Source organism: Nuphar pumila, chromosome 1 (genome assembly GCF_984573655.1).
Source record: "Nuphar pumila chromosome 1, dmNupPumi1.hap1.1, whole genome shotgun sequence".
In the NCBI taxonomy this organism is placed as follows: Eukaryota; Viridiplantae; Streptophyta; class Magnoliopsida; order Nymphaeales; family Nymphaeaceae; genus Nuphar; species Nuphar pumila.
In genome coordinates this window covers 96,245,453-96,533,810 of record NC_143249.1, presented here as the reverse complement: position 1 = coordinate 96,533,810, position 288,358 = coordinate 96,245,453, and the positions used below count along the sequence as shown (strand labels likewise).

At 37.3% G+C, this 288,358-nt stretch overlaps 1 protein-coding gene across 2 annotated transcripts; it reads right to left on the bottom strand.

The window, feature by feature from the left end:
* Positions 1 to 123,112: 123,112 nt before the first annotated feature.
* Positions 123,113 to 127,597, bottom strand: LOC149849072 (uncharacterized). Of its 2 annotated transcripts, none has more exons than XM_090013295.1 (6): positions 127,540 to 127,597; positions 127,232 to 127,424; positions 125,693 to 125,802; positions 125,178 to 125,256; positions 125,011 to 125,078; positions 123,113 to 123,213 (listed from the first exon to the last, which is right to left on the bottom strand). In XM_090013295.1, the coding sequence occupies exons 2-6, from the start codon at positions 127,419 to 127,421 to the stop codon at positions 123,121 to 123,123; spliced, it is 540 nt and encodes a 179-aa protein (XP_089869421.1). In that variant the 5' UTR covers positions 127,422 to 127,424; positions 127,540 to 127,597; the 3' UTR covers positions 123,113 to 123,120. The 2 variants fall into 2 exon arrangements, with proteins under 2 accessions (XP_089869421.1, XP_089869414.1); XM_090013288.1 differs by lacking the exon at positions 123,113 to 123,213 and adding an exon at positions 124,471 to 124,602 and having other exon boundaries at positions 127,540 to 127,576.
* Positions 127,598 to 288,358: the final 160,761 nt, after the last annotated feature.

Here is a 288,358-nt window from a genome sequence, read left to right as displayed (position 1 = left end):
TTTTCTAAGTTATATTTTCAATTTCAAAGTTTGAATTCAAAGAAATCAAGTTTTCCAAAGTTTTTTCACATTTCTCAAAATCGATTTTCACAAAAATCTCTTGAATACTTCAGAAATCGATTTTCACTTTCTCAAATACAGCATCTCAACCATGATTCATGATTTTCCAAGTGACATATTTTCCAAGTATTTCAAATCTTAAAGCAAACATCATGTTTTCAAATATGCATTTTCAGAAATTCATAGCACATGCCTGATTCTTTGTGCATTTAGGAAATAGAACATGATTTAGACAAGTTGTGCAAGGTTAAGCATACAATTGATCCTTGGTTCAATTACCCCTGGTAAAGGCACCAGGAACGGTTGAACCTCGTACCGACAGGCGAGTCCCATTCTTCGGAATTATCCCGCATTTTAAAATGGAGGCGGGTTATTTTCAAAATCTTTTTCAAAGGTCAGTTTGACTCGCAAAAGCAAAAATTTTGCGATGATAATAGGTTTGGCGACCGAGATGGGACCTGTCTTCGCCTGATCAATTTAATGCTCTACTTAGTTCAAGTTGTCAAAATCGATTTCCATGGAATGTCAGCTTTTAATTTATGCTATCATGTGAACCTAGGAGCCTAGGCTTGAACCCAGCTGACATGAATTGCATATAGACTAAGTATGGTTTGGTAGGACCATATTGAGGAGAAAATTTTCATGCTCACATAGACTTAGGTCTAATACAACCCTCCTCAATCTAGGCTTGATTGAAAACAATGTTTGTTTCTTCAAATATTTCAAAATCTCTATCTCTTTAGGTTTTAGAGCCTTCTGATTTTCTTGCATGTGATCATGTTTTCAAAAACCACCCCACCTATTTTTACCCGGTCTTCACATTGCTAGGCTTTCTTCCAGAACCATAGTTCGGGACAAAGCCTCACAACTGGGCCACCTATTTGGGTGAAAACCCCCCTGCCACGTACCAAGGGCCATAGTCCAACGTATATCGGCAGGTGCTCAAGGATGTTGGAAAACTTGAACCTAGAACCGAAGAAGTTGATTTTATGCCACGTACATCGAGCCTTGGCTTGAATATATCGGCATAGCATGGTTGGACACAGTTGATCTGAACCTTAGAGTTAGGATTAAGGTCCTACAACTATTGCAAAACTTGTGCATCTAGAGTCAGCTTTAGGGAATGCTGTATGTGCATACTTGTTTGTGCAGAATGTGTCATAGTCATTTCCTTGTTATTTTCCATATTTTCCCAATTTTCCAAAATGCTGGACGATTTTTCAGAAATCCCCAATCCATATACTGTCCATGCTTTAAACCTTGAACGATTTTCAAATACTTCATTTTCTGAAGTACTTCTTTATATTTCAATAAACCCTAGACGATTTTCCAAATTTTCCTCCATTTTCTTCAAAACTCCAGGTTAGTTTCCATCCTTTCTTTCTTTTGGATCTCGAATTTCCTGCTTTATTTTTATCCTGCCTGCACTTTCCTCAAATTTCCTGTATTTTTCCAAGTCTTATTCCAATTTTCCATGTTTTCCAGTCTGATGGCATCCAGTCAGCTTGATTCAGTCTTCTCTGAGGGTCACATCTCCTACGAGGTGCGACAAAGTCTTCCCGAGCATCGAGTCCTCAGCACCGGATCCTTCTTTCCCCGGTGGTACTATTTATGGTTCAAGAATTTCTCTCGTATGTTTTTGGACCACTTGGACAATTGTGGGTTAGAACTGGCGTCCGCAGTGGGAAAGCAGACAGTCAACGACAATTTGATCCATGCACTAGCAGAGCGGTGGAATCCGAGCACTTCTACCTTCTGGTTTTCATGGGGCGAGATGACGTTGCTGATAGATGAATTTTCAGAAATTATGGGATTACCTAAGCCAGCTGGTCAGCCTGGAGATCCATTGGAGAAACAATTTTTGATTAATGTCAAGGGTTTGGACCCTAAAGATGCTTTAGCTCGCATGACAGGGCGTAAGTCTTGGCCGTTGATCGAGGAAGATGGAAATGAATATGTGAATCTGCTCAAAATCTACAAACAGTATGGGACATTTTCAGAAGTCAGCTCGTTGTCTCGAACAGCTCAAGAGAGAATTCAGCATGCGATGGTCTTATGCACTGTGGGACTCGCTCTCTTTCCAGATGGACGGAATTATATGGATATCAGAATAGTTCAGCTTCTAAGGAGATGGGGAAGTCGACAGACCAGCCGCCTCTCCATTGCCATGGCCGCACTCACCTATCTATACCGAGGGTTGACTCGTTTCGCACTCGGAGAATCAATTCTAGTCGAAGGGTGCACCTACGCATTGCAGTCTTGGTTCCTCCGGCATGTGCCAGCCCGAGCCAGTTCCTTCAGATACAATGGTAAAAAGCTTCTGCCAGTTGCGCGATACCGATTCTTGATCGACAACCTTGAGGAGGAAGAAGTCGTATGAGACTACTTTGATCGTCAGGAATCACCTCCCAGATATACTTACGCTTATGGCAAGCGGTTCAGGCTACTTGGCCCCTTCTTCTGTGCATACTATCATCTAGAGCGGTGTGTCAGGCAGTTCTCTCAGAGGCAGAAGCGCGTAGAGATTCGTCCACTAGCAGGGGTTCTGCCAGAATTCGACCTCGCATCAGATCAGTGGTCCGGAGCATACCATTCTGCCAGACATGGCTGGGATTCCTTTGTCAATCTTACAATTTTTCCTGGCCCTCAAGTGTCGTCTGATTATCCGGAGTGGTGGAAAATTGTCTGTCCCCCTCCCCTTTGTCAAGTGTATTATTGATAAAATCATGTTTTTCCCCTCAATAAAATTCATTTATTCTACATTTCACCTTGGTTTGACGACCTCGCCTAGGTAACAAGGCATATTTCCAGTTGTTTATTTTGCAAAGAATAGCAACACAATTGTCGTAATTCCAGCGATGACTCAATCCCTAGTAATGGGATATTATTTCAATTGTCTATCAAAATTCTCAACAAATATTTTCCTCCAACCAAATTTCCTTCAAAAGCCTAACCATCAGTTCTACCTTGCAGAGAGCATCAGCAACATCTAAAAGAATACTCGTGATACTCGATGGTTCATACAAGGTCCGGAAAGAAAACCCTATCAGTTGAAGGCATTGCATACTCAGTCGCTTCAGAAGAGGAAATGGACTCACCCCGTGGTCAAGGTCAGCAAGCAGAAGATGACGTAGATCCCCAAATGTACGTCATGTTCAAAAAGATGATGAGTAAGATGTTGGCAGAGCAAGCTGAAGCCAGTACTGAGCAGATTCAGATAAAGCAGAAGGATAAGGGTCGTGCCGCTAAGAATGTGAAAATTATCAAAAAGCAGAGTCGTCACGAGGAAATGTCTGACGAATCAGAATCAGCGGATGATACTGACAAGGAATATGAAACTAAGCAGGAATTCAAAAGGTCGACCCAGGGCCAGGGGTCGGCTTATAAGTCCCGGACTCAGTCTATTGACGACCCTACTCAGTTACAGCTAAAAGACATGATGAAAATGGTCAAAGATCTGCAGGCCCGCGACAAGGGCAAGAAAGTCTTCACCAGCGAAGACTTCTATGATGGTTTGGACGGGGATGATAATCTGGATAATCTCCCCAGAAAATTTATCAAGTTTGATGGTTCTGGCGACCCTAAGGCTCATCTCGCCATGTTTTTCGCTGAGTGTTCACGATTCAAGCGTGACAATCGGGCACTCTTCCTTTGCTTCCCTTGCAGTCTAGAGGGAACGGCAGCTAAATGGTACTCAGAGCATGTCAATCCAATCGAATTAAAGGAATTTGACAAGGTGGTGAACATGTTCATTGAGCGATTCCTCTTTAATGCTGAGGCGCTCCCAACCCTCAGCCATCTCTGTGGCCTGAAGCAGAGAGAGAATGAAAAAGCTAGAGACTTCATCCACCGCTGGAGGTCGACTTGTAACAAAATGAGAGATCCCATATCAGAGGGGCACACTTTGTCCCTAATTCTGAGTAATTTCTCGCAGCCGCTGAAAGGCCTGATCTCCACCGCACCGTCCAGAACCTTTATTGAATTAACAGAGCGAGCCGAATGGCTCCAATTGAGCATGGAGAATGGTTTTTAGGAAGGCTTTACCTTCACCAAAAACAACAGCCAGAACGAGTCAAAGAAGAAGACTCACTTCACTAATTCTGTCAAATGGAATCATCGCAAGGGACAGAATGGAGACTTCTGTTATGGGGCAGGAGGTTCAAACAGGAATGATCAGAAGGGGAAGCCGATCCCGCAATTCAGTAAGCCGCTTTAGCTAGAGCAGGGACCAAAATCCCGAGAGAAAGTGAAGCATGAAGGATGGAGCTATGACAGAAAATTCACTCCATTAGATCAATCACTCAAGACTGTGCTCGAGTACATGTTGACCAAGGAGATGGTCAAGTTTCCAAGGCTGGTCGATCCTCCCGTTCCTATGGGAAAATTCAAAGATTAATTCTGCAAGTTTCACAGAACAGTGGGGCACAATACCGAGAATTATTTCGTTCTCAAGAACATAGTTCAAGATCTTATTGACAAAAATCTTCTGATAGAAGGTGCCGAAGACGAGAATATAGATATTTTGAAAGAGCCATTTCCTCATCATTCTACAGTAGTCATCACCGAACAGTCGTTTCAACCACAAGAGCATATCAGGCCATGCTCTAAAAATGATATGCAAGCTCAGCATCGGGTCCTGGTATTGCAACAGGCTCAGTCCAAGGCTCAGAAGATGGATCTCATCTCAGCCTTTGGCAAAATGAAAGTATCTGACAAGCCCGCTGGAGTATCTCCTGAGGTAGCCAGAAGAATGCCATGGCTCCCTAAACATTTCATTAAGCCCGCCCCCGAGAAAAGTGAGACATCTGCGCCAAAGCCAATTACAGCATTATCCAATGTCTCAATTTTGGACTTAACCCAGGCTTCTACCAAGCATCAGCAGGTGTTAAACGATCTATTACAGAAAATCAAGGTGAAGCCATGCACAACTCCGGAAGACATGGCCCACATAGTCAATTAAGCCATGACTAATGCTCCAGTTACTTTCTCCGATGAGGATCTCCCTAAGCCTCATGTGTTCCATAACAACGCCCTGTATGTTGTGGTTCGAACCAGAGGGATGACAATTCCTCACGTGCTGATAGACGGAGGCAGCAGCCTCAACATATGTCCAGAAATGACCGCCAAAACTTTGGGCATTAAAGAAGAAGAATATATTCCAGATCCTATCACCATTTATGGGTTCGACAATCATGGCCAAACAGCGAAAGGAAAAATCTTCCTGGAGATCTTTATTGACTACTCGGTCCATTGAATTCTCTTTCACGTGGTCAACGTGCCACCTACCTACAATCTGTTGTTAGGATGACCATGGATCCACAATACAAACGCAGTACCATCTACTCTGTATCAGTGCATCAAGTGGTCAAAAGGTGGTATGATCACGACAGTCTTGGGCGAGGATCCGGAGCAGAGGCTGGCACAGCCCATGATTCCCAGACCCTCTTTCACTACTGATATCCCTAGCATTAGAGGGATTGAAGAGGTCAGTTTTAAGGAAGATTCAGGAATAATACAGATGGCAGAGCAATCCGAGCATACAGTGGCTACGACCCGATGGGGAGGCCCACAGTTCTTCAAGATTGGAGGACGAATTGATTACAGCACACTTAAGGGGCATCCTCTATTCTCTCAATTTATGAAGGCTAAAAAGGGATTTGATTTACTAGTGAAGCACGGCTACCAGCCTTTCCAAGGTCTAAGCAAAAATGAAGATGGTCGTCTTGAACCAGTAATTCCTCAGCACTACCCTAAAAGGGCTGGATTAGGCTTTCGTGACAGAAGATCTCAGAAATGCACTGTTTTCGTCAAGGGAACACATTAAAAGAATCTATTTGTCTTTTCTTTTCTACTCTTTTATCGGGATGATATCCCATTTCATTTTCATCATGGTCATTTTGGTCAATTCTATCTTTCAATAAAGTTGCAAGTTTCCTTTATTTATCTGGGTGTCATTCGTCTCTTTACTTCTCAATATTAAATCTTCACAAAATTGACATTATTTTGCTGTTTTATTTTTCCAATTACTCTCTCAATAAAAGCAATTTATTTCATGATGAGCGATTTCCCTGAATCAATTTACCCTCCAATTTTCAGAATGTCTTCCCGATCTATCAAGAAGCTCGTCCTTAACTCAAACGCCTGTTCGAAATCAGCAGTGATTCATCAGGTCAAAATAAGAGCAAAATGCAGTCAGATTACGAAGCAGTCAGAAGAATCCGCAGAGTTTGATTCAGCTCTTCAAGAATTGCCAGAATTTGCATCAGTTCAGAAGCAAGATGAGCCATCATCCTTAGTTCAAGATCCGACTGAAGATATCAATATTGGATCAGAAGATGATCCTAGAATTCTCAAGATTGGCAGTGGTTTGAGTCCGGTAGAGAAAGAAAGGCTCACTAATTTCCTCAAGCAGCACGAAGAAGTATTCGCATGGACTTATGAGGATATGCCAGGCTTAGATCCTAAATTGATGGAACATCACCTCGTTCTAAAGCCTGATGCGAAACCAGTTAAGAAAAATGGATCCTCGAATCGAGCAACAGGTCAAGGAAGGACTTGAAGATTTGCTTAAAGCAGAATTCATTCGAGCAATAGATTACCCGGATTGGTTGGCGAATATCGTAGCAGTTCCTAAAAAGAATGGTAAAGTTCGAATCTGTATCGACTTCCGTGATCTCAATAAAGCCACTCTGAAGGATGACTATCCGCTCCCAAATATTGATCTCTTACTTGACAGCACAGCTGGGCATGCTATGTTCTCCTTTATGGACGGATACTCCGGATATAATAAAATCAAATTGGCCGCTCGTGACCAATCCAAAACATCCTTTACCACGCCATGGGGTACCTTCTGTTATACGGTTATGCCTTTTGGGCTTAAGAATGCTGGAGCCACTTATCAGCGTGCTATGACCGTTATTTTCCATGATCAGATGCACAAGACTATGGATGCATACGTTGATGATATTCTGGTCAAATCTAAAGAAGAAGAAGACCATATCGATGCCTTAAATCAGGTGTTCAAACGGCTCATTCTTTACAAGTTAAGACTCAATCCTCATAAATGTGTTTTTGGGGTCGAATCAGGCAAATTGTTAGGCTTTTTTATCAGCAAAAGGGGGATAGAAATGGATCCCGCTAAAGCCAAGGCTATCATTGATATGCCGCCTCCAACTAATCTCAAAGAATTGCGTAGTCTTCAAGGACGTATGCAATCAATTCGGTGATTTATTTCCAATTTGAATATGAGATGCGAGCCTTTCAATCATTTGCTCAGAAAAGGAGTAAAGTCTGAATGGGGACCAGAGTGTCAGCAATCGTTTGAACGCATCAAGAAATATCTTCTCAATCCTCCTGTTTTAAAGCCGCCGGAATTGGGGAAGCCCCTATTGCTATGTATTTCAGTTAATCAAGTTGCTTGCGGCGGATTCTTGGCGCAATACGAAGAAGGCAGTTTGATAGAGTATGCCATTTATTATGTGAGCATGACCTTTATTGATTATGAGAAGAAATACTCTCAGATAGAAAAGACATGTCTAGCTCTGGTTTGGATGTGTCAAAAGTTGAGGCATTATCTACTGGCATCTGAAGTCAAGATTCTATCCAAATTAAATCCTCTCAAGTATATTCTCGAGCAGCCATTTCTCAGCGGACGAATTGCCAAATGGCAAGTCCTATTGATGCAATATGACCTGGAGTATGTCTCCCAGCAATCTATCAAAGGCCAAGCAATTGCAGATCAATTGGCAGATTTTCCTCTGGCAGAGGATGTTAAAGCCGAGGATGATTTCCCCGATGAGAGGATCTGCAATATTCAACAATCCTCAGTTTGGAATTTATTCTTCGACGGTTCCAAGAATATGGCAGGCATAGGAATCGGAATTCTGCTAATTACACCAGAGAAGGAGATGATCCCCTTTTCTCTCAAACTGGATTTTCAGTGCACTCACAATATGGCCGAGTATGAAGCTTTGATACAAGGTCTGAAAATTCTACAGGACTTCAATGTCAAAAGAGTGCATGCTTATGGCGATTCTTTGTTAGTCGTCAATCAAGTTCTAGTCGAATGGCAAGTGAAGGATCAGAAATTACTTCCTTACCAAAAGATTGTCTCAGCTCTCGCCAATAAATTTGAAGAATTCCAACTTTTTCATATCAAGAGAGACTTCAATCAAGTTGCAGACAGTTTAGCCAATTTGGGATCAATCATGTCTTTCAAGAGTGGAGAATCTTGTCGCTCATTTGAAATTGGCCGACTTGATCAACCTGCTTTCGTCCCAGTAGAGAAGATAAACCAGACTGAGCAGAGGAAGAAGCCTTGGTATCATGACATCAAAAACTTCATTACAACTGGCGAACTTCCTCCAGAATTACCAAAGAAAGAGCAGCGAGCAATTCAGCGCATGTCTGTTCGATATTTTATTCTTGCTGACGTCCTTTATTGTCGTGGATTCAGTTCTGAATATTCCAGATGTTTGGACGAAGGAGAGGCCAGAGAAGTTGTGCAAGAAGCACACGAAGGCATTTGCGGTGGTCATGTTTGCTATCAGACTCTCGTCAAACAAATCATCCGAGCAGGATACTACTGGAGAACTATGCAGCAAGATTGCTAGCATTTTGTGAAGAAGTGCGTTCAATGTCAGATGCATGCGTCTTCCATTCATGCGCCAGCGACATACTTGCAATCTGTCGTCTCGCCACGGCCATTTTCCATGTGGGCTTTCGATGTTGTAGGCCCCATCACTCCTTCAGCTTCCAATGGTCACAAGTATTTTCTTGTCGCAACAGAATATTTTACTAAGTGGGTAGAAGCAGTCACTCTACGCATAGTAGAAGGTCGACATGTGGTCTCATTCATCCACAAGAATATCTTATGTCGTTTCGACATACCACATGATATTATGTCAGATAATGGCAGTCATTTCAAGAATGAGAGAATGAGAACATTCTACTCAAAGTTCAAAATTCATCATCATTTTTCCGCTCCTTATTACCCTCAAGGGAATGGTCAGGCAGAGGCCACCAACAAAATTTTAATTCAAATCCTAGAGCGAACTTTGGAAACAGGCCGTGACTGGCATGAAAAGATTCATGACGCACTATGGGCATACAGAACCACCATTCGAAGTCCAACTAATGCTACTCCGTCAGAACTTGTCTACGGAACCGAAGTAGTACTGCCTCTGCATGTTCAGAAACCTGCTCTGAAATTTGCATCACTTCTAGAATTACCTCTTGATCAGTATCAGCAACAGCGACTGGTACAGCTTGATTTGCTCGATGAAGGAAGGCTCAGAGCAGCAGAACATGCTCAATCCTATCGCCAGAGGATAGCCAGACAATATGCAAAATCCGTCATTGAAAGAAAATTTTGAGTCAATGATCTAGTACTCAGATCAACAGCTTATCTCAGGCACCGCCCGGGTGGCAAGTGGTCGCCAAATTGGGAGGGTCTTTATGTTGTCAAAGAAGCACTACCTCGCAATTCATATCGGCTCATCAATGCTGACAGAATAGAATTGCCAGATCCCATTAATGCTCGACATTTGAAAAAATTCTATACTTGAATCCTTTCCTATTCTTTGTAATTTTTCCAAATTTCTTTCAATAATAATCAAGTTTTCTTTCCCAGCTATACTGGGGCATTTTTAAAATTTCGTTTTTATCTACAAATACTCTGTATGCAGGCAGGATCAAACAAATCTCTCATTTTGCACACATGTGCACCCATTTACATTCATTTGCATTTGCATGCATTCATCTGCATCGATTTGCATTTGCATCGAATTCCCCATTCAGGATAAGGGATAAATCCTGAGACCTCAGCAAGGCATTCAGGTCATCGTCAGTTGGTAACCATTTAAAATCCAGTGCTCGTACTGGTAATCTTTCAAAACCCAGTGCTCGTGCTGGTAATCTTTCAACATCCAGTACTCGTACTGGTAATCTTTGAAAATCCAGTGCTCGTACTGGTAATCTTTCAAAACCCAGTGCTCGTACTGGTAACCATTTAAAATCCAGTGCTCGTACTGGTAATCTTTCAAAACCCAGTGCTCGTGCTAGTAATCTTTCAATATCCAGTGCTCGTACTGGTAATCTTTGAAAATCCAGTGCTCGTACTGGTAATCTTTCAAAACCCAGTGATCGTACTGGTAACCATTTAAAATCCAGTGCTCGTACTGGTAATCTTTCAAAACCCAGTGCTCGTGCTGGTAATCTTTCAACATCCAGTGCTCGTACTGGTAATCTTTGAAAATCCAGTGCTCGTACTGGTAATCTTTCAAAACCCAGTGCTCGTGCTGGTAATCTTTCAACATCCAGTGCTCGTACTGGTAATCTTTGAAAATCCAGTGCTCGTACTGGTAACCTTCCAAAATCCAGCGCTCGTACTGGTAATCTCCCAAAACCCGGTATTCGTACTGGTAATTTTTCAAAACATAATGCTTGTATTGGCACATTTTCAAAATTCGGTGTTTACACTGGTACACTTTAAAATTCAGTGTTCACTGATTTAGTTTTCCTTCGGAATTCGAGTTCCGACTCGAATTTCTTTTCCTTCCAACCGGTCTAGTTTTCCTTCAGGATTCGAGTTCTGACTCGAATCTTCTTTCCTTCTAGTTAATCTAGTTTCCTTCGGGATTCGGGTTCCGACTCGAATTTCTTCTCCTTCCAAATTGATCTACCTTTCCTTCAGGATTCGAGTTCCGACTCGGATTTCTTTTCCTTCCATAATGGACTTGGTTTTCCTTCGAAGATTCGGGTTCCGACTCGAGTTTTCTTTTCCTTCAGAGTTGGTCTAGAAAATCCAAGTTCCGACTTGAATTTTCTTTCAAATCCAATTCGCTTAGCTTTCCTTTGCAAATTTGAACTTCTACTCAAACTACCCTGCAAGTTGGTCTAGAAGATCCGAGTTCCGACCCGAATTTTCTTTCAAAATCCAATTCATCTAGTTTTCCTTGAAGAGTTGAATTCCGATTCGAATCTTCCCTCAAAAACCCAGTTTAGTATCTGGTCCATTCAAAGCTCACGAGTTGGAATCATTCCTTCTTAAGCTATGATCCTTAGGTTGAATTCCTATGGAATTGATAGTTCGTAGGTCGAACCACTGCGGAACCAATGTCGTTTTCAATAGAACCAATGTCGTTCTTAGGCTGAATCCCTATAGAACCCATGTCATTCTCAGTAAACCAATTCACAATTTCGACCTTTTTAGCCAATCAATTTCCAATTTCCAATTTTTAAATTCCCAATTTTCAGATTTCCAACTTTCAATTTCAAATACCAAATTTCAGAACCCAAATTTCAAAATTCCAATTTCCAAAATTCGACCCTTTTGAGTCATCCAATACCCAATTTCAATCATTTTCTCTTGCGAGAGACCCTTTTTATAGGGAGAGTTTGAGGGAGCTCGCTCTTTTCGCATGTTATCCAATTCGTTCACTTAGCCCCTTTTCAGGGAGAGTTTGAAGGGACTCGTGTCTTTGTGAACCGTTTGCAAAACAAAATTCCAAATTTCACACAAGGAACCCTTTTTATAGGGAGAGACTCGACGGAGACTTACCTTCCTTGTGGCCCCATAATTTCAGACTAGGCCATTTCATCATGAAGGACCCTCTTTTCAGGGAGAGTGTGATGAACTCGTTCCTTCATGACCAATTTACCAATCTCACCAATTCCGGCCCCCTTTCCATAAGAGAAGCCTAATGTTAGGAAGTTTTGACGAAAGCTTAATTTCTCTTCGAAAGTTCATTTTGCAAACACCTCCTCTTCAGGGAAGAGAGGAGTAATTTCTAATTCCAATTTCTGAATCTTTTCCTTTGGGGAAAGAAGAAGAGAATTTCTGTCATGGATGTGTTGCGTTGTGCTTCAAATGCTCGCTTTCACAAAAGGATTTCAAGAAAATTTTGCCAATTTGTCATTAAATATTTGTTGATTTCAAAAATCTTTATTGCACAAAATTATTACTTCAGAATACCTCCAGTATTACTTCCGAAAGGGCAATGCTTTCGCGAAAAAGGATTCAAAGTTCAAAATCTTTCTATTGGCCAACCAAAAGGATGAAGAATAAATCCACGATATGGCCAGCAAAGAGAATTCAATGTTGTTGCAAAGCCATGAGTGATTGATATTGATCGCAGTCAATGGCACATTTTTAAAGACCATTCTTGAAGAATAAAGCAGTCGAAATATCCTGGGTGATACAGAAAAATCCACTCAACTTTCATATTTCCTCAAACACCTAAGCTGCAATTAAATATCTGCAAAAGGGATCTCTCAATTGTCGTCAAGATGAAGGCGAATTAAGCGAGTCGACCCCCGGGGCCAAAGAAGATTTGGATCATCTCCAAGATGACGGAGTTTGTGACGGATCCTTCTAGGGAAAGTTCAGATCACCGTCGAGATGAAGGCGAGTGTGATGAGCCTACCGACAAACCCTAAAGGATATTTAATTTCCGCTATCATCAAGAGATTTCCCGCCAAAGAGCCAATAATCGTCAAGATAATCCCTGACAGAAAAGAAGGATCAGAACGTCTCTGAGATGAAGGAGTTTGTGACGTACCCTTCCCAAAAAAAGAGAAAAGTCAGGACATCTCCAAAATGAAGGATGATGTAATTCCCGAAAAATCCAAGAGAGCTCTAATTCTGACAAAAAGAGAGTGCAGAAAGATCATCATGAGAAAAGAATCCCAGGATATCAGACTGCCGAATCTATCAAGAATCTTCTTTAATTTTGTGAAATTTTTTTATCAATATTCTTTCACCAATAGCTCTCGCAATATCAAGAATACTTTCTTTTCCGTCCATATCAAGGAAATTGATGGCTTCCTTGAAAGAAAGTCAATCGCAAGCAATTTGAATTCAAATCTTGATTCTACGGAGTTAAGCCCAGTCGGAGGTAATACTTCAGGGAGAAAAGAGGGAATATTTTCACACCAATGTGCATCATTTTCAATTATTTTGAATCAACAACAATTTTCAACATTTTGACAATATTTTCTAGCTATTCTGGCATAAAGCGAAAGCTTGGGGTTCATCTTTGGCGCATCCTGACACCATCCCTTTTAGGACTTGATTACAGGAGTTTTCAAGATTCCTTCCCTTCTTTGGTATAGTCTGAGCGCACGGGCTCTCAGATTTGCACACTTCCCTGTGTCCCCACTGTCCCACCATAGACAGTCCAATTTCGGCTTGAGGTTAAGCCACCAATTTCAGCAAAAGGCAATTTCAAAAGCTATTTAGTCTCAGCAATGAGACGCCCAAAATCAAACCCTTTTCAAGCTTTAGGGACCCCAATTTCCTTTCTTTTGCAAAACCCCTATCGGATTCATTGTGCGGAAATCCGAAGGTTCCATCACGGTCTCTTCTTTCGAGGATTCCATTCATTTTCATTGCCCGATCAGGTTAAGGGTACAAACCTGAGCCTCCTTTGATGAGGTATTTCATTGCCCGATCAGGTTAAGGGTACAAACCTGAGCCTCCTTTGATGAGGTATTTCATTACCCGATCAGGTTAAGGGTACAAACCTGAGCCTCCTTTGATGAGGTATTTCATTGCCCGATCAGGATAAGGGTATAAACCTGGGCCTCCTTTGATGAGGTATTCCATTTTCCACCCAATCAGGTCAAGGGTACAAACCTGAGCCTTCTTTGATGAGGTATTCCATTTTCAACCCGGTCAGGTTAAGGGTTAAGCCTGAGCTTCGTTCCATACGAGGTATTTTCCGTCCCATTCAGGTTAAGGGTAAAACCTGAATCTCATTTCTTTTTGAAGTAAAATTTTCTCCTTATTCTCCATTTCATATCTACCATCATCATTTGAATTAATTCTTTCATACCCAGTCAGATTTATCCAACTAGGGCAATTTTATGGTTCAAATTTGGCATGTTTTCTTTGCCACTAAGCTCGGCCCTATACCGGCTTAGTAGCAAAGAGGGGCATCCGTAAACACCCCAAATTTTCACCCTCATCCAGTGTTTGTCCATTTCATATGTAATTGCATATCACTGCATACATTTTGCATATCATTTCATCGCATTGCATAGCACTGCATGTCATCCCATCTCATTTTCGGGATCCAGCACTCTTGTTTTCAAAACATTCAATCCAGATTTGAGTTTTAAAGCTTGCTTTCAAAATCAATTTCAAAACCTGGGTTTTTAGTCAACATTCTATCATTTTCCAACCCCAGGACCTCATATTTCGAAATATTTTCTCAGAAAATAATCTGGATTCATTTTAACTTCAAATTTCAATCGATTTCAATTCACAGATGAGGCCCATTGAGGTGGTGTCGCTTCTGGATTCTCTTATTCATCAAATTTCTCAAATTTTTGAAAGTTTCAGTCAGATCAGGACTCTGTCCCAGAGTCCTAATCCAATCAGGAGTCTGTTCGGGGGTCTGTTTTACTCCCATTGTCAGTCTTTTTCCATTGTTTTCAAAATTTAGGTCATTTTACAGAGTTCCGTTAATTCAAGACTCTATTTTAGAGGTCGGTCGAGTTAGGAGTCTGACCCTGACTGTGTTTTTTTTTTTTGACTTATTTCGTCAATTTTTGCTAAAATCTTTCGAAAATTCTTCCATTTGAATTCTAAAATCTAAAATCTCAGAATCCTAAGAGTTCAGGACTCTAACTCGGAGTTCCAGTTCGCTTGAGACCCTATTTTCAAAGATCTTGAATTTCAAATACTGATTTTAACCCCTTTTCAAAACCATTTTCAGTGTTTATTTCAAAATTCTTCAAAACTCGATGTGGGCCCACTCAGTTGGCACCATATCCAGAGGAGTTCTGACTCAGTTAGAACCCTATTCCATTTCAAAAATTCTAATTTTAAGATTGCTTTTGAAAATCCTTTTGAAAACTCCTTCAATTTCAAGTTTTAAAATCGCTTTTTGAAAAACTCAAGTAGGGCCCACTCGGGGTGGCACCATATTCGAGTAAGTCAGGGCTAGACTAGGGTTAGTCAGTGTCTTGGTTAGTGTTCCGAACCTTGTATGAACCATTGAGTATCACGAATGCTCTCTCTTGGATGTTACTAACGCTCTCTGCAAGGCAGAACTGATGGTTAGGATTTTGAAAGAAATTTGGTTGGACGATAATATTTATTGAGAATTTTGGCAGAAAATTAAAGGATTATCCCATTACTAGGGATCGAGTCGTCGCTGGAATTACGACAATTGCGTTGTCATTCCTTTGCAAAAGAACAAACTAAAAATATGCCTTGTTACCTAGGCGAGGTCGTCAAACCAAGATAGGACGAAAATTAAGGGAATTTTATTAAAGGAAAAAGACATGATTTTATTAATAATACACTTGACAAAGGGGAGGGGAACAAACAATTTTCCACCACTCCTGATAATCAGATGACACTCGAGGACCAAGAAAAATAGTGAGAGTAATAAAAGAATCTCAGCCATGTCTGGCAGAATGGTATGCTCCGGACCACTGATCTGATGTGAGATCGAACTCTGGCAAGATCCCTGATAATAGATGAATTTCTACGCACTTCTGTCTCTGAGAGAACTGCCTGACACACCGCTCCGGATGGTAGTATGCGTAGAAGAAGGGGCCAAGTAGCCTGAACCGCTTGCCGTATGCGTAAGTGTATCTGGGAGGTGATTCTTGACGATCAAAGTAGTCCCATATGACTTCTTCCTCCTGAAGGTTATCGATCAAGAATCTGTATCGCGCAACTAACAGAAGCTTTTCACCATTGTATCTGAATGAACTGGCTCGGGCTGGCACATGCCAGAGGAACCAAGATTGTAGTGCGTAGGTGCACCCTTCGACTAGAATTGATTCTCCGAGTGTGAAACGGGTCAACCCTCGGTACAGAAAAGCGAGTGCGGCCATGGCTATAGAGAGGCGGTTGGTCTGTCGACTTCCCCACCTTCGCAGAAGCTGAACTATCCTGATATCCATGTAATTCCGTCCATCTGGAAAGAGAGCTAATCCCACAGTGCATAAGACCATCGCATGCTGGGTTCTTTCTTGTGTTGTTCGAGATAGAGAATTGACTTCCACAAATACCCCATAATGTCTGGAGATTTCGAGCAAGTTCACGTATTCATTTCCGTTCTCCTCGATCAATGGCCAAGACTTGTGTCCTGTCATGCGGGCTAAAGCATCTCGGGGATCCAGACCCTTGACATTGATCAAAAACTGTTTCTCCAATGGATCTCCAGGCTGACCAGCTGGCTCGGGTAATCCCATAATTTCTGAAAATTCCTCTATCAGCAATGTCATCTCTCCCCATGGGAACCAGAAAGTAGAAGTGCTCGGATTCCATCGTTCTGCTAGTGCATGGATCAAATTGTCGTTGATTGTTTGCTTTCCCACTGCGGACGCCAGTTCTAACCCACAATCGTCCAAATGGTCCGGAAACATACGAGAGAAGTTCTTGAGCCAGTAATAATACCACCGGGGAATGAAGGATCTGGTGCTGAGGACTCGATGTTCGGGAAGACCTTGTCGCACCTCGTAGGAGATGTGACCCTCGGAAAAGACTGAATCAAGTTGACTGGATGCCATCGGACTGGAAAACATGGAAAAACTTGGGATAAGACTTGGGAAAATACAGGAATTTTGAAAGAAAATTGCAGGTAGGATAAAAATGAGGCAGAAATTCGAGATCCAGAAGAACGAAAGGATGAAAAATAACCTGGAGTTTGGAAGAAAAATAGAGAAATTTTCTGAAAATCGTCCAGGGTTTAAAACATGGACAGTATATGGAAATGGATTGGGGATTTCTGAAAAATCGTCCAGTATTTTAGAAAATTGGGAAAATATGGAAAATAAAAAGAAATGACTACAACACATTCAATCACATCCTGCACAAACAAGTATGCACATACAGCACTTCCTAAAAGCTGACTCTAGATGCACTAGTTTTGAAATAGTTGTAGGACCTTAATCCTAACTCTAAGGTTCAGATCAACTGTGTCCAATCCAGTTATGCCAATATACTCAAGCCAAGGCTCGATGTACGTGGCATAAAATCAATTTCTCTGGTTCTAGGTTCAAGTTTTTCAACATCCTTGAGCACCTATCGATATACCTCGAACTATGGCCCTTAGGTACGTGGCAGGGGGGCGTCAGCCCAAATAGGTGGCCCAGTTGTGAGGCTCTGTCCTGAACTATGGTTCTGGAAGAGAGCCCAGCAACGTGAAGACCGGGACAATATAGGTAGGGTGATTTTTTTGAAATATGAGCACATGCAAGCAATCAGAGGGCTCTAAGTCCTAAAGAGATAGAATTTTGAAAAATTTGAAGAAGCAAACATTGTTTTCAATCAAACCTAGATTGAGGAGGGTTGTATTAGACCTAAGTCTATGTGAGCATAAAAATTTCCTCCTCAATATGGTCCTACCAAACCATACTTAGTCTATATGCAATTCATGTCAGTTGGGTTTGAGTCTAGGCTCCTAGGTTCACATAATAACTTAAAATAAAAGCTGACATTCCATGGAACACGATTTTGACAATTTGAACTAAGTCAAGCACACAAATGATCAGGCGAAGACAGGTCCCATCACAGTCGCCAAACCTGTTATCATCGCAAAATTTTTACTTTTGCGAGTCAAACTGACCTTTGAAAAAGATTTTGAAAATAACTCGCCTCTGTTTTAAAATGCGGGATAATTTCGAAGAATGGGACTCGCCTGTCAGTACGAGGTTCAACCGTTCCTGGCGACTTTACCAGGGGTAATTGAACCAAGGATCAATTGTATGCTTAACTTTGCTCAACTTGTCTAATTCATGTTCTATTTCCTACATGCACAAAGAATCAGGCATGTGTTATGAATTTTCTAAAAATGCAGATATGATGTTTGCTTCAAAGTTGGGAAATAATTGGAAATTCTTGGAAAATATACCACTTGGAAAATCATGGATCAGGATTGGAAAGTACTTCTGAGGAAAATAAAAATCGATTTCTGAAGAAATCTTGCAATTTTATGAAAATCGATTCTGAGAAAACTTGGTTTCTCTGAATTCAAACTTGGAATTGAATATATAACTCAAAAATTGAGTTTGGAACTTGAGAAATACTTGAAGTATCCTTTGAAAACTCCATATTTTGAGAAAATCGATTTCTCCATAAGACTTAGGAGATTTTGAGAAAGTCGATTTCTCTGAATTGAAATTTGAATTGGATTTGGCAAATACATGAAATGAATGAATATGATTTTGAGGAATTGAGAAATACCTTTTGTATTTTTGAGAAATGCAGTGCATTTTGAAGTTAGCCCAAGAGTGTAGGCTGAATGTGGTTAATACGAAAATCACAAATATGGGTATCTTTCGTATTCTGACTATGGCCATAAATACGAATTCCACCGAGTTTGCCAACTCCCTAAGAGCTGGTGCACGTGCCATTCGTGTAGACCATAGTGAATTGGTGAAAATATGCATGAATAATACATTCACCAAACATTAATATTTGCATAATTAAACTATATGCAATGCAGCCCTAGTCTAAACTGGAATTTAAATTCTTATTCCAAAGTTTAATTACAAATTACATCACTAAATGAATTTAAAGTGCATAAAGATAAAATCTTCAATGTCCCTGCAAAACTAGAAAACCTTGTTAGTGAAGATATGTTGGCTTTTCTAGATTTATCCAGCAATATCTGGAAATTGCTGGATTTTACTAGATATAAGCCTTTTTGCCATGATTCCCTTAAATCAAAATGATGAAATATGAAATAAAATTGAATAAATAAGGAAGATAAGATATGAAATTTCGAAATTGGGGTTAGAATGACCGAAATACCCCTAATAACAAGTCTATGGCCTTCAAATTAGGGTTTTCAGAAAAATATTTGGTAAAATGTAAGTTTTGAAATTCAAATGAAAACATATCAAACTAAATATGATATGACATGATTAAAAATATGAAAATTAGGGTTAGGGATTTCAAAATTGAGGTCAAATGACCAAATTGTCCCTGATAGCAAGACTATGGCCTTGAAATCAAGGTTTTTTAGAAAATATTTTGGTAAAAACTTTGATTTTATGGATTAAATGAAATCAAATGAACATAAAATTAAACATGAAATACCCTAATATGATTCTAAACATGGTTAAACCCTAAAAACATGCAATTATACACGAAAATCCAAAAATATCACAAAATTTATGATTTTGGCAGTGTTTCGGGATTCTTCGGGTGCCCTGTTTTGCAATTTGCTTAATTCAAGCATCAATCAGATTCCAAAGTTCACCAAAATTGGTACCTGCACTTGTTATGTCCCTAAAATCAGATTGAAATTATAAAATTATTTTTTTTGACATTATTTTAATCCGAAAATTGCATTAGCAACCTAAAATAAGCTATTTTTAACCTAGGTCACAAACCAGTTTCAGAGTTAGACCCGAATCAGGGGTCAATCCTCCATGAAAACTTCTGAATTTTTACAGAGGTAAACTAGACATAAAAACAAAGGTTTTTCCTTTTACAGATCAGAAAAATCATCTAAGACGAGGGAGATCCCCTTCCGGCAATCCGGACTTAGATTTAATGAATTTAACTTTGGTCCAAACAGACACTTCTGATTGAAAATTCATGAATAAATAACAGTACTTATCCAAAATATCTGATATTTTAGCAGTGAACAGTGATTATAAAAATAACAATACTCACCTTTTACAGATCATGAATCGGATATGTGGTTTGGGATCTATGAACAACACAATTCTGATTAGGGTTTTGGTACACCCTAACAAATTTTAAATTTAAAATCAGATTCTATGACAGATAAAAAATACTAAACAGAGACCAAAAATTATCAAAATTTCACAGTAGATAGATCTCATCAACACGAATCCATATCACTTTACGGATCTTGAATCCGACATCGGATGAGAAAACCCACACAACTGCAAGTTACCCTTCTAATTTTAACAACGATTTTAAAGGTTGAAAATCCCTATTTGATGTCTGATTTTTCTGACAGAGTTCCCGAATCCCAAAACCTCTGATTTTTTTACAGTAATTCAATCACATATGCATGTATCACATATAAAAAAATAAAAAATTAACAGTAAGTATTTCAATCCGAAATAGCATGCTTCTTACTGTTCTAAGCTTAAAACACACAGAAACCTAGTGAAATCTAATAAAATATGCATTAACTAATGAAAACAATAAAATAAACACTAAAACAGTAAAACAAAAATTATTTCTATGCTGAAAAACGTATAATAAACATGAACAAACAAAGAAATAAATAAAACTTAGGGAATCAATGGCTGGGATTTGATTTTACCTTTAAAAACATGGATTTAACCCATTAAAAGGGTAAATCACATGTTTTATTGGTTAATAATGTAAAAGCCAATGCTAAAATCGATTCTAATGGATTAGAATCCCTGTAAAAACACCAAAACAGAGTTAGATCATCTTATTGGACCGTTCTTGATGGTTCTTGAGGTTGAATCATGGTTGAATCCACATAAGGAGGGCGCCCAAGGCTAAATTCATGTTTTAAATCATGAAAAGCATTAAATAAAAACCAAAATTAGGGAAGACGATTACCTTGGAGTTGCAGCAATGGAGGAAGGGCTGGAGAGGAGAGAGAAGCTCCAAGAATTGCCAAATGAGAGATTAGAAAAATCATCCCCCATAGAGATCCATTTATAGAAAATTTTTAGGTTTTAGAAAATCACACTTTTTAACTTTTTAAAATTTTGGACTCTCTAAGGGGGGGGGGGGGCGATTTTTGGGTGGAGTTACTATACTACCCCTAGCCTAAATTATCCTAAATAATGCCTAATTAACCCCTAGCTAATCCTAAAAAGTCCTCAAATGTGGGGCCACTTGGCATTTCCCACATTTGGGTTTTTAAAGCCCTTTTAAAAATCTTTAAAAACACTAGTTTAAAAACCAAACTTTAAAAATGAGTTTTCAAAATAGATTTTGACTCTTCTAAACTTCTAAAACTAACCAAGACACTGACTAACCCTAGTCTAGCCCTGACTTACTCGAATATGGTGCCACCCCGAGTGGGCCTTACCTGAGTTTTTCAAAAAGTGATTTTAAAACTTGAAATTGAAAGAGTTTTCAAAATATTTTCAAAAGCAAACTTGAAATTAAAAGTTTTAAAATGACATAGCTCCTCTGGATATGGTGCCAACTGAGTGGGCCCACATCGAGTTTTGAAAATTTTGAAATAAACATAAAAAAAATGACTTTGAAAAAGGGTTAAAATTAACAATTGAAAGTCAGAATTTCTGAAAATGGAGTCTCAAGCGAACTGGAACTCCGGGTTAGAGTCCTGAACTCTTAGGACTTTGAAATTTTGGATTTTAAAGCCAAATGAAAGAGTTTTTGAAAGAATTTATCAGAAAATGTTGAAATAAGTCAGAAAATATAGTCAAGGTTAGACTCCTAACTCGACCGAACTCTGAAATAGAGTCCTGAATTAACTAGACTCTAAAAATTTTGAGAAATTTGATAAATGAAGAAGTCCAGAAGCGACACCACCTAAATGGGTCTCATCTGAGAATTGAAATCAGTTAAAAATTGAGTTTAAAGCGAATCCAGATTGTTTTCTGAGAAAACATTCGGGTGTTGGAAAATGGCAGAATGTTGAATAAAAACCCAGGATTTGAAATTGATTTCGAAAGAAAAGTTTTAAAATGGAATCTGGATTAAATATTTTGAAAACAGGAGTGCTGGATCTCGAAAATGGGATGCAATGACATGCAATGCTATGCAATGCAATGAAATGGTATGTCGAATTCATGCAGTGATATGCAATGACACAGGAAATGGATGAACACTGGATGAGGGTGAAAATTTGGGGTGTTTACAGATTTTAAACCTCGAATGTTTCCTAAAAATCCGGATATAAACCCATTTTTTGAAGATTTATTTTTAAAATAGCCTTGAGTTCTCAGAAAACTCCCTTTTGTAAATATTTTGCAAAAATACAAAAAAATCAGTTTTAAATCTTTTTTTCCTCGCAAATCTTAGGATTTTATTCTAAAAATACAAAAAAATGGGAAAATAACACAAAAACCAAAAAAATGGAAAAACTACGAGAAAAACAAATGGTTTTGAAACTTTTTAAGTTGATTTTTTTAAAAACCTCACTTTTTAACCATTTTACAAAAAATTTTCTTAAAAGGGAATCCTTTTTTTGGAAAAGGGGGAAAGGTTCCAACGAACTCCTCCCACGCATTTCCCTCTCCTCTCTCCATCGTTGATCTAAAACGACCCATCTTCTTCACACCTTCCATCTTCAACAGGTTTTCCACTCGAACCTTCCACCTCTTCTTTAAAGAGAGGCCTTCACCCATGATCGAGGATCCATCCGTTTTTTACTAATATTTCATACAACAATCCATCTTCGCGCAACAATTTCTCCTCCAAGCTTCTTCTGGAGGACTATTTCTTCTTATCGAGGATTATCAACATCCATTTCTTAACATTTGATACAGCCCACCTTGAGGTAGGAAATTCCCCTTCAGCATCTATCTTTTTCGGAGCCGATCCCTACAGCACTCAGGAAACGGAGGTTGCAGCAACCATCCGGAGTCCAGTCAATCCTGAACCTTCGGTCACGCTCTACGCTTCCCCTAGTTGTGAAGAAAGCGCAGTTCAGCAAACCACGAAGAAGAGGAGTCACCCTTTTTGACCTTAAGCTCGGTTGATTCAAGCATAGAGCAAAAGAGCAATCTCTCTAAGAGGCGTCTCCCCTGCAATTGCTGGAAAGTGACCCAATCCTCTGCCAAAAATCAGGTAAAAACTCTTCCACCATTTTTTTTTTCTTAATTCCTTTTAGATACCTGTTTGCATTATTGCTTTCGTTTTCATCTGACCTTCCCCATCTCATTAACGCACTTTAGAAGGGTTGGTGTTATCTATAGCAACATCATCCCTTCCCCTTTGTGCGATATCAACAGAATGCCCCATTCTAATATATTTTTTTTATTTTTATTATTTTGTTTTGTTATTTCTTTTATTTCACTTTGTTTTTCTTTCCCTTCTGATCAGTCGTGATTATCAAGATACATCTCGATTTCTCGTTTTAGTGTAGGATCCACTGTTTTCATTCCTTGCTGCATTTGTTTTGGACCAAAGAATATTTGAGCTCTTTGGTCATAACGAAAAACTTTTTAAAATTTCATGATTTTTGAAAAGCCCTCATAGGTAATATCATTTCTCTCATGAATGATGTCAGGATTGGTCCCGCATTCTGAAAAGAACAGGAATTTAAATGTGGTTTTAATAGAAGCCAATGAAGAGATTTTTGAAATATAGATTTTCAAAAGCAAATGCCCCTATGTGGCAGATGAAGAAAGTATTGTGATATTAAAGATATAAAGGAAAATTGACATTTCATTGACGAGCAAAACTGATAACAAAGAACTGAAATATTTACAAGTATTTTGACCAAAAGGTCACAAAAGGACTGGGCTGACTGGCCCTCCATAAGGTGACTTGGCAAAAAGGGAAAAAGTAGGATAATTCTGACATCTTCAGTCTTCTGAGTAGCCGGGGAGAGACTTGATCATGACGGCTAGGTCATCTTCAACAAAGAGACTCTTGTCGACGCAATCCTGAACAATATTTTTGAAGACAAAGCAATGATCGGTGTCATGTCCCACTGCTCGATGGAACTTGCAGAACTGATTTGTGAACCTTCCCATGACCGTGGGAGGATCCGCGACTTTTGGGAGTTTGACCAGTCCTTTGGCCAGCATGAATTCAAGGGCTTCTTCGAGCGTTTGCTTCAGAGGAGTGAACTCACGATCATTACTCCAAGATCCGTCAAATGGTATTTCTCAATTCGAGGTTTAAAACTCAAACATTTTCTCTAAACCTGGGTCCAAACCCATTTTCTGAAGATTTTTTTTTTTAAAATAACCATGATTTCTCAGAAAAACCCTCCTTTTGTAAAAATTTTCCCAAAAATACAAAAAAATAGTTTTATCTCTCGTACTGCTCAGGTTTTAGAATTTTACTTTCGAAAAAAATAAACAAAAAAATCAGAAAATGCTGGGAAAAAGAACAAAAAAAAATCAAATAATAAAAGAAAATTACAAAAAAATGGTTTTAAGAACCCGTTTTGAGAAAGAACTTTTTAAAGAGGTGTCTTTTTGGAAAACTTTGGAAAATCCCTCCGTAACAAAAACCCTCATCTCTCGCATGTTCCCCTTTTCTTTTACTCTCCTCTCTCCTCTACCGCCCATCACCGAACCCTCTGATCGCCATCCCCTTTCTAAAACCCTTGATCCCCAACGATCTCGCGAAGCTTCCATGGCCAACAGCACCTCTCTCTCCTTCGTCCATCTGCACCGAACCCCCCATCAACCCTTGATCTCCAACAACTCGACCCCTTTGGATTTGGCTTCTTCTTCTTTAAGAAGGGTCGCATATGCCTCTTTAAACCACCGCGTTTCACCCCCGCACCCCTCTTCTTCCAACAGTAGATCCATCCTTCACCTCTTTACTGCATATCCCCATCAATTTCCATCCATCGTTCGCCTCCCCTCGATGACCCCACAATTCGCCTCCTACCCATTAACATCCACCATTCTAGCATCGGTTTCTTCTTCCATTCAGTATCCTCTTCTCTCCTGGTCTTCTTCCTCTTCTCCCCTCTACTTCTAATTTTCTTTTCTAGGATCCTCCCCGGATCAAGCAAAGGAAACCTCCAGTAGTAGCCACGGAACTAAAGCCGGTTGTCTTCCAGCAAGATCGCAGGTAAGTATCTCCTTCTCCTTCTGGTTCCTTGTGAAGGTAACCCTTCTTGTTTTGCTGTATTCCATTATTTCGATCGTATCCTTCTTATTTCTTTGTATTTTTTTTTTCTTCTTTTCCTTTTCTTTTCTTTTCCCTTACTTACAGCATTCCTCCATTCTGATTTCGTTCTCATTCGTTACAAGGCACGAATGGTGGAAATCGACCTGCATGTAGCAGGAACGATCCATCCATTGCAATATTGACGGAATTTTCCAAATTCCAATACCTGATTTCTATTTTTTTTTTTTTATGTTTGAGTTTCCCATTGTTCCCTTATTGCATTTTGTTAATCTCGAACATCGGTGATATTCTTGCTTGCATGTTTTGTTTTCCTTTTGTTTTGTTCTTTCCATGCTCATTTCAATTTGTATTATTTTTGCTCCTCTTTGTTAATCATCTCACCAAAAAAAAAATTTTATAAACCCCGTTTTATTCATTTCTATTCGTCTGTGTCTCTTTAGTCCAGATTTGATGTCAGTGCCTCTGCCTTTGCGTGTCTTTAAGGAAGCATACACATTATCCCCTTTGTATTCAGCTTCTTCGCTTTTGCTAGGTCACTACTGTCACGAGCACTTGCACAGTTCAGTCTCTTTTCAATTGGATTCCACTAGCATACACTTGTAACGCTTCACTATTATAGTATTCATAGATGTAGAAGGGAAGATAAGGGGACTCCAATTTTTTTTTTCTCTGTTGCAGTTAGCGTACCAGTAATTGAAATTGCTTAATTTTGTCTTGGTTTCTAGGCTCTCAAATGTATCTATTCATGAAGAATTGTTTCTATCACTAGTCTTTTGGAATTTGAACTTTCTTATGGGTGTGACACTGCATTCTCCAAGCACACGTTTGACGTTCTTAATTAATCATCTAGAGAAGTGAGAGGAATTTTTACTTTCTTTTGTAATCACACGAGACCTGGGCACCTTACCTTAGCTAATAGAACCTAAGTCTACATGTAGTAGGAAGATTACTTAACAGAGTCCATTATGCTTATAATCATACTATCACGTATCCACTTTCCTGTTTGTTCGTGCATGTACAATGGTTCAGTCTTAATGTAGGAGGGGATTGTTGGTAATCTCGTACAACTTGGGTTTAATAATTTCTTTGGGATTAATGTTTGGGATGCTTCTTGTAAACTGCTAACCATAGTCATTTGAATTTTTTTTTTTTTTGGAGAATAAAACTCTCTCTCTCTTAATGATATTGATCTGTAAGTTTGGTAGTTATAGACAAGATAAGATATCTATTCATAGACTATTCCTTTTTTTTTATTGAATACTTTCAAAAACATGGGTGTGTCAAGTAATGACGATAGTGGGTGATGCAGTTGAGGTCTATCTTGAAAGATTTCCTTTTGTTGTGGGACGGTACCTACAACAGGTTCATGCCATCTTCACCTATCTACACCTTCACAACACATGTACTATCACCTATGTCACAATTTCCATTTCACATTACCTCACCTTCCTGCCAATCTTCTGCTATGCTACGTTCACAACCAAATTCCAACTCCACCAAGCACATTGCCCCATGCCAGTTTTGACATTCAGCATAATGTGTTTAGCCCTGTCCAAGAGTTAGTTGCATATCATTTTTTTTGGTGGGCAAGTGGAGCCTGCAGAGTCAGTGCACAATGCACATCCTGAAGAAACCACCACCACCGATGAACATGGCCCCCCCCAGAGCAGCATCAAGTTTCTGAGGCTAGTAACCTTGCAAAAGGAACATTCGATAGCTGCAACTTCATTCCATATCCAGAGGTGGACGATGCTGTGCTGAAATAACATCTGCTCTGATTGTGGAACCTGTTTAACTTGTGAAAGCAAACCAATGCTTTCATTCAGCTATGACTCCTCAGGCGTCCCTAAACAAAGCATTTTAGCAAACACTGAATGGCAGAACGCTCTGCAATCCGTACCTTACTCATTAAATCAATCACATACTGCGGTGTCAGCAATACCAGATAAGGTTGTCCCCGAAGTAACTAAAGAAATTGCTGCAGCAGAAGAAGAAGATAGTTCTCACATGACGGCTGGAGATATTATTAAATCGGAATCAGCTTTAAAAATTGAGCAAGTATTTGGTAAAATCGAGCGAGAGGGTGTGGTTGTCAGGAGTCAGAAGGATATTGGTATATGCTATGCCTTTGCTGAATTTGAAGATGCACCATCCAGTCATAATGCAAGCAAGGCATCTCCAGTGCAAATTAGTAAAAGGCAAGCGTGCATTGAGGAGCAGAGACAAAATAGCAATTCAGTTTGCAGAACAAACACATTCATTTGTTAAGTCTCTAGACTTTATGGGTACTGAGATTGCATCAACACATTTTATGGATTCCAGGAATGACGGTACTCTTTGACACTTTGTTCTAAATAAGAAAGGACACTTTGTTCTAAATGACATTTTCCACCTTGTTGACGAAGAGCCTATTCCTCAGCATCCACATGCAATCTGCCACAGTATATTGTTTCTATCTTACATTATATGTTATATGTTACCTAGCGTCTCATTAAGTGCATAATAGCACTTCCCCCACCCACCTCATTATATATTTATTTATTTTTACAGTATAATCCACTTGGCTTTTCATCCATTGATCCATCCCTTTGCACCAGTTTGCATTACATTCGCCATTGCACCTGTACACCCACATACCCACTTCATCCTTCACCTGCCACATCACCACAGTGTCATTACCTCATTGCACCCCTTCAGCCATCACCTTTTGTGCCAATCCCCTTCTATTATCATTTGTTATAGCATCAGTCTGTTACAGTAATATCTCTCCTTCACATCTCTTCATTACTACCCAATATAGGCATATCTGCAAATGACACTATTCATTGCCATAAAACCCTCTACAACACCATCCCATTGCCTATTATTCGTTAGTACCCTTTACAGCCACATTCACCAGCCTCCATGTATGCACAATCTCACAGCACATTCACTACACCCATTTGCACTCCCAGCATCAGCATTACCTTCTTCGACCTACAGTTGTATTCCACTTTCGCTGTCATACTTCCAGCTACATCCTGTACACCTGCACTACCTTTCCCCTTGCCCCTTTTACTGCCCAGCCACATTATCCCCAATCATTATTTGTTGCCTTCATAGTTGCCATCCATTCATCCCCACGTCATCTCTAACCCCCAGCACTCATAGGTATACAGCATCACACCTCTTACTTTCATCCTCTGAACTCACTACCTGTATCTGTTGGAGCTTCCTACATATGTCCATTGTGTATAGCATATGCACATTCCGCCATTTCCAGCAGCCTACCCTGCTACCTGTGTATTACCACCCTTTCCATGTTTTTGCAGCATCACTACCATTCCATAGACACCTTCTCTCATTCTTACTATACATCTTCCATCTCATTCTCATCAGCAAGCCATTATTCCCCAAAATCACAGCTTCAGCTCCCATATCCCACAGCATCTTTATACCTTCATTTCACCTTCCTGCTAAACTTCCTGTAAGTGCACATCACACCTACTATTTCCACTGCTGCATGCTTACCCACTCCACAGCATTTTACACTGTTACCATGGCATCAACATATAGCCATGTTTTGTAACTACACACATTGCACTTGCCACTTCAGCCCCTATATTTCTCATTGCATATATATACATATTTTCTTACCAAATATAAAATGCTATATGCCTTTATCATTTAGTGTTGATATTGTGTTTTGCACACCTATATTTTATATGTATTTCATCATCAACATATATATATATATATATATATATATATTTATTTTCAATATGATATCTTAGATTCTTTGTATTCTGTTTTGTGCTAACCCTGTTTTTGCAGGAATGTATAGAAAAGGTTGATTTCTTTCCTAGATTGAAAATTTCAACTCCAAAATTGTAATGGTTGGGTTACAATGAGAAAATTTATATTTCTAGCCTAGATTAGAAATGTATGAACATGTACATACCTTAGAAATTGCTTGTTTGCATATCATTTTCCCCTTTATTTTCCAAAATCTCACAATGGTGAAAACACGAATGACACGTGCACCGTTTCGTAAGAGGTAATTAATCCTAAGTTGATGATTTACATCAATGGCCATAGTCAAGATGTAAACAAAACTTAGGATTTTTATCTTTTACAAAATAACACTGAATCCACACTGGACCCTTTTCAAAATTCATCATATTTTCTTTAAATATTTTTTTCTCTTTTATTAGAGTTTAGTTTAAAATTAATTCAATATATATATCAATGGCCATAGTCAGGATATATTGAGAATTAATTTCATTTTAAACTCTATAAAAGCACCAAAATATGTTTTATTCTTCACTTGAGTTTAAATTTAGATTATTATATAATACATTCAATGACCATAGTCAAGGATGTATTATATTTTCAATCTTATTTTAATTCATTTAAAGAATGGGATATGCTTTTCAAAATCCAATTTTAAATTCTTTAAATTCATTCATCACTTAGGATAGAACTGCATCATGTTTTCAAAATTCCTTTTTTTCAAAACCCCAAGTGATGTAAATATCTTCTTCAATCAATCTTCAATTCTTGTAAAATCCTATTTATCTTTTCATTTTCAATTCTATTTTATCTTCAAATCTCAAAGTCCAATTTAAACTCTGAGATTTCAAATTCATTTTATATTAAAAAAATTCCAATTCAAAACAAATTTCAAAGTTCAATTTGACTTTGAAATTTCAAATTCATCTAATATTCAAAACTCCAATCAAATTCAAAGTTCAATTTAAACTTTGAAACCTCTGATTCATCTTCTTATTTCAAAATTAGGTTTATTTTTTATCCTCAAAATCCAAGTTTTGAGATTGGTTCTGAATCTCAAGTCTTTTTCTAAGTTTTAAATTCAATCTGGGTTTTCAAAGACCCAGATCCATCTTCAAAGCCCCATTTTGGACTTTCAAAAGTCCAAAATCCAAAGTTAGAGTTCAAATCTCAATCCATTTTTTTTTTTTAGGATCCAGAATCCAATGCCACTTTGGATCTCAAACTTCAGATCCAAATCCATTTTAGGATCCAGAATCCAATTCCACTTTGGATCTCAGACTTCAGATCCAAATCCATTTTAGGATCCAGAATCCAATTCCACTTTGGATCCCAGACTTCAGATCCAAACCCATTTTAGGATCCAGAATTCAATTCCATCTTGGATTGGTTCAATACTAATGATTGTTTTTCAATTTTGAATAACATATAGGAATTGTGATCGGATTGTTTGTTGAAATCCCAATATTGTCCAGATTGTTATTAATGCAGTTGAAATGCAAATGAATGTAAATTGATGCACATGAATGCACAAGTGTGTGAAATGAGAGACTTGTTTATCCTGCCTGCATACAGAAAACAATTTTTTTTTTTTTAAATGCCTCAATGTAACTGGGAAAAGAAAGTTTGATCCTTATTGAAGAAAATAGGAAGATTACAAAGGAAGAATAAATGCTTCAAGTATAGAACTTTTTCAAGTGTCGAGCATTAATGGGATCTGGTAATTCTACCCCATCGGCATTGATGAGCCGATATGAGTTGCGGGGTAATGCTTCTTTGACAACATAGGGACCTTCCCAATTTGGTGACCATTTGCTACCAGGATGATGCTTGAGATAAGTTGTGGATCGAAGTACTAGATCATTGACTTTGAATCTTCTTTCGATGACAGACTTCGTGTACTGCCTGGCTATTCTTTGGCGATAGGATTGAGCATGCTCTGCTGCTTTTAGCCTTCTCTCATCGAGCAAGTCTAGCTGTACTAGTCGCTGCTGCTGGTATTGATCAAGGGGTAATTATAAGAGTGATGCGAATTTCAAAGCGGGCTTCTGAACATGTAGCGACAATACTACTTTTGTTCCATAGACCAGTTCTGATGGAGTAGCATTTGTTGGAGTGCGAATAGTGGTCCGGTAGGCCCATAGTGCATCGTGGATCTTCTCATGCCAGTCACGGCCTGTTTCCACGATTCGCTCCAAGATACGAATTAGGATTTTGTTGGTTGCTTCTGCCTGACCATTCCCTTGAGGATAGTAAGGAGCGGAGAAATGATGATGAATTTTGAACTTTGAGCAGAATGTCTTCATCCTTTCATTTTTGAAATGACTGCCATTGTCTGACACGATGTCATGCGAGATGCCGAAACGACAAAGGATGTTCTTGTAAATAAAAGAGACCACATGTCGGCCTTCTACTGTGCGCAGAGTGGTGGCTTCTACCCACTTGGTGAAATATTCGGTTGCGGCAAGGAAGTATTTATGGCTATTTGAAGCAAAAGGGGTGATGGGACCTACGACATTGAAGGCCCACATAGAGAATGGCCATGGAGAGACAACAGATTGCAAATATGTTGTTGGAGCCTGAATAGAAGGTGAATGTATCTGACATTGGACACACTTCTTCACGAAACGATAATAGTCTTGCTGCATAGTCTTCCAGTAGTAACCTGCTCTGACGATCTGCTTGACCAGGGTTTGGTAGCCGACGTGGCCACCACAAATGCCTTCATGTGCTTCTCGCACAACTTCTTTGGCTTCGTCTTCATCTAAACATCTGGAATACTATGAACTGAACCCACGACGATAGAGGACATTGGCCAGAATGAAGTATCGGGTAGACATACGTTGGATTGCTCGCTGCTCTTTCTTTGAGAGTTCTGGAGGAAATTCGCCAGTTTCTATAAAAGTTTTGATATTGTAATACCAAGGTTTCTTCTTCTGCTCAGCTTGGTTTACTTGTTCTGTTGGAAGGAAAGCAGGTTGGTCAAGTCTACCAATTTCGAAAGAAGGACAGGATTCTCCATTCTTGAATGCCATAATGGAGCCTAAGCTGGCTAGGCTATCAGCCACTTGATTGAAATCTCTCTTGATATGGAAGAGCTGACATTCTTCGAACTGGCTGACAAGAGCTGAAACGATTTTCTGATAAGGAAATAGCTTCTGATCTTTTACTTGCCATTCGGCTCGGACTTGATTGACAACGAGTAATGAGTCGCCATAAGCATGCACTCTCTTAACATTGAAGTCTAGTAGAATCTTTAGACCTTGAATCAGGGCTTCATACTCAGCCATATTGTGGGTGCATTGAAAGTCTAACTTAAGAGAAAATGGAATCATCTCTTTCTCTAGAGTGATTAATAAGATCCCAATGCCTATTCCAGCCATATTTTTGGAACCATCGAAAAATAAATTCCAGATTGGAGATGGTTGGATATTACAAATTTGCTCGTCTGGGAAATCATCCTCGGCCTTTACCTCTTCTGCAAGAGGAAAATCCGCCAATTGATCTGCAATTGGATTGCTGTGAGACATATTTTAAGTCATACTGCATCAGTAAGACTTGCCATTTGGCGACTCGCCCGCTGAGGAAAGGTTGCTCTAGGATGTATTTGAGAGGATTGAGTTTGGATAAGATTTTGACTTCAGATGCTATTAGGTAGTGTCTTAGCTTCTGGCACATCCACACCAGAGCTAGGCAGGTCTTCTCTATTTGAGAGTATTTCTTTTCATAATCTATGAAAGTCTTACTCACATAATAAATGGCGTGCTCTATCAGGCTGCCTTCTTTGTACTGCGCCAAGAATCCGCCGCATGCGACTTGATTGACTAAGATATATAGCATGAGTAGTTTTCTCAATTCTGGCAGCTTCAAGATAAGAGAATTGAGAAGATATTTCTTGATACGATCAAAAGATTGCTGACATTCTGGTCCCCATTCGAACTTAACTCCTTTTCTGAGCAAGTGGTTGAAAGATTCGCATCTCATTGCCAAGTTGGAAATAAATCGCTGAATTGATTGCATGCGTCCTTGAAGGCTTCGCAATTCTTTGAGATTCGTCGGGGGTGGCATATTGATGATAGCCTTTGTTTTGGCTGAGTCAACTTCAATTCCCTTTTTGTTGACCAGAAAACCGAATAGTTTGCCTGATTCGACTCCGAAAACATACTTTTGAGGGTTAACCCTCAACTTATAAAGAATGAGTGTAAAACCCACGAATTTCTGAGTGCTATATTGTTTGATTTGAGTTGGAATGTATGCTTGTGTGTGCTTGTGAGGTGTAGCGCGTGATTTGATGAAATTTGACTATGCCTTGTATTTCTGCCTTGTATTCGCGACATGAAAATCGCGTAAATATATTATGCAAGTAAGAAGTGTCTAATTCTGGATAAATTAGCTTCTGAAAATTTAAGGGTTAATTCATAATATATTTTTAGGGTTTGTCCCTGAATTTAGGACTTATACGATGCAAAAACCTCGTCAGTGCATGTGAATTCCGGGTTTTGGCCCAAGTTTGGACCCGAATCATGATACGCTTAATTCTCACAATTGGATGAAAATTTCCTTATAAGACTTCATGCATTTCGTAGTAATTGAGGTTATTTACAGCACAAAAAGATTCAGTGGGATTTATTAAATGTTTTAATGCATTGACTAAGTATTGTTTTGAAATGTATTGAATTGGCGATTTTGGACCTTGGATCCGGGTCACCTAGAGGACCCAAACTCTTTGGGCGCCCCTCTAGGGGGACGAATTTGTCTATGTTTGACCCATTGGTCAAGGTTTGACCAGCTGGGTGGTACTTTTGTAAAGAATTGCATGAGTTTAAAAAAAAAGAGGCCACGATTGGCCCTTTTCTTCTTTTGAAACTCATGATGAGCCTTGAAGCTCATCATGAAAAGCATTTTTCAATAAGGAAACCATGGGGTTGGCACCCCATGGCATTTTTGTAATTGTTTCAAAACAATTCAAATGCTAAAATCTGATTAGGTGAGCTTGGGTGGCTTTTTCGTAAAACTTTCAAACATTAAAGGTACTTTGCAATGGCATTTTTGAAAGATTTCTGAAATGTTTTAAAAGCTCAACATGCATTGGGCGTGGATACCTATGGGTGGGGCATGGAGCACTCCAGCCCTCCATCTTATGAGCTTTAATCCCAGCCGTTCCTTTTTGTAAACCCTATGTACTTAAGGAAGTAAGAGAGAGAAAGGGGTGATTTTTCTTGTAGCCTCCTCTCTTTCCCCTCTTGCTCTCCTCTCTCTCTCTCCTCTACTCCTAGAACGTGAGTGCATGTGTGAGTGATACCTAGCTGCAACACCCAAACCGTGAGCTCCTCCATTTGCTAAAGCCTCGAAGGTGAGACATCTCCTTTCCCTATGCTTAGTGTGGATTTCGGATAAGTAAATGCATCTTGTTTCATGCATTTTCGTGAGTTGCCAATACATGTTTTCCTTCGGATTTGTGGATTTTTGATGGGTAAGATTGCACGCATTATGAATGTTCGGTTAAGCACATTTTTAAGCCTTTCCCTTATGCAATGTAAGCATTATAGCTTAAGCCCTTACGGTTCTTCGTGTTTGCAAACCCATTGATACCCTTTTCAAATCTCGTTTTAGCATTTGTAAAAGTGTGATTTGCAAGATAACGTTTAAGCCTTTTCGGTCCCTCAAAAGCTCAAGTATTCTTTTGCATGATCTGCCTTGTAACCGCAAGACCTTCCTAAAGTCCGGTTCAGTTTGGCAAGGAGGCACGCCTTGGCATAAGTCTAGCTATATACCCGTTCGGGTTGACCTCCTTTGGAGGTGCTGTCTTAAGCTCAAGCAGTCCGAGCCATGGGAAAAGATCGTTTCCTTTCTTAGCATTTCCCCGTTTTGCGTTTTGATTGATGGCCCATAAACGCCAGTTCGCCTTGTTGTTCTTTGTTTGCTGAGCGTTCCAGCAAGTGTAGCTCAGGCCAACCGCAGCTAGGTCAGCCCGGGACACCTCTCTCCTCTCGTTTTGGTCCTGCCTTGAGTGACCCCTCTTGCCCAGCGTCCCAGCAAGTGGACTGGGATTACTGTTGGCCTGACATGGTCTGGACCGAACTCGGTTCAGACCTGTTATAGGCCCTGGCCGAGCCCAGCTAGGTTGGGCCTAAAGCCCTTTCGGCTTTGAGTTGTTGCTCCCGCCTTGGCTGCAGCCTTACGGCTGTAGCTGGGTGCAGGCGGCAGGCCTGCACCCCACCCTTTTCGGTGCCGGTTGTAGCCAGCTGGATCTGGACCAATCGGTCTAGATCAGCACAAGTGGGTGTGCCCTCCCTTTCGGTCTGGGCCAATTGGTCCAGACCTGGTCCGATTTGGGTGCCAAACCCAATGTGAATTCATGGGATTCGGTCACCCCTTTTTTTTTAGACCTGTTTTAAGTCCCTAATCGAACCAGGTTCGGTTAAGGGGTTTTCCGCCCTTGTGCCCAGCAAACTGGTGCTACATGGGGTTGTTGCAGCCTAGCCGCAGTACTTTGGACTGCAGCTCACGGGGCTGCATGCGTGTGTTCATAGCGCGGGGTCCAATACCCCAATAAGGTTATAGTTTTGACTCGTTGTAACGCCACGAATAGTGCGTACTGTCCAAAAGCAAACTTCATGTGTAATTTTCCATCCTTATCATCATGCTTTTAGCTTTGTTCTCAGACCTCCGAGCTGCAGCCAAAAAGGGCTGCAATTGTGTTTGGAGCTGGATCCAATATCCCAACGAGTGCACTAAGTCTTTGGACTTACGCGATGTTTGTGTGTGGACCAATATAATGTATCATGATGCGACTTAGCATAATTGGTGCACATTTTAGTATGTGGATGACACGCGTAGGGAGTATGATCGCTAACGCATGTTAGTGAATCTCGTATGGTTGTCACCTAAGGAGAGTGGGCAAAATCGTGCTTGCTATGCCTTGGGATGCACTATGAATATTGCAGTCGTCCGAGACTTATGTAATTAGCCTATGGATATTGCAGTGGTGCATGACTTATGCGACCTTGGACTCCTTGGTGAGTTGTTAGCGAGATAAGTTCGCTTATGGTTGCTAGGTGCGGGTTGTGAACCTTGGCACTGCTTGTTGTGATCATCGCAAAATTGTTCCTCTCTTGTATATTTCTCTCTCTTCCTTCTCTTTTCCTTTTCTAACCTCTATTTTCCTCCTTTTTGAAGGGAGGAGAATAAAGGAAAGAAAAGAGAAAGAGATAAGAGAAAAGAAAGAAAGAAAAAGAGAAGAGGAACTATTTCGCGCGGTCTCACTTGACCTTGATTTGAAAATATTTAGAAAATAAACTCGCCTCCGTTTTGAAAATATTTGCGGGAAATGGAGAGACGGGATTCGCTCGTCGGTACGAGGTTTGACCGTTCCTGGCGCCTTTATCAGGGGTAATCGAACCAAGGATCGAATTTATGCCTTTTGCTTTGCCTTAAATATTATCTAAGAATTTATTCTAACTCTAAATGCACAAAGAATCATGCTTGTGCAATGCAAGGACGTATGCTCTTTTGAAAGATGTTTTGAAAATTTCCAAGTATTCTGAGATGAACCTGGTAAGGGAATGAAGAAATGATTGAATCTAACTTTAGAACTTGAGATAGATCAGAGAAGTTCCAAGTCTTTGAAGTAAATCAGAGTTTGGGAGAATAAATCTAGATTTTAAAACAGAATGATTTGAAGCTTTGAAATGAGAGGAAATGAAGTTTCAAAGTCAGAAATGGATTTTGAATTTAATCATGGATTTAGGAGAAGAAGATGAAATTTTGAAGTGATATTGAATTCGAATCTTAGAATGGATCCGAGAAAATCAAATGGCATTTAAAATAGAAATGGATTTAAGAGATTCAGATTAGATCCGAGAATGGAATTGAAATCCAGAATTGGAATTGGATTCCGGATCTTAAACAGAATGGGATCCGAGATTTGGAATCCAAGATGGACTTTGGGTTCTGGATCCTGAAATGGAGTGGATCTGAAGTCTGAGATCCAATGTAGAGTTGGACTCTGGATCCTAAGATGGATTTGGATCTGAAGTCTGAGATCCAAGGTAAAATTGGATTCTAGATCCTATAAGGAAATTGGATCTGAAGTCTAAGATCCAAAGTGAAATTGGAGTCTGGATCCTAAAGAGGAATTGGATCTGAAGTCTAAGATCCAAAGTGAAATTGGAATCTGGATCCTAAAGAGGAATTGGATCTGAAGTCTGAGATCCAATATGAGTGTTGAATCCTGGATCCTAAAATGGATTTGGAGTTAAATTCAGAAGATGAATCAAGAACTTCCAAGTTTAAATTGAACTTGAAAAATGAAATTTAGAATTTGAATATACAAACGAATTTCAAAGTCAAATTAGACCTTGAATTTTTGAAGTTTTTGAATTTGGAATTTAGAAGATGAATCAAGAGTCTCAAAGTTAAAATTGAACTTTGAGTTTGATTAGAGTTTTGAATATAAAATGAATTTGGAATTTCAAAGTCAATTTGAACTTTGAAATCTGATTTGAATTTGAATATAAAAATGACTTTGAAATCTCAAAGTTAAATTAAACTTTGAGATTGAAAATGAAATTGAATTTGAAAATGAAAGGATGAATTGGATTTTATAAGAATTGAAGATAGATTGAGGAAGATATTTACATCACTTGGAGTTTTTGAAAAAGGAACTTTGAAAATATGATGCAGTTCTATCTTAAATGATGAATGAATTTGAAAAAATTTTGAAATTGGATTTTTGAAAAGCTATTTCATTCTTTAGATGAATTAAAACAAGATTGAAGATATAATACATCCTTGACTATGGTCATTGAATGTATTATATAATAATCTATATTAAATTCAAGAGAAGAATAAAATACATTTGGTGCTTTTATAGAATTTAAAATGAAATTAACTCTCAATATACCCTGACTATGGCCATTGGTATATATATCGAATTAATTCTAAGTTAAACTATAATAAAAGAAGGAAATATTTGAAAATATGATGATTTTTGAAGAGGATCCAGTGTGGATCCAATGCTATTTTATAAAAGGTAAAAATCCTAAGTCTTGTTTACATCCCGACTATGGCCATTGATGTAAATCGTCAACTTAGGGCTAGTTTACCTTTTATGAAATAGTGCACGTGCCATTCGTGTTTCACCATTGTGAGAATTTTGAAATGAAAGGTAAAATGAGAACAAGCAATTTCTAAGTATATACATACTCATGCATTCTAATCTATGATTGGAAATGTACACTTTCCATTTACAATCTAGTTATTACAACACTTGGAAAATAATATTATCTTCTATATACTTCCTGCAAAAGATGGAGTTAACCATAAAGCAAACTACATGAATGTAGATAATGATGAAAGGTACCAAGTAAGTGCCAAAATACCAGGGCTAAGTTGCATGAGGGATGAATATATGAGCATAATTATCCAAACATATGCGAAGATGTCATAGGAACGCAGGGTGTTGTGCAATGGGCAACAACTGGGTGTTGTTGAGATGCCTAAGAATGCTGGTAGAAAAGAAAAACGATGGATATGATGCTATTTGTGCAATATAATGAAAATATACACAGTGAGGAAACGTCGGATATCAATATACCCAAAACATATGACATACTCATGAATACCTCTAATGGTGGGCTGTATGCTGCAACTCAATGGAGTTACTGTTTCACAGTCTATCCAACCAAACTAGTTTTCATAGCGATGCAATCATCAAAATGAAGATCTTTCTCCCCCCCCCCCTTTTGGATGCAATCATCTCATCTTTTTCCAGGATCGATGGCATGGTCATAGACTGATGGAAGACCCCGATGATTTAGTGTCAATATTGGTGACAATTTCAGAATGTCACTCTCCAGCAGAACTCTCGTGAATTGGATCCACATCACAGAATTTCTTGATTTGGTTTTAATGTAACTACTGTTTGAAAAGAAATTTTGTATTTCTGTATTGAAGCATTCGGCTACTAGCTCCTTGTGAATTGATTATACCCAACAGAGGTCATAGAGTCAAGCCAACTAATTTCAACATAGCACTAATCTATACAGATTTGAAATTTTGCAAGGTGGTCTATGCAAATTATAAGAACACAAATCCAGTTTCGCAGGATGACTGAGTTTGACTAAAAAAAAAAAAAAAAGGATCACCATGGAGAGGAGATTATGAACATTTGCCAATGATTTCGCAGAGACTCCAAAAAAGGAAGAAATGGAAATGCAGAGAACTCACGCTAAATGTTGCGATGAATATAACGTGCCCGGCAAATCATGGTGAATTCTAAGTAAAGCCTTATGACAATTTCTAAACAGAAATTAGATCAAGAAATTAACAACAAAGAGAAGAATGGACACTGGAAAGGAAATTTTCAAACCTGTTGTAGGCTGATATTGTTTGTGAGTCACTGATGACCTGCCATGAATAGACATTCACCCGATCAGAAATCAATTTGCAGTAGTATTAGCAAGATGGATTTCAATGACATTAACAGATAAGTCTTAGTACTGTGCAGGCATGCTATGAGCTATGACCAAGAACCGAATGGACTGTTTCTGTAGGCTCTGAAGCTTGACTATCGTCGCGGCCGAATGGGGACTATCATTATTTTTGACATTTTCGTCCATCCCTTACCTGAGCAGAACTGATACTTTCCCGGTTCAGAGGCTGTTGAGATATCATTGATCTATCGGCAGCCGAACCAATTCCCACAGATCGACTCAAGACAGCAAGAGGTCCCACAAGAGCATCAGGGGAATGCGTCAGTCACTTCTAAAGCTTCTGTGGTATATCATATCCGATCTTGGGAGGCTGGTCCAGTAAAGTGATTAAAAAAAAAAAAAAATGTCGACATCCATGGGAGTCATGGGATTGGTATATTGATGTTAGAGAGAATAAAGTGGAAGTGAAACTAAAAGAAACAGATGAATAATACTGTTTGTATCAACCTGAAATATGCATACCATGATACCCAGGGCATAATATAATGAAATGAAAGAGAAAAAAAGAAAAAAAAAATGGAAAAGTGAATATGTATCAATGGCAATGTAAGAGATACTCAAAACATCGAACATGAGCATTCAATTTTATCATCATAATAGCCTGGTTAGGATCGTCTACTCAGACATCTTCATGAAATTTAAGCATCTTCATAGAGCAGAGGCATTTACTTAACCCCTTTCATGGAATTTTGACAGAATATCCATTTGAATATCTTCAATGGAGACTCCATTCCAAGCATCCCCATGGCGTGCCGACAGAAGCTCTTACTCAAACATTCTTATGAAATCGAGACATGACTTAAGCGTCTCCCAGGGTATCCAAAAAAAAAAATTTGTTCTAAACAATTTAACGGAGAAGGAAAAGATATAGATGCAAGGGAATCTACTACTCGTAGAAGAACTTTACATTGAATCTGCAGAGTTGAAAGCATAAATAACCCAAATTCAATAAGCAGAGGAAGTAAAACATGATAAAAATAAACCATACGTAATGAATGGAATGGTCGATGATACAGATGTATATGATAAAGTTACAGAAATTCACAAAGAAGGCAAGCCGTAATGGTGTTGAACATTATTGCGACCTACAATCGTTAATGCCTGCTGCCGGAGATCGAAAAAAAAAAAAAAGGACAAAATACACAACAACAATCTTAGTGAGAATAACAGCATTATCAAAAATATAAAAGCAAATGAGGGGTCACAACAGATAAAAAAAAAACGATCTGACGCCGGATCAGATAGGGTGTTACTCGCAGAGGCCATCTTTTATCTTGAGACGATCGGTGTTAAAGTGGCTATATGATGGAGGAAATGTAATGAACAATAAATTTCATGCCATATAGCAGAAAAGGCATCAAAAGAAGACATAACCCAAGCGTTAAAACCAGAGACAAAATTGTGTAATGTAGCCTCACAATGCAGTGAGCATTGAAACAGAGGCAATGTTTGTTGTTGCAGTGGGCATCCACGAGTCTGCGATAGGCAGGTCGGCGATACCAGTCTGCCTTTTAGTGAGCAGTGAAAATGAAAAGAGAAGAGAAAAAAAAAAGAGGCGATGGAGGAAAATGAAGAAGGTAACAATAAAGACAAACAGGGAAGAAGATAGGATGCTCACCCCTGATTCCCGTCACTGGGGTCGATGGAAGCTCACCGGATGGAGATTGCTAGATACCTGGTGTTGATCCTCCCAAAAAGGTAGGCAATGGGGAGATCAGAACTGAATACAGGGGGGCCCGATTGGGGCTTTTCTTCTGGGAGCGTCAGGTGGTAGAGATACTTCTTAGGCCAAACAAGAGACGCCTTAGCTCAACGAGTGATGATTGATCAAGAGGGATGTGGAGAACACCTTAATCATCCATGCGAGAATGATGGATGAGAAGAATAACTCCAGCAGAAAGGCCGATGAAAATGGATTGTAACGGATGCCCATGGGTTAATCCCCCCCCTTTTTCACTCCTCTGGCTCTGTTTATATAGGGACGGAAGAAGCATCGAGAGAGAGGGGAGGTTAGGGATCGACGGACCATCCGTGGGGAGGATGATCCGAGGGTTTGAAGAAAGGGGGTTCTTGTTGGAGATTGACGGGTGAGGACGAGGCGAGGGCGATCGATGGCCATGGGATGGAGGATGCTGAAGGATAGTTCGAGAAGGGGATTCTGTTGGGAATCAAGGGTCATCCGAGGAAGGTGATGATCGGAGGGTAGATGAAGGCGAACGCACATGGGGGTGGTCGGCCATGGAGGGAGAGAGAAGCGAGAGCGGCGGCTGAGGGAGAAAACTCGAAAGGGTCTCCCCCCCCCCCGAAACCCTAACTCGATTTGAGAGTTTTGCAAGGGTTTTACTTTTTCCAAAAGAGGTCTTCTTATAAAAAGATTTTTCAAAACGGGTTTCTCTAAAAAAACAAAAAACCATTTCTATTTGTTGTAATTTTCTTTCATTATTTTTGATTTTTTTTTTTGTTCTTTTCTCAATATTTTTATCTTTTTTTTGTGTTTTCGGAATGAAAATTTAAGATTCTACAAGAAAACAAAGACTAAACATTAATTTTTTTTGTATTTTTCTGAGAGATATTTACAAAAAGAGAAGTTTTTGAAAGTTTGGGTTTGATTTCTTCAGAAAATGGGTTTTGGACCCAAGTTTTTGAGAAAATATTCGAGTTTTAAACCCCGAATTGAGGAATATAACACGATGGATCCAAACGGATACCGGATGAACTGTCTGAGCCTTTTAAAAGGTTATTTTGGTAATTTTAAGAATTTGATTTAAAAATTGGATAATGAAGCTCAGATTTGGATTTTGATCTAGATCCGGATCTGAAATTGAGTCAGATATGTAAAATGAATTTAATTTCAGAAAAAATTGAGAAATAAAATGGAATTTAGATTAAAAACTGACTTAATTACCCAGAAAATGGGGGAAAAGGTCAAAAAGGAGATATTTACAACATTTTGAAATATTTGGGGTGTTCACAGATGCCCCTCTTTGCTACTAAGCCGGTTGAAAGCCGAGCTTAGTGGCAAAGAAAATACTCCAAATTTTGAAAAATGCCCCAGTCAGCAGATCAGAATTGGGTGTGGAAGAATTTATTTTGAAAACATAGCTTTTCAGGCTTAAAACCTTATCCTGAATGGTTCTGGGGGGACGAAATCCTCGACAATGATACGACTGAATGATAAAAAATGAGGAAATCGTGATGGGACTTTGGGCGAAGATCCCAAAATGGTGAAAGATAAGAATTTTGATCAAGTCTCATGAGTGAGACAAGATCTACCTTTGGAATGACTCAGGTTTTAGCCCTTAACCTGGATGGGATGAAGATAGATCAAGATAACTTGGACGGGGAAAAGAATATTAGCGGACCTGGATGGGACATTTTTGAGAGAAATGCCTCGCGAGATGAAACCTTTAAGAATGATCCTTTCCTGGATGGATATACGAAGAGCATGGATTCCTTTGTGGGGAAGGCCATGATGGGACGAGAGGGTTACCTTGTCGAAACGAGGTTCAGGCTTGACCCAAACCTGAAAAGGAAGATACCCCCTGGAACGAGGTTCAGGCTTAACCCTTATCCTGAAAGGGACGACCATACAGAATCCTCGAACGAGGAAGCCGTGATGGGACAACAAATGCATCGCAAAAGCGAGATTCATGTTTAACCCTTGACCTGAGTGGGGGGAAATCGCATGAAGTCCTCAAATGAAGAAACCGTGGAAGGACTAGAAAGGATATCTAGTTGAAAATGAGACTCAGGTTTAACCATAACCTGAACGGAAAGGACACCTCGCGGAGCGAGGTTCAGGCTTAGCCCTTAACCTGAAAGGGACGACCATACGGAATCCTCAGACGAAGAAACCATAATGGGACCTTCAGAATTTGGACGAACAAATCCGGAAGGGGTTTGCGAGAAGAGAAAAACAAGGGATTCCCTAAAGCTTGGAAAAGGGATGATCTTGGGCGCCTCATTGCTGAGACTAAAATCAGCTTTCTTAAGACAGACGACCTCTCGCAGAAGGTTTGGGTGATACCTCGAGGAGCGAGGTAACAGGTTTAATCCTTAGCCTGAATGGATACAGAATCCTCGAGGAGCGAGGAAAACTGTGATGGGCCTCTAGACTTTGCACAACAAGTCCAAGAGGGGTTTTTGCAAAAGGATGCAGATGGGGTTCCCTAAAGCTTGAAAAGGGGTTGTTCTTGGGCGTCTCATTGCTGAGACTGAAAATAGCTTTTGACAATAACAGATCTTTTGCAAAAAGTTCAGGTTTAACCCTTATCCTGAGCGGGAACTGTCTATGGCGGGACAGTGGGGAGCACAGGGAAGTGTGCGAATCTGAGAGTGCTCAGATTAGACGGAAGGAAAGGACTTTTCAGTCCTAAGGAGGGATGACGCCAGGATACGTCAAAACGATCATCAAGTTCACACTTCATGTTGGGATAACTAGAAAATATTGCCAATAAGGTGCCAAAATTGTAGTTGATTCAAAAAATGATTGAACTGTGCTCATGTGTGAAAATATCACATCTTTCTACCTAGAGTATTGACTCCAATTGAGCTAACTCTGTAGAATCAAGAATAAAATTCAAATTGTTGTTGTTGAGTTTCTTCGGGAAAGATATCAATTTCCTTGATATGAAAAGAGAGGAAATATTCTTAGCTTCATAAAAGCAATTAAGTGAAAAGATATTGATAAAGAATTTCACATGGATAAAGATGATTCTTGACAGTTTCGGGCAGTTTGAGATCCTGGGCATTTCCCATGATGATTTTTTTGCACTCTTTTGAACCATGAAGCTTTCTTGGATTCTTTTACATCATCCTTCATTTTGGAGATGTCCTGACTTTTCTCTCTTTTTCGAGGAAGGGTACGTCACAAACTCCTTCATCTTGGAGATGTTCCGATCCTTCTTTTTCTTTCTCAGGAATTATGCTTGATGATATAGGTTCATTGGGTTGAAATCTCTGGATGATAGCAGAAATCAAATATCTTTTAGGGTTTGTCGGTAGGTTCATCGCATTCGCCTTCATCTCGACGATGATCTGAACTTTCTTTGGAAGGATCCGTCGCAAACTCCGTCATCTTGGAGATGTTTCAAATCTTCTTTGGCCCCGGGGGTCTACTCGCTTAATTCGCCTTCATCTCGACGACAATTGAGAGATCCCTTTTGCGGATATTTGATTGCAGCTTAGCTTGGACGACTGAGGAGATATGGATTGGGTAGGTTTTTTTTACTGCCCAGGATATTTCCACTGTCTTACTGCTAGAAGAATGATCTTTAAGAATGTGCCACAGCTACGATCAATATCAGTTCACTTATGGCTTTTCAACATCATTGAATTTTCCTTTGCCGGTCATATCGAAGATTTTTTCTTTATCCTCTTGGTTGACCAACAAAAACAGCTTGAATTTAGTTCTTATTTCGCAAAAGTCTTGCTCTTTTGGAAATAATACTAAAGGTAGCTTGAGATAATTCTTTTATGTGATGAAAATTTTGAGATCAACAATGACTTTTGATAGCAAATTGGCAAAAGTATTCTATAAATCCCTGATGAAAGAAATCGCTCGACATCGAATCGACACGTCCGTGACAAAATTCTCCTCTCTTTTTCCCCAAAAAGAGAGACTCAGGCTTAGCCCTTACCTGAATGGGAAGTTGGAAATACTCCTCTCTTCCCTGAAAGAGGAGGTGTTTGCAAAACGGAACTTTCGAAGAGAAATTAAGTTTTCATCAAAACTCCCTATCTCTAGGCTTCTCTTATGGAAAGGCGGCCGGAAAACAAAGTTGAGAAAGTATCACAGAGGAACGAGTCCATCACACTCTCCCTAGAAGAGGGTCCTCTGCGAAAGGGGTTGGCCAAAGATGAGAAAAATGGGGCCACAAAAGAAATGAGCTTCCGTTGAAGCTCTCCCCGGAAAAGGGGTTCTCTTGTGTAAAGTTGGTTGTTGTTTTGCAAACTGTTCGCGAAGAAAACGAGTTCGTTCAAACTCTCCCTGGAAGAGGGTTCTTGCGAACAAAAGATGGTTGCATGCGAAAGGAACGAGCTCCCTCGAACTCTCCCTGAAGAGGGTCCTTCGCAAGAGAAAAGGATTGATTTTTGATAAAATGATAACCCGAAGGATGGAATTGAGAATTTAAGACTTGAGTTGTTGTTTGGTTAGTACAAAGACTGAACCTGGAGGGCTAACTTGATCAGTCAGCCAAACAACTAGCACGAGCGCTAGATGTGCCAGCACGAGCACTGAATTTTCAAAAAGAATGCCCCAGTACGAGCGCTGGGTTTTCGAAAAGTGCACACCATTACGAGCACTGGGTTTCGAAAATGCCCCAGTACGAGCGCCGGGCTTCGAAAGATGCATACCAGTACGAGCACTGGTTTTTCAAAAAGAATGCCCCAGTACGAGCGCTGGGTTTTCGAAAAGTGCACACCAGTACGAGCACTGGGTTTCGAAAATGCCCCAGTACGAGCGCCGGGCTTCGAAAGATGCATACCAGTACGAGCACTGGTTTTTCAAAAAGAATGCCCCAGTACGAGCGCTGGGTTTTCGAAAAGTGCACACCAGTACGAGCACTGGGTTTCGAAAATGCCCCAGTACGAGCGTCGGGCATCGAAAGATGCATACCAGTACGAGCACTGGTTTTTCAAAAAGAATGCCCCAGTACGAGCGCTGGGTTTTCGAAAAGTGCACACCAGTACGAGCACTGGGTTTCGAAAATGCCCCAGTACGAGCGCCGGGCTTCGAAAGATGCATACCAGTACGAGCACTGGTTTTTCAAAAAGAATGCCCCAGTACGAGCGTTGGGTTTTCGAAAAGTGCACACCAGTATGAGCACTGGGTTTCGAAAATGCCCCAGTACGAGCGTCGGGCTTCGAAAGATGCATACCAGTACGAGCACTGGTTTTTCAAAAAGAATGCCCCAGTACGAGTGCTGGGTTTTTGAAAAGTGCACACCAGTACGAGCACTGGGTTTCGAAAATGCCCCAGTACGAGCGCCGGGCTTCGAAAGATGCATACTAGTACGAGCATTGGTTTTTGAATGGGGAATTGAAAACGAGACCGACATTTGAAGAAACTTTAAAGAATTTAAGCGAGAATGATTGTCGGTGCTTCAGAATTATCCCTTATCCTGAAGGGGAATTTCAAGGAGAACTCCGCTCCACAAGTGAGCATTAAATTGGCAAGGAGATTCAAGTTAGAATTTTGAGAAAATGAGGATGTACGAACGCGAAAATCCAAGTCGGGACTCAGTTTTTCAAATATAAGAAATGGGTGAGAATTGAGCTTGAAAAACTCGAATTCTCAACACAACAATTTATCCAACACGAGCATTGGATTCAAAAAGGAAGTTCAAGTCGGAACTCGAGACTTCAAAAAAATAAGAATATACAAAAAGGAAAATCCGAGTCGGAACCCGGTTTCTAAATGAGTGAGAATTGAGTTTGGAAAAAAAACTCGAATTCTTAAAACAATAATTTGTCCAATACGAGCATTGGATTCAAAAGGAAGTTCAAGTCGGAACTTGAGACTTCAAAAATAAGAATATACAAAAAAGGAGAATCTGAGTCGGAACCCGGTTTAAACATAAGAAATGAGTGAGAATTGAGTTTTGGAAACTCGAATTCTCAATACAACAATTTGTCCAACACGAGCATTGGATTCAAAAGGAAGTTCAAGTCAGAACTTGAGACTTCAAAAATAAGAATATACAAAAAAGGAGAATCCGAGTCGGAACCCGGTTTAAACATAAGAAATGAGTGAGAATTGAGTTTGGAAACTCGAATTCTCAATACAACCATTTGTCCAACACGAGCATTGGATTAGAAAGAAAGTTCAAGTCGGAACTTGAAACTTCAGAAATAAGAATATACAAAAAAGGAAAATCCGAGTCGGAACCCGGTTTTCAAAAATGAGTGAGAATTGAGTCTGAAAACTCGAATTCTCAAAACAACGATTTGTCCAACACGAGCATTGGATTCAAAAGGAAGTTCAAGTCGGAACTTGAAACTTCAAACGCTATATAAAAAGAGAAAACCCGAGTCGGAACCCGGATCTTTAAAACAATAATGAAAAAAATGGAAGAACCCGAGTTTTGAAAAACTCGAATCTTCAAGGGCACGATCGATTCCAACACGAGTGTTGAATCCGATAGGAAGGCCGAGTCGGAACTCGAAGCTTCAAATGCCATATAAAAGGGAAAACCTGAGTCGGAACCCGAATCTTTAAAACAAAAATAAAAATGGAAAACCAAAACCTGAGTCGGAACTCAGACGGGAAGGAGATAATTCCTACCCAAGAGTCGGATTGAAAGGATTGACAAAAAGCATGAATAGATTCCGACGATTACAAAGATTTATTCAAGATTCTCGACCCAAGATGGTCCGAACTTTGATGACTTTAGGATTTTCCCTCATCCTGAAGAAGAATGAATAAAGATTGACATGAATTGAAGAATTTATGGGAAATAGCTCAGGTTTTTATCCCTTAACCTGAAAGGGATGTACCTCGAAGAACGAGGTTCAGGTTTATCCCTTAACCTGAAAGGGGAAAGAATAAATGATAAGAGGTGATAAAAGAATTTGATAAAAATTGATAAAGAATTTAATAAAGAATCAATAAAATTGATAAAATTTAAAAATTGATAGCAAATTTGAGAAAGACATTGATGAGGAAAGACTTCAGGATTATCCCTTATCCTGAAGGAAGAAGGAATAAAATAAAAGAATGGAGAAGAATTTAAGGAAATTTATTGAAAATTTATTTTGAAAAAGAATTCTCACGGGTAGCATTGATGCTCCTATGAGGGATTTCAGGATTATCCCTTATCCTGAATGGGAACACCTCGGCCAACGAGGGTCAGGTTTATCCCTTAACCTGAAGGGATAATAAAATAAAAGAATACCTCATGGGAAAGAGGCATCAGGTTTTATCCCTTAACCTGAAGGGGTTGTAGAATAGAAGATCGATAAAATTTAAAAATTTGATAAAAACTTGATAAAACTTGACAAAATGATAAAATGGATAACAAATCGATGAAAATTCAATTAAATCGGAAAATGAAAGGGATGCAATTAAATAAAGATAAAAAAGATTAACTGAAAAATTGACAAGTTTTTCAGAAAAAGAGTTCGTCTAATCCTGCCTGCATATGACGAAGGAAGACAAGTATAGATCAAAATAAAATGCCCCAGTATCAGGGAGAAGATGTGAGAATTTAATAGAAGATCATTGTTTTATTGAAGAAGACATTTTGAAGAGTACAAAAGGCTTAGAATGAACAATTTAAGTGAAAAATCTCTTCAAATGTAAAGCATTAATAGGATCTGGCAGTTCCATTCCATCTGCATTGATCAGACGATAGGAATTGCGAGGAAACGCTTCCTTAACCACATAAGGGCCTTCTCAATTGGGTGACCACTTGCCCTTCGGTCGATGTTTGAGATGAGCTGTCGATCTGAGCACAAGATCATTGACTGGAAATCTTCTCTCCATGACCGATTTGGCGTAGTGCCGAGCTATCCTTTGACGATAGGCATGAGCGTGTTCCGCTGCCTTGAGCCTTTTCTCATCTAATAGATCAAGTTGTACCAACCTCTGTTGCTGATACTGATCAAGCGGAAGCTCGATGAGCGATGAAAACTTGAGTGCAGGCTTCTGAACGTGGAGAGGTAACACTACCTCTGTCCCATAGACGAGCTCTGAAGGAGTAGCATTGGTTGGAGTCCGAATGGTGGTTCGGTACGCCCAAAGTGCATCGTGCATCTTCTCATGCCAATCGCGGCCTGTTTCCACAGTTCTTTCCAGAATGTGGATCAAAATCTTGTTGGTGGCCTCTGCCTGGCCGTTTCCTTGAGGGTAATAAGGAGCTGAAAAGTGGTGATGAATCCCAAACTTCGAGCAGAAGGTCTTCATCTTCTCATTTTTGAAGTGACTGCCATTATCAGACACAATGTCACGTGGGACGCCGAATCGGCAAAGAAGATTTTTATGAATAAATGAAACCACATGTCGGCCTTTTACTGTTCGCAGAGTTACAACCTCGACCCATTTGGTGAAGTATTTTGTAGCTGCGAGGAAGTATCTGTGACCATTAGATGCTGAAGGAGTGATGGGACCCACCACGTCGAAGGCCCACATCGAAAAGGGCCAAGGAGAGACCACGGATTGCAAGTATGCGGCTGGCGCATGAATGGAAGGTGCGTGCATCTGACATTTGACGCACTTTCTCACAAATCGATGGCAATCTTGCTGCATGGTTTTCCAGTAATATCCTGCGCGGATAATCTGCTTGACGAGTGTTTGGTAGCCGACGTGGACACCACAAATTCCCTCATGTGACTCTTGGACAACTTCCATGGCTTCGTCTTTATCTAAGCATCTGACATACTCAGAACTAAACCCGCGACGGTAGAGAGTATTGGCAAGGATGAAATAACGGGCTGACATGCGTTGGATCGCACGTTGCTCCCTTCTTGGCATGTCTGGTGGGAATTCACCAGTTTCGATAAAGCTTTTGATGTCTTGGTACCAAGGCTTCTCCTTCTGAGCGGCTTGGTTTACTCGCTCAACTGGAATGTAGGCAGGTTGATCAAGTCTGCCGATCTCGAAGGAACGACAGGACTCACTATCTTTAAATGACAAAATAGAACCCAAACAGGCCAGGCCATCGGCTATATGATTGTATTCCCTCTTGACATGATTGAGCTGAAATTCTTCAAAGTCGCCTATGAGAGCCAAGGCAATCTTCTGATAGGGAATTAACTTTGAGTCCCTTACTTGCCATTCTACATTAACTTGACTGACAACTAGCAATGAATCGCCAAAGGCATGTACTTTCTTGACATCAAAGCCTTGCAAGATCTTGAGGACTTATATTAGAGCTTCATACTCGGCCATATTGTGAGTACATTGAAAATCGAGCTTGAGGGAATAAGGGAGCATCTCCTTTTCAGGAGTGATCAACAAGATCCCAATCCCTATACCAGACATATTTCTGGCTCCATCAAAGAATAGAGTCCAGACTAGAGATTCTTGGATGCTACCGATGCGATCGTCGAGAAAGTCGTCTTCCGCCTTGATCTCTTCTGTCAACGGGAAATCTGCGATGGACTGACCCTTGACTGACTTCTGAGAAACATATTCCAGGTCATACTGCATTAGGAGGACTTGCCATTTCGCAATCCGTCCAGTAAGGAAAGGCTGATCAAGGATGTACTTGAGAGGGTTAAGTCTCGACTGAATCTTGATCTCTGAGGCCATTAGATAATGCCTCAGCTTCTGACACATCCACACTAAGGCTAGACATGTCTTTTCCATCTGAGAGTATCTCTTCTCATAATCGATGAAAGTCTTGCTGACGTAGTAGATGGCGTGCTCTATCCGGCTACCTTCCTCATACTGCGCAAGAAATCCGCCACAAGCATTTTGATTGACAAAAATATATAGGAGAAGCGGTTTTCCAAGTTCTGGTGGCTTCAGAACAGGTGGATTGAGAAGATACTGCTTGATGCGCTCAAATGAGAGCTGGCATTCTGGTCCCCATTCAAATTTCACTTCTTTTCTTAATAAGTGATTGAAGGGCTCGCATCTCATGGCCAAATTTGAGATGAAGCGCCGAATGGACTGAATGCGCCCCTGAAGGCTCCTTAATTCTTTAAGGTTGGTGGGAGGCGGCATATCAATGATCGCCTTTGCCTTGGCAGGATCTACCTCTATGCCTTTCTTGCTGATCATGTAGCCAAGTAACTTGCCTGACTCTACCCCGAAGACACATTTCTGCGGATTGAGCCTCAACTTGTAGAGAATAAGTCCTTCGAAGACTTGGCTGAGAGCATCAAGATGATCCTCACCTTCTTTGGACTTGACCAGGATGTCATCCACATATGCATCCATATTCTTGTGCATCTGATCATGAAAGATAACTTCCATTGCTCTCTGATAGGTTGCCCCAGCATTCTTGAGTCCAAACGGCATGACTGTATAGCAAAAGGTACCCCAAGGCATGGTAAAGAAAGTTTTGGATTGGTCACGAGCGGCCAATTTGATTTGATTGTAGCCTGAGTATCCATCCATAAAGGAAAACATGGCATGGCCTGCCGTGCTATCGATCAGAAGATCGATGTTGGGGAGTGGATAATCATCCTTTAAGGTGGCTTTGTTCAAATCTCTAAAATCAATACAGATCCGGACTTTGCCATTCTTCTTGGGTACTGCCACGATATTCGCCAACCAGTCTGGATATTCAATGGTCCGAATCAATCCCGCTTTTAACAATTCTTCAAGTCCTTCTTTAACTTGCGGTGCCACCCGAGGATCCATTTTTCTTAGTTTCTGCTTGATTGGTTTGCAATCTGGCTTCAACACAAGGCGATGCTCGACTAACTTGGAGTCTAAGCCTGGCATATCCTCATAAGTCCAAGCGAAGACTTCCTGATGCTTTTTGAGAAAATGGACGAGCCTTTTCTTCTCATCTGAATTCAGACTGGAACCAATTTTGAGGATTTTTGGATCATCTTCTAAACCAATATTGACATTCTCTGTTGGATCTTGAACCAACGGCGATGGTTCATCCTGCTTCTGAATGCTGGCAAATTCTGAATCGCTGAATCGAACTCTGCTAATTCTTCGATCTGCCCTGTCACTTCGCTGACCTCTGCCCCCGCCTTTGCCTTGCATGTTCTGGCCGGTTTATTTTGAAAAAAGTTGGTATTGATAACGAGCTTTTTGAACGTTTTAGGAGCCATGATTCCGGCAATCCTGAAAGTGAAAAGAAGGCCTTTGAGAAAAAGGGGTAAGATATTTAAAAATAGCCTTTTGTACAGAAACAGAGAGCGACAAAATAGACGAGGATATAAGCAAAGAATTTGTGTACGCCAAGATGAACAGAAAAAATAAACTTTTCATTGATTAAGTGAACTTTGATATTTACAAGCGATTGTTGAAGAAAAGAAAGAAACTGGGGCGGATCTTGCCCTTACAAGATGACAGAAAGAAAGGAAAAAGCAGAAAACACTGGCATTGTCTTCTTTACTGGGCTCCCTTGACGAAGGTGGTCTTCCTGCCGGATGACTGACCTGTGAAACCCAAGCCTGTACCGGTGACATGCTGAGCGGGGACGATCGGCTCCAGAATACCGTCTTCATCTTTGCCCAGGCCCCTGAAGGGCTGATAACCGTGCTTCATCAGAAGATCAAACCCTTTCTTAGCTTTTGAGAATTGAGGAAACAGAGGGTGATCTTTGAATGAAGTGCAATCGAGGCATCCTCCTAGCTTGAAGAAGCGAGGTCCCTGCCACTGAACTGCTGCGGTGACATTTTCTGTCGGCTGGACTTCTTTCAAATTTAGCATATCCAGACTTTCACTCAGATTAATTTCTTCGGCTTCCCGGATGCTCGGGATGTCGGCAGTGAAAGTAGGACGGGGAATCATCGGCTGCGGAAGTCGTTCTTCCGGATCCTCTCCTAGGACCGTGGTGATCATGCCTCCCTTCGACCACTTGATACACTGGTGAAGGGTTGATGGGACCGCATTGGCGTTGTGGATCCAAGTGCGCCCAAGCAACAGATTGTATGTAGGCGGCACATTGACCACATGAAACAGGACCGTATGCATCGAATAGTTGATAAAAATTTCGAGAAATATCTTTCCCTTGGCTGTCTGCCCGTGGTTGTCAAAACCATAGATCGTGATCGGATCCGGGGTATATTCCTCTTCTTTTAAGCCCAATGCCTTGGCTGTCATCTCCGGACAGATATTGAGGCTGCTGCCTCCATCGACGAGCACATGAGGGACTGTCATGCCTCTGGTTCGCACCACTATGTAGAGAGCATTATTATGAAAAGAATGAGGCTTCGGCAAATCCTCACCAGAGAAAGTGATTGGTGCATTCGTCATGGCCTGATTGACGATTTGAGCCATGTCTTGCGGAGTCGTGCTGGGCTTGACTTTGATCTTTATAAGCAAATCTTCTAGCACTTGCTGGTGCTCGGGTGAAGTATGGGTCAGGTCCAGGATAGAAATGTTGGATAAAGCAGTAATTGGCTTCTGAACTGACCCTGAATCTTCTTCTTTCTTCGAAGCTGCCTTGATAAAGCGCTTCGGAATCCTAGGGATTATCTTGGCAATTTTTGTCGTTGCCTTTGTTGGCTTCTGGTTTGGTTTCTTATTGCTGGAGAATGCAGTAATACCCACCCTCTTGGCGGAAGACTGCGCTTGACGGAGGACGAGTACCTGATGCTGATCCTGAATGTCCTGACTGGAACATGGCTGGATACTTGCCTTGCAGAGAGAATGCCTGCTCTGTAATGACTGAAGCTGAATGTTTAGGAAATGGCTTGGACAAGATTTCTGGCTGCTGCTCATCCTCGTCCTCAATCAGCATGTTCTTGTCAATACAATCCTGAATGATGTTTTTGAGGACAAAACAATGTTCGGTGTCGTGTCCGACAGTCCGATGAAACTTGCAGAACTTGTCAGTCCATTTTCCCATAGCGACGGGAGGATCTGCTACCTTGGGAAGTTTGATCATTCCTTTCGACATCATATATTCCAAGATGTCTTCGCGGGACTGCTCTAAAGCTGAAAATTCCCGATCATAACTCCAACCTTCGTGCTTCGACTTCTCTGACTGCTTTGCTTCAGGCTGAGGCGCTGACTGAACAGGCTGTGGCTTAACAAATTTCCCTTTCTGGGCTGCCGAGTTTGTCCTTTCGGCCTTGGGATGCCCTGAGTTCTTGCTGCGGCTCTTCTTGTTCTTTTTTCTGCCAGAACTACTGCTATTATCGGAAAAATCCGTGGAATAAGCAACATGAGCTTTTTTCTTTTGCTCAGGATTCCCTCGGACGAAAGGATAACCTTCGTACAAGCCATTGTCCAGGCCAGTCTCGAGCCACTCGGCTCTCTCAATCAATTTGATAAATGACTTAGCAAGCGATGTAGAAATGAGGTTCCTCAAAGGCTGAGCAAAGTTGTTCAGGATAATCTGTAAGGCATGTTCCTCTGGGATAGGAACCTTCATCTTGTTACAGGTGCTCCTCCACCTGTGGATGAATTCGCTAGCTCTCTCATTCTCGTTCTGTTTAAGATTGTACAGATGGTTGAGAGTTGGTGCAGCCTCCATGTTGAACATGAAGCGTTCAATGAAGAGATTCACGACTTTATCGAACTCTCTTAGTTCGATAGGGTTGATATGGTCTGCATACCACCTGGCCGCTGTTCCTTCTAGGCTGCAAGGAAAGCAAATGAACAACGCTCGGTTGTCTTTCCTGAAACGGCCGCATTCAGCATAGAAAGTGGCCAAATGAGCCTTAGGGTTGCTTGTTCCGTCAAATTTAAGGAACTTGCGAGGGAGATTTTCCAGATTGTCATCCCCGTCTAGACCATGGTAAAAATCTTCGTCAGAGTAGGTCTGCTTGCCTTTGCTTTTGGCCTGGATATCCTTGATGGCCCGATTCATTTCTTTCATCTGCTCTTGCATCAGGTCATTAGCCGGAACGGGTTTGTTTATCGACTCGGGCTCTGCAGCGGTTTTTACAAACTGCGGTGGAGGATTCTGATAAACAAACTGCTCTTCCTCTTCTGATTCTTCAACTGATTCCGTTTCTTCAGAAGTAGTGTCGGGCTGTACTTTCTTTCTAATAATCCTGACTGGTTTCTTCACAGCCTTCTTCTTTGGCTTGCTTTTTGGGGCAACTTCTTTCTGACTGGCCTCCGCCTGTTCTGACATCATTTTGGTCATCATTCTTTTGAACAGATTATACATGGCAGGATCTATATCATCTGCTTGATTCTGATTCTGTCCCCTGACCGATTTGGGAGAATCCATCCCTTTGGCCTCACTGTCGCTGTGTTGAGGAACTGTTTCTTTTCCTGCCCTTGTTACGACCATTTTGCCAATGCCAGTGATTTCCCCTGTGAAGGTGAAAGGAATGGTTAGAGCACGGGAGATCTTTTTTGTAAACACGACTTTTGAGATAAAGACGAGAATGAAGGGACTTTGATAGACAATTAAACAGATTATCCCATCACCAGGGATCGGGTCATCACACAGCTTGTGATAATTGCGTTACCATTCTGTGATAACGAGGAAAAATGCGCCTTATTACCTAGGCGAGGTCGTCCATCATGATAAGGGATACATACAGAAGAAACAGAAGGAAATGTCTCATCATTAGGGATGAGATGGTCACGGGAATCGTGACCATTCACAACATAAAAGAATCGTTTGGCAAAAAAGAGCTTTTTCGACAGAACAAAAGTTGCATTTTATTGATGACGAATTCAAATACAAAGAGAAGGTGGGCACACAATTCGCCACCATTCCCGATATTCAGAAGATACATTGGGTCCAGGAAATATAGACAAAGGAATGAAGGAATCCCAAGTGTATTTGGTTACATGGTACGCCCCAGACCACTGATCCGACCGTAGATCGAATTCTGGCATGATGCCGGTTGGGAAGCGAATGTTGGCCCGAACCTGCCGCTGCGAGAACTGTCTGAGACATCTCTCTGGCTGATAGTCGACACAGAAGAAGGGACCAAGTAGTCTGTAGCGCTTGCTACGAGCATAAGTGTAGCGAGAAACTGACTCTCGCCTGTTGAAGTAGTCCCAAAGGATCTCTTCCTGATGTAGACTCTCAATTGAAGCTCGATACTGAACTGCAGACTTCGGCTTCTTGCTGCTGAACCTGAAAGAACTGGCTTTTGACGGCACATGTCGCAGAAACCAAGACTGCAAGGCATACGTGCATCCTTCCACCAAAATGGTCTCTCCTAGAGCAAAACGAGCTAAACCTCTATAGAGAAAGGCTAGAGCTGCCATGGACACTGAAAGCTGACGGGTCTGCTTGCTTCCCCATCTTCGAAAGAGTTGAGCGACTCTGACATCGATGAAATTCTGACCGTCCTGAAAGAATGCTAATCCCACTGTGCATAGGATCATGGCATGCTGAATTTTTTCTTTCGCTGCTCGAGACAAAGTGCCAACCTCCTCGTAGGCTCCATACTTGTGATAGAGTCCAAACAGGTCGATGAACTGACTTCCGTTGATCTCAGTGAGAGGCCAAGATCTGCTCCCTGTAGCTCTGGCTAATGCTTCTCGAACATCTATTCCCTTGACGTTGATCAGGAACTGCTGCTCGACCGGATCATCTGGCTGACCAGCTGGCTCTGGAAATCCCATAATATCGCTGAACTCGTCCATTAGCAGAGTCATCTCCCCCCATGGAAACCAGAATGTGTAGGTACGCGGGTTCCATCGTTCTGCCATGGCCTGAATCAAACTGCCGTTGATGGTTCGCTTGCCCACTGCCGACGCCATCTCCAATCCACAATCGTCCAAGTGGTCTGGGAACATACGCGAGAAGGTGGCGAACCAAGAATAATACCACCGAGGGAAGAAGGAACGAGACTGGATGACCCGATGATCCGGGGTTCCATCCTTTATTTGATAGAAGACATGATCCCTGGGAAAGATAGCATCGAGAGATTCGGATGCCATCGAACTGATACTGAGGCAAAAGAAGGAGAGAATTTAGATAGAATGCAGGACTTACGGACAGACTTTTGACGAAAGAGAGGATAGACACAACTTCTGGAGACTCGGAAGAAGAGATTTCCAGGGTTTTTAAAGAAAATTTGACACAAAAGAGAAAAAGAATATAGGTAAAGGAAAAATATACACCTGGGGTTTTTAAGAAATAAGGGAATTTTGAATAATACACCCAGGATTTGAAAAAAGTTTGATATATAGGAGAATATAAGGAAACATCGCACAATCAGAGCTGCACAAACAAAGATGCGCACACAGCACTCCCTAAAGGCTGACTCTAAATGCAATATTTTGAAATGGCTGATAGGACCTTAATCCTAACTTTATGGTTCAAATCATCTGATTCCAATCAAGGTATGCCAATATACTCAAGCCGAAGCTCGAAGTACGTGGCATATAAAGTATTTCTCCGGTTCTAAGGTAAGGGCTTCCCAACATCCTTGAGCACCTACCGATATACCTCGGACTATGGCCCTTAGGTACGTGGTAGGGGGGCACGAACCCAAATAAGTGGTCCAGTTGTGAGGCTCTCTCCCGAACTATGGTTCAGTGAGACAGCCCAGCAACGTGAAGACCGGGACAATATTGGTAGGGATGTTTTCAAAAAAATGATCACATGCAGATAAAACAAGAAGGCTCTAATGCAAGTCCTAAAGAGATAGAATTTAAATGAAAAGAAGCACACACTTGCATACATTGTTTTGCATTCAATCCCTAGAATTGAGGAGAGTTGTATTTTAAGACCTAAGTCTAATGTGAACATGGATATAATCTCCTCAATATGGTCCTACCAAACCATACTTATATCCTATATGCAATGATGTCAGCTTAGGACAGAGTCTAGGCTCCTAAGGTTTGCATGGAAAATGTAGCTGACATATGTTAGAATAAAGACTTAGATTATATAAAAGCAAAGCAAAGGCATAATCCGACCAGACGGAGACGAAGTCCCATCACGGTTGCCAAAACTGTGATCATCGCAAAATTGTTCCTCTCTTGTATATTTCTCTCTCTTCCTTCTCTTTTCCTTTTCTAACCTCTATTTTCCTCCTTTTTGAAGGGAGAAGAATAAAGGAAAGAAAAGAGAAAGAGATAAGAGAAAAGAAAGAAAGAAAAAGAGAAGAGGAACTATTTTGCGCGGTCTCACTTGACCTTGATTTGAAAATATTTAGAAAATAAACTCGCCTCCGTTTTGAAAATATTTGCGGGAAAATGGAGAGACGGGATTTGCTCGTCAGTACGAGGCTCGACCGTTCCTGGCGCCTTTACCAGGGGTAATCGAACCAAGGATCGAATTTATGCCTTAAATATTATCTAAGAATTTATTCTAACTCTAAATGCACAAAGAATCATGCTTGTGCAATGCAAGGACGTATGCTCTTTTGAAAGATGTTTTGAAAATTTCCAAGTATTCTGAGATGAACCTGGTAAGGGAATGAAGAAATGATTGAATCTAACTTTAGAACTTGAGATAGATCAGAGAAGTTCCAAGTCTTTGAAGTAAATCAGAGTTTGGGAGAATAAATCTAGATTTTGAAACAGAATGATTTGAAGCTTTGAAATGAGAGGAAATGAAGTTTCAAAGTCAGAAATGGATTTTGAATTTAATCATGGATTTAGGAGAAGAAGATGAAATTTTGAAGTGATATTGAATTCGAATCTTAGAATGGATCCGAGAAAATCAAATGGCATTTAAAATAGAAATGGATTTAAGAGATTCAGATTAGATCCGAGAATGGAATTGAAATCCAGAATTGGAATTGGATTCCGGATCTTAAACAGAATGGGATCCGAGATTTGGAATCCAAGATGGACTTTGGGTTCTGGATCCTGAAATGGAGTGGATCTGAAGTCTGAGATCCAATGTAGAGTTGGACTCTGGATCCTAAGATGGATTTGGATCTGAAGTATGAGATCCAAGGTAAAATTGGATTCTAGATCCTATAAGGAAATTGGATCTGAAGTCTAAGATCCAAAGTGAAATTGGAGTCTGGATCCTAAAGAGGAATTGGATCTGAAGTCTAAGATCCAAAGTGAAATTGGAATCTGGATCCTAAAGAGGAATTGGATCTGAAGTCTGAGATCCAATATGAGTGTTGAATCCTGGATCCTAAAATGGATTTGGAGTTAAATTCAGAAGATGAATCAAGAACTTCCAAGTTTAAATTGAACTTGAAAAATGAAATTTAGAATTTGAATATACAAACAAATTTCAAAGTCAAATTAGACCTTGAATTTTTGAAGTTTTTGAATTTGGAATTTAGAAGATGAATCAAGAGTCTCAAAGTTAAAATTGAACTTTGAGTTTGATTAGAGTTTTGAATATAAAATGAATTTGGAATTTCAAAGTCAATTTGAACTTTGAAATCTGATTTGAATTTGAATATAAAAATGACTTTGAAATCTCAAAGTTAAATTGAACTTTGAGATTGAAAATGAAATTGAATTTGAAAATGAAAGGATGAATTGGATTTTATAAGAATTGAAGATAGATTGAGGAAGATATTTACATCACTTGGAGTTTTTGAAAAAGGAACTTTGAAAATATGATGCAGTTCTATCTTAAATGATGAATGAATTTGAAAAAATTTTGAAATTGGATTTTTGAAAAGCTATTTCATTCTTTAGATGAATTAAAACAAGATTGAAGATATAATATATCCTTGACTATGGTCATTGAATGTATTATATAATAATCTATATTAAATTCAAGAGAAGAATAAAATACATTTGGTGCTTTTATAGAATTTAAAATGAAATTAACTCTCAATATACCCTGACTATGGCCATTGGTATATATATCGAATTAATTCTAAGTTAAACTCTAATAAAAGAAGAAAATATTTGAAAATATGATGATTTTTGAAGAGGATCCAGTGTGGATCCAATGCTATTTTATAAAAGGTAAAAATCCTAAGTCTTGTTTACATCCCGACTATGGCCGTTGATGTAAATCGTCAACTTAGGGCTAGTTGACCTTTTATGAAATGATGCACGTGCCATTCGTGTTTCACCATTGTGAGAATTTTGAAATCAAAGGTAAAATGAGAACAAGCAATTTCTAAGTATATACATACTCATGCATTCTAATCTATGATTGGAAATGTACACTTTCCATTTACAATCTAGTTATTACAACACTTGGAAAATAATATTATCTTCTATATACTTCCTGCAAAAGATGGAGTTAACCATAAAGCAAACTACATGAATGTAGATAATGATGAAAGGTACCAAGTAAGTGCCAAAATACCAGGGCTAAGTTGCATGAGGGATGAATATATGAGCATAATTATCCAAACATATGCGAAGATGTCATAGGAATGCAGGGTGTTGTACAATGGGCAACAACTGGGTGTTGTTGAGATGCCTAAGAATGCTGGTAGAAAAGAAAAACGATGGATATGATGCTATTTGTGCAATATAATGAAAATATACACAGTGAGGAAACGTCGGATATCAATATACCCAAAACATATGACATACTCATGAATACCTCTAATGGTGGGCTGTATGCTGCAACTCAATGGAGTTACTGTTTCACAGTCTATCCAACCAATCTAGTTTTCATAGCGATGCAATCATCAAAATGAAGACCTTTCTCCCCCCCCCCCTTTTGGATGCAATCATCTCAGCTTTTTCCAGGACCGATGGCATGGTCATAGACTGACGGAAGACCCCGATGATTTAGTGTCAATATTGGTGACAATTTCAGAATGTCACTCTCCAGCAGAACTCTCGTGAATTGGATCCACATCACAGAATTTCTTGATTTGGTTTTAATGTAACTACTGTTTGAAAAGAAATTTTGTATTTCTGTATTGAAGCATTCGGCTACTAGCTCCTTGTGAATTGATTATACCCAACAGAGGTCATAGAGTCAAGCCAACTAATTTCAACATAGCACTAATCTATACAGATTTGAAATTTTGCAAGGTGGTCTATGCAAATTATAAGAACACAAATCCAGTTTCGCAGGATGACTGAGTTTGACTAAAAAAAAAAAAAAAGGATCACCATGGAGAGGAGATTATGAACATTTGCCAATGATTTCGCAGAGACTCCAAAAAAGGAAGAAATGGAAATGCAGAGAACTCACGCTAAATGCTGCGATGAATATAACGTGCCCGGCAAATCATGGTGAATTCTAAGTAAAGCCTTATGACAATTTCTAAACAGAAATTAGGTCAAGAAATTAACAACAAAGAGAAGAATGGACACTGGAAAGGAAATTTTCAAACCTGTTGTAGGCTGATATTGTTTGTGAGTCACTGATGACCTGCCATGAATAGACATTCACCCGATCAGAAATCAATTTGCAGTAGTATTAGCAAGATGGATTTCAATGACATTAACAGATAAGTCTTAGTACTGTGCAGGCATGCTATGAGCTATGACCAAGAACCGAATGGACTGTTTCTGTAGGCTCTGAAGCTTGACTATCGTCGCGGCCGAATGGGGACTATCATTATTTTTGACATTTTCGTCCATCCCTTACCTGAGCAGAACTGATACTTTCCCGGTTCAGAGGCTGTTGAGATATCATTGATCTATCGGCAGCCGAACCAATTCCCACAGATCGACTCAAGACAGCAAGAGGTCCCACAAGACCATCAGGGGAATGCGTCAGTCACTTCTAAAGCTTCTGTGGTATATCATATCCGATCTTGGGAGGCTGGTCCAGTAAAGTGATTAAAAAAAAAAAATGTCGACATCCAGGGGAGTCATGGGATTGGTATATTGATGTTAGAGAGAATAAAGTGGAAGTGAAACTAAAAGAAACAGATGAATAATACTGTCTGTATCAGCCTGAAATATGCATACCATGATACCCAGGGCATAATATAATGAAATGAAAGAGAAAAAAAAAAAAAAAAAATGGAAAAGTGAATATGTATCAATGGCAATGTAAGAGATACTCAAAACATCGAACATGAGCATTCAATTTTATCATCATAATAGCCTGGTTAGGATCGTCTACTCAGACATCTTCATGAAATTTAAGCATCTTCATAGAGCAGAGGCATTTACTTAACCCCTTTCATGGAATTTTGACAGAATATCCATTTGAATATCTTCAATGGAGACTCCATTCCAAGCATCCCCATGGCGTGCCGACAGAAGCTCTTACTCAAACATTCTTATGAAATCGAGACATGACTTAAGCGTCTCCCATGGTATCCAAAAAAAAAAAAACTGTTCTAAACAATTTAACGGAGAAGGAAAAGATATAGATGCAAGGGAATCTACTACTCGTAGAAGAACTTTACATTGAATCTGCAGAGTTGAAAGCATAAATAACCCAAATTCAATAAGCAGAGGAAGTAAAACATGATAAAAATAAACCATACGTAATGAATGGAATGGTCGATGATACAGATGTATATGATAAAGTTACAGAAATTCACAAAGAAGGCAAGCCGTAATGGTGTTGAACATTGTTGCGACCTACAATCGTTAATGCCTGCTGCTGGAGATCAAAAAAAAAAAAAAAGGACAAAATACACAACAACAATCTTAGTGAGAATAACAGCATTATCAAAAATATGAAAGCAAATGAGGGGTCACAACAGATAAAAAAAAATGATCTGACGCCGGATCAGATAGGGTGTTACTCGCAGAGGCCATCTTTTATCTTGAGACGATCGGTGTTAAAGTGGCTATACGATGGAGGAAATGTAATGAACAATAAATTTCATGCCATATAGCAGAAAAGGCATCAAAAGAAGACATAACCCAAGCATTAAAACCAGAGACAAAATTGTGTAATGTAGCCTCACAATGTAGTGAGCATTGAAACAGAGGCAATGTTTGTTGTTGCAGTGGGCATCCACGAGTCTGCGATAGGCAGGTCGGCGATACCAGTTTGCCTTTTAGTGAGCAGTGAAAATGAAAAGAGAAGAGAAAAAAAAAAAAGAGGCGATGGAGGAAAATGAAGAAGGTAACAATAAAGACAAACAGGGAAGAAGATAGGATGCTCACCCCTGATTCCCATCACTGGGGTCGATGGAAGCTCATCGGATGGAGATTGCTAGATACCTGGTGTTGATCCTCCCAAAAAGGTAGGCAATCGGGAGATCAGAACTGAATACAGGGGGGCCCGATTGGGGCTTTTCTTCTGGGAGCGTCAGGTGGTAGAGATACTTCTTAGGCCAAACGAGAGACGCCTTAGCTCAACGAGTGATGATTGATCAAGAGGGATGTGGAGAACACCTTAATCATCCATGCGAGAATGATGGATGAGAAGAATAACTCCAGCAGAAAGGCCGATGAAAATGGATTGTAACGGATGCCCATGGGTTAATCCCCCCCCCTTTTTCACTCCCCTGGCTTTGTTTATATAGGGACGGAAGAAGCATCAAGAGAGAGGGGAGGTTAGGGATCGACGGACCATCTGTGGGGAGGATGATCCGAGGGTTTGAAGAAAGGGGGTTCTTGTTGGAGATTGACGGGTGAGGACGAGGCGAGGGCGATCGATGGCCATGGGATGGAGGATGCTGAAGGATAGTTCGAGAAGAGGATTCTGTTGGGAATCAAGGGTCATCCGAGGAAGGTGATGATCGGAGGGTAGATGAAGGCGAACGCACATGGGGGTGGTCGGCCATGGAGGGAGAGAGAAGCGAGAGCGGCGGCTGAGGGAGAAAACTCGAAAGGGTCTCCCCCCCCCCAAAACCCTAACTCGATTTGAGAGTTTTGCAAGGGTTTTACTTTTTCCAAAAGAGGTCTTCTTATAAAAAAAAATTTCAAAACGGGTTTCTCTAAAAAAAAAAAAAAAAACCATTTCTATTTGTTGTAATTTTCTTTCATTATTTTTGATTTTTTTTTTTTGTTCTTTTCTCAATATTTTTATCTTTTTTTTGTATTTTCGGAATGAAAATTTAAGATTCTACGAGAAAACAAAGACTAAACATTAATTTTTTTTGTATTTTTCTGAGAGATATTTACAAAAAGAGAAGTTTTTGAAAGTTTGGGTTTGATTTCTTTAGAAAATGGGTTTTGGACCCAAGTTTTTGAGAAAATATTCGAGTTTTAAACCCCGAATTGAGGAATATAACACGATGGATCCAAACGGATACCGGATGAACTGTCTGAGCCTTTTAAAAGGTTATTTTGGTAATTTTAAGAATTTGATTTAAAAATTGGATAATGAAGCTCAGATTTGGATTTTGATCTAGATCCAGATCCGAAATTGAGTCAGATATGTAAAATGAATTTAATTTCAGAAAAATTTGAGAAATAAAATAGAATTTAGATTAAAAACTGACTTAATTACCCAGAAAATGGGGGAAAAGGTCAAAAAAGAGATATTTACAACATTTTGAAAAATTTGGGGTGTTCACACTTGTGAGTTTAGCCTTACATGCCAAATGCTTCTAACTGTCCCATCATAGCATACCATGTTGGAATCATCATAGGATAGTTCTTTCGCCTATGACACGATGCACAAAGCTGTACACGTGTACTTTAGGTTCTGTGATGCATAATAGTCACTCATGCTTTGACTACTTGCATTGATGTATGCTAGTTATAGTCTTTCATATTGATACACTTGTACTTTATGTTCTGTGATGCATAATAGTCACTCATGCTTTGACTATTTGCATTGATGTATGCTAGTTACAGTCTTTCATATTGATACACTTGTACTTTATGTTCTGTGATGCATAATAGTGACTCATGCTTTGACTACTTGCATTGATGTATGCTAGTTACAGTCTTTCATATTGATACACTTGTACTTTATGTTCTGTGATGCATAACTTGTCATAAATGTTGGTCATTCGCTTATTTATGTTCCTTGATGTATGCAATTGTTGATATTGCTCCATGTGTAGTTATCACAGTTCTATACTTGTTCATGCCGGAATTGCTCAAATACTGTAAGTTAGCATGCTAGGTTTACCTTGTATAGCTTGCTTTCGTATTCCACACTTTGGTATTGTGGTTTGGTTTGTCTCACCAACTCGAAAGAGTACTGACCCCATTTTATGGGGATACAGGTTTACTTAGGTGTGCGATGGAGCTCGATGTGGTGCAGCGGACTTCGAACCCACACTTCTGAACCTCGCCTGTTGGATCCGGGCAGTGTTTTGTATAAGGGATTGGATGTACAATTTTGTAAAGATGTATTTAATAAAGGTTGTTTCATTTAAATGTTGATTCATACCTGTAGTGACCACCCAGGGTTTCCTGCTTGTTGGTTTCCCTTTCGGTTTCTTCCGCACTTGCGTACTTATTTTAAAAAAAAAAATTCACCTTAGATCCAAAGGATTTTCAAGATGGGAAATATGGGTTTGGGGCGCTACAATGAGTCTCTTAAAGACTTGATCAAGCGCTTTGAGGTAATCTTCTTCCTCTTTGGATTTCACGAGGATATCATCAACATACGCATCCATGATTTTGCGCATTTGATCATGAAAGATAACAACCATTGCTCATTGATATGTTGCTCCCGCATTTTTTAGCCCAAAAGGCATAACTGTATAGCAGAAAGTGCCCCAAGGCGTAGTGAAGGAAGTTTTTGACTGGTCGCGGGCGACCAACTTAATCTGATTGTAGCCGAAATATCCGTCCATAAAGGAAAACATGGCATGTCCTGTCGTGCTGTCGACTAGAAGATCAATGCTTGGAAGTGGATAATCATCTTTCGAAGTCGCTTTATTAAGGTCTTTGAAGTCTATGCAGATCCTTACTTTGCCGCTTTTCTTTGGAACAACGACGATATTGGCTAACTAATCTGGGTAGTCAATAGTTTGAATAAATCCTGCTTTGAGCAAATCTTCGAGTCCTTTGACTTGTTGTTCTATCCTGGGATCCATCTTTCTCAGCTTCTGCTTAACTGGCTTAGCATCTGGCTTCAAAACGAGGCGATGCTCGACTAATTTTGGGTCTAGGCCCGGCATATCTGCATATGTCCATGCGAACACTTCCTCATGTTGCCTGAGGAAATTAGTGAGCCTTTCCTTTTCTTCCGGGTTTAGACTGCTACCGATCTTTAAAATCTTGGGATTGTCCTCTGAACAGATATTGACATCTTCAGTTGGATCTTGTACTAGAGCAGATGGTTCGTCTTGCTTCTGAACTAAGGTGAACTCTGGTAACTCCTGAAGAGACTGATCAAATTCTGCATAGTCATCTGATTGCTTTGTAACCTTGCTATCTTCTGTACTTGCTTTTACTCGGTGAATTGTTGTCGACTTCTGGAAGGCCTTTGGATTGAGAACGAGCTTTTTGATTGCTCGGGAAGACATTCTGAAATTTTGGATAAGAAATTTGATTTAGGGAAAATTGCCCATCATAAGACAAACAATCATTTAAAAAGAACCATGCATAAAATGGCATTAAAATTATAAAATGAGGAGATAGACGGAAAGGAGACAGATAGCATCCAGATAGGCAAAGAAATTTGAAATTTTATTGATTTCGAGTTGATTCAAAGACATTGATAGAATGAGACATTTATTTGGAAAGAATAGAATGAAATAACAAATGGTTCTCAATGTGCCCCTTTGACAAAAGCAGTCTTCTTTGGTGAGCTTCCGTCGGTAAACCCTAGCCCTCCTCTATGGGGACGATGCTTTTGGACCACTGGCTCGATGCGGCCATCTTCATTCTTGCCTAGTCCTTTAAAGGGTTGATATCCATGCTTCAGGAGTAAATCAAATCCCTTTCCTGCCTCCATGAATTGCGGGAACAACGGATGATCTTTAATGGCACTGTAGTTGATTCGGCCTCTAATTTTGAAGAATTCAGGACCTCTCCATCGGGTCATGGCTACAGTGTGCAGAGACAGTTCTGATGTTGCTTGGAGTATTTCTCGGCTTTCTCCGAGATTGACTTCTTCACTTTCCCTGATGCTGGGAATATCCGCAGTGAATGATGGTCGAGGGATCATGGGCTGCGGGAGCCTTTCTTCTGGGTCCTCTCCCAATACTGTTGTAATCATTCCACCTTTTGACCATTTTACACATTGATGAAGGGTGGAAGGCACTGCATTAGAATTATGAATCCACGTTCTTCCGAGCAGCAGATTGTAGGTGGGTGGTACATTGACCACATGAAAGAGGACGAAGTGCACCGAATAATTGATGAACACTTCCAGGAATATCTTGCCCTTAGCTGTTTGACCATGATTGTCAAACCCATATATGGTGATAGGATCTGGAATGTATTCTTCGTCCTTGATCCCTAATGCCTTTGTTGTCATTTTAGGACATATATTGAGGTTGCTGCCTCCATCAACCAGCACATGGGGTACTGTCATCCCTCTCACTCAAACGACGATGTACATAGCATTATTATGAAAGGAATGAGGCTTTGGAAGGTCCTCATCTGAGAAGGTGATTGGTGCATTTGTCATGGCTGAGTTCACAATTTTTGCCATGTCTTCGGGTGTGGTATTGGGCTTGACTCTTTCTGAGCAGATCATCCAGTACTTGCTGATGCTTGCGGGAATTCTTTGCCAAGTCAAGAATGAAAACATTGGACAGAGCGGTCAGAGGCTTCTGACTTGAATTTTCTGGCTTGGGTTTGATGATTTGATTAAGGAAATCAGGAATTCCCTTTGACTTGGGGGATGACTTTGTGGGCTCTTCAGACACTTTCATCCTGCCAAATGTTGAGATTATGTCCATCTTCTCAGAAGTTGGAGCTGCTTGTCGTAGCACTGACACCTGATGTTGCATCTGGAGGTCTTGAACAGAACAAGGCTTGATGTGTTCATGAGGTAGGAATGGTTGTTCAGATACTACTGCTGTATTATGCGACGGAAATGGTTGGTTAAGAATATCCATTTTCTCTTCTTCTTCTCCTTCTACAAATAGATTCTTGTCAATGAGGTCTTGCATGATGTTCTTAAGAACAAAGCAGTTCTCAGTGTTGTGTCCCACTGTCCTATGGAACTTGCAAAATTGGTCTTTCCAATTCCCCATGGGTACAGGGGGATCAGGCAGTCTTGGTAACTTGACCATCTCCTTTGATAGCATATACTCGAGTACATCTTCGAGTGATTGGTCTAAAGGAGTGAACTTTCTATTGTAGCTCCATCCTTCATGCTTGGTTTTCTCTTGCAGCTTCGGCCCTTGATCCTGCTGAAGAGGCTTGCTGTATTGAGGAGCAAGCTTTCCTTTCTGATCGCCTTTGTTATTTGAACTTCTTGCGCCGTAGCAGTAATCTTTCTTCTGCCCCTTGTGATGATTTCGATTGTTGTGGCCGTTGTTGGACGAATAGGTGAAATGTGTTTTCTTTTTCTGTTCACCTTGGGGGTTATGCTTGGGGAATGTGAAGCCTTCGTAGACTCCATTTTCCACACTCAGCTCGAGCCATTCAGCTCGTTCAATCAACTCGATGAAAGTCCGGGATGGTGCAGTAGAGATTAATCCTCTTAATGGTTGCGAGAAATTGTTGAGGATCAATGATAGAGCATGCCTTTCTGATATGGAATCCCTCATTTTATTCCAGGCTGACCTCCATCTGTGAATGAAATCATGTGCTTTCTCATTCTAGTTCTACCTTAAATTGCAGAGATGACTTAGTGTCGGGAGCGCCTCTGTGTTAAATAGGAAGCGTTCAATAAACAAGTTCACTACTTTATAGAACTCCTTGAGCTCGATGGGGTTGATATGCTCAGCATACCATTTAGCTGCAACTCCTTCCAAGCTGCGGGGAAAACATAGAAATAGTGCTCTGTTGTCCCTCTTGAACCTTGAGCACTCAGCAAAGAATGTGGCGAGATGAGCTTTCGAGTCGCCAAAACTGTCGAACTTGATGAATTTTCAATGAAGGTTTTCCAGGTCATCGTCCCCTTCTAGGCAATCATAAAAGTCCTCGCTGGTGATGACTTTCTTGCTTTTGTCGCGGGCTTGCAGATCTTTAACTACTTTGGCCATTTCCTTGAACTGCGCTTGCAAGGGCTCTTCTGCAACTTGACTTCTTGGTTTGTGGCTCCTCCTTTGGCCACGTTTCTGGAATGTCGGAGGCACCTCATATTCTTCATCGGTGTTTTCAGTTGAGTCTGATTCATTTGAAATCTCCTCTGACTGGACTTGCCTTTTGGAAGCCTTCTTATCTCTGTGCCCGTGAAACTTCTCTCTGAATGGATTCCTTTCTAAGTTGGTCCCGGGCTGCTCATTCATCATCTTATTCATCATTTTTTGGAACATGGCATACATTTGAGGATCTATGCCATCATCCTCTTGTTGCTGCTCTTGACTCCTCTCGGATCGTGAGGAGCCCATTTCTTCTTCTGAGGCTGACGAATATCGAGATGCCGTTGTTCTTTTGCCTGATCTTGTCCGAACCATCAAATGCTGTGGATGCTTTCTGCAAGGCAAAGACCTGATTAGATTCTGAAGGAATTGGTTTTGGGGAGAAATATTTGTCGGAAATATGGTAGACAATTTGAAAAAGATACCCCATTACTAGGGATTGAGTCATCGCGGAAATCATGACAATTGCGTTGTCATTCTTTGGAAAAGAAATAGTCAACGAAAATGTGCCTTGTTACCTAGGCGAGGTCGTCCAACTATAGTAGAAAGATGGAAAATTTTATTGAAATGAAGAAAATATGATTTTATTGATCTCGACAAAGAGGTGGAGGACACACAATTTGCCACCACTCATGATAATCGGCAGACACTCTAGGACCAGGAAAGAATTTGAGAGAAACAAAGGAATCCCAGCCGTTGCGGGCAGAATGATATGCCCCAGACCATTGTGCGGAAGTGAGATCGAATTCTGCCATAGCTCCTGATAGCAATCGGGCTTCGACGTACTGCTGCCTCTGAGATAACTGCCGAACACATCGCTCCGGTTGGTAGTAAGTGCAGAAGAACGGTCCCAGCAACTTGAACCGCTTGCCATAAGCATATGTGTATCTGGGAAGGGATAATTGTCGATCAAAGTAGTCTCAGACTATGTCATCTTCTTGAATGTTGTCAATCATGGACCGGTACTGTGCCACTGGAAGAAGTTCTTGGCCATTGTATCTAAAAGAGCTTGCTCGGGCTGGAATATGCTGGAAGAACCAAGATTGGAGTGCGTAGATGCATCCTTCAACTAAGATGGATTCTCCGAGTGAGAAACAAGTCAGACCCCGATACAGGAAAGCGAGTGCTGCCATGGCTATGGAGAGACGGTTGGTCTGTCGACTTCCCCATCTTCTCATAAGCTGGATTATTCTAATGTCCATGTAGTTTTGTCTATCTGGGAAGAGGGCTAATCCTACAGTGCATAGAATCATTGCATTCTGGATCCTTTCTCTAGCTGTCCTTGATAGCGAGCTGACTTCAACGAAGGTCCCGTATTGATGGTATAACTCGAGCATATTGACATATTCATTTCCATCCAGCTGGATCAGGGGCCAAGATCGGCAGCCTGTCATGCGAGCTAAGGAGTCTCGGGGGTCCAAACCCTTGACATTGGTCAGGAATTGATGTTCTAATGGATCTCCTGGTTGACCGGCTGGTTCTGGTAATCCCATAATTTCTGAAAATTCATCCATTAAAAGGGTCATCTCTCCCCATGGGAACCAGAATGTACACGTCCAAGGATTCCATCGCTCTGCCATTGCATGGATCAAGTTACCATTTACTGTCTTCTTTCCGACTGCCGACGCCACTTCTAGTCCGCACTCGCTCAAATGGTCCGGGAACATGCGAGAAAAGCTTTTAAGCCAAGAATAGTACCGCCGGGGAATGAAAGTTCCGGTGCTAAGGGCTCGATGTTCGGGACGACCTTGTCGCACCTCGTAGGAGATGTGACCTTCGGGAAAGATAGGATCAACTTGACTGGATGCCATCGGACTGAAAACAGAGAAAGACTCGGAATCAGACTTAGGAAAATTATGAAAATTTTGAAAATTGCAGGCAGGGTATAAAATGTGGCTGGAAATTCGAAATCCAGTAGAACGATAGAATGGGAAATCACCTGGAGTTTTGAAAGAAATAGGATATTTTGAAAAGTCATCCAGGGTTTGAGAAAATAAAGGAAAAGGTGAGAAATGTGGATATTTGAAGAAATATTTTGGGAGAAAAAAAAATGTGAGAGAAATAGAGGTAACATACAATCAATCACATCCTGCACAAACATTTATGCACATACAACACTCCCTAAAAGGCTGAATCTAGATGCATCATTTTGAAAAACAGCTGTAGGACCCTGATCCTAACTCTAGGTTCAGATCATCTTTGTCCAATCCAGTTATGTCGATATACTCGAACCGAAATCCGAGGTACGTGGCATATAATTTCAACTCCGGTTCTAAGGTAAGGTTTTCCAACATCCTTGAGCGCCTACTGATATACTTTGGACTGTAGCCCGCGGTACGAGGTAGGGGGCGTTAACCCAAATAATTGGCCCAGTTGTGAGGCTCTGTCCCGAACTAAGGTTTTGGAAGAGAGCCCAACAACGTGAAGACCGGGTAAAAGTAGGTAAGGGAGGTTTGAAAAAATGATCACATGCAAGAAATAGAAGGCTCTAAGTCCTAAAGAGATAGATTTTTGAAAATCTTTGAAGAAGCATATATTGTTTGCATTCAGATCCTAAAGTGAGGAGAGTTGTATTTAGACCTAAGTCTATGTGAGCATGAAAATATCTCCTCAATATAGTCCTACCAAACCATGCCTAATCTATATGCAGTCAATGTCAGCTAGGTCGGAATCTAGGCTCCTAGGTTCGCATGATATCAGAGAGCAAAAGAGCTGACATTTTTTTAACACAGTTTCGATAATTGAACTAAACCAAGCACATTTTTTATCAGACAAGGACAGGTCCCATCACGGTCGTCAAACCTGTTATCGTCGCAAAATTTTTCCGTCTTCCCTTCCCTTGCGGGAGAGAGAGGAAAACATGCTTCCGCGAGTCAAACTTGACCGAATTTTGGAAATTGTTTTGAAATACTCACCTCCGTTTTTTAAAATAGCGGGAAAATCCATGGGATGGGGTTCGACCTGTCGGTACAAGGTTCGACCGTTCTTGCCGCCTTTAATAGGGGTAATCGAACCAAGGACCAAAAATGTGCTTGACTTAGTTAAATCATTGAAATTGTGTTTTGTCCTAAATGCACAGAGAATTCAGGCATGTGCTATGAAATTTTGTAAAATGCAAGTTGGAAAACATGATGTATGCTTGGAAAATGCTTTTGGAGTTGGAAAATGTTTCTAAGGAAAATTGGAAATCAATTTCTTAGGAAATTCTGATAAAAGGATTTGAAATCTCAAGAAAGTTTGTAAAGATTCGGGAAAATCATGAAAGGTTGATAATCCTGGGAAAGTAGAAGTAATTCTTGAGAAAAAGTGAACATTTGAAAAGGAAAGCATTTGTCAGGAAAATTCTAACCTTAAAAATTTTCTTTGGAAAACGATTGAAATTCATTGGAAAGCTCTTTGGAGAAGGGAAATCAAAACTTAGGAAATTGAAATCCTGAGAACATTGTCCTTGAAATATCTAAAAATCGATTTTGATTCTTGAGAAAGATGAGGAACTCCTTTTGAAAATGAGTCTTAAGAAAAGAATATTTTCTAGGGAAAATCACAAGAAAACTTGACTTGGGAAATCCAACCTTAAAAATTTTCAGAGTTCTAGAGAAATCGATTTCCTTGTAATAGAATTTTCTTGAGAAAATCATGAGAAATGCAAATGATACCATGATGCAAATGACATGAGTGGATGAATGCCTTTTTATGAAAAACCCTTTTTATTTTAGGAAAACATGCAATTTTAGGATTAAACTAAGCAGAATCATCACATATTCCGACTATGGCCGTAAATATGTTTATAATTTACTTAGTTAATTCTAAAATATTTTGTAAACTTGAAGGCATGCAGTGAAATTTTAGAAGATAGCCTAAGAGTGTAGGCTCAGTGTGACTGGTAGGAAGATGCTGAATCTGGGTTTCGTCCATATTCCGACTAGGGCCGTAAATATGGACTCCACCGAGTTCATCAACTCCCTAAGAGTTGGTGCACATGTCATTCGTGTACATTCATAGTGCTTTTGAAATAAAATGCATGAATCACATAAACAGGATATTGCATGAATTCAAACTATATGATATGCATCCTAGTCTAAGCAGAAAATTAAACCTCTTATTCCAAAATTTACATTATTACATCACTAATTAAATGAAATAAAAAGAAATTGCAGACTTCAGCTCCTTCTTTTGAATGTCCCTGGCAAACTTGAAATGGGGTTAGTTCAAATATGTGGGTTTTTCCAAGATTTTCCAAAAATATTTTGAAATTATTGGACTGAGTTGGATATAAACCTCATTTTCATGCTTTCTTGATATTTGAAATGATGTAAATGCAAGAAATTCAGTAAGAAATAGTTTGAAATTCGAAATTGTGGTCAAAATGACCAAAATACCCCTAATATTGAAGTTATACCTTTTAAAATCAGGGTTTTTGAAGGTAAAATTGAGATTTTGAAATTCAAATTGAACCAAATGATGATGAAATGCAGTATGAGGCATGATGACATGCTGCTAAACACATTAGGACCGTAGAATCAGAATTTTGACATGCTGCCATTCATCAAAATTAACGAATTTCGCTTGTTTTTCGCTTGGATCAGGGTCCCGCGGGGCCCTGTTTTGATTATACGATTAAACCGGGCATCAAACGAACTCCAAATGCTGTCCAATTCGGTATGGAGCATCTCTCTGCCCTTATAAACAGCCTAAATTGTTAAAAATCATGAAATGACATGGTTTAGATGCGAAAGTTTACAGAAAATCCTAAAATGGGCGAGTTTCGCCTACAGACCCGAACCAAATGTAACACTTAATGTGATAATGCAAAAATTTCACCATAGAAACATCTTATATTTTTCAGACTGCTAAAGGACATGAAATTGAACACTTTTGGATTTTACAGCCCCGGGATTTGAACTACGGTGAGTTCGGTACCGGGAATTTGGCTCTGACGGAGGTAAAATCGACCTGATCTAATATAAAATTGCTAAAACAAATAGCAGCCGACCATGGAAATTTCTGATATTTAAATGCGAAACTAATAACAGATGCAGGAACAACTTTCATTTTCATGATTTCGGCATTTGATCAACAGAAACAGAGATAAAATTACGACATTACTAGCCTAAACCAACAGAGCAGACAAATATAACAAAACAGGAGACTGACAAGAAAAATCTGAAACTAATATTAAGACTATTCTAAAAATCATAAAATTTCAGATGAAAACAGAGAACTCCCCTAACATGAAATTCATTTTTTACAGATTCAGATTTGGAATAATACCCGAAGAGAACCCATCGACTTAAGTAGATCCAAAGTCTCAGAGGCCCAAATCAGGCTTTGACACATGTCCCGTACTCTCAGATTTTTTTCAACGTCAATAAATCTCAGAAACATCTTATAAAATCATATTAAATACCAGACATCATCCCAAGTTCAGGCCATTTTTTGGATCGAAAAGCAGACCTCATATGAGAGAGATCTCGATTTTACAACTTGGAGATAAATTTCCAAAACGTATCCCGGGTAACAAAACCCGACCTACCATTTTGAACTTTTAATGCAGTAAACAAATTCAAATCATTCCAATTTTTTGGAAGATTGTTAAAGACACCTACGGGCGCCTACTATGATTTTCTCAGTATTTTTAACGAAAAATAAATGCTTGAAATGACGTGTGGACTGACTGACAAAAACAGGGAGTTACCTAAATGAAGTTGAATGCATGAAATATTAAATAAATTCATGGAGCATACTATTTTAATGAAATAAAACGTAAATCTAACTTATTTTAATGCATGAACATGATGGAATGCAGAAATCTAATCAAGAAAGCATGAAAACATCTTTTGCTATGTGTCATTTTACGAGAATAGCTCGATCCATCCCTCAGATGAGCTCTTTCTTCAAAACGACAATACAAATCGGGTAAGGATATTACTATAATGAAATCAATAGGGATAGAAGTGAACCTTGTGTTTTCCTGCAGCTTTGTAACTCCCGAAATGAACGGCTACCAATGACTTCTTTCGTCCTTCGATCCGGGCTTCCGAGGGTTCACGAAAATCGATCCACGCCTAGATCGAATTGGAAGTGGTGCGAGCAAGGTTGGTGCTTCAATGCACTCTCTCAATTGAGCCCAAGAAGGGCGTGAATTCATAACTTCAAAATCGTGTAGTAGGGCAACTCTGAGTGAAAATGCTAAATCCAAAGGGAGCTCTCCCTTCAGTTGGTCTTGGGACCTTGTATTTGTAGCATTTTTTTGAGATTTTCGAATTTCAAACAGGCTCAATCTGAGCCCTCCATGTGGCGCCATCTCAGAGCATGCCACTTGGATTTTTGAGAAAATAGAAAAATGAGAATTTTGTGGGTGAGACACCTCAGCAGGGGATTTTTAAAAATTTTCAAACTTAGCTTGATTTTCTCTACAGGAGTCTCCCAAATGGCGCCACCTCAGAGGGGGTTGCCTGGGGTTTTTGAAATTCAAACTCTGCTTTTCTGAAGCTTCTCATATGCCGCCATCTCATGGGGCTACCTTTTATTTTGAATAAAACAAAAAATGAAAATTGAAGCCAAGTGGGGTTCTGGAATGGCGCCACCTCAAAAGGGGGTTTGAGGTTTGACTTTAGAAGAAGTAGGAGCATGCCATGTGGCGCCACCTCTGAGGAGTTTGAACATTCAAATTTCTGCTTTTTTTGGAGGGAGCAGAGGCTGACATGTGGAGCCATCTCAGGGTGGCTCCACGCTGCCATGTGGCAGGAGGACAGAAGCAGAGGAAGCCAAATGCGCCACCTCAGAGGAGGGCTGCTTCCACTTTTTCTGATGCAGGGGGATTTGGACACGTGGCGGTTCAGGATGGCTCTGCTTCTGACAAGTGTCAGCTAGCTGGAGGAGTCTTCTCAAATGGCGCCACCTCAGAGTAGATTTGAAATTCAAATGAGGTTGGTTCTGGAGGACTGGTGGGTGGACATGTGGCAGGATCTCTAGGAGATCCTGTAGTGACACGTGGCGGAAGGGAAGAGAAGGAGAAGAACAATGTGGCGCCACCTCAAAAAAAAATGAAATAAAATAATTTTATGGATGAAAATCAGCATTTGCGCCACCTAGGCCTTGTTTGAATTTTTTTGAATGGTTGCTTTTTCTGAAGAAGGCCAAGAGTGACATGTGTCCTCTACTTTTTCTGAAGGAAGCTAAGAGTGACATGTGTCACTTAATTTTCTGAGAAAAGTAAGGAGAGACATGTGTCAGTCTGCTTTTTCTGAAGAAGGCAGAGATTGACACGTGTCCTCTGTAGGAGACACCCTTCAAATGGCGCCACCTCAGAGGAGACAAGCTTTACTTTTTCTGAACAGGGCAGCACATGACACTTTGCATCTCATGGGTGGCCTTGGAATGACACATGGCACAGGGTGAAGATGGTGGACATGTGGTGCCATCTTAAAGAGGCCCCACACTGACACTTGGCAAAGAAATGAAAAGAGAGAGAAAATGACATGTGGCACCACCTCTAGGTGAACCCCACGCTGACACATGGCAAAGAAATGGGAGAAGAGAGAAAAAGACAAGTGGCGCCAATCCAGGGACAAGGCTCCTATATTTTAGGGTTTTTTTCAAAATTCAGTTTTTTCAAAAGAAAAGCCTATGTGGCACCACCTCAGGGTGGGTCCCACATTGCTTTTTTATTGAAATAAGGACAAGACAGTAAACCTCTTTTTGGAATTTTCATAAAAATCTGGACCAATTGGCAAAACAGACATTTTAAAAGGATTTGGCCCCTGTGGGGTGATTTTGCAAAAGAATGATATTGAAAATTGCTGACAAAAGGGTAAAATCTGAGATGAAGTGGCTGAAGTCCATATTGAAAACTATCCAGATCGTTTTCCTGAGGAAATATTTTGAAATTCAGAGTCCTGGGGGTAAAATGGGAAGAATTGATAATTTTGAAGACCTACGGTTTTGGAATCGATTTTGAAAAGAGTTGAAATTCGAATCTGGATTGAAGGTTTTGAAATCGAGAGTTCTGGATCTCGAAATGACATGCTGTGCAGTGCAATGATATGAAATGTTCATGCAATGCTATGCAATGACATGTTTCCTGAAATGTAATCTTGAATCAGGATTTGGAGATTCCAGTCTCCTGTTAGGAGTAGAATTTTGAACATCTGAGCTAGAATAGAAAAATTTTGAGAGTTGCAGATGAAATTTGGACTTTTGCAAGTTCTGAGCTCAAAAATTGACCATTTTGCCCTCCAGTGATCTCAAAGGATGAATGATGATGCTGAGTGGAAATGTCGGGGAGGTGAGTGAAAAATTGGGGTGTTTACAGTGGGGTAGATTTTCCAGATTTTCATCTCCGTCTAAACCGTCGTAGAAATCTTCACTGGTGAAGACTTTATTGCCCTTGTTGCGAGCTTGCAGATCTTTAACAACTCTAGCCATTTTCCTGAACTGTGCTTGCAAGGGATCTTCTGCGACCTGACTTTTCAGTTTGCGGCTTCCCCTTTGCTCCCGGCCATATTTCTGAAACGTTGAAGGTACCTCATAATCTTCATCGGTGCCTTCCGCTGATTCTGTTTCATCTGAGATTTCTTTTGGTTGAACCTGCTTCTTGGAAGTTTTTATTGATTTCTTAACCTTGTGACTGTGAAACTTCTGCCTAAACGAATTTTTCTCTGAACTGGTCCCGGACTGTTCACTCATCATTTTGTTCATTATTTTCTGGAACATGGCATACATCTGCGGATCTATGCCATCGTCCTCTTGTTGCTGACCTTGACTTCTGACAGATCTGGGTGAATCCATTTCTCCTTCTGAGGCTAAGGAGTACTGAGGTGATGTTGTTTTTCTTCCTGATCTTGTCCAAACCATCAAATGCGGCGGATGCTCTCTGCAGGGCAAAGACCTGATTAGATTCTGAAGGAATTGTTTTTTTTGTTTTTTTTTGGGAAAAAATATTTGCTGGAAATATGGTAGACAATTTGTCACCATTCATGATAGTCGGCAGATAATTTAAGACCAGGAAAGAATTTAAGAGAAACAAAGGAATCCCAGCCGTAGCGGGCAGAATGATATGCCTCAGACCATTATGCGGAAGTGAGATCGAATTCTGCCATAGCTTCTGATAGCAATCGAGCTTCAATGTACTGCTGCCTTTGGGAAAATTGCCGAACACATCGCTCTGGTTGATAGTAAGTGCAGAAGAATGGTCCCAACAATTTGAACCGCTTGCCATAAGCGTATGTATTTCTGGGAGAAGATAATTGTCGATCAAAGTAGTCCCAGACTATGTCATCTTCTTGAATGTTGTCAATCATGGACCGGTACTGTGCTACTGGAAGGAGTTCTTGACCATTTTATCTGAAAGAGTTTGCTCGGGCTGGAATGTGCTGGAAGAACCAGGATTGAAGTGTGTAAATACATCCTTCAACTAAGATGGATTCTCCAAATGAGAAACGAGTCAAGCCCCAATACAGGAAAGCGAGCGCTGCCATGGCTATGGAAAGACGGTTGGTCTGTCGACATCCCCATCTTCTCATGAGCTGGATTATTCTGATATCCATGTAGTTTTGTCCATCTGGTTAGACAGCTAATCCTACAGTGCATAGAACCATTGCATTTTGAATCCTTTCTCTAGCTGTCCTTGATAACGAGCTGACTTCGACGAAGGTCCCATATTGATGGTATAACTCAAGCAGGTTGACATATTCATTTCCATCCCACTAGATCAGGGGCCAAGATTGGCGGCCTGTCATACAAGCCAAGGAATCTCGGGGATCCAAACCCTTGACATTGATCAGAAACTGATGCTCTAACGGATCTCCTAGCTGACCGGCTGGTTCTGGTAATCCCATAATTTCTGAAAATTCAACCATTAAAATGGTCATCTCTCCCCCATGGGAACCAGAAAGTACATGTTCGTAGATTCCATCGCTTTGCCATTGCGTGGATCAGGTTGTCGTTGATGGTCTGCTTTCCCACTATTTTCTGCCAATTCTAATCCACACTCGCTCAAATGGTCCGGGAACATGCGAGAAAAGCTTTTGAGCCATGAATAATACCACCGGGGAATGAAAGTTCTGGTGTTAAGGGCTCGATGTTCAAGATGACCTTGTTGCACCTCGTATGAGATGTGACCTTCTGGAAAAATAGGATCGATTTGACTGGATGCCATCGAACTGAAAACAGAGAAAGACTCGGAATCAGACTTAGGAAAATATAGGAAATTTTGAAAAATTGCAGGCAGGATATAAAATGCAGCTGGAAATTCGAGATCCAGTAGAGCGGGAGAATGGAAAATCACCTGTAGTTTTGAAAGAAATTAGATGTTTGGGAAAATCATCCAGGGTTTTGAGAAAATAAAAAGAAAAAGATGAGAATATGGATATTTGGAAAATGGTTTAATATTTTTTGGGAAAATATGAGAGGAATAACGATAATACAAACAGTCACATCCTGCACAAACATTTATGCACATACAACACTCCCTAGAAGGCTGACTCTAAGATGCATCATTTTGAAAACAATTGTAGAACCCTAATCCTAACTCTAGGTTCAGAGATCATCTTTGTCCAATCCAGTTATGCCGATATACCCAAACCGAAATCCGAGGTACGTGGCATATAATTTCAACTCTGGTTCTAAGGTAAGGTTTTCCAACATCCTTGAGCGCCTACCGATATACTTCGGACTGTGGCCCACGGTACGTGGTAGGGGGCGTCAACCCAAATAAGTGGCCCAGTTATGAGGCTCTATCCCGAACTAGGGTTCTGGAAGAGAGTCCAGCAACGTGAAGACCGGGTAAAGATAGGTAAGGGAGGTTTGAAAAAATGATCACATGCAAGAAATAGAGGGCTCTAAAACCTAAAGAGATAGATTTTGAAAATCTTTGAAGAAGCATACATTGTTTGCATTCAGATCTTTAATTGAGGAGAGTTGTATTTAGACCTAAGTCTATGTGAGCATGAAAATATCTCCTCAATATAGTCCTACCAAACAATGCCTAAGCTATATGCAATCAATGTCAGCTAGGTCAGATTCTAGGCTCCTAGGTTCGCATGATATCAGGAAGTAAAAGAGCTGACATTTTGAGAACACAGTTTTGATGATTGAACTAAGTCAAGCACACTTTTGATCAGACAAGGACAGGTCCCATCACGGTCGCTAAACCTGTTATCGTCGCAAAATTTTTCTCTTCCCTGCGGGAGAGAGGGGAAACGATCCTACGAGTCAAACTTGACCAGAGTTTTGAAAATTGTTTTGAAATACTCGCCTCCATTTTTGAAAATAGCGGGAAAATCAATAGGATGGGGCTCGACCTGTCGGTACGAGGTTCGACCATTCCTGCCTTTAACAGGGGTAATCGAACCAAGGACCAAATGTGTGCTTGACTTAGTTGAATTATCAAAATCGTGTTCTATCCTAAATGCATAGAGAATTCAGGCATGTGCTATAAAATTTTGTAAAATGCAAGTTGGGAAAAACATGATGTATGCTTAGAAAATGCTTTGGAGTTGGAAAATATTTCTCACGAAAAAGAGGGAAATTAGTCTCTCAGGAAACTCTGATGAAAGGATTTGAAAATCATAAGAAAGTTTATAAAGATTTGGGGAAATCATGAAGGAATGAGAATCTTGGGAAAATAGAAAGAATTATTGAGAAAAGATAAATACTTGAAAGGGAAAATATTTGTCAGGAAAACTCCGACTTTGAAAATTTTCTTTGGAAAATGATTGAAATTTATTGAAAAACTCTTTGGAGAAGGGAAATCAAAACTCAGGAAATTGAAATCCTGAGAATCTTAGCCTTGAAGTATTTGAAAATCGATTTTGATTCTTGAGAATGATGAAAGACTCCTTTTGAAAATGAATCTTAAGAAAAGAACATTTTCCAGGGAAAATTTTGGAAAACTTAATTTGGGAAATCCAACTTTGAAAATTTGCAGAGTTTCTTGAGGAATCGATTTCCTTGTAATGAAATTTTCTTGAGAAAAAAGTTTGAGAAATGCAGGTGATTTCATGATGCAAACTATCCTGAATGAATGAATGCTCATTTATGAAAACCTCTTTTCAGGAAAAATATGCAGTTTTAGAATTAAACTAAGGCAGAATTACCACATATTCCGACTATGGCCGTAAATGTGCTAGTAATTTACTTAGCTAATTCTAAAATACTTGGTAAAATTGAAGATATGTAGTGAAATTTTGGAAGATAGCCTAAGAGTGTAGGCTCGGTGTGACTAGTAGAAAGATGTTGAATCTGGGTCTCGTCCATATTCCGACTAGGGCCGTAAATATGGACTCCACCGAGTTCATCAACTCCCTAAGAGTTGGTGCACGTGCCATTCGTGTACATCCATAGTGATTTTGAAATGCAATGCATGAACCACATAGTCAGGATATTACAGAAATCAAACTACATGATATGCATCCTAATCTAAGCAGTAAAAGTAAATATTATTCCAAATTTGATTATTACATCTCTGACATAAAGCAAAATAAATGAATAAAAAAAATACAGAGTTAAAAAAATCAGCATCTTCCAGATTTTCCTGCAAGTGAGATTTGAGACAAGAAATACAATATGCAGAGAGAAGATTGAAAGTCCTATGGTGATGACGAGGCACAGGTGATTTTACATGAATTACAGTAGAAATGCGCGAATTAATGAAAATATAATAAAAAAAAAAATTAGATCAAGAATGGATAGGAAAATGTCTAGAAGTCATGCTAAAACTAAAGAAGGATTATACACATATGGGCCTAAATACCTAAATATGCACTGAATGAAGTCTACATATGAAAATATCTTTATTGAAATAAACATGAAAATTACATCTACCTAAAGGCCTATGATAATATCAACATGAGAGAAAATGCATAGGAAAATATATATACATATCCTTATAATTGAGAACATGTGAAATGATCACATTTGTACATATAACATATAGATGCCATGTATAATGATATACTGAAATATAAATAACTAAAATCATGCAAATATGCTAAGGAATGTAATAACGTATAACAAAATTTAATGATTTACAATAGGATGCAGACATATACTTGGAATGGCGATCTGTTGGACAATAGGCATAGGAGCCAGTATAGTGGTAAGCTATGGAGCTTCAGATGGTGGGCATTGTGAAGTGCGTGAGGTAGTGGCTGGGGGGTAATACCAAGAGGCTGCGGATGAATGGCAAAACACAATAGTGGATGGAGTTGCAAAGATAGGTTGGAATAGAGGCCTAGATAGTGTACAGATAACCACATCAGTAGAAAGCCTATCCTCTTACGCTTATCAATTCGGCAACAACATTTGATGTTCTTGAAAAACACAGCTAATGGTGTAGAGATGAACTAATGATGAAGACAAAACGTAAGGTAAGTGGAAAAGGGTGTTGACACAACAAGGGAATAAAACGCAGGTGTTGCTGTGCAAATGCAGCCATTGACACCAGACTTTAAGGCAGCTATGTTGTTAATGACTAAAGGGACTGCCTCTGAATATCTGGTACAAGAATATATCATGCCTCTAGTGATATGCAAAACGACTAATAGATCTTAGGATGATATTACATAAAATAGAACAAGTGATAAAGAAAAAAAAAATGAAATCTTGAGAAATCATGGTGGACGAATCAACAAGCTGGTTTGGGAGATAGATGCAGGGCATATACTATATGTGCTACCTAAATACAATAGGCTCAGGTGTTACTGCTGGATTAAAGCAACAGACCCTTTATATATAAGTGATTGTGTTATGATACAATGAATCCTATCTGTGCAGTGAATGAAGTAATAGGTAATGGCATATCCCATAATGTTCAGGACAGTAACAGGAAAGATGACGGTTGAGAGAACCATCAATACCCAATTCTGCGAAATACCAGTAACATGAATGGCAGCAGCTCTACCTTTTTCAATTACCTAAAATATAGAGAAATTCAATGCTAAAGCACAGACAGCATAAAAGAAGTTTTCCAGAAGTTGAGCTGGACTTTTGAAGTTCCCATTTCAGGCTTCTCCAACAAAGACCAAGGCACCGATAGGAACAGGGAACTGCAGGGTGCTATGTAACAGAAGCTGATAATAAAATTCATTGCTAAGCTCATTTTCTATAGGAGAACCTGAATTAAGATAAGCCTAAGAATTCCTGCAAACATACCCATCATGTGGTACACTTAAATTGTCAGTGTCATATATAATGGCTATTAGAAAAATTGCTAATGGCACAAGGGCTTTAAGCATTGGCATGAAGGCCACTGAAATATACTGATGAGCAGTATCACCAAACCACAGACTTGAGGCAGAGGAGACACAGAGAGGAATCATACAAGTTGTACATATTTCAGATATCACTGTGGCGCCTCAAACCCCGACTTTGGAAAAACTTAGAATTTTCTGTGAATTTTTTTTTTGAAAGGGTTTAACTAGAAAATAGCGGAAAGCAAGGTGCTAGAAAAACAACAAAACCGCGAGTCTGGGCGGCCACCACAGGTGAGTGCAACAAGTAAAAACAGTGTAACCACTGCGTAAAAAGGGCATACAACCCAACAATGTAAATGTTTAAAAAAATAAGAGTACAAAAAGTCCAAAATAGGGAATACATTCCAACAACACCCAAAACCCAAAAACCACCAGATACAGGATCTGCAAGTTAAATGTGGGTCCTCCGAGCCTCCACTGCGTATAATCGCATCCGCACTATACCTGTTTGTCACCTACATCCCCATAAAACGGGATCAGGCTTCTTGCGAGGTGGTGAAGAAACAACCACAAGCAGATATATATCATATCGAAAAGAATAGCAGGAATAAAGCTAACAAGTGTAAGTGTCGTGTCAGGTAAGTGCAAAAGTGACAAGTACTAGTCAACTAGAAAGTAGCAAGCTGAAGTAACAGTAGAACAAGTACTAAAAGCAGTAACCAACTGTAACAAGTGTTGAACAGTAAAGTAGCCAAGTAACAACTGAAACGAGTAAAGTAATTGAAGTAAAGTCTACAAAACAAGTAAGGTAGCAACTACAGTAAGTCAGCTGTTTGGTTAGTCTTTAAGTTCTTCTGATTACTCATTCGGGTACGCGAAGGAACCTCGCATTCTGTGAGACTTGCACCCGGCGTCTGTTATTCAATTCTAGTGTGGTAACCGGGGAAGCTACAGACCGAGTCAACCTCATGCGAGCAACACACAGCTAGGAGAAAATACTCGCATAGGCAAGGATTACAATCCATACTACTGCAATAGTGAGGTCCTAAAAAGGCAACCTCGACCTCCCTGACTCTGAGTTGTTACGCCACTGAAGCCGTACATGATACTTCAAGTACAAGGTTTTGATGACGAGCAAGTGAAATCAACTGCATTTCAGCTAAGGCAATGAAGACATTGAAGATATCGATGAAGAATCTTTGAAGACTAGTGTGCAAATGTTAAATTCATTAAAAGTCTTAGATTCTTGTAAGAGCCTTACTTAGAGTGCATATTTAGGTTGCATTTTACCTAAAAAGTCTTTAGAAAAACTTTTCTAAAAAAACCCTTCTTGAAAATCTTTTTAGAAAACTCTTTTTTTAAATTTTCGTGTTTATTAGTCAACCAATAGACTCACCAGTCGACTAATCCTTTCGCGCCATATTTTCTAAAAAGTCATTTTTGTCAAATTAGTCGACCGAAGGTTTTATCAGTCGACTGGACAGAATGTCTGTTTTCTGGAAAATTTAGCAGCAGTCGACTAATGACTTTATCAGTCGATTAGACAGAACATGTGTTTTCTGGAAATTTAGTAGCAGCCGACTAATGCTTTTATCGGTCGACCAGACAGAATGTATGTTTTTCAGAAGATTTTAGCAGCAGTCGACTGAAAGGTTTTTCAGTCTACTAATGATATTATCAGTTGACTAATATTATCTCTAGTCGACTAAGTTTCAAAAGTTCAGATTTTCAAACGGCTCGATAAACAGATCAGTCGACGGACGATAACTGTCAGTCTACTAATAACTAACTATTAGTCGACTAACTACTGTTTCAGTCAACTAATTTTGTCATTTTTCCTGAAACTTTAAAAAGGCGTGTCTTTTCATTTTTCAAACGTTTTGATTGTTCAAAATGGATTGTTTTGACACCCTTTTATACCCTCAACGTATGGAAACTTTCAACTATAAATATGAGTGCATTTTACACTCAAAAGAACTACAATAGAATCAATTTGAATCAATTACTCTTTGCTTTTCACTCATATTCATTTTCTCACTCACGTGATATTTTTCACTTCAGTTTTTCACTCAAATTCCTTTGAGAGATAGTGAATTCATGAGTAGAGTATTTCAACAACCTCATAAGCCAATTGCATCTCATTTGCATTCAAAAGAAGGGCTCATAGGTTGTATTGTAAGTTGTTACTTATTTTCTGTAAAAGGAAGGACTGCTTGGTTTAAAGGAGTTGTTTGCTTTCAGTAGGTGTGTTACTGAAAGTGAGACCGGATTTGGTGTGTATGATCTTGTAGTTACACAAGGTTGATAGTGGAAATCTCAAGCGGGTTTTGCTTGGGGACTGGATGTAGGTCGGGAAAGACCGAACCAGGATAAATTTTGTGTTCTTTGTGTGTTTGCTTTTCAAATTGCAAAATCCGTCAATATTCTACAGACAATTTTTAAAAGCACTATTCACCCCCCCTCTAGTGCTCGTTGCCTCGATCCTACTGCACTTTCATTTGGTATCAAAGCAAGGTTTGCTATTATTTTGATTTGATCATCATCTAGCATGGCAACTACAACATCTCAGCACAAAGAAGGATGCTCCTTTGTTTGTCCTCCTGTCTTTGACAGAACAAACTATGGATACTGGAAAGTGAGAATGACAATATTTTTGCAATCCAAGGATCTCGATATTTGGAGAGTTGTTTCAGATAAATACCAAACTCCATCAATTGATTTCAGCCGATGGACCAATGAAGAAAAGAACACTGCTTCACTTAATGCCAAGGCAATGAATGCATTATATTGTGCCGTTGACAAGGTAGAGTTCAATCATATCTCTCAATGCTCTACATCAAATGAAATGTGGCATACTCTTCTCGTGACTCACGAAGGTACTGTTGAGAATCTATATTTTGATGACACACAATATGATACACTGTCATATTTGATTTAATATGATATGATAATATGTCTTAATGAAAAATGTTATATTATGACTGGATATGCTTTGTCATGTATCTAACGAGTATTTGATGCAAGGATATCTCACCCAAAAGGATGAAGACCTCCTGCTCAAGTACAACCTTGGTGCAATCATACTCCTTGAAGAAAAAGCTTGATGGGCCATTCATTCTTAAAGATCATCTATAGGAATCGGCTACTTCAAGATGAAGATTTTTTTCTTCTTTAGAGTCATATGTAACAGGACCTTCAGAAGCATGCATATTGCATATTACATACTTTATCATACAAGTCACTTATTCACAAAAGCTATGTTTCAAAAAAGTATACGATATTTTCAAAGAGCACCTTTTTTAAAACCAATCATTGTACCTTCTTACAAACTTTTATGAGAAAAGGTATTTTGACAAGATATAATAGCTCATAATTTCAAAAGCATTAATTGTACCTTCTATCATGTATAAGACAACTTGAAAAGAAATAAAAAGTAATGATTTCAAGAATGCAAGGAAAAAGACAAACATAAAAATCGGCTAGTTGAACTAAACAAAGAAAACTAATAATATAATATGTTTAGAAAAGACTTTAGTTACTTTATACAACTCAAGAATGTCGACTTACTTAAAGTCATTATTCTTTCTGTAAAACATTAATTACCACCTCAAAAAACTTTTTTTTGAAATGACTATCTTAACTCCACTCAAGAATGTCGACTTGTTTAAAGTCTTCATTCTCTCTGTAGACATTAAGTAGCACATCATAAAGTACTTTTTAGATATGACTATTTACAAAATAAAGGACTCAAAGCATTTATTGTACTTACACCCATTTAAGTAAAGAAGTGACGATTTTTAAATAAAATACTAAAGTACTACAAATCATTAATTTGAATAAAGACAAAACTACATGACGGTTTATAATCCAACATTCAATGTACTATAAGTCATTTATTATGAGAAATAGACTTTTTACATAAAATATATCATACCTAAAATACTACAATGACTAGTGTACCCAAAATACTACTTTTATAGAAAGAAGACTTTTTCGAATATCCATAAAGTGATTTTTGAAATGACTTGACATCTCACATCCCAAAAAGACTATCATTTCAAAAAGGCAACGACTACTTTTTGAAGGCTATATAAACACAAACAAAATAGTTTTTCAAACGAGGACATGTGAGCTTACACAGAGAAAAAATCCTATTTGATTTTTGAAAAAGAGCCTAAAAAAAGAAAAAAAAAAGAAAGAGAAAAAGTCAAGAATAGCTCTTTGACAAAGAGTATTGTCTGAGTGAAAAGAACAGAACATTCTGAGAATCCTTCATTCGTGCATTCATATCATTCTGAAGGTTCTATAGAAAGTATTGTAACTTTCTGTTATTCACTGTTTGCCTTCTTTGTTGAAAGAAGTAGACCTTTATGAAAGAGGGTGTTGTCCTTCTCTGTTGAGAGAAGAAGACCTCTGTGAAAGAGGGTGTTCCCCTTCTCTGTTGAGAGAAGAAGACCTCTGTGGAAGAGGGTGTTGTACTATTTATCCGGTAACTCGGATGTTATAGTGAAAGCTCAAGTGTTTTGCTTGGGGACTGGATGTAGGTCAATGACTCGACCGAACCAGTATAAATCCTGTGTTTTATGTGTTGTGCATTATTGCATTTATTTTAATTTATCAATCTATTTTATATTTCACTATTCACCCCCTCTCTAGTGGAATTTCATTTGGTATCAGAGCAGGTTTGCTGGTTTCGACATAACAAGTCTTCCAGCACTTATGGCATCAACCTCTTATGCTCGTGATATTGAAGGTCAACACGCATCTCGTCCTCCTTTCTTCAACGGCTCCAACTATGGATACTGGAAATGCAGAATGGCTATATTTCTCAAATCCATAGATTTTGCTGTATGGAAAATTGTTGAACATTCATACACATGTCCATCCTCAGACTATAGCTTATGGTCTGATGAAGAAAAGAAGATGGCCAATCTAAATGCAAAGGCTATGAATACCTTGTATTATGCCATTGATCAAAATGAATTCAATAGAATATCTATCTGTGAATCTGCATATGATATTTGGCATTCTCTGGAGGTCATTCATGAAGGGACCAACAAAGTGAAAGAAGCCAAAATCTCATCTCTAGTCTGAAAATATGAGTTGTTCAAAATGAACAAAGATGAACCCATCACAGAGATGTTTACAAGATTCACCAACATCACCAACGACCTGAAATCTCTGGGAGAAACCTATTCCCAGACAGATAAGGTGTAGAAAATCTTGAGATCTCTCACAACTGATTGGGAGAAAAAGACAACAACAATTGAAAAAGCTCAAGATTTATCCAAGCTCACCCTGGATGACTTAATAGGCAATCTTATGGCCTATGAAGTCCATATGAAGGAAAGAAGGGAAGAGGAACAACCTACAAAGAAAACTCTAGCCTTCCCAGCTCTTTCTGAGAATGAGGACTTAGAAAAAGAATATGAAATTGCGCTACTCACCAGAAAATTTCAGTACTTCATGAGAAAGAACCGGCTTCTAAATAAGCACAAGGAAAGAAAAGACTCTAAGGAAGATTCCATGTGCTATCAGTGTAATAAGCCAGGTCACATGAGACGTGACTGTCCTCTTCTAAAAAGAAAATCTAAAATCGAAGAACCAAAGAAAAGGTTCTTCAAGAAAAAGGCTCTGCATGCTTAATGGGATGATTCAGAACCATCCACAAGTGAAGAGTCAAGTGATGATGAAGCGGAAACCGCCAACATGTGCTTCATGGCAAAAAGCTCTGTAAGTGAATCTCTCGATTTCTCTTTCGAAGAACTTCAAAATGCTTTTCAAGAACTTTTTGAAGAATCAAGAAAAACGATTCTCAAAAATAAAAATTTGAAATCTAAAAATTTAGAGCTTTCTTAGAAAAATGAAAAACTCAGTATTGAAAATTCTGAGTTAAAAAGAAAAAATTGCATGATTACCTCTGAAATCTCTTCTACTAGTTCCAAGACTATAAATCTTCAAGTAGAAATTTCAGAATTAAAAAGTAAAACTGAAAACCTTATGAAAACGGTTTTCAAGTTTACTAAAGGGAAAGAGAACCTGGATAAACTCCTATCCTCTCAAAAATTTTCTTCTTACAAGAATGGTATTGGTTATTCTCATATGAATAAACCTTGTATAAATAAAAAGACTGTTTTCATCAAAGGTTCTGTTGAACCTAAGCAGGAGCATTACAATGTTCATACTATGTACTCCTCTAAAGTTATAGACAAACCCAAATCAAAATGGATATGGGTTCCTAAGTCTAACAAAAAGGGACCTCATTGGGTACCACAAAGAATTTTTACTTAATATTTTGCAGGCTCCAAAGAAGAAGAACAGATGGATACTAGACAGTGGATGTTCAAAACATATGACAGGACATCCAGATCTTTTTGTTGTTCTTCATCATAAAGAAGGAGGAACTGTCACCTTTGGAGATAACAAAGGTCTGATAATTGGTATTGGTAATATTGGTAATATCGATAAACCTCTTATCAAAGATGTTCTCCTTGTTAAAGGCTTAAAACATAACCTCTTAAGTATAAGTCAAATGTGTGACACAGGTTATAATGTTAGCTTTAAACATGATGCATGCCTTATAACAGACACCAATGAAAATATTATTTTAAAAGGTATAAGAAAAAATAATATATATGAATTACACCTAGAAAATATTACTGAACATTGTCTTATGGCTAATAATGACACTCAACATTTATGGCACATGAGAATGGGTCATGTCAACTCAAAATACATGTCTAAATTAGCTAAAAACAATTTAGTACGTGGGTTACCTAAAATGACATTTAAAAAGAACTATTTTTGTGATGCATGTCAACTAGGAAAATTGTCAAAATCAACTTTCAAATCAAAAAATATTATTTCAAGTAAAAGACCTTTAGAGCTTCTCCACCTGGATCTTTTTGGTCCTTCTAGAGTAGCTAGTCTTAATCATAATAAATATGCTTTTGTCATTGTAGATGATTACTCAAGATTTACTTGGGTAATATTTTTGAAAAACAAAAGTGATACGTTTTGTGAATTTGAAATTTTATGTAAAAAGTTACAAAATGAAAAATCTTGTTCTATTATAAAAATTCGTAGTGACCATGGAGGAGAATTTGATAATGATCTATTTGTAAACTTTTGTAACTTGCATGGTATTTCTCATAACTTTGCATTTCCTAGAGCTGCACCTTAAAATGGTGTAGTAGAAAAAAAGAATAGAACCCTTCAGGAATCTGCTAGAACTATGCTCCAACATAATAAACTTGCTAAATATTTTTGGGCAGAAGCTGTTAATACTGCATGCTATATATCAAACAGAGTTCTTATTAGGCCCTTATTAAATAAAACTCCTTATGAATTGTTCTATGACAGAACTCCAAGGATAGACTACTTTAAAGTCTTTGGGTGTAAATGCTTTATCCTTAACACAAAAGATAGCCTTGATAAATTTGATGCTAAATCTGTTGAAGGCATATTCTTAGGATACTCAAGTCATATTAAAGCATACAGAGTATTTAATAAGAGTTCAAATACTATTGAAGAATCTATGCATGTCAGTTTTTGTGAATCTATTGATCAATCTGTTCTTAAGCAGACTAATGATGATGATGTTGAAAGTACAGATTTATTCTTAGATAACACAGCTAAACCCAATGAAGATGATCTTCAAAGAACATTTGCCGAAATCAGAGATCATCCTCAAAAGCAGATTTTGGGAGACCTAACCAAGGGGGTTCAAACTAGAGGTCAGCTGGAACGGATTGCAAACATGGCATTCATTTCTCAACTTGAACCAAAGAAGATTGATGAAGCCATCATCGATGAGTTCTGGATGCTAGGCATGACTGAAAAACTGAATCAATTCCAAAGAAACAATGTTTGGGATCTTGTACCAAGACCAAAAGATCATCAGATCATTGGGACAAGATGGATCTTCAGAAACAAGCTAGATGAAACAGGTAATGTTGTAAGAAATAAAGCAAGACTAGTAGCTCAAGGATACAACCAGGAAGAAGGTATTGATTTTGATGAAACATTTGCTCCTGTTGCTAGACTTCAATCTATTAGAATGGTTTTAGCAGATGCAAGCTATATGGATTTCAAACTATATCAAATGGATGTTAAAAGTGCATTTCTAAATGGTTTTATAAATGAAGAAGTATACGTAAAACAACCTCCAAGCTTTGAAAATGAACAATTTTCAGATCATGTTTTCAAACTAAAACGTGCATTATATGGATTAAAACAAGCACCTCGTGCTTGGTATGACAGACTCAAAACCTTTTTATTAAAAACTGATTTTTCTGTAGGCAAAGCAGACTCTACTCTATTTGTGAAAATAGTGAATAATCATACCCTAATCGTTCAAATTTATGTGGACGATATCATCTTTGGATCTACTAACAGCACTCTCTGTGAAGATTTTTCTAATTCCATGCAGAAAGAATTTGAAATGAGTATGATGGGAGAACTCACCTACTTTCTTGGACTGCATATTAAGCAAACCAAGGACGGAGTCTTCATCAATCAATCTAAGTATGCTCATGAACTTCTGAAAAGGTTCAACATGAACTCAACTGCTTCAAAGAATACTCCTATGAGCACAACTACTGTTTTAGACAAAGATGAAGATGGTAAGACTGTGGATACAAAGTTATACCGAGGTATGATAGGATCACTACTCTATTTAACTGTTAGCCGTCCAGATATCATGTTCAGTGTCTGCCTGTGTGCTAGATTTCAGTCAAATCCAAAAGAATCACATCTTAAAGCTATAAAAAGAATAATGAGATATCTAAAAGACAGTTGATTTTGGATTATTTTATTCAAAATCATCTACATTTGATTTAATCTTATACAGTGATGCTGACTTTGCTGGAAGTAAATCTGACAGAAAAAGCACAAGTGGAACATGTCATATGCTAGGGCACTCACTAGTTTCATGGTTCAGTAAGAAACAAAACCGTGTATCATTATCAACTACTGAAGTTGAATACATAGCTTCTAGCCTAGCATGTACACAGGTCATCTGGATGAAACAAACTTTGAAAGATTTTGGTTTAAAATTCGAAAATACAACTATTTTATGTGATAACACTAGTGCTATAAATTTGTCTAAAAATCCTATTTTACACTCTTGAACTAAACACATTCAGATTAGACACCACTTTTTAAGAGAACAAGTCCTAAACAATATAATCAAACTAGAATTTATACCCACTAATAAACAATTAGCAGACATTTTCACTAAACCTTTAAAAAATGAAGAATTTATAAGAATTAGGAGAGAATTAGGGATATGTAAATTAAGTGATTTATAAAATCAAATTCATATGACTAATTAAAATTTAGAAAGATTAATCTACTCGAATTCACCTTCACAAGATATAATCTACACTTGACAAAATTTATCTTAACCAAAGAATAACAAGTAAAACCGATAAAACCACTTTATGAGAAAGCTTGTTCTTCAAACTTGAGTCATAATCGAGTGTTTGTCCTTCTTACTATTTTTTATTTTTGTCATCATTCCATTCACCACCTTTTTCAAAGTTAAGTTCTTTAATATTTCACGTACAGTTTTACTATTTAATGCTTTATGTCATCTTTTATATCATATCTCAAGTACAATCTACTTTTGTCCTATCATCTTTCACACCTTTTATGAAAAATTATTATAAGAACTCATTCTCGACAACTTGTCCTTCATTTTTTTACTCTTATATGTTATTCTCATGAGTACTATTAGTACCATCTTTTTCTCTCTCTCTCTATCTCATCCGATTTGAGCCTCCATCCGTGACCTTGACTCCTTTACATATTTTAAATTAATGCACTCCCTCCAATCGAGTTTCATTAAAATCATTAAATCTTGTCAATCATTACTTTATGTCATTCATTGATTATTGTCCTTTATATCCTACTCAAAAATCCGTATATGACACCACATTCACTTTATGTCTACTCTCACTCTTTCCACGCATATCCATAAAAATACTTCTTATTAAAGAAATCATTATATTTCTTTTGTCTTCTTCCAAATTCATTCTTCACGTATTTAGAATGGATTCACATAAAGTAAAAACATTGTATAAAAAGTTGTTTGTTTTTATTAGGCCATTATTTATCTCACTTTATAACAATCCTCACATGAAAATCTTTAAATCCATAGATCATACACCTCCGTGACCTTATCCTACCTTATTCATCCATCACACATCAATTCTAATGAGCACTCCATACTCAAAGTATGACACTTCTCACAATTCGATAAAATCTCCCATAATAATATTTCCCTATATAGAAAAATTATTTGTGAAACTATGTTCTTCTTGTCATTCATACTAATATGATACACTATCTTCCAAAAGTTGATTTGATCTATCATTCACAAGCCCCTTAAGTTATAACTCACGAATTTCTTCATTCAACTAAAATCTAAAGGTCATTCATTTCAAATGTCACTCACTACTCATCAAAATAATTTTCTTCTCACTATTTAATGAATTAGTTCATCCCTCACCATTCCACTCGAATTTCTCTATCTTCATACAAACTATCACTCTCTTCAAGTTCTTCTTTCTAAGTCTCTATTCGATCAAGAGTACTTGCAATGGCTTCCTCCTCCAACAACGTGATCACCGCCGCCGATCTAAGATATCCTGATCTTTTTCACCACTACCACTACATTTGTTCACTTCCCATTCATGAAGGTAGCTTAGTTCACTACGAAGACTTCTCATCATTTGATATTGAAAGCTCTCTCCTTGAATTTAAACACCTACTAAGATCCTCATCCCAAGCCGCCTACTATCCTGAACTTGTCTGATTATTCTACACAAATCTTTCCACTGATCATGATCAAACTACCATCACTAGCAAGGTCTGAGGATGCATGATTCTCTTCGACGCTTTTTCCTTGGTCCACATTCTAAACCTTCCTTCCACCAGCATAGATCTGGCCAACATAGTACCATTGGACCGTTCAGTAGTTCAAAAAGTACTTCTCTCAACCCGATTCGCACATCTTCCCTGGCACATGAGCAATCTCAAACTTCATGCTCAACTGCTAGCAAAAATTCTTTTCCACAATATCTGACCAAAGCTTCCTCGCAAGGGATTCGTGCCAAGAAAAATCTCTCTCCTCCTCTACGCAATTTTCTGTTCTTCTCCAATAAACTGGTCCAACATCATCTTCAACAACTTTGCTCGCTTTCAAAAATTCCAGTGTCTTCTTTTTGGGTGTTTGATAACTCCCATTTTAAAATATTTTAAGGTCCCACTTCAAAATGAAGTCATCATCTATCCCTCACAGACTCTTAATGCTACCTCCTTCAATATAAGGTCCCTGTACACTGCCAATGACGGCTCTGATGAAGCCGATCCAACATCCGAATTTGATTACTTCTCTACAACCATGGATGTCCAACAAACACAGGCTCTTCTACTACAGAATCAAGCATCGATGCAGCAGTCCTTACAAACCATCAAGCAGGATCAAGACACACTCCTCCGAACACACCAATCATCCCCACCTTCGAATTGAACATTATTTTTCTTCATTTGGTCTGTAATAACTTTATTTACTCTGATCCCCTCCTTTTTGTCCATGACAAAGGGGGAGAAAAACCTATCTCCAATATTAGAGAATTACTCTAACACTTTCTATTTTTTATGCATCTTTATGATAATATTATTACTATGCATAATGGGTTTTTGACAGGGGGAGCATATTTTGTCATCATCAAAAATGGGGAGAATGTTGAGAATCTATATTTTGATGACACACAATATGATACACTGTCATATTTGATTTAATATGATATGATAATATGTCTTCATGAAAAATGTTATATTATGACTGGATATGCTTTGTCATGTATCTAACGAGTATTTGATGCAAGGATATCTCACCCAAAAGGATGAAGACCTCCTGCTCAAGTACAACTTTGGTGCAATCATACTCCTTGAAGAAAAAGCTTGATGGGCCATTCATTCTTAAAGATCATCTAAAGGAATCGGCTACTTGTAAACACCCCGAATTTTTACCCTCATCCAGTACTTACATTTCATGTGTCATTGCATATCATTGCATGCATTCGGCATACCATTTCATTGCATTGCATAGCATTGCATGTCATCCCATCTCATTTTCGAGATCTAGCACTCTTGTTTTTAAAATATTCAATCCAGATTCGGGTTTTTAAAACTTTTCTTTCAAAAACAATTTTAAAACCTGGGTTTTAATTCAACATTCTGTCATTTTCCAACCTCCGGGACCTTATATTTTGAAATACTTTCTTAGAAAAACGATCTGGATTCATTTCAAACTCAATTTCAATTGATTTCAATTCTTAGATGAGACCCATTTAGGTGGTGTCGCTTCTGGATTCCTTTACTTGTCAAAAATCTCCAAAAATTTCAGAGTCCTGGTTGGATCAGGACTCTTTTTCCATAGTCCAGTCGGATCAGAACTCTACTTTTCACTACCTTTTTACTTGTTTTTGAAAAAAACCTTTCAAAATCTTCTGTTTTGGCCAAAATTTCAGAGTCCTAGTTGGATCGGGACTCTTCTTCAAGAGTCCAGTCGGATCAGGACACTTCTTCAGAGTTTCAATTGGATTGGGACTCTAATCTTTTACAGCTATTTTTATCCATTTTCAATCAAATCTTTCAAAATCTTCCAAAATGAGTCAGAAACTCAGAGTTTCAGTCAAAACAGGACTCTGTTCAGAGAGTCCTAGTTGGATCAGGACTCTGATCCTGATTTCAATTTTGAGAGAATCTTTTAGAAATCTTTCAATCTACCAAAACTATTACACTTTTATCAAAGAATTTCAAAATTCTGAGATTTTATCTCAGAATCCTGATCAAATCAGGACTCTACCCCAGAGTCCTGATCGAAGTAGGACTCTATCCAAAATTGATTTTTATACTTCATTTTCACTAGTTTTCAAAAGCTTTGCCCAAATTTCATCATTTGCTTATCAGAAAGCCAAAATTCTTAGAGTTCTGATCGAATCAGGACTCTTTCTCAAAGTCCTAATCAGAACAGGACTCTGAACCAAAACTTCGATTTCATCCTGTTTTTAACTATTTTTCAAAATTCTCTCATTTGTTTTCTCAGAAAATCCAAAAATCTGAGAGTCCTGGTTCAATCAGGACTCTGTCCTGAGAGTCTCAGTTGAATCGAAACTCTGTCTTATTTCAATATTTGTTATTGTTTTCACTGCTTTCACAAGTTCTTTCATCCGTTTTTCAGAAAAATACCAAAAAAAATCTAGAGTTTTAGTCCGATCAGGACTCTGTCCCGGAGTCCTAGTCCAGTTAGGAGTCTGTTTTGAAGTCTGTTTTTATTCCATTTTCATTTATTTCCATTTGTTTTCAAAAATTAGGTCATTTTGTAGAGTCCAGTTAATTCATGACTCTATTTCAGAGTTCTGATTGAGTTGGGAGTCTAACCCTGACTGTATTTTTTGACTTGTTTTACCATTTTCGATGAAATCTTTTCAAAAACTCCTTCATTTGGCTTTTAAAATCCAAAATCTTAGAGTCCTAAGAGTTCAGGACTCTAACCCGGAGTTCCAGTTCGCTTGAGACTCTATTTTCAAAAATTCTGAATTTCAATCATTGATTTTAACTCCTTTTCAAAGTCATTTTCAGTATTTATTTTAAAATTTTCAAAACCTGATGTAGGCCCACTCAGTTGGCGCCATATCCAGAGGAGTTCTGACCCAGTTAGAACTCTATGACATTTCAAAAACTTTTAATTCCAAGTCTACTTTTGAATCTCTTTTGAAAAACCTCTCATTTTCAAGTTTTAAAATCGTTTTTGAAAATTCAAGTGGGGCCCACTCGGGGTGGAGCCATATTTGAAGAAGTCAAGGTTAGACTAGGGTTAGTCATTGTCCTAGTTAGGTTAGGGGTTTAGAGGAGTCAAAATCAATTTTGAAAATCCATTTTATTTAAGTTTTAAACCATTGGTTTTTAAAGGTTTTAAATTCAAGTTTTTAAAACCAAATGTGGGTCCATACTAGGTGGTGTCACATTTGGACTTTTTAGGGTTTAATTAGGTATTAATTAGAGTTTAATTAGAGTTCATTTAGGGTTAGGAAACCACAAAAAATCGTTGCCCCCTTTATTGGATTTATTAGAAAGAGTTCTAAAAAAATAAAACTCCTTAATTAACCCTAATCAAATACTCGAGAGTTTCTTGGAATACATGCACACAAAAGATACAGTCGGGTCTCTGAAGGCTCACTCCACATTTTCTACCAATTCCACCAGAAGTAGCAATGGACAAAACAAAAGAGGAGGTAGAAAAAAGCATACTGGGGGCTCAAGAAATCCAAACCCTGAGAGAAATGACCTCGCAAGTCGGAAGGATAAAATGGACAAGCGAGATGACAAGTCTTCCTTAAATGTCCAATTCAAATTAAAATTCCAAGGAAAACCAAAGCATGATGGTTGGGGATACGATCGCAATTTTACTCCCTTAGAACAGCCACTGGAGCAAGTTCTGAAATACATGATAGCCAAAGGGAAGGTTAGACTCCCCAAGATAGCAAATCCTCCTGTGACCATGGGAAGGTTTAAAGATCAGTTCTGCAAATTTCATCGGGCAATGGGTCACGATATCGAGCATTGTTTTGTCCTTAAAAATATTATCCAAGACGGCATTGACAAGAATCTTCTCGTTGGAGATGAAAAGGAGGACCATTCATCCTGATCATGTTTCTCCCCAATCATTCAAAAAATTGATAACACTAGCGCTTTCCCAATTTCTCATCTTGCTTTTATTATTTCAAAGGGATGACGTAATCTCGTCTGTCTTTCCCTTATTTGTTACCTTTCCTTCAATACATCAATAAAGTTGTCAATTTTTCTCGCAAGCTCGGTGCCATTTTTTTTATTCTCCTCGGCAAAATGTTCTTTTATGAGGAATAACCTCTTCCGAGTCTCTTCTGAATCAATCAAAAGCCAGTTGTCGTGTCACCTTCAGAGTGCGCTCTTCGAACATCAATCATTTATCCTTTTGTTCAAATTCTTCTTTCCCAGTTACACTGGGGCATTTTTAAAATTTTCATTTTATCTTCAAAACTTTCTGTATGCAAGCAGGATCAAACAAATCTCTCATTTTGCACACATGTGCACCCATTTACATTCATTTGCATTTGCATGCATTCATTCGCATTCATCTGCATCAATTTGCATTGAACTCCCCATTCAGGATAAGGGATAAATCCTGAGGCCCCGACAGTTGTCCAAGTTGTCGTAAGGATGAAGACTGAAAATCTTCCATCAAAATCAATTAGTAATTCTTTAGAATCCAGGGTTCGTGCTGGTAATTTTTCAAAATCCAGTGTTCGTGCTGGTAAACTTTCAAAACCCAGTGCTCGTACTGGTAACCATTTAAAACCCAGTGCTCGTACTGGTAATCTTTCAAAATCCAGTGCTCGTACTGGTAATTTTCGAAAATCCAGCGCTCGTACTGGTAATCTTTCAAACCCCAGTGCTCGTACTGGTGCATTTTCAAAATCCAGTGCTCGTACTGGTAATCTTCCAAAATTCAGTGCTCGTACTGGTAATCTTCCAAAACCCAGTATTCGTACTGGTAATTTTCCAAAACATAATGCTTGCATTGGTACATTTTCAAAATCTGGTGTTTACACTGGTACACTTTAAAATTCAGTGCCCACTAATTTAGTTTTCCTTTGGGATTCGAGTTCCGACTCGAATTTCCTTTCCTTTTAATTGATCTAGTTTTTCTCAAGAATTCGAGTTCCGACTCGAATTTCTTTTCCTTCCAACCGGTTTAGTTTTCCTTTGGGATTCGAGTTCCGACTCGAATTTCCTTTCCTTCTAATTGATCTAGTTTTTCTTCAGAAATTCGAGTTCCGACTCGAATTTCTTTTTCTTCTAACCGGTTTAGTTTCCCTTTGAGGTTCGAGTTCCGACTCGAATTTCCTTTCCTTCTAATTGATCCAGTTTTCCTTCAGGAATTCGAGTTCCGACTCGAATTTCTTTTCCTTCTAACCGGTTTAGTTTCCCTTTGAGGTTCGAGTTCCGACTCGAATTTCCTTTCCTTCTAATTGATTCAGTTTTCCTTCAGGAATTCGAGTTCCGACTCGAATTTCTTTTCCTTCTAACTGGTTTAGTTTTCCTCTGAAATTCGAGTTCCGACTCGAATTTCCTTTCCTTCTGATTGATTCAGTTTTCCTTCAGGAATTCGAGTTCCGACTCGAATTTCTTTTCCTTCTGACCGGTCTAGTTTTCCTTTGGGATTCGAGTTCCGACTCGAATCTTCTTTCTTTCTAGTTAATCTAGTTTCCTTCGGGATTCGGGTTCCGACTCAAATTTCTTCTCCTTCCAAATTGATCTACCTTTCCTTCAGGATTCGAGTTCTGACTCGGATTTCTTTTCCTTCCATAATGGACTTGGTTTTCCTTCGAAGATTCGGGTTCCGACTCGAGTTTTCTTTTCCTTCAGAGTTGGTCTAGAAAATCCAAGTTCCGACTTGAATTTTCTTTCAAATCCAATTCGCTTAGCTTTCCTTTACAAGTTTGAACTTCTACTCAAACTACCCTGCAAATTGGTCTAGAAGATCCTAGTTCCAACTCGAATTTTCTTTCAAAATCCAATTCATTTAGTTTTCCTTGAAGAGTTGAATTCCGATTCGAATCTTCCCTCAAAAACCCAGTTTAGCACCTGGTCCATTCAAAGCTCACAAGTTGGAACCCTTCCTTCTTAAACTGTGATCCTTAGGTTAAATCCCTATGAAATTGATAGTTCGTAGGTCGAACCCCTGCAGAACCAATGTGATCCTTAGGTTAAATCCCTATGGAATTGGTAGTTCATAGGTCGAACCCCTGCAGAGTCAATGTGATTTGTAGGTTGAACGCAAACCAATACGGCTCATAGGTTGAACCCCTTTCGAACCAATCTCGTTCTCAAAATTTCGATCTGTAGGTTGAAGTCCTCCTGATCCGATATTCTTTGCAGTCCTTAGGTCGAACTCCTTTTGGATTGGTATTTTTTAGATATATGATTTGTAGGTTGAAGTACTCCTGATCCACGTTCTTAGGCTGAATCCCTATTGAACCCATGTCGTTCCCAGTGAACCAATGCCGTTCTCAATTGAACCAATGTCGTTCTTAGGCTGAATCCCTATTGAACCCATGTCGTTCCCAGTGAACCAATGCCGTTCTCAATTGAACCAATGTCGTTCGTAGGCTGAATACCTATCGAACCCATGTCGTTCCTAGTGAACCAATGTCGTTCTTAATTGAACCAATGTCGTTCGTAGGCTGAATACCTATCGAACCCATGTCGTTCCTAGTGAACCAATGTCGTTCTTAATTGAACCAATGTCGTTCTTAGGCTGAATCCCTATTGAACCCATGTCGTTCCCAGTGAACCAATGTCGTTCTCAATTGAACCAATGTCGTTCTTAGGCTGAATCCCTATTGAACTAATGTCGTTCTCAATTGAACCAATGTCGTTCTTAGGCTGAATCCCTATTGAACCCATGTCGTTCCCAGTGAACCAATGCCGTTCTCAATAGAACCAATGTCGTTCTTAGGCTGAATCCCTATTGAACCCATGTCGTTCTCAGTGAACCAATGCCGTTCTCAATTGAACCAATGTCGTTCTCAATCGAACCAATGTCGTTCTCAACAGAACCAATGTCGTTCTTAGGCTGAATCCCTATAGAACCCATGTCATTCTCAGTAAACCAATTCACAATTTCGACCTTTTTAGCCAATCAATTTCCAATTTCCAATTTTTAAATTCCCAATTTTCAGATTTCCAACTTTCAATTTCAAATACCAAATTTTAGAACCCAAATTTCAAAATTCCAATTTCCAAAATTCGACCCTTTTGAGTCACCCAATACCCAATTTCAATCATTTTCTCTTGCGAGAGACCCTTTTTATAGGGAGAGTTCGAGGGAGCTCGCTCTTTTCGCATGCTATCCAATTCGTTCACTTAGCCCCTTTTCAGGGAGAGTTTGAAGGAACTCGTGTCTTTATGAACCGTTTGCAAAACAAAATTCCAAATTTCACACAAGGAACCCTTTTTATAGGGAGAGACTCGACGGAGACTTGCCTTCCTTGTGGCCCCATAATTTCAGACTAGGCCATTTCATCATGAAGGACCCTCTTTTCAGGGAGAGTGTGATGAACTCGTTCCTTCATGACCAATTTACCAATCTCACCAATTCCGGCCCCCTTTCCATAAGAGAAGCCTAATGTTAGGAAGTTTTGACGAAAGCTTAATTTCTCTTCGAAAGTTCGTTTTGCAAACACCTCCTCTTCAGGGAAGAGAGGAGTAATTTCTAATTCCAATTTCTAAATCTTCTTCTTTGGGGAAAGGAGAAGAGAATTCTTGTCATAGATGTGTTGCGTTGTGCTTCGAATGCTCGCTTTCACAAAGGATTTCAAGAAAATTTTGCCAATTTGTCATTAAATATTTGTTGATTTTAAAAATCTTTATTGCACAAAATTATTACTTCAGAATACCCCCAGTATTACTTCCGAAAGGACAAAGCTTTCGCGAAAAAGGATTCAAAATTCAAAATCTTTCTATTGGCCAACCAAAAGGATGAAGAATAAATCCGCGATATGGCCAGCAAAGAAAATTCAATGTTGTTGCAAAGCCATGAGTGATTGATATGGATCGCAGTCAATGGCACATTTTTAAAGATCATTCTTGAAAAATAAAGCAATCGAAATATCCTGGGTGATACAGAAAAATCCACTCAATCTCCGTATCTTCTCAAACACCTAAGCTGCAATTAAATATCTGCAAAAGGGATCTCTCAATTGTCGTCAAGATGAAGGCGAATTAAGCGAGTCGACCCCCGGGGCCAAAGAAGATTTGGATCATCTCCAAGATGACGGAGTTTGTGACGGATCCTTCCAGGGAAAGTTCAGATCACCGTCGAGATGAAGGCGAGTGTGATGAGCCTACCGACAAACCCTAAAAGATATTTAATTCCAGCTATCATCAAGAGATTTCCTACCAAAGAGCCAATAATCATCATGATAATCCCTGAGAGAAAAGAAGGATCGGAACATCTCTGAGATGAAGGAGTTTGTGACGTACCCTTCCAAAAAAAAAAAAGAGAGAGACAAGTCAGGACATCTCCAAAATGAAGGATGATGTAATTTCCGAAAAATCCAAGAGAGCTCCAATCTGCTAAAAAAAGAGTGCAGAAAGATCATCATGAGAAAAGAATCCCAGGATATCAGACTGCCAAATCTATCAAGAATCTTCTTTAATTTTGTGAAATTCTTTTATCAATATTCTCTCACCAATAGCTCTCACAATATCAAGAATACGTTCTTTCTCGTCCATATCAAGGAAATTGATAGCTTCCTTGAAAGAAAGCCAATCGCAAGCGATTTGAATTCAAATCTTGATTCTACGGAGTTAAACCCAGTCGGAGGTAATACTTCAGGTAGATAAGAAGGAATATCTTCAAAATAATGTGCATCACTTTCAATCATTTTAAATCAACAACAATTTTCCAACATTTTGACAATATTTTCTAGCTATCCTGGCATGAAGCGAGAGCTTGAGTTTCATCTTTGGCGCATCCTGACACCATCCCTTTTAGGACTTGATAACGGGAGTTTTCAAGATTCCTTCCCTTCTTTGGTATAATTTGAGCGCATGGGCTCTCAGATTCGCACACTTCCCTGTGTCCCCACTGTCCCACCATAGACAGTCCAATTTTGGCTTGAGGTTAAGCCACCAATTCCAGCAAAAGGCAATTTCAAAAGTTACTTAGTCTCAGCAATGAGGCGCCCAAAATCAAATCTCTTTTTAAACTTTAGGGACCCCAATTCCATCCTTTTGCGAAACCCCTATCGGATTCATTGTGCGGAAATCCGAAGGTTCCATCACAGTCTTTTTTTTCGAGGGTCTGTTCATTCTCTGCCCAATCAGGATAAGGGTACAAGCCTGAGCCTCCTTTGATGAGGTATTCCATTTTCATTGCCCAATCAGGTTAAGGGTATAAACCTGGGCCTCCTTTGATGAGGTATTCCATTTTTTGCCCGATCAGGTTAAGGGTACAAACCTGAGCCTCCTTTGATGAGGTATTCCATTTTCCACCCAATCGGGTCAAGGGTACAAACCTGAGCCTTCTTTGATGAGGTATTTCATTTTCAACCCGGTCAGGTTAAGGGTTAAGCCTGAGCTTCGTTCCATACGAGGTATTTCCCGTCCCATCCACGTTAAGGGCAAAACCTGAATCTCACTTCTTTTGAAATAAAATTTTCTCCTTATTCTCCATTCCATATCCACCATCATCATTTGAATTAATTCTTTCATACCCAGTCAGATTTATCCAACTGGGGCATTTTTATGGTTCAATCGTTCTTAATTGAACCAATGTCGTTCTTAGGCTGAATCCCTATTGAACCCATGTCGTTCCCAGTGAACCAATGTCGTTCTCAATTGAACCAATGTCGTTCTTAGGCTGAATCCCTATTGAACTAATGTCGTTCTCAATTGAACCAATGTCGTTCTTAGGCTGAATCCCTATTGAACCCATGTCGTTCCCAGTGAACCAATGCCGTTCTCAATAGAACCAATGTCGTTCTTAGGCTGAATCCCTATTTAACCCATGTCGTTCCCAGTGAACCAATGCCGTTCTCAATTGAACCAATGTCGTTCTCAATCGAACCAATGTCGTTCTCAACAGAACCAATGTCGTTCTTAGGCTGAATCCCTATAGAACCCATGTCATTCTCAGTAAACAAATTCACAATTTGGACCTTTTTAGCCAATCAATTTCCAATTTCCAATTTTTAAATTCCCAATTTTCAGATTTCCAACTTTCAATTTCAAATACCAAATTTTAGAACCCAAATTTCAAAATTCCAATTTCCAAAATTCGACCCTTTTGAGTCACCCAATACTCAATTTCAATCATTTTCTCTTGCGAGAGACCCTTTTTATAAGGAGAGTTCGAGGGAGCTTGCTCTTTTCGCATGCTATCCAATTCGTTCACTTAGCCCCTTTTCAGGGAGAGTTTGAAGGGACTCGTGTCTTTGTGAACCGTTTGCAAAACAAAATTCCAAATTTCACACAAGGAACCCTTTTTATAGGGAGAGACTCGACGGAGACTTGCCTTCCTTGTGGCCCCATAATTTCAGACTAGGCCATTTCATCATGAAGGACCCTCTTTTCAGGGAGAGTGTGATGAACTCGTTCCTTCATGACCAATTTACCAATCTCACCAATTCCGGCCCCCTTTCCATAAGAGAAGCCTAATGTTAGGAAGTTTTGACGAAAGCTTAATCGGAACATCTCTGAGATGAAGGAGTTTGTGACGTACCCTTCCAAAAAAAAAAAAGAGAGAGACAAGTCAGGACATCTCCAAAATGAAGGATGATGTAATTCCCGAAAAATCCAAGAGAGCTCCAATCTACTAAAAAAAGAGTGCAGAAAGATCATCATGAGAAAAGAATCCCAGGATATCAGACTGCCAAATCTATCAAGAATCTTCTTTAATTTTGTGAAATTCTTTTATCAATATTCTCTCACCAATAGCTCTCGCAATATCAAGAATACTTTCTTTCTCGTCCATATCAAGGAAATTGATAGCTTCCTTGAAAGAAAGCCAATCGCAAGCGATTTAAATTCAAATCTTGATTCTACGGAGTTAAACCCAGTCGGAGGTAATACTTCAGGTAGATAAGAAGGAATATCTTCAAAATAATGTGCATCACTTTCAATCATTTTAAATCAACAACAATTTTCCAACATTTTGACAATATTTTCTAGCTATCCTGGCATGAAGCGAGAGCTTGAGTTTCATCTTTGGCGCATCCTGACACCATCCCTTTTAGGACTTGATAACGGGAGTTTTCAAGATTCCTTCCCTTCTTTGGTATAATTTGAGCGCATGGGCTCTCAGATTCGCACACTTCCCTGTGTCCCCACTGTCCCACCATAGACAGTCCAATTTTGGCTTGAGGTTAAGCCACCAATTCCAGCAAAAGGCAATTTCAAAAGTTACTCAGTCTCAGCAATGAGGCGCCCAAAATCAAATCCCTTTTTAAACTTTAGGGACCCCAATTCCATCCTTTTGCGAAACCCCTATCGGATTCATTGTGCAGAAATCCGAAGGTTCCATCACAGTCTTTTTTTTCGAGGGTCTGTTCATTCTCTGCCCAATCAGGATAAGGGTACAAGCCTGAGCCTCCTTTGATGAGGTATTCCATTTTCATTGCCCAATCAGGTTAAGGGTATAAACCTGGGCCTCCTTTGATGAGGTATTCCATTTTCTGCCCAATCAGGTTAAGGGTATAAACCTGGGCATCCTTTGATGAGGTATTCCATTTTTTGCCCGATCAGGTTAAGGGTACAAACCTGAGCCTCCTTTGATGAGGTATTCCATTTTTCACCCAATCAGGTCAAGGGTACAAACCTGAGCCTTCTTTGATGAGGTATTTCATTTTCAACCCGGTCAGGTTAAGGGTTAAGCCTGAGCTTCGTTCCATACGAGGTATTTCCCGTCCCATCCACGTTAAGGGCAAAACCTGAATCTCACTTCTTTTGAAATAAAATTTTCTCCTTATTCTCCATTCCATATCTACCATCATCATTTGAATTAATTCTTTCATACCCAGTCAGATTTATCCAACTGGGGCATTTTTATGGTTCAAATTTGGTATGTTTTCTTTGCCACTAAGCTCGGCTTCTAACCGGCTTAGCAGCAAAGAGGGGCATCTGTAAACACCCCGAATTTTCACTCTCATCCAGTACTTACATTTCATGTGTCATTGCATATCATTGCATGCATTCGGCATACCATTTCATTGCATTGCATAGCATTGCATGTCATCCCATCTCATTTTCGAGATCCAGCACTCTTGTTTTTAAAATATTCAATCCAGATTCGGGTTTTTAAAACTTTTCTTTCAAAAACAATTATAAAACCTGGGTTTTTATTCAACATTCTGTCATTTTCCAACCTCCGAGACCTTATATTTTGAAATACTTTCTTAGAAAAACGATCTGGATTCATTTCAAACTCAATTTCAATTGATTTCAATTCTTAGATGAGGCCCATTTAGGTGGTGTCGCTTCTGGATTCCTTTACTTGTCAAAAATCTCCAAAAATTTCAGAGTCCTAGTTGGATCAGAACTCTTTTTCCAGAGTCCAGTCGGATCAGAACTCTACTTTTCACTACCTTTTTACTTGTTTTTGAAGAAAACCTTTCAAAATCTTCTGTTTTGGCCAAAATTTCAGAGTCCTAGTTGGATCAGGACTCTTCTTCAAGAGTCCAGTCGGATCAGGACTCTTCTTCAGAGTTTCAATTGGATTGGGACTCTAATCTTTTACCGCTATTTTTATCCATTTTCAATCAAATCTTTCAAAATCTTCCAAAATGAGTCAGAAACTCAGAGTTTCAGTCAAAACAGGACTCTGTTCAGAGAGTCCTAGTTGGATCAGGACTCTGATCCTGATTTCAATTTTGAGAGAATCTTTCAGAAATCTTTCAATCTACCAAAACTATTACACTTTTATCAAAGAATTTCAAAATTCTGAGATTTTATCTCAGAGTCCTGATCAAATCAGGACTCTACCCCAGAGTCCTGATCGAAGTAGGACTCTATCCAAAATTGATTTTTATACTTCATTTTCACTAGTTTTCAAAAGCTTTGCCCAAATTTCATCATTTGCTTATCAGAAAGCCAAAATTCTTAGAGTTCTGATCGAATCAGGACTCTTGCTCAGAGTCCTAATCAGAACAGGACTCTGAACCAAAACTTCGATTTCATCCTGTTTTTAACTATTTTTCAAAATTCTCTCATTTATTTTCTCAGAAAATCCAAAAATCTGAGTCCTGGTTCAATCAGGACTCTGTCCTCAGAGTCTCAGTTGAATCGAAACTCTGTCTTATTTCAATATTTGTTATTGTTTTCACTCCTTTCACAAGTTCTTTCATCCGTTTTTCAGAAAAATACCAAAAAAAATCTAGAGTTTTAGTCCGATCAGGACTCTGTCCCGGAGTCCTAGTCCAGTTAGGAGTCTGTTTTGAAGTCTGTTTTTATTCCATTTTCATTTATTTCCATTTGTTTTCAAAAATTAGGTCATTTTGTAGAGTCCAGTTAATTCATGACTCTATTTCAGAGTTCTGATTGAGTTGGGAGTCTAACCCTGACTGTATTTTTTGACTTGTTTTACCATTTTCGATAAAATCTTTTCAAAAACTCCTTCATTTGGCTTTTAAAATCCAAAATCTTAGAGTCCTAAGAGTTCAGGACTCTAACCCGAAGTTCCAGTTCGCTTGAGACTCTATTTTCAAAAATTCTGAATTTCAATCATTGATTTTAACCCCTTTTCAAAGTCATTTTCAGTATTTATTTCAAAATTTTTAAAACCTGATGTGGGCCCACTCAGTTGGCGCCATATCCAGAGAAGTTCTGACCCAGTTAGAACTCTATGCCATTTCAAAAACTTTTAATTCCAAGTCTACTTTTGAATCTCTTTTGAAAAACCTCTCATTTTCAAGTTTTAAAATCGTTTTTGAAAATTCAAGTGGGGCCCACTCGGGGTGGAGCCATATTTGAAGAAGTCAAGGTTAGACTAGGGTTAGTCATTGTCCTAGTTAGGTTAGGGGTTTAGAGGAGTCAAAATCAATTTTGAAAATCCATTTTATTTAAGTTTTAAACCATTGGTTTTTAAAGGTTTTAAATTCAAGTTTTTAAAACCAAATGTGGGTTCATACTAGGTGGTGTCACATTTGGACTTTTTAGGGTTTAATTAGGTATTAATTAGAGTTTAATTAGAGTTCATTTAGGGTTAGGAAACCACAAAAAATCGTTGCCCCCTTTATTGGATTTATTAGAAAGAGTTCTAAAAAAATAAATATCCTTAATTAACCCTAATTAAGGAAGTTTTGAAAACCTATAAAAGGGGGACTTCAAGAGGTCAAAAGGGGCTCTTTTTCTCTAAAATTTTCGTGGCCTCTCTCTCCTCTCCAGCACCTCCACCTTCCTCCATTGCAGTTGCAGCCCCAAGGTGAGTTTATTTAATATTATTTTATTATTATTTTATTAGTTTTTATGATTTTTCAATAGATTTCACCATGGGAACTCTTGTGTTCATGGATTTAACCATGGATTTCATCCAAGAACCCCAAAATCGACCCAAGAAGATGATCTAACTGAGTTTGAGGGTGATTTCAAGGATTCTAATCCATTAGAATCGATGAGAGGTACGTTTTTCATGTTCTTAACCGACGAAACGTGAGATTTACCCGTTAAATGGGTTAAATCCATGATTTCAAAGGTGAAAGCAAATTCCAACCATGGATTCCCTGTATTTTATTTTTTTATTTGCTTATTCATGTTTATTACACGTTTTCCAGCATAGAAATCAATTTTATTTTACTGTTTTAGTGTTTATTTTATTGTTTTTCATTAGTTAATGCATATTTTCTCAAGTTTCTTAGATTTCTGTGTGTTTTTAGTTTAGAACAGAAAAGAGCATGCTGTTTCGGATTGAAATATGTGTTGTTAATTTCTGATTTTTTTATATGTGATGCATGCATATGTGGTTAAACTACTGTAAAAAAATCAGAGATTTTGGACTTCGGGAACCCTGTCAGAAAAATCAGACATCAAGTCGGGTTTTTAAATCTTTAAAATCGGTGTTAAAATCAAGAAGGTGACTTGCTGTGATGATATTTTTCTCATCTTATCTCCGATTTTAGATCTGTAAAATGCTATGGATTCATATTGATTAGATATACTTACTGTGAAATTTTCAGAATTTTGTATCACTGTTTAGTATTTTTCATCTGTCAGAGACTCTGATTTTTAATTTAAAAACCCTAATCAGACTTGTGTTGTTTATAAATCCCGAACTACAGATCCGATTCATGATCTGTAAAAAGTGAGTATTATTATTTTTCTGTCAACTATTCACTGTTAAAATATCATATATTTTTAATAAGTACTGCTATTTATCCCGGAATTTTCAATTGAAAGTATCAGTCAGGACCAAAGTTAAAATCAATATATTTAAGTCCGGATTGTCGGATGGGTATCTCCCTGGTTTTAAAGGCTTTTTCAGATCTGTAAAAAGGAAAAGTTTTGTTTTCCTGTCTATTTGTTCTCTGTAAAATTTCATAGATTTTCATGGAGGTTTGACCCCTGGTTCGGGTCTTGGACTGAGACTGGTTGGTGAACTAGGTCAAAAATAGCATATTTTTAAGGTTTGATGCTATTTTCGGATTAATTTAATGCCAAAAAAATATTTTTATAATTCTAATTTTATATTAGGGTTATAACAAGTGCAGGTACCAATTTTGAGGATTTTTAGAATCCGTTTGATGCTTGAATGGTTTGAATTGCAAAACAGGGCACCCGAAGAATTCCAAAACACTGCAAAAATCATAAAATTTTTGATATTCTTGGATTTTCGTGTATAAGCATATATTTTTAGGGTTTAATCATATTCATAATCATATTAGGATGCTTTAGGTTTAATTTTATGCTCATTTGATTTCATTTAGTGCATAAAACCTAAGTTTTTACCAAAATTTATTTCAGAAAACCCTGATTTCAAGGCCATAGTCTTGCTATCAGGGGCAATTTGGTCATTTGACCTAAATTTCGAAATCCCTAACCCTAATTTTCATATTTTTAATCATGTCATATCATATTTGGTTTGATTTATTTTTATTTGAACTTCAAAACTTGCATTCTACAAAATATCTTTCTGAAAACCCTAATTTCAAGGCCATAGTCTTGTTATTAGGGGTATTTTGGTTATTTTGACCCCAATTTCGAAAATTCAAATTTCATTTTCATATTTATTCAATTTTATTTCATATTTTATCAATTTTTATTTAAGGGAATCATGGCAAAAAGGCTTATATCTAGCAAAATTCAGTAATTTCTAGATATTACTGGATAAATCTAGAAAAGCCAACATATCATCACTAACAAAGTTTTCTAGTTTTGCAGGGATATTGAAGACTTTACTTTTATGTATTTAAATTTCAATAGTGATGTAAATTAAATTAAATTTGGAATAAGAATTTAAATTTCAGCTTAGACTAGGATTGCATTGCATATAGTTTAATTCTGCAAATATTAAATGTTTGATGAATGTATCATTCATGCACATTTTATAGATTCACTATGGTCTACATGAATGGCACATGCACTAGCTTTTATGAAGTTTATAAACTTGGTGGAATTCGTATTTATGGCCATAGTCAGAATATGAATGATACCCAGATTTATGATCTTCACATTAGCCACATTCAGCCTACACTCTTAGGCTAACTTCAAAATGCACTGCATTTCTTAAAATACAAAAAGTATTTCTCAATTCCTCAAATCCATATTCATTCATTTCATGCATTTGCCAATTCCAATTCAAATTTCAATTCAAAGAAGTTTATTTTTCTCAAATTTTTCTAAGTCTTATTCAAAAAAATCGATTTTCTCAAAATATTGATTTGCCAATGATATTTCAAGTATTTTCCAAGTTCCAAGTTCGATTTTCTAAGTTTTATTTTCAATTTCAAAGTTAGAATTCAAAGAAATCGAGTTTTCCAAAGTTATTTCATATTTCTCAAAATCGATTTTCACAAAATTCTTACATTTCTTCAGAAATTGATTTTTACTTTTCTCAGAAGTACATTTCAAATCCCAATTCACGATTTTCCATGTGATATCTATTCTAAGTGTTTCAGTTATTCAAAGCAAACATCATGTTTTCAAATATGCATTTTCAGAAAATTTATAGCACATGCCTGATTCTATGTGCATTTAGAAAATTAGAATATGATTTAGATAAGTTGAATAGAGCAGAGCAGTAGATTGATCCTTGGTTCGATTACCCCTGTTAAAGGTGGCAGGAACGGTCGAACCTCGTACCGATAGGCGAGTCCCATTCTACGGAATTTTCCCGCATTTTAAAACGGAGGCGAGTCATTTTCAAAAACTTTTTCAAAGGTCAGTTTGACTCGCAAAAGTTAAAAATTTTGCGATGATAACACTACTTCAAGATGAAGATTTTTTTCTTCTTTAGAGTCATATGTAACAGGACCTTCAGAAGCATGCATATTGCATATTACATACTTTATCATACAAGTCACTTATTCACAAAAGCTATGTTTCAAAAAAGTATACGATATTTTCAAAGAGCACCTTTTTGAAAACCAATCATTATACCTTCTTACAAACTTTTATGAGAAAAGGTATTTTGACAAGATATAATAGCTCATAATTTCAAAAGTATTAATTGTACATTCTATCATGTATAAGACAACTTGAAAAGAAATAAAAAGTAATGATTTCAAGAATGTAAGAAAAAAGACAAACATAAAAATCGGCTAGTTGAACTAAACAAAGAAAACTAATAATATAATATGTTTAGAAAAGACTTTAGTTACTTTATACAACTCAAGAATGTCGACTTACTTAAAGTCATCATTCTTTCTGTAAAACATTAATTACCACCTCAAAAAACTTTTTTTTGAAATGACTATCTTAACCCTATTCAAGAATGTTGACTTGCTTAAAGTCTTCATTCTCTCTGTAGACATTAAGTAGCACATCATAAAGTACTTTTTAGATATGACTATTTACAAAATAAAGGACTCAAAGCATTTATTGTACTTACACCCATTTAAGTAAAGAAGTGACGATTTCTAAATAAAATACAAAAGTACTACAAATCATTAATTTGAATAAAGACAAAACTACATGATGGTTTATAATCCAATGTTCAATGCACTATAAGTCATTTATTATGAGAAATAGACTTTTTACATAAAATATATCATACCTAAAATACTACAACGACTAGTGTACCCAAAATACTACTTTTATAGAAAGAAGACTTTTTCGAATATCCATAAAGTGGTTTTTGAAATGACTTGACATCTCACATCCCAAAAAGACTATCATTTCAAAAAGGCAACGACTACTTTTTGAAGGCTATATAAACACAAACAAAATAGTTTTTCAAACAAGGACATGTGAGCTTACACAAAGAAAATTCCTATTTGTTTTTGAAAAAGAGAGCCTAGAAAAAGAAAAAGAAAAGAAAGAGAAAAAGTCAAGAATAGCTCTTTGACAAAGAGTATTGTCTGAGTGAAAAGAACAAAACATTATGAGAATTCTTCATTCGTGCATTCATATCATTCTGAAGTTTCTATAGGAAGTATTGTAACTTTTTGTTATTCATTGTTTCCCTTCTTTGTTGAAAGAAGTAGACCTCTGTGAAAGAGGGTGTTGTCCTTCTCTGTTGAGAGAAGAAGACCTCTGTGGAAGAGGGTGTTCCCCTTCTCTATTGAAAGAAGAAGACCTTTGTGGAAGAGGGTGATCTCCTTCTTTGTTGAGAGAACAAGACCTCTGAGGAAGAGGGTGTTGTACTATTTATCCGGTAACTCGGATGTTATAGTGGAAAGCTCAAGTATTTTACTTGGGGACTGGATGTAGGTCAGTGACTCGACCGAACCAGTATAAATCCTGTGTTTTATGTGTTGTGCCTTATTGCATTTATTTTAATTTATCGATCTATTTCATATTTCACTATTCACCCCCCCTCTAGTTGAATTTTAGGTACGTCAAAGGTAAAGGAATCTAAAATTGCTTCTTTAGTTCATAAATTTGAATTGTTTAAAATGAAGCAAAATGAATCTATATCGGACATGGTAACAAGAATGACCGATATAACTAACACTCTGAAATCCCTTGGAAAAAAATATTCACAAGTGCATTTAGTCAGAAAGATCCTAAGGTGTTTAACTCCTGAATGGGAGAGAAAAACCATAGCTATTGAAGAGGCAAATGACCTAAACACTCTCACTCTTGAAGATTTGGTTGGTAACCTAATGAAATATGAAGTCCAACTTCAAGATAGACAAGAAGAAGAACCCAAGAAGAAATCTCTTGCTTTTAAGGCTACTTCTGACTCTGAAAATTCAGAAGAAGATGAAGATATAGCCCTCATCATAAGGCAATTCAGAAGATTCATCAAATAGGGAAAATTTCAAAGAAAGGTAAAGAAAGCGGATTCTTCCAATCCCAATGAAGTCAAGTGCTTTAACTGCAAAAAGGCAGGACATATCAAGAAAGATTGTCATCTTCTCAAAATCAAGGCCAAGGACCAATTTAAGAAGAAAAAGGCATTTCAAGCATATTGGGATGATAGTGACTCCTCTTCCGATGAAAAATCAAATGAAGAAGTCGCCAACATGTGTTTTGTAGCACAAGAAGATTCGGTAAGTCAATTTGACTATGATGATTTGTTAGAAGCATTCAATGATTTATATGCTAAATTTAAGAGGCTATGTTCTAATAACAAAGAGTTAAAAACTGAAAATTTAACTTTTGACTCTCAAAACAAAGTGTTACTTCAAGAGATAGAAGATCTCAAGAAGGAAAACTCTTGTCAAGCATTTGAGATAAAAGAAATTGGAACAATAACCAATCTCTTACAAAAAGAAATAACTAGTCTAAAAGAAAAATCAAATGATCTTCTTTCTATAGTGACCAAATTTACAAATGGTCAAGAGAATCTAGAAAGACTTCTTGGTTCTCAAAGATGCTCGGTTAATAAAACCGGATTGGGATATAGCTTCTTTGATACTCAAAATAGACCAAACTATGTTGTGAAGAATCAAAGACAATATTCTCAACCATTTGTTCAAAGAACTAAATTTTCTAATAAAAATGCATCTAATCATGGCACTTAAAAAGCTTATAAGCCTAGACATGATTATTCTAAAAAAGCTAAATCTTGTTATAGAAAGAATACTTTTTATCAAAGGAAGCCAAAATCCAAATGGATATGGGTTCCTAAGACTAACTCTCATGGACTCGAAAATAAAAAGGGGTCAAATGCTTTGTCTTCTAATTTTGTTGTAGGTACACAAAATAAAGAGCAAATGGATATTGGACAGCGATTGTTCCAAACATATGACTGGAAGGCCGGAGTTATTTTTGTAAGGTCCGCGAATATTTTTGAGGAGTTTACTATGTACTTAGTGTTGATGTGTGTGCTTTTGTATAATTACGAGGTTATATTGCATAATTAAGTAACTTTTGGTTGTGCCTTGTATTTCTGCTTTATACACGTGACCCGAAAATCGCGTAAAAATCACTGTGTAAGTAAGAAGTGCCTAATTCTGGACGAATTAATCTTTAAGAATTTAAGGGCTAATTTATAATATGTTTTTATAGTTTGTCCCCAAATTTGGGACTTATATAACGTAAAAACCTCGTCAGTGCATGTGTATTACGAGTCTTGGACCCAAAATCATAATACGCTTAATTCTCGCAGGCGAGAGGCAATATTATCAAAAGGCCTTGACCATTTCGCATTAATTGAGGTTATTTAGAGAACTAAATGATTTATTTGAATTTAATTAATATTTTAGTATATTAATTAAGCGTGATTTTGAAATATAACAAGTGGCGATTTTTTGATTTGGAGCGGATCAACTAGATGAGGACCCAAATCCATTGGGCGTCCTCTCTAGTGGACATCCTTAGTCTCGGTTGACCAGCTGGTCAAGGTTTGACCAGCTGGGTGGCACTTTTGAAAACTTTTGCATGGCATTTGAAAAGGAGGCCACTATTGGCCCTTGGTCTTTTCAAAAACCCCATCATGAAGCATAATGAGGGGTGACTTTTTAGAAAAGGAGCATGGGGCTGGCGCCCCATGGTAGTTTTGTAAAGTTTTCAAATGAATTTAAATGCTGAAAAATGATTGGGCATAGCCAAGGGGCAGCCCATGTTATTTCCTCAAGTTTTAAAGGTTTTTCTAAATCCCTTTGAATGGCATAGTTGAAAACCTTTTCAAAAGTTTTAAAACACCTACATGCATTGGGCGTGGGTTTCTAGGAGGGGGGCGTGGAGCACCCCAGCCCTCCATCCTAGCTGGGTTAATCCCAGCCGTCCAATGCCTTAACCCTACATATTTAGTGTTGTGAAGAGAGAGAAAGAGGCATTGCCTTAGACGTTTTTCTTGAGGAGCTTCTCTCTCCTCCTCCCCTTCCTTCCCTTCTCTAAACCATGAGTGAGGTGAGAGAGATTGAGTGGTTGAACTTAGTGCAGCCCTCCAACCGTGTACACCACCTCCTTCTTCTCCACTAAAGCCTCGAAGGTGAGTCTTCCCATCTCTTCCAATGTGTGAAAAATATATATTTCGTGAGCCCCTTTTCTCGCCTATCCTTGTTGATTTCGAATGAATAAATCCACTTGTTGTACTATAGATTTGCGGATTTTAACAACTATGCATTCATGCATCACGTGGTAAGTTTCGATTGAACAAATATTGTGCATTCTTGCATTTTCGTGGGATTTCCCTCTTACATATCTTAATGTGGGCTTCCGCCCAATAGCATTTAGGTTTTTGTTGCCCATTGTTGCTTTTGTTGAAGTAAGCATGCATGCATTGAAGTTGGGTCTCGATTTAGCTATGTATTGGTGTTTTTGCACGATTCGTGAGCCTCCATTACATGTTTTCATTCAGTTTTGTAGATTTTATCGGATGTGATTGCATGTGCTTTGACTGTAATTCCGATTTAACATGTATGTATGTAGTTCTTTACTCCTTTGTGTTTTGGCAAGTATGGTTCCAGCTTTTCTTCATTGCGTAGCTGGATTCGTGTTAGCTAAGCATTTTGGTTTTAGTAGCCTTGTGTGTTTTTGGCAAGGAGGCCATGGTGGGCACAAGTCCAGCAGTCCGACTCATTTGGGCTTGCCCTTTTAGGGTGCTGCTGGCTTAGGCCAGACCGGCCGAGCCATGATGGAAGGCCCGATTTCTTCTTGGTTTTGATTATTCTGTTTTAGGTAGGCCGGCCATGGAGGTCATGGCCTTTTTATTTTGTTTTTCGGTCTGGTTCTTATTTTATGTTTCTTTTCTGTTTCGTGGGGTTTTGTCCAGGTTGCTGGACGTATCCGACAGCTGGTGACCAAGATCGCCCCTAGTTGGATCAATTTCTTTACAGTGTTTTGCAATTCAAGTCATTCAAGCATCAAACGGATTCTAAAAATCCTCAAAATTTATACCTGCACTTGTTATAACCCTAATATCAAATTAGAATTATAAAAATATTTTTTTGGCATTGAATTAATCCAAAAATAGCATCAAACCCTAAAAATATGTTATTTTTGACCTAGTTCACCAACCAGTCTCAATCCAAGACCCGAACCAGGGGTCAAACCTCCATGGAAATCTATGAAATTTTACAGAGAACAAATAGACAGAAAAACAGAACTTTTCCTTTTTACAGATCTGAAAAAGCCTTTAAAACCAGGGAGATCCTCATCCGACAATCTGGACTTGAATATATTGATTTTAACTTTGGTCCTAACTGATACTTTTAATTGAAAATTTTGGGATAAATAGCAGTACTCATTAAAAATATCTGATATTTTAATAGTGAACAGTTGACAGAAAAATAACAATACTCACTTTTTACAGATCATGAATCGGATCTGTGGTTTGGGATTTATAAACAACACAAGTCTCATTAGGGTTTTGGTAAACCCTAACGAGTTTTAAATTGAAAATCAGAGTCTCTGACAGAGGAAAAATACTAAACAGTAATAAAAAATTCTGAAAATTTTACAGTAGACAGATCTAATCAATGTGAATCCATGGCATTTTATAGATCTAAAATCGGATATAGGATGAGCAAAATATCATCACAACAAGTTACCTTCCTGATTTTAACAACGATTTTAAAGTTTTAAAAACCCGACTTGATGTCTGATTTTTATGACAGGGTTCCCGAAGTCCAAAATCTCTGATTTTTTTACAGTAGATCAATCACATATGCATTCATCACATATACAAAAATCAGAAATTAACAGCACATATTTCAATCCGAAACAGCATGCTCTTTTCTGTTCTAAACTAAAAACACACAGAAATCTAATAAACTTGAGAAAACATGCATTAACTAATGAAAAACAATAAAATAAACACTAAAACAGTAAAATAAAATTGATTTCTATGCTGAAAAACGTGTAATAAACATGAATAAGCAAATAAAAAAATAAAATACAGGGAATCCATGGCTGGAATTTGCTTTCACCTTTGAAATCATGGATTTAACCCATTTAACGGGTAAATCTCACGTTTCGTCGGTTAAGAACATGAAAAACGTACCTCTCATCGATTTTAATGGATTAGAATCCTTGAAATCACCCTCAAACTGAGTTAGATCATCTTCTTGGGTCGATTTTGGGGTTCTTGGATGAAATCCATGGTTAAATCCATGAACACAAGAGTTTCCATGGTGAAATCTATTGAAAAATCATAAAAACTAATAAAATAATAATAAAATAATATTAAATAAACTCACCTTGGGGCTGCAGCTGCAATGGAGGAAGGTGGAGGTGCTGGAGAGGAGAGAGAGGCCACGAAAATTTTAGAGAAAAAGAGCTCCTTTTGACCTCTTGAAGTCCCCCTTTTATAGGTTTTCAAAACCTCCTTAATTAGGGTTAATTAAGGAGTTTTATTTTTTTAGAACTCTTTCTAATAAATCCAATAAAGGGGGCAACGATTTTTTGGAGAATTATAGCCTAGGTGGGACTCTAATTAATCCCTAATTAACACCTAATTAAACCCTAGAAAGTCCAAATGTGGCACCACCTAGTATGGACCCACATTTGGTTTTAAAAACTTGAATTTAAAACCTTTAAAAACCAATGGTTTAAAACTTAAATAAAATGGATTTTCAAATTTGATTTTGACTCCTCTAAACCCCTAACCTAACTAGGACAATGACTAACCCTAGTCTAACCTTGACTTCTTCAAATATGGCTCCACCCCGAGTGGGCCCCACTTGAATTTTCAAAAATGATTTTAAAACTTGAAAATGAGAGGTTTTTCAAAAGAGATTCAAAAGTAGATTTGGAATTAAAAGTTTTTGAAATGGCATAGAGTTCTAACTGGGTCAGAACTCCTCTAGATATGGCGCCAACTGAGTGGGCCCAAATCAGGTTTTGAAAATTTTGAAATAAATACTGAAAATGACTTTGAAAAGGGGTTAAAATCAATGATTGAAATTCAGAATTTTTTAAAATAGAGTCTCAAGCGAACTGGAACTCCGGGTTAGAGTCCTGAACTCTTAGGACTCTAAGATTTTGGATTTTAAAAGCCAAATGAAGGAGTTTTTGAAAAGATTTCATCGAAAATGGTAAAACAAGTCAAAAAATACAGTCAGGGTTAGACTCCCAACTCAATCAGAACTCTGAAATAGAGTCCTAAATTAACTGGACTCTACAAAATGACCTAATTTTTTAAAACAAATGGAAATAAATGAAAATGAAATAAAAACAGACTCCTAACTGGATTAGGACTCTGGGACAGAGTCCTGATCGGACTGAAACTCTAGATTTTTTTTGGTATTTTCTGAAAAACAGTTGAAAGAACTTGTCAAAACAGTGAAAACAATAACAAATATTGAAATAAAACAGAGTTCTGATTCAACTAAGACTCTGGGAACAGAGTCCTAATTGAACTAGGACTCTTTAATTTTTGGATTTTCTGAGAAATCAAATGAGAGAATTTTGAAAAACAAGTGAAAACAGGATGAAATTGAATTTTGGTTCAGAGTCCTGATCTGATTAAGACTCTAAGAAAGAGTTCTGATTCGATCAGAACTCTAAGAATTTTGATTTTCTGATGAGCAAATGATGAAATTTGGGCAAAGCTTTTGAAAATCAGTGAAAATGAAGTGAGAAAATCAATTTTGGATAGAGTCCTACTTCGATCAGGACTCTGGGGTAAAGTCCTGATTTGATCAGGACTCTGAGATAAAATCTCAGAATTTTGAAATTCTTTGATAAAAGTGTAATAGTTTTGGTAGATTGAAAGATTTCTGAAAGATTCTCTCAAAATTGAAATCAGGATCAGAATCTTGATCCAACTAGGACTCTCTGAACAGAGTCCTATTTTGACTAAAACTCTGAGTTTCTGACTCATTTTGAAAGATTTGATTGAAAATGGATAAAAATAGCTGTAAAAGATTAGAGTCTCAATCCAATTGAAACTCTGAAGAAGAGTCCTGATCCGACTGGACTCTTGAAGAAGAGTCCTGATCCAACCAGGACTCTGAGATTTTGGCCAAAACAAAAGATTTTAAAAGGTTTTCTCCGAAAACAGGTTTTAGGTAGTGAAAAGTAGAGTTCTGATCCGACTGGACTCTGAAAAAAGAGTCCTGATCCAACTAGGACTCTGAAATTTTTGGAGATTTTTGACAAGTAAAGGAATCCAGAAGCGACACCACCTAAATGGGTCTCATCTAAGAATTGAAATCAATTGAAATTTGCATTTAAAATGAATCCAGATTATTTTCTGAGAAAATATTTCGAAATATGAGGTCCTGGGGTTGGAAAATGATAGAATGTTGAATAAAAACCCAGGTTTTGAAATTGATTTTGAAAGAAAAAGTTTTAAAACTCAAATCTGGATTGAATGTTTTGAAAATAGGAGTGCTGGATCTCGAAAATGAGATGTAATGACATGCAATGCTATGCAATGCGATGAAATGATATGCAAAAATGTATGCAGTGATATGCAATGATATATGAAATGTAAACACTAGATGAGGGTGAAAATTTGGGGTGTTTACAGATGCCCCTCTTTGCTACTAAGCCGGTATAGGGCCGAGCTTAGTGGCAAAGAAAACATACCAAATTTGAACCATAAAATGCCCCAGTTAGATAAATCTGACTGGGTATGAAAGAATTAATTCAAATGATGATGGTAGATATGAAATAGAGAATAAGGAGAAAATTTTACTTCAAAAAGAAATGAGATTCAGGTTTTGCCCTTAACCTGGATGGGACGAGAAATACCTCATATGGAACGAAGCTCAGGTTTTGACCCTTGACCTGATTGGGAAGAAAATGGAATACCTCATCAAAGGAGGAGTCAGCTGGACTTGCTAACTCCAGTTGCCCATGTGACTGGGGGCCCGCACCTCTGCAGAAACCATTATTATAAAACTCCTTGGGGTTTCCCACGCACTTATTAGGGTGTCAGATTTATGTTGACGTATCTGCATTCGATTAAGAAGCTTGATGAAGAGTCGTCTTACGTGGCGGCGCGCATTGGTTCTGTTAAGAAAAAAAATTAAATTTCGCAGCCCATTTCACAGGGCAAAATTTTAAAAAATAAAAATAAAAAAATAGACCAAAATTACCCTGGGTGCGTTGACCGCACCCAGGGTCGGGTTGACCGCACCGGGTGCAGCACCCGCACCCGTGTCGCGTCGCGTCAACGCGGGTGTGGCACATGTCTGGCTGAATCCCTATGACATAGGATGCTCTTAATTATGTGAACCTGTGATGGATATATGAAGGTTGGAAGCTTAAATGTTTTAAGGTATATTAAAATCAATGTTTTATTTGTTATATGTTTGTCATTACAAGTCTTATTGCCTCAAAAGTCTTCTCCTTTTATAACTCTTATCTAAATGTCATCATATGTAGACAAGATTTTTATTACACCTTTGTGTGTTGGTAGCCCTTTGTTGGCCTTCTCTTGGTCTAGTAGCTGAACACACTTGTCTTGAGTGTTATTATATGTAGACAAGGCACGTTGATTCACACCATGGTGTGTGATTTTAGTCCATGTTGGCATTTGTGTCCTTGTTCTAGTCGCTGAGATTTATGCCCATGGTTGGCTTATTTCACTCATTTCAAGTGTCATTTTATGTAGACAAGAGATGTATTGTGTTTTAGCCCATGGTTGGCTTGATACTCTTGTTCTAGTAGTTGAACATACTTGATTTGAGTGTCTTTTTACGAAGACAAGAGATGATTTTGGTCCATATTGGCATGTATTCTCTTGTTCTTGTCGTTGATACACTCATTTCAAGTATTATTACATATAAACAAGAGGTGTTTTTACACACCTTTGTGTGTGTCTTTTGGCATTTAATGACATTATGATTATGTTCTTGTTGTAGTAGCTTATACACTTGATTTGTGGGTTTTGGAGGACTAATGAGGTAGTTGCTTATAGTGGATGAACTGTTGTTGAAATTTGTGAAATTTCATTTATATTTTGTCTTTTAAAGATACAAGTGAATCATATCATTAATATGCATATTTTAAAATCAAACTGATTTTTTGGCATTTAATCTATATATTAAGTGCTTATGGTTTTGGCCACCTTTGTATTTGATATGCAAAATAAGTTTTTGTAATTGCAAACATTTGAGTGAGATGTTCCTAAATGTGTAAGGTTCTCTACTCAAATAAGACTCATTATTTTGCCTCTTAAGTGGACTTAAAACCTTTTGAACTCTTGTGTTTTATACACTCCTTTTATGCTCTTGAGCATTTCCTTCTTGAAATCGCTTTCAAAAAAATTGCCAAAATCAATAACACTTGTCTTTCTATCTTGTAAGCTCAAGTAACATTACTTGACTAAAGTATGATTGGAGTATGTTCATTAATGACTCTTTTAAGTGTTGATTCATTTCATGATATTATATGCATATGCTCATTATGGCCTTTAGGCCCTCATTCAATAAATTTTGTGCAACTTATGCCTCTTCGTAGGCTTCTTGTGGTGTCCCTTAGTGGACCATTGTGTTATTCCTCATTATGAGGTTATGTTTGTCCAATGTTGGACCTTATGAATGCATTATGCATTCTTGTAATTCGTTTCTGCTCACTCTTTAACATGGTATATGATTATGAAAATTGGTTTTCTAAAATCATTTTGCATACATAAATAATTATCTTATTCTGTTAAATCCTGTGCTTCAAATAAAATAATTGTGTTTTTACTGTGCATAGAATATCTTTTTGCACCATTACTTTTGGATGAATCATATGATATGGTTTTTGGTTAATTCATCTTGTTTGGAATATTTCACTTGATTAAAGTGCAAAGATATCTTTTACTTGGCCTTTTTTTTTTTTGTTCCACAGGATCTTAAAGATAAGATGAAAAGAAGTACCTTGGATAGATCATAGAAGATGTTCTCCATTAAAGTCAATTAGAGGAAGATATTTGCAAATCTCCATGGCATCCTTACTGAAGATTCTTGAAGCCTTGAAGATTTTTCCTTGTGTATTCTTCAATCTTTTCGTTTCCCCACGCAAAGATTGAGGGGGGTGTTAAAATGTAACTTTTCATATATATATATATATATATAGAGAGAGAGAGAGAGAGAGATATCTCTATACATATACAAATATATATATTGACATATCATTGTAAAACCCGATAAGGGTATTTTTTTTCTTTTTTCCTTTTACACATTTCAATTGAAATATGGTTGTATTTTTTACATTTTATTTTTCTTCTTTTTATTTCTTTCTTTTTTCTCGTTTTATTACAAAATAGAAGGACCATTGGGGGGCCCACCCTTCTAGTCGTTGCGGCCCCAACGGTCATTAATATGACCGGCTCCCAACGACTAGAAGGGAGCCCCAATGGATCCTCTCTCTCATTTGTTCTCCCTCTATATATTTGAGGGCTCTCCCTCTTGTAGAATAAGGGTTTTTACCCCCTTCCACATAATGAAGATGTATATTTTGTAGCCTTTGTGGCTTTGCCCCTTCATGGGTTTATGTGTTGGCACATTTCGTGCTTTTGTTTACCCATTAGTGGGTGTGTGTATTCGCACTTCATGTGCACGTTTATTGGTTCATTGTTGAACCTAATGTATTCAAAGTCGTTTCCTTACAACTAGGTATAGCTTTGGTCTTGCCTCCATTCGAAAGAAGAATTTTCTTTTTGTTTCTCACCTTAATAAGGATTAATCTAGGCTCCAGATCGAAACCATCCACTAATCACCGTAACTTTACCCCAAATATGATACTTCATATTTGGAAAATGGCCAGTGGCTGTCTGGAAAATGGCCACACATTAATTTTCTTTTTTCTTTTTATTGATCTGGCCAGTGGGTGGCTGAAGAATGGCTGGCTTCCTTTTTTAACTTTTTTCTCTACTTTTTTTTTTCAACCAAAACCTGGCATTTTAACAAAGTTGGTTATTTATTACAAGCTACAAGTGCAGAATAAAATCTTCAGGGAACTGAAGAAGTGGAAGAGATCTTCCACTCGATACGTCCAGTACATGATGACATTCATTATTATATTTGACAATCCCGTTTGGTCTCATAACAATATTGCAATGGGAATATGAGAATTTTCCCATAAGCAAGTTTAATTCCATGTTATAAGAAAACCAAAGCACCAAGGAGCTGCATAGCTTTCGACACTTTAAATAGAAATCATGAAAAAATTTGGTAACAGCAGAAGCAGCATTTTATAATGACTCATAAATCTGGTTACCTGAATGAAAATGTAATATGGAAGATCCCATTAATCTAACTGCCTTCTTTGCATTTTCAACTTCTTCCTGATCAACAATGGAAAAAAAATAATTGAACGCCCTGAAAAAGATGATATAATGCATAAGAGCTTCCTTATTGTTCATCACTTAGGAAGATCCACAATGGAGAAGAGATCTGCCAATAGTAAACCACAAGCATGACAAATAAGCATAGAAATGAGTTCCAACAGATCAACTTCTAATTCAAATTCACAAGGTAATGTTGATCCCATGTCCAAGAAGCATTTTGGAGGATAGAAACTATTGAATCCAAAAATGAAAATGTCTCTCAGAATAAGACAACCCAACAGGGATCTTGATTGGAGAGCTGAACAGTTCAGCGACTAAATCCAAAGAGATAGTCAGAATTGTGGGTTCTTAGTTGGCAAGCACAACAGATTTAGGCACCATGATAAGGCCTGGTATGGCTTAGAAAAAGAAGAAAATTGCAACAGTTAAAATTGGATGCCAATGACCAGTAAGAGCTATAGTTCTTTGAGAACTATTGCCTAGGGCTGGAAAATGAACCAAATGGCTCATGACGCGGCTTGGTTCGGCTTGTCACAAGCTCGTTCATGATTGGCTCATATAGCAGCTCATTTAGTTGAAATAAGACGAGCCTGAACAGAGGGTATTCGTCTAGAGTGAACTCATCTAGATAAAAAATAGGGAATTTTACGTTTAACCACTGAACCTATGACAAAATTATGTTTAACCGCCTGTTGTTTCAAAAAATTTCGAATAGGCGCCTGTGTTTTCAACATATTGTTCACATGACCGCCTGTATCACTTTTCTTGCTAAAGTTACTGCTTTAACCTTAACTGTACTACAACCACAAAAAGTCACATTAAATCATTTTAAAAAAGAGAGAGAGATGGTTAAAGTGTCATTTTAAGGAGTCAGCTGGACTTGCTAAAGTTACTTGTTTAGCCTTAACTATAATACAACTACAAAAAGTGACATTCAGTCATTTCAGGAAAAGAAATGACTAAAATGTGGTTTCAGTAAGTCAACTGGAGTCAAATGATAAAAAAAAAAAGTAGGCTAAAATGGTCATATGAGCAATATCATAAAATTCCCTACATATATATATATATGGTATATATTATATGTGTAATACATAAATAAAATAATGCAAAGAAAATATAAAGAAAAGGATGCATGGAAAACATACATATAAAATATTAACTATTAAGTTTAATATATAATATATGTATTTTAAGAATAATATATAGAAAATATTTATATTCCTGTAAAAGACATGGAGGTTTCGTAAACAAACCAGCTCGTGTTCGACTTGTCTTGTTCAGGGATGAGCTGAGTCTGAGTCACGAGCTTGGTCCACTAGTAAACAAGCTGAGCCCGAACATGCCTTGTTCAGTTCGTTCAGCTCATTTACCAGCCCCAAGTATTGCCTACAAAAAAAAAAGGAAAAAGGATTACGAGATCTTCTTGGGCAAGATTCGCAGGCGCACTTTAGACTCCACAAGAACTTGAAAACCACTTTAAGGTTCCTTCCTTGCACAACTCCACTATAAGGTAATCTGTGGTATGGACAAGGAACAAGACTAGTTGTGTCCTCCTCCACATCTTATAATGACTCCTTAGAGGCCAAGGATAGAGAGGTACATGGTAAGAAGGTAACTCTGCTTTCCTTACAAGGTAAGGAGGAAGTGAGGCATCGATTCCAGAGAGAAGGTATAACAGCAAAAGATAAAATTGGTTGAATGTTTTTAAATTAGAAGCTTTAACAGCTTCAACACATTAATACTAACATATACACAAAAGAATCTGAATTGAAACCCAGAGGAAACGGCAAGAACCTGAGGATTGTACCCCTTGGCTGCTACAAACAATCCACCAACTCGAACCAATGGAAGGCAGTACTCAGCTGAAAATAATTAGTAAAGAGTAAGCTTCCAAAAACAAGCAAATGATTGAAATGAAAAGTCAAATGCTTTAAGAGTTTAACGTAACAAATATAATTGACCTAAAACTCTTAATTCGGCTACTGCTCTTGCCACAGCTACATCAAACACCTCTCTGAAATCTACACTCTGTCCAATACTCTGTTGAATATAGTAAACAAAAGCCACTCACGCATGCAGTGAAGTTTATGAAATATGGACGCAAGTTACACAATGCAAAATAACAGAATGAACAATAATGTTAAAAGCATGGTTTCACTAATCACTGAGATATTAATCAAAGCTGTCAAGCATGAGAACTATTTGTAAACTAGTACAAAGCAACACAAATCATAGACTAGATGTTATAGCAGTGCCATTATATCCTTTTCCAGGGCTTAAATCTTTCATACTTTATATAAGAGTCCAGCATACATTCTCCACTTAACATAGGTTGAATGCCAATTTGTGAACATTAACTTATTTTGGATTTCATGAATTTAGGTTTTACAAAATCCTGAAGAAATACAATTTACATGCATTTGCACAGCTATTCAATATGCAATACCAATGATATGTATAGAGTAGAAGCAATCACCTCAGCCCTTCCACAAACAACTTGTACATTTGACAAATGAGAGTGCTTGATAACGTGCTCCAGAAAAAGACACCTTTTATGCATAGACTCTAACAGGGTCACTTTCCAATCTACATTAGATAATATTTAATGAGGACATCAGAATTCCATGATCTACAAAACAAAAAATTTAACCATCCAACAATGTATGGTAATGTACTAGTTGCAGTTGTAAACGAAAGAAGTCATTTAACCACATAAGTTTAATATTGGGTCATCAACGGCATTTCGACTAGGTGGAAATTAGTTCCATACAACTACTTCCATCCAGCTGGCAGTGCAGGAGGTTGACAGTAAACAAGCTCCACAGGAATTTACAGATGAACTGGTCGAATTCGATCAGGCACTTGGATGGGTACCACATGGTAATTCAATTGGGTGAGAAATTAAGTAATATTACCAACAGAATAAACATTAGATGCTCTATAATCAGCATAATGGATAAGAAAATGTTGAATGATAATAACTTCAGATTTTAACATAAGTAGTACGTGTACCCACTAATCATACAACCATCATCAACATGTATGATATTTGTGTTAAATCCATTGAGATGTGGTAGCTATGATTTGAACTATCAATGTTGTCTACAAATTTTTCTTTTCTCTGTAAGTGCCAACTGAACTCAACATGGTGGAATAGCATGGCCTTCATCAAATGGAATCCCTTGTTCTTTTTTTGTTAATCCTTATTTATGCACCATTTGGTCTAACTAAATTAATCAATTATCTTTAACTTTCATGGTTGAGTTTTTACAGAAACAATTTAAATTCTAGTAATTTATTCATATTTCTTTATATCGGATTCATATTAATCCATACTTATGAAAGTCATCCAAAATATATTTTACATATAGCATAATACCGAAGAATTTTAAAGTTAACTACCATTTTTTGTCTTTTTTCTTGTTTTCACTTTTCCTAATATTCTACCCGAACCTTTATCTATCCTCATCTCCATAAGGAGAGAACTGATATTTCCTCTCTTCTCCTTATTTTGTTTCCTTCACTCGGAATATATACATATATATATTCTTCCTATCAAATTATATGCACAAAGACTTCTCTCCAAACAATATAGAGAATCAAAGATAATTGGGTAGCCCGAACGCTTGAAAGATTGAAGATGCTGCCAAACAATATGGATTATCACACCAAATCTATTTTTCTATATTCCCACCAAGTCATTTCCACAAATCCGTTCGATTACTATCTCCAAAACAGAGCCTAAGGGGCTAACCATGAAACCTTTTTACGGACTGGACTTGGGTAGTCCTCCCATACGTTTGTCATTACTCCTCCAACTTTCCACTACTGTTTCCTTCATCTTCTAACCAAAAGATAAATCAATTCATCACTTGGGAATCCTTCCTAACAACAAATTGCGCTGACCATTCACTACAAAGCCACTGTTTTTAGTAAAAAAGACAAGTACCAACAAAAGGAAAACCGAAAAAAGGAACATCAAAAGATAGAGAGAGAGTGCAGATGAATTCTTCACCTGGGCAAGCGATTGCCAAGACGACACCGGGCAAACCGGCGCCACTTCCGACGTCCACGACATTGAGCCCGTCGTTGGTGGCGGAGCAATGCTTGGCATAATCCTTCGAAATTACGGGAAGGATGGCAAGGGAGTCTTCCACATGCCTTTTCATAACATCACTCGGTTCGGTCACAGCAGTAAGGTTCATGTGCTAATCAACCGGGTTCAACAACCAAAAGCAAAAAAACGGGAAAAAAAAAGAGATCACCAGCAAAACACCCACGAAGCAAAACCAACAAAAAGTTAATAAACACCACAAAACTCACGGTGTTCCAATCCAAGAGCGCGTCGACATAGAGCGCTACTTTCTCCCTCTGGGGGCCACTTAGAGAGGAAAGAAGAGGCGTGTCGTTGCTGCTGTTGGTGATGAAGCAGAGGCTGGTGTTGGCCCTCCTCTTCCTCAAGGATGGTGGTGGACTGGTGGGTAGGATGTAGAGATGGAGGTGGTGGTGCCTGCTGAGCAAGCTCGCCATGCTCCACCGTATCATTTCGGATGGCTTTCTGCTTACAGCTAAATTGATCCAGTATCACTAAGAGGGTGGTGTATGTTCACCCGATGACAAACATATCCTTCATCGAGAAAGTCAAAGATGACGTTGACTCTTCAAAGTCTACGCACATAAACGAACATTAGCCGACGATCCGATGATGATCCGGCGAAACGATGGTGAGCCGATGATTCAATGGTGAGCCGGCGAAACGAACCTGAGTCATCCAAAATGTCTTTTTGAACTTTTCATCGTCATCTTTTTTTTCTTCCTTCTCCGTAAAACACTGTAAGAAATAAAAGGAGGCAAAGAGTTTCTCCTAGAGAAGGCAATGAACATCAACTCTCTCACTCTCTCTCTTTTTTCTTTCTACTTCTGTGCACATCCAGCAGACGATCCTACATTGCCCTATCAAACACCGACTGACCTGCACACTGACTGTAGCATCGTTCAACTTGATTCGTTATGGAGCCTGATTCAGAGTTTTTGCCCTTACAGGAGGGGGGTTTGGGGGCTCCTCCCAATGTAGGTAGCATCGTTCAACTTGATTCGTTGTGGAGCTTGATTTAGAGTTTTTGCTCTTAGAGGAGGGGGGTCCGGGGGCTCCCCCCCCCCCCCCCGATGTGGGGTCCAGGGGGGCCGCCCCTAACGGGGGGCAGCGCCCCCCGGACCAAATTTTTTTGGGGCCTTGGTGTTTGATAGTTTTTTTATTTTCTTTCTCTCTTTTAACTATCGAAAAAGAACAATAAAGCATTTTGTTTAATCGTGGGGCTCATGTTTCCTTCGGTTGTTTCTTGCTCGAGGTTTTCGTAATACCCCTTCCCATGATTTTTCTATTTTTCTTTTTTTGTTTCTTTCCCACGATTTTTTTAATGACTCTCCTATAGTGATTTTTAGTGTTGTCGAGTCTCCAACGAGCCTCACAGCGATTTATAGTGTTGTCCGGTCTTCCAACAGCGATTTGTAGTATTGTTAGGCCTTCCTACAACAATTTATAGTATTTTCGGGTCTCCAACGAGCCTCACAACGATTTATAGTGTTATCCCGCCTTCTAACTGCAATTTGCAGTATTATCGGGTTTTCTTACAGCGATTTGTAGTATTTTCGGGTCTCCAACGAGCCCCACAATGATTTATAGTGTTATCCGGCCTTTCAACACCGATTTGTAGTGTCTTCCACAAATCACTATAGCGATTTATAGTATTTTTGGGTCTTCAACGAGCCCCACAACGATTTATAGTATTGTTGGATCTCACTATAGCGATTTGTAGTGTCTTCCGCAAATCATTATAGTGATTTGTAACGTTATTCAGTAAACAAATCGATGTAAATCGCTACCCGAATTAGGACCAACTTGTTAGGTCCATATCTCCCTAACCAGAGATCATATTTCAAATCCGTAAAAAGTGGTATCTTTGTTATTGAGTCTAGTTTATTTTTGTAAATTTTTAATAATTTCTATTGTCATTTCATTCCCCATTTTAACTAAAAACCAGACCCCTATTATTCTATGTTATTTGGGTTGCACAACACTACAAAAGTGTAGGCACTCGGAACGTACATGGAAGTACACTTGACTATATTCCGATAGAAGGAATACAGTTTAATAATAAGGAAGCTGCATATAAATTTTACAATGATTATTGAAAGTGCAGTAGGATCGAGGCAACGAGCACTAGAGGGGGGATGAATAGTGCTTTTAAATATCGTCTTCAGAATTTTGAAAGATTTTGAAATTCACAAAGTAATCACACAAAGAACACAAGAAATTATCTTGGTTCGGTCTTTCAGACCTACATCCAGTCCCCAAGCAAAACCCGCTTGAGATTTCCACTATCACCTTGTGTAACTACAAGATCATACAGACCAAATTCGGTCCCACTTTCAGTAACATACCTACTGAAAGCAAACAACTCCTTTAAACCAAGAAGTCCTTTTTACAGAAAAATGAAATAAGTAACAACTTATAAACAACCTACGAGCCCTTCTTATAAATGCAAATGAGATGCAATTGGCTTTTGAGGTTGTTGAAATACCTAACTCACGAATTCACTGTCTCTCAAAGGAATTTGAGTGAAAAACTAAAGTGAAAAATATCAAGTGAGTGAGAAAATGAATATGAGTGAAAAGCAAAGAGTAATTCAATGTAATTCGATTGGATTGCATTGCTTTTGAGTGTGGAATGCACTCATATTTATAGTTGAAAGATTCCATACGTTGAGAGTATGAAAGGGTGTCAAAACAATCCATTTTGAATGATCAAAACGTTTGAAAAAATGAAAAGACACGCCTTTTAAAAGTTACAGAAAAATGACAAAATTAGTCGACTGATAGTTAACTATTAGTAGACTGACAGTTATCGTTGGTCGACTAATGAGTTTATCAAGCCGTTTGAAAATTTAAAGTTTTGAAACTTAGTCGACTAGAGAAAAAGTTAGTCGACCGATAATATCATTACTACACTGAAAAATCTTTAAGTCGACTGCTGCTAAATTTTTTTGAAAATACATGTTCTGTCCATTCAACTGATAAAATCATTAGTCGACTGCTGCTAAATTTCCAGAAAATAGACATTCTGTCTGGTCGACTGGTGAAACCTTCGGTCGACTAATTTGACAAAAATGATATTTTGCTTAGAAAATTTGGCACGAAAGGATTAGTCGACTGGTGAGTCTATTGGTCGACTAACAAACACGAAAAATTAAATAAAGAGTTTTCTAAAACGATTTTCATGAAGGGTTCTTTTAGAAAAGTTTTTCTAAAGACTTTTTAGGTGAAATGCAACCGAAATATGCACTCTAAGTAAGGCTCTTACAAGAATCTAAGACTTTTAATGAATTTAACATTTGCACACTAGTCTTCAAAGATTCTTCATTGAATTCTTAAATTCTTGTCATCTTTCTTCATTGCCTTAGCTAAAATGCAGTTGATTCACTTGTTCATCATCAAAACCTTGTACTTAAAGTATCGTGTAAGGCTTCATTGTCGTAACAATCTCCCCCTTTTTTATGATGACAAACTAGTAAAAGATGAAGCATTTAGATGCATAGATGGAGATTTTACTCTTCCTATCAATATGCTACAAAACATTAGAAGTTAGTACAATCAAAGCACATATAGCACATATTGATTGTTTTGCATTTCCATCATTACTTCATGCATTTCTAGAACTTTTCATGAATGCAATTTTCAATGCTTTCACATGATGCAATTTTCATGCATGTGTCTTTGTCTCATGCAAGTTCTATCTTTTTCTCCCCCTTTTGTCATAAGCAAAAAGAGTAAGGGCAGACATAGCATAAGCAAAATACAAATTCAAGTTCAAAATATTACAACCCATAAAGTATCAAAGTTCAGTAAGGACAGTAAACAAAGATCAAGAAAAGTGTTGCTTGATCATCTCCTTGAGTTCAGCAATATCTTTCTGAATTGAAGAAAGTTGTTCAGTCACATCTTCACGAAAAGTGTGTTGATGCAGCTCCAAAGCTTCCATTCGCTGTAAAATTTCATCATTGTCTTGACTAGTAGAGAATTTCTTTCATTTTGCTTGAGATGAAGGTGTCACAGAAGATGGTGAGGGTTCAGAGAGTGATGGTTCAGTTTGATCGAAGTTTAAAGGAGGCAAATATTTGATTTTCATACATTTAAAAATAGTTTGATCAAAGAACTCCTTTTGTTCAATATATTTTTCATTGGTTAAGGGTACTTTGAAATATCTGAAAATACGAGTAAGAAGACATCCATACAGAAGAAAAGGTTTTTGTTTTCACAAATTAGTAAAATACACGTTGGCCTAATTTACAGAAATATTTCCAAATAAGACATAAAGAGCCGTAGAGAGATTTGTGGAATAGTAATCAAAAGATCTTGTTTTAGGTAGAACATTGTGGGCAAGAATTCGTCCAGCAATGCGTGTGCGAGTTTGAAGATTGGTATTTTTGAAAGGAGGACAATGAGGTGCACCGGGAAGAAGAATTTGTTCAAAAATTCTTTCATCATTAAGTTTAATAGTATTGAAAAGAGTTTCTAAAGGTGGAATATCTAGGATTTGTCCAAGCAGTTTAGAATCAAACTCAATTTCAACATCGCGAACAAGAGAGGAAAGAAATCCAGTTTCATGATCAATTTGTAAATTTGTGTAAAACAAGTGGATCAGTAAAGGATAATGAATGGGTCTGCATCGGCATCAAAAAGGTGGGAAATGCTTGGGAATAATTCTCTGATTTTGTAACGAGAAAATAGGTGAAACAGGACATTTCGGCCTGGTAAAATAGGAAGTGCAGAAATCAATCGAAAAGTATCATATAAAAGAGGATTTCTGAGTAATCTGAGAGAAAATCCATGACGTGTTTATGGTGTAGTTGGAGGAGAACCTTGTGCGGATGCAGTCTTCTGACGAGGCATGGTTGATAAGGAACGAAACAGATTCACCTGTCAAAGAAGAATCACAGTTGATGTCAGCTTTCAAATGACGTCTGGTGGGAGTGATTGATCAACAAAATCTTTGAGAGGAACAAGTGGAGATGTTGTAGAGGAGTTGGCTTCTACAGAAAACGACAAGTCTCAGAGAAGAGCAGGCTGAAACACAATAGATGTTGTTTGGCTTTTCAACGCTGCCGTGGATCTCATTAGGCGTTGCAGTAGAAACTCCTTAATTGCGACAGGAGGGTTTCGGTGAGGAGGAGTTCGTCTATTACAGAAACTGGAGATAATGCGGTGAATGACGGCAGGTGAGAAGAGGCTGATGCAAACGTCGTTCGCTGAAGAGGCACCATGTCACGGCAAGAGGATTCCGGCGAGAAGGAGTTCGTCTGACACTCCTAGAGGTTTTCGGAAGAGACAGAGGAGAGAGAGAGGGTTTTATTTATGAAAAGGGGAAAACATATGGGCATAAAAATGAAACGGTGCGTAAAAAAAAACAGGTGTTAAAAACGATTGCAAAAAAAAATCCAAGGGGTATCGGGTCCCTTCAGTTGAAATTTAAAAAAAAAAACATTAGTCGACTAGAATTTTATCGGTCGACTAATAAGGTGTGATTCCTTCAGTAAATTTTTTTTTTAAAACATCAGTCGACTAGAGGTTTATCGGTCGACTAATAAGGTGCAATTTTGAGATTTTGTTCAAAAATAGCATTTTCTAAAAGCAAATTTATAAATCTAAAAATGAGCAAATACCTAGTTCTCTCCTAATTCTCATAAAATCTTCATTTTTAAGTGGTTTAGTGAAGATATCGACATGTTGTTCATTAGTGGATATAAAATTTAACGAAATGTCTTATTTTAACACATGATCTCGTAAGAAATGATGTCTAACTTCAATATACTTAGTCCTTGAGTGTTGAACATGATTTTTCAAAATATTTATAGCACTAGTGTTATCACAATAAATAGTTGATTTGGAGTAATTCAAACTAAAATCTTTTAAGGTCTGTTTCATCCATAGTACTTGTGAACACGCTAAACTAGCCGCTATATATTCTGCTTCAATTGTTGAGAGTGACACTGAATTTTGCCTTTTACTAAATCAAGAGACTAAGGAATTTCCTAAGAAATGACAAGTTTCGCTAGTACTTTTGCGATCAGATTTACTTCCTGCAAAATCTGTATTACTATATGAAACTAAATCAAAGGAAGATGATTTTGGGTAAATCAAACCAAAATCTGAAGTATCTTTCAAGTATCGAAGAATATGTTTTACTGTAGTTAAATGAGATTCCTTTGGATTAGCTTGAAATCTAGCACACATACAAACACTAAACATTATATCAGGTCGACTAGGAGTTAAGTATAATAGAGATCCGATCATACCTCTGTAGAGCTTAGTATCTACATTTTTACCATTTTCATCTTTATCAAGAGAAGTAGTTGTGCTCATAGGATTTCTTCTTGATTTCGATGAGTCCATCCCAAATCTCTTGAGATGTTCTTTTGTATACTTAGCCTGGTTGATGAAGATTCCTTCTTCAGTTTGCTTTATTTGAAGTCCAAGGAAGTAGTTTAATTCGCCCATCAAGCTCATTTCAAACTCTTCCTGCATAGCTTTAGCAAATTCTTTACAAAGAGAGTCATTAGTAGAACCAAATATTATGTCATCAACATAAATTTGCACATTAAGAATATCTGGATTAAGTTTTTTAATAAATAAAGTGGAGTCTACCCGACCAATGGAAAAACCAGATTGTTCTAGAAAATTTCGTAGTCTTTCATACCACGCTCTTGGTGCTTGTTTAAGTCCGTACAAAGTTCTTTTTAATTTGTAGACTTTTTCTCGATATTTCTCATTTTCAAAGCCTGGAGGTTGCTCTACATAAACTTCTTCATTGATGTGTCTATTTAAGAATGCACTCTTAACATCAATTTGATATAACTTAAAATTCATGTAACTAGCAAAAGCAAGCATCATTCGAAGTGACTCCAATCGAGCCACTGGTGCATAGGTTTCATCAAAATCTATGCCTTCTTCTTGATGATAGCCTTGTGCTACTAGTCTTGCTTTGTTTTGAATGACTTCGCCATTTTCGTCCAGCTTATTTTGAAAGACCCATCTTGTTCCAATTACTGGATGATCCTTTGGTCTATCAACTAGATCCCATACATCATTCCTAGTAAATTGGTTAAGTTCTTCAGACATGGCCAAAAGCCAAAATTCATCATTACAACCCTCATTGCTATTCTTTGGTTCTATTTTAGATATGAAAGCAATATTTGCAATATATTGCAATTGCCTTCTAGTTTGGACACCATTCTTTATTTCTCCAATAACTTGTTCATGTGGATGATTAGGAACTTCTTTCCAAACCGGTTGAAGAGGAACATTTTCTTGAGAAGTACTCTCTATCATAGGTTCTACTTGAAGTATGACTTCTTCTCCTTCGCTTAGAGGTATAACCAGCTCACAATTCTCATCAAATGCAACATGTAAAGATTCTTCAATGCAAGATGTTCTTTTATTAAAGACACGATAAGCTTTACTTCTAGAAGAATATCCAAGAAATATTGATTCATCTGATTTTGAATCAAACTTATCAAGATTATCTTTGGTATTTAACAAGAAGCATTTACTACCAAAAATTTTGAAATATGAGATCTTTGGTATACAATTATAATACAATTCAAAACATGTTTTATGTAAGATTGGTCGAATAAGAACACAGTTTAAAACATAACATGTTGTATTTATTGCTTCAGCCCAAAAGTATTTTGGTAAATCTTTATCTTGAAGCATGGGTCTAGCACATTCTTGCAAAGTTCTATTCTTTCTTTCAACAACTCAATTTTGTGGAGCCGCTCTAGGAAAAGCAAAGTTGTGAGATATACCATGTAAATCACAATACTTTAGAAAAGATTCATTTTCAAATTCACCACCATGATCACTACGAATTTTAATAATAGATGTAGATTTTTCATTTGTAATTCTTCTACAAAGTTTGAAAGTTCAAAAAAAGCATCATTTTTGCTTTTTAGAAAAATCACCCATGTAAATCGAGAATAATCATCTATTATAACAAAAGCATACTTGCTACCATTCAAACTTTGAATTCTAGATGGTCCAAATAGATCTAAATGTAAAAGTTCAAGAGGACGTTTTGTTGAAATTATATCTTTTGCTTTAAAAGAACTCTTGATTTGTTTACCCATTTGGCAAGCATCACATAAGTGATCCTTCTTATATGGTATTCTAGGTAGACCTCTAACAAGATCATTCATGGATAACTTGGAAATAATTTTAAAGTTAACATGTCCAAGTCTCTTGTACCATAACCATTGAATTTCATTTGAAATAATAAGACATTTTTCATTAAAAGTGGGTAACTCATCTAGATAAAGTTCATACACATTGTTCCTTCTTTTACCTTTAAAAATGATCTTTTTAGATTGAAAATCAGAAATTAAGCATAAATCATGTTCAAAAGAAACAAGAAAACCTTTATCACATAATTGACTAATAGATAATAAATTATGCATTAAACCATCTTCTAAAAGAACATTTTCTATCAAGGGAAAATTTGGATTACCAATGTCACCAATACCAATTACTTTTCCCTTGTTATTGTTACCAAAGGTGACAGTTCCTCCATCCTTACTTTGAAGGGTAGAAAATAACTCCAGTCTTCCATTCATATGTTTGGAACAACCGCTGTTTAATATCCATTTGCTCCTTATTTTGTGTACCTACAACAAAATTAGAAGACAAAGCATTTGACCCCTTTCTATTTTTGGGTTCATGAGAGTTACTCTTAGGAACCCATATCCATTTGGATTTTGGTTTTCTTTGATAAAAAGATTTAGCATTTCTAGAGTAATCATGTCTAGGCTTATAAGCATTATAAGTTCCATGATTAAATGCATTTCTATTATAACTAGAAAATTTAGTTCTTTGAAAAAATGGTTGAGAATATTGTCTTTGATTCTTCACCACATAGTTTGGTCTATTTTGAGTATCAAAGAAGCTATATCCCAATCCGGTTTTAATAACCGAGCATCTTTGAGAACCAAGAAGTCTTTCTAGATTCTCTTGTCCATTTGTGAATTTGGTCACTATAAAAAAAAGATCATTTGATTTTTCTTTTAGACTAGTTATTTCTTTTTGTAAGAGATTGGTTCTAATTCCAATTTCTTTTATCTCAAATGCTTGACAAGAGTTTTCCTTCTTGAGATCTTCTATCTCTTGAAGTAACACTTTGTTTTGAGATTCAAGAGTTAAATTTTCAGTTTTTAACTCTTTGTTTTTAGAACTTAGACTCTTAAATTTAGCATATAAATCATTAAATGCTTCTAATAAATCATTATACTCAAATTGACTTACCGAGTCTTCTTGAGCTACAAAACACATGTTGGCGACTTCTTCATTTGATTCTTCTTCGGAAGAGGAGTCACTATCATCCCAACATGCTTGAAATGTCTTTTTCTTCTTGAATTGGTCCTTGGTTTTGATTTTAAGGAGAGAACAATCTTTCTTGATGTGTTCTGCCTTTTTGCAGTTAAAGCACTTGACTTCATTAGGATTGGAAGAATCTCCTTTCTTTACCTTTCTTTGAAATCTTCCATTTTTGATGAATCTTTTGAATTTTCTTGTAATGAGGGCAATATCTTCATCTTTATCTTCTTCTGAATTTTCATAGTCAGAAGTAGCCTTAAAAGCAAGAGATTTCTTCTTGGGTTCTTCTTCTTGTCTGTCTTGAAGTTGGACTTCATATGTCATTAAGTTACCAACCAAATCTTCAAGAGTGAGAGTGTTTAAATCATTTGCTTCCTCAATAGCTGTGGTTTTTCTCTCCCATTCAGGAGTTAAACACCTTAGGATTTTTCTGACTAAATCCACTTGTGAATATTCTTTTCCAAGGGATTTTAGAGTGTTAGTAATATCGGTCATTCTAGTTACCATGTCCGATATAGATTCATTTTGTTTCATTTTAAACAATTCAAATTTATGAACTAAAGACGCAATTTTAGATTTCTTTACCTTTGTCGTACCTTCGTGAGTCACGAGAAGAGTATGCCAGATTTCATTTGCTGTAGAACATTGAGAGATGCGATTGAACTCTACCTTGTCAACGACACAATACAATGTATTCACAGCCTTGGCATTAAGTGAAGCAGTCTTTTTTTCTTCATCGGTCCATTGGCTGAAATTAGTTAATGGCATTTGATACTTTTCTGAAACAACTCTCCAAATTTTGAGATCCATAAATTATAAGAATATTATCATTCTCACTTTCCAGTATCCATAGTTTGTTCCGTCGAAGAGAGGAGGACGAACAAAGGAGCATCCATCTTTGTGTTGAGATGATGTTGTTGCCATGCTAGATGATGGTAAGATCAAAATATAGCTAATTGATGATGCATAAATTACTCATATTCTTAATACATTTTCACTGCATAAATGCATCATTTACATGTTTAGGGTCCACACTTAGATGCATATTGATGTTAGGAAGCTATGGTTTGAATTTCATCAAAATCAAACTTAAAATGAACAAGTTATTGCATTTACAGTGTAGCGGGTCATATTTCGGATCCAAACCACTCATCTGGATCTTGGATCTGGGCCAAAACGTATATAGATCCACTCCAGCCCAGCCATTCACGTTTTATCAAAATCATTTTCTAAAAACCCTTTCTAGAAAGAGGCGCCCAGTGAAACTTTAGTTTTTAATCCTTTTTCTGGAAATACCCAAAATAAACCCCAATCGTTTAAATAGAAGGTGACGCCCCATTAGAAACTTGTCTTTGCTTAGGTTTTCATGCCCTAGGCGCACGAATCTTGGTCCAGCCACCTTTCTTCCCCATCATCCCACGCCATTTCCATTGGAGCTTGAAGTTTTGCTTGAGATCCAAGCATTCTTTCTTGTCTTTCTTCCATATCTCTTCGTTTCTTTTCCATCCTTGTTGGAGATTCACCATATTTACTGTATTTTGCAGGTGTAGCAGAGGTTGAAGACGCTTTATCTTGCGTGGAAGTGCGAGACACTCCAACAAGAGGGATCGACTCTACCTCCATCCGATCTTCTAAGCCACCCGATCGAGAATCAGTTCCTTCTCCACCCTCGGTGGACTTCAAACGTGTTACAACTACAAAGTAAAGTTCCATGGTGATATTCCAGCATTAACGAGGTCCCGCGTGGTGTGAAACCCTAGCAAAGTCCTCTCTTTCCACCTCTCCACTCGTCGGATCACCCTTGAGTTATGATCTTCTCACCTCTTTCTTCTAGATAAAACCCAACGTGTGACTGTTTGTTGTCTTATTTTATTTTTTGTATATGTGTGCGTGTTTGTTGTTTTTCGTCAGCCTTAGTATAGTTGTTCGTGCATAAACCAGCACGTAGAGGTCGTTTAGGTGTGTTTTGCGTCTCCTTTGAATTAATTGTGATTTAAATTTCAGTGTTGTTTTGAGTCATGCGTGAAATAATTTTCTATTGTTTAAGTTTTGCCAGTATTTCTTCAGCTATAGTAGATCTGGGCGTGTTCTTGCCAGCAATAGATTACTTAGATGTTTTAAAAATGAATTTAGTTTCTCGGTGGTATGATTGCTCCTTGTGAATACTGCTTCTACATGTTTGTCTAATGATAGTCGTCTAGAGTATTTTAGTTTAGTATATTAGTCTGATAAAGTAGATCAAATTAGTTCATTAGCTTTATAGAATTAAATAGTTTTCATATTTTTTGTTATTGATGCATTTCTGTGTTGATTTCGTTTAGGCGATGACAGTGTATGTCGATAAGGGTTTTTTGTTTTTGATTCATGTTCAGCATATTTGTAGAATTAATATTTGTATTTAATAGTTTAGAGGTTCAGATTCAATCGTGTTCTAGTTTAGTGTAATTCAGATTCTTGGTTAGATTAAAGTTGTTAGTTAAATGTAGCTTAGTGATGTTTGTTTTGCAAAATCCATGTAGTGTTCTATTTAATTAGATTTTTATTCAAATTTCATAGGTAGCAGTTTGTTAGATTACTATTTGATGCATTTTAGAATAGGTTCAATCGTATATCAATGTTAATGTGTAGAGTCCAAGTTATTATAATTCATTTTAAGTTAAGTTATGTTTGATTCATTAAATTAGATGTGTGTCAGATTTAAATTAGTTTTTGTAATTCGTGTTTTGCACATCCTTCATATCTTTTATATTATTCGTATAGTTGTTAATGTAGCTAGGTTAGTGATAGTATAAGGGCATTAAGTAGGTAATGTCGAGTGTAGTATGGAGGGCATAATGGGAGTTTGGACTAATGGATGATTTTTAGCACGTTTGAAAACTGACCCAAAATCGTGGATTTCTATTGCCAAATATGTAAATCCTTTTTGTATAGCATTTATAAAAGCATATCTCATTGAAATTTGGAAACCGATGGGAGTTACAAATCTATTCATAAAATCGGTTTTTGGGAAAGAAGTTAAAAAAGGAGTTAGTGTTTTTTATGAGAAATCCAAATTCGTGAAATCCCTTTTAGGAAAGATTTAACTTTTGGTACTCCAGCACAATAGAAGACTTTTTCTCTTTTACCTGTTTGGAAACAACATTTGAGTTGTAATTCATTTGCTAAAATCGTGGACAAGGTATTGGGAAAGGTTTTCAAACTTGGTTATATTGTTTTAAATGGAAAAGGGAAAACGTGTGGGTCCAACCAGCTGGACGTTTTTATTGTAATCCCAATCTTTCTAATTGGGTCATTAAGTCTATTATATTGGATAGAGTTCTTTCCAAACTCGTGTGCATCATTCACAAGCCCTCCTTATTAATTTTCTATTTAGACATAGCCTAGATAGACTACAACTAATTTAGGATGTATTACCTTAGATTAGATTTTAGAAGTCGTGTATTAGCATATTAGGTAAGCTTTAATTAATGCTAGTTTGTATTCTAGTAATTATCTAACTTAGATAGATTAAGTTTAGTTTTAATGTTAATTCTTTCAAATATCGATTTTAGTTAAGGGTCCTACTTTATTAGGTTGTTATTTTAAGTAATTTGTAATCTAATCCTTATTTCCTAGGTAGATATTAGTCCAACTTAGAGTGGCGTGGACCTTAGTCAAATCCCTATCTTAAACCGCCCCTAGTTGACCCTTGCTAACTTTAGTTAGTAGCTAACACTAGTTAGTATCTAACCTTAGTCAACTAACCCTAGGTCGTTAACCGCCACCCTAACTAACCCTTAGGTAGTTAGTTAGCCCTAATTAACCCTAGCTAACCTTAGTTAGTTATTAATCTTAGTTAGTATATAAACTTAGTTGACTAACCCTAGGTAGTTAGCTATTAATCCTAGTTAGTTAACTCTAATACTAGTTACATTAACATTAGGGTATTGAGTTTTAAATAGGTTTTAGAATTAATATTTGATTAGTTAGTTAATTAATAGTTATAGTAGATAGAATATATTAGGAATACATAGATTCATTCATTTAGATGATTTAATTAGCATAGTATCGTAGATTAGGATAGATTATTGTTATTGGGTTGTTTAGATTAGAACTAGATTAGTTTGTTTAATTTATTTACAAGCTTTTATAAATTAGCTTAATTGTTGTCCTTTGCTGTAGTTTAACAATAGATTAGGTTCAGTCATGACTGTTTTTGTGTGTGATTTAATGATATAATGTGAATGGTGGATTTGCACAAATGAATAGTGCACTGAGTTTAAAATCAGAAATTTTCCCTAGCGTGCACTCGTTAATTTATGTGGAATTTTTTGTAGTTTTCTGAAAATTCTTTTTTTTTCTCTCCATCTATGTGTTCACTGTCTGCAGACCAAAATTCAGCTCATTTCGAGTTGATTTGGTCTGCCTTTTAAGCGTTTTCCAAAAACAGCTTTTTCAGAATTTTCAATTTCGGGTCCTGCGATTTCCAGAATTATCCTGATTTTGAAACGCTTATATCTGGAGTTCCAGAACGTATTTTTCAAACCTGTAAAAACTGTCAGATTCTTGGATCTGTCAAGAATGGAACATAAGTGATTTTGTGAAATTTGAAATTCGTTTGACCTTTCAAATCATCTGTTTGCGAAAACCTATCAGAGTCCACTTTTGCATTGTCTAGGGTCAAAACAGTCATTTAGTTAATTGTCTAATTTAACGTAGTTTGTAGTATTTTTTTATCATGTAGTTAGTGAATTAACTGTAGTTAGACTGATTAGGATTGATTTGTTTAGTTAGTTTAGTTAGAAATTAGATTTTTAACTTTCTGTAGTTGTTTAAGTGTATTTTAATTTCAGAATTAATTTAGAAATAACCGTAGCTTGTAATTTAGATTTAATTATGAATTGTTACTGACTTTTTGTTTTCATTGTTGTAGGTTGATGAGTTAGACCTAGATTTACAGGGTATTTCAAACATGAAGTGCAACTGCATATGTGGTGAAAAGACAGATTTACCCCTGGCGATGTAGAGAAGACTTAGATACTTGTTTTAGTTTATTTTCATGTTTTTAGATTGTTATTTAAATTAGAATTATAATATTGACATAGTTGTAAACTCTGTGATATTAATAAATTGTTATTTTAGATTTAATTCAGAATATATCCTGTTCCCTGTGGATTCGACCCGTACTCGCCACTTCTGTGGAAAGTCAGTTTTTATTATCTTTGGTTGACGATTTTCCAAGTGTTTTTATTGAAAATTATTGTTTTAAAAATATCGTTTGCAAAAACTCAACCAAAATTTTGGCGCAATTGCCGGGGAACGACGATTATATTCTGATTATTTCTGAGATTTCAGTTTATTAATATGTGTTTAGTTAAGTAATTGTAATTGTTTTAGTCAGTAGGATTAACATAGTTAGAAAATATAGGATTCATATGCTGTTTTTTTCCTAGGATTCATTGTATTTCATGATTCAATGCTCAATTAGACAGGTGAGTCTTAGAGAATATAGTGGTGTTTTCCTGTATTTACTAATTTTGTGATTTAGAGTAGAATTTTCTTTTATTTCATAGAATAATTAGATTGTTCTGACATAGAGTAACATAGAGTAATTGCTAAACTGCTGATTTAGATATAGATTGTTTTCATAGAGTACTTCTAACATAGGTTAGCTGTTTAATGTGTTAGAATTTTATTTTCTTCACTATTTTTTATTTGTGTATCATATGTATAATAGAAATAAATTAGTTAGTTGTTTATGTGTTCTATTCTGAATTTGGTTTTGATTTCATTTTGGATTTCATTGTTGACATGCATGAATATCATTCCATTTGGTGCTTCAATGAATGAGTCCAAGATACCAGACACCAAATAAGCCTTCAGGAGTAGAACATTGACCAGATCAGCAGAAAACTATGCATTCGTACATGCATAGTGGTGGTGCGAAGTCCAGTCAATCGCCAACTTCAGAGGCTCGAGCATATCAGGTTGTATCTATCCTTGCTCCCGTAGTTATTTTAGTGTTATTTAGTGTGTATCTGCATTGCATGATTGCATATTTTGTATGCCACTAGGGACAGTGCCATTCAAGCATGGGGGGATGGTTTAGATGCACAAAATTTTCAAAATTTTTTATGTTTGGTAGCTAAAAACTCATAAAAGTAGGTCTTTAAGAATAAGTTGTAGCATATATGATTGTTTTTCTGCATAATCTGACAATTTAGAAATGTTTAAGCCCCATGTGATTTTTTTTTTCTGATCCGATCTAAATAGAGTAATATTTATGAAATAGTTCAAAGAAAAAATAGTATTTGAATGTTTGAATAATTTTGAATCACTTAGTATAAGTATGCACAGTATGTTTTGTGGAAAATATAAGCAATTGAAAGATGTTTTGAAAGATGAGCTTAATAGTATAGAGCTACGTTTACTTGTTGACGTCTTCGCGAGTCCTAGTAGTGGAACTCAAACACAAGTTGAAGTGTTTGTGTCTCTTGACAAAAAGGATAACGAAGGAGATCATCTTCTTGTCTAGTCAATATCTATGGCCTTTGTAGTTTGAGTAAGTAGAGTCTGAAGGGTGTTTTACACCTGGTGCCCTAAAGCCATCTGGTTTGGGAGCCACCGTTTTGAAAGCTTGTTACATGAACTACATAGAAAGCCTAAGAGATAGAGACATTGCACATGATGAGAAGAAGACTATACGTAACTCATTCAAATAGAAGGTCTAGTGACTCGAGCAATTAAGTCCGAGGGATACTCTGTATTTGGTGACCTAAGGTCGTCTGGCCTGGGAGTCACTGACCCAAAGCTCGTTACACGGGTCACGAAACTTGATATTTGAAGTAGTGCTCAAATTAGAAGAATGCTCAAGAGAAAGAATTGAAAAATGGTGAAAAATTGAAAATCAAAAGAAAAAGGAATGAGCTTAATGAGAAAAATTCATTGCTTATGGATAATTGTGTATTACTGTGCAAAAAAGATACAAGTGAGGATAAATGAATGATAACATGATAATACTTGACTTTCTGAGAAAAATCATAGATAATTACAATGTTGGAAAAGTGAAAGAAAAAGATTTTTACTATGGGGGCATAAAAATTCTAAATTTGTTTTGAGAATGTAGATTACATGAAATATTTGGTTACAATGAGTTCTTAATTGCCTAATATTTCTGAAAAATCATTCATGCATAACATTGATGTTTGTGGGTAGCATCTCTGCAAACCCTCACGAGACCTTACTCGTCCACTGGGGTAACCCAAGGGTTTAAAGGGCTTGTTGCATGTGCTAAATGCAATCGTGATTCCTACGAAAGTGAGTTAGATATTTAATAAGAGCTTACACGTTATTTGGGTAGTCCGTATTCTCATTGTAAAAGTAGGGTATATTGCTAGGGACTAGCAATTATTCTAGCATGGGGGTATTCGATGATGCATAAATTACTCGTATTCTTAATACATTTTCACTGCATAAATGCATCATTTACATGTTTAGGGTCCACACTTAGATGCATATTGATGTTAGGAAGCTATGGTTTGAATTTCATCAAAATCGAACTTAAAATGAACAAGTTATTGCATTTACTATGTAGCGGGTCATATTTCGGATCCAAACCACTCATTTGGATCTTGGATCTGGGCCAAAACGTATATAGATCCACTCCAGCCCAGCCATTCACGTTTTATCAAAATCATTTTCTAAAAACCCCCTCTAGAAAGAGGCGCCCAGTGAAACTTTAGTTTTTAATCTTTTTTCTGGAAATACCCAAAACAAACACCAATCGTTTAAATAGAAGGTGATGCCCCATTGGAAACTTGTCTTTGCTTAGGTTTTCATGCCCTAGGGGCACGAATCTTGGTCCATCCACCTTTCTTCCCCATCATCCCATGCCATTTCCATTGGAGCTTGAAGTTTTGCTTGAGATCCAAGCATTCTTTCTTGTCTTTCTTCCATATCTCTTCGTTTCTTTTACATCCCTGTTGGAGATTCACCATATTTAATGTATTTTGCAGGTGTAGCAGAGGTTGAAGACACTTTCTCTTGCGTGGAAGTGCGAGACACTCTAACAAGAGGGATCGACTCTACCTCCATCCGATCTTCTAAGCCACCCGATCGAGAATCGGTTCCTTCTCCGCCCTTGGTGGAGTTCAAACGTGTTACAACTGCAAAGTAAAGTTCCATGGCGATATTCCAGCATCAACGAGGTCCCTCGTGGTGCAAAACCCTAGCAAAGTCTTCTCTTTCCACCTCTCCACTCGTCGGATCGCCCTTGAGTTATGATCTTCTCACCTCTTTTTTCTAGATAAAACCCAACGTGTGACTGCTTGTTGTCTTATTTTATTTTTTGTATGTGTGTGCGTGTTTGCTGTTTTTCGTCAGCCTTAGTATAGCTGTTTGTGCATAAACCAGCACGTAGAGGTCGTTTAGGTGTGTTTTGCGTCTCCTTTGAATTAATTGTGATTTAAATTTCAGTGTTGTTTTGAGTCATGCGTGAAATAATTTTCTGTTGTTTGCGTTTTGCCAGTATTTCTTCAGCTATAGTAGATCTGGGCGTGTTATGGCCAGCAATAGATTACTTAGATGTTTTAATAATGGATTTAGTTTCTCGGTGGTATGATTGCTCTTTGTGAATAGTGCTTCTACATGTTTGTCTAATGATAGTCGTCTGGAGTATTTTAGTTTAGTATATTAGTCTGATAAAGTAGATTAAATTAGTTCATTAGCTTTAAAGAATTAAATAGTTTTCATATTTTTCGTTATTGATGCATTTCTATGTTGATTTCGTTTAGGCGATGATAGTGAATGTCAATAAGGGTTTTCTGTTTTTGATTCATGTTCAGCATATTTGTAGAATTAATATTTGTATTTAATAGTTTAGAGGTTCAGATTCAATCGTGTTCTAGTTTAGTGTAATTCAGAGTCTTGGTTAGATTAAAGTTGTTAGTTAAATGTAGCTTAGTGATGTTTGTTTTGCAAAATCCATGTAGTCTTCTATTTAATTAGATTTTTATTCAAATTTCATAGGTAGCAGTTTGTTACATTACTGTTTGATGCATTTTAGAATAGGTTCAATCGTATATCAATGTTAATGTGTAGAGTCCAAGTTATTATAATTCGTTTTAAGTTAAGTTATGTTTGATTCATTAAATTAGATGTGTGTCAGATTTAAATTAGTTTTTGTAATTCGTGTTTTGCACATCCTTCATATCTTTTATATTATTCGTATAGTTGTTAATGTAGCTAGGTTAGTGATAGTATAAGGGCATTAAGTAGGTAATGTTGAGTGTACTATGGAGGGCATAATGGGAGTTTGGACTAATGGACGATTTTTAGCAAGTTTGAAAACTGACCCAAAATCGTGGATTTCTATTGCCAAAGATGTAAATCCTTTTTGTATAGCATTTATAAAAGCATATCTCATTGAAATTTGGAAACCGATGGGAGTTACAAATCTATTCATAAAATCGGTTTTTGGGAAAGAAGTTAGTGTTTTTAATGAGAAATCCAAATTCGTGAAATCCCTTTTAGGAAAGATTTAACTTTTGGTACTCCAGCACAATAGAAGACTTTTTCTCTTTTACCTGTTTGGAAACAACATTTGAGTTGTAATTCATTTGCTAAAATCGTGGACAAGGTATTGGGAAAGGTTTTCAAACTTGGTTATATTGTTTTAAATGAAAAGGGAAAACGTGTGGGTCCAACCAGCTGGACATTTTTATTGTAATCCCAATCTTTCTAATTGGGTCATTAAGTCTATTATATTGGATAGAGTTCTTTCCAAACTCGTGTGCATCATTCATAAGCCCTCCTTATTAATTTTCTATTTAGACATAGCCAAGATAGACTACAACTAATTTAGGATGTATTACCTTAGATTAGATTTTAGAAGTCGTGTATTAGCATATTAGGTAAGCTTGCATTAATGCTAGTTTGTATTCTAGTAATTATCTAACTTAGATAGATTAAGTTTAGTTTTAATGTTAATTCTTTCAAATATCGATTTTAGATAAGTGTCTTACTTTATTCGGTTGTTATTTTAAGTAATTTGTAATCTAATCCTTATTTCCTAGGTAGATATTAGTCCAACTTAGAGTGGCGTGGACCTTAGTCAAATCCCTATCTTAAACCGCCCCTAGTTGACCCTAGCTAACTTTAGTTAGTAGCTAACACTAGTTAGTATCTAACTTTAGTCAACTAACCCTAGGTAGTTAACCGCCACCCCAACTAACCCTTAGGTAGTTTGTTAACCCTAATTAACCCTAGCTAACCCTAACCGTACCCTAGCTAACCTTAGTTAGTTATTAATCTTAGTTAGTATATAACCTTAGTCGACTAACCCTAGGTAGTTAGCTATTAATCCTAGTTAGTTAACTCTAATACTAGTTACATTAACATTAGGGTATTGAGTTTTAAATAGGTTTTAGAATTAATATTTGATTAATTAGTTAATTAATAGTTATACTAGATAGAATATATTAGGAATACATAGATTCATTCATTTAGATAATTTAATTAGCATAGTATCGTAGATTAGGATAGATTATTGTTATTGGGTTGTTTAGATTAGAACTAGATTAGTTTGTTTAATTTATTTACAAGCTTTTATAAATTAGCTTAATTGTTGTCCTTTGCTGTAGTTTAACAGTAGATTAGGTTCAGTCATGACTGTTTTTGTGTGTGATTTAAGGATATAATGTGAATGGTGGATTTGCACAAATGAATAGTTCACTGAGTTTAAAATCAGAAATTTTCCCTAGCGTGCACTTGTTATTTTATGTAGAAATTTTTGTAGTTTTCTAAAAATTCTTTTTTTTATTCTCTCCATCTATGTGTTCACTGTCTGCAAACCAAAATTCAGCTCATTTTGAGTTGATTTGGTCTGCCTTTTAAGCGTTTTCCAAGAACAGCTTTTTCAGAATTTTCAATTTCGGGTCCTGCGATTTCTAGAATTATCCTGATTTTGAAACACTTATATCTGGAGTTCCAGAACGTATTTTTCAAATTTGTAAAAACTGTCAGATTCTTGGATCTGTCAGGAATGGAACATAAGTAATTTTGTGAAATTTGGAATTCGTTTGACCTTTCAAATCATCTGTTTGCGAAAAGCTGTTAGAGTCCACTTTTGCATTGTCTAGGGTCAAAACAGTCATTTAGTTAATTGTCTGATTTAACATAGTTTGTAGTATTTTTTTGTCATGTAGTTAGTGAATTAACTGTAGTTAGACTGATTAGGATTGATTTGTTTAGTTAGTTTAGTTTGAAATTAGATTTTTAACTTTCTGTAGTTGTTTAAGTGTATTTTAATTTCAGAATTAATTTAGAAATAACTGTAGCTTGTAATTTAGATTTAATTATGAATTGTTACTGACTTTTTGTTTTCATTGTTGTAGGTTGATGAGTTAGACCTTCATTGTTGTAGGTTGATGAGTTAGACCTAGATTTACAGGGTATTTCAAACATGAAGTGCAACTGCATATGTGGTGAAAAGACAGATTTACCCCTGGCGATCTAGAGAAGACTTAGATACTTGTTTTAGTTTATTTTCATGTTTTTAGATTGTTATTTAAATTAGAATTATAATATTGACATAGTTGTAAACTCTGTGATATTAATAAATTGTTATTTTAGATTTAATTCAGAATATATCCTGTTCCCTGTGGATTCGACCCGTACTCACCACTTATGTGGAAAGTCGGGTTTTATTATCTTTGGTTGACGATTTTCCAAGTGTTTTTATTGAAAATTATTGTTTTAAAAATATCGTTTGCAAAAACTCAACCACTAACCTGCTCTGATACCAAATGAAAGAGTAGTAGGATCGAGGCAATGAGCACTAGAGGGGGGGGGGGGGGGGGTGAATAGTGTTTTTAAATATCGTCTTCGGAATTTTGAAAGATTTTGAAATTCACAAAGCAATCACACAAAGAACACAAGAATTTATCTTGGTTCGGTCTTCCAGACCTACATCCAATCCCGAAGCAAAACCCGCTTGAGATTTCCACTATCAACCTTTTGTAACTATAAGATCATACAAACCAAATCCGGTCCCACTTTCAGTAACACACCTACTAAAAGCAAACAACTCCTTTAAACCAAGGAGTCCTTCCTTTTACAAAAAAATGAAATAAGTAACAACTTACAAACAACCTATGAGCCCTTCTTATGAATGCAAATGAGATGCAATTGGCTTTTGAGGTTGTTGAAATACTCAACTCACGAATTCACTGTCTCTGAAAGGAATTTGAGTGAAAAACTGAAGTGAAAAATATCAAGTGAGTGAGAAAATGAATATGAGTGAAAAGCAAAGAGTATTTCAATGTAATTCGATTGGATTGCATTGCTTTTGAGTGTGGAATGCACTCATATTTATAGTTGAAAGATTGCATACATTGAGAGTATAAAAGGGTGTGAAAACAGTCCATTTTGAACGATCAAAACGTTTGAAAAAATGAAAAGACATGCCTTTTAAAAGTTACAGAAAAATGGCAAAATTAGTCGACTGGAACAGTAGTCAGTCGACTGATAGTTAACTATTAGTAGACTGACAGTTATCGTCGATCGACTAATGAGTTTATAATGCCGTTTAAAAATCTGAAGTTTTGAAACATAGTCGACTAGAGAAAAAGTTAGTCGACTGATAATATCATCAGTAGACTGAAAAATCTTTGAGTCGACTGCTGTTAAATTTCCAGAAAATAGACATTCTGTCTGGTCGACTGATAAAACCTTCGGTCGACTAATTTGAAAAAAATGATATTTTGCTTAGAAAATTTGGTGCGAAAGGATTAGTCGACTGGTGTGTCTATTGGTCGACTAACAAACATGAAAAATTAAATAAAGAGTTTTCTAAAAAGATTTTTATGAAGGGTTCTTTTAGAAAAGTTTTTCTAAAGACTTTTTAGGTGAAATACAACCGAAATATGCACTCTAATTAAGGCTCTTACAAGAATCTAAGAGTTTTAATGAATTCAACATTTGCACACTAGTCTTCAAAGATTCTTTATTGAATTCTTCAATTTTTGTCATCTTTCTTCATTGCCTTAGCTGAAATGCAGTTGATTCACTTGTTCATCTTCAAAACCTTGTACTTGAAGTATCGTGTACGACTTCATTGTCGTAACAATTATGCCTTAAAAGTTAGCTTCAGTGTGAGAAGGTTTTCTTGGTCAAAAAATACACAGGGTGTCATGGTGAGAAAGACATATGTTTGTTCCAAGCAAGGTTGGAAGAAATCAATGGGAAATCCAACAAGGAGCATGCCAGAATCAAGATGTGGATGTCAAGCGAGAATGGTGTTGTGCAACTCAAATAACACCAAATAATAGGGGTCTGGTTTTTAGTTAAAATGGGGAATTAAATTACAATAGAAATCTCTAAAAATTTACAGGAATAAACTAGACTCAATATCGAAGACACCACTTTTTATGGATTTGAAATATGACCTCTGATTAGGGAGATATGTCCCTAATAAGTTGGTCCTAATTCGGGTAGCGATTTACAGCGATTTGCTTACTGAATAACACTACAAATCGCTATAGTGATTTGAGGAAGACACTACAAATCACTATAGTGAGATCCAACAACACTATAAATTGTTGTGGGGCTCTTTGGAGACCCAAAAACACTATAAATCGCTATAGTGATTTGCGGAAGACACTACAAATCGCTGTTGAAAGGCCGGATAACACTATAAATCGTTGTGGGGCTCGTTGGAGACTCTAAAATACTAAAAATCGCTGTAGGAAAGCCTGACAATAGTATAAATTGCTGTTGGAAGGCCGGATAACACTATAAATCGTTGTGGGGCTCGTTAGAGACCCGAAAACACTATAAATTGCTGTAGGAAGACCTGACAATACTACAAATTGTTGTTGGAAGGCCGGATAACAATATAAATCATTGTGGGGCTCGTTAGAGACCTAAAAACACTATAAATCACTGTAGGAAGGCCCGACAATACTACAAATTGTTGTTGGAAGATCGGACAACACTATAAATCGCTATGGGGCTCGTTGGAGACCCGACAACACTAAAAATCACTGTAAGGGAGTCATTGAAAAAATCGTGGGAAAGAAACAGAAAAACAAAAATAGAAAAATCGTGGGAAGGGGTGTTACGAAAACCTCGAGCAAGAAACAACCGAAGGAAACTGAGCCCCACGATTAAACAAAATGCTTTATTGCTCTTTTTGGATAATTAAAAGAGGGAAAGAAAATAAAAAATTTATACAAGGCCCCAAAACATTTTGGTCCGGGGGGCGCTGCCCTCCGAGCCCCACCCGCTGACCGCGCAGCGGGACCCGCGCCGAGGAGGAGCCCCCGGACCCCCCTATTGTAAGGGCAAAAGCTCTAAATTAGGCTCCACAACGAATCAAGTTGAACGATGCTACCCACGCTGGGAGGAGCCCCTAATGTGGCGCCCCAAACCCCGACTTTGGAAAAACTTAGAATTTTCTGTGAATATTTTTTTTTGAAAAGGTTTAACCAGAAAACAACGGAAAGCAAAGTGCGAGTAAAACAACAAAGCCGCGAGCCTGGGCGACCACCACAGGTGAGTGCAACAAATAATCCAGTGTGAACAAAGGTGTAACTATAAAGTAAAAAGGGGTATATGCCCCAACAGTCAAAAGTTTATAAAATCAGAGTATAAGTCTCAAAATGGGAATTACATCCCGAACAAAAAGCTCAAAACCCAAAACAACTAGGGACAGGATTTGCTAGGTAACTGTGGGTCCTCCGAGCCTCCACCGTGTATCATCGCATTTGCACTATACCTGTTCATCACCTACATCCCCATAAAACAGGGTCAGGCCTCTTGCGAGGTGGTGAAGAAACAACCACAAGCATATATATATATATATCATATCAAAAAGGAAAGCAGGAATAGAACTGATAAGTGCAAGTGCTTGTGTCAAGTAAGTGTAAAGTGACAAGTACTAGTCAACTAACAAGTAACAAGCTGGAGTAACAGTAGAACAAGTACTAAAGGCAGTAACCAACTGTAACAAGTGCTGAACAGTAAAGTAACCAAGTAACAACTGAAAGGAGTAAAGTAACTGAAGTAAAGTCTAAAGAGCAAGTAAAGTAGCAACTACAGTAAGTTAGCTGTTTGGTTAGTCTTTAAGTTCTTTTGATTACTCCTTCGGGTACGCGAAGGAACCTCACATTCTGTGAGACTTGCACCCGGCGTCTGTTATTCAATTCGTTAGGCGTTGTTTGGCTTTTCAACGCTGCCATGGATGTCGTTAGGCGTTGCAGTAGAAACTCCTTAATTGCGACAGAAGGGTTTCAGTGAGGAGGAGTTCGTCTACTACAGAAACAGGAGATAATGCGGTGAATGACGGCAGGTAAGAAGAGGCTGACGCGAACGTCGTTGGCTGAAGAGGCACCATGTCACGGCAAGAGGATTCCGGCAAGAAGGAGTTCGTCCGGCACTCCTAGAGGTTTTCGGAAGAGATAGAGGAGAGAGAGAGAGGGTTTTATTTATGAAAAGGGAAAAACATACGGGCATAAAAATGAAACGGTGCGTAAAAAAAAAACAGGTGTTAAAAACGATTGCAAAAAAAAAATCCAAGGGGTATCGGGTCCCTTCAGTTGAAATTTAAAAAAAAAAACATTAGTCGACTAGAATTTTATCGGTCGACTAATAAGGTGTGATTCCTTCAGTAATTTTTTTTTTAAAACATCAGTCGACTAGAAGTTTATCGGTCGACTAATAAAGTGCGATTTTGAGATTTTGTTCAAAAATAGCATTTTCTAAAAACAAATTTATAAATCTAAAAATGAGCAAATACCTATTTCTCTCCTAATTCTCATAAAATCTTCATTTTTAAGTGGTTTAGTGAAGATATCGGCATGTTGTTCATTAGTGGATATAAAATTTAACGAAATGTCTTATTTTAACACATGATCTCGTAAGAAATGACGTCTAACTTCAATATGCTTAGTCCTTGAGTGTTGAACATGATTTTTCGAAATATTTATAGCACTAGTGTTATCACAATAAATAGTTGTTGTGGAGTAATTCAAACCAAAATCTTTTAAGGTCTGTTTCAATCATAGTACTTGTGAACACGCTAAACTAGCCGCTATATATTTTGCTTCAATTGTTGAGAGTGACATTGAATTTTGCCTTTTACTAAATCAAGAGACTAAGGAATTTCCTAAGAAATGACAAGTTTCGCTAGTACTTTTGCGATCAGATTTACTTCCTGCAAAATCTGCATCACTATATGAAACTAAATCAAAGGAAGATGATTTTGGATAAATCAAACCAAAATCTGAAGTATCTTTCAAGTATCGAAGAATATGTTTTACTGCAGTTAAATGAGATTACTTTGGATTAGCTTGAAATCTAGCACACATACAAACACTAAACATTATATCAAGTCGACTAGGAGTTAAGTATAATAGAGATCCGATCATACCTCTGTAGAGCTTAGTATCTACATTTTTACCATTTTCATCTTTATCAAGAGAAGTAGTTGTGCTCATAGGATTTCTTCTTGATTTCGATGAGTCCATCCCAAATCTCTTGAGATGTTCGTTTGTATACTTAGCCTGGTTGATGAAGATTCCTTCTTCAATTTGCTTTATTTGAAGTCCAAGGAAGTAGTTTAATTCGCCCATCAAGCTCATTTCAAACTCTTCCTGCATAGCTTTAGCAAATTCTTTACAAAGAGAGTCATTAGTAGAACCAAATATTATGTCATCAACATAAATTTGCACAATAAGAATATCTGGATTAAGATTTTTAATAAATAAAGTGGAGTCTACCCGACCAATGGAAAAACCAGATTGTTCTAGAAAATTTCATAGTCTTTCATACCATGCTCTTGGTGCTTGTTTAAGTCCGTACAAAGCTCTTTTTAATTTGTAGACTTTTTCTCGATATTTCTCATTTTCAAAGCCTGGAGGTTGCTCTACATAAACTTCTTCATTGATGTGTCTATTTAAGAATGCACTCTTAACATCAATTTGATATAACTTAAAATTCATGTAACTAGCAAAAGCAAGCATCATTCGAATTGACTCCAATCGAGCCACTAGTGCATAGGTTTCATCAAAATCTATGCCTTCTTCTTGATGATAGCCTTGTGCTACTAGTCTTGCTTTGTTTTGAATGACTTCGCCATTTTCGTCCAGCTTATTTCGAAAGACCCATCTTGTTCCAATTACTGGATGATCCTTTGGTCTATCAACTAGATCCCATACATCATTCCTAGTAAATTGGTTAAGTTCTTCAGACATGGCCAAAAGCCAAAATTCATCATTACAACCCTCATTGCTATTCTTTGGTTCTATTTTAGATATGAAAGCAATATTTGCAATATATTGCAATTGCCTTCTAGTTTGGACACCATTCTTTATTTCTCCAATAACTTGTTCATGTGAATGATTAGGAACTTCTTTCCAAACCGGTTGAAGATGAACATTTTCTTGAGAAGTACTCTCTATCATAGGTTCTTCTTGAAGTATGACTTCTTCTCCTTCGCTTAGAGGTATAACCAGCTCACAATTCTCATCAAATGCAACATGTAAGGATTCTTCAATGCAAGATGTTCTTTTATTAAAGACACGATAAGCTTTACTTCAAGAAAAATAACCAAGAAATATTGATTCATCTGATTTTGAATCAAACTTATCAAGATTATCTTTGGTATTTAACAAGAAGCATTTACTACCAAAAATTTTGAAATATGAGATCTTTGGTATACGATTATAATACAATTCAAAACATGTTTTATGTAAGTTTGGTCGAATAAGAACACAGTTTAAAACATAACATGCTGTATTTATTGCTTCAGCCCAAAAGTATTTTGGTAAATCTTTATCTTGAAGCATGGGTCTAGCACATTCTTGCAAAGTTCTATTCTTTCTTTCAACAACTCTATTTTGTGGAGCCGCTCTAGGAAAAGCAAAGTTGTGAGATATATCATGTAAATCACAATACTTTAGAAAAGATTCATTTTCAAATTCACCACCATGATCACTACGAATTTTAATAATAGATGTAGATTTTTCATTTGTAATTCTTCTACAAAGTTTGGAAAGTTCAGAAAAAGCATCATTTTTGCTTTTTAGAAAAATCACCCATATAAATTGAGAATAATCATCTACTATAACAAAAGCATAGTTGCTACCATTCAAACTTTGAATTCTAGATGGTCCAAATAGATCTAAATGTAAAAGTTCAAGAGGACGTTTTGTTGAAATTATATCTTTTGCTTTAAAAGAACTCTTGATTTGTTTACCCATTTGGCAAGCATCACATAAGTGATCCTTCTTATATGGTATTCTAGGTAGACCTCTAACAAGATCATTCTTGGATAACTTGGAAATAATTTTAAAGTTAACATGTCCAAGTCTCTTGTACCATAACCATTGAATTTCATTTGAAATAATAAGACATTTTTCCTTAAAAGTGGGTAACTCATCTAGATAAAGTTCATACACATTGTTCCTTCTTTTACCTTTAAAAATGATCTTTTTGAATTGAAAATCAGAAATTAAGCATAAATCATGTTCAAAAGAAACAAGAAAACCTTTATCACATAATTGACTAATAGATAATAAATTATGCATTAAACCATCTACTAAAAGAACAATTTCTATCAAGAGAAAATTTGGATTACCAATGTTACCGATACCGATTACTTTTCTCTTGTTATTGTCACCAAAGGTGACAGTTCCTCCATCCTTACTTTGAAGGGTAGAAAATAACTCCGGCCTTCCATTCATATGTTTGGAACAACCGCTGTCTAATATCTATTTGCTCCTTATTTTGTGTACCTACAACAAAATTAGAAGACAAAGCATTTGACCCATTTCTATTTTTGGGTCCATGAGAGTTACTCTTAGGAACCCATATCCATTTGGATTTTGGTTTCCTTTGATAAAAAGATTTAGCATTTCTAGAGTAATCATGTCTAGGCTTATAAGCATTATAAGTTCCATGATTAAATGCATTTCTATTATAACTAGAAAATTTAGTTCTTTGAAAAAATGGTTGAGAATATTGTCTTTGATTCTTCACCACATAGTTTGGTCTATTTTGAGTATCAAAGAAGCTATATCCCAATCCGGTTTTATTAACCGAGCATTTTTGAGAACCAAGAAGTCTTTCTAGATTCTCTTGTCCATTTGTGAATTTGGTCACTATAGAAAAAAGATCATTTGATTTTTCTTTTAGACTAGTTATTTCTTTTTGTAAGAGATTGGTTCTAATTCCAATTTCTTTTATCTCAAATGCTTGACAAGAGTTTTCCTTCTTGAGATCTTCTATCTCTTGAAGTAACACTTTGTTTTGAGAGTCAAGAGTTGAATTTTCAGTTTTTAACTCTTTGTTTTTAGAACTTAGACTCTTAAATTTAGCATATAAATCATTAAATGCTTCTAATAAATCATTATACTCAAATTGACTTACCGAGTCTTCTTGAGCTACAAAACACATGTTGGCGACTTCTTTATTTGATTCTTCATCGGAAGAGGAGTCACTATCATCCCAACATGCTTGAAATGCCTTTTTCTTCTTGAATTGGTCCTTGGTCTTGATTTTAAGAAGAGAAAAATCTTTCTTGTTGTGTTCTGCCTTTTTGCAGTTAAAGCACTTGACTTCATTAGGATTGGAAGAATCTGCTTTCTTTACCTTTCTTTGAAATCTTCCCTTTTTGATGAATCTTTTGAATTGCCTTGTAATGAGGGCAATATCTTCATCTCTATCTTCTTCTGAATTTTCAGAGTCAGAAGTAGCCTTAAATGCAAGAGATTTCTTCTTGGGTTCTTTTTCTTGTCTGTCTTGAAGTTGGACTTCATATGCCATTAAGTTACCAACCAAATCTTTAAGAGTGAGAGTGTTTAAATCATTTGCTTCCTCAATAGCTGTGGTTTTTCTCTCCCATTCAGGAGTTAAACACCTTAGGATTTTTCTGACTAAATCCACTTGTGAATATTCTTTTCCAAGGGATTTTAGAGTGTTAGTAATATCGGTCATTCTAGTTACCATGTCTGATATAGATTCATTTTGTTTCATTTTAAACAATTCAAATTTATGAACTAAAGACTCAATTTTAGATTCCTTTACCTTTGTCGTACCTTCATGAGTCACGAGAAGAGTATGCCAGATTTCATTTGCTGTAGAGCATTAAGAGATGCGATTGAACTCTACCTTGTCAACGGCACAATACAATGCATTCACAGCCTTGACATTAAGTGAAGCAGTCTTCTTTTCTTCATCGGTCCATTGGATGAAATTAGTTAATGGCATTTGATACTTTTCTGAAACAACTCTCCAAATTTCGAGATCCATGAATTGTAAGAATATTGTCATTCTCACTTTCCAGTATCCATAGTTTGTTCCGTTGAAGAGAGGAGGACGAACAGAGGAGCATCCTTCTTTGTGCTGAGATGATGTTGTTGCCATGCTAGATGATGGTAAGATCAAAATATAGATAACTGATGATGCATAAATTACTTGTATTCTTAATACATTTTCACTGCATAAATGTATCATTTACATGTTTAGGGTCCACACTTAGATGCATATTGATGTTAGGAAGCTATGGTTCAAATTTCATCAAAATCGTACTTAAAACAAACAAGTTATTGCATTTACAGTGTAGCGGGTGATATTTTGGATCCAAACCACTCATCTGGATCTTGGATCTGGGCCAAAACGTATATAAATCCACTCCAGCCCAGCCATTCACGTTTTATCAAAATCATTTTCTAAAAACCCTTTCTAGAAAGAGGCGGCCAGTGAAACTTTAGTTTTTAATCCTTTTTCTGGAAATACCCAAAATAAACCCCAATCGTTTAAATAGAAGGTGACGCCCCAATGGAAACTTGTCTTTGCTTAGGTTTTCGTGCCCTAGGGGCATGGATCTTGGTCCATCCACCTTTCTTCCCCATCATCCCACGCCATTTCCATTGGAGCTTGAAGTTTTGCTTGAGATCCAAGCATTCTTTGTCTTTCTTCCATATCTCTTCGTTTCTTTTACATCCTTGTTGGAGATTCACCATATTTACTGTATTTTGCAGGTGTAGCAGAGGTTGAAGACACTTTCTCTTGCATGGAAGTGCGAGACACTCCAACAAGAGTGATCGACTCTACCTCCATCCGATCTTCTAAGCCACCCGATCGAGAATCGGTTCCTTCTCCGCCCTCGGTGGACTTCAAACATGTTACAACTGCAAAGTAAAGTTCCATGGTGATATTCCAGCATTAACGAGGTCCCTCGTGGTGCGAAACCCTAGCAAAGTCCTCTCTTTCCACCTCTCCACTCGTCGGATCACCCTTGAGGTATGATCTTCTCACCTCTTTCTTCTAGATAAAACCCAACGTGTGACTGTTTGTTGTCTTATTTTATTTTCTGTATGTGTGTGCGTGTTTGCTGTTTTTCGTCAACCTTAGTATAGCTGTTCGTGCATAAACCAGCACGTAGAGGTCGTTTAGGTGTGTTTTGCGTCTCCTTTGAATTAATTGTGATTTAAATTTCAGTGTTGTTTTGAGTCATGCGTGAAATAATTTTCTATTATCTGCGTTTTGCAAGTATTTCTTCAGCTATAGTAGATCTGGGCGTGTTCTTGCCAGCAATAGATTACTTAGATGTTTTAATAATGGATTTAGTTTCTCGGTGGTATGATTGCTCCTTGTGAATAGTGCTTCTACATGTTTGTCTAATGATAGTCGTCTGGAGTATTTTAGTTTAGTATATTAGTCTGATAAAGTAGATTAAATCAGTTCATTAGCTTTATAGAATTAAATAGTTTTCATATTTTTCGTTATTGATGCATTTCTGTGTTGATTTTGTTTAGGCGATGATAGTGTATGTCGATAAGGGTTTTCTGTTTTTGATTCATGTTCAACATATTTGTAGAATTAATATTTGTATTTAATAGTTTAGAGGTTCAAATTCAATCGTGTTCTAGTTTAGTGTAATTCAGATTCTTGGTTAGATTAAAGTTGTTAATTAAATGTAGCTTAGTGATGTTTGTTTTGCAAAATCCATGTAGTGTTCTATTTAATTAGATTTTTATTCAAATTTCATAGGTAGCAGTTTGTTAGATTACTGTTTGATGCATTTTAGAATAGGTTCAATCGTATATCAATGTTAATGTGTAGAGTCCAAGTTATTATAATTCGTTTTAAGTTATGTTTGATTCATTAAATTAGATGTGTGTCAGATTTAAATTAGTTTTTGTAATTTGTGTTTTGCACATCCTTCATATCTTTTATATTATTCGTATAGTTGTTAACGTAGCTAGGTTAGTGATAGTATAAGGGCATTAAGTAGGTAATGTCGAGTGTACTATGGAGGGCATAATGGGAGTTTGGACTAATGGACGATTTTTAACAAGTTTGGAAACTGACCCAAAATCCTGGATTTCTATTGCCAAAGATGTAAATCCTTTTTGTATAGCATTTATAAAAGCATATCTCATTGAAATTTGGAAACCGATGGGAGTTACAAATCTATTCATAAAATCGGTTTTTGGGAAAGAAGTTTGGTTGTACTTTTGGATGTGGTTATTTTTAAAACATATTTTCAATGAAATCAAAGGAAAATCGTCAACCAAAGATATAAAAACCGACTTTCCACCGAAGTGGCGAGTACGGGTCGAATCCACAGGGAACGAGATATAATCTGAAATAATTCTAAAATAAGACTTTATTAATATAACGAAGTTTACAATCTATGTCAATATTACAAATTAAATCAAATAACAATCTAAACTATGAAAATAAACTAAAATAGGAGGCTAAGTCTTCTGCAGGTCTCCAGGGGCAACACTGTCTTTTCACCATAAGTGCAGTTGCACTTCATAATTGAATTGAATTACACCTGTGAACATGTTCTAACTTATCAACCTACACAATAAAAACACAAAGTCAGTAACAATACATAATAAAATTTAACTTACAATCTACAACTAATTCTAAACTAATTCATAAATTGAACTACAACCAATTAAACATAGAAAACTAAAATTATACTGTCTAACTAAACTGACTAAGAAAATTAATTCTAATTAATCTAAATACGGTTAATCTACTAACTACAATACTAGAAAACACGAAAACTACATTAAACTAAACAAATACCTAAATGACTATTCTGTCCCTAAAGAATGCAAAAATGGACTCTGACAGCTTTTCGCAATTTACAATTTTGAGGGATCAAACAAATTCCAATTTTTCCGAAATCACTTCTATTATGTAACTGACAGATCCAAAAAATTGACACATTTTACAGATTTGAAAAATACATTCTGGATCTCCAGATCTAAGTGTTTCAAAATCAGGATAATCTGGGAAATCGGAGGCCCCAAAATTTGAAAATCCGAAAAAGCTGTTTTCATAAAACGCTTAAAACACAGACCAAATCAACTCGGATCGAGCTGAAATTTGGTCTGCAGACAGTCAACACATCAATGTGGAGAATAGAAAAATAATTTTCATAAAACTCAATAAAAATTCAAATGAAATGACGAGTGCTCGACATGACAAAAATCAGTTTGGAATTTCAGTGCACTATTCATTTCTTTGAATCCACTATTGACATTTCACATTAAACCACATGCAATAAAAGTCATAAACTAAACCTAAGCTACTGCTAAACTACAGAAAGGACAACAATTAAGCTAATTAATAAAATTAATAAACAAACTAATCTAAACCTAATCTAAGTACATGATAATTCTATTCTAACCTAACTTAAGATCTTATTCTAATTAAACTACCTAAACATATGCATCAAACTAAACCTAATATATTCTAACTAATATAATTACCTCACTAATTAATTAATCTATGGTTAATTCTAACCTAATAAAACAATTACTAAACTACAGTTAAACTAACTAGGGTTAACTATGTCTACTCACTAAATACCTAAAATAGCTAATCAAATATTAATTCTAAAATCTAAGTAAATCACAATACTATCTAATGTTAGTCTAACTAGGGTTATAAACTAAGTTAGAGTAGCTTAACTAACTATGGTTAGTTGACTAGGTCTAAACACAAACTAGGGTTAAATATTAACTAAGATTAGGGTACGGTTAGGGTAACTAACTAATCTAACTAAAGTAACTAATGAACTATGGGCTAATAGGACACGATTAGGGTTAACTCGGATTTGACTAAGGTTTAACTACCTACTAGGTTCAACTACTAACTTAGGTTAGCTAGGGGCAGTTAGACTAGGGTCAACTAGGGGAGATAGGTTAATAACTAACTATAGTTAGTTAACTAAGGTTAGCTAATAACTATTATTAACCTAATAACTATGGTTAGCTAAAGGTTAAGCATCTAACTATGATTAGTAGTGGGCGATTATGGATAAATTAACTAAGGTAAGGTTAGGTTCTAACTAAGGGAAGTTAGGATGGCGGTTTAGGATAGGACTTTTGAATTTCACGCCACCTTAGGTTAGACTAAGGTTAGGACTAATTAGGGGTAATAACTAATTACAGTTAGTACCTAGGGTTTAGCTAAATAAATAAGGTTAATAAATACCTAAATAGGTCATACACGATTTTACAAAATCTAACATAGAGTAGTTATTTAACTTGCTAATTTAGAGGTAGATTGATTTTCATAGTTTAATTCTAACATAGGTTAACTGATATTTTGTTCATTGTTTTACTGATTTAGATCTAGATTTAGGTTTACTATTTGCATTTATAGAATAATTCTAACATAGTCTAGTTGCTTTATATCTTAGTGTTTTTATTTTATTAACTGTTATATAGGATGTACCATATGTATATTAGAATAAAGTAGTTAGTTGTTTATGTATTTTGTTCTGAATCGTGTTTTGATTTCATTTCTTTTGTTTGGGATTTCATGATTGTCATGTATGAGCATCGATCCATCAATGTATGAGTCAAAGTTACAAGACATAGAAGAAGCCTTCAAAAGTAGAACATTGACCAGATGAGCAAAAAACTATGCATTTGTACATGCATAGTGGTGGTGCAAAGTCCAGTCAATCGACAACTTCAAAGGCTCGAGCATGCCAGGTTGTATCAATCCTTTCTCTTTATTCATTTTATTGTTCTGAAGTGTGCATCTGCATTGCATGATTGCATTATTCTGTATGCCACTAGGAACAATGTCATTCAAGCATGGGGGAATGGTTTAGATGCACAAAATTTTAAAATTTTTCTTTATGTCTGATAGCTTAAAACTCATAAAAATAGGTCTTTTAAGAATAAGTAGTAGCATTTATGATTGTTTTTCTGCATGATATGAAAATTTAGAAATGTATAAGCCCCATGTGATTTTTTTTTTCTGATCTGATTTAAATAGAGTAGTTGTTTATGGAATAGTTGAAAGAAAAGATAGTATTTGCATGTTATAAAATTTTGAATCACTTCGTATAAGTAGGCACAATGTGTTTTGTGAAAAAAATGAAGCAATTGAATGATGTTTTGAAAAATGAGCTTTATAGTATAGAGCTACGTTTAGTTGTGGATGTCTTCGTGAACCCTAGTAGTGGAACTCATTCTAAACCCTCATTCTAAACTTACTAAGTTAACTACTACCTAATTAATGCTAAGTCAAAAACTAGGAAAGGATTAATTAGGGTTAGTAAATATGAGAAACACGATTTTGCTAGGGGCCATCTCCTCTCTTTTTCTTGCCTTAATTACACATTGGGAAATGGTAATCTTCAAAAACCTTTCCAAAATAACAATGCACGATTTTGGATTGAATACAATAAATAGCAGACTTAAAATCCTTCCCAATTCGTGTGAACCATTTTAGAAAGCCTTTTGAAATTCCAAGCATTAAATCCTCTTGAAAACCTTTCTCAAAGCCCTCTACACGTTTTTATGAAAATCTTTGGAAATCCCAATTGCTTCCAAAAGTGTAAGAGGGACAATTTATTAGACCTTGCTGGATACAACTCATTACACCTTCCTTAACTTACACTCCACGAATTTGGAAGAAAAAAAAACCTTTACCAAAAACGTATTTCAATCTTAATGACCACATTGCCCTTAACTAAAATGCAAAATTAAATTAACTAACTATATTAATCTAACATTACTCTAACCAAGTTAAAATATATATAACTAACTCAAGGGCACAGGAGTAAAAATGAATTGGAATTATCTACCAAATTAAATACTACACCCAAAATTAAATTACTAAGTTAATGCTATATTAGCTAAAACGAAAATTACAAGTTATAACTATTCTAAAGAACCTATGCCTAGAAATAATATCAAACAAACCCAAAATTAACTTAACCAACGACTACCTACAGAAATTTTAAGCAACACACGAATTGAACAAAACATTACATCAAATCTACATTAAATTGCAAACTAAATATATGAAACTAATACTTCTAATCACGATCTAAATTCTATTCTAATGGATACATGTTAAATCTGGAATTGTCAAAACTAAGAAACATGAAAACTAAGCTAATACTATGCTGTAAATTAATCAAACACATAACACGCATTCTACAATTACACTAAACTCGACTACACTCAAAACACCAAAACTACATCTAATCTAAAACTAAAGTTGCTTTATGATGAAAACTCCTTCAACCACGCAGTAAATACACGAATTTAACTTAACTAGAACTAATTATATCATACTAACAATTGCAGAAAAATGCTACAGCTGAATCTAATCAAATAGGCTAAACTACATGAATTGCCATTTACAAAAATCAGTCATATGATCAAGAAACTAAGAACGACATCAATATTCAATAAAATCATGCTAATAAGAACAATTGCAGACCTAACTAATGCTAGGAAAACATGGGGAAATGGCAGACACACAGATTCGAAAACTCAAAGCATACGCACACACCCAACAAGATGCCAACGTTGGATTAAAAAGATTATTTTCAATAACACAAAACCTAAACACCTTACGTGCTAGCTTTTGCACGAAAAATCTATGCTAAAGCTGGACAAAAATACAGAAAAACACAGCAAACAAAACTCACACACAAAATAGGTTCTAACTAGAAGAAAAAGATGAGAGAACCAACCTCCAGGGCGATCCGACGACTCAGGGGGAGAAGAGAGCGGACTTTGCTTGGCTTCGCACCATTAGGAACCTCATTGATGCTGGAAATACACCATGGAACCATGTCCTACAGCTACAACACGTTGGAAATCCACCGAAGATGGAGGATGAACCGATTCTCGATCGGAGGGGCATAGAAGACCGGATGGAGGTAGAGCCGGCCCTTCTCATTGGAGTGTTTCGCACTTCCACATGAGAAAAGTGTTTCCCACCTCTGCTGCACCTGCAAAACACATCAACAAAGTGATTAGCCAACAAGGGAGAATAAGAAATGAGAAGATTTGAAAGGGAGACAAGGTAGAAGGCTTGGATCTCAAGCTTTTCTTCATGTCTTCAATGGAGATGGAAGGAGGTGAGGGTTGAGAAGGGGGATGGAGCTAGATTCGTGCCCCTAGGGCACGAAAACCAAAGCAAAGACAAGGAATGACTGGTCGTCCCTCACCCCTATACACGATTTTGCCTCTTTGGGCGTTTTTACAAAAACAGTGTTAAAAACAAAATAATTGCTGGGCGCCTCTTTCTACACGGGTTTTTTGGAAAATAATTTATAAAAACTCGAATTGGGTTGGAGCTGGATTGATTCCATGTGTTTTGACCCAAATCCAAGATCCAAATGGGCGTCTGGATCCAAATCTCTCAAATCGGCTCCGAGATTTGACCCGTTACACTGTAAATGCAATAATTTCCTCAAATTAACTCTGATTTCAATGAAATTCAAACCAGAGCTCTATAATATCATTATGCACCTAAGTGTATGCCTTTAACCTATAGATGATGCATTTATGCAGTGAAAATGTGTTAATAAAACGTATAATTTATGCATCATCAAAGTTTAAAAAGGAGTTAGTGTTTTTAATGAGAAATCCAAATTCGTGGAATCCCTTTTAGGAAAGATTTAACTTTTGGTACTCCAGCACAGTAGATGACTTTTTCTCTTTTATCTGTTTAGGTGTGTTTTGCGTCTCCTTTGAATTAATTGTGATTTAGATTTCAGTGTTGTTTTGAGTCATGCATGAAATAATTTTCTGTTGTTTGCGTTTTGCCAGTATTTCTTCAGCTATAGTAGATCTGGGCGTGTTCTTGCCAGCAATAGATTACTTAGATGTTTTAATAATGGATTTAGTTTCTCGGTGGTATGATTGCTCCTTGTGAATAGTGCTTCTACATGTTTGTCTAATGATAGTCGTTTAGTATATTAGTCTGATAAAGTAGATTAAATTAGTTCATTAGCTTTATAGAATTAAATAGTTTTCATATTTTTCGTTATTGATGCATTTCTGTGTTGATTTCGTTTAGGCAATGATAGTGTATGTCGATAAGGGTTTTCTGTTTTTGATTCATGTTCAACATATTTGTAGAATTAATATTTGTATTTAATAGTTTAGAGGTTCAGATTCAATCGTGTTCTAGTTTAGTGTAATTCAGATTCTTGGTTAGATTAAAGTTGTTAGTTAAATGTAGCTTAGTGATGTTTGTTTTGCAAAATCCATGTAGTGTTCTATTTAATTAGATTTTTATTCAAATTTCATAGGTAGCAGTTTGTTAGATTACTGTTTGATGCATTTTAGAATAGGTTCAATCGTATATCAATGTTAATGTGTAGAGTCCAAGTTATTATAATTTGTTTTAAGTTAAGTTATGTTTGATTCATTAAATTAGATGTGTGTCAGATTTAAATTAGTTTTTGTAATTCATGTTTTGCACATCCTTCATATCTTTTATATTATTCGTATAGTTGTTAATGTAGCTAGGTTAGTGATAGTATAAGGGCATTAAGTAGGTAATGTCGAGTGTAGTATGGAGGGCATAATGGGAGTTTGGACTAATGGACGATTTTTAGCAAGTTTGAAAACTGACCCAAAATCATGGATTTCTATTGCCAAAGATGTAAATCCTTTTTGTATAGCATTTATAAAAGCATATCTCATTGAAATTTGGAAACCGATGGGAGTTACAAATCTATTCATAAAATCGGTTTTTGGGAAAGAAGTTCAAAAAGGAGTTAGTGTTTTTAATGAGAAATCCAAATCCGTGAAATCCCTTTTAGGAAAGATTTAACTTTTGGTACTCTGTGAACACCCCAAATTTTTCAAAATCTTTTAAATATTCCCTTTTTGCCCCTAAATTCATTTTCTGAGAAATTGAGCTATTTTTAAATCTAAATTCCAATTCATTTCTCAAGTTTTATTGAAATTAAATTTATTTCATATGTTTAAATTGATTTCGGATCTGGATCCATTGTCCAGATCCAAATCTGAGTTTCCTTGTTCAAATTTTAAATTAAAATTATAGAAAATACCAAAAATAGCCTTTAAATAGCTCGGACAGTCCATTCGACATCCGTTTGGATCCATCACATTGTATTTCTCAATTCGAGTATCAAAACTTGAACATTTTCTCAAAACCTGGGTCCAAACCCATTCTTCTGAAGAAATTTCCCCGAAATGGTCAGAAATTCTCAGAAAAATACTTTTGTAAAATATTTTTTAGAAAAATACAAAAAAATAAAAATAAAAATATTAGGGTTTTATCTTTGTTTTCTCGTAAAGTCTTAGATTTTCATTCCAAAATATAAAATAAAAATATTGAAATAAATGAAGGAAATTTCAAAAAAATGGTTTTTGGAAACCCGTTTTTTGAAAAAGACTTTTTAAAGAGGCTCCTTTTAGGAAAAACTTTATTTTCGTTTAAAGAGTCGAGTTAGGGTTTTGAAAACCCTAACTCTCGCCTTCTCCTTCTCTTCCCATCCAGAAGAACTCCATGGCCGATCCCATGTGCGCCCTCCATCCCCAAAACCTTCTGGAAGCCTCCTCACCATCGGACTCGATCGATCGCCATGGCCATTCGCCTCAACCGCTCATCTTCAACGGCCTCACCCTTCTCGAGCCTTCTTGTTTTCCCTTAAAAAGACATCCAGAAATCCATTTTTCTTCACCCGTTTTCACCCTACCACAGCATCTTCTCCTTCAATACCGCGTTTCACCCCACCATCTTCCCTCTTTCTTCTTCTCATCCATCTTCTATCTCACCATTAGCCTCCTCCTTCACGATCATCTTTTCCCTCTTCTGTCTCTTTTTTTTTTTTTTGACTGAAGTCGACCTCATCCTGCAGCGACAGATAGAAATCGAACCCTCTTCCTCCGAATTGAAGCCGGCTACGGTAAGCTCCCTTACTCTTCTATCATTTCCTTTGTTGTTCCTGATCTCTTCCATTTCTTTCATCCAAGCACCTAAGTGGGGATGACTTGCGTATAGCAAGATCGGCCCATATACGTGCGACATTAACAGGAATGTCTCCATTCCGACATTTTATTTATTTATTTTCGTTCTCTTTCTCCCTTTTACAATTTACTTCTGAATCTCTCTGATTCTCACATTTTTTTTGTTTTGTTTTGTGTTTAATCTGATTTGATTCGTATTCGATTTCTTGCTCTTAATTATTTCAGCCTGATTACGATTTATATTTTGTTATAACTTTTATTTGTCCTGATCTTTGCTTGCATTTCATTTTGCATTGTTTGATTTCTATCATCAGTTTGGCTCTCGATTCCCATTTTCTTTTATTTCGAAGTATAGTGACTCCTGGCGTTTGGTTGTTTCATTGTCGACCAAATAAATTCCAGCGATCACATGCGTGGAAGCATTTCCTTCATCCACTTTTAATTGACCTCTGATAAAAACATCCTTTGACAAGTCTATCTCGATGTCGGGATCAGAGTCGAATGCCATTAACGGAGTCCTACCGAGTTTGACAAGGTTAACAGGGCATTTTACTGATTCCATTTTTTTTTTCTTCTTATTTTTTTTTTCTTTCTTTTCTTTTCTTTATTTATTAATTATCGATTTCCATTATGAATTTCGTTATTGATTAAATGATGGGTTTCCATCCTGTGTCTATATATTTACTTCGTTTCTGGTTTTTAACTTCTTGTTTGCTTTTCTGATATATCTTGTGATGTTCGATTCCCTGTCTTATTTTTTTCCATTACCTACCTGTGACTTGTTTCACTTTGATTTCTTATGCCCATGCCGACTTCTTGTTAGTGTCTAAATTTCTTATTCCACTTATTTTCTTTTATATATAATCATCATGTATTTTTCCCCTTTGGTTTGCGATCTGGAGTTGTGTTGTTGTAAATAACGATTCGAATGTATCGTTTATCTTTTCTTCTCAATCACTTCTTAAGTGTTGTAATCTGGGAATGCACCGCACCTTCTGTTATATTCCTGCAACCCTTCATTTAAATGTTATATTATTATACATTTTTAGTTCATCCGATCACTAGTGAGTTGCTGTATCCATTTAAACCCATTGAATCCCTGTTTTGAGTAAACCCATCTTTATTCATCGTTTTGCCTATCCCCAGTTTCTTGATCGAGGTCTCACATTTCGTTTTAGTTTTATTATATATTTTTTTTACGTGACAGTGTGACATAAGCCTACCAAGATATTGATAATTGCTGTCAAAATGATTCTGTGTTGGAATAATGTTCTTTGTTATGATCTTATCCTTCTTATTTTATTTAGCATTGTCTTACATTAATCAAACCATCCATCATGAGCTGCTGGAACACGCGTTGAAGCTTATGTAAGACTGAGGCGTCTCTTGCTTTGGAGTTTTTGCTACATGAGAAATTGGAAATTCGGCAGTACAGAATGAGCTGTAACTGTATTTCTTTTTGTTGTTTTGGTTCTCTGCATGCCAGCTTGATAACCAAGGGAGTCACCGCGGAGATCATCTTGTACCAAGAAAAGAAGTGATGAGTACTTTGATTTTGAATTACTTGTTTGTCAACTAGACAATGTATCTGCTATATCTGTTCTGCTTTCTCACAGGGAAAAGATCAAAATACAGGAAATGTGACTTTTCAGTGGTAATATATGAGCGTGAAGATGGTTTGCCCAAAGTGACTGTCTACAATCTTTCGGCTGCTGGAAAAGTGACAGAATGACTTCAAGATGGTCCAGTCATTGAATTTATAGATCCAATATATGGTGTGGATTCTATAGACTTACAGTATAATTATCACATATTAAGGTCTTTGTCATTCCTTTTCACTGGATTACGTCTGTAAAAATTGAAGGGTCTTCCCCAGCAAAATTTGGAGACTCAGAACCAGAATCCTGTAAATTGACGAATTTCTCAGTCAGGAACAGCACCTCCATCATGTTCTAATGTGCATGAGAAAACCTCAAGGAAGGGGGTTGGAAGTTGTGAGGAAATGTATTGCATCATGCTTGTCAGAACTTGCATCTATGCGTGAATCATCAAGGTTCCTTGTCAGTAATGCATATGGGTCATCTCAAGTGGATGTTGAAGATAGAATAACAACATTTGGTGGTCAGCCTGTTGGTTTTGATGCTAACTAAAATACTAAATTATCAGCTCCCACACTTCCGCCATGCTTAAGAAAGGGGGCAATGCTCTTAAAACTGCCATTGCTGTATGGAGGGGCTAAAGCAGGCTACCAGATATTATTAGATGCTCTTATTCCAGCATTCGCCATTTTTTTTTTTTAGCTAAAACATTATTACATGTTATGAAAACTGATATTTTCCTTCATCTGAGGCTAAGTGCAGGAGATGAGCCTCAACGACACTTCTTTTGGTTATATCTCTTTTCAGAGATCTCTAGCAAGATATTTAATTGATTCAAACCTACAACTGGTAATGTCACTGGGGAAAATGTTCTTAAATCCATTCACAGGAACCAACATGTGTTTCTGGAATTTTTTAGCAGGAGATTTGTTTGAATGGGTTCATATTACAAATGTTTTATTTATTCTTTTATTTCTGCAGGCCTTTTGCTGGACTATATTCAATGCTTGTTTGGAATCTGCTGAAAGTTCATTTCAGAATCAGGAAGGCCCATATGGTTGTTGTCCTTAATGAGCATTGTGGAATTGTAGAGGTACGTTTTCTTCTTTATATTATCTCAGAAATTCGCTATTGCTATTCTTCCAGGGTCCATCATGCCTTCAAGTCTCCCTGGCTTACCTTAGCATCCCTCCATCTGGCATTCGAGTTGGTGCATCTCGCTGGATAGCCCCTGTCATAAATCTTGACTCACTGTGCAAAAACCATCTTACTGGCTGATATTGCCAAAATCTGTTGATTAATGCACTTAAGATTATTGGCTAGATTGTTATGAAAATTGATTGGCTAGTATTTTGTGAAATACCCTGATGAAAGTTATTGAAATCACTACTCAATCGGCTTATCATGAAATCATAATAAGATTCGATCAAATGAGGTAATTGTGACTCGCCATGCTTAGTTTAGCCTTGCATTTTCTTTTACTTTCTGTTTCATATCAGTTACCACCAACAGCACCCCCCCCCTATCCACAATCACTTCATCCATTCAGCAGGTAGCACCTTCTCTCTCAGTTGCACCCTTGGCATCATTTTTCACTGCATGTTCATCACAGCATATTACACACTGCACCTCTTTATCTAACTTTCATACCACGTACTGCAAAATTTTGCGCACTTACCTGCACAATGACCATATTTCACCATCACTTACAGCAGTGCTTGGCACTGCTGTAGCACTTTTTCTAGGCTTACAGCAGTGCCAATGCATTGCTGTGCTTCTTTTTACCACCTACAGCAATGTCGAGCATTGCCGTAGCTCTTTTGCACAGGAAAGCACCCTACTCCATTCCACCATTAGCACATAACCCCTGCTACAGCCCTCACTTCACTTCAATGCCTTCACTATATATACATATGCCACTCACCTACTTTATATCAATGTTACATATATATATATATATATATATATATATATATATATATATATATATAACACATTTGGCTACCCTTCTATACCTCAGATCATCCATGTTGTTTCATGAGGTATTAAGCATAAGGTAGGTATATGAATGTCTCATAATTTGCATCTTTGAAATTAATATGATATATGTAAATTCTCCTCTATTTTTATACTAACTGAGTGTTTTGCAGGGAATATGTGGAAAATCTCATTAGTTGGAGTTATAGATTCAATTTCATGCATTGTAATAGTTAGATTTTAACTAAGAATTTGCATTTCCTGTTTTAGATAGAATGAATGAGCATTGTAAATATCATAAATTACTTGCTTCTCATGCATTTTGCCTTGATTTCTTAAATTCTCACAATGGTGAAACACGAATGGCACGTGCACCATTTCGTAAAAGGTAAATTAATCCTAAGTTGATGATTTACATCAACGGCCATAGTCGGGATGTAAACAAGACTTAGGATTTTTATCTTTTATAAAATAACATTGGATCCACACTGGATCCTCTTAAAAAATCATCATATTTTCAAATATTTCCTTCTTTTATTAGAGTTTAACTTAGAATTGGCTCAAAATATATACCAATGGCCATAGTCAGGGTATATTGAGAGTTAATTCCATTTTAAACTCTATAAAAGCACAAAATATGTTTCATTCTTCACCTGAATCTAAATATAGATTATTATATAATACATTCAATGACCATAGTCAAGGATGTATTATATCTTCAAATCTTATTTTAATTCATCTAAAGAATGGAATAGCTTTTCAAAATCCAATTGCAAATTCTTTAAATTCATTCATCATTTAGGATAGAATTGCATCATATTTTCAAAATACCTTTTTCAAAAACTCCAAGTGATGTAAATATCTTCCTCAATCTATCTTCAAAATCCAATTCATCCCTTCATTTTCAAATTCAATTTCATTTTCAATCTCAAAGTTCAATTTAACTTTGAGATTTCAAAGTCATTTTTATGTTCAAATTCAAATCAGATTTCAAAGTTCGATTTGACTTTGAAATTCCAAATTCATTTTGTACTCAAAACTCCAAACAAACTCAAAGTTCAATTTAACTTTGAGATTCTTGATTCATCTTCTAAATTCCAAATTCCAAATTCAAGGTCTAATTTGACTTTGAAATTCATTTGTATATTCAAAGATTCAAATTCTAAATTTCATTGTTTAAAAGTTCAATTCAAACTTGGAAATTCTCGATTCATCTTCTGAATTTAACAAATGAAAATCCATTTTAAGATCCAGAATTCAACACTCAAATTGGATCTCAGACTTCAGATCCAATTCCCCTTTAGGATCCAGAATCCAAATTTCACTTTGGATCTTAGACTTCAGATCCAATTCCATTTTAGGATCCAGAATCCGATTTCACTTTTGGATCTCAGATTTCAGATCCAATTCCCCTTTAGGATCCAGAGTCCAACTCTACATTGGATTTCAGACTTCAGATCCAATTCCTACTTAGGATCCAGAACCCAATTCTTTGGATCTCAGACTTCAGATCCAATTCCACTTCTTGGATCTCAGACTTTAGATCCAAAACCATTTTTAGGGTCCAGAATTTAAATCACACTTTGGACCTAAAACTTCATATCCAAATCCATCTTAGGATCAAGAACCCAATTTTACATCGGATCTCAGATCCCAGATCTTAAATCCATTTTAAGATCCAATTCCATTCCCAAATTCTAGATTTCAAATCCAAGTCCATTTCCAGATCTCATTTGAACTCCCTAAATCCATTTCTATTCTTAAATACCATTTGATTTTCTCAGATCCATTCTAAGATTCAGATTCAATATCACTTCAAAATTTCATCTTTTTCTCCTAAATCCATGATTAAATTCAAAGTCCATTTCTGACTTTGAAACTTCATTTCCTTTCATTTTAAAGCTTCAAATCATCCTTTCAATCAAGATTTATTCTTCCAACTTTGATTTACTTCAAAGACTTAGAACTTCTCTGATCTATCTCAAGTTCTAAGTTAGATTCAAATATTTCTTCACTCCCTTATCAAGTTCATCTCAGAATAACTTGGAGATTTTCAAAAACATCTTTTCAAAAAGAGCATACATCCTTGCATTGCACAAGCATGATTCTTTGTGCATTTAGAGTTAGAATAAATTCTTAGATTATATTTAGGCAAAGAAAAAGGCATAGATTCGATCCTTGGTTCGATTACCCCTGGTAAAGGCGCCAGGAACGGTCAAACCTCGTACCGACGAGCGAATCCCATCTCTCCATTTTTCCCGCAATATATTTCAAAACGGAGGCGAGTTAGATTTCTAAATATTTTCAAATTAATGTCAAGTGAAATCCCGCAAAAGAGTTCCTCTTCTCTCTCTCTTCTTTTCTTTTTTCTTCTCTCTTTCTTTTCTGTCTTTTATTTTTCTCCCTTCAAAAAGGAGGAAAATAGAGGTTAGAAAAGGAAAAGAGAAGGAAGAGAGAGAAACCACAAGAGAGGAAAAATTTTGCGATGATCACATACTCCAGCACAATAGAAGACTTTTTCTCTTTTACCTGTTTGGAAACAACATTTGAGTTGTAATTCATTTGCTAAAATCGTGGACAAGGTATTGGGAAAGGTTTTCAAACTTGGTTATATTGTTTTAAATGGAAAAGGGAAAACGTGTGGGTCCAACCAGCTGGACGTTTTTATTGTAATCCCAATCTTTCTAATTGGGTCATTAAGTCGATTATATTGATAGAGTTCTTTCCAAACTTGTGTGCATCATTCATAAGCCCTCCTTATTAATTTTCTATTTAGACATAGCCTAGATAGACTACAACTAATTTAGGATGTATTACCTTAGATTAGATTTTAGAAGTAGTGTATTAGCATATTAGGTAAGCTTCAATTAATGCTAGTTTGTATTCTAGTAATTATCTAACTTAGATAGATTAAGTTTAGTTTTAATGCTAATTCTTTCAAATATCGATTTTAGTTAAGGGTCTTACTTTATTAGGTTGTTATTTTAAGTAATTTGTAATCTAATCCTTATTTCCTAGGTAGATATTAGTCCAACTTAGAGTGGCGTGGACCTTAGTCAAATCCCTATCTTAAACCGCCCCTAGTTGACCCTTGCTAACTTTAGTTAGTAGCTAACCTTAGTTAGTATCTAACCTTAGTCAACTAACCCTAGGTAGTTAACCGCCACCCTAACTAACCCTTAGGTAGTTTGTTAACCCTAATTAACCCTAGCTAACCCTAACCGTACCCTAGCTAACCTTAGTTAGTTATTAATCTTAGTTAGTATCTAACCTTAGTCGACTAACCCTAGGTAGTTAGCTATTAATCCTAGTTAGTTAACTCTAATACTAGTTACATTAACATTAGGGTATTGAGTTTTAAATAGGTTTTAGAATTAATATTTGATTAGTTAGTTAATTAATAGTTATACTAGATAGAATATATTAGGAATACATAGATTCATTCATTTAGATAATTTAATTAGCATAGTATCATAGATTAGGATAGATTATTGTTATTGGGTTGTTTAGATTAGAACTAGATTAGTTTGTTTAATTTATTTACAAGCTTTTATAAATTAGCTTAATTGTTGTCCTTTGATGTAGTTTAACAGTAGATTAGGTTCAGTCATGACTGTTTTTGTGTGTGATTTAATGATATAATGTGAATGGTGGATTTGCACAAATGAGTAGTGCACTGAGTTTAAAATCAGAAATTTTCCCTAGCGTGCACTCGTTATTTTATGTGGAAATTTTTGTAGTTTTCTAAAAATTCTTTTTTTATTCTCTCCATCTATGTGTTCACTGTCTGTAGACCAAAATTCAGATCATTTCGAGTTGATTTGATCTGCCTTTTAAGCGTTTTCCAAAAACAGCTTTTTCAGAATTTTCAATTTCGGGTCCTGCGATTTCCAGAATTATCCTGATTTTGAAATGCTTATATCTGGAGTTCCAGAACGTATTTTTCAAATCTGTAAAAATTTTCAGATTCTTGGATCTGTCAGGAATGAAACATAAGTGATTTTGTGAAATTTGGAATTTGTTTAACCTTTCAAATAATCTGTTTGCGAAAAGCTGTCAGAGTCCACTTTTGCATTGTCTAGTGTCAAAACAGTCATTTAGTTAATTGTCTGATTTAACGTAGTTTGTAGTATTTTTTTATCATGTAGTTAGTGAATTAACTGTAGTTAGACTGATTAGGATTGATTTGTTTAGTTAGTTTAGTTAGAAATTAGATTTTTAACTTTCTGTAGTTGTTTAAGTGTATTTTAATTTCAGAATTAATTTAGAAATAACTGTAGCTTGTAATTTAGATTTAATTATTAATTGTTACTGACTTTTTGTTTTCATTGTTGTAGGTTGATGAGTTAGACCTAGATTTACAGGGTATTTCAAACATGAAGTGCAACTGCATATGTGTTGAAAAGACAGATTTACCCCTGGCGATCTAGAGAAGACTTAGATACTTGTTTTAGTTCATTTTCATGTTTTTAGATTGTTATTTAAATTAGAATTATAATATTGACATAGTTGTAAACTTTGTGATATTAATAAATTGTTATTTTAGATTTAATTCAGAATATATCATGTTCCCTATGGATTCGACCCGTACTCGCCACTTCTGTGGAAAATCGGTTTTTATTATCTTTGGTTGACGATTTTCCAAGTGTTTTTATTTAAAATTATTGTTTTAAAAATATCGTTTGCAAAAACTCAACCACTAACCTGCTCTGATACCAAATGAAAGTGCAGTAGGATCGAGGCAACGAGCACTAGAGGGCGGGGGGGGGGGGTGAATAGTGTTTTGAAATATCGTCTTCGGAATTTTGAAAGATTTTGAAATTCACAAAGCAATCACACAAAGAACACAAGAATTTATCTTGGTTCGGTCTTCCAGACCTACATCCAGTCCCGAAGCAAAACCCGCTTGAGATTTCCACTATCAACCTTTTGTAACTATAAGATCATACAAACCAAATCCGGTCCCACTTTCAGTAACACACCTACTGAAAGCAAACAACTCCTTTAAACCAAGGAGTCCTTCCTTTTACAGAAAAATGAAATAAGTAACAACTTACAAACAACCTACGAGCCCTTCTTATGAATGCAAATGAGATGCAATTGGCTTTTGAGGTTGCTCAAAGGAATTTGAGTGAAAAATTGAAGTGAAAAATATCAAGTGAGTGAGAAAATGAATATGAGTGAAAAACAAAGAGTAATTCAAGGTAATTTGATTAGATTGCATTGCTTTTGAGTGTGGAATGCACTCATATTTATAGTTGAAAGATTGCATACGTTGAGAGTATGAAAGGGTGTCAAAACAGTCCATTTTGAATGATCAAAACGTTTGAAAAAATGAAAAGACACGCCTTTTAAAAGTTACAGAAAAACAACAAAATTAGTCGACTGGAACAGTAGTCAGTCGACTGATAGTTAACTATTAGTAGACTGACAGTTATCGTCGATCGACTAATGAGTTTATAAAGCCGTTTGAAAATCTGAAGTTTTGAAACATAGTCGACTAGAGAAAAAGTTAGTCGACTGATAATATCATCAGTAGACTGAAAAATCTTTGAGTCGACTGCTGCTAAATTTTTTTGAAAATACATGTTCTGTCCGGTCTACTGATAAAATCATTAGTCGACTGCTGCTAAATTTCCAGAAAACAGACATTCTGTCTGGTCGACTGATAAAACCTTCGGTCGACTAATTTGACAAAAATGATATTTTGCTTAGAAAATTTGGCGCGAAAGGATTAGTCGACTGGTGTGTCTATTGGTCGACTAACAAACATGAAAAATTAAATAAAGAGTTTTCTAAAAAGATTTTCATGAAGGGTTCTTTTAGAAAAGTTTTTCTAAAGACTTTTTAGGTGAAATGCAACCGAAATATGCACTCTAAGTAAGGCTCTTACAAGAATCTAAGAGTTTTAATGAATTCAACATTTGCACACTAGTCTTCAAAGATTCTTCATTAAATTCTTCAATTTTTGTCATCTTTCTTCATTGCCTTAGCTGAAATGCAGTTGATTCACTTGTTCATCATCAAAACCTTGTACTTAAAGTATCGTGTACGACTTCATTGTCGTAACAATTATGCCTTAAAAGTTGGCTTCAGTGTGAGAAGGTTTTCTTGGTCAAAAAATACACAGAGTGTCATGGTGAGAAAGACATATGTTTGTTCCAAGCAAGGTTGGAAGAAATCAATGGGAAATCCAACAAGGAGCATGCCAGAATCAAGATGTGGATGTCAAGCAAGAATGGTGTTGTGCAACTCAAATAACACCAAATAATAGGGGTCTGGTTTTTAGTTAAAATGGGGAATTAAATTACAAAAGAAATCACTAAAAATTTACAGGAATAAACTAGACTCAATAACAAAGACGCCACTTTTTATGGATTTGGAATATGACCTCTGGTTAGGGAGATATGTCCCTAACAAGTTGGTCCTAATTCGGGTAGCGATTTACAGCGATTTGCTTACTGAATAACACTACAAATCGCTATAGTGATTTGAGGAAGACACTACAAATCGCTATAGTGAGATCCAACAACACTATAAATCGCTGTGGGGCTCTTTGAAGACCCAAAAACACTATAAATCGCAATAGTGATTTGCGGAAGACACTACAAATCGCTGTTGAAAGGCCGGATAACACTATAAATCGTTGTGGGGCTCGTTGGAGACTCTAAAATACTAAAAATCGCTGTAGGAAAGCCTGACAATACTACAAATTGCTGTTGGAAGGTCGGATAACACTATAAATCGTTGTGGGGCTCGTTAGAGACCCGAAAACACTATAAATCGCTGTAGGAAGGCCTGACAATACTACAAATTGTTGTTGGAAGGCCGGATAACACTATAAATCGTTGTGGGGCTCGTTAGAGACATAAAAACACTATAAATCGCTGTAAGAAGGTTCGACAATACTACAAATTGCTGTTGGAAGATTGGATAACACTATAAATCGCTATGGGGCTCGTTGGAGACCCAACAACACTAAAAATCACTGTAAGGGAGTCATTGAAAAAATCATGGGAAAGAAACAGAAAAACAAAAATAGAAAAATCGTGGGAAGGGGTGTTACAAAAACCTCAAGCAAGAAACAACCGAAGGAAACTGAGCCCCACGATTAAACAAAATGCTTTATTGCTCTTTTTGGATAATTAAAAGAGGGAAAGAAAATAAAAAATTTATACAAGGCCCCAAAAAATTTTGGTACGGGGGGCGCTGCCCTCCGAGCCCCACCCGCTGACCGCGCAGCGGGACCCGCGCTGAGGGGGAGCCCCCGGACCCCCCTATTGTAAGGGCAAAAACTCTAAATTAGGCTCCACAACGAATCAAGTTGAACGATGCTACCCACGCTGGGAGGAGCCCCTAATGTGGCGCCCCAAACCCCGACTTTAGAAAAACTTAGAATTTTCTGTGAATATATATTTTTTTGAAAAGGTTTAACCAGAAAACAGCGGAAAGCAAAGTGCGAGTAAAACAACAAAGCCGCGAGCCTGGGCGACCACCACAGGTGAGTGCAACAAGTAATCCAGTGTGAACAAAGGTGTAACTATAAAGAAAAAAGGGGTATATGCCCCAACAGTCAAAAGTTTATAAAATCAGAGTATAAGTCTCAAAATGGGAATTACATCCTGAACAAAAATCTCAAAACCCAAAACAACCAGGGACAGGATTTGCAAGGTAAGTGTGGGTCCTCCGAGCCTCCACCGTGTATCATCGCATTTGCACTATACCTGTTCGTCACCTACATCCCCATAAAACGGGGTCAGGCCTCTTGCGAGGTGGTGAAGAAACAACCACAAGCATATATATATATATCATATCAAAAAGGAAAGTAGGAACATAACTGATAAGTGCAAGTGCTTGTGTCAGGTAAGTGTAAAGTGACAAGTACTAGTCAACTAACAAGTAACAAGCTGGAGTAACAGTAGAACAAGTACTAAAGGCAGTAACCAACTGTAACAAGTGCTGAACAGTAAAGTAACCAAGTAACAGCTGAAACGATTAAAGTAACTGAAGTAAAGTCTACAAAACAAGTAAAGTAGCAACTACAGTAAGTCAGCTGTTTGGTTAGTCTTTAAGTTCTTCTGATTACTCCTTCGGGTACGCGAAGGAACCTCACATTCTGTGAGACTTGCACCCGACGTCTGTTATTCAATTCTAGTGTGGTAACCGAGGAAGCTACAGACCGAGTCAACCTCATGCGAGCAACACACAGCTGGGTGAAAACACTCACATAAGCAAGGATTGCAATCCATACTACTGCAATAGTGAGGTCCTAAAAAGGCAACCTCGACCTCCTTGACTCTGAGTGACTGGAGGCCAAAGGACGCTACAGCTTTTGTCAAAACATGTGTCGTAGTAACGACAAGTCACTCCGAGTTGTACCATCCACCCTCTCCCAAGGTGAACCGTTTTGTGAATGGGGCGAAGCAGGTTTATCTTTCTTAGGCTCATGTTCAGTCATACCTCTCAATGAGGAATTTTCCTCGTGGTCCCCGTGGGGTATGCAAAATTAGGACTTGGCCTGCCCATTCACGTGCTCAGCCTCACGCGGCCAACAGAGCACACTGCTTGTGAAAGCTGTCACAACACCATTTTATTTATTTCTGATTCAAGGTATATCACACAAGAGTCCATTCTCAACACAAGGGCCACTGCCCAAGGACTCCAACTGAGCCCATAACAAGTCATTTACATTCATACCCTATGGTGTTATATTTTCAGTCTTTTCATTCTTGAAGTAAGTGCACCTAGTGCGCTTACCCATGCCTCAAGTAATGTACCTCCTCAGGGTACGCACTACTCAGTAACCGTGACAGGATGTGCCAAGTGCAAAGTGTAAAGGTATCATATGCTTTCTATCATTTGCACAATAAATAATCAGAGGCATTATATAATTTCATTTCTGAAAGACAAGTAAGCATGCAAGCCGATATGCAGTTTCATGCACGTGGCATTCCATCAATTTGCATTCTATGAGACATTGTCTCTAAATCATTAACAATGGCACTTTGCATAACATGCAATAATTCCCATTTTAATAATGCATTAATTAGCATACTTCAGTGTTAAGATTGCACTTAACAGTATTCTCATATGTGGTTCAACACACTTACGTGTTCATGGTGAAATCTGGAATATTCCCGTCTTATGGGAATAACATTAACTATTTTCACGGTATGGGGTGCCGCGCCTACGGACCCGAAACAAAGATATTTAAACAACACTTGCAATTCAACGTAGTTCCCAAGTATGTGGATTTGCAATAGTGTTCATCTGTATACTTAACTAGACCGTTGCACGTAAATCAAGGCATAAGGATTTCCTTACGCAGTACGACACACGTACGTGTCAAAGATGATTTATGAAATTAACCCATTCTAATGGGGATTACATTGGCATTATCACGGTTCGGGGTGCCGTGACCGCGGACCTTAAACAAACCGTTTGCCCAAACGAACATAGGACAACAATATGTAATTCATACTTAGTTCGGAATGTGGAATCATCTAAAGAAAACACTTGGATGGGACACCGGAGTGTCGCATGTTCATTCGGTCATACCGAAACAATCATTTAAGTGTCTTAACATATATGTATATACATATCTATACCTATATGTATATAGATATATATTTCCACATTTTACAATTATACCCAATAAGGCACACCTTATATATACATATGTACATGTACACATACACATTCACATCTAAAAATATATATATATCTACCTATATATATATATATATATACATCGATCTCGATGCAACCCGAGGCATGCGCACTTATGCCAAAACCCTAACCTAAGTGCGAGGAGGGTGCGAGCAATACAAAGGCTAGCTTGAACCTAATAGGGTTCGGCTCGAAGTAGGTGCGAGCTGGTTTTTGATAGAAACGTGTTGACAGCCACAATAGTGGCATTACGGGGCTGCAAGTTTGCCAACACAAGGATCCGCACACTTGCTGCCAAAAGAGATCCAACTCAACATTGGTTTGGTCCTTTGGACCAGACTGCCGTGCACACTAAACAGGTTCTGGTCCGACTATGGTTCAGACCAGATTGCCAAAGGGTTCGGTTGGGGCTGATTCCAGCTCCCGACAAGGATCAATCGGCTATGCAAAAAGGGTGCCAAAGCGGGTCAAGGGGTCTGGTCCTTAGGACCAGACTGCTGCTGCAACGTTTTATGGTCTGAACCTTTCAGTTCAGACTTAAGCCACAAATACTCCATGAGTCCAACAAGAAAGGAAACATAACAACATTATACTAATAAGGTAAACAACAAATAAGCATAGAAGATGATTAAAATTGAAATGAAATTAAAAGAAAATCAAAAGGAAAAGATTGCAAATGCATGCAGCAAGATGATAATGCAAATCCATGGCGATTCAAGATTAAAACTACAATTTTAGTGCTAATCCACCATTGGGCTTGCATGCAAAGATGCAAAGCTCAACCGTTTTCCTTGTCATACCGAAATCCTAAACTAACAAGGTGAGTCTTCACCTTAGAAAATCTGGGAAATGGAAGGAACAAGCTGCACTCCTTCACGCCAAGATGGGAGTTTCCACGATTGGAGGAAGGAGACAAGGGAGGAAGAGAGGAGGTTTGGGAGAGAGAAGAGAGAGAGGGAGTCAGGAAAAATCGCCCAACAAGGTGGGGCTGATTTTTTTCCAAAGAGTTTTATATAGGGTATAAGGTGGGATGGATGACTAAGATTTGCCCATCCAAGTTGGAGGGATGGGGAGCTCCACGCCCCCCCATAGCCAATGCATGTCAAGCTTTTAAAAGCTTTTAGAAAGTTTTCAAAAACGCCATCTTGAAAAGCCATTAAAACTTCAAAAATTTACAAGGGGGCGCCCTTGGCTGCCACCCTATTTTCCCAATCGGTTTTGAGTATTTGAAAACATTCAAAATAGTTTCAAAATTGCCATGGGGTGCCAGCCCCATGCTCTCCTTTTGGAAAAGACGCCCCTCATGATGGCCTTTGGGCTCCATCATGAGATTTTGGAAATGATAAGTGGCCAATAGAGGCCTTCTTTTTAAAACCATGAAATTTTCTTTCAAAAATACCACCCAGCTGATCCACCCTTGACCAGCTGGTCAACCATAGCCATAGACGTCCGCTAGAGGGGTCACCCAATGGGGTTGGGCCCTCTAGTCGCTTCGGATCCAAATCCAAAATTGCCTATTGCATACTTTTTAGAATAATGCTTATTCAATGCATTAAAATATTAATTTAATTCCAATAAATCATTTAGTTCTTTTCATAACCTCAATTAACACGGAATGCTCAATGCCTCTTAAAAAAATTACCTTTCGTTTGCAAGAATTAAGAGTATTATGATTCAGGTCCAAAATTTAAGCAAAACTCGTAATTCACATGCACTGACAGGGTTTTTTCGTCGTTCGGACCTCAAAATCGAGGTGAATCACCATAACCCTATTATAAACTTATCCTAAAAGTTTCGGAAGTTAATTTGCTCTAGATTCCCGCAATTGCTCTTTTACTTAAAATTACGCGATTTTACCCGATTCTCAAAATAAGCAAATTCTCAGAAATTGCCAAAACAAAAAAATTCATCTATTTCAACATATTTACGCAATATTACATCAAAATTAAAATCGTGGATCTTACATACTCCCCTCCTTAAAAGGATTTCGTCTACGAAATCACCCTTAGGAGGTTACAAAAAGTTCTCGATATGTCTCTCTCATGCTCGCTTCTGGTTCCCATGTGCATTCTTCAATGCCATGGTGCTGCCAACATACCTTAACTAATGGAATAGTCTTGGTACGCAAAACCTGATCTCGTTGATCAACAATCTCGATAGGCCGTTCTGACAAAGTCAGATCTTCCCTCACGTCCACATCTTTGTAACAAATGATATGCGATGGGTCAGGAAGGTACTTCCTGAGCATCGACACATGAAAAACATTATGAATGTGGGCATATTGTGGAGGCAACTCGACACGATATGCCACTTCACCAATCCTCGCCACAATCTCAAACGATCCAACGTATCTCAGACTCAACTTTCCTTTCTTTCCAAAATGAAACACACTCTTTGTCGGCGAGACTCTGACAAAAACCATGTCACCAACTTCGAAAGACAATTCGCGACGTCTCTTATCAGCATAACTCTTATGCCTATCTTGCGCTGCCTTCAAACGCTCACGAATCTTCTGCACTTGCTGCGTGTAGTGCTGAAGAACAATTGTCAATTCGCTCGATCTATCGCTGATGTCGTCCCAATAAGACGGTGACCGACAAGGTCTCCCATACAACGCTTCATACGGGGCCATCCCGATACTAGCGTGGTAACTATTGTTATACGAGAACTCAACCAAACACATGTGTGAATCCCATTCACCCTTCCAGTCAAGCATACAGGCTCGTGGTTGAGTTTTTGTAAACACTATTTTTAAAAGATAATTTTCAACGAAACAATTGAAAAATCGTCAACCAAAAGTAAATAACCGACTTTCCACAGAAGTGGCAAGTACGGGTCGAATCCACAGGGAACGAGAATTATTCAAGTATTTCTAAGAAATTCAATTTATTAATTCACAAATCTAAGTCAACAAGTACAATTCTAACAAAATTATAAATTAAAAACTAAAACTAAATAGAAAAGCAATTGAAGTCTTCTTCTGCACGCCAAGGGCAATTCTGTCCTTTCACCAATTAGCAATTTTTCACGTTGGACAAGAATAACCTTGAAATCCTTAATATGCTTTTCAACCTAAAACAAAGAAAATATGAAGTTAGTAAACAATTATAACAAATTAATCTAAGAGTTAAGATAAACCTAATTCTAAAGAAATTGACTAACTTAAATCCTAATTAACACTAAAGATCAAATAAAATATCAAAATAATTCTAAAAACTATGTAATCTAGGTCTAACTACGTTAATGGATGCAGAAGCACTAACTAAAATGCAGAAAACACTGAAAATTAACCGAAAATGACTAAAACAATGAAATGACAATCTTACCCCTAAATAGCGCAAAAATGACTTCTGACAGCTTTTCACAAATGGACTGTTTGACAAGGCAAACGAAGTCCAAAATTCCCGAAATTTCCTCTGTTCCGTAACTAACAGATTCAAGAATCTGAATTTTTTACGGATTTAAAAAATTCTATCTGGAACTCCAGATATAAGGGTTTCAAAATCAAGGAAAAGCTGGAAATCGCAGGACCCGAAACTGAAAAACCCGAAAAAGCTGTTTTCACAAAATGCTTAAAAACCAAACCAAATCAACTCAGAATGAGCTAAAATTTTGTCTGCATATAGTGAACACACTAAAGAAGAGAATAGAACAAGATTTTTTAGAAAACTCAGAAATTTTGCACTTAAAATGACGATTGCACGACAGGGCAAAAATCAGTTTTCAAAATCAGTGCACTATTCACTTATGAACTACACTTTTGACACTATGAATGCAAATCAAACACCAACACAGTCCTAAATGCTGCTAAATAGCTGTCAAAACTCAGAGGCGGAATGCAATTAATTTAGCTCCACTAATATGGAATTGCAACGAACGAATCAATACTAAGCTTAATCTAAATCACATGCCAAATACAAAGTAACCTAACTAAAGATGTAATGCTAATTAAATTATTTAGAGAATTGCAATTAAATCAATCTAACACCTTAATCTCCACTAAATGTTAAACTAAAAACACACTTTCATGACCACATGTACTTAGCATTAGAAATATAAATGAGCTCAAATGAACTATCTAGTTTAACTAAAACAACTACTAACTAAGGTTAATTAGAGACTAGGGTTAATTAAGTGAACCAGTTTGGAATAGGGTTGACTTTGACTAAGCTCACGACTCACCTTAATGGGCCCACTAAGTATCTAGGTTAGACAACCTAATTAAAATGGAAACCAAAAACCGAAATAATACTTAGTAAAAATCGAAAATAACAAAATAAAAGAATTAACAAATCTAACCTACACGCCTAAATGAAGTGCATTAATTTAATTAACCTACCTAACTAATGACTTAATTCCTAACTTAATGTTAATACACAATTAACTAAAATAATTAATCCTAAATCTAGACTATGCTACTATGTAAAGATAGACAAGGGTGAGTAAATGCTCAAAAACATATTTGGAAAACTTGATTTATCCATAATCGTCCAGCCTAAAGGTAGTTACTCTTCTTAATTACCTTAGATCAATTTGGGAAACTTAGGAAGGTGAAACCGTCCAGCCTAAAGAGTATATGCCTTTCCTTAAATGCTTTGTAAATCAAATTGGAAAGTTGAAAAAACCGTCCAGCAAGAAGGAGGGGGACCCACACGTTTTCAATTTGGCATTAAAAACACTAGGCAATTTTTAAAAACATTTCCAAAAACCTTGAATACGTTTTTGGTTGTTTTATAGAGAAAAGATAACATTCAAATCCAATCCTTAAAAATCGTGTATGGGTCTTTTGGAAAGTATTTAAACTCTATTTTTTTTTTCCAAAAATTTTAAAAGAAAGAAACCTTCTCTCTTGGCTGGATCATGAAGGTCAAAGCTTGCCTTCCACGAATTTGAATAATCAACACTTACCAAAACTCGTTTTCCACCACAATTACCTAATTACCCATTTTCAGAATTCGACTTAAGCAAGTACTCTTATAATTAAACTAACATATAATGAATAAAATGCAGGGTTATGAATGGAATAGACACAAAACTTCTTAAAAAACTAATTAAGTTAACACCTAATTCAAAACTTACCAAACACACCAAGAAAAACGTCTAAGACACCAAAGCCTAATTTAATGAATCTAGGCACCCTAATCTAACCTACCCAACTTACCAATTGAAGCCTAAAGCTCTGCTGGAGCTTTAATGGCTGACGCCTGACTTAGGGAAGACGACTAACCTATCCAAAAAAAATCGATTCTACCTAATTGAGAAAAACGACTCAACAAAATAAATTTTTTTTTCCTTTTCACTTTAAACAAACATCAAACATAAACAATAAACTAACATGTAATCGAGATAAACTAGGCCCTAAATTACTGGAAACGAATCTAATTATTGCACTATGTTCCCAGAAGATTTTCAGAAAACTAAAACTAAGAAAACGTCAAAACCGATTTCTACCTACACTATGAAACAATAAAAAATTTTCTATTTCTTTTTGACACCCTATAAACGAAATTGGAATAAGAAATTATCACTCGATTACAATGTAAAATCCTACGACACGACCTATTGAATCTGTAGCAAAACAAAGACTGGTGCTAACTCAAACGAAAACAAATTCTGGAACAATGACATGACACACTTTAACAATAGACACTATGCAACACCGAACTCAAATATGAACAAGACCCCACATCAAATCAAACTAACTTAGAATCTGGATTATTGGAAACTCAAATATCTAAACACTAGGCTGTAACACAATTTTCAGACAACCGAAAAATGAAAAACAGCCCAAAATCGGCTAGATTAGATCTAGCCGATTTTCTTTTGGATTTTGACTCAAACAAAAATTAAACCAAACCCAACGACAACCTAGATCTAAAATAGGCTGAAAAACACATTTTTTTTTTGCTAAATTAATACAGAAAACCAGAAATTAAAAAAAGGCTAAAATCGGCTAGAAGGAGTCTAGCCGATTTTCACTCTTTTATGAAAACGATTTTGCAAATCACGATGGAAATCTATTCTAGACTTAAATCAACATTTCAAAACAGAAGAGAGCATCAAAATGACCGTGGTTTGCTGTCAAAGAACAGAAAAAATGCAGAAAATGGGCTGAGAGAATAGAGAAGACTTAGGTGGACTCGATTCTATCTAAAAGAACGGAGAAAAGATGAAGACCAACCTCCAGGGCGATCCGACGACTGTGGGGAAGGAAAGAGCGGATTCATCCATTGGAAACACGCCTCGTCATCTTCGCTGATGCTGGAATATCACCAAGGAACTCTCCTTTGCAGCTGCACCACGTTTAAAGTCCACCGAAGATGGAAAATGAGCTGATTCGCGATCTGGTGGCTTAGAAGATCGGATGGAGGTAGAGCCGATCCCTCTTATTGGAGTGTTTCGCACTTCCATGCAAAAAAAGGTGTCTTCAACCTCTGCTACACCTGCAAAACACAGCAATCCAAGGTTAATACCAACAAGGATGAAAAAGAACTGAAAGAGATGGGAAAGAGAGATGAAGAAATGCTTGGATTTCAAGCAAAATCTTGATCTTCAATGGAGAATGGCGTGGAATGAGAGGTGAAAAGGGGGCTGGAGCTAGAATCAGGTGAGGGTGTGAATTCCAAAGCAAAAACCGTGTAGGGTTTGCTGAAAAGTATTATTTATACTTTTGGCATTTTTCAGAAACAAGTTTAAAATGAAAAATATTGCCCTGCGCCACTTTTCTGAGGGGTTTTCTGAAAAACTTTTCTAAATGGATATGGATATGCGTGTGGGTTGGATTTAGGCTTTTTAAATATTGCTTCAAGGTCCAAAATAGCCTAATTGGGTCAGATATGGATCCAATCCACCTCGAAATCCATGCCCGAACACTAAAATAGCCATAACTCTCTAAATTTAACTCCGACTTTCTGAAATTCGAACCACACCCCCTTGATATCAAAATACATCTAATCATGGGTTTTAAACTTTAAAATCACCACAAAATGCATGAATAAATGAATAACATGATGTGCATTTTATGCATCATCAAATACCCCCATGCTTGAATGTTTGTTAGTCCCTTAACAAATCACTCACTATGTTATGCAACTGAACAAAAATGAGACACATATGCATAAAAACTAACTCACTTTCGTAGGAATCACGGTTGCATTTAGCTTATGCAACAATCCCTTTAAACCCCTAGGTTACCCCAGTGGACGAGTAAGGTCTCGTGAGGGTTTGCAGAGATGCTACCCACAAACATCAATGATATACATGAATGATTTTTCAAAATTATTAGGCAATTAAGAAATCAGTTTGAGCAAATATTTCATGTAATGAACACTCTCATAACAAATTCAGAAATCTCATGCCACCACAGTAAAAATCGTTTTCCTTACTTTTCTAAAATTGTAATTATCTATGATTTTTCTCAGAAAGTCAAGTATTATCATGTTATCACTCATTTATCCTCACTTGTATATTTTCTGCACAGTACTTCACAAATATTCCTAAGCAATGATTTTTTTCTCATTCAACTCATTCTTTTTCTTTAGATTTTCAACTTTTCACCATTTTCACTTCTCTCTCTTGAGCATTATTCTCACTTGAGCACTATTTCAAATATCCAGTTTTCGTGACCCGTGTAGCGAGCTTTGGGTCAGTGACTCCCAGGTCAGACGACCTTAGGGCACTAGATACAGAGTATCCCTCAGACTTAATTGCTCGAGTCACTAGACCTTATATTCTAATAGTTTACGTATAGTCTTCCTCTCGTCATGTGCAATGTCTCTATCTCTTAGGCTTTCTATGCAGTTCATGTAACAAGCTTTCGAATCGGTGGCTCCCAAACCAGATGACTTTAGGGCACCAGGTGTAAACACCCTTCAGACTCTACTTACTCGAACCACAAAGGCCATAGATATCAACTAGACAAGAAGATGATCTCCTTCGTTATCCTTTTCGTCAAGAGACTCAAACACTTCATCTTGTGTCTGAGTTCCACTACTAGGAATCACAAAGACATCAACAACTAAACATAGCTCTATTCTTTTAAGTTCATTTTTCAAAAACATCTTTCCATTGCTTATTTCTTCCACAAAACATATTGTGCATACTTATACTAAAGTGATTCAAAACTTTCTAACATTCAAATACTATCTTTTCTTTGAATTTTCTCATAAATAACTACTCCATTTGAATCAGTTCAGAGATTTTTTTTTTACATGGGGCTTAAAAATTTTTAAACTGTTAGATTATGCGAAAAACAATCATATATGCTACAAACTTGTTCTCAAAAGCCTACTTTATCTACCAGTCATAAATTTTTTTTAATGTGCATCTAAACCACCCCCCCCATGCTTGAATGACACTGTCCCTAGTGGCATACAAAATGTGTAAACATGCAAAGAAAATGCACACTAAAAGACAATAAACTAAATATGGGAGAAAGGATAGATACAACCTGATCTGTGCCGGGCTTCTGAAATTGATTGACTTGACTTTGCAGCATCCTATGCATATCTGACTGTATAATTTTCTGCTAATCTGATCAATGTATGCTCTAAAAACTCTGCCTTGTACTTGGTAACTAAATCTCACACATTAAGTAAAACCTGCATGAATCAGAACAACTGTCAGTGCAAATGAAATAAAATACTGAACAAAAGAAAATACTGAGATGAAAAACAAAGTACTCTACTATGTACATATGATACATCCCTTTGGTCAAATCCTTATGCCTTCGTGAGATGCACTATCTCACACTCACCATTCTGCAAGGAATATGAAATTTAGGGCTTCAGTCTTTGCCCATTAACCTTGAATGTACCTTGGGTCTGAGGATCAAATAATGTAACTGCCTCATGTGGAAACACTTCTTTCACAATGTACGATCCCTCCCATCTCAATCTCAATTTGCCTGGGAATAAATGCAAACGAGAATTGTATAACCAAACTCTCTGCTCCGGCTCAAACACTTTTCTGACAATGTGTTTATCATGAAATGCTTTAGTGCGAGCTTTGTAAATCTTGGCATTCTCATATGCATCATTCCTGAGTTCCTCTAATTCTGAGAGCTGCAATGCTCTCGATTTGCCAGCCTGGGTGAGGTCAAAATTCAATTTCTTGATGTCCCAATATGCTCTGTGCTCCAGCTCGACAGGGAGGTGGCATGCTTTCCCGAATACAAGACGATATGGGGACATGCCAATGGGAGTCTTAAATGCAGTCCTATATGCCCAAAGTGCATCATCTAAGCGCTGGGACCAATCCTTGCGGTCCAGCAAACTGTCTTATCTAGAATCCACTTTATTTCCCTATTGAAAACCTCTACCTGTCCACTGGTCTGCGGATGATAAGGAGTGGTGAATCTATGATTGACAAAATACCTTCTCAGCAGAGAAGCTATCTGTACATTCCTGAAATGCTTGCCACCATCACTGATCATCGCATGTGGCACCCCAAAACGACTGAAAATGTTGTGCTTAATGAACTTAAGTACCACTCTATGATCATTGGTCTTGGTTGCCACAGCCTCAACCCACTTAGACACATAATCAACCGCCACTAAAATGTACAAATTTCTGAATGATGGCGAAAATGGCCCCATAAAATCTATGCCCCAAACATAAAAAATCTCGACTATCAAAATCGGGAGCAAGGGCATCATGTCCCTCTTGGACATGTTCCCAGTCTGCTGACATCTAATGCATCTCCTACATAACTCATGTGCATCTCTGTGGAGTGTGGGCTAAAAAAATCTAGACTACAAAACCTTTGCAGCTGTCTTCCTACTGCTGAAATGCCCTCCACAGGCTAAAGAATGGGAAAAACTAAGAATGGACTCGTACTCCTCCTCCGGAACACATCTTCTAATGATCTTTTCTGCGCAATATTTGAACAATTCTGGTTCATCCCAATAATAGTGCCTCACCTGAGATAGGAATCTCTCGCGCTCATTCCTATTCCAATGCTCAAGGATCTGTCTTGAAACCAGATAGTTCACAATATCAGCAAACCAGGGTAACTGTGATGTTCTGACTGACATGATCTGCTCATCAGGGAAAGAATCACTGATTGGCCTCTGATCCTGCGTGATCTCCATGATCAGTCTAGACAGATGGTCTGCTACTACATTCTCGCTTCCCTTCTTGTCTCGAATCTTGAGATCAAACTTCTGTAGTAACATAACCCAACGAATGAGTCTCAGTTTGGTGTCTTTCTTGCTTAGAAGATACTTCAATGCAGCATAATCAGAATAGACAACCACCTTCTAACCGAGAAGATAGGACCTAAAATTGTGCAATGTGAATACTACTGCAAGTAACTCCTTCTCTGTCATGGTATAATTCATCTGGGTATCAGACAGAGTTCTACTTGCGTAGTAAATCACATAGGGCTTCCTGTCAATCCGCTATCCTAAAATGCCCCCCATAGCATAGTCAGAAGCATCACACATAATCTCAAATGGGAGCGTCCAATCCGGAGGTCTCAGAATGGGCGCAGTAATCAAGGCCTCTTTGAGTATCTCAAAGGCCTTCACGCAATCCTCACTGAAATCAAAGGGCTGATCCTTCTCTAATAATGTACAAAGCGGTCGAGTGATTTTGCTGAAATCTTTAATGAACCGCCTATAAAATCCGGCATGCCCTAAAAATGACCTAATCTGCCTCACAGTGGTAGGTGGAGTCAAACGAGAAATGGATTCCACCTTCGCTCTATCAACCTCATTCCCTCTCTTGGACACAATGTGTCCAAGCACAATCCCCTCTTGGACCATAAAGTGACTCTTTTCCCAACTCAGAACAAGGTTTGTCTCCGCACACCTACTCAGTACTCGAGTAAGTTTTTGGAGGCAATCCTCAAATGAAGAGCCATACACAGAAAAATCGTCCATAAACACCTCCATGACATCATCTATCATATCAGAAAAGATAGCTAACATGCACCTTTGAAAAGTTGTCGGGGCATTGCAAAGCCCGAACGACATACGTCTAAATGCGAAGGTGCCATAAGGACATGTAAATGTAGTCTTCTCCTGGTCGTCAGGGTAGACAACTACTTGATTATACCCTGAATATCCATCTAAGAAACAATAGTAGCTCTGTCCTGCGAGTCTCTCCAAGATCTGATCAATGAAGGGCAACGAGAACTGATCTTTTCGAGTTGCCACATTCAGCTTCCTATAGTCGATGCAGACTCGCCACCGTATAGTGGTTCTCATCGGAATGCTTTCCCCCTTCTCATTCTCTATAACAGTGAGTCCTAACTTCTTCGGCACAACCTGAATCGGACTGACCCACTGGCTATCAGAAATGGGGTAAATAATTCTGGCATCCAACCACTTCACTACCTCATTCTTCACCACTTCTTTCATGTTGGGATTTAACCTTCTTTGCATATCCCGCACTGGCTTGACTTCTTCATCACAATGAATTCTGTGCATGCAGAACGAAGGATCAATCCCCTTCAAATCATCCACTCCCCAGCCAATCGCTGCCTTGTGCTCTCATAAAATAGTAAGCAATCTCTGCTCCTGCTCCTTAGTGAGCAGTGACGAGATGATCACAGGCAAAGTCTCACCGCCTCCGAGATATGCATACTTGAGTGAATCTGGTAAGGGTTTCAGCTCAAGTTTCGGAAGAGACTCGATCGAGGATTTGGCGGGGGTCTCCGCAAGTGGTGGGAGATGCTCAATCACAGCTCTCCAAGGAGGTAACTCTGACGACACTCTAGACACATCTACACTAACTATACAACTATTCTTCTCTATATGGTACAGATCTAATGAATCCTCAGTAATGTACAAGTTGAGTTGTTCTTCCACTAAATCCTGTGCAATATCTACATGGAAACAGTCCATATCTCCCGCTGGACCCATCGCAACATTGAAAATGTTCAGCTTGACTTTCCTGTTGCCGAATGACAAATCCATAGCTCCGGTCCTATAGTTGATACACGCATTGGCAGTCACCAAGAAATCGGAGTCTGGTGCTGGCTATCCACTCCTTCCATATCGAGGATGATGAAATCAACTAGGAAATAAAAATCATCCACCTTAACTAGCACGTCTTCCAAGACATCTCTCGGTACCTTGACAGAACGATCTGCCAGCTGAAGTGTAATAGGAGTCGATCTCATCTCTCCTAGCCTGAAAGAATCATAGAAATATCTGGAAAGAATGTTCACGCTTGCTGTAAGATCGAGCAAAGCGCGTTCTATTCGAATGTTCCCTATGGTATAAGCAATGATAGGGGCTCCAGGGTCCTTGAGCTTTGGTGGTGTCTGATGCTGAATCACTGAACTCACCTGCTCAGTCAGATGGACCCTGTTGGGAACTTTTTCTCTAGATTTCCTCTTTTGGGTACATAGTTCTTTCAGGAATTTGGCATATGCCTGCTGAATAGCATCGAGCAAAGGCAGGTTGATCTGCACATGCTTGAAGATGTCAAGCATGTCCTGGATCTTCGTGCCCTGCTTCCCTCTAAATCTGGAAGACTCTAATGCTTTGGGATAGGGTGGTTTGGGGATATACATCGGGGGTTCCTCCTCTTTGTGAGAAGGCTCACTCCTATCCTTCTTATGAACTGAGGTGGGGGATGATGATGATGGTGATGGTGACTGAACCAAAGAAGATGGAATACTAGCATTTGGCTCATCGATCCTCTCTCTACTCTCTCTGCTCTCGACGTGGTACTCACGTCCACTCCTTAGAGCCATAACAGATTTGGCCTGCTGCTGTGACTCAGTATGATACAGGCCTCCAGTCATCTAGTCCTTGCCCTTCGGGTTCATGACAGCCTGGCTCGGTAAACTACCCTCAGGTCTCCTACTAATAGCCTCAACTAACTGTCCCATCTGTGACTCTAGCTTCGCAATGGACTGCGTGTGTAAGCTCAAAATCTGGCTACACTTCTCGAAAGCATTCTGATTAGAGGTTTTCACCTCTGGAATGCTTGAATAAGTCTCTCCTCAAAAGAGGTCTGTGGGGCAGACTCTTATGAAATTGAAGGAGGAAATGATGATGAAGTCTGAGGATAGCTCGACCTCTGGAATATCTGAGTGAATGCTGGCGGCCGAGCTGGCTGAGAGGATGTAGGCATCTGGATGGAAGACTGTGGATTCTTCCATGAAAATTTGGGATGGTTACGCCAACCCGGATTATATGTAGATGAAAATGGGTTGTTCTGGGGTCTGGCATAACCCTGAGCAGCCTGAACTTGTTCTTGAACAAATTTAGGGTACTGAGCTGCCGAAAGGCACTCAGTAATCTCATGTGTCGGACTGGCACAAAGAGCACACACCTGCTGAGCAGTAGATGGTCCCGCGAGAAGTTGATCCAACTTCTGAGCAATCATGTCTATCTTGCACTGTAGTGCAGTAGATGAACCAATCTCGAGGACACCACCTTTCTTCTGAATACTGGGTGTGGCTCTATCAGAATGAGAGTTAGAAGCATGGTGGAGGGAATTATCTACCAATGTATCAAATAACCTCCATGCTTCATCCTTGCTTTTCAACATGAAGGTCCTACCACAAGAAGAATCGATCATCTAACGATTCTTGTTAGATAATCCATCGTAAAAGCTCTGCACCAGCTGCCATCTCAGCACCTGATGATGGGGACACTTCCTAAGGAGATCCTTCATTCTCTCCCAGGTCTCATGGAATTGCTCACCATCTAGCTCTGAGAAGCTAGTAATGGCTCGCCTATACTGGTTCGTCCTACCAATGGGAAAGTACTTTCTCAAGAACTCCTGTTGTAACTGATCCCACGACCCTATCTCTACTGAATCTAAGGACTTTATCCAGTACTTGGCCTTGTCCTTCAATGAAAACGAGAATAAGGTCAATCTTAATGCATCATCATCAAAACTCTATATTTTCACAGTAGAACAAATTTTGAGGAATTCATCTAAATGCCTATAGGGATCCTCGTGGCTAAGGCCATAAAATGATGGAAGCATCTGAATAATACTGGCCTTAATCTCATAATGGGGGGCTCCTACATCGGGTCTCCGAATGCATTATGCCTGGACATAGTCTGTGGGAGTAAAGTACTCCCTCAGAGCACGTGGAGGAACTGGAGGTGGAGCTAGAGGATCCATATCGCCCACTGTTGTCGAACTTCGAGGAGAATGTAAAATCCTCTCTGGGTTGTCAACAAATGGATGTAATGGGGTTCCTAAAGCTTGTCGCCCCTGCATACACTGGTACTAAGACCAAATGTAAGCACACGACCTAAATCTAAATCTAAGCTAAGACAGATACTAAAATGCAAATAACACAAATAAAGGCAACTAATAACAATATTCTAAATTAACTATGTCAGAGCTAACTAACTAAGTAAATGAAATAACAAAGTAAAACTATTCTAATTTACTGAAAAAGAAAAATACAGGAAATCACAAACTATGTTCTCTAAAACCCACCTGTCTAATCACTCCTTGTAGAATGAATATTCAGTGAATCCTAGAAAAACAATACGTGAATCCTATATGTACTAACTATGTTAAGCCTATATTCACTTACTAATCCTACTAACTAGACAATAAAAACAACTAATTAACTAACACAAATTAATAAACTGAAATCTAAGAAATAAAAGAATATATTCGTCGTTCCCCGGCAACGGTGCCAAAATTTGGTTGAGTTTTTGTAAACACTATTTTTAAAAGATAATTTTCAACAAAACAATTAGAAAATCGTCAACCAAAAGTAAATAACCGACTTTCCACAGAAGTGGCAAGTACGGGTCGAATCCACAGGGAACAAGAATTATTCAAGTATTTCTAAGAAATTCAATTTATTAATTCACAAATCTAAGTCAACAAGTACAATTCTAACAAAATTACAAATTAAAAACTAAAACTAAATAGAAAAGCAATTGAAGTCTTCTTCTGCTCGCCAAGGGCAATTCTGTCCTTTCACCAATTAGCAATTTTTCACGCTGGACAAGAATAACCTTGAAATCCTTAATATGCTTTTCAACCTAAAACAAAGAAAATACGAAGTTAGTAAACAATTATAACAAATTAATCTAAGAGTTAAGATAAACCTAATTCTAAAGAAATTGACTAACTTAAATCCTAATTAACACTAAAGATCAAATAAAATATCAAAATAATTCTAAAAACTAAGTAATCTAGGTCTAACTACGATAATGGATGCAGATGCACTAACTAAAATGCAGAAAACACTGAAAATTAACCAAAAATGACTAAAACAATGAAATGACTATCTTACCCATAAATAGTGCAAAAATGACTTCTGACAGCTTTTCACAAACGGACTGTTTGACAAATCAAACGAAGTCCAAAATTCCTGAAATTTCTTCTGTTCCGTAACTAACAAATTCAAGAATCTGACAGTTTTTACGGATTTAAAAAATTCTATCTGGAACTCCAGATACAAGCGTTTCAAAATCAGGGAAAAGCTGGAAATCGCAGGACCCGAAACTGAAAAACCCGAAAAAGCTGTTTTCACAAAACACTTAAATACCAAACCAAATCAACTTGGAATGATCTGAAATTTGGTTTGCATACAGTGAACACACTAAAAAAAAGAATAGAACAAGAATTTCTAGAAAACTCAGAAATTTTGCACATAAAATGATGATTGCACGGCAGGGAAAAAATCAGTTTTCAAAATCAGTGCACTATTCACTTATGAACTACACTTTTGACACTATGAATGCAAATCAAACACCAACACAGTCCTAAATGCTTCTAAATAGCTGTCAAAACTCAGATAAGGAATGCAATTAATTTAGCTCCACTAATATGGTATTGCAACAAACGAATCAATACTAAGCTTAATCTAGATCACACGCCAAATACAAAGTAACCTAACTAAAGATGCAATGCTAATTAAATTATTTAGAGAATTGAAATTAAATCAATCTAACACCTTAATCTCCACTAAATGTTAAACTAAAAACACACTTTCACGACCACATGTACTTAGCATTAGAAATATAAATGAGCTCAAATGAACTATCTAGTTTAACTAAAACAACTACTAACTAAGGTTAATTAGAGACTAGGGTTAATTAAGTGAACCGGTTTGAAATAGGGTTGACTTTGACTAAGCTCACGGCTCACCTTAATGGGTTAGACAACCTAATTAAAATGGAAACCGAAAACCGAAATAATACTTAGTAAAAATCAAAAATAACAAAATAAAAGAATTAACAAATCTAACTTACACGACTAAATGAAGTGCATTAATTTAATTAACCTACCTAACTAATGACTTAATTCCTAACTTAATGTTAATACACAATTAACTAAAATAATTAATCCTAAATCTAGACTATGCTACTATGTAAAGATAGACAAGGGTGAGTAAATGCTCAAAAACATATTTGGAAAACTTGATTTATCCAAAATCGTCCAGCCTAAAGGGAGTTACTCTTCTTAATTACCTTAGATCAATTTGGGACACTTAGGAAGATGAAACCATCCAGCCTAAAGAGTATATGCCTTTCCTTAAATGCTTTGTAAATCAAATTAGAAAGTTTAGAAAACCGTCCAGCAAGAAGGAGGGGGACCCACACGTTTTCAATTTGGCATTAAAAACACTAGGCAATTTTTGAAAACATTCCCAAAAATCTTGAATACGTTTTTGGTTGTTTTAGAGAGAAAAGATAACATTCAAATCCAATCCCCAAAAATCATGTATGGGTCTTTTGGAAAGTATTTAAACTCTAAATTTTGTTTCCAAAAATTTTAAAAGAAAGAAACCTTCTCTCTTGGCTGGATCATGAAGGTCAAAGCTTGCCTTCCACGAATTTGAATAATCAACACTTACCAAAACTCGTTTTTCACCACAATTACCTAATTACCCCTTTTCAGAATTCGACTTAAGCAAGTACTCTTCTAATTAAACTAACATATAATGAATAAAATGCAGGGTTATGAATGGAATAGACACAAAACTTCTTAAAAAACTAATTAAGTTAACACCTAATTCAAAACTTACCAAACACACCAAGAAAAACGTCTAAGACACCAAAGCCTAATTCAATGAATCTAGGCACCCTAATCTAACCTACCCAACTTACCAATTGAAGCCTAAAGCTCTGCTGGAGCTTTAATGGCTGATGCCTGACTTGGGGAAGAAGACTAACCTATCCAAAAAAAATCGATTCTACCTAATTGAGAAAAATGACTCAAGAAAATAATTTTTTTTTTCTTTTTCACTTTAAACAAACATCAAACATAAACAATAAACTAACATGAAATCGAGATAAACTAGGCCCTAAATTACTGGAAACAAATCTAATTATTGCACTATGTTACCAGAAGATTTTCAGAAAACTAAAACTAAGAAAACGTCAAAACCGATTTCTACCTACACTATGAAACAATAAAAAATTTTCTATTTCTTTTTGACACCCTATAAACGAAATTGGAACAAGAAATTATCACTCGATTACAATGTAAAATCCTACGACACGACCTATTGAATCTGCAGCAAAACAAAGACTGGTGCTAACTCAAACGAAAACAAATTCTGGAACAATGACACGACACACTTTTACAATAGTCTCTATGCAACATCAAACTCAAATATGAACAAGACCCCACATCAAATCAAACTAACTTAGAATCTGGATTACTGGAAACTCAAATATCTAAACACTAGGCTGCAACACAATTTTCAGACAACCGAAAAATGAAAAAATGCCCAAAATCGGCTAGATTAGATCTAGCCGATTTTCTTTTGGATTTTGACTCAAACAAAAATCAAACCAAACCCAACGACAACCTAGATCTAAAATGGGCTGGAAAACATGTTTTTTTTTGCTAAATTAATACAGAAAACCAGAAATTAAAAAAAAAGGCTAAAATCGGCTAGAAAGAGTCTAACCGATTTTCACTCTTTTATGAAAACGATTTTGCAAATCACGATAAAAATCTATTCTAGACTCAAATCAACATTTCAAACAGAAAAGAGCATCAAAATGACAGTGGTTTGATGTCAAAGAATAGAAAAAATGCAGAAAATGGGCTGAGAGAATAGAGAAGACTTAGGTGGACTCGATTCTATCTAAAAGAACCGAGAAAAGATGAAGACCAACCTCCAGGGCGATCCGACGACTGTGGGGAAGGAAAGGGCGGATTCATCCATTGAAAACACGCCTTTTCATCTTCGTTGATGCTGGAATATCACCAAGGAACTCTCCTTTGCAGCTGCACCACGTTTGAAGTCCACCGAAGATGGAAAATGAGCCGATTCGCGATCGGGTGGCTTAGAAGATCGGATGGAGGTAGAACCGATCCCTCTTGTTGGAGTGTTTCGCACTTCCACGCAATAAAAGGTGTCTTCAACCTCTGCTATGCCTGCAAAAGACAGCAATCCAAGGTTAATACCAACAAGGATGAAAAAGAACTGAAAGAGATGGGAAAGAGAGATGAAGAAATGCTTGGATTTCAAGCAAAATCTAGATCTTCAATGGAGAATGGCGTGGAATGAGAGGTGAGAAGGGGGATGGAGCTAGAATCAGGTGAGGGGCATGAATTCCAAAGCAAAAACCGTGTAGGGGTTGCTGAAAAGTACTATTTATACTTTTGGCATTTTTCAGAAACAAGTTTAAAATGAAAAATATTGCCCTGCGCCACTTTTCTGAGGGGTTTTCTGAAAAACTTTTCTAAATGGATATGGATATGAATGTGGGTTGGATTTAGGATTTTTAAATATTGCTCCAAGGTCCAAAATAGCCTAATTGGGTCGGATATGGATCCGATCCACCTCGAAATCCATGCCCGAACACTAAAATAGCCATAACTCTCTCAATTTAACTCCGATTTTTCTGAAACTCAAACCACAACCCCTTGATATCAAAATACATCTAATCATGGGTTTTAAACTTTAAAATCACCAGAAAATACATGAATAAATGAATAACATGATGTGCATTTCATGCATCATCAACTCACAACATATCTTCTAACGTTTGAATCGTTCGCTCGGACTGTCCATCTGTCTGGGGATGAAAGGCTGTACTGAACTTCAACTTCGTCCCCAAAGCAGATTGCAACTGACCCCACAGTTGTGATGTAAACCGAGGATCATGATCGGAAATGATAGATCTCAGCACACCATGCAGTCGAACAATCTCTCTGACGTACAAGTCGACTAAACTCTCAAGAGACTGACTGATCCTGATCGGCAAGAAATGGGCAGACTTGGTGAGTCTGTTGTGATCATCGCAAAATTTTTCCTCTCTCTTGTGGTTTCTCTCTCTTCCTTCTCTTTTTCCTTTCCAACCCCTATTTCCTCCCTTTTGAAGGGAGAAAATAAAAGACAGAAAAAGAAGAGAGAAGAGAAAAGAAAAGAAAGAAGAGAAGAGGAACTCTTTTGCGGGGTCTCACTTGACCTTGATTTGAAAATATTTAGAAAATTACTCACCTCCGTTTTGAAAATATTGCGGGAAAAATGGAGAGACGGGATTCGCTCGTCGGTACGAGGTTCGACCGTTCCTGGCGCCTTTACCAGAGGTAATCGAACCAAGGATCGAATCTATGCCTTTTTGCTTTGCCTAAATATTATCTAAGAATTTATTCTAAGTCTAAAAGATGTAAAAAGAATCATGCTTATGCAATGCAAAGATGTATGCTTCTTTTAAAAAATGATTTGGAAATCTCCAAGTTTTCTGAGATAGACTTGATAATGGAGTGAAGAAATGGTTTTTAGATGATAAAATCTAACTTAGAACTTGAGATAGGTCAGAGAAGTTCTAAGTCTTTGAAGTAATCAGAGTTAGAAGAATAAATCTTGATTTTGAGAAAGAATAATTTAAAGCTGAGGAAAAAGGAAGGAAATTTCAAAGTCAGAAAATGGATTTTGAACTTAGATTTAGAAGAAAAGATAAAATTTGAAATGAAATTGAATTTAAAATTTGGAATCAGGATGGATTTGAGAAATCCAAATGATATTTAAAGATAGAAATGGATTTTGGAAGTTCGGATGAGATCTGAAAATGGAATTAGATTTGAAATCTGGAAATAAAAATGGAATTTGGATTTGAAAGTTGGAATTGAAAAGAGAATTCGATTTGAAATCTGGAATTCAAATCCGAAGTCTGGATCTTAAGATGGATTTGGATCTGAAATCTAAGATCCAAAGTAGAATTGTGTTCTGGATCTTAAAATGGAATTGGATCTGAAGTCTGAGATCCAAAGTGGAATTGGATTTTGGATCCTAAAAATGGAATTTGATATGAAATCTGAGATCTAAAGTGAAATTGGATTCTGGATCCTAAAGTGGAGTTGGATCTGAAGTCTGAGATCCAAGGTGGAACTGGGTTCTAGATCTAGAATTGGATTTTTGGAGTTTTAAATTCAGAAGATGAATCAAGAACTTCCAAGTTTGAATTGAACTTGGAAAATGAAATTTAGAATTTGAATCTTGAATATACAAATGAATTTCAAAGTCAAATTAGACCTTGAATTTGGAACCAGAAGATGAATCAGAAATTTCAAAGTTAAATTGAACTTTGAATTTGATTGGAGTTTTGAATATAAGATGAATTTTGAAATTTCAAAGTCAAATTGAACTTTGAAATCATATTTGAATTGGAATTTTTGAATATAAAATGAATTTGAAATCTGAACTTTGAAATCTGATTTGAATTGGAATTTTTGAATACAAAATGAATTTGAAATCTCAAAGTTTAAGTTGGACTTTGAGATTGAAAATGAAATGGAATTGAAAATGAAAAGATGAATAGGATTTTACAAGAATTGAAGATTGATTGAAGAAGATATTAACATTACTTGGGTTTTTGAAAAGGGAATTTTGGAAATATGATGCAATTCTATCCTAAATGATGAATAAATTTAAAGAATTTTGAGATTGGATTTTGAAAACCATATTTCATTCTTTACATGAATTTGAAATAAGATTGAAAATATAATACATCCTTGACTATGGTCATTGAATGCATTATATAATAATCTATATTTAAATTCAGGTGAAGAATAAAACATATTTTGGTGCTTTTATAGAGTTTAAAATGAAATTAACTCTCAATATATCCTGACTATGGCCATTGATATATATATTGAATTAATTTTAAGTTAAACTTTAATAAAAGAAGGAAATATTTGAAAATATGGTGATTTTTGAAGAGGATCCAGTGTTCTTTTATAAAAGATAAAAATTCTAAGTTTTGTTTACATCCTGACTATGGCCATTGATGTAAATCATCAACTTAGGATTAATTACCTCTTACGAAATGGTGCACGTGCCGTTCGTGTTTCACCATTGTGAGATTTTGGAAAACAAAGAGGCAAAAGCATGAAAAATGAGCAATTTATGATATTTACAATGCTCATCTATTCTATCTAAAGCTGGAAATGTAAATTTTTATTAAGATCTAACTATTACAACACATAAAATTGAATTTACAACTCCAAGTAATGATATTTTCCACATATTCTCTGCAAAATATTTGGTTAGTATAAAAAATGGAAGAGAAATGACATATATCACATGGATTTCAGAGATGCAGGTGGTGGGATATTCATATGCCATAATGTCCATGATTTAGAATGTAAGATGAGGGATAATGTATACTTACATACATATATATATGCATATATATATATATATATATATATATATATATATACACGTATATATGTGTATATCTATATATATACATATATACATAGGTATATATCATGTACATGACATAGGTGATACTAACACAGGTGGTAGTATGTGAGCCTGGAAATATATGTAGGATGGAAGCACTGTTGTATAACAAATGGCTGAGGTGGTGAGTGTATGGGGATATGATAGCAACTGTGGTATATTTGAGTGGATAGAATTTGAACATAGGTTAAAGCAGAAAATATGGAGTTTGCTGTAACACAGGTGATGTATAACAGCTGCTATGTTGATGAGTGGTAGAGGAAGTGCAGGGAGAATAAGTTTGCAGCAAACAGCTGTTGTAGATAACTTGTAATAGGAAATGGATTATGTCTATGAGCAGCAAAGTGAAGAAGGAAAATGCTGTGAGGTAGGGTGTGGTAATCCAGTGAAAAGGCATACAGTAGGGGAATAAATAGATGAGACTATGAATGGTGTAAGTGAAGCAATAAGGGTGAATGTGCTGTGAAGGGTGCTCACAAAATACTGTAGATTGCTGCATAGTATTATACAGGGGTATTGTAAGTAGATACTGTGTAAAATATAATGGAATGCATGCTTGAAATGAAATGGGTATCTGTTAATATATGTGGAAATATAGGTGGAGTCCATAGGGGTAAATCAAAGGTGACATGGGGATATAGCAATAAAAGATGAATGAAGTGATAAGGTACAACTGCTGTAGGTTTATAGGTATGAAGGTGTTACCTATGAAGGAGCGAAAATGATGTTGTAAGGCAGGTAGGATGGATGTGGCAACTAAGGTATACAGAGTTGCAGTGGGACAGTGTTGACAGCAAGTAGGAAGTGGGTGAAAAGGATTCGAAGCGAAAAGAAATGACTTGGTGGATTTTGTTGCTGCAGAAGCTATGTTACTAAATTGATTTCCTGATATGAATGTAGATTTTCCAGGAAGCAAGGGCGACATGAACTGAGCTACCGAATGGGAAGGTAGAAGACTATTTCAGCTGGCGCCAGATAGAACATTGTGCATCAACCAAAGGTGTGGGAGCCGGAGGTGGAATTCCAACACTAGTTTGACTGTGAATTGATGATTGAGAAGTAGCTTTTGCAAAAGTTTCTGCAATGGAAGCTAAAAATGGATGAGGTGTTGGGGTAGAGTGTGGCTGGGATTGGATGAACAAGGTTGATGGTGCAGTGAATGTACTTATGAGATTTATGTACACATGGTGGAGAATTTTCACAGAGCTGCTACAACAGTATTTGCAGAAAAATGTACAGGTGGAGTTAGGCAAAAGGGTGAATATCGGAATAGCCTGAAGAACCTAATGCTTGGCTGAGCTCAGCTCATTCCTCCTTTTGTATGGAAATAACAATCAAAGTCAGACTGCATAAACATGATGGAAAATTTAAACTATCATCTATACAGCCATTAGCACCAAGGCCTACTAAATCAAAACATGATATAACATGCACACAACAGACAGAAACAGGAGACACGGATGAACTTGACAGTGTATGACAAATTAGCAACAACACCTATTACCATGAAAATTTAATAAAACAGAAGTATAATGATTCATGTTTTAATAATACTACACAATCATGGATTACAATAAGTAAATCAAAGTGACAAGGATGCCGTTGATAATTGATAAGCATGGAAATCAAAGCAAAACAGAAATGACAGGGGAAGAAGATACTTACAGTAGTCTGTGTTTCAGGATGGGGACCTCATCTGTTGATGTAAATAAATAAAAGAGCAGAAGATATAATGGGATAAAGCAAAAATTGAAATTATGGAAATCTAATGAGGTTTTAATGAAAGCAATTCATTGAGCTTTGCTCTCTTGCTTGAGAACACCCGTAAATTTTCACAGGTCCAGTTGACATCCATATCCTGGGTCATTTGGTTCCTTCTCTCTTTATTGGAGTTGAGAGCATCCAATTGAAATCATCCGTGCCTTTGGGGGGGGGAGGAAAAACCCATTGATGTGGTCTGATTTGATGCTCGCACCTCCTGGGACAGTAATGGATGCTGGTGCTGATGCTTCAGCGTGGTGATCGACGTGAAATTCCCTTCCCATATCATACCCGACACCACCGAGATTGTTGTTCATGAGCAATCCAACTGGCTCCTCTGAGCCAATGTTTATTGCAAAAGCATCCTTAGCAAGGGACGGTGACAATCCATTGTCCAAAATCAAGTTCTGGGAAATGATCCCAGCAACCTCGTTTGAAGCAGGGGATGCAAATGGGGGTAGCAAGGAATCAAGACAAATGCCTTCAGTTTCCTCTTGAAAATCTACTTCATGGATTTTAGAACGATGAAGATGAATGTCAAGCAGATGGTTTTTTTTTTTTGGTTGAGTACCACTTGCACAGACCCTCCTTATTCATCTAGGCTCAGCATTGACCGTAGTTGAGCAAAAAACGCTACAAATCATGTTGTTCTTTTTGTTAGGTATAGATATTCAACTAAAAAGCTGACTAAAGCCCAACAACGACGTTGCAAGGAAGCTTCTTCCACCATTAAGACACTAGCAATAATTGCAGAACAATTAGAAACATTACATAGACAAGAAATATCAGCTAGAAATTATGACATTGAACATTTCCTTGATGAGAGCAAAGAAGAAATAAACAAGTATCTTAAGAAAAATGAATGGCTTCATGTAGGTGTGTAAGTTCAGACCAATATTGGAATGATGGACATAGGAAACAAGGAGGATGTGGGGTGGGCGTCTAAGCTCTGCAGCATAACACTGGCACGACAACTTATTGCCATGGCTGATGGTATTCACGGTGGATGTGCAAAAAAAAAAAAAAAAGAGAGAAGAGTTACCAATGGAATTAATAAGATATTGTACATAAATGAAAGGTCATAACCACGATTTTTGTGAGGAAATCAGATGCAAATGAGTTGGTACCTCATCCCAGAGAGATGAATCAGAATTCGGTTGGCCTTCAGCCAAATCGAATCTGAATTCATTCTCAATCTAAAACAATTACTATATCTATAGGAAACCGATATGAAATTCCTCTATATCAACAGAAAAACGAATGGAAAAATTGAAATGCAATCCAGGATACAAGCAGATTATCACAAATGGAATCCAACATTAGCTGCAAAAGAGAGACAAAAACTGAAGTAAAATATGGTATACTTAAGCTTGACCCAATGTAGCCTATCCGATATTGCTGTCCATCACAAATATCATCAGATCCGATTTTTGTTGCTTCAGGAACTTGATACAGCAATCCATTACCATAATTGATGGCATCTATGAGGGATGCATAGCCAGCAAGATACCGATGAGACTAAAAACTTAACAGGGGATCAATGGAGATCGACGTATTAAAATCCCCCTGGTATAACTGGTGACGAATGCATGAAATAGGGAAGAAGATCGTTAAACGAAATGCCATATTCAGCTTACATTTACCAAGAAACATACGAGAAGGTAAATCTGGAAGCTAAATATAAACAGAAATCAGTAGAAGAAAAAAAAAAAAAACAATACGAACATCGATCATCAAAGGATGAGATACATTATAGATAAGAGAGAAATGATGAAGCGTTGCTGGATTTAACATGAGAGGATATAACAAGTGCTTAAAACATAAAACTCGAGATTTAAATTATAAAGAAAAAAGAAAAAGAAGAAAGAGAGAGTGTTGGAACACGAATGTTCTATTATTATTGCACTGTGTAAACCGATTTGCTATATGTAAATCGGTTTTACAAGTTGTGCATTTATTGAGACAAAGCTAGAAATCAAAAGAAAAACGCAGGTTAGAGGGAGAAGGAGTTCTTTACAAGGGATCAAAAAAAAAAAAAGAAAAAAGAAAAAAAAAGGAAAAGAACGATGACTTACCTGCGATGGCTAAGATAATTGGTCTGTTATTGCTATTTGAGGTCAATCTGAGAAGACAAGGAGGTGAAGAAGAAGAAGAAGGAGGGCAAGGGATGGTGGATTGAGAGAGGGATTGTGGATCAGCAGGCAATGGGCAAACCAGGAGGGGTGAAGACGGATCGTTGAGAAGAAGCAGAAAGGGGAGGGTGAAGATGGATCGTTCAGAAGAAGCAGAAAGGGGAGGGTGAAGATGGATGGCTTCGTAGAGGCTTGAAGGTCTCTTCTTAAAGAGAGACCCGAATCCTCCAGAAGATGAAGCAGTTGGGGATGGAAGGTCATTGATCGGGAGAGAGGCGATGGAGGGTGCGAACGGGAGTGGCCGTTGCAAATTTTCTCAAATTCCCAATAGAGGATCCCTTTTTAGGATTTTTCTAAAAAGTGGCTTTTGGTTTTCAAAAAGGGGTTTTAAGAGAGGTTTTAACAAAAAACAATTTTCAAAAAGAGTTTTAATTGCATATTTTTCTAAATTTTTGGAAATTTTCTATTATTTTCTTTTTCGATTTTCTTATTTTTTGTTCTTTTCTTGAATTTTCTATATTTTTTGTATTTTTTTGAAAGCAAAACTCTAAACTAAGGAATTTAAATTGATTTTTACAAAAATTTAAAATTTTTACAAAAGAAGGGTTTTTATGAAAAATCGGGGTTATTTTGGGGAAATTTCTTTAGAGAAATGGGTTTGGACCCAAGTTTTGAAAAAAATGTTCAAGTTTTGAAACTCGAATCGAGAAATACAATGTAATGGATCCATATGGAGGTCAGATGGACTGTCTGAGCTATTTAAAACTATTTTTGGTATTTTCTGTAATTTTAATTTAAAAGTTGGACAACGAGACTCAAATTTGGATCTGGACAATGGATCCGGATCCGAAATCAAGTTAAACATATAAAATGAATTTAATTTCAGTAAAACTTGAGAAATGTACTAGAATTTAGATTTAAAAGTGACTCAATTAGTCAGAAAATGAAATCAGGGGCAAAAAGGGAATATTTAAAAGATTTTGAAAAATTTGGGGTGTTCACATCTGTCCACGACTACCCATATCGCATCATGTTTACGTTTCGTCAGTGGCAAACCTACCATAAAATCCATCGTGATATTTTCCCACTTCCATTGAGGAATCTCAATCCTCTGCATGGAACCACCAGGACGCTGGTGTTCCGCTTTGACTTGCTGACAAGTCAAACACCTCGCAACGTAAGCCGCTATCTCGTGCTTTATGCCGTTCCACCAATACTACCGCTGCAAGTCCTTGAACATCTTCGTTCCTCCAGGATGAATTGTGTACCTCGACATATGAGCTTCGTCAAGAATCTCTCTCTTCAGCTCAAGGTCGCTCGGTACCCAAAGGCGATCTCTCAAACGAACGTTGCCATCATCAGACACTCTAAAAAAAGAATCTGCTTGCTCTGCCAAGGCTAGAAACTTACCATACTGGTCGTCAAGCTTCTGAGCCTCTACGATCTTCGGCAAAAACTCGGATCGAATTGTCAGACCAGACAACCTGATCGAACCACTACCAACAGAAAAAGGTTTCGAGGCTACAAAATCCTCAATAAGCTTCTGGCTCCACACAAGACTAGCCAGAACACCACTCGCTTTGCGACTAAGCACATCTGCCACAACGTTCGCCTTACCAGGATGGTAAGACAACGTGAAATCGTAGTCCTTGATGAACTCAAGCCAACATCGCTGCCTCATATTCAACTCCTTCTGAGAGAACAGATACTTGAGGCTCTTGTGGTCTGAAAAGACTTCGAACGATTCCCCATACAGATAATGTCGCCACGATTTTAGAGCAAACACAACTGCTGCTAACTCAAAATCGTGCGTCGAGTAATTCCTCTCATGAGTCTTCAACTGTCTAGAGGCATAGGCAATCACCCGGCCGTGCTGCATTAGCACACAACCCAATCCGGTACCAGAGGCGTCTGTGTATACCACAAACCCACCTCTACCAGATGGTAAAGCTAACATCGGCGAGGTTGTCAGCTTCGACTTCAGGCTCTGGAAACTGTCATCACAAACACTGTTCCACTCAAACCTGATACCTTTACGCAAAAGCTTCGTCAAAGGTAGGGCAATCCTCGAGAAGTCTTGGATGAATCGTCGATAATAACCGGCCAATCCAAGAAAACTACGAATCTCCGACACATTCTGGGGTTGCTTCCAGCCCAGAACTGCTTCGACTTTCGCTGGATCGACTGACACTCCGTCCTTTGATATCACGTGCCCAAGAAACATGACTCGCTCGAGCCAAAACTCACACTTGGAGAACTTGGCGAACAACTAATGCTCACGAAGCGTACTCAAAACAATACGCAGGTGCTCTCGATGCTGCTCCGGACTCTCCGAGTAGACTAAGATATCATCGATAAATGCTATCACGAACGAATCCATGAATGGGCAAAAAATCCGCTTTATCAGATCCATGAACGCTGCTGGAGCATTCGTGAGGCCGAAAGGCATCACCACGAACTCATATAAACCATATCTCGTTCGGAAAGCTGTCTTCGCAATGTCATCTTCTCAGATACGAAGTTGATGATAACCCGATCTGAGATCAATCTTCGAGAAAATCTTCGCCTTCTGCAACTGATCGAAAAGGTCTTCGATCCTAGGTAACGGATACTTGTTCTTAATCGTCGCTTGGTTGAGCATCCGATAATCGATGCACAACCTCAGGGATCCATCATTCTTCCTCACGAACAACACTGGTGCTCCCCACGGCGAAGCATTGGGTCGAATAAACCCCTGATCGAGGAGTTCTTCCAACTGTCGCTTCAACTCTTCTAGTTCTGTTGGAGCCATATGGTATGGTGCCTTGGAAATGGGTGTAGTTCCAGGCAACAATTCGATACAGAATTCAATCTCTCGCTTCGGAGGTAACCCGGGTAGTTCCTCCGGAAACACATCGGCAAATTCTCGGACCACGTCCAAGTCATCGATCAAAACCATCTTGGGTTCAACTGGGGCGATACTGACTAAGAATGCAGTACCCCCATTTCGCAGATACTTCTGAGCCTTGAAAGAAGAAATCATGCGACTATTGCGCAGAGGTCGAGGAAGCTTGATCTCCAAAATAGGACGATCAGGCTGAGAAAGAACGACCTTGCCTTCCCGACAAAAGACTTGAGCATGATACTCAAAAAGCCAATCCATGCCTATAATGACATCATACTCTGTCATGTCTAGCAGGATCACGTCAGCTGACTGGTTCTGCCCTGCTACTGACACCTTAATGCTCAGAATATACGAATCACAAAAAGACTGCTCCCCAGTCAGAGTGCGAACCTCCAACAGGAAATTCAAAGACTCGACTGTCAACGGTAAAGTACGAGCAAATCTAGCAGCTATAAAAGAATGAGTAGCACCACAATCAAACAAAGTAAAAGCTTCATGTTCGGCTACTAAGATAGTACCTTGGACCAACTCTGCCTTGGTCACTTGCTCAACTATTGCCGCGTATGCTCGTCTGGCAATAACTTTCTGATTGGCTGGCTTCGGTGGATATGATTGTTGTTGCTGCTGCTGCTGATGCTGATACTGATGCGTCTGGGGCTGTCTCTGCTGCACCTACTGGGAAGTGCTCGGCATATTCCTCCGCTGATCATCTGCCTGTTTTTTCCTGCAATCCTTGATGTAATGTCCCATCTTTCCGCAGTATAGGCAACCGCCTGTGTCTCGTGGGTAGGGTCGCCCTGGATGGTCAGTAGTGCACTTCGGACAACTGGCCACGGTAATCTGCTTCTATGGCTGCTGGCGCTGCTGATATTGAGGCCTGCTGTTCTGGTACTGTAACTGGTGGGTGTTGCTGTTGTTGTTGTTGCGATGCTTCTTTGACTGAGGATGAAACTTTCTTCCACCCTTGTTCTTATGGAATTGTCTCTTCCTCGACCAACTCTTTTGATTGGGATGCTGCTGCTGACGTGGTGCGAGAGTCGTTTGAGATTTGATCCAATCATGCTCTAGTAAGGAGGCCGTCTCTAAAGCCTCGTCTACCGTCGTCGGTGCACGGGTGTACACCTTCGTCCGTAGTGCCGACTTCAGACCCCAAGCAAACTTAAGTGCTCGCTCTTTCTCCGTCGTGTACCGGTTCAGACAAAATCTCTCCAGCCTGCGGAAACGGGTGACGTATTCCGCAAGAGAAGAACTACCCTGCTGAAGGTCAAGAAACTTCTGCATTTTTCGTCTCCTCTCGTGAGCTGGAAAGTATGCCGCGTAGAATGCTTCTATGAACTGCTCCCTCATATTCGGCTGGTTGTCAAATTTTATCTCCCAGGTGGTCGCCCACCACCTCTCTACATCCTTCTTGAGATGGTATGTCCCAAAGTACACTTTACGATCATCACTGACTTGCAGTACACGGAATATACGCTCCATTTCTTGGATCCAGTCTTCAGCTGCTTCAGGCGACGCTTTCCCGTCGAACGAGGGCGGATTCATACTCATAAACTGCTTGTATGGTACCGCTGCAACTGGAACTTGGGCAGGTACTCCCTGTCCCTGGGCGGCCTGCTGGATATGCTCGCCCATGTTCCTCATGGTTTCCGCTTATCGTCCGAAAACCTCCGTAAGGTTGTTCAAGGTCTCCATGAGATCGTCACACCTCGCATGCCACTCCATCTAAATAAGTAAAATCTACACGTAAGCAACTGGCAAGTACACAGAGATAGGAAATTTCATTTCATTAATAAGAAACTGCAATATTACAAAAACACCCTTCATCAAGATAGAGTTAAACAAGTACTGCTAACAACTTAAGCAAAACTCAAAAACGAAACACTGACTCAGTGTTTCTAACAACAACATCACATAATATTTCTCAAGACTGGCAAGTGTAGAAGTCTCTGTAGTCCTTCCGACTCCCATAGCGCCTCGGCCTGACATGGGGAGGAGAAACAACATTCCTCAGCGGCGTGTCAGAAATCTCCTGAACTTCCATCTAAATCGGTGGCATGTACTCCGAGGAAACCACATATGGATAAGACTCAGGAGAATATTGGGGAGAATCGATTGCTCCACGCCGATCTCCGTCTTGGCTATCCACTTCCACGACCAATGGTCCAGTGACCGAAGATACATCATCGATGTCTTCCGTATTGCTCCTCCAGAGCTCATCTCTCTGCTTTGTCTGGCATTCAACTTCGACATGCCCATGAAGACTGCAGTAGGGGCACTCAGCCAACTCACGGGGACAGATTTGTCCCGCATGATCTTCCAAACACCTGGCACAGGGAGGTGCCAACATATGCACACATCGTGCCAAATGTCGCACAACTCCACTCAAGGTCTCTTTGCCTCGAGTCAGGTTTTGGAGAGCTTCCAAAATCTTGCCAAAGCTCGGGTTCGTCAACATCTATTCCATACACAGAACCACATGCACAATACTAACTAAGAAGCAAGAAATAATGAAATAAATGAAACTTAAGTTATACTTACAGTACAATGGATGATGCACGATGAAGCTCGGACCACACTTAACTCCGCTCTGATACCAAACACTGTGGCACCCCAAACCCCGACTTTGGAAAAACTTAGAATTTTCTGTGATTTTTTTTTAAAAGGTTTAACCAAAAAACAGCGGAAAGCAAAGTGCGAGTAAAACAACAAAGCCGCGAGCCTGGGCGGCCATCACAGGTGAGTGCAACAAGTAACCCAGCGTGAACAAAAGTGCAACTACAAAGTAAAAAGGGGTATACGCCCCAACAGTCAAAAGTTTACAAAATCAGAGTACAAGTCTCAAAATGGGAATTACATCCCGAACAAAAATCTCAAAACCCAAAACAACCAGGGATAGGATCTGCAAGGTAAGTGTGGGTCCTCCGAGCCTCCACCGTGTATCATCGCATCCGCACTATACCTGTTCGTCACCTACATCCCCATAAAACGGGTTCAGGCCTCTTGCGAGGTGGTGAAGAAACAACCACAAGCATATATATATATATATATATATATATATATATATATATATATATATATATATATATATATATATATATATATATATATATCATATCAAAAAGGAAAGCAGGAACAAAACTGATAAGTGCAAGTGCTTGTGTCAGGTAAGTGTAAAGTGACAAGTACTAGTTAACTAACAAGTAACAAGCTGAAGTAACAGTAGAACAAGTACTAAAAGCAGTAACCAATTGTAACAAGTGCTGAACAGTAAAGTAACCAAGTAACAGCTGAAACAAGTAAAGTAACTGAAGTAAAGTCTACAGAACAAGTAAAGTAGCAACTACAGTAAGTCAGCTGTTTGGTTAGTCTTTAAGTTCTTCTGATTACTCCTTTGGGTATGCGAAGGAACCTCACATTCTGTGAGACTTTCACCCGACGTCTATTATTCAATTCTAGTGTGGTAACCGGGGAAACTACAAACCGAGTCAACCTCACACACAACTGGGAGAAAACACTCGCATAGGCAAGGATTGCAATCCATACTACTGCAGTAGTGAGGTCCTGTAAGACCCGCGAATTTTTTGAGCAATTTATTACTTACTTAGTGTTGAAATATATGCTTTTGTGTGATTACAAGATTATATCGCGTAATTGACTATGATTGATGATGCTTTGTGTTTTGGCTTTGTATGCACGACCCGAAAATCGCGTAAATGCACTATATAAGTAAGAAGTGCCTAATTCTGGATGAATTAGCTTATGAAATTTTAAGGGATAATTTATAATATATTTTTATAGTTTGTCCTCGAATTTGGGACCCATACGATGTAAAAACCTCATCAGTGCATGTGAATTACAAGTTATGCTCGACGATTAGATCCGAATCGTAATACGCTTAATTCTTGCTAACGAAAGGCAATTTTCTTGAGAGGCATCAAGCATTTCATGTTAATTGAGATTATAAAGGGAACTAAATGATTTGTTGAAATTAAATTAATATTTTAATGCTTTAAATAAGCGTGGTTTTGAAACATAATGCATTAACAATTTTGGATTTGGACCCGGATGACTAGGAGAGGACCCAAATCCATTGGGCGTCCCCTCTAGAGGACAATTTTGGCTTGGTTGACCAGCTGGTCAAGGGTGGATCAGCTGGATGGCATGTTTGAAAATTTTTTCATGGCTCTTGAAAAGAAGACCACTATTGGCCATTGCTCTTTTCAAAAACTCATGATGAAGCTAGGGGCTCATCATGGGGGGCATCATTTCATAAAAAGAAGCATGGGGCTGGTGCCCCATGGTAGTTTTGTAATGTTTTTAAATTATTTCAAATACTAAAAATTGTGTGGCTAGCTTGGGCGGCAGCCAAGAGGCAGCCCTTGTAATTCCTTCAAGTTTTAAAGCCTTTTTGAAACCCTTTTACAATGGCATTTTTAAAAAGCTTTTTAAAAGTTTCAAATGCATGACATGCATTGGGTGTGGGCTGACTATGGGGGGGCGTGGAGCACCCCAGCCCTCCATCTTGTTAGCTTTAATCTTGATTGTCCATTGATCTTTAACCTACCTACTTAAGTCTTGAAGAGAGAGAAAGAGGCTCACCCTTGGGCGATTTTTTTGGGTGGAGCTTCTCTCTCCCCTTCTCCAAACCGTGAGTGAGAGAGAGATTGAGAGTGAGAGTGGTGTGGAGCACCACCTTATTGCAGCTCCAACCGCAGTACCCCCCTTCCTCCATTGTAAAGCCTCGAAGGTGAGACACTCCTACACAAACCCCATGAAGGTGGATTTCATTTTAGCATGCTTACAATGCATTTCTTTTGTTTATTATGAAATGTGGTAGTGAGGTGCCATTTGAAAACGTTTTGGGTTTTTCCATTGCTATTGTTTTTCCGTTGCATGCATGGCATTGAGCGAAATAATGGTAGGACGCCATGAGTTTAGATTTTTATTCATGTTCTTGCATTTGTTGTAGCATGTTACACGCTTTCATTTCAGACTATGGATTTAACGTGTATGCTGCATACCTTGCAAAGGTTTTCGGTTGCACAATGGCTGGAAGCCTTGTCATATTTACGCATTTTTCTTTCGTGGTTGTCGCAACTTGTTCCTTTGGTTTGTTTCGTGTTCTCCAAGTTGTTTTTCTTCCAAGGTATTGTGGTCGGCTAGGAAGCCTTAGACAAACCCTATGTCCAACAGCCGTACCCAGCTGGGTCGACCCTCTTGGGTTCGGATGCTGCTGGACTGGGGACGACAGGCTGAGCTGGGATGGTCCAGCACCATCGCCCCTTTCCTTTTTCCCTTTTGGTTCTGCGTGAACCCTGGCCGATCCCACCTAATCGAGTGGGCGTGGGTTGGTTCGCCGTTGGCCTGTCATGGTCTAGACCAAATATGGTCCAGACCTGTCAAAGGTCTAAACTTGTTCAGTTGGGCGTCATGCCCTGCACGCCTTTTTCCTTTGGGGTTCAATTTCGGACCTTGCTGCAGCTGTGCGATGATTGGGCTGCAGCTAGGTGCAGGCAGTAGGCCTGCACCCCACCTCCTTGTGGTGCTGGCTGAATGCCAGTTGGGTCTGGATGCACGGTCCAGACTGTGCTCAGTGTGAGCACACCCTCCATGGTTTGGACCAATCGGTCCAGACCTGGACCGACTTGTGTGGCTGAGCCATGCTGGGTCTGGACGCCCAGTCCAGACCCCTTTCATTTGCTGGTTTTAGCTTGGAGCATGGTGGGACTACACAGTCCAGACCTGGGGCTGGCTTGCGTTGGCTAAGCCCCAGCCCATGACCTTCCTGGACCGGCCCCACCTGGGCCGGGGTGGTTGGCTCTTTCGGTTGTGGGACAACATGGTTGCTGTCCTTCTCCTTCAGTTCACTACCTACCGCGAAATGGTTGTTGTCACCTCGTAGTGGTCGCTGCCACAGTCTGGCAGCAGGGCCCAACCGGGCCTGCATGAGTGCAGTTGTGTGCCCCTGTGCTCATCGCAAATTTTTTCCTCTCTTGATATTTCTCTCTCTTCCTTTCTCTTTTCCTTTCTAGCCTCTATTTCCTCCTTTTTGAGGAGAGGAAAATAAAAGACAGAAAAGAAGAGAGAAGAGAAAAGAAAAGAAGAGAGAAGAGAGAAGAGAGAAGAGAGAAGAGAGAAGAGAGAAGAGAGAGGAACTCTTTTTGCGGGGTCTCACTTGACCTTGATTTGAAATTTTTTAAGAAAATTACTCGCCTCTATTTTTGAAATATATTGCGGGAAAAATGGAGAGACGGGATTCGCTCGTCGGTACAAGGTTCGACCGTTCCTGGCGCCTTTACCAGGGGTAATCGAACCAAGGATCGAATTTATGCCTTTTTGCTTTGCCTAAATATTATCTAAGAATTTATTCTAAATCTAAATGCACAAAGAATCATGCTTATGCAATGCAAGGATATATGCTCTTTTTAAAAATTGATTTGGAAATCTCCAAGTGTTTCTGAGATGAATCTGATAATAGAGTGAAGAATAGGTTTTTAACTTAGAACTTGAGATTTAAAGTTCTAAGTTTTTGGAATAATCGGAGCTTGGGAGAACAAATCTTTGAATTTGAAAAGAATGATTGGAAGATGAGAGAAAAAGAAATGAAGCTTCAAAGCCAAAAATGGACATTGAATTTTAAATTGTGAACCCAAAAGAAGAGATGAAATTTGAGATGGATGTGAATTTCAGATTTAAAATTTGAAATCAGGATAGAATTTGGATTTGAAATCTAGAATTGGGAATGTAATCGGATTTGAATTTTGGGATCTAAGATGGAATTTGAATATGAAATCTGAGATCCAAGATGGAATTGAATTCTGGATCCTAAATGGAATTTAGATCTGAAGTCTGAGATCCAAGGTGAAACTGGATTCTGGATCCTAAAAATGGAATTGGATTTAAAGTCTGAGATCCAAAGTGGAATTGGATCTTGGATCCTAAAATGGAATTGGATCTGAAGTCTGAGATCCAAAGTGGAATTGGATTCCGGATCCTAAAATGGAATTGGATCTGAGGTCTAAGATCCAAAGTGGAATTGGGTTCTAGACCTAGAATTGGATTTTTGGAGTTTAAATTTAGAAGATGAATCAAGAATTTTAGAGTTTAAATTGAGCTTTGAAATTTGTGATGTTTAATTTGAATTCGAGTTTGAAGCCTGAATTAAGAATTCCAAAGTTGAATTGAACTTCAAAATTTGATTTGAATTTTAGAAATTGAATCTTGAATATACAAATGAATTTCAAAGTCAAATTGGACTTTGAATTTGAAGTTTGAATTTTGAAATCAGAAGATGAATCAAAGATCTCAAAGTTAAATTGAACTTTGAATTTGAATTTGGAAGCATTGAATTGATTTTGAATTTGAATCTTGAAAATGAATTTGGAATTTGATTTGAACTTTGAAACTGGATTTGAATTGGATTTTTTTTGAAGTTTTGAAATGAATTTGAAATTTCAAAGTCAAATTGGACTTTTTGAATTTGAAGCTTGATTTTGGAATTTAGAAAATGAATCAAGAATTTCAAAGTTAAATGAGACTTTGAAAATGAGATAGAATTGATGAATTTAAATAGAAATTGAAGAAAGATATTCGATATCACTTGGAATTTTGAAGAAGCATTTTGAAAATATGATGCAATTCTATCCTAAATGATGAATGAATTTAAATAATTTTGAAATTGGATTTAAAAAGCGTATTTCATTCTTTAAAGGAATTAAGAATAAGGTTGAAGATATAATACATCCCTGACTATGGTCATTGAATATATTATATAATAACCACATTTAAATTCAAGTGAAGAATCAAACATATTTTGGTGCTTTTATAGAGTTTAGAATGGAATTAACCCTCAATATATCCTGACTATGACGATTGATATATGTATTGAATTAATTTTAAACTAAACTCCGATAAAAGAGGAAAATATTTAAAGAAAATATGATGAATTTTGGAAAGGATCCAGTGTTATTTTTTAAAAGATAAAAATACTAAGTTTTTTTTACATCCTGACTATAGCCATTGATGTAAATCATTAACTTAGGATTAATTACCTCTTACGAAATGGTGCACGTGCCATTCGTGTTTCACCATTGTGAGATTTTGAAAAATAAAGGTAAAAAGCATGAAAATAAGCAATTTATAATATTAACAATGCTCATTCATTCTATCTAAAAGCTGAAATGTAAATTCTCATTAAGACCTAACTTATTACAACATATAAAATTTGAATTTACAACTCCAAGTAATGCCATTTTCCATATATTCCGTGCAAAACACTTGATTAGTATGAAAAGAGAAGGGAATTTGCACATATCATATAGGTGTCAATGGTAAAGTGCTCATGCGCCAAGATATACATGATGAACAAGATGGAAAATGATATATATATATATATACGTGCATATATACGTATGCATGCTTATATATACATACATATATACGAGGATATGCATATATATGTATATATTCATATATATATATCACATATGACATGCATTCAATGTAGGTGGATGAGAGTGCTGAAAATGAAGGGATCCTGGGAAAATAGGGGTACATGTATAACAATGTGATGTTGATGTATTTACAGTGAAATGAGCTGTGGAGATGGCTGATGAGGGGTGCTGGTATAGGTACAACAGTTGGCTGAACCTTTTGTTATTAAGAAGACCTTTTAACAAATCCAGGGTATTGTTATTGGTGCAAAACCCTTGGATATAGGAGTTGACACCATGATCTGACTAGGAGGCTTTTAGCACGAGAGGAGTTTGATAGAGAGGCACTTGCATCATGGAAAACGTAACTCAAATTTAGCAAATGGCTTCACAGTAGATATTGCTGTCACATCTGGAGCAAAAGGCATCTACTAGCTGATGGGATTTGCTGTGGGATAAAGTCCTAAAAAGGTGCATGGAACAGAGTGGAAATGTGAGGTGATGGGGTAAGTGAAGCAGGAATTCTACTGTGCATAAGAGGCACTTGTGATATTGGGTAAGGCTCTGGGGCACAATGAAATGAATATAAATGACAGTGGTAGATATGGATATAAGTTGCAATGAAGTGTTGAAGGTAGTATGCTGGGACTAAACAGAAGAAAACAGAGGCTGTGTGAAGGCAAAATCAATGTGGCTGTAACATTGTGTTACAGTAGGTAGAGTGTTGTGAAGAGAGATATGCACTATTGTGATGTAATGAAAGCATGAGTGATGACATGTAACAGGAACACATCAACCCATAGAAATATTCATGGAGCTTTGGGGCTTCAAACAACTTTTCTATACCAGGAAAGTCCAGAGCTTACTTCCTTTGTATAATACCCAGATAACAGATGATGCTTGTGGGTTGTGGGTGAATATAAATCAGCAAATAAGGTAGGATAGTGATATCGGTGTGATGGCTTAATGGTAAGCTGGTATTCTTTGCTCTGTACTCTCCTCATTCGGATCCAATGAATGTGCCCACACAGAAGCAAATTCATCTCCTTTTGTCTTCTTGAAAGACCATGTAGCAGTGGGAATTGGGTCTTCGGTGCTGAACAACAAAACAAATCCATCTCTGCCAAACAGACTTTAAACAGATGCAATTACAACAATGACGACATTTATATTTGAATTCCATAATATAATGCTAATCTTTGCAGCAACTACCAGGACAGGCCCATCCTCAGAACAATCCAGCAGTAGTCATAAATTCATATGAAGAGATGAGATAAGCAACAACCAATTTGCTGGGATACTTCTTATTTCTAATGTTAGGTAGCACAGGTGTAATTGAATTAATAAAAAGAGTCCAAAATACATGAATAGAACTGCAAAGATCTAGTAAGGAAGACCAGGGCAGAAACACAATTGATCATTTTCTTCTTTTTCGCAGTATAAAAAGCATAAACAAAACATAGCAATAATCATATAACTTTTAAGAAGTAAAATTAAAATGAAATACAACACACAGAGAAAAAAATGAAAGATTGTTCATCTCTGTATATTTTTTTTTAATTGGAAATTGGAGGCTGGGTTCCAACTCATGGAGAGAGAGAGATTATCACCTGCAAAGAGAACACTCATAACAAAAAAAAAAAGAAAGAAGAGCGTCCCATGTTTTATCTACTTTCTTTTAGATATTGAAAAGAGTATACGATGGAGGCCATATGAGGAAAACAAACAATAAAAGAAAGCAAATTAGCAAAAGGAAATTGATGGATCTTCCAGAATTGAAGGTCAGATATCATGGGTCAAGACTAAACGACTGAAACATCTTGACTCCCCAAGAGAGAGAAAGGGAGGCTTGCAAGTAATTGGCATGTTGAATATCTGCCTATAATGCCTTAAGTAACTCTTTGAAAGACGATTTCTGCATTGGGTGATCTCTGGCTCTGATGATCTCATGAGGCATAACTAGTAACCTGGGTATTCATGAGATTAGGTTGCTGCGATTTCATCTGCAATCTTGCAGAAATCCTTAATTGGTCCTTAGAAAAATGTTGAAGCATTGGATCAATACAGGGCTTTGTATAAAATCATTGATCACGCAGCTAAATGATGAGACGATTTCTGTAAATGCTAAAAAAAAAAGAGAAAACAGGCAAAATCTGGATTGAAACCTGATTAGCAAGAAATTGCTCAAAAATCCATGGAACACCATTCACATTGTATGTTAGATATGAAAATTAATTTCAACAAAAGGACGTTTCATAAAAAAATACACAAGGATGGGCGATCACACTAAGAGGAAAACCCATAAGGGACAAACCATTAAATGTAAAATAACAAAACACGATTCTATGAACAAAATAAATAGAACGGAACTAAAGGGTTAGCCTAAATGCCAAAAAGAAAAAAATGAGAACCTATCATAAAAGAAGCAAGTGCAGAAACAGGGAGTAAAAAAAAATCTGTAACGCAGATGACAAATCGTGAGGGAACAGAGTATAAAATAAAAACTCATATAAACTGGAGAAATTTGATAAAATGAGTTTGCAAAAATGGAAAATACATGTAGGAATTTGATGATTTCATCAATGTTGCACCACTGTAGATCAATTTGCTATAAGCTAATTGATATCACAGCGGGGGTCTTGAATTAAGGAGCAAATAAAAGGAAAAAAAAAAGATATTCAAATAAAATCAAGAAAATCAGAGAGGGAAACAGGATCTATTATGAGAACAGGGAATTACAGCTATCTAGATGAAAATAGAAATTTAAATTTGCACTGGATGATCAAAACAACCTGGGATTTGAATCATCAATAGATGATCACTATCGGGATAAAAAAAATCACAGAGATTTTCAATGGGAGGAAGGAATCAACGCAAAAACATGATATAAAAGGGAAGTACAATGTATAGAACCATTGAGGTTCGATACAGAAGGAAGGGAAAACTGAATAATAAGATGACAAAGAAATGGAGATGTCGGGACCAATTGATTCTGTTGCTATTGCACAAAGATGAGTCGGGATTGCACAAGCAATTCGACACCACCGATGGTGCGTCTAGAGAAAGAAAAACCAGAAAAGAAAATGAAGGAAAGAAAAGAAAAAAAAAAAAAACAGAAAATAGAAAAAAAAAGTAGAGGGGAAAGGTTTCTTACCAGGTTCTTGCAGAGATGTTGAAGGAAGAAGGAGGAAGGCGATCAAAAGGCGAATGGCAGACTGTGGATGTTAATGGGATGAAGTGGATGAAGTTATCGACCCCCTGAGGGTCGATTTTATAAGAGGTGGTCGTTAGGCCCCTCTCAGATCGGGTCCCCCCATTTTAAAATTTTTCTAAAAAGAAAGTTTTAACGAAAGTTTTTTCTAAAAAGTGTTTTGTTACAAACTTGATTTTTTCAAAAAGGGTGCTTTTAAAAGCCTATTTGTGTTTTCTTTTTTTTCTTTTTTTATTTTTTTTTGTTTTTTTTCTTGATATTTTCTATATTTTTTTTGTATTTTTGAGGACAAAACTCTAAAAACTAGGGAATTTAAACTAATTTTGCAAATTTTCAAAATATTTTACAAAAGAAGGGTTTTTCTAAAAAATCAGGGTTATCTTGAGGAAATTTCTTCAGAAAATGGATTTGGACCCAAGTTTTTGAGAAAATATTCGAGTTTTAAACCTCGAATCGAGGAATATAACGTGATGGGTCCAAACGGATACTGGATGAATTGTCTGAGCCTTTCAAAAAGTATTTTTGGTATTTTTATAATTTTAATTTGAAAATTAGACAACGAGGCTCAAATTTGGATTTTGATATAGGATCCGGATCCGAAATTGAGTTAGATGTATAAAATGAATTTAATTTCAGTAAAACTTGAGAAATAAAATGGATGTTAGATTTAAAAGTGACTCAATTACTCAGAAAATGGGATCAGGGGCAAAAAGGGAATATTTATAAGATTTTAAAAAATTTGAGGTGTTCACAGATGCCCCTCTTTGCTACTAAGCTGGTTGAAAGCCGAGCTTAGTGGCAAAGAAACACTCCAAATTTTGAGAAAGAGAAAAAAAAGTTCTGGTCAGCAGATCTGAGCTGGGTGTGGAAGAATTTATTTTGAAAGCATGGCTTTTGAGGCTTAAAACCTTATCCTGAATGGTTCTGAGGGGACGAAATCCTCGACTATGATATGACTGAATGATAAAAATGAGAAAATCGTGACGGGACTTTGAATGAAGATCCTGTTACGACAATGAAGCCATACATGATACTTCAAGTACAAGGTTTTGATGATGAGCAAGTGGAATCAACTGCATTTCAGCTAAGGCTATGAAAAAATTGAAGAATTCGATAAAGAATCTTTGAAGACTAGTGTGCAAATGTTTAATTCATTAAAAGTCTTAGATTCTTGTAAGAGCCTTACTTAGAGTGCATATTTAGGTTGCATTTCACCTTAAAAGTCTTTAGAAAAACTTTTCTAAAAGAAACACTCTTGAAAATCTTTTTAGAAAACTCTTTTCTTAAATTTTTATGTTTATTAGTGGACCAATCGACTTACCAGTCGACTAATCCTTTCGCGCCATATTTTCTAAAAAGTCATTTTTGTCAAATTAGTCGACCGAAGGTTTTATCAGTCGATTGGACAGAATGTCTGTTTTCTGGAAAATTAGCAGCAGTCGACTAATGGTTTTATCAGTCGACTGAACAGAACATGTGTTTTCTGAAAATTTAGCAGCAGTCGACTAATGCTTTTATCAGTCGACCGAACAGAATGTTTGTTTTTCAGAAGATTTTAGCAGCAGTCGACTAAAAGGTTTTTCAGTCTACTGATGATATTATCAGTCGACTAACTTTTCTCAAGTTGACTAAGTTTCAAAAGTTCAGATTTTCAAACGGCTCGATTAACAGACCAGTCGACCGACAATAACTGTCAGTCTACTAATAACTAACTATTAGTCGACTAACTGATGTTTCAGTCGACTAATTTTGCCGTTTTCCTGAAACTTCAAAAAGACGTGTCTTTTTGTTTTTCAAACGTTTTGATCGTTCAAAATGGACAATTTTGACACCCTTTCATACTCTCAACGTATGGAAAACTTTAACTATAAATATGAGTGCATTTTACACTCAAAACAACAAGAATTCAATTGATTTGAATAATTTACTTATTGCTTTTCACTCCTATTCAGTCAAGTATTTGTTTTCTCACTCACTTGATATTTTCACTTCAGTTTTTCACTCAAATCACTTTGAGAGATAGTGAATTCGTGAGTAGAGTATTTCAACAACCTCAAAAGCCAATTGCATCTCATTCGCATTCAAAAGAAAGGCTCATAGGTTATATTGTAAATTGTTATTTCTTTTCTATAAAAAGAAGGACTCCTTGATGTAAAGGAGTTGTTTGCTTTCAGTAGGGTTGTTACTGAAAGTGTGACCGGTTTTAGTCTGTGTGATCTTGTAGTTAACAAGGTTGATAGTGGAAATCTCAAGCGGTTTTTGCTTGGGGACTGGATGTTGGTCGGGATAGACCGAACCAGGATAAAATCTTGTGTTCTTTGTGTGTTTGCTTTTTGATTTGCAAAATTCTTCAATATTCCGCAGACAATTTTTAAAAGCACTATTCACCCCTTCCTCTAGTGCTCGTTGCCTCGATCCTAGTGCACTTTCATTTGGTATCAGAGCACAGGTTTGCTATTACTTTGATTTGACCATCATCTAGCATGGCAACTACAACATCTCAGCACAAAGAAGGAAGCTCCTCTATTTGACGGAACAAACTATGGTTACTGGAAAGTAAGAATGACAATATTCTTGCAATCCATGGATCTAGATATTTGGAGAGTTGTTTAAGAAAAGTACCAAACTCCATCAACTGATTTCAGCCAATGGACCGATGATGAAAAGAAGACTGCTTCACTGAATGCCAAAGCCATGAATGCATTGTACTGTGCCGTTGACAAGGTAGAGTTCAATCGCATCTCTCAATGCTCTACAGCAAATGAAATATGGCATACTCTTCTCGTGACTCACGAAGGTACGTCAAAGGTAAAGGAATCTAAAATTGCTTCTTTAGTTCATAAATTTGAATTATTCAAAATGAAGCAAAATGAATCTATATCAGACATGGTAACTAGAATAACCGATATAACTAACACTTTGAAATCCCTTGGAAAAGAATATTCACAAGTGGATTTAGTCAAAAAAATTCTAAGGTGTTTAACTCCTGAATGGGAGAGAAAAACCACTGCTATTGAAGAAGCAAATGATCTCAATACTCTCGGTCTTGAAGATTTAGTTGGTAACCTTATGGCATATGAAGTCCAACTTCAAGACAGACAAGAAGAAGAGCCCAAAAAGAAGTCTCTTGCTTTTAAGGCTACTTCTGACTCAGAAAATTCAGAAGAAGATGAAGATGAAGATATTGCCCTCATCACAAGGCAATTCAGAAGATTCATAAAAAATGGAAGATTTCAAAGAAAGGTAAAGAAAGCAGATTCTTCCAATCCCAATGAAGTTAAATGCTTTAACTGCAAAAAGGCAGGACATATCAAGAAAGATTGTCCTCTTCTCAAAATCAAGCCCAAGGACCAATTCAAGAAGAAAAAGGCATTTCAAGCATGTTGGGATGATAGTGACTCCTCTTCCGATGAAGAATCAAATGAAGAAGTCGCCAACATGTGTTTTGTAGCACAAGAAAATTCGGTAAGTCAATTTGACTATGATGAGTTATTTGAAGCGTTCAATGATTTATATGCTAAATTTAAGAGTCTAAATTCTAAAAATAAAGAGTTAAAAACTGAAAATTTAACTCTTGACTCTCAAAATAAAGTGTTACTTCAAGAGATAGAAGATCTCAAGAAGGAAAACTCTTGCCAAGCATTTGAAATAAAAGAAATTGGAGTTAGAACCAATCTCTTACAAAAAGAAATATCTAGTCTTAAAGAAAAATCAAATGATCTTCTTTCTACAGTGACCAAATTCACAAATGGTCAAGAGAATCTAGAAAAACTTCTTAGTTCTCAAAGATGCTCGGTTAATAAAACCGGATTGGGATATAGCTTCTTTGATACTCAAAATAGACCAAACTATGTGGTGAAAAATCAAAGACATTATTCTCAACTATTTCTTCATAGAACTAAACTTTCTAGTTCTAATAAAAATGCATCTAATCATGGAAACTATAATGCTTATATGCCTAGACATGATTATGATAAATCTTTTTATAGAAAGAATACTTATTATCAAAGGAAACCAAAATCCAAATGGATATGGGTTCCTAAGACTAACTTTCATGGACCCGAAAATAGAAAGGGGTCAAATGCTCTGTTTTCTAATTTTGTTGTAGGTACACAACATAAGGAGCAAATGGATATTAGACAGTGGCTGTTCCAAACATATGACTGGAAGGCCGGAGTTATTTTCCACCCTCCAAAATAAGGATGGAGGAACCGTCACCTTTGGTGACAATAACAAGGGAAAAGTAATAGGTATTGGTAATCCAAAATTTCCCTTGATAGAAAATGTTCTTTTAGTAGATGGTTTAATGCATAATTTAATATCTATTAGTCAATTATGTGATAAAGGTTTTCATGTTTCTTTTGAAAATGATTTATGCTTAATTTCTGATTTTCAATCTAAAAAGATCATTTTTAAAGGTAAAAGAAGGAACAATGTGTATGAACTATATCTAGATGAATTACTCACTTTTAATGAAAAATGTCTTATTGTTTCAAATGAAATTCAATGGTTATGGCACAAGAGACTTGGACATGTTAACTTTAAAATTATTTCCAAGTTATCCAAGAATGATCTTGTAAGAGGCCTACCTAGAATACCATTTAAGAAAGATCACTTATGTGATGCTTGCCAAAGGGGTAAACAAATCAAGAGTTCTTTTAAAGCAAAAGATATAGTTTCAACAAAACGTTCTCTTGAACTTTTACATTTAGATCTATTTGGACCATCTAGAATTCAAAGTTTGAATGGTAGCAAGTATGCTTTTGTTATAGTAGATGATTATTCTCGGTTTACATGGGTAATTTTTCTAAAAAGCAAAAATGATGTTTTTTCGGAATTTTCTAAACTTTGTAGAAGAATTACAAATGAAAAATCTACATCTATTATTAAAATTCGTAGTGATCATGGTGGTGAATTTGAAAATGAATCTTTTCTAAAGTTTTGTGATTTACATGGTATATCTCACAACTTTGCTTTTCCTAGAGCGGCTCCACAAAATGGAGTTGTTGAAAGAAAGAATAGAACTTTGCAAGAATGTGCTAGAACCATGCTTCAAGATAAAAATTTACCAAAATACTTTTGGGCTGAAGCAATTAATACAGCATATTATGTTCTAAACCGTGTTCTTATTCCACCAATTTTACATAAAACATGTTTTGAATTGTATTATGATCGTATACCAAAGATCTCATATTTCAAAAATTTTGGTAGTAAATGTTTCTTGTTAAATACCAAAGATAATCTTGATAAGTTTGATTCAAAATCAGATGAATCAATATTTCTTGGATATTCTTCTAGAAGTAAAGCTTATCATATTTTCAATAAAAGAACATCTTGTATTGAAGAATCTTTACATGTTGCATTTGATGAGAATTGTGAGCAGGTTATACCTCTAAGCGAAGAAGAAGAAGTAATACTTCAAGAAGAACCCTTGATAGAGAGTACTTCTCAAGAAAATATTCCTCTTCAACCGGTTTGGAAAGAAGTTCCTAATCATCCACATGAACAAGTTATTGGTGAAATAAAGAGTGGTGTCCAAACTAGAAGGCAATTAGAAAAATATATTGCAAATGTTGCTTTCATATCTAAATTAGAACCAAAGAATATCAATAAGGCTTGTGATGATGAATTTTGGCTTTTGGCCATGTCTGAAGAACTTAACCAATTTACTAGGAATGATGTCTGGGATCTAATTGATAGACCAAAGGATCATCCAGTAATTGGAACAAGATGGGTCTTTCGAAATAAGCTAGACGAAAATGGTGAAGTCATTCGTAACAAAGCAAGGCTAGTAGCACAAGGCTATAATCAAGAAGAAGGCATAGATTTTGATGAAACCTATGCAGCAGTGGCTCGATTATAGTCAATTCGAATGATGCTTGCTTTTGCTAGTTACATGAACTTCAAGTTATATCAAATTGATGTTAAGAGTGCATTCTTAAATGGACACATCAATGAAGAAGTTTATGTAGAGCAACCTCCAGGCTTTGAAAATGAGAAATATCCAGAAAAAGTCTACAAATTGAAAAGAGCTTTGTATGGACTCAAACAAGCACCAAGAGTGTGGTATGAAAGACTACGAAATTTTCTAGAACAATCTGGTTTTTCCATTGGTCGGGTAGACTCAACTTTATTTATTAAAAATCTTAATTCAGATATTCTTATTGTGCAAATTTATGTTGATGACATAATATTTGGTTCTACTAATGATTCTCTTTGTAAAGAATTTGCTAAAGCTATGCAGGAAGAGTTTGAAATGAGCTTGATGGGCGAATTAAACTACTTCCTTAGACTTCAAATAAAGCAAACTGAAGAAGAAATCTTTATCAATCAGGCTAAGTATACAAAAGAACTTCTCAAGAGATTTGGGATGGACTCATCGAAATCAAGAAGGAATCCTATGAGTACAACTACTTCTCTTGATAAAGATGAAAATGGTAAAAGTGTAGATACTAAGCTCTACAGAGGTATGATCGGATCTCTATTATACTTAACTGCTAGTCGACCTGATATTATGTTTAGTGTGTGTATGTGTGCAAGATTTCAAGCTAATCCAAAGGAATCTCATTTAACTGCCGTAAAACAAATTCTTCGTTATTTGAAAGATACTTCAAATTTCGGTTTGTTTTACCCAAAATCATCTTCCTTTGATTTAGTTTCATATAGTGATGCAGATTTTGCAGGAAGTAAATCTGATCGCAAGAGTACTAGGGGAACTTGTCATTTCTTAGGAAATTCCTTAGTCTCTTGGTTTAGTAAAAAGCAAAATTCAGTATCACTCTCAACAACTGAAGCTGAATATATAGCGGCTAGTTTAGCATGTTCACAAGTACTTTGGATGAAACAGACCTTAAAAGATTTTGGTTTGAATTACTCCACAACAACTATTTATTGTGATAACACTAGTGCTATAAATCTTTCGAAAAATCCTATTCAGCACTCAAGAACTAAGCATATTGAAGTTAGACAGCATTTTTTAAGAGATCATGTGTTAAAAGGAGATATTTCGTTAAATTTTATTTCCACTAAAGAACAACATGCCGATATCTTCACTAAACCTCTTAAAAATGAAGATTTTATGAGAATTAGGAGAGAACTAGGTATTTGCTCGTTTTTGGATTTGTAAAAATGTTGATTTTTGAACAAAATCTCAAAATCGCACTTTATTAGTCGACCGATAAAATTCTAGTCGACTGATGTTTTAGAATTTTAGAATTTTAGAATGAATCGCACCATATTAGTCGACCGATATATTTCTAGTCGACTGATGATATTTTTAGAATGAGTCGCACATTTTAGTCGACCGATAAAGTTTTAGTCGACTAAAATTTTTTAAATTTTTAAATGAAAGGACCCGATACCCCTTTGGATTTTTTTTACCCATTTTTTTTAAAATAGGCATCGTTTCACTTCGTTTTCGTACTTTTTCATTTTTCTTAAAAACGAAACCCTTAAAACGAAAACCCTCTTTCTCTTTTGCCTCTCTCTCTCTTCCGAAAAACCCTCGGAGTGCCGTTCGATCCCATCCTCGCCGGAATTTTCTTGCCGTGACAAGGAGACGCCGGAGTCTTCTGGCCGTGATCTTGAAACGCCGGAATCCTCTTGCAGTAACTGGCGCATCTTCAAAACACGCCGAAACTCTCTTGCCGTGACAGTGTTTTTTTCGCCATTGCCGGAATCCCCTTGTGGCAGCCTTCACACTCGCCGTCAGCCATCGTATCCTCTGTTTCTATTTCACAACGCCGGACAACGTTCTCATTCTGCCGGAAATCATTTGGAAGCCTACATATTTTTTTGGTAACTCTGTTTTTAACAATGCCTTGTACGAAGTCTGCATCTTCAAAAGGTTTAGGTTCTCCTCCTCCTACACCTACTTCAAGACATGTTTTTTCACTCAGATTACTCCGAAATCCTCTTTTGTATGATACTTTTGGATCAATTTCTGCACTACCTATTTTACCAGGCCGAAATGTTCTATTTCACTTATTTTCTCGTTACAACATAAGAGAATTATTTTCTGGAATTTCACATCTCTTTGATGCTTGTGCAGATACTCTTCACTATCCTTTTCTTATTCACTTGTTTTACACGAATTTACAAATGGATCATGAAACTGGAATTTTGTCCTCTCTTGTTCGTGATGTTGAAATCGAGTTTGATTCGAAACTACTTGGAGAAATTCTTGAAATTCCAACTTCAGACACTCTTTTCAACACTATTGAATTAAATGATGAAAGAGTTTTTAAACAAATTCTTCTTCCAGGCGCACCTCACTGCCCTCCTTTCAAAAATACTAATCTTCAAACTCGTGCACGCATTGCTGGACGAATCCTTGCCCATAATGTTCTACCTAAAACTGGTTCTTTTGATTATTATTCCACAGATCTTTCTACCGCTCTTTATGTTTTATTTGGAAATATTTCTGTCAACTGGGCCAATGTGTATTTTACAAATTTGTGGAAACAAAAACCATTTCTTCCTTATGGTTGTCTTTTAACTCGTATTTTTAGACATTTCAAAGTTCCCTTAACAAATGAAAAATGTATTGAGCAAAAAGAGTTCTTTGATCAAACAATTTTTAAAAGAATGAAAATTAAATATCTGGCTCCTTTAAATATTGATCAAACTGAACCATCTGATCCTACTGAACCATCAATTTCTGAACCTTCACCTTCTGCGACACCTTCATTCCATGCAAAAAGAAAGAAATTTTCGACCAATCAGGACAATGATGAAGTTATGCAGAGACTGGAAGCTTTGGAGCTGCATCAACACACTTTTTGTGAAGATGTGACTCAACAACTATCTTCGATTCAGAAAGAGATTACTTCAATCAAGGATTTGCTCAACTCACTTTTCTGAACTATGTTGTCTAAACTTTTATACTTTATGGATTGTAATATTTTAAACTTGTATCGCTATTTTGCTTATGCTATTTCTGCCCTTACTCTTTTTTATTCTGACAAAGGGGGAGAAAAAGATAAAAGATAGCATTACATTGAATTTGTAGGAGATCTTGCAAGAGAAATGTGAAATTAGGAGAAAAAGATAAAATGCATGAAGTAATGATGAATGGAAATGCAAACCAATCAATATGTGATATATGTGCTTTAAATGTGCTAACTTTTAATGTTTTGCAGCATATTGATAGGGGGAGTAAAATCTCCATCTATGCATCTAAATGCTTCATCTTTGATTAAGTTTGTCATCATCAAAAAGGGGGAGATTGTTACGACAATGAAGCCATACATGATACTTCAAGTACAAGGTTTTGATGATGAGCAAGTGGAATCAACTGCATTTCAGCTAATGCTATGAAGAAATTGAAGAATTCGATGAAGAATCTTTGAAGACTAGTGTGCAAATGTTTAATTCATTAAAAGTCTTAGATTCTTGTAAGAGCCTTACTTAGAGTGCATATTTAGGTTGCATTTCACCTTAAAAGTCTTTAGAAAAACTTTTCTAAAAGAAACACTCTTGAAAATCTTTTTAGAAAACTCTTTTCTTAAATTTTCATGTTTATTAGTCGACCAATTGACTTACCAGTCGACTAATCCTTTCGCGCCATATTTTCTAAAAAGTCATTTTTGTCAAATTAGTCGACCGAAGGTTTTATCACTCGACTGGACAGAATGTCTGTTTTCTGGAAAATTAGCAGCAGTCGACTAATGGTTTTATCAATCGACTGAACAGAACATGTATTTTCTGAAAATTTAGCAGCAGTCGACTAATGCTTTTATCAGTCGACCGAACAGAATGTTTGTTTTTAAGAAGATTTTAGCAGCAGTTGACTAAAAGGTTTTTCAGTCTACTGATGATATTATCAGTCGACTAACTTTTCTCAAGTCGATTAAGTTTCAAAAGTTCAGATTTTCAAACGGCTCGATTAACAGATCAGTCGACCGACGATAACTGTCAGTCTACTAATAACTAACTATTAGTCGACTAATTGATGTTTCAGTGGACTAATTTTGTCGTTTTCCTGAAACTTCAAAAAGGCGTGTCTTTTTGTTTTTCAAACATTTTGATCGTTCAAAATGGACAGTTTTGACACCCTTTCATACTCTCAACATATGGAAAACTTTAACTATAAATATGAGTGCATTTTACACTCAAAACAACAAGAATTCAATTGATTTGAATCATTTACTTATTGCTTTTCACTCCTATTCAGTCAAGTATTTGTTTTCTCACTCACTTGATATTTTTACTTCAGTTTTTCACTCAAATCACTTTGAGAGATAGTGAATTCGTAAGTAGAGTATTTCAACAACCTCAAAAGCCAATTGCATCTCATTCGCATTCAAAAGAAAGGCTCATAGGTTGTATTGTAAGTTGTTATTTCTTTTCTGTAAAAAGAAGGACTCCTTGGTGTAAAGGAGTTGTTTGCTTTCATTAGGGTTGTTACTGAAAGTGGGACCGGTTTTGGTCTGTGTGATCTTGTAGTTAACAAGGTTGATAGTGGAAATCTCAAGCGGGTTTTGCTTGGGGACTGGATGTAGGTCGGGATAGACCGAACCAGGATAAAATCTTGTGTTCTTTGTGTGTTTGCTTTTCGATTTGCAAAATCCTTCAATATTCCGTAGACAATTTTTAAAAGCACTATTCACCCCCCCCTCTAGTGCTCGTTGCCTCGATCCTAGTGCACTTTCAGATCCTGAAATGATGAGAGATAAGCATTTTGATCAAATCTCGTGGGTGAGACAAGATCAACCTTTTGGAATGAGTCAGGTTTAACCCTTAGCCTAGATGGGACGAAGATAGATCAAGATAATTTGCATGGGGAAAGGAATATAAGCGGATCTCGATGGGACATTTTTGAGAGAAATGCCTCGTGAGATAAAATTCAAGCATGATCCTTTCCTGGATGGATGTATAGAGCATGGATTCCTTCATGGGAGAAAAACATGATGGAACTGGAAGGATTACCTCGTCGAAACGAGGTTCAGGTTTAAACCAAACCTGTAAGGAAGATACCTCGTGAAACGAGGTTCAGGCTTAACCCTTAACATGAAGGGGATGACCATACAGAATCCTCGAACGAAGGAAACCGTGATGGGACAACGAAATGTATCGCCAAGGCGGGATTCAGGTTTAACCCTTGACCTGAGTGGGGGGACCGCACAGGATTCTTAAATGAAGAAACCGTGGTGAACTAGAAAGGATATCTAGTTGAAGTGAGACTCAGGTTTAACCTTAACCTGAATGGAAGAGATACCTCGCGGAACGAGGTTTAGGCTTAACCCTTAACCTGAAAGGGGCGACCATACGGAATCCTTCGGGTGAAGAAACCATGACGGGACCTTCGGATTTTGGACGAACAAATTCGAAAGGGGTTTGCGAGAAGGGAAAGACGAGGGATTCCCTAAAGCTTGGAAAAGGGAAGATCTGGGGCGTCTCATTGCTGAGACTAAATCAGCTTTCTAAAAACAGACGACCTCTTGCAGAAGGTTTGGGTGATACCTCAAGGAGCGAGGTGACAGGTTTAATCCTTAGCCTGAATGGATAGAGAATCCTCGAAGAGCGGGGAAACTGTGATGGGACCTTGTGATCATCGCAAAAATTTTTCCTCTCTTGTGGTTTTTCTCTCTTCCTTCGCTTTTCCCTTTCTAACCTCTATTTTCCTCCTTTTTGAAGGGAGAAAATAAAAGAAAGAAAAAAGAGAGAGAGAAGAGAAAAGAAAGAAAGAGAGAAGAGGAACTCTTTTGCGGGTTTTCACTTGACTTTTATTTGAAAATATTTAGAAAATTACTCGCCTCCGTTTTGAAAATGTTGCGGGAAAATGGAGAGACGGGATTCGCTCGTCGGTACGAGGTTCGATCGTTCCTGGCGCCTTTACCAGAGGTAATCAAACCAAGGATCGAATCTATGCCTTTTGCTTTGCCTAAATATCATCTAAGAATTTATCCTAAAATCTAAATGCATAAAGAATCATGCTTGTGCAATGCAAGGATGTATGCTCTTTTGAAAGATGTTTTGAAAATTTTCCAAGTGTTCTGAGATGAGCTTGGTAAGGGAGTGAAGAAATGATTGAATCTAACTTAGAACTTGAGATAGATCAGAGAAGTTCTAAGTCTTTGAAGTAAATCAGAGTTGGAAGAATAAATGAGAAAGAATGACTTGAAGCTTTGAAATGAAAGGAAATGAAGTTTCAAAGTCAGAAATGGACTTTGAATTTGAACTTGAAAAGGAAATAAATATTTGAGATGGAATTGAATTTAGATTTTGAAGTTGGAAATTTAGAATGGATCTGAGAAATCCAGATGGTATTTAAAAATAGAGATGAATTCAAGAAATTCAGATGTGATCTATAGATGGAATTGGATTTGAAATCTAAAATTGGAAATGGAATTAAATTCTAGATCCTAAGATGGATTTTGGATCTGAAGTCTGAGATCCAAGATGGAAGTTGGGTTCTAGATCCTAAAATGGATTTGGATCTGAAGTCTGAGATCCAAAGTGTAATTGGATTCTGGATCATAGAATGGAGTGGATCTGAAGTCTGAGACCCAATGTAGAATTAGATTCTGGATCCTAAAATTGATTTGGATCTGAAGTCTGAGATCCAATGTAGAATTGGATTTTGGATCCTAAAAATGGAGTGGATCTGAAATCTGAGATCCAAGGTGAAATTGGATTCTGGACCCTAAAATGGATTTGGATCTGAAGTCTGAGATCCAAGATGGAAGTTGAGTTCTAGATCCTAAAATGGAATTGGATCTGAAGTCTGAGATCCAAAAGTGGATTGGGTTCGGGATCTTAGAATGGATTTTGGATCTATAATCTGAGATCCAAAGAATGGAGATTTATACTTGGAAATCTGGATCCAAGTAGAGATTAGGATCCATCTTTGGATTTGGAATTTTGATTTGGGATTTTGAACTCTGAATACATAAATGAATTTCGAAGTCAGATTGGACTTGGAATTTGAAAACTTGATTTTTGGAATTTAGAAGATGAATTAAGAACCTCAAAGTAAAATTAAACTTTGAATTTGATTGGAGTTTTGAATATAAATTGAATTTAGAGTTTCAAAGTTAAATTGAACTTTGAAATCTGATTTGAATTGGAAATTTTGAATATAAAATGAATTTTAAATCTCAAAGTTAAATTGGATTTTGAGATTGAAAATGAAATAGAATTGAAAATGAAAAGATGAATTGGATTATACAAGGATTGAAGATTGATGGAAGAAGATATTTACATCACTTGGAGTTTTGAAAAAGGGATTTTGGAAACATGATGCAGTTCTATCCTAAATGATGAATGAATTTAAAGAATTTGAATTTGGATTTTGAAAAGCTATTCCATTCTTTAAATGAATTAAAACAAGATTGAAGATATAATACATCCTTGACTATGGTCATTGAATGTATTATATAATAATCTGTATTTAAATTCAAGAGAAGAATGAAATACATTTGGTGCTTTTATAGAATTTAAAATGAAATGAACTCTCAATATACCCTGACTATGGCCATTGGTATATATTTTGAGTTAATTTTAAGTTAAATTCTGATAAAAGAAAAAAAATATATTTAAGGAAAATATGATGGATTTTTGAAAACGGATCCAGTGTGGATCCAGTGTTATTTCGTAAAAGATAAAAATCCTAAATCTTGTTTACAGCCCCGACTATGGCCGTTGATGTAAATCATCAACTTAGGATTAATTTACCTCTTACGAAATGGTGCACGTGCCATTCGTGTTTCACCATTCGTGAAATTTTAGAAAAACAAAGGAGAAAATATGAGAACAAATGATACATGATATTTATAATGCTCATTCATTCTATCTAAAGCTGGAATTTGTAAATTCTCATTGAGATCTATCTATTACATTGTTTGAATTGAATTTGAGAATGTCCAAGCCTCTAAACCAAGGAAGAAGTCCTGCAAAACAAGAGTCAGCATAGACAAGAGATGCATATTATAAGAGGTATCACATTTGACAGAATGATGGGATGTATACACCTAAGTTATATATACAGGATGTCACTGCAATGCTACAACATAGGTATTGAATCAACCTGTAAATGGCGCTGTTATAGAAGGTGACACTATATAAGTGTAAATAGTGAGATGACATATGATATGGTGAGAGCTTAATATATTAAAAGTAGACCTGCTAATAAAATGACAAGTTTATTGGGAGATTTTCCTCCAATTCTGCAGGGGAACAGTTGCCACTGTGACTGTTGGTGGCAAGGTATGTATTGGATGTGCAGAGGGAAGAGAAAGGAACTGTTATTTGGTAAATCCCAAACCCGATTCTGAATCAATAAACAATAATTTTGGTTCGATCTTATCAAGATATCTCCCACTGACATATTAGACCACTTCAGTAGACTATGCTGAAATGATTCTCTATGGCATATCAGAATTTTCACAAGGAAGCAGGGAATAACCTGATAGCAGACATTAAGATGCTTTGATGAATATAACCAGGTACTTACAGTGGAGGTGAATGGTGTATACACCTAGCGAGGTATGCTTAGCTAATGGACATTTTAGCACATGCACACTATTGACACTTAACCGGCCTAGATGTTAGAAATAATTGACAATTCACAGATGATTGGGAGCAATTGCTAATGAGCTGGGGAACAATTTAGTTATGATAAAAGATTAGCACAGCTAAATGCTACAATAAATAAAACAGGTGCTGCAAACAATGAGGGGTTTTGTGAAGTGCAAGAGACAAATATGACACAGAAATCGCAGGTGATGCAGGGTAATTGGAATGATACTGAAAGTATGATCAGTGAGCTGCTCCCATCGTGACTTACAGGAGCCACACATAACATACCCACATGCTCTCTGGAAGATAACAAATAATCGCATAAATGTTGGGAGCCTCCTGAGTTTGTCATGTTATTCCAATAAACTTCTTGCTCATTTCTTGAGCTCGATCCAAACTTCGATTGCCTAAAAGAATGAACATACTCATTTTACCTTGCATTAATGATTCTATGTTTTGGTATTTGAATCAAGTAACTGTAGAGAACAAAGGCATGCGTCATCAGCTAATAACAGGATTTTCACTTAGCCTGATATAACCAAAAAAAAAAAAAAAGGGAGAAAGTGAGAAAACAATAGCTCTAATATATATCAATTAATGAGATGGATTTAACAGAAAAGAAGAAAAAAAATAACAAAATAAAAATTTTGGGATGCTAGATGAACAAGAAATTGGTACCTGAGCTAAGCACTAGGAAAATGATGTCAGCATCCATGCTTACAGGGACAGAGAGTACAAGAAAAAAAATGATATGAATGGCGCAACGTGATACATAGATGTGTATGGGTGTAGTACATTTTGCAAGAAGAATTAGCACAACCAAAATAACAAAACCCAAATCTTACAGACATTCGAGAGGATTAAATGGGAAACAGAGCAAACATCTTCACAATAGTTCTAATGCACATGGTATGGAATCTGCCCAGGTATATTGAGGACATCGGGCCTCAAAACGTGAATTATCATTTATCTATCAGCATGCAATTTTCAATGAGGTGAAAGAACCTGTAGGAGAAATCAGATAACAAAACTGATTATCAGATAGAAATCTATATAAACTACAGACGGCTGACAGGCGATGGACATAACTTACATGATGAAACAATCATTGTATATACAGCCTATGCATGGAGTTCATTTCAAGAATATACAAGTGGGAAAATAACCTTAACTAAGAAAATATATAGATGCGACATGATGATTAAGGATGGATTGAACTAGGGCAATCTTACAATGTAAAAATGTCAATAAAGTGTTGGGGTGGTGCAACAGTAGGAATGTATTGCAAGTGAAAGTTAACTATTGCAGCCAATGAGGCTACAGGTGATGCTATAACAGTAACAAGATGGCGGATCTAAGAATGCTGTGGGTGTTAAGAGCAAGGGGTGCGAATGTGACAGATGGTGCAACAGTGAACATGTAGACAGGTAAGTACAGTGAATGAAGATGATTTGGGGGCAGTGTAGATGGAGTGGTATGCTTCATAACACTTACCTCATTGAAGCCTCATTCAGAACTGAAAGTGAATTTTGAGTTTTGAAAGATGCCTCCGACCTGGAGCATCATACCCTTTGATCAAAGAAAAAAAAAAAAGCTTGCTACTGCAACAAGATATACCAGAGGATTTTCCAGATTCCAATATGGCTCGCTGAACCTTAAAAGAGGATATCATTAGCACTATCAGTAAATGGATAAAATTTTAGTAGCATTTCGAACAATTTCATACCCTTGTGACTCTTCAAAATATATATATATATATATATATATATATATATATATATATATATATATATATATATATATATATATAGACAGATGCATCTACAGACCTAGTTATAAAAGGGGAGTCTCAAACAACCAGAATGTAAGATGATTGCAACCTTAAGATTCTGTAAAACAACAATTCTCCCCTTTACGCTAGTTTATTGAATCAAAATATTTAATGGCTTTCAGAATCTGAGGGACTTGCTGCTGGCCACCTGGGAGAGTTTCATGGCTCCAAAATGGGGGAAGATTGATTTTCCCAATTGGCATCCATCTCACCAATTTTGCAGAGTATATTGCCTCTGTTATATCTTCGACAAAGGCCCCCACGAGGAGCCCAAAACACAAGCTTATGTTTGCTAAGTATAAGGCTTAGGACCTCAGAGAGAAGCACATTCACAAATACAGACGACTGATTTCATAGACATACAAAGCACAATAAAAACATAGTTCACCTACTTCATCAGTTAACTATCCAGGAAGGTGACAGAAGAGAGAAAGAAAGAAAAAAAAAAAATAATACAGTGATGGACTTACAACTCTGTTACAACCTTGTAATCTCCCTGATTAGAACACATTATATCAATCCATGATGGTAAGTCACAGTCCCCGCAAGGATCATCTCCAACCTATGCTTACACCACTCTCCAGCCAAGAAGTGCCTTTGCTTCATTTAGTGCCTTCACGTTCAACCAAACACTGAGCTCTAAAAAAAAATTTAGCAAATCATACAGTAGTAAAGCCAATCAGGAAAGAGAGAAAAAAAAAAGGCGTGAGACATGATATTGGGCTCTTCTTTACATAAAGAAAAAAAAAAGGAGACATAGGCACTACAAATTGTATTCCTTTGTACTAATATGTTTAACTTTCAGCACATCTCTGAAGGAAAAGATAGGATAAGAATGACGCAGAGGATTTGGGGATTAAACATGATCAATTTAACTAAAGGTAATAACTAAAAAAAATGACTCTACGAATGATCTGAACAAAGAGTTCGATTATGAATCAAAGCTGGACATTTCTTTTTGTTTTAACAGGGGAATTCACAACCAGTGAAACGACTCTCGCAGCAAATAGGGGTATCCTCACCATCAAGAATCTTCAATGGGATAAGAGAGAGAAGTTCTGGCCTTCATCCCTGTAGGTTTATTTTACCAATGAAATCGTCCTCCAGAACCTTTTGCATCACCATCTTCGGAATTCAGCACATCAACGCAACCACTGCTATTGGGCCAAGGCAAAAAGAAGGCTGAAAGGCTTTCAGCAAAATTCCACGTAGGAGCCCTCCATGATTATAGCACATAGACTGGATTCAACCAGTAAATGAATCCCATACTCATCTCGACAGACATGCTGAGAGTCTGTTGCTATTTAGATCTATCGTGGCACAACCTCTTAGAGGCTTTTTCTGGCGCAACCACCGTTGCCCAGCTTTACATTCTCAGGAACATATACCACTTAAAATACCAGAAATAGATCCAAAAATCAGTAGAGAAACAGCATATCAGACATTGAAAATGTGAGTACAACACAGTGGATGTGAGGTAAAGAAGATAAGAGACCTAAAGGGGAGGAAAATTTGTAATTACAAAAAAAATGTTGGAACGATTCGTTCCTTTTACTATTGCATAAGGAGGCATTGAAATTGCTATAGGCAATTCAACACCCTCCATGATGCGTCAATGGAAATCAACGCAAAAGGGAAACTGGAAGAGAAATCAGAAGAATCAAAGGAGAAAAGTGAAAAATAAATACAGGTCGAAGCTGGAATTTAAAACAGAACCGATTGCAAAATGCCAAGTAAAGAAAATAGCAAAATCAGAAAATAACTTTAGGAACATGAATGTTCCTTTGATGTCGTATAGGGTGGGTCGATCCTGCTACAGGCAGGTCGATCTCACCATTTCGCCTTATGAAGAAATGAAGAAAATAAAAATAAAAATAAAAAGAAAAGAAACGAAAACCCGAAGGAAAACAAGGCGATATTATGAAGGGGAAAGTGGATTCCTAAAAGAATCAGAGAGGGGAGAGTTACTTACCTGCAACTTTTGAGATTGATCGCCTCCTTTTTGCCGGCTGGGGAAGAAACGGGATAATAAGGAGGGGAAGGAGAAAATGTGGAAGAAAAATGAATCAGAGAAGGAATGCGAGCAGAAGAAGAAGATGCGGGGGTGAGAATGGATCCCCTCTCCCTCCTGCGTACTCTCCTTTTAAAGGGGAAGAGGAGCATTCGAGAGAGGTTGTTGGTTGAAGATGAGGGGCTGGAGAGGCTGAGAATGGAGATTTTTCCGCGATGGACGAAGGAGGAGAGAAGGAGGGCCATGGAGGAGTGCGGCTGAGGGAGAAAACTTGAGAAAAAAAGCTCGAAAGGGTCCCCCCCCTTCAAAACCCTAACTCGACTATTTATTTTTTTGCAATGGGTTTTTACATTTTCCGAAAAGAGGTTTTCTTATAAAGAGATTTTTCAAAAATGGGTTTCTCTTAAAAACCATTTCTTCTTTTTTTTTGTAATTTTCCTTCATTATTTTTTATTTTTTTGTTCTTTTCTTGAATTTTTATTTTTTTGTATTTTTGAAATAAGAATCTAAGATTTTACGAGAAAACAAAGATTAAACACTAATTTTTTTGTATTTTTCTTAGAAATATTTACAAAAGTGTTTTTCTGAGAATTTCAGACCATTTCGGGGAAATTTCTTCAAAAAAACGGGTTCGGACCCGAGTTTTAAGAAAATGTTCGAGTTTTGGAACTCGAATCGAGAAATACAACATGATGGATCCAAACAGATGTCGGAGGGACTGTTCGAGCTATTTAAAAACTATTTTTGGTATTTTCTATAATTTTAATTTTAAAATTTGGACAATGAGACTCAGATTTGGATCTGGACAATGGATCCAGATCCGAAATCAATTTAAAAATATAAAATGAATTTAGTTTCAGTAAAACTTGAGAAATGAACTGGAATTTAGATTTAAAAATGACTCATTTGCTCAAAAAATGAATTTAGGGGCAAGAAGGGAATATTTAAAAGATTTTAAAAAATTTGGGGTGTTCACAGATGCCCCTCTTTGCTACTAAGCCGGTTGAAAGCCGAGCTTAGTGGCAAATAAAACACTCCAAATTTTGAACATGCCCCAGTTAGCAGATCTGAACTGGGTGTGGAAGAATTTATTTGAAAGACATGGTTTTTCAGGTTTAAAACTTTATCCTTGAATAGTTTGGGGAGATGAAATCCTCGAAAATGATATGACTGAATAATAGAAATGAGAAAATCGTGACGGGACTTTGGGCGAAGATCCCGAAATGGTGAAAGATAAGAATTTTGATCAAGTCTCATGGGTGAGACAAGATCAACTTTTTGAATGAGTCAGGTTTTAGCCCTTAACCTGGATGGGACGAAGATATATCAAGATAACCTGAATGGGGAAAGGAATGTATGAAGATCTTGATGGGACATTTTTGGAAAATGCCTCATGAGATGAAGCTCAAGTAGGATCCTGTCCTGAATGGATATACAAAGCATGGATTCCTCGATGGGAAGAACCATGATGGGACTGGAAGAAAACGCCTCGTTAAAATGAGGGAAAACTCGTTGGAACGAGATTCAGGTTTAACCAAAATCTGAAAAGGAAGATACCTCGAGGGGCGAGGTTCAAGCTTAACCCCTAACCTGAAGGGGACGACCATAGGGAATCCTCGAGTGAAGAGACCATGATGGGACCTTCGGAGTTTTGGACAAACAAATCCGAAAGGGGTTTTGCGAAAGGAGAAAATGGGGTTCCCTAAAGCTTGAAAAAGGGATGAACTTTGACGTCTCATTGATGAGACTAAATCAGCTTTTGAATTTAATGTCCTCTCGCAGAAAATACAGGTTTTGACCCTTAACCTGAGTGGGAACAACCATACGGATTTCTCCAAACCGTGATGGGACAGGAGAGATACTTTAGTTGAATGAGGCAACTCTTCTGGGAATGTGAGAGATGGAAAAAATGAGGAGATGTGAGACAAAATGAACGATGAATAAGGTAACAGGAGGCGAATCTTTCGATGGTATGAAAGATAAATAAGGCGAACCTTTTATCAAGGAGATGAATCTATTGACAAGGCAAAAAGATGGAAGAGGGCAAATCCTTTGGACAGGAGAAGGTGAGAGCGTAATATGAAGATGACGATGAAGATGGCAATCCTTTTAGCAAGGAGAAGGTAAAATATGAAGATATGAAGATGGCAATCCTTTTAGCAAGGAGAAGGTAAAATATGAAGATATGAAGATGGCAATCCTTTTAGCAAGGAGAAGGCAAAATATGAAGATATGAAGATGACAATCCTTTTAGCAAGGAGAAGGCAAAATGTAAAATATGAAGAAGGCAATCCTTTTGGTAAGGAGAAGGCAAAATGTAAAATATGAAGAAGGCAATCCTTTTATCAAGGAGAAGGCAAAATGTGAAATATGAAGAAGGCAATCCTTTTATCAAGGAGAAGGCAAAATGTAAGATATGAAAAAGGCAATCCTTTTAACAAGGAGAAGGCAAAATGTGAAATATGAAGAAGGCAATCCTTTTATCAAGGAGAAGGCAAAATGTGAAATATGAAGAAGGCAATCCTTTTAGTAAGGAGAAGGCAAATCTTTTGATCACGCAAAAGACGGGGAAGGCAATCCTTTTATCAAGGAGAAGGCGAGTCTCTCGACAAAGCGAAAGACGAAGAAGGTAATCCTTTTATCAAGGAGAAGGCGAGTCTCTCGACAAAGCGAAAGACGAAGAAGGCGATCCTTTTATCAAGGAGAAGGCGAGTCTCTCGACAAAGCGAAAGACGAGGAAGGCAATCCTTTTATTAAGGAGAAGGCGAGTCTCTCGACAAAGCGAAAGACGGAGAAGGCAATCCTTTTATCAAGGAGAAGGCGAGTCTCTCGACAAAGCGAAAGACGAGGAAGGCAATCCTTTTATCAAGGAGAAGGTGAATCTCTCGACAAAGCGAAAGACGGAGAAGGCAATCCTTTTATCAAGGAGAAGGCGAGTCTCTCGACAAAGCGAAAGATGAGGAAGGCAATCCTTTTATCAAGGAGAAGGCGAATCTCTCGACAAAGCGAAAGACGAAGAAGGCAATCCTTTTATCAAGGAGAAGGCGAGTCTCTCGACAAAGCGAAAGACGGAGAAGGCAACACCAAGATGTATCAAAACAGATGTCAAGTTCTTATTTATTTTTCAGGAAAGCTGGAAAGTTTTGCCAAAATGATAAAATTTATAGTTGTTTCAAGGTAATTGAAGGTGAGCACTTTTGAAAGATGTTCCTTCTTCCACCTAGAGTATTACCCCCAACTAGGTTAACTCTATAGAATCCAAGATCAAAGTCAAACTTAGTTGTTGGTTTTTCTTCAAGGATGCTATCAATTTCCTTGATATGAAAGGAGAGGAAATATTCTTAGCTTCATAAAAGTAATTGAATGAAAAGACATTGATAGAAGAATTTCACATAGATAAAGAGGATTCTTTGTAGTTTGGGCAGTTTGATATCCTGGGCATTTTCCCATGATGATCTTTTTGCACTCTTTTGAGTCATGGGGCTTTCTTGGGCTTTTACATCATCCTTCATTTTGGAGATGTCCTGACTTTTCTCTCTTTTTCGGGGAAGGGTACGTCACAAACTCCTTCATCTTGGAGATGTTCCGATCCTTCATTTATCTCAGGGATTATATATGATGGTATTGATTCAAAGGTCTTTAGATGATAGCTGGAATCAAATATCTTTTAGGGTTTGTCGGTAGGTCCATCATATCCGCCTTCATCTCGACGGTGATCCGAACTTTCCCTGGAAGGATCCGTCACAAACTCCATCATCTTGGAGATGTTTTGAATCTTCTTTGGCCCCGGGGGTCTACTCGCTTAATTCGCCTTCATCTTGACGACAATTGAGAGATCCCTTTTGCGGATATTTGATTTGCAGCTTGGCTGACTTGAGGAGACATGAATTGGGTAGGTTCTTTTCTGACTGCCCAGGATATTTCCACTGTCTTACTGCCAAAGAATAATCTTTAAGAATGCGCCATAGCTATGATCAATATCGGCTCATTTATGGCTTTTCAGCATCATTGAATATTTCTTTCGCCGGTCATGTCAAAGATTTTTCTTCATCCTCTTGGTTGACCAACAAAAATTTTGAAGTTTGAGCCTTTATTCACAGGAGTTTCACCCTTTTGGAAGGAATACTTAAGGAGATTTGAGGGAATTCTTTATGTAATTTTGAGATTAACAACTACTTTATGGTAAGTTGGCAGCATATTCCTGGAATCCTTGATGACGAAACCTTTGCTTAACATCGAATTTTGACATGTCAGTGGAATTCTGGAGAAGAATCCAACATGAGGCTGAATTCTGAAGGTAAATGTAAATTTAAAATTCTGAAGGTAAATGTGAATTTAAAGTTCTGAAGGTAAGCTTGACATAAAACTGGATTTTGAAGGTAAGCCTTTGAAGGAATATCCGAATCAGCACTCAGATTATACAAGGAAAACAGGAATTTTGAGTTTAAAACTCGAGTTTTCAAAGGAAAACTGGGAGGTTCGAGTCGGGGCTCGAATCTCAAGGGAAAACTTGAAAATTCATTTATTGAAGGCAAGAAAACTTGAGATAAAACTCAAATTTTCGAAGGACAGCAGGAAGGTTCGAGTCAAGGCTCGAATCTCAAAGGAAAAACTTGAAAATTCTTTTATTGAAGGCAAGAAAACTCGAGATGAAACCCAAATTTTCGAAGGGAAGCAAGAAGGTTTGAGTCAGGGCTCGAATCTCAAAGGAATACTTGAAAGTTTTTAGATTTTTGAAGGAAAGAAGACTCGAGTTAAGACCCAAATCTTCAAAGGAAAGCTAGAAAATTCGAGTCAGGGCTCGAATCTCAGGGAAAGAGTTGGAAGTTCGAGTCGAAACTCGAATCTCAAAGGAGAATTTGATGAGAAGGGGTAGAAATTGATGGAAGATTGACAGAATTTAGGGAAAATTGAGGAAAGATTGCGACCTGAGGGCTAACTGATTGGTCAGCCAGACACTAGCACGAGTGCTAGGCTTACTTGTATGAATACTGGATTTTTCAAAAAAATGCCCCAGTGTGAGTACTGGGTTTTCTGATGGAGATTTGAAGGAAAAGGGGACACCGACATTCTTTAAGATACTTGAGATTTGAGCAAGAATGATTGTCGGTGTTTTCAGGATTTTCCCTTATCCTGAAGGGGAAATAGAATAGACTTTTGATGAGAATTTAGAAAGGAATGATTCAGGTTTACCCCTTAACCTAAAAGGGGAGAAGAATAAAATTTATAAAAATGGAGAAGAAGAAAAGAAAGAAATTTTGAAAATTTATTTTGGAAAAGAATTTTTACAGGTAGCATTGTTGCTCCTATGAGGGGTCTCAGGATTTTCCCTTATCCTGAATGAAAAAAAAAAGGATAGAATTCGAGAAAATTTAATGAAGGGAAATTGATAATAAATCTAGAAAATCAATGAAGATTGGCAAAACTTGTATTTACAAAAGAATCCTCATAGGTAGCGTTATTGCTCCTACGAGGGGTCTCAGGATTATCCCTTATCCTGAATGGGAAAAAAGGATAGAATTTGAGAAAATTTAATGAAGGGAAATTGATATAAATCTAGAAAATCAATAAAGATTGGCAAAACTTGTATTTACGAAAGAATCCTCATAGGTAGCATTGTGGCTCCTACGAGGGGTTTCAGGATTTTCCCTTATCCTGAATGGGAACACCTCGGACAACGAGGGTCAGGTTTATCCCTTAACCTGAGCGGGAAACACCTCGGACAACGAGGGTCAGGTTTATCCCTTAACCTGAGGGGGAAATAAGAATAAAGGAAATACCTCATGGGAAAGAGGCATCAGGTTTATCCCTTAACCTGAAAGGGTAAATAAGAATAAAGGAAAATACCTCATGGGAAAGAGGCATCAGATTTATCCCTTAACCTGAAAGGGTAAATAAGAATAAAGGAAAATACCTCATGGGAAAGAGGCATCAGGTTTATCCCTTAACCTGAAAGGGTAAAGAATAAAATTTTAATAGAATTTGAGGAAATATTGATAAACTTGATAAAACTTGATAAAATTGATGTAAACTTGATAAAAAATGAATGAAACTGATAAAGCTATCAAAATTAACTGAATATTTATAAGATTTTGAGAAAAGGAACTTTTTTTCTGATCCTGTCTGCATATGGGATCTTGAAAGGAAAATGTTTATTTAAGGATAAGTGAAAAAATCATTTTTAGACAGAAAATCTACCGTAAGAAGAATGATCAGTGCGAGAACTGATCCTTCAAATCAAACATGAGAGATCATCATGAGGGTCAAATTTTGAAGGCAATGGTTTTGAAAATCTAATTTTTGGAAAAGAAAATCAACAACAGAATTGATTTCTAAAAATAACAGTTTGAAACTGATAACAAGATCAATACAAGGGTTGATCTTTGAAGATAATGATTTAAAACCCATTTTTGGAAGATAAGATCAATGCAGGGATTTGATCTTTGAATATGATGATTTATAACCCATTTTGGAAGATAAGATCAATGCAAGGATTGATCTTTGAATATGACGGTTTGAAAAACCAAACTTGGAAGACAATACCAACACAGGGGTTGATCTTTGGCTATAATGATTTAAAATCAATTTTTGGAGGATGAGACCAATGCTAGGATTGATCTCTGAATATAATGTTTTGAAAAACCACTTTTGGAAAATATGATCAACACAAGATTTGAGACCTATTTTGGAAGATAAGACCAACACAAGGGTAGATCCTTCAATGCAATGGTTCAAAATCCTATTTGGAAAACATGATCAACACGAGGGTTGATTTTTCAATGCAATGGTTCGAAAACCTGTTTTTTTTTTTAAAACATGATCAACACGAGGGTTGATTTTTGACAAAGCTTGGACCGAAGAATATTTGAACTCTTTGGTCGTAACGAAGACTTTTTGAAATTTCATGATTTTTGAAAAGGCCCTCATAGGTAATATCATTTCTCTCATGAATGATGTCAGGATTGGTCCCGCATTCTGAAAAGAACAGGAATTTAAATGTGGTTTTAATAGAAGCCGATGAAGAGATTTTTGAAATATAGATTTTCAAAAGCAAATGCCCCTATGTGGCAGAGGAAGAAAGTATTGTGATATTAGAGATATAAAGGAAAATTGATATTTCATTGACAAGCAAAACTGATAACAAAGAACTGAAATATTTACAAGTATTTTGACCAAAAGGTCACAAAAGGACTGGACTGACTAGCCCCCTACAAGGTGACTTGGCAAAAAGGGAAAAAGTAGAAGAATTCTGACATCTTCAGTCTTCTGAGTAGCCGGGGAGAGACTTGGTCATGACGGCTAAGTCATCTTCCTCTTCGTCTTCAACAAAGAGACTCTTGTCGACGCAATCCTGAACATTATTTTTGAAGATGAAGCAGTGATCGGTGTCATGCCCCACTGCTCGATGGAATTTGCAGAACTGATTTGTGAACCTTCCATGACCATGGGAGGATCCGCGACTTTTGGGAGTTTAACCAATCCTTTGGCCAAGATGAATTCAAGGGCTTCTTCAAGCGTTTGCTTCAGAGGAGTGAACTCACGATCATTACTCCAACCTTCGCGCTTTATCTTTTCCTTTTGTGGAAAGTTAGACTGAGACGGCTTGTTGTTCCGCTTGGAAGATTTCTCCCCTTGAGCTGTGCCGTGGTTCTGACCATTCTTGCTGTCATTTCTGTTTCTTCTGCTACTGTCATGATCATTGCCAGAGGTATCAGCTGCATGAGTGAACTGCGCTTTCTTCTTCTGGTCTTGGATATTTTTGGTCAGAGGCATGCCCTCGTAAAGCCCGCTTTCTATTCCTGCCTCAAGCCATTCGGCTCGTTCAATCAACTTGATAAAGGATTTTGCCGGAGAAGTGGCAATGAGGCTTCTCAGGGGCTGAGAGAAATTGCTGAGGATTATTTGCAATGCATGCTCCTCTGGAATGGGTACTTTCATCTTGTTGCAGGTGCTTCTCCACCTGTGGATGAATTCTTCTGCTCTTTCAGTCTCATTTTGCTTTAGGTTGTAAAGGTGATTGAGCGTAGGTGAAACCTCGGTGTTGAATAGGAAACGCTCTATGAACAGATTGACTACCTTATCGAACTCTCGTAGTTCGATAGGATTGATGTGGTCAGCATACCACCTGGCTGCTATACCCTCTAGACTGCGGGGAAAGCAAATGAACAGAGCCCTGTTGTCTTTTCTGAAACGGCTGCATTTTGCATAAAATTTGGCTAAATGGGCTTTAGGGTTGCCAGTTCCATCAAACTTGAGAAATTTACGAGGAAGGTTCTCCAGATTATCGTCCCCATCCAGGCCATCGTAAAAATCTTCACCAGTGTAGGTCTGCTTGCCCTTACCCTTGGCTTGAATATCCTTGATTGCTCGATTCATCTCCTTCATCTGCTTACTCATCAGGTCCTCTGCTGGAGCCCCAGACTTGGGTTTGTTGACGGATTCAGGCTCTTCCGCAGCTATCTTTACGGACTGTCTTGGAGGATTCTATTTGTAGACAATCTGCTCTTCTTCTTCTGATTCTTCCTCGATTGACTCCGATTCCTCAGAAGTAGTGTCGGGCTGTATCTTCTTTCTAATGATTCGGATTTGCTTTTTTACAGGCTTCTTCCTCAGCTTGCTTTTAGGAGCTGCCTCTTTCAGCTTGGCCTCGGCTTGTTCCGACATCATCCTCGCCATCATCTTTTGGAACATATCATACATAGCGGGGTCGATGTCATCTTTCTTGTTCTGACCCTGTCCCCTGACTGATTTAGGAGAGCTCATCCCTTCTGCCTCACTGTCGCTGAGTCGAGGAACTGTTTCTTTTCCCGCTCTTGTCTGAACCATTCTCGAATATCAGCACTCTCTGTAGAGGAAAGTGGAGGTTTTTAGACCAAAGAGAACTTTTTTTTGGAGAGGTTTTGGATAAGAGAAAGGATTTAGGTTTTGAAATCTAAAAATTGTACCCCATTACTAGGGATCGAGTCGCCACAAATTCTGTGACAATTGCGTTGTTTTACTCTACGAGGGAGAGTAACCAACTAAAAATATGAAAAAAATACCATTTAAAAAAAGGATATCTCTTGACGGAAAGAGATTTTTATGAAAATATAAACAAGAATATAAAATCAGAAGAAAAATAAGAGGAAAAATGGAATTTGAGAATAGATGGTAAAGATTTAAAATTTGAAGAACTTGCAGGCAGGATCAGAAGAATTTTTGAAGAAGAAGAAGAAGAAAAAGAAAAAGTACACCTGGGTTTTAAAACAAAGAGGAAATTTTGAAATACATACCCAGGGTTTTGGAAAATATAAGGAAGATATATATAATATCATTCAATCACAGACATACAAGCAAGGACGCACAAATAGCACTCCCTAAAGCTGACTCTATATGCAATATTTGAAATGGCCAATAGGATCTTAATCTTAACTCTAAGATTTATATCATCTGATTTCAATCAAGGTATGCCGATATACTCAAGCCGAAGCTCGAAGTACGTGGCATAAAGATATCTCTTCGGTTCTAAGGTAATGGCTTCCCAACATCCGTGAGCACCTACCAATATACCTCAGACTATGGCCCTTAGGTACGTGGTAGGGGGGCATGAACCCAAATAAGTGGTCCAGTTGTGAGGCTCTCTCCCGAACTATGGTTCAGTGAGACAGCCCAGCAACGTGAAGACCGGGACAATATAGGTAGGGATGTTTTCAAAATATGATCAACATGCAATAAAATCAGAAGGCTCTAATGCAAGTCCTAAAGAGATAGATTTAAATAAAGAGAAGCATACACTTGCATACATTGTTTTGCATTCAATCCCTAGAATTGAGGAGAGTTGTATTTAAGACCTAAGTCTAATGTGAACATGGAATAATCTCCTCAATATAGTCCTACCAAACCATACTTAGATCCTATATGCAATGATGTCAGCTTAGGACAAAATCTAGGCTCCTAAGGTTTGCATGGAAAATGTAGCTGACATATGTTAGAATAAAGACTTAGATTATATAAAACCAAAGCAAAGGCATAATTCGACCAGACGGAGACGATGTCCCATCACGGTCGCCAAAACTGTGATCATCGCAAAAATTTTTCCTCTCTTGTAGTTTTTCTCTCTTCCTTCTCTTTTCCCTTTCTAACCTCTATTTTCCTCCTTTTTGAAGGGAGAAAAATAAAAGAAAGAAAAAAAAAGAGAGAAGAGAAAAGAAAGAAAGAGAGAAGAGTTCCTCTTTTGCGGGTTTTCACTTGACTTTTATTTGAAAATATTTAGAAAATTACTCGCCTCCGTTTTGAAAATGTTGCGGGAAAATGGAGAGACGGGATTCGCTCGTCGGTACGAGGTTCGACTGTTCCTGGCGCCTTTACCAGGGGTAATTGAACCAAGGATCGAATCTATGCCTTTTGCTTTGCCTAAATATCATCTAAGAATTTATCCTAAAATCTAAATGCACAAAGAATCATGCTTGTGCAATGCAAGGATGTATGCTCTTTTGAAAGATGTTTTGAAACATTTCCAAGTGTTCTGAGATGAGCTTGGTAAGGGAGTGAAGAAATGATTGAATCTAACTTAGAACTTGAGATAGATCAGAGAAGTTCTAAGTCTTTGAAGTAAATCAGAGTTGGAAGAATAAATGAGAAAGAATGACTTGAAGCTTTGAAATGAAAGGAAATGAAGTTTCAAAGTCAGAAATGGACTTTGAATTTGAACTTGAAAAGGAAATAAATATTTGAGATGGAATTGAATTTAGATTTTGAAGTTGGAAATTTAGAATGGATCTGAGAAATCCAGATGGTATTTAAAAATAGAGATGAATTCAAGAAATTCAGATGTGATCTATAGATGGAATTGGATTTGAAATCTAAAATTGGAAATGGAATTAAATTCTAGATCCTAAGATGGATTTTGGATCTGAAGTCTGAGATCCAAGATGGAAGTTGGGTTCTAGATCCTAAAATGGATTTGGATCTGAAGTCTGAGATCCAAAGTGTAATTGGATTCTGGATCATAGAATGGAGTGGATCTGAAGTCTGAGACCCAATGTAGAATTAGATTCTGGATCCTAAAATTGATTTGGATCTGAAGTCTGAGATCCAATGTAGAATTGGATTTTGGATCCTAAAAATGGAGTGGATCTGAAATCTGAGATCCAAGGTGAAATTGGATTCTGGACCCTAAAATGGATTTGGATCTGAAGTCTGAGATCCAAGATGGAAGTTGAGTTCTGGATCCTAAAATGGAATTGGATCTGAAGTCTGAGATCCAAAAGTGGATTGGGTTCAGGATCTTAGAATGGATTTTGGATCTATAATCTGAGATCCAAAGAATGGAGATTTATACTTGGAAATCTGGATCCAAGTAGAGATTAGGATCCATCTTTGGATTTGGAATTTTGATTTGGGATTTTGAACTCTGAATACATAAATGAATTTCGAAGTCAGATTGGACTTGGAATTTGAAAACTTGATTTTTGGAATTTAGAAGATGAATCAAGAACCTCAAAGTAAAATTGAACTTTGAATTTGATTGGAGTTTTGAATATAAATTGAATTTAGAGTTTCAAAGTTAAATTGAACTTTGAAATCTGATTTGAATTGGAAATTTTGAATATAAAATAAATTTTAAATCTCAAAGTTAAATTGGATTTTGAGATTGAAAATGAAATAGAATTGAAAATGAAAAGATGAATTGGATTATACAAGGATTGAAGATTGATGGAAGAAGATATTTACATCACTTGGAGTTTTGAAAAAGAGATTTTGGAAACATGATGCAGTTCTATCCTAAATGATGAATGAATTTAAAGAATTTGAAATTGGATTTTGAAAAGCTATTCCATTCTTTAAATGAATTAAAACAAGATTGAAGATATAATACATCCTTGACTATGGTCATTGAATGTATTATATAATAATCTGTATTTAGATTCAAGAGAAGAATGAAATACATTTGGTGCTTTTATAGAATTTAAAATGAAATGAACTCTCAATATACCCTGACTATGGCCATTGGTATATATTTTGAGTTAATTTTAAGTTAAATTCTGATAAAAGAAAAAAAAATATTTAAGGAAAATATGATGGATTTTTTAAAACGGATCCAGTGTGGATCCAGTGTTATTTCGTAAAAGATAAAAATCCTAAATCTTGTTTACAGCCGACTATGGCCGTTGATGTAAATCATCAACTTAGGATTAATTTACCTCTTACGAAATGGTGCACGTGCCATTCGTGTTTCACCATTCGTGAGATTTTAGAAAAACAAAGGAGAAAATATGAGAACAAATGATACATGATATTTATAATGCTCATTCATTCTATCTAAAGCTGGAATTTGTAAATTCTCATTGAGATCTATCTATTACATTGTTTGAATTGAATTTGAGAATGTCCAAGCCTCTAAACCAAGGAAGAAGTCCTGCAAAACAAGAGTTAGCATAGACAAGAGATGCATATTATAAGAGGTATCACATTTGACAGAATGATGGGATGTATACACCAAAGTTATATATACAGGATGTCACTGCAATGCTACAACATAGGTATTGAATCAACCTGTAAATGGCGCTGTTATAGAAGGTGACACTATATAAGTGTAAATAGTGAGATGACATATGATATGGTGAGAGCTTAATATATTAAAAGTAGACCTGCTAATAAAATGACAAGTTTATTGGGAGATTTTCCTCCAATTCTGCAGGGGAACAGTTGCCACTGTGACTGTTGGTGGCAAGGTATGTATTGGATGTGCAGAGGGAAGAGAAAGGAACTGTTATTTGGTAAATCCCAAACCCGATTCTGAATCAATAAACAGTAATTTTGGTTCGATCTTATCAAGATATCTCCCACCGACATATTAGACCACTTCAGTAGACTATGCTGAAATGATTCTCTATGGCATATCAGAATTTTCACAAGGAAGCAGGGAATAACCTGATAGCAGACATTAAGATGCTTTGATGAATATAACCAGGTACTTACAGTGGAGGTGAATGGTGTATACACCTAGCGAGGTATGCTTAGCTAATGGACATTTTAGCACATGCACACTATTGACACTTAACCGGCCTAGATGTTAGAAATAATTGACAATTCACAAATGATTGGGAGCAATTGCTAATGAGCTGGGGAACAATTTAGTTATGATAAAAGATTAGCACAGCTAAATGCTACAATAAATAAAACAGGTGCTGCATACAATGAGGGGTTTTGTGAAGTGCAAGAGACGAATATGACACAGAAATCGCAGGTGATGCAGGGTAATTGGAATGATACTGAAAGTATGATCAGTGAGCTGCTCCCATCGTGACTTACAGGAGCCACACATGACATACCCACATGCTCTCTGGAAGATAACAAATAATCGCATAAATGTTGGGAGCCTCCTGAGTTTGTCATGTTATTCCAATAAACTTCTTGCTCATTTCTTGAGCTCGATCCAAACTTCGATTGCCTAAAAGAATGAACAGTACTCATTTTACCTTGCATTAATGATTCTATGTTTTGGTATTTGAATCAAGTAACTGTAGAGAACAAAGGCATGCGTCATCAGCTAATAACAGGATTTTCACTTAGCCTGATATAACCAAAAAAAAAAAAAAAAGGGAGAAAGTGAGAAAACAATAGCTCTAATATATATCAATTAATGAGATGGATTTAACAGAAAAGAAGAAAAAAAATAACAAAATAAAAATTTTGGGATGCTAGATGAACAAGAAATTGGTACCTGAGCTAAGCACTAGGAAAATGATGTCAGCATCCATGCTTACAGGGACAGAGAGTACAAGAAAAAAAATGATATGAATGGCGCAACGTGATACATAGATGTGTATGGGTGTAGTACATTTTGCAAGAAGAATTAGCACAACCAAAATAACAAAACCCAAATCTTACAGACATTCGAGAGGATTAAATGGGAAACAGAGCAAACATCTTCACAATAGTTCTAATGCACATGGTATGGAATCTGCCCAGGTATATTGAGGACATCGGGCCTCAAAACGTGAATTATCATTTATCTATCAGCATGCAATTTTCAATGAGGTGAAAGAACCTGTAGGAGAAATCAGATAACAAAACTGATTATCAGATAGAAATCTATATAAACTACAGACGGCTGACAGGCGATGGACATAACTTACATGATGAAACAATCATTGTATATACAGCCTATGCATGGAGTTCATTTCAAGAATATACAAGTGGGAAAATAACCTTAACTAAGAAAATATATAGATGCAACATGATGATTAAGGATGGATTGAACTAGGGCAATCTTACAATGTAAAAATGTCAATAAAGTGTGGGGTGGTGCAACAGTAGGAATGTATTGCAAGTGAAAGTTAACTATTGCAGCCAATGAGGCTACAGGTAATGCTATAACAGTAACAAGATGGCGGATCTAAGAATGTTGTGGGTGTTAAGAGCAAGGGGTGCAAATGTGACAGATGGTGCAACAGTGAACATGTAGACAGGTAAGTACAGTGAATGAAGATGATTTGGGGGCAGTGTAGATGGAGTGGTATGCTTCATAACACTTACCTCATTGAAGCCTCATTCAGAACTGAAAGTGAATTTTGAGTTTTGAAAGATGCCTCCGACCTGGAGCATCATACCCTTTGATCAAAGAAAAAAAAAAAAGCTTGCTACTGCAACAAGATATACCAGAGGATTTTCCAGATTCCAATATGGCTCGCTGAACCTTAAAAGAGGATATCATTAGCACTATCAGTAAATGGATAAAATTTTAGTAGCATTTCGAACAATTTCATACCCTTGTGACTCTTCAAAATATATATATATATATATATATATATATATATATATATATATATATATATATATATATATATAGACAGATGCATCTACAGACCTGGTTATAAAAGGGGAGTCTCAAACAACCAGACCTGGTTGAAAAGGGGTTGATCTTGGGCGTCTCATTGCTGAGACTGAAAAAAGTTTTTTACAATAACAAACCTTTTGCAAAAGGTTCAGGTTTAACCCTTATCCTGAGCGGGAACTGTCTATGGAGAGACAGTGGGGAACACAGGGAAGCGTGCAAATTTGAGAGTACTCAGATCAGACAGAAGGTAAAGGACTTTTCAGTCCTAACGAGGGATGACGTCAGGATACGTCAAAATGAACATCAAGTTCTTGCTTCATTTTGGGATCATGAGAAAATATTGCCAATAAGATGACAAAAATTGTAGTTGATTCAGAGTGATTGAATTGTGCATATATGTGTGAAAATATCACCTCTTTCTACCTAGAGTATTAACTCTAATTGGGCTAACTCTGTAGAAACAAAATTCAAATTCAAATTTGTCGTTGTTGAGTTTCTTCAAGGAAGATATCAATTTTCTTGGTATGAAAAGAGAGGAAACATTCTTAACTTCATAAAAGCAATTGAGTGAAAAGATATTGATGAACGAATTTCACAGATAAAGATGATTCTTGGCAGTTTCGGGCAAATTGATATCCTGGGTGTTTTCCCATGATGATCTTTTGCACTCTTTTTGAGTCATTGGGTTTTTACATCATCCTTCATTTTGGAGATGTCCTGACTTTTCTCTCTTTTTCGGGGAAGGGTACGTCACAAACTCCTTCATCTTGGAGATGCTCCGATCCTTCTTTTTCTTTCTCAGGAATTATGCTTGATGATATTGGCTCATTTGGTCAAAAGGTCTCTAGATGATAGCAGAAATCAAATATCTTTTAGGGTTTGTCGGGAGGCTCATCGCAGTTGTCTTCATCTTGACGGTGCTCCGAACGTTCCCTGGAAGGATCCATCACAAACTCTTTCATCTCGGAGATGATCCAAATCTTTTTTGGCCCCGGGGGTCTAGCTCGCATATTCGTCTTCATCTTGACGACAATTGAGAGATCCCTTTTGCGGATATTTGATTGCAGCTTAAATGACTGAAGAGATATGGATCGGGTAGGTCTTTTTTTACTGCCCAGGATACTTCCACTGTCTTACTGCCAAGAGTATGATCTTTAAGAATGTGCCATAGCTATGATCAATATCGATTCACTTATGACCTTTCAACATCATTGAATTTTTCCTTTGCTGGTCATATCGAAGATTTTTTCTTCATCCTCTTGGTTGACCAACAAAAAAAGCTTGAATTCAGTTCTTATTTCGCAAAAGTCTTGCTTTTTTGGAAATAATACTAAAGGTAGTTTGAGGTAATTCTTTTATATGATGAAAACTTTGAGATCAACAATGGTTTTGATAGCAAATTGGCAAAATATTCTTGAAATCCTTGATGAGAGTAATTGCTCGATATCGAATCGACACGTCCATGACAAAATTCTCCTCTCTTTTTCCCCAAAAAGAGAGACTGAGGCTTAGCCCTTACCTGAATGGGAAGTTGGAAATACTCCTCTCTTCCCCAAAGATGAGGTGTTTGCAAAACGGAACTTTCGAAGAGAAATTAAGTTTTCGTCAAAACTCCCTATCTCTAGGCTTTTCTTATGGAAAGGCGGCCGAAAAACAAAGTTGAGAAAGTATCACAGAGGAACGAGTCCATCACACTCTCCCTAGAAGAGGGGTTCTCTGCGAAGGGGTTGGCCAAAGACAGAGAAAAACAGGGGCCACAAAAGAAACGAGCTTCCGTCGAAGTTCTCCCTGGAAAAAGGGTTCTTTTGTGTAAAGTTGGTTGGTTGTTTTGCAAACTGTTCGCGAAGAAAACGAGTCCCTTCAAACTCTCCCTGGAAGAGGGTTCTTGCGAACGAAGGATGGTTGCATGCGAAAGGAACGAGCTCCCTCGAACTCTCCATGAAGAGGGTCCTTCGCAAGAGAACAAGATTTAAAATTTGACAAAATGATAACCCGAAGGTTGAAATTGAGAATTTAGTGCTTGAATTGTGATGAATGGTTAGTACAAAGACTGAACCTGGAGGGCTAACTGATCAGTCAGCCAGACACTAGCACGAGCGCTAGATGTACCAGTATGAGTACTGGATTTGGAAATGTACCAGCACGAGCTCTGAGTTTTAAAAAACATACCAGCACGAGCACTGAATTTCGAAAAAAATGCCCCAGTACGAGTGCTGGGTTTCAAAAAATGCACACCAGCACTGGGTTTCGAAATGCACACCAGCACCAGCACTGAGTTTCAAAATGCACACTAGCACGAGTACTGGGTTTCAAAATGCACACCAGCATGAGCACTGGGTTTTCGAAAAGGCATATCAGCACGAGCACTGAGTTTTCGAAAATACAGACCAGCGTGAGCACTGGGTTTTTGAAAAGGCACATCAGCACGAGCACTGAGTCTTCGAAACTACACCAGTACGCGCACTGGATTTTCAAAATGCACCAGTACGAGCACTGGGCTTTCCCACGGAGAGTTGGAAAAGAGACCGACATTCGAAGATACTTGAGAATTAAGTGAGAATGGTTGTCGGTGTTTCAGGATTATCCCTTATCCTGAAGGGGAGTTCAGGTTTGTCCCTTAACCTGAAAGGAAAAAAGCAAGGGGAACCTTGGTCCAATACGAGCATTGGATCAACAGGGGAAATTCGAGTCGAAACTCGAGAAAATAAGAATATACAAAAAGCGAAAATCCGAGTCGGAACCCGTTTTTTCAAAATAAAAGAATGAGTGAGAGTCGAGTTTGAGAACTTGCATTCTCGATGCAACGATTGGTCCAACGCGAGCATTGGATCCAAAAAGAAGATTCAAGTCGAAACTCGAAGCTTCAGAAATAAGAATATACAAAAAAAAAAATCCGAGTCGGAACCCAGTTTTTCAAAAATAAAAGAATGAATGAGAATCGAGTTTGAGAACTCGAATTCTCGACATAGCGATTGGTTCCAATACGAGCATTGGATCCAAAAGGAAGTCCGAGTTGGAATCCGGAACTTCAGAAATAAGAATATACAAAAGGGAAAATCCGAGTCGGAACCCAGTTTTTCAAAAAATAAAGGAATGAATGAGAATCGAGTTTGAGAACTCGAATTCTCGACGTAGCAATTGGTTCCAATACGAGCATTGGATCCAAAAGGAAGTCCGAGTCGAAACCCGGAACTTCAGAAATAAGAATATACAAAAGGGAAAATCCGAGTCGGAACCCAGTTTTTCAAAAAATAAAGAAATGAATGAGAATCGAGTTTGAGAACTCGAATTCTCGACGTAGCAATTGGTTCCAATACGAGCATTGGATCCAAAAGGAAGTCCGAGTCGGAACCCGGAACTTTAAACGAAGGATAAAAGGGGAAAACTCGAGTCGGGACTCGGATCTTCCAAAAAAAATAAAGAATAAAATGAAAGCAAAACCTGAGTTGGAACTCAGATGGGAAGGAAATAACTCCTATCCAAAGGTCGGATTTTAGAAGGATTGACAAAAAGTATGAATAGATTCCGACGATGAGGATAAGGAACTTATTCAAGATCCTCGGCTCAAGATGGCCTGAGATTTGAATTTTGTTTAGGATGGTTTTCAGGATTATCCCTGATCCTGAAGAGAATTTGACAAAGTCTAAAAAGATTGATAGAAATGGATGAAGGATAAAAGGATTGATAAAAGGAATAATTTAATGAAATTGACAATAAAGATTTAGTAGAAATTGACAGAAATTTGAGGAAAATCGATGATAGAAGAATTTAGGATTATCCCTCGTCTTGAAAGAAAAGGGGGCCTCGCGGGACGAGTTTCAGGTTTTTATCCCTTAACCTGAAAGAGAAATACCCCATTGAAACACGACATCAGGTTCGTCCCTTAACCTGAAAGGGTTTTAAAAATAAAGGAATAAGATTTAATAAAATTGATAAAACTTGATAAAAGTTGACAAAATTGATAAAATTGACCATAAATTGATGAAAATTTGATTAGATTGGAAAATAAAATAAATGCAATTTAATAAAGATAACAAGATTAATCGAGAAGTTGATAAGTTTTTTAGAAAGAGATTCGTTTGATCCTGCCTGCACATGATGAAGGAAGATAAGTATAAATCAAAATAAAATGCCCTAGTATCAGGGAGAAGAATGTGAGAATTCAATAGAAGATTATTGCTTTATTGAAAGAGACTTTTGAAGAGTACAAAGGGCTAGGATGACAATTCAAGTGTAAAATCTCTTCAAATGTACACCATTAATAGGATCTGGCAGTTCCATTCCATCTGCGTTGATCAGGCGATAGGAATTGCGAGGCAGCGCTTCCTTAACCACATAAGGGCCTTCTCAATTGGGTGACCACTTGCCCCGTGGCTGATGCTTGAGATGAGCCGTCGATCTGAGCACCATATCATTAACTCAGAATCTTCTCTCAATAACTGACTTGGCATAGTGTCGAGCTCTCATCTGTCGATAGGCTTGAGCATGCTCTGCTGCCTTGAGCCTTCTCTCGTCTAGCAGATCTAGCTGTACTAACCTCTGCTATTGATACTGATCAAGCGGGAGTTCAATGAGTGACGCGAACTTGAGTGCGGGCTTCTGAACGTGGAGAGGTAACACTACCTCGGTCCCGTAGACAAGCTCTGAAGGAGTAGCATTAGTTGGGGTCCGAATGGTGGTTCGGTATGCCCAGAGTGCATCATGCATCTTCTCGTGCCAATCACGGCCCGTTTCCACAGTTCTTTCTAGAATGCGGATCAAAATTTTGTTGGTGACCTCTGCCTGGCCATTTCCTTGAGGATAATAGGGAGCTGAGAAATGATGATGAATCCTGAACTTTGAGCAGAAGATCTTCATTCTCTTATTCTTGAAGTGGCTGCCATTGTCTGACACAATATCATGTGGGACGCCGAAGCGGCAAAGGAGATTTTTATGGATAAAAGAAACCACATGTCGGCCTTCCACTCGTAGAGTTACAACTTCGACCCATTTGGTGAAGTATTTTGTAGCTGCGAGAAAATATCGGTGGCCATTAGAAGCCGAAGGAGTGATCGAACCCACCACGTCGAAGGCCCACATCGAAAAAGGCCAAGGAGAAACCACAGATTGCAAGTATGCGGTTGGCGCATGAATGGAAGGTCCGTGCATTTGACACTTGATGCACTTCCTTACAAAATGATGGCAATCCTGCTGCATAGTTTCCAGTAATATCCTGCTCGGATAATCTGCTTGACTAGGGTTTGGTAGCCAATGTGACCACCACAAATTCCTTCGTGTGCCTCTTGGACAACTTCCATGGCTTCATCCTTATCTAAGCATCTAGCGTACTCAGAACTGAATCCACGGCGGCAAAGAGTATTGGCAAGGATGAAATAATGGGCCGACATGCGTTGGATCACACGTTGCTCCTTTCTTGGCATTTCCGATGGAAATTCACCAGTTTCAATAAAAATTTTGATGTCTTGATACCAAGGCTTCCCATTCTGAGCGGCTTGGTTCACTTGTTCAGCTGGTATGTAGGCAGGTTGATCAAGTCTGCCAATCTCGAAGGAACGATAGGATTCACTGTCTTTGAACGACAGAATAGAGCCTAAGCAGGCTAGGCCATCTGCTATGTGATTGTGTTCCCTCTTGACATGATTCAGCTGAAATTCTTCAAAGTTGCCTATAAGAGCTAAGGCAATCTTCTGATAGGGAATTAATTTTGAATCCTTGACTTGCCATTCAGCATTAACTTGACTGACAACAAGCAATGAATCACCGAAGGCATGTACTCTCTTGATATTGAAGTCTTGCAAATTCTTGAGGCCTTGTATTAGAGCTTCATACTCGGCCATATTATGAGTACACTGAAAGTTGAGCTTGAGGGAATAAGGGATCATCTCTTTTTCAGGAGTGATCAACAAGAACCCAATCCCTATGCCAGACATATTTCTGGCTCCATCAAAGAAAAGGGTCCAAACTAAGGATTCTTGAATATTGCAGATGCGATCATCAGGAAAATCATCTTCCGCTTTGATCTTTTCTGTCAACGAGAAATCTGCCAACTGATCTGCGATGGACCGACCCTTGACTGATTTTTGAGATACATATTCCAAATCGTATTGCATCAGGAGGACTTGCCATTTCACAATTCGCCCAGTGAGGAAAGGCTGCTCAAGGATCTACTTGAGAGGATTGAGCCTTGACAGAATTTTGATTTCTGAGGCCAACAGATAATGCCTCAGCTTTTGACACATCCATACCAGGGCTAGACATGTCTTTTCCATCTGAGAGTATCTTTTCTCATAGTCGATGAAAGTCTTCCTGATGTAGTAGATGGCATGCTCTATCCGGCTGCCTTTCTCATACTGCGCAAGAAATCCGCCACAAGCATTTTGATTGACAAAAATATACAAGAGAAGCAACTTTCCAAGTTCTGGTGGCTTCAGAACTGGTGGATTGAGGAGATACTGCTTGATGTGCTCAAATGAGAGTTGACATTCTGGTCCCCACTCAAACTTCACTTCTTTTCTCAACAAGTGATTGAAGGGCTCGCATCTCATGACCAAATTTGAGATGAAGCGCCGAATAAACTGAATGTGACCCTGAAGGCTTCGCAGTTCTTTGAGATTGGTGGGAGGCGGCATATCAATGATCGCCTTTGCCTTAGCAGGATCCAGCTCTATGCCTTTCTTGCTGATCATGTAGCCAAGTAGTTTGCCCGACTCTACTCCGAAGACATACTTCTGCAGGTTGAGTCTCAACTTATAGAGGATAAGTCTCTCAAAGACTTGGCCGAAAGCATCGAGATGATCCTCTCCTTCTTTTGACTTGACCAGGATGTCATCAACATAGGCGTCCATGTTCTTGTGCATCTGTGTTATCGTCGCAAAATTTTTCCCATCTTCCCTTCCTTGCGGATGAGAGAGGAAAATGTTTTCGCGATTTAAACTTGACCGGATTTTGGAAAATGTTTTGAAATACTCGCCTCCGTTTTGAAAATTGCGAGAAAATCCATGGGATGGGGCTCGACCTGTCGGTACGAGGTTCGACCGTTCCTGTCGCCTTTAATAGGGGTAATCGAACCAAGGACCAAAATTGTGCTTGACATAGTTAAATCATCGAAATTGTGTTCTATCCTAAATGCACAAAGAATTCAGGCATGTGCTATGAGGTTTTGTAAAATGCAAGTTGAAAAAATATGATGTATGCTTAGAAAACATTTGGAGTTGAAAAGCATTTCTCAGGAAAAAGAATGGAAATCAACCTCTTAGGAAACTCAGATGAAAGAATTGGGAATCACCAGAAAGTTTATGAAGTTTTGGGAAAATTGTGAATGGATGATAGTCCTGAGAAAATGGAGAATTGAGAAAAGATGAATATTTGAAAAAAAAAATATTTATCAGGAAAACTCTGACTTTGAAAATTTTCTTAAGAAAACAATTGAAATTCATTGGAAAACTCTTTGGAGAAGGAAATTCAAAACTTGGGAAACTGAAATCCTGAGAATATTGTCTTTGCAGTATCTGGAAATCGATTTTTGATTCTTGAGAAAGATGAGAAATTCTCTTTTGAAAAGAATCTTAAGAAAATAACATTTTCAGGGGAAAACACGGGAAAACTTGACTTGAGAAATCCAACTTCGGGAATCTTCATAGTTTCTTGAGGAATTGATTTCCAAAGAGTGAAAATTTCTTGAGAAAATCATGAGAAAAGCAGATGATGCCATGATGCAGATGATTTGAATGAATGAATGTACTTTGAAAAGATTTTTTTCTGAGAAATTTGTTGGAAAAATGTGTATTAAGTCAAAATAAATCCTTCACATATTCTGACTGTGGCCATGAACATGTTCAAAGTTTAATTGATTTAATTCACAATATTTTGAAAAATTGGAAATATGATGTGCATTTTTAAGATAGCCTAAGAGTGTAGGCTCAGTGTGACTAGTAGAAAGATGATGGATCTGGGTCTTGTCCATATTCCGACTAGGGCCGTAAATATAGACTCCACCGAGTCCATCAACTCTCTAAGAGTTGGTGCATGTGCCATTCATGTTCATCCACAGTGAATTTTTGAAAATTGAGATATATGAATCATAGAATCAGGATATTACAGGAATCAAACTACATGAGATGCATCCTAATCTAAGTAATAAAGTAAATATTATTCCAAGTTTGATTATTACATCTTTGACGTGAGTCAAAATAAATGAAATAAAAATACATAGTGAAAAAGAATCAGCATCCTCCAGATTTTCCTGCAAAATGAGAATTAGTACAAGGAAGGGATATACAAGATACCCAAGGAAATGGGCATATATAGAATATGTACAACGAAGAGATATATATATATATATATCAAAATACTAAAATTTGTGCTAAATGACATGTAACAATGGATGTGTGTTTATATGAGAAAATAGCTACATGGATGCTCATATATGGAAACAAGTGTACATGAAGAGATACACATGTAAATATAAGTATATATATATGTATATATATATACATATATATGTATATATATATGTAGATATACATATATATATATATATATATATATATATATAGCTATATATACATATAATGAGGAAATACACATATTAATTAAAATTCCATATATAATGGGTAAAATCAGAAAATACAGGGTATATACAGTTTCTGTAGGTGATTTCACACAACCGTAATTCCCAAATTATAATATATTTCTCAGTAAAATTGGGTATGGAGCTTCCCTATATATCAATAACAAAGCATGTAAAAGATGGTCAAGAAATCATGAATGGATATTAAAATATCCATCCATGAACATGGCCGATTATCAAGAATGGGTACCTGCAGCAGAAAAAGGGACAGCTTAACAAATTATTTACAAGGGGTTGATGGATTTCCCCTTTTGTGGATATCAATGAATAGTTATATCTACCGATCAACCTATGCATAGATCCGAGGTATATCTTCTTGAGCAAGCGTATATTGGCTAGACTTAGCCTTCAAAAGAAATGCTTCACTAGAAAAAAAAAAAAATCCATAGCTCATTGAAACAGATTTTGCAGCAACTTAAACAACTTTCTGTTAAGACAAGATAGAATGGCAGCAGCTATACCTATACGGTGGGTAATATCTAAGGATAACATGAGTTGAGATTTAAGTATCAAGATAGCCTTTCAAACAGTATAATTAATCCATATTGTAAAATTAAATCATGGGAAACTCAGTGAATAAAAAAAAAATGTGCTGTGTAAAATTTCAGTGAATACAAAGGATGTGAAACTCAGTGAATACAAAAAGAAATATGCTGTGTAAAATTTCAGTGAATACAAAGGTTGGGAAACTAAGTGAATACAAAAAAATTTCCCCTTTTTTTTTTTTATTAAATGTAATACATAAGGATTATACTTAGAACATAACACACTCACATTGAGACAGGGTAAACTGTCATAAGCTACAGAAATATGACGCAAAACATGAAAATCTGTGGTCCATAACTAATTTTTTTTTTTTTATATATTTTGCAGAAAGCACTAGATGATTAATATAATATCTACATAGGTGGGCTGCATCTAGATATATCCAATATATACACTAAAAGCAAGACAAAATCAGGTAATCCTATAAACTCAACCTGAATATATAAAATTCAAAATGCAGGAATATAAGACATAGCATGATAAGGTGCTGGAATCATCTGCAGCAAAGATGTTGTCATAACCATTGGCAGCAACAGGAAATAATGCAGAAAATTAATAGAATACAGAAGTATACAGAAAGAATTGAAATTCAAAACCTCTGAAACAGGGTTGTTTCACTTGTTACTAATGAATGCTATTGCCTAAACAAAGAGATCGGATTCATAAAATGAACCAAATATGCATTTAAATCAGACTTTGCAAATGATATATGAGGAACAAAACGTAAACCCTATGATAAGTGTTGGCTTTAGAGGTAATAGCCAACACTTGTTATTGCAAATAAATGGCATTGATGCTGCTATAGACATCTCAAACTACTTGCCATGCTTTAGGATATACAGCGAAATGTGCAGGGAAAGGGTAAACAGGGAAGATAAAATGAAGAAGAAAAGAAATGAGGACAACGGTCAAAGAAAGTAAGGGGTTTTGCTTGCTGAGTTTTTATAGGGATCACCTTAAAAATCCTTATTCTTTATGATCAATACCTTGGATTGATATATGCTGAAAGAAGATGGATGCTCTTTCTGGATGGTATGCTGGCAGCAAAGGGATTTTCTGCACTAACGGATCTGCTGACTCTTTTGATGATGATCTGAAGAAAGGGTAGATGGTGAAAACGTTGGCTGGAGTTTCCTCTGTTGGTGGGCTGAAATGGATGAAAACACTGGTTCTCCTGCGGCTGGGCTGAAGTGGATGAAAACGCCGGGCTGGACAGCGGTAGGCTGGGCTGAAGATGGATGTGCGGCAACCTCTTGGACTTTCAGCTGGTGGGCTGAAAGAAAAATGGACAACAGCTGGATGGGTTGAAGGAAATGGACTGGAAATTCCTCTTCACGCTGGGTGGAGATGCTTGTGGACTTCTGCTGATGGGCTGAAGAAGATGCAGCAACCGGCGTCTTGCTGGATGCTCTTCACGCTGGATGGCGTTTCCTGCGAAAACCAAAAGACCAGAAAATCAAATCCCCCCCCCCCCCCCTTTTCAATCGGCCAGGCTCTCCCTCTTTTAAAGAGATTTTCAACTTCCTTTCAAAAAAAATCGCAATCCTTTCAAAGCTTCCGTTACATCTCTTTGAAGATTTTCGAAACTGAAATATTCAATGTAGCCGTTTTCAAAAGGGGCGCCTCTTGTGTTTTTCAAAATTTTTATTTCATTTACCTAAGTTTTAGATAAAATGAAATTTATTTATTTTTAGGGAAGTTAGGCTGTGCCATTTAAGGCTACTTCCTTTAAAAAAAATTTTTATGTAAGCAAATAAAAAAAAATGAATAGTGAAATAAATGAGAGGCTTTTATGGAAATGCCACCTCAACCCACTTTTAAAATCCTTTTGCAAAATAAAGTTTTATTTTGTTTTTGCAAATCTTTTATTTTCAATTGGGGTGCCACATGTGTGTGGGCCCACTAACTAAAAAATAAATAAATAAATAAATAACATTAAGAAATTAAAAAGAAGAATTTGCCAATTGGTGCGATCTTCGGGTGGGTCCCGCTTGAAAACAAGAAACTTACCTGAGAATCTGAGTATGATGCTAATTCAAAGGCGGGTCCCGCTCCATTTATTTGAAAATAAAAAGCAGAAGAAATAAATTTTTTGTATTTTTATAATATGAGACAAAACTTTGTTTGTTTTCAAGAATTTGGAAAAAACTGATTTTTCAGGGCAAAAATATGGATAAAGGAGATACAGAAATTTTGTAAAGAGATTTTAAATCTTTTTGCAAAAAGTTTTGAGATAAAATCTTTAAAATCAATATCCAAATATCCAGATTATTTTCCTAAGAAAAACTTTTGTAATTAAAAAGTCCTGGGGGTAAAATGGGAAAGATTGGCGATTTTGAATACCTAGGGTTTTAAAAAATCAATTTTGAAAAGTTTAAAAATCTGGATTGACAATTTTGAAAATCAAGAGTTCCTGGACCTCGAAATGACATGCTGTGCAGTGACATGATATGAAATGTTCATGCAATGCTATGCAAAGACATGTTTCAAGAAATGCTACTCTAAGACAGGACTTGGAAATTCTAGCTTTTTATCCAGAAAAGGATTTTGAAAATTTGCAGTTTGAAGATGTTTCTGAACCTAAATATAAAAATTTTGAGGCTCAAGAATGAAATTTGGGACTTTCTGCAAGATTCAATCTCAGAAAATCACCATTTTGCCCTTCATTGCTTTTGGAGGACTGAAATGTGATGATTGATGGAGATATCAAGAAGATGAGTGAAAATTTGGGGTGTTTACAATCTGGTCATGAAAATAAACTGCCATTGCTCTCTGATAGGTTGCTCCAGCATTCTTGAGTCCAAACGGCATGACTGTGTAGCAAAATATGCCCCAAGGCGTGGTAAAAGAAGTTTTTGATTGGTCACGAGGCGCCAATTTGATCTGATTGTAGCCTGAGTATCTATCCATAAAGGAAAACATGGCATGGCCTGTCGTGCTATCGATCAAAAGATCGATGTTGGGGAGTGGATAGTCATCCTTTGGGGTGGCCTTGTTCAGATCTTTGAAATCAATACAAATCCGGACTTTGCCATTCTTTTTTAGAACTGCCACGATGTTCGCCAACCAGTCTGGGTATTCGATAGTCCGGATGAATCCTGCTTTTAACAACTCCTTAAGTCCTTCTTTAACTTGTGGTGCTACTCGGGGATCCATTTTTCTTAATTTCTGCTTAATTGGTTTGCAATCTGGTTTCAACACAAGGCGATGCTCAACCAACTTGGGATCTAAGCTTGGCATATCCTCATAAGTCTAAGCAAAGACTTCCTGATGCTTTTTGAGAAAATAGACGAGCCTTTCATTCTCATCTGAATTCAAGCTGGAAACAATTCTAAGGATTTTCGGATCATCTTCCGAACCGATGTTGACATCCTCTGTCGGATCTTGAACCAACGGCGATGGTTCATCTTGCTTCTGAATGCTGGCAAATCCTGTATCGCTGAATCGAACTCTGTTAACTCTTCGATCTGTGTTGTTACCTTGCTGATTTCTGCCCCTGCTTTTGCCTTGTAGATTCCAGCTGGTTTGGATTTATTTTGAGAAAAGTTGGTATTGATAACGATCCTTTTGAGCGATTTAGGAGCCATGATTCTGGCAATCCTGAAAGTGCAAAGAAAGGTTTTTTTGAGAAAAGGTAAGATATTTAAAAATAGCCTTTTGTACAAAAACAGAGAACGACAATATAGACAAGGATATAAGCGAAGAATTTGGTGTACACCAATATGAGAAATAGGAAATCAAAATTTCATTGATTGAAATATTCTTGATATTTACATATGCATTGTTTGAAGGAAAGAAGGAAAATTGGGGCGGATTTTTGCCCTTACAAGATGACACTAAAAGAAAAGAGAAAGCAGAAAACACTGGCATTGTCTTCATTGTGCTCCTTTGATGAAGGTAGTGCGCTTGCCGGATGACTGTCCTAAAAAACCCAAACCTGCACTGGTGACATGCCGAGCGGGGACGATTGGCTCCAAAATGCCGTCTTTATTTCTACCCAGGCCCCTGAAGGGCTGGTAGTCATGTTTCATCAGAAGATCAAACCCTTTCTTAGTTTTCGAGAATTGAGGGAAAATAGGGCGATCTTTGAATGAAGTGCAATCAAGGCGCCCGCCTAACTTGAAGAAGCGAGGTCCCTGCCACTGGGTTACTGCTGCCATATTTTCTGTCGGCTGGACCTCTTTCAACTTTAACATGTCCAGACTTTCACTCAGATTGATTTCATCGACTTCCCGGATGCTTGGGATGTCGGCAGTGAAAGTAGGACGGGGAATCATTGGCTGCGGGAGTCGCTCTTCCGGATCCTCTCCTAGGACCGTGGTAATCATGCCTCCCTTCGACCATTTGATGCATTGGTGAAGGGTTGAAGGAACATCATTTGTATTGTGGATCCAAGTGCGTCCTAGAAGAAGGTTGTATGTAGGTGGCACATTGACCACATGAAACAAGACCGTATGCACCGAATAGTTGATGAAAATTTTGAGAAAAATCTTCCCCCTGGCTGTCTGCCCATGGTTGTTGAAACAGTAGATCGTGATCGGATCAGAGGTGTATTCTTCTTCCTTCAGCCCCAAAGCCTTGGCCGTCATCTCCGGACAGATATTGAGGCTGCTGCCTCCGTCAACCAATACATGAGGGACTGTCATGCCTCTGGTCCATACCACTATGTAGAGAGCGTTGTTGTGAAAAGAATAAGGCTTCAGCAAATCTTCATCAGAAAAAGTGATTGGTGCATTCGTCATTGCTTGATTGACGATTTGGGTCATGTCCTGTGGTGTTGTGCTAGGCTTGAATTTGATCTTTCTTAATAGATCTTCTAGCACTTGCTGATGTTCAGGCGAAGCGTGGGCCAGATCCAGGATAGAAATGTTGGATAAAGCAGTAATTGGCGTCTGAAATGACCCTGAGGTTTCACCTTTCTTCAAAGTTGCCTTGACAAAACGCTTCGGAATCCTGGGAGTTAGCTTGGCAATTTTTGTCGTTACTTTGGCTGGCTCCTTGCTTGGTTTCTTATTGCTGGAAAATGCAGTAATATCCACCCTCTTGGCGGAAGACTGCGCTTGACGAAGGACAAGGACCTGATGTTGATCCTGAAAGTCCTGACTGAAACATGGTTGAATGCTGAGAAAATACCTGCTCTGTAATCACTGAGGTAGAATGCTTAGGGAAAGGTTTGGACAAGATCTTTGGCTGTTGTTCGTCTTCGTCCTCAATCAACAAATTCGCGTCAATATAGTCTTGAATGATGTTTTTAAAGACAAAGCAGTGCTCGGTGTCGTGTCCAACAGTCCGGTGAAACTTGCAAAATTTATCAGTCCATTTTCCCATAGCAATGGGAGGATCTGCCACCTTGGGGAGTTTGATCATTTCTTTTGACATCATATATTCTAAGATGTCTTCGCGGGACTGTTCTAGAGCTGTGAACTCCCGATCATAACTCCATCCCTCGTGTTTTGACTTTTTCGGCTGCTTTGCTTCAGGCTGCGGCGCTGATTGGACAGGCAGTGGCTTAACAAATTTTCCCTTCTGGGCTGTAGAGTTTGTCCTTTCGGCCCTAGAGTGTTCGACATTCTTGTTGCGATTTTTCTTGTTCTTCTTGCTGCTAGAACTACTGCTGTTATCAGAAAAATCCGTGGAATAAGCCATGTGTGCCTTCTTCTTTTGATCAGGATTCCCTCTGACAAAAGGATAACCTTCATACAGGCCATTGTCCAAGCCGGTCTCGAGCCACTCGGCTCTCTTAATCAACTTGATGAATGATTTGACAAGAGAAATAGAAATGAGGTTCCTCAGGGGCTGAGCAAAGTTGTTCAAGATAATCTACAGGGCGTACTCTTCTGGGACGGGAACCTTCATTCTGTTACAGGTGCTCCTCCACCTGTGGATGAATTCGCTAGCTCTTTCATTCTCATTCTGCTTTAGATTCTACAGATGGTTAAGAGTTGGCGAGGCTTCAATGTTGAACATGAAGCGTTCAATGAACAAGTTTACGACCTTATCGAACTCTCGTAGTTCGATAGGATTAATGTGGTCTGCATACCACCTGGCCGTTGTTCCCTCTAGGCTGCGAGGAAAGCAAATGAATAACGCCAGGTTGTCTTTCCTGAAACGGTCGCACTCTGCATAATGTGGCCAAATGTGCCTTGGGGTTACCTGTTCCGTCAAACTTAAAGAACTTGCGAGGGAGATTTTCCAGATTGTCATCCCCATCCAGACCATTGTAAAAATCTTCACCAGAATAAGTTTGTTTGCCTTTGCTTTTGGCCTGAATATCCTTAATGGTCCGATTCATTTCCCTCATCTGCTCGTGCATTGGATCCTCAACCGGAATGGGTTTATTCACAGATTTAGGCTCTGCGGTGATTTTCACAAACCGCTGCATAGGATTCTAATGGTAGACAAACTGCTCTTCCTCTTCTGATTCTTCCTCAGCTGATTTTGATTCCTCAGAAGTAGTGTCAGGCTGGACCTTCTTTCTGACAATCCTGACTGGCTTTTTCACAATTTTCTTCTTTGGTTTGCTTTTCGGAGTGACCTTCTTCTGACTGGCCTCAGCTTGCTCTGACATTATTCGGGCCATCATCTTCTGAAATAGGCTGTACATAGCAGGATCAATATCATTGCCTTTGTTCTGATTCTGCCCTCTGACTGACTTAGGAGAGTTCGTTGCTTCGACTTCGCTGTGCTGAGGAGCAGTCTCTTTTCCAGCTCTGGTCTGAACTATCTTGCCAATGCCAATGATTTCTGTAGAATAAAGGAATGGTTAGAGTGCAGAAGATCTTTTGAAAACATGATTTTTGAGAAGAAGACGAGAAAGGAGGAATTGATAGACAAGTAAACCAATTATCCCATCACCAGGGATCGGGTCACCACAATACTTGTGATAATTGTGTTACCACTTTGTGATAACGAAAAATGCGCCTTGTTACCTAGGCGAGGTCGTCCATCATGATAAGAGATATTTTGAAGAAGCGTAGAAGGAAATGTCTCATCGCTAGGGATGAGGTCGTCACGGGGATCGTGACCATATAAAACAAAATAAAAGAATAAAATTTTGGCCATAAAGAGCTTTTTGACAAAACACAAAGTTGTATTTTTATTGATGACAAAATTTAAATACAAAGAGAAGGTGGGCAGACAGTTTGCCACCATTCTTGATTATCCGAAGATACATTAGGACCAGGAAACACAGACAAAGGAATAAAGGAGTCCCAAGTGTATTTGGTTACATGGTATGCCCCAGACCACTGATCCGACTGCAGATCAAACTCTGGCATGTGGCCCGTCGGGAAGCGGGTGTTGACACGAATCTACCGCTGCGAGAATTGTCTGAGACATCTTTCCAGCTGATAGTCGACACAGAAGAAAAGGCCAAGCAATCTGTAACGCTTTCTACGAGCATAAGTGTAGCGAGGAGCTGACCCTTGTCTGTCGAAGTAATCCCAGAGGATCTCTTCCTGATGCAGACTCTCAATCAAAGTTCGATACTGAATGACAGATTTTGGCTTTTTGCTGCTGAACCTGAAGGAACTGGCTTTCGATGGCACGTGTCGCAGGAACCAAGACTGCAAAGCATATGTGCATTCTTCCACCAAAATGGTCTCTCCGAGAGCAAAACGAGCTAAGCCTCTGTAGAGAAAGGCTAGAGCTGCCATGGACACTGAAAGCTGACGGGTCTGCTTGCTTCCCCATCTTCGAAAGAGTTGAGCGATTCTGACATCGATGAAATTTTGGCCGTCCTGGAAGAATGTCAATCCTACAGTGCATAGGACCATTGCATGCTGGATTCTTTCTCTCGCTGCTCAGGACAGGGTGTCAATTTCCTTGTAGGCTCCATACTTGCGATAGAGTCCGAACAGATCGATGAACTGACTTCCGTTGATCTCGGTGAGAGGCCAAGATCTGCTCCCTGTCGCTCTGGCTAATGCTTCTCGAACATCTATCCTCTTGACGTTGATCAGGAACTGCTGCTCGACCGGATCATCTGACTGATCAACTGGCTCTGGCATTCCCATGATGTCACTGAACTCATCCATTAGCAGAGTCATCTCTCCCCATGGAAACCAGAATGTACAGGTACGTGGATTCCACCGTTCTGCCATAGCCTGAATCAAACTGCCGTTGATGGTTCGCTTGCCCACTGCCGATGCCATCTCCAATCCACAATCATCCAAGTGGTCTAGGAACATATGCGAGAAGGTGGCGAACCAAGAATAATACCACCGAGGGAAGAAGGAATGAGACTGGATAACCCGATGATCCGGTGTTCCATCCCTTATTTGATAGAAGATATGATCCCTGGGAAAGACAACATCGAGAGAATCGGACGCCATCGGAATGATACTGAGGCAAAAGAGGAAGAGAATTAGATAGAATGCAGGATTCACGGATAGACTCTCGATGAGGAAGAAGATAGACATAAATCCTAGAAATTTCTTGAAAGATCGAGGGATTTTAGAAAAAAATTCCCAGGGTTTTTAAAGAAAATTTGATAAAAGAAAAAAAAGAATGTAGGAAAAGAAAAAAAATATACACCTGGGGTTTTTGAAAATAAGAGGAAATTTTGAATAATACACCCAGGGTTTTGAGAAGGTTTGATATATATAGGAGAATATAAGGAAACATCATACAATCAGAGCTGCACAAACAAAGATGCGCACACAGCATTCCCTAAAGGTTGACTCTAAATGCAATTTTTGAAATGGCTTGTAGGACCTTAATCCTAACTCTATGGTTCAAATCATCTGATTCCAATCAAGGTATGCCGATATACTCAAGCCGAAGCTCGAAGTACGTGGCATAGAGATAATTCTCTGGTTCTAAGGTAAAGGCTTCCCAATATCCTTGAGCACCTACCGATATACCTCAGACTATGGCCCTTAGGTACGTGGTAGGGAGGCACGAACCCAAATAAGTGGCCCAGTTGTGAGGCTCTTTCCCGAACTATGGTTCAGTGAGACAGCCCAGCAACGTGAAGACCGGGACAATATAGGTAGGGATGTTTTCAAAAACATGTTCAACATGCAGATAAAACCAGAAGGCTCTAATGCAAGTCCTAAAAGAGATAGAATTTTAAATGAAAAGGAGCATACACTTGCATACATTGTTTGCATTCAATCCCTAAAATTGAGGAGAGTTGTATTTCAGACCTAAGTCTAATGTGAACATGGAATAATCTCCTCAATATGGTCCTACCAAACCATACTTAGATCCTATATGCAATGATGTCAGCTTAAGACAGAGTCTAGGCTCCTAAGGTTTGCATGGAAATGAAGCTGACATTTGTAGAATAAAGACTTAGATAATATCAAAGTAAAGCAAAAAGACAAAATTCGACCGGACGAAGACGGGTCCCATCACGGTCGCCAAACCTGTGATCATCGCAAAATTTTTCCTCTCTTGATATTTCTCTCTCTTCCTTTCTCTTTTCCTTTCTAGCCTCTATTTCCTCCTTTTTGAGGGGAGGAAAATAAAAGACAGAAAAGAAGAGAAAAGAGAAAAGAAAAGAAGAGAGAAGAGAGATGAACTCTTTTTGCGGGGTCTCACTTGACCTTGATTTGAAATTTTTTAAGAAAATTACTCGCCTTCGTTTTTGAAATATATTGCGGGAAAAATGGAGAGACAGGATTCGCTCGTCGGTACGAGGTTCGACCGTTCATGGCGCCTTTACCAGGGGTAATCGAACCAAGGATCGAATTTATGCCTTTTTGCTTTGCCTAAATATTATCTAAGAATTTATTCTAAATCTAAATGCACAAAGAATCATGCTTGTGCAATGCAAGGATGTATGCTCTTTTTGAAAATTGATTTGGAAATCTCCAGTGTTTCTGAGATGAATCTGATAATAGAGTGAAGAAAGGGTTTTTAACTTAGAACTTGAGATTTAAAGTTCTAAGTTTTTGGAATAATCGGAGCTTAGGAGAACAAATCTTTGAATTTGAAAAGAATGATTGGAAGATGAGAGAAAAAGAAATGAAGCTTCAAAGTCAGAAATGGACATTGAATTTTATGTTATGAACCCAAAAGAAGAGATGAAATTTGAGATGGAATTAAATTTCAGATTTAAAATTTGAAATCAGGATAGAATTTGGATTTGAAATCTAGAATTGGGAATGTAATCGGATTTGAATTTTGGGATCTAAGATGGAATTTGAATATGAAATCTGAGATCCAAGATGGAATTGAATTCTGGATCCTAAATAGAATTTGGATCTGAAGTCTGAGATCCAAGATGGATCTGGATTCTGGATCTTAAAAATGAAATTGGATTTAAAGTCTGAGATCCAAAGTGAAATTGGATCCTGGATCCTAAAATGGAATTGGATCTGAAGTCTGAGATCCAAAGTGGAATTGAATTTCGGATCCTAAAATGGAATTGGATCTGAAGTCTGAGATCCAAAGTGGAATTGGGTTCTAGACCTAGATATGGATTTTTGGAGTTTATATTTAGAAGATGAATCAAGAATTTTAGAGTTTAAATTGAGCTTTGAAATTTGGGATGTTTAATTTGAATTCGAGTTTGAAGCCTGAATTAAGAATTCCAAAGTTGAATTGAACTTCAAAATTTGATTTGAATTTTAGAAATTGAATCTTGAATATATAAATGAATTTCAAAGTCAAATTGGACTTTGAATTTGAAGTTTGAATTTTGGAATCAGAAGATGAATCAGAGATCTCAAAGTTAAATTGAACTTTGAATTTGAATTTGGAAGCATTGAATTGATTTTGAAATTGAATCTTGAAAATGAATTTGGAATTTGATTTGAACTTTGAAACTAGATTTGAATTGGAATTTTTTTGAAGTTTTGAAATGAATTTGAAATTTCAAAATCAAATTGGACTTTTTGAATTTGGAGCTTGATTTTGGAATTTAGAAAATGAATCAAGAATGTCAAAGTTAAATGGGACTTTGAAAATGAAATAGAATTGATGAATTGAAATATAAATTGAAGAAAGATATTCGATATCACTTGGATTTTTAAAGAAGCATTTTGAAAATATGATGCAATTCTATCCTAAATGATGAATGAATTTAAATAATTTTGAAATTGGATTTAAAAAGCATATTTCATTTTTTAAAGGAATTAAAAATGAGGTTGAAGATATAATATATCCCTGACTATGGTCATTGAATGTATTATATAATAACCACATTTAAATTCAAGTGAAGAATCAAACATATTTTGGTGCTTTCATAGAGTTTAGAATGAAATTAACCCTCAATATATCCTGACTATGGCCATTGATATATGTATTAAATTAATTTTAAACTAAACTTTGATAAAAGAGGAAAATATTTAAAGAAAATATGATGAATTTTAGAAAGGATCCAGTGTGGATACAGTGTTATTTTATAAAAGATAAAAATACTAAGTTTTGTTTACATCCTGACTATGGCCATTGATGTAAATCATAAACTTAGGATTAATTACCTCTTACGAAATGGTGCATGTGTCATTCGTGTTTCACCATTGTGAGATTTTGAAAAATAAAGGTAAAAAGCATGAAAATAAGCAATTTATAATATTAACAATGCTCATTCATTCTATCTAAAAGCTGGAAATGTAAATTCTCATTAAGACCTAACTTATTACAACATATAAAATTTGAATTTACAACTCCAAGTAATGACATTTTCCATATATTCCCTGCAAAACACTTGATTAGTATGAAAAGAGAAGGGAATTTGCACATATCATATAGGTGTCAATGGTAAAGTGCTCATGCGCCAAGATATACATGATGAACAAGATGGAAAATGATATATATATCTATATACATGCATATATACGTATGCATGCTTATATATACATACATATATACGAGGATATGCATGCTTATATATATATATATATTACATATGACATGCATTCAATGTAGGTGGATGAGAGTGCTGGAAATGAAGGGATCCTGGGAAAATAGGGGTACGTGTATAACAATGTGATGTTGATGTATTTACAATGAAATGAGCTGTGGAGATGGCTGATGAGGGGTGCTGGTATAGGTACAACAGTTGGCTGAACCTTTTGTTATAAGAAGACCTTTTAACAAATCCAGGGTATTGTTATTGGTGCAAAACCCTTGGATATAGGAGTTGACACCATGATCTGACTAGGAGGCTTTTAGCACGCGAGGAGTTTGATAGAGAGGCACTTGCATCATGGAAAACGTAACTCAAATTTAGCAAATGGCTTTACAGTAGATATTGCTGTCACATCTGGAGCAAAAGGCATCTACTAGCTGATGGGATTTGTTGTGGGATAAAGTCCTAAGAAGGTGCGTGGAACAGAGTGGAAATGTGAGGTGATGGGGTAAGTGAAGCAGGAATTCTACTGTGCATAAGAGGTACTTGTGATATTGGGTAAGGCTCTGGGGCACAATGAAATGAATACAGATGACAGTGGTAGATATGGATATAAGTTGCAATGAAGTGTTGAAGGTAGTATGCTGGGACTAAACAGAAGAAAACAGAGGCTGTGTGAAGGCAAAATCAATGTGGTTGTAACATTGTGTTATAGTAGGTAGAGTGTTGTGAAGAGAGATATGCACTGCTGTGATGTAATGAAAGCATGAGTGATGACATGTAACAGGAACACATCAACCCATCGAAATATTCATGGAGCTTTGGGGCTTCAAACAACTTTTGTATACCAGGAAAGTCCAGAGCTTACTTCCTTTGTATAATACCCAAATAACAGATGATGCTTGTGGGTTGTGAGTGAATATAAATCAGCAAATAAGGTAGGATAGTGATATCGGTGTGATGGCTTAATGGTAAGCTGGTCTTCTTTGCTCTGTACTCTCCTCATTCGGAGCCAATGAATGTGCCAACACAGAAGCAAATTCATCTCCTTTTGTCTTCTTGAAAGACCATGTAGTAGTGGGAATTGGGTCTTCGGTGCTGAACAACAAAACGAATCCATCTCTGCCAAACAGACTTTAAACAGATGCAATTACAGCAATGACGACATTTATATTTGGATTCCATAATATAATGCTAATCTCTGCAGCAACTACCAGGACAGACCCATCCTCAGAACAATCCAGTAGTAGTCATAAATTCATATGAAGAGATGAGATAAGCAACAACCAATTTGCTGGAATACTTCTTATTTCTAATGTTAGGTAGCACAGATGTAATTGAATTAATAAAAAGAGTCCAAAATACATGAATAGAACTGCAAAGATCTAGTAAGGAAGACCAGGGCAGAAACACAATTGATCATTTTCTTCTTTTTCGCAGTATAAAAAGCATAAACAAAACATAGCAATAATCATATAACTTTTAAGAAGTAAAATTAAAATGAAATACAACACACAGAGAAAGAAATGAAAGATTGTTCATCTCTGTATATTTTTTTTTTAATTGGAAATTGGGGGCTGGGTTCCAACTCATGGAGAGAGAGAGATTATCACCTGCAAAGAGAAAACTCATAACAAAAAAAAAAGAAAGAAGAGCGTCCCATGTTTTATCTACTTTCTTTCAGATATTGAAAAGAGTATACGATGGAGGCCATATGAGGAAAACAAACAATGAAAGAAAGCAAATTAGCAAAAGGAAATTGATGGATCCTCCAGAATTCAAGGTCAGATATCATGGGTCACGACTAAACGACTGAAACATCTTGACTCCCCAAGAGAGAGAAAGGGAGGCTCGCAAGGTATTGGCATGTTGAATATCTGCCTATAATGCCTTAAGTAACTCTTTGAAAGACGATTTCTGCATTGGGTGATCTCTGGCTCTGATGATCTCATGAGGCATAACTAGTAACCTGGGTATTCACGATATTAGGTTGCTGCGATTTCATCTGCAATCTTGCATAAATCCTTAATTGGTCCTTAGAAAAATGTTGAAGCATTGAATCAATACAGGGCTTTGTATAAAATCATTGATCACGCAGCTAAATGATGAGACGACTTCTGTAAATGCTAAAAAAAAAAAAGAGAAAACAGGCAAAATCTGGATTGAAACCTGATTAGCAGGAAATTGCTCAAAAATCCATGGAACACCATTCACATTGTATGTTAGATATGAAAATTAATTTCAACAAAAGGACATTTCATAACAAAATACACAAGGATGGGCGATCACACAAAGAGGAAAACCCATATGGGACAAACCATTAAATGTAAAATAACAAAACACGATTCTATGAACAAAATAAATAGAACGGAACTAAAGGGTTAGCCTAAATGCCAAAAAGAAAAAAATGAGAACCTATCATAAAAGAAGCAAGTGCAGAAATAGGGAGTAAAAAAAAAATCTGTAACGCAGATGATGAATCGTGAGGGAACAGAGTATAAAATAAAAACTCATATAAACTGGAGAAATTTGATAAAATGAGTTTGCAAAAATGGAAAATACATGTAGGAATTTGATGATTTCATCAATGTTGCACCACTATAGATCAATTTGCTATAAGTTAATTGATATCACAGGGGGGGTGCTTGAATTAAGGAGCAAATAAAAGGAAAAAAAAAAGATATTCAAATAAAATCAAGAAAATCAGAGAGGGAAACATGATCTATTATGAGAACAGGGAATTACAGCTATCTAGATGAAAATAGAAATTTAAATTTGCAATGGATGATCAAAACAACCAGGGATTTGAATCATCAATAGATGATCACTATCGGGATAAAAAAAAATCACAGAGATTTTCAATGGGAGGAAGGAATCAATGCAAAAACATGATATAAAGGGAAGTACAATGTATAGAACCATTGAGGTTCGATACAGAAGGAAGGGAAAACTGAATAATAAGATGACGAAGAAAAGGAGATGTCGGGACCAATTGATTCTGTTGCTATTGCACAAAGATGAGTCGGGATTGCACAAGCAATTCGACACCACCGATGGTGCATCCAGAGAAAGAAAAACCAGAAAAGAAAATGAAGGAAAGAAAAGAAAATGAAGGAAAGAAAAGAAAAACAAAAAAAACAGAAAACAGAAAAAAAAGTAGAGGGGAAAGGTTTCTTACCAGGTTCTTGCAGAGATGTTGAAGGAAGAAGGAGGAAGGCGATCGGAAGGCGAATGGCGGACTGTGGATGTTAATGGGATGAAGTGGATGAAGTTATCGATCCCCTGAGGGTCGATTTTATAAGAGGTGGCCGTTAGGCCCCTCTCAGATCGAGTCCCCCCATTTTAAAAATTTTCTAAAAAGAAAGTTTTAACGAAAGTTTTTTCTAAAAAGTGTTTTGTTACAAACTTGATTTTTTCAAAAAGGGTGCTTTTAAAAGCCTATTTGTGTTTTCTTTTCTTGTTTTTTTTTTGTTTTTTTTTCTTGACATTTTCTATATTTTTTTTTGTATTTTTGAGGACAAACCTCTAAAAACTAGAGAATTTAAACTAATTTTGCAAATTTTCAAAATATTTTACAAAAGAAGGGTTTTTCTAAAAAATCAGAGTTATCTTGGGGAATTTTCTTCAGAAAATGGGTTTGGATCCAAGTTTTTGAGAAAATATTCGAGTTTTAAACCTCGAATCGAGGAATATAACGCGATGGGTCCAAACGGATATCAGACGAATTGTCTGAGCCTTTCAAAAAGTAATTTTGGTATTTTTATAATTTCAATTTGAAAATTGGACAATGAGGCTCAGATTTGGATTTTGATATAGGATCCGGATCCAAAATTGAGTTAGATGTATAAAATGAATTTAATTTTAGTAAAACTTGAGAAATAAAATGGAATTTAGATTTAAAAGTGACTTAATTACTCAAAAAATGGGATCAGGGGCAAAAAGGGAATATTTATAAGATTTTGAAAAATTTGGGGTGTTCACAGCCCCATGACACCGGGTGGCCGGTGGTCACAGTAGACGAATGTTTTTATACTTTCTTTCCTTCCGTTGTTACCCGTTCAAGCACTGTTTAGTGAGCCTTCAGGCTGCAGCATAGGCGACTGCAGGTGCTTATGCAGCACGGGGTCCAATACCCCAATGATTTCTATATTTTGACTCGTTATGACTTAGACAAGAGTGCATAGTTGCCAAAGCTAATAAAATATATATATAGTTATATGTGCACAAATAAATGATAATTTCATCGATATGATGTTGTATGGACTTAGCCCTTTCGCACGTGTGTCCGCTTTCGATATGGAACGCAAAATGCTTACAAGTAATACCTTCTTCAATGCCTTTAAATAAACTATGGTTTTTACGTAATCGAAAGGGGTATGGCAGGCCTCTCGCCATACAATGCACGGCACCAATTTTTGTATCCTCACGAGTTGTGATTTGCAAGACATCTTAACAAAGTGCGAAATAAAAGAATGAAAACCCATCGATATGGGTAATGAGAATGCATATCTCTATGCATATGTTCGCTTTAGCATAGAACGCAAAATATTTGAAATTGATGCCCTATCGAATGTCTCCATATAAAGTAGGGTTTTTGCGGAACCTATAGCAAATGTTATCAAATGAATATAGTTGCATGGTTGTGCTTGTTGTACTTGTTTGCACGCATCACTTTGGCAAACTAAATGTTTTCCCTAAGTATGAAGGGAGTTTGAGGCACACTTATGGATATCGCAGTCTTGTGAGACTAATGCGACAATTAGAACTCCTTGGCGAGTTGTTTGTGGGCGATGGACCCATTTCGCGAGATGAGCTCGTTTATGGTTGTAATACGTGGTAATGAACTTTGGCACAACTTGTGAGTCACACTTTACCGTGGCAAATGCTTCTAACTGTCTCATCATAACGTGCAATGTTTTGTAACATTACATTAGCTAGTTCTTGCACTTATGGCACGATGCACATACTTGTCCACTTGTAGTTGTACACAGTTCACGATGACACATCGGTTTGCATATCACTGCTTTTTTGTCGTACATTAGAATTTTATGTTCCTTGATGCATACCTTGCTAATGGATATGAAATGAATTGTCGTGGTTAATTGCTCATGCTTTGCCAAATTGCATTAGCTCATGCTAGTTATTCTTTTATTGCCCCATGTGTTGTCATTTCACTGCTTTATACTTGTTCATGTTGTAATTGCTCAATTCTTGTAAATAAGCATGCTATGTGTTCTTGTTAAATTGTACTTTCGATTTCCACACATTGGGTATATTGTGTTTGGTTCGTCTCACCAGCTCGAAAGAGTACTAACCCCATTTTATGGGGATACAGGTGTTCTACTTAGGCGTGCGATGGAGCTCGATGTGCTGCAGCGGACTCTGAACCCACACTTCTGGACCCTTTTTGAGATCTTGGCAGTTTGTTGGTTTTGTATAAGGAAATTGATTGTAATATTTTGTAAAATGATTAAATAAAGCCGTTTCAATTAACTGTTGTTTCACTCCTGCGACCCGCCCCAGAGTTCGCCGCTTGTTTCTCCTTGTTTTGGTTTCTTCCGCACTTGCGCTTTTGGTTTTAAAAAAAAAAAAGAAGTTTACCCCAAAAATCCAAAGGATTTTCAAGTCGGGAAATCCTGGGTCGTCGCAAATGGTATCAGAGCAGTGTTTATAGAAGTGTGGTTCAAGTCTCTGCAAGCATCGACCATCGCATTGTAAGTATTTCTAATTCAGTTTCTGTTGTTTGATGACTTGTTCTGCTTGATTAGATGATCTTGTGTGCTTTTCGGGTGTCTTTTGATGTGAGACACAGTTTCCTGTTTATGCCTCGTATTTCGGGCTTAAGACATTGATTGCCGGAATCTAAGGGTTCGTTCGTGCTTGTGGATATAGTTTCCCAAGCTGATCCGAGTCGACTCTTGTGAGAATTGGAGATTTTCGACTACGACTTAGGGGACTACTTGCGTAGTTCGCCCTTCTCATTCCACACCATGTGGTGGAGTGTGATCATCGCAAATTTTTCCTCTCTTGTGGTTTCTCTCTCTTCCTTCTCTTTTCCTTTCTAATCCCTATTTCCTCCTTTTTGAAGGGAGAAAATAAAGACGGAAAAGAAGAGAGAAGAGAAAAGAAGAGAAAGAAGAGAGATGAGCTCTTTTGTGGGGTCTCACTTGACCTTAATTTGAAAAATATTTAAGAAAATTACTTGCCTCTGTTTTGAAATATTGCAGGAAAAATGGAGAGACGGGATTTGCTCGTCGGTACGAGGTTCGACCGTTCCTGGCGCCTTTACCAGGGGTAATCAAACCAAGGATCGAATTTATGCCTTTTGCTTTGCCTAAATATTATCTAAGAATTTATTCTAAGTCTAAATGCACAAAGAATCATGCTTGTGAAATGCAATGATGTATGCTCTTTTCGAAAAATGATTTTTGGAAATCTCCAAGTGTTTCTGAGATGAATCTGATAATAGAATGAAGAAATAGCTTCTAACTCAGAACTTAAGATTTTAAAGCTCCAAGTTTTGGAATAATCAGAGTTTGGAAAAATAAATCAGGACTTTGAAAGGAATGTTTTTGAAGTTGAAATAAAAAGAGAAGAAAGGAAATTTTAAAGTCATATATGGACTTTAAATTAGAATTTTGAACCTGGATGAATGTTTGAAATGAAATTGAATTCTAGCTTTGAAGTTAGAATGAGTTTTGAGAAATCCAAATAGAATTGAGAAATGGAATTGGATTTGAAAAATTAGAATTGAGAATAAAATTTGATTTGAAATCCGGAATTCAAGAAGGAATTTGAATCCAAAGTCTGGATCTCAAATAGAGTTGAAATCCAAGTTGAAATTGAATTCTGGATTTAGAATCCTAAATGGGAATTGAATCTGAAATTGGAGATCCAATGATGAAGTTGAATTCTGAATTTTAAATGGAATTGGATTCTGGATTTAGAATCCAAGATTGGATTGGATCCGGGATCTGGAACCTAAATTAAATTTGGATCTAAAGTCTGAGATCCAAGATTGGAGGTGGATTCTGGATCTAATTTGGATCTGAAATCTGAGGTCCAAGATAGAATCAGATTATGGATCCTAAAATGAATTTCGGATCTGAAGTCTGAGATCCAAGGTGAAGTTGGATTCTGGATCCTAAAAATGGATTTTGGATTTGAAGATCCAAGATGGAATTGGACTCTGGATCCTAAAATGGATTTTGGATCTCAAGACTGAGATCCAAGGTGAAACTGGATCCTAAGATGGGTTTTGGATCTGAAATCTGAGATCCAAAAATGGAGATTGTACTTGAAAATCTGGATCCAAGTTGGGATTAGGATCTAACTCTGTATTTGGATTCTGAAAGTCCAAATGGGACTTTTGAAGATGGATCTGGGTTTTGAAAACCCAGATTGAATTTTAAAATTTAAGAAGGGTCAAGTTTTGAGACTCAGAATCAATCTCAAACTTTGGTTTTGAATATGAGAAAAATAAACTTGATTTTGAAACAGAAGATGACTTCAAAGTTAAATTGAACTTTGAACTTTGGATTTTGATTTGGAAATTGGAATTTGAATACAAAATGATTTTGAAATTTCAAAGTCAAATTGGATTTTGAAATTGAATTTTTGAGTTTTGAAATGAGATAGAATTGAATTTGAATTTTTAAATAAGATTTGATCTGAGAAATGAAGAAAAAGAATCACTTGGAATTTTGAAAAGGGAATTTTGAAAATATGATGCAATTCTATCCTAAATGATAAATGAATTTAAATCATTTTGAAATTGGATTTGAAAATCATATTTCATTCTTTAAATGAATGTAAATAAGATTAATGATATAATACACTCCTGACTATGGTCATTGAATGTATTATATAATAATCATATCTAAACTCAAATGAAGAATAAAATACATTTTGGTGCTTTTATAGAGTTTAAAATGAAATTAACTCTCAATATACCCTGACTATGGCCATTGGTATATATATTGAATTAATTTTAAATTAAACTCTGATAAAAGAGGAAAATATTTATAGAAAATATGATGAATTTTGTAAAGGGTCCAGTGTGGATCCAGTGTTATTTTATAAAAGATAAAAATCCTAAGTTTTGTTTACATCCTGACTATGGTCATTGATGTAAATCATCAACTTAGGATTAATTACCTCTTACGAAATGGTGCACGTGCCATTCGTGTTTCACCATTGTGAGATTTTGGAAAATAAAGGTAAAAAGCATGAAAACAAGCAATTTATGACATTTACAATGCTCATTCATTCTATCTAAAACAGGAAATGTAAATTCTCATTAATAGCTAGCTTATTACAATGAGAATTGACATGATAGAATCCTAATCTAAGAGGAAAATCAACATTTTCCAGAGATTCCTGCAAAAAGGAAGAATTAGCACCAAGCAAAGACAAAATGAAATGGAAGGGATTAATTCTAGCTTAAGATGCAACATCATGTTAAAAGAGGCATATGGCATATTCTATATTTATGAGAAAATGTACATATGTACATGTATAGGTATTTATCCGACTCAATATATACATATATATATATATATATATATATATATATATATATATGTATATATATATATATATATACATGTATATACATATATATATATATATGTATATATATATACATACATATATGAACAATGCCATAGGTAAACGAAAATTCATGTGTGGAAGAGGTATGCACAAGGCTTTTAGGTTGATGAAAGGTGTGCAAAAGTGGATGGGGAGTTGGGGAAGATGCTGTAACGAAATAGCTGTAAACACCCCAAATTTTTCAAAAACTTTTAAATATTCCCTTTTTGCCCCTGATATCATTTTTTTTTTAGCAATTGAGTCACTTTTAAATCTAAATTTCAGTCCATTTCTCAAGATTTATTGAAATTAAATTCATTTTTTTTATCCGACTCAATTTCGGATCCGGATCCAGATAAAAGATCTAAATCTGAGCATTGTCATCCAATTTTAAATTAAATTCTCAAAATTACTAAAATAAAAGGCTCAGACACTTCGCCAAGTATCTGCTTGGACCCATCGTGTTATATTCCTCGATTCGAGGTTTAAAATTCGAATATTTTCTCAAAACTTGGGTCTAAACCCATTTTCTGGAGAAATTTCCTCAAAATAGCCTTGAAAACCTTCTTTTGTAAATATTTCCCAAAAATACCAAAAAAATGGAAAAATACAAAGAAAAAATATATAACTCTGAAGACCTCCTTTTTGAAAACATCTTTCAAACTAAAACCATCTTTTTGAAAATACTTTTAAAAAAAGACCACCCTTTTGAAAATGGTTTTTTTTATACGAATTTCTTTAGGGTTTCTTTTTAGAGTCTCGCTCTCTCTTTGTCTCGGTTCGCAGACCCCCCTCCACTAAAAAAAAATCCCCACCGAGCCCTTGTCCAGAGCTTTCTTCCCCATCAAGTTCCTTCATCCCATGTGCGACCTCCTTCTTCCTCCTCCACTCATCCCTAACGAACTTCGATCGATTCCGCGAACCTTCTTCTCCGTCCACAACCGTCGATCATCAAGGACTTCCCCTCATTTTCCACCTTCCATCTGCAACCACCTTCCGATTCTCGAAGCCTCCACTGCTTCGTTAAGAAGGGGGCTCTCATCGATGAAGTGGACATCGGGTTTTCCCTTGGATAGCATTGCATCTTCTCCTTTTCTGAAGAAACCCTTACAGTCGATCGCGTGGCACCGGCTACCCTCTCTACCAATTGAAGAAAGTCGATCGGTTACCCTTGAAACATCAAGTAGTCCGAATACCGGCAGAACCAGGAGGGTTCACTCGGTTCCAGCTATTCCGATCATCCGGAACCCCCATCGAATCACGCCTGCAACAAAGAATCAAAAGGGAGATCTAACTTTCAACTTCCGGGAAAAGTATTGCAATTGGATCAAGCAAATAGCAAGTGATCTCCCAGCAGCACGTCGTGAGGACTCACCCCTCCGGGTTTCAATCTCTGTTAACCTAAGGTAAGAGCTCCCTTTCACTTCCCTTTTTCCTTTCTTATTTCTTCTTCCTTTGTTTCCTCTGTGAAATCGCCCTTTCCGGCACTCATTTTTTTACATAATACCCATCGTTTTCCTTTTGTTCTCAAACTCTACTCACTGAATGCATGATATGCAGGGTCGATCAGCATATATCAAGATCGACCCGCATCTTGCTATATCAATGGAATGAATACATTCCTACATATTATTATTATTTTTTTTTTATAGTCGTGTTTAACCATACATCATAGCTTTATTATGTCTTTCACCATGTAGATATCTCCATTCGATAATTTCCTTTGTGTTGCATTACTGTAATGTAGATCCCATATACCCAATTGTTCCTAACCCCAACATCAGTGGATTTTGCTGTTTATGTTAAGATATGTGGGGGGGGGGGGGACTCATCGTGGATCAGATTTGAGATCAAATCTTCTGGTGAACCGACGGCTTATGTCGAATTCCTTTGCATTGTAATTATAGCACAGTCTTTTCTGTTATCTTGAAAGACCGTTGATGTATGGAGGAGAATTCATTCTCCCTGGAAGCTTGGTTTTCGAGCAGAAGGGCGTAGCCACAGGGGATATGGTTTTAACATCACAGGGCTGGGATGAGTTTTGTGCCATCTTCAAGATTTTACGGTTCTGATGGTTCTCATCAGTCAATTAGAATTCAGAAGTAGGGCGGTTAACCTGTAACATTCATATAGCAGGATCATCTTAAGGATATATATGTTAAAGCTCATACTCATCTATGTAAATGAAATTATCATTATACAAAGTTTTTTTTTTTTAACTCCTGCTGCAATTTAAACCACGTGTACTCACCCTTGGATAATGTTCATGCTTCACTCTTTTTTTTTTCTCTGCTTTCTTTTCTCCCTTTGTGTTCTTTTAGATCTGACTTCCACGGTTTCTTTCCACTGTTTTGATAAAATGTGAGATTATTGTGTCAAGTTCAGCAAATTCAATCCGGTGAGGCAAGGGATACAATAATATTAGGATATATCATCATATCATTCACCTTCGCGGATTGTATCAGCCTTGATTATGAGAGCCACTGTATAGATGTTTCATTTTAGCAGATATAATTTTCTGTATAAAATTCTGGCCCGTGTTATCAAATGATGAATCACTGAAAATGCATAGAGGCTTGGAACCACTGTGGTTGCTAAAGGAGAAATCTGGTAACAATATGGAAAGTGATGTTGCACTATCATAATATCCAAGAGGGGTTTTCCTTCCAATGAGACTCTATCTGATGGAAGCTGCCGGCCTTTTCTTCAGCATCAGAAGTTCTTACTTTTCCTTTCTGTTCCTGAGATTTACATACAGAGACATTTCTGATTGTCTAGATTAGTGCTGCAAATACCTTGTATTTCTCTGTTTCAAGTAATATTCGATCCCTTGCATTTTTTATTTATTTATTTTTTTTTATGCGTGATACCTGTGCATCTAAGGATGATTCGAGCTTCCCTCGGGCTCACCGTCAGAAGTTCCTGTAGATTAGTATATATTGTAAGATATGTTTCATGCAAGTGTTTCCTTTGCTTCACAAAACCCATGCTCTGAACTGTATTTCCTTTCGTTATATGTGCAGTATTATCCCTTTCTTTCTTTTTTTATAAATAGCAGTTTTTTTTTTTTTCTGGTTCTCTGTTTAATACAACATTAGCCCATCTATATATCTCTACGTATAGCATTTAAGCAAATTCGTTTCACATGTGTGATTTCGTTGTGTTCTTTTTTTTTTGAGTTGTCATTCTCAAATCACCTTCAAGATACCCGGACTTGTTATAGGGTCCCTTGTTTATTTTAGGCAAAACCAAGTTTATGACTCGATGGAGGTCATCTATTTGGCCATTATCATATCGAGTTTTCCCATTAATCTGTGAAGCATATGACATGCTGGGTGTCCATTGCATAGTAGTTATCTGTATATCCCATATTTCAGGTTTACATATTGTTTCCTAATGCAATGACTTAGTTAACCTGTGTGTATATCCACAGGTTTAGTGTTAATTTCCAATGATCAGATTATTGCGTTGAAGAGGTCTTGCCACAGTTCATGTATATTAGTGAACAGGCGCAATGAATGATTGTTTTTTTTATGATTTATGCCTAAATGTTTTGTGTTGAAGATCTGTTTTCTTCAGCATCAACCATGTTGAAACACTCCACCTTCAATGTTACACACACATACATCTTCTTGCCATGTATTCCATTCATTGGCTTTTGCACCATGTTCTGTAGCACTGACCACCATTATCGCCGACTTTATGGTCTGCCCTTTATTCTTTGTTACATATATACCTCATACGCACATCCCCTTTGTTTTTATCATAGTCCATTACATCCCACTGTTCACCAACACAGTTTGCTAAATTCTATCTGTCACATACCATCAACCATGTATGTTTCCTGCGCTTAGTCAATTGAATTTCTTTTTTTTTTTTGCTGTCCATCATGGCCCTGCCTTTCATAATAGCCTACCGCTATTTTTCACCTCACTGCACCGTGAGCACCTCAGCTATTTACCATAGTCACACTCACCTGTGGCTATCTCTCTTACTTACATCTCACAATATACACAGTCGTTGTAAGACACTAAAACTTCCACCTTAGTATAAACTGCTACTTGCAGGTCCAGCATAGTTTACACTCCATAAAATCTTTGGCTTCCTTCCCTTACACTTATTTTCAGTACCCCCGCCCCCCCCCCCCACATGCACGTTCACTGTTTCCATATTTAGTCTCTATGTAGTTATCCATCCACCTCATGCTGTGTGTAACATCTTTGCAGCAACTCACAGTGCTTCATCAACACTATGCAGCCTCCACCAGTCACAACTTATACTCAACACAATTCTCATGTTACTGTTGCGGCATTCATAGCAATCATACTGCATCAATAGCCACACATTACCCAAGGTCACATCCAAGTCATAGTCACAGTTTGGATTATAATATGGCTGGAGGCTCTTCTCTGAATCTCAAAAAGGTTGGGGTATGAGATAAAATGTTATCTCATTTCATTCTTATGCAAAATACATCATATGAGCATCAAGATTTTTTTTTTTCTGAGCAACAAGTAAGCATAATACACCCCTCATATAGGTATCCCTTTGTACATCTGTATATAGGCCTTTTTTTTATGTGGCACTTTTTCCATTATTTTCTACTTTCATACTAACCAAATGTTCTTGCAGGAATCCTTGGAAAATGTTGATTTCCCCCTTTAGATTAGGATTCTATCATTGTAATAAAGACTAGTTATTAATAAGAATTCTCTACATTTCCTGTTTAGATAGAATGAATGAGCATTGAAAATACCATGAATCACCTGTTCTCATATTCTCTCCTTTATTTTCCAAAATCTCACAAATGGTGAAACACGAATGGCACGTGCACCATTTCGTAAGAGGTAATTAATCCTAAGTTGATGATTTACATCAATGGCCATAGTCAGGATGTAAACAAAACTTAGTATTTTTATCTTTTATAAAATAACATCGGATCTACACTGGATCCTCTTCAAAAATCATCATATTTTCAAATATTTCTTCTTTTATTAGGGTTTAACTTAAAATTAACTCAATATATATACCAATGGCCATAGTCAGGGTATATTGAGAGTTAATTTCATTTTAAACTCTATAAAAGCACAAAAAATATGTTTTATTCTTCACCTGAATTTAAATATAGATTATAATATAATACATTCAATGACCATAGTCAAGGATGTATTATATTTTCAATCTTATTCCAATTCATGTAAAGAATGAAATATGATTTTCAAAATCCAATTTCAAAATTCTTTAAATTCATTCATCATTTAGGATAGAATTACATCACATTTTCAAAATTTCTTTTCATAAATCCAAGTGATTTCCCTCAGATATCTTCTTCACTTCTCAAATCATTTTCAAATTCAGATATCATGTTCAGATTCTAACTTTA

Bases quoted from the DNA above. Each gene is read 5' to 3' on its own strand.
- LOC149849072 (XM_090013295.1), bottom strand. From the start codon at position 127,421: ATGAACCTTACTGCTGTGACCGAACCGAGTGATGTTATGAAAAGGCAT. The intron at 125,803-127,231 runs GTGAAGAATTCA...TATCTAATGTAG, and splicing joins CTTGGCAATCGCTTGCCCAG to ATTGGAAAGTGACCCTGTTA. The intron at 123,214-125,010 runs GTTCTTGCCGTT...ATTGTTGATCAG, and splicing joins CCAAGGGGTACAATCCTCAG to GAAGAAGTTGAAAATGCAAA.